The sequence below is a fragment of the Acanthaster planci genome, linkage group LG19 (assembly GCF_054643075.1).
Source record: "Acanthaster planci isolate LZ-2023a linkage group LG19, COTS_SCS, whole genome shotgun sequence".
Classification (NCBI taxonomy): domain Eukaryota; kingdom Metazoa; phylum Echinodermata; class Asteroidea; order Valvatida; family Acanthasteridae; genus Acanthaster; species Acanthaster planci.
The window spans coordinates 9,600,859-9,857,367 of record NC_141795.1 but is presented as its reverse complement, the minus strand read 5'-3'; the positions used below and the strand labels follow the sequence as shown (position 1 = coordinate 9,857,367).

Below are 256,509 nucleotides of genomic sequence, written 5' to 3'. Positions count from 1 at the left end.
CCAATAACATGCACGCCAACATCCCTCAAATTTCTGAAACACGAATGAAATTCTTGTTTGGTCACTTATCTTTCAATTTCTTTTCAATTTTTTGTGGGTTAACCAATTATATATTTAATTATTCCCACAAAACAAAATCACCCCCCATGATTTTTTCAAAGTCTGATTGCAGCCATTTTTCAAGTGGCAACCTTCAACTTTCTCGGGCACTTAGGACCATTTTTCAACCGTAGTTTTTAGCCATTCTGCTCTCATATGAAAGCTCAAAGACCCAGGGAGTTGATCCCGGCAACAGTTTACACAATCTCACTATTTTGGGGGCTAAACAATCTCTTTTTTCAAAAGGTACTGTGGGCGCACTTTTAATGCTAATGAGCTGGCCAGAAATTCTCACTTGAATTAGTGGTCTGCACCCTTGCGTGAAGTAGAAATTTATGCAGCTGTCATGCACCCATGCTGGCGACCATGCTGTAAAATACTGTCATGCACCAAAAGTGGACAACCCAATTTTTTCATTTTTTGCCAGTAGATTTTTGGGTTTTGGGGAATTTGCGTATAGCAATTTCGAAAGCTCACTTTTCTGCTCGCAAAAATTGGGAATTTACTTAAAGAAGTCTTCGTAGTGCATCAAAAGTGGACAATTAAAAACTTTAGATTTTCACTAGTAAATTTTATTTGATGCTCCTAAAGAGTAAAACCCTATTTTCTCATTTTCTGCAAGTACTGTAGATGTTTGGGTTTTTTGAAGTTGCACCACCCCTTTTCATAAAACCCAATTTTCTGCAAGCAGGAATTTGGATTTTACTTTGCCGATGGCGGGGTGGTCCAAACGTGGACAAGCTTAAAACTGAAACGACCGTTCTGCTCCCTACCCTCAGAACGGAACGGACTTGGGAAGATGGGCAGCCAGCATTAACGGTAGAGGGTCAATGATCTGCATCTGACGCGTCGATGGATGGCTTCACAGCTCGGGAAAAAATGTGGGTGATTCCTATTGAGAAACTTGCACATAGGAAAGGAGCCATCCAAAGTCTGACAGTCCTTTATGGTACCGCAAACTTCCAACTTCCCAGCGCACAGTATTTTTCGAATGACAACGGTGGTTTGTCATCAGGAATTTCCATTTTAAATAAATGAGCGCATGGTGATATGTCCCCTAAACGATGCTAGCTGTAATAAACCATTGTGTCCATTCCAGTAGAATAATTGAATTTGTTGTGGAACGAGGACAGGTTCTAAAAGTCATCTCAAGACAAGAAGCCAAGTGCTGTTTAATAAAGTGAATCAAGAGTTTCAAACACTTGAATTTGCTGAAATCATTTTGACATCCCACAAAATAATTCCAAAACACGTATTCAACCAGTAATTTCAATAACAAAAAAGGATCGCCACGAAGAAAATAAATTTTTCAGTCAGTACACGAGTCGTTCACTGAAGAAGAGACATCAACGATTTAATTTAATATTTATCATTCAAATCTTTGTTCAAGTCATCAATACAAGTGGGCAGTTATAGTGGAGGCCTGGGTCATTAATATGAAGACAAATGATTCAAAGTGACAATGTGAAGAGATATTAACGCAATGAAAACACGAACTTGCAATGGACGGCCCAGAGCAGTCATCAGGTACATGTACTGTGAAATGCATGAATGGTGGATTGAATAACAAATCTTAGGATATCTGCCACTCCGAGTAACTTCCACCATAATCAGTACATAATTTTTGTCAGTCTTGGACATATTATTTTCAATAATTCCCCATAGAATAATACTCCCCTCCGATAAATCCCATAAATTCACATCCTTGACATGAAATACAAGTTACATGAAAAAGGCCGATCACATGCAGCAAGGGAAATGACGCCTGATGCCCGTCAACACTGAGACGGCTCCGCACGTTTGCAGTACTACTACGTGTACAAAAGACCGTCACTCTCGCAGCCTCGAAACTTTCGTCCACCTTAATTTATTTCAGGGTTGGGTGATAGCAATCTTACCAAGAAAAGCAGAAAATCGAGTTCTTGAATATGCTTTACGTAAATTCCCCGAACCCGAGAATCTACCAGCAAAAATTGAGAAAATGGGTAGGTCTACTTTTAGAGCATGACAGTAAGTTTGCCTGTGGGAATTCGAAGTTTTTAGTTGTCCACTTTTGACGCTTTAAAATGCTTAAGGCAAAGTCCAAAATCCCGAAAATCTACTAACAGAAAATGGGAAAATTAGGTTGTCCATAATGAACATCGGGCGCATTTGGAGATAGCTTGATCATTGATGAGTTGGGCAATAGTCTTCCTTGTAACATGTACACGTACACACTGTCTTGCTTCTTTTGTAATGTGTTTGAATTCATTGAGAAAAAAAAGGCTAAAGATACATGGAGAAGTTGAGATGCATATATCAGCATATCAGACACATCAGGCTCGAGGCTTGGGTTATCTGTTGCTCTGTGCACATTCTTGTAATTGGAGTGCATAAAAATTACAAGTTGTGTAAAATATGTATCTAAAAAAATTCAGTTATCATATGTACATTTTCTTTGACTAAATAAGTGCCCAGGAACGCTAAGGATGTGGCAGTTACATGTGTATTATTTGAGCAAATTACAGCAACAGGTATATGTCTATAGATAGATTGATCTAGAAGAATAAAGAAGTGATATGTACATAGCACTATACACTGTACATGCTTATATTATACGAAATGTTCTTTTTTTTTATCTTACAGCATCTTGACATTGGCAGTTTATGGTACAGTACTGGCAGCTGGTAGCTGTTGGCATTTGCCAGCCTCAGCTTTGTAGTTGGTAGGTTCTTATGAAACGAAATAATACTGGGAGTATGTGTCCCACATCCTTCATGTTCATTAGTTGGGTTGTTTTCTAATCTATTCATATACCATGCATGAATCTGGTGAAACCATTAACAAAACTGCAAATTGAATGTTGTAATATGAGCGCGTACTTCAGTGTCCTTAATATTTTTAAAAGAACTGGTTTCATCCTGTAAACATGTTATATAGGTTGAAAGAAGAATTGTACATGTATTTATGAAACTTCTTGTATTGTCTTTTGCAGATCTCTTGCAGATCACCTAGTATTGACTGTCGTTTTTTTTTTATTTAATAGAAATACTTTGCCTGTAAAAATAATTCAATCTTACACATATAACATCCCATACTCGTTGGGACAGAAATACAACAATATACATATATCTGTGCCAGGATTCTTGTGCCGCCACATTCCTGTTCCTTTTTGTTATTAGTTTCCCCCTTGGTTACATAATAAAACTGATGACCTCACTGAGAAATCCCGAGACCCCTGAGGGCGCCTTTCCAGTATGTGCGTCAACACTTGCGCCAAACGCAACGCATTAAAGCCTGGTTTCCATATCGACGTAATAAACGCAGAGAGCAACGCAATTAAGACGCAACTGCCAAGTGGATAAATGGAAACATGCCAAACGGCGGTGTCACCGACGACGCAGAAACGTAAACCAGCTCGCGAACGATCAGCAAAGTTCAGCCAGGTTCAACTTCGTTGACTGCCTGCGTCGAGTAGCCGTGGCATCCCCATACAAACACTCATGCTGGCATTACCGGTGAGCAACGATATCCCTCTCGCTTAGTTCCACGAATTTTGTCCATATTCTCCTCAATGCTTAAATATTACACCCCAGTGATCAACTTACTGGCTGACTGTCAATGAAATGCATGAAATTGGAGTAGAGGTTTGGCATCAGAGGCGGCACAGTCAATCTAAACGGGTATTTTCTGCAAAAACATCGAGGAGTTTCGGACGCCATTTTGTTTCAATTTTGGGGTGGAATGACGTCATGCACCGTATCTTCCGTTTGTGTCTGCGTCTTAACGTGTGCGTCTTCACGTTTGCGTTACAAACGACCACATGGAAACCATGCAGCAGCATAGGCTTTATTGGAGTCGACCTTGTGTCTGTGAAAGAATTATACATGAACGCATCGTGACCGCACAATTAAAGGCTTGTCAGTTAAAAAGAAAAAAATCCGGTCATTACCCCGGGGTGAAAGACAGCAATGTAAAGAAGTACATGCGCATGTATTCAATCATTTATGGAAATTAGAGAGGGCTATCCGGTTCGTAAGTGATTCTGTCGCAAAGGCAGACGCGCCACAATTTGCAGGCTCCCACTGAACAATCGCTGAAGTTGCGCATTAACTTCCGGTTCCATGGTTCCATGCAAACAGCGATCAATACATATAACCGTCCATGGGTGCGTTCGATTAGCTAACACTTGTGCAAATCAAACTTACACGAGAGTTTTCGTTGAGCCATCACGTGATCTTCGTGCCTGCCCTAGTGTCAGCCACCACTACCCTGGCTGGTAAGCGGGTCTCTGGAAGCTGAAAAACTACAAGTACATTGTATTGCTAGGATATTACTGTCCCCGCTTGTCCGGCTAAAATGCAGGCAGTGATCAGGCATTTTTGGAATGTTTTCTATTATTTATCTGACTCGGCGGTGACCATCATTGAACACTTTGTAGTGCCAGAGTTGCAACTCGTTCTGTGTCCTTCCTCTATGGTTCTACCATCTTGGGAATCTCCTACACCGGAGGCGGGCCTTTGTATGCAAAAATAGTGTAATATGAATATTCACAATTGACCCCTTGGACGTTCCAATGCATCGACCACGGCCATTATCAACGGTGACAGCACTGGTACTTGTAGTACCAGTAGGTTCAACGTCGCGTAATAACGCTTGCACTTGTACATCATATCGCGTGATAGGTTGTGTGATGCAAGTCATTGATCCATATTTTATCACAAAAAGATTCAACTGAATTTTCAACTGATTGGCTCCTCCGGAAATCCGAATGGAAACTAAAGAAAAAGACAGTTGGTAGGAGATTCCCAAGACTGTAGATCGAGCCGTCAATAAGTGAAATGAAGCCACGAGAGGGCGCAATAGAAATCGACGCGCGCGGCATATTTTCCCTGCTCGATCGAGTCCGCTGTCGTGTTCTGCCGTCTTGCCCCGAGACTAGGGCGTTGCCAATAGACTTTTCCACAAACAATTTCATAATTATGCACACATGCGCACAAATAGCATTGCAGGAAGAAGTGAGCGGGCCATTGAAAAGGTACAGGGGCGCAACCTCGATGATAATTTTCTCTTAGGTTTTCTGGCTTTGTTCAAGTTCAATTTTTTTTTCTTCAGAAAATACCATTAAATCGTATTTCCCATTGGATTCTTATCTAAGCAGGATTATGTATGATATGGTAGTTGACGCCGGGTTTTGCTATACTAAGCTTGTGACTGGACGTCTGACACGTGGGTGCAGACATATGCATGCATTTCATATTAGAATTCGAGTTTGCACTAGCTAGGTGACGCGAACGGTGCGAAAGCGGGTCCAAGCTGATTTGCATAATAATTTTGCATAAATTGCGTCGCGTCGTCCCGACGCCAAGACGCGACGCTACGACAGCTCCGTCGCGTCGTTGAGTCGCGTCGTGGCGTCACCTCCTATCTCGTTACCTTTATGCTGTGTTTAATGCAATGTGTCGTACCGTCCGGGCGTCGCGTCTTGCCGTCGCGTCCTGCCGTGGTGCTGTCGCTTCCTGATGAATTGCCGTCGTGTCGTGTCGTCGTCCGTCGTATCGTGCCGTCGTGCCTTACTGTTTCTAAAATGGCTGCAGCCCAATAGAGCGCGTATGTCAAAAGTCCTTGACAAATAATGTGCGTGGCATGCGTAAGGAGGTTTTACTACACCAAACACGCGCCCATAGAAAACAGTGCAAAATCAGACCAAAATAGCGCCGCCTGTTGACTCTTGTCAAGAGGTTGTCCTCCGTTTTTTCAATAGAAATTCAAGATTATGGCCAGAAGATCACTTTTCGTTTCAATTTTATGGGAGTTAGCCACGTGAATTTCGTTATTCCCCTTTCCCTGAAGAAACCCCTCAAATTGTACTAAAATTATGCGCTCAGCTCTGAATGTAGCCGCCCTCCTCTACCCGAAATAGGCCTGCAATTTCGGGCTTTTGTGGAAGAAACACCCTGGAACTGAAAACTAACTGGTCCCAAATTCGGGATTTGTAAAAAATATTTCTATGATTCTTCCTGATTAGGCCCTATGGCATGTCTTATAGCAAAAGCTTCTTGGAATCACAAAATATTAATGAGCTCACGCGCAGAAATCCAGCGATTTGATGGAATGCACCCATAGGTTGCATTCCTACAAGATTTGATCATGAAAAATGGTATCCATTGGTATAAGGGCGAGCCCATTTCCACCAGTAATGAGGCGACTGCGAGGGCACGATGCGACGGCACGACGCGATGGCACGACGCAACAGGTCGACGCCACGACGCGACGCTACTACGGCACGATGTAATGCATTATACGCAGCCTAAAAGTAATGAGAAAGGAGGCGACGCCATGACGCTACGGCATGACGCGACAGAGCCGTCGCAGCGTCGTATCGTGGCGTCGTGTCGTAGCGTCGGGACAACGCGACACAATTTTGGCGGCTATAGAACACCCTACCAAAACATCTGTTTGCTTGTTATTCAGTGGACAATGAGGCCAAATCATATTATTTTCTCGAAACCGTGGCCAATTATTTCCGTAACAGTCAACACAACTGTGACAACAATTATGATGTACATGGCAACGAGAAAGCTGAATACTTCTTTTCAGCCATGACCCTATTTCGTATTGTCATATACCCACTCCCCCAAAATAGTCCTGCTTGTATCCCAGTGTTTTATTGTATGTGGGAAAGTCTAGCCTTCATGATGGCTTTGCCCCAAGTGGTTTAACCTGTGTCAGGTACGGTATGGCCCTTCAAATTCAACCCCCCCAAAAAAGTTTAAACAATGTGGGAGGGATTCACCTAGGCTTAAGTGGTAGGTTGGGTCCAGTCTGTAACGTAGCATTCCTTTCCTGATTTTGGCGAGAACAACGCCTCCTAGCCGACGGAAGGAATCGCCGCTTTATCATACTAACTGACCCGTAAAACCTCTGCCGGTCAAAGCCAAAACCATCTCCCATGCGTGTTGTCCTGTTTCATCGTTGACATAATCAGGGCAACTCCTGTGTCTAGTTTCTTCGCCATACCTGTTTGACTAAGACGTGGATCGAACTGCCCCTTAGCTCAACCGATCCGACTACCCACCGCTACTTATAAGTGAGACCTGTGCAGCTAAATGGCCATCCTCTAACTGTGGTGCTAATATATTATCGTATGACGCAATACAGTAGGCACACTTATAAGTGTCTTTTTATATATATAATCGGCTGAGAGTAGTTTGGGGTTTTCTGTGAACGGATAAACCCCACAACATTATTTAATTGGATTGATTCAATTTTCCACATTAAAGAGACATGTAGATACAGACAAAGTTGGAAACAGACAGAAAAAATGAAACAGTTATTGAGTTAAGCGGAAATAACAGAGAAAAGTTCAGAAAACTTTTTCCCATTGTGGTCCCATTAGCTCCATCTATAAATGGCAGACAAATGGCTAGGGCTAGGAGAGCGCTGTTTGGTTCAGAAAAAGCCTTTTGCGTTTGCTCGCAGATTTATAAACTCATAGACCCCCAGTTTTTCGTACATAACCGTAAAAAATTTGAAAAGTATGGGCAACACGATGGATGGCAGCGCGCTCAGTGCGCAATGCTTGTTACTCACATTGTCTAGAATAAGTAAATACAGGATTTTTTCACAATTGAAATATGGCTTCATGGAACTTTTGGCTGGAATTTTTCAGCGTAAATCCCCAATACCGAGGGATGAATTTGCCCACAGTTTTGATTTTAGTACGAATACGATCTGGTGGTCTGTGCGTTTACATGTCTGAGCATTCACTCCAAATACAGCCTGAAAGTTGGCCCCTGATGGCGCGCTTCCAGAACCCTTGGATAGGAAAAATATCATGCCAAAAACTGTAGAATTTGTAAGATTTTTTGTTCATCAGTTACTTCTTAAAAATTCAACTTGGAAAAAGGCCTGTGGAAAATATTTGCTAGCATATATCAATTTATAGAAACTGAAATATTACCAGACCTAAAAGAGAAATATCCTGCCAAAATTGACCCATCTCACTTCCAAAAATCTACTACTACTACTACCTCCCAATTTTAATACTCGATCAAATTGCACTCGCTGGACAAACTATGGATGACTCCTTCCGTTAAATCATTGATTAGGAAGCGACAAAATGCCTTTCATCATAAGTAACATAGAACGTGGAAACAAATGAGTAATAAAATCATTCAAGCCATGTGTCTTGCTAAAAAGGAACACTATGGTTTCAGAATACAGACACGTAAGGCCTTCAGTCCAGCTGGATGGTACAGAGGAATAAAAGCTATCATCCATGGCCGTCAAACAGAGACAATTATTGATGTGCCAGGTCAAGAGCTAGCAAGCCCAAAGCACATGTAACTAACCACATCAACAAGCTCCTTGTGGCTGTCACTGATGATCTTCAACCACTTGATGCTGCTCAACTACCAGCTTACCTGCCATCGCAAGCACCCCCACCTAACATCCAACCTTGGGAGGTATACACCAACTGAACGTGTTAAAGTTGGCAAATAAGGAGGACCGGACAATGTGCCCACTCGCATCATCAGAGAGTTTGCATAGGAACTCAGCACCCCGTTGATCCATATATTTAACACGTCCCTTAACAGTGGAGTGGTTCCTGACCTGTGGAAAAGGACCATCATCATTCCAGTTCCAAAATCATCTCCGGCAGTGGTGGATAAAATAAGGCCAATCGCTCTCACGGACCATTTTGCCAAAATCCTTGAAAGGTTTGTCGCCAGATGGACCTTAAAGGACTTAACACCTCACTCAAATCTATCTATCTAAGCTTCCAAGCGCCCTGTTCTGGCGACGGGCGAATATAGTGCCCAGCTCATCAGTAGTCTGAGTACAGTACCTACCGTCACCTTTATTTTTGGTAAATGATATTTATGTAACACTTTGCAATTAGTGGACGCCGTGTTTGTTGATATTTAATACCCACTACAGGTCACGTGACTTAGCGGGCACAATCGGTCTACTGCGTTTATCTAAGTCACTCTGTGAAAGAGAGGAACAATAATACCAACATGGAGCACGAACCCCTCGCAGTCGTGTTCAGCTATTGGAGGTTTTATTATGGAAACACTTCAGTGTGCAATCTCACCATGAGCAGAAAGAAATGATCCACAAAACCACTGACCGTTAATCATTTTGTGAAATTTAGGGAGATTTAGCGTGTCTGCAGCAACTACACTAGGGATTGGCGCCAATCAATCAACAATTAGTCAGTGCCAGACTCAAAGTAGGCAGTTTGCACCAACTAGAAAATAATCTGAAATTTGATCAAATAATTTCAAAATCCCAAATCTAAATTTTGATTGATTAATTTTAGATTAAACATTAAGATAAACTGACCTTACGAATGCATGTATTGCAACCAACTGAAATTAAAATGGAAGTCGATGAAACATGATTGATTTCTTCTTTTAAAATAGTGTAACTTCAATTTAAATAGACGACAAATTATCATTTCTACTTATTTCTAAATACTAACCTATCCCAATCTAAGCAGTACATCAACAAACGAAACACACTAAATATTGGCACAACCTAAACACGAATAACAGGTTTAAGTCTCTGAATATCAATAGATGTAATAACATTACTGGCCAATATATCTAATTCACTGCACGGCTTAAATATACATCACCTTAAGTTCGCGTACGTCATCAGATAATGTGGGAGGGGCAAAACAAAGTTTTCCTACCAATTCCTACCTTGCCGTCTGGCGTTAAAATTGGAGATGAATCGGAAACGAGAATGATTTAAAAAGCACAGCTCCCGAGGCAATGGGCAGCAGTAATGCGAGGAGACTGGGTACAAGACCATTTACACCGCTACCAGCAGTGGGAGTAGCCGCCGCAAGAGTGTTTGTGCAACCCTGCCATGCAGAGGCTACATCTCGCGGGTACCCGCTATCGGCCTGCAAATTCCCATCATTGTATCTGAAGTAGCCTCCATTAGAGTTGAAGAAATACGTACGTCTGTTGATCCACTGAACGGCAGCAGCAACGTCATTACCTGGGATGTTCCAAACACTGAGGGAGCGAGGGTAGCCTTGGTCAACACCGCCATTAAAACGGTAATATTGATTGCCTTTGAGGGTAAAAGTAATTGAAGAAAAGTCAGTTAAATCCAGAAGGAATGGTCATAAATTTGTCATCAGGAGTTGTGCAGCAGCCATAGCATTGAAACAGATCAACAAGGGCACATATTGAATTAGAAATTTCTCATTTTGTCAAAATTCCCCGAAGTATACTTTGAAATTGTCTAATTTGAATGTAATCCAAGGGGGAGGGAAAACTGCAACTACATGCATCTAGACTTATTGGTTGTGTCAACACAATTTTGTTGAAAGAAATTAATATCTAGTTTGTTTTCAACCAAAAAGTGGTTATAGTCTTTGCTCATTATTTTGGGGGTGAAAATGAACCAGCAATTAATATTTTGTGGGGTTAATATAACTCATTTTTTGGATGCTGTTGCAGTTTGCACTGTCCCACTCACCGGGTTAATTCATACATGTAGAAAGTCTATGGAAGAAAAATCTATGGGGATTTTGTGCACACTTGGTCTTCGCTGACAAGTTTCTGGAGAGCGATAAAGTCCGATAAGTTTGGGAGCGGGAGGGAGGAGGCTGCTCGTGGGTGAGCTACGGGGGAACTTGGTCAACGAGGGAAAGAAAAGGGTGAGCCTTTCTCGGTACATTGAGTTGTGTACAACACTTAGTCTCTGGATGGGTAGGAAATCTACACGTAATTCTTATGGGGTAAAACTGTGGGTGAGCGGAGGTAATTAACCTCGTTGTGCCGTGACCGAACACAGGCTTTTGGTGTGTGGTTTGGCGGGACACAAATGGTTTGAGTTGGGGGTCTGTGTGGGTGGGATGTACGGGTCAAATGTGTAACTGAAAGTGGGATCGACTTGGAGAAAGATTTGGGGGAAAATGACTAAGTTGGAAGTGTTCTTAGGAGTTGCGGTTCATCACATATTCTGACCCAGGGCACAAAATCAATGCTGCTGAAAAAATAAAATGCTTAATGAAACTTAGTTTTGTCATGAACAATTGTATTAATTGTGCTCAGTTTCCTAGAGATTTTAAACAAAGACGACTCCTCATTTTGCGATCAGAGCGAGCGGAACGAGACATAGCCTAGCTATGACATCTCCCTAACGCAAAAATACATCTTGAAAATAGCCTAGCCTGTTACTTTGACTAGTGTAAAGTGCAAAATACGTGAGAATTAATTGTGTCTAAACTTAGGCAAAAGCTAATTGTGAGTGTGTGAAAACACTATATAATAGAGCTTGAAATGACACAAATGTGTCAAAAGCTACTGTCTGCGCGTGACATAAAGCAGACAAACTCTTAAGAGAGGTAAAAGCGGATCATGCTGTGAATTTTTCTTTAGTGTGTTTTTTGTGCAACTTTTACTCTTCTGAAATGTATGAAAACTATTTGACGTCCGTTTCGGGTTAAGAGGTGTATTTAAAAGTTTGTTTCGGTGTCTAAAATTGTTTATGCTTTTCTGGGCAACCAAGGGCGCTGTTGCTGTAAATCCTTCAGGAAATTGACAGCACTGCCCAAATTGCCAAAATGTATTATGGCAAGTTTCCCGGGTTCTTGGAGGTGGAATTCGCCTCCAGCTGTGAGATGGGCCCATATAACCTGGCTCTTTGAGGGCTATACTCACCTTTGACAAAGTATAAATTATTGTTTCCACTCCATATGAACGCAGCATCAAGATCGTTTGGTAGGGTGCCCCAGTTACCACGGATGGGTCTTGGATAGTTCGCATCCATAACTTCATTATTAAATCGCCAGTACTGATTTCCCTGTGAACAGAAAAATTTTGAATCGCGCTAAAACAGTATTTGGATCTTGAGTTGGGCTTGTCATGCATGCCTGAAACTGTGGTTAATGTTATTGTTGCAAGAATAGCATTACTGAGGGCCGGCTGAGGGCAGTGTGTGCAGAATCAAGCTCATTCACGTCGGTTCCAAAATGTTTGAACTCATCAGAGTATATTATTTCCAATGTTCATCAAAGAAACAATAAAAGAAATAAACGTAAGTTAATAACCTGCTGTTTGGTCGTGCAGTATTTGTACATTTAGAAACAGAGAGAAAAAGGCTGAGATTTGGTGCTCTTGGGTCTAATCTACATATCCTCCAAATAGAAATTTATTTACAAAATGTACTTGTGATGAGTAAAATGTCGAGGTACAAAATATTTCATCCACTTTTTGATTCCAAACCTTGAAAAAGTACGTCCTTCCATTTGCCGGATAGTAAACCGCCGTGTCGATATCGTTTGGTAGGCCAGCAAAGGTTGAGGCGATAGTCTTAGGAAAGCCAGAGGAAATCCGGGATGCACCACTTTCGAATTTCCAAACGTTACTTCCTGTCGCAGATACGAGAATCAAAAGCACAGACATTTTTCCCTTTCAATGGCGTCTTCTTTAAAGACGTAATACTCAACAAAGACGTTCATGTCTCTGTTTTATGAATGGTCCTGACAATTTGCAGGGCCTAAAAACCGACTTTGATGACACCCATTATGGTTAAACATCGATTCCTTCGGCATAGATCTATTGATTCAGTGGAGAATATCACCCCAAAGCGCCGTCGAGTGTATTCATTTCCCCTACCTTCAAAAATGTACGTTGAGCGGTCTTGTGTTGTCGTGACAGCGTCTACTCTGCCTGTGCAAGGAATGTCCGGGGCAGGTGGGTTGGGAGCCATGGTCACTTCCGGTCTGCCAGAGCCAGCCCCTGCACAAAAGCCCAAGAAACGTTTTTTAGTAAATCGAATATCAAGACTTATTTCGGCGAGTTACTGTAGAGAAATTATCGAGTTTGATGCAGTTTGATGCAAAAGCAATGTCGTTTTCCTTCTCTATGGTTTCCTATTTGACTCTCCATGTAGCATCTACATGTGTACCTTCAGTTGTCATTTTTGCCTTTTGATGGGTGGCTTACAACAGAAAACAATAATATCAAACACAGCTTACCATAATGGGCTTGGATGCCAGCAATGTCATCCGGATGAAGCTGGAAGTTTGGAACGTAACCTGCATAAAATGCTTCCATTAAAGCTCCCTGGACATTAGAGTGGCCCAGTCCCAAGCTGTGACCAAATTCATGAGCTGCCACCTGGAATAAGTTGATTCCTGTAAACAAAACGACAGAAAACATTAAAAGGGCGTTTGGGGTTAACTTTTTCCGAAAGAAACGTTTACAAAATAATATTTGAGAGAAATTCTCAAATACAAAAGGCCAGTAACATTATTAGAGGGTGGATAGAGTTAATTATTTTTTTCTCAGATATGTGTTTCTAAAATTCTAACTCAACGATGAGCTGATGTCACACAGTGGTGTATTCAATCTAACTAGATCATATTATACCATACATCCCTACAGCTGTTTCCTGGTTGGCTGAACCCATTCATACTGGATCTCACTAAAAGAGTCCAGTGCGTAAAAATAATGTGTGTCTATGTTACACGACGGTAAAGTAAGTTTGATATTGGACATTAGACATTCACATAGGTTTGTACAGGCATTGTCTGATTTTTCTCGAAATTGGACATTCCCTCTACAAACCAATAGGAAAGTCCAATATCAAACTAAAAATTTACTGTCATCGTAATTACCCGAGTATATCACCGAGTATATATTTAGATTAAATGCAGCGCCTACGGACGCGTTCAGGCGACTCCTAATCAGAAATATGTTTGTGACGAGGGAATGACCAGGAAAATGTTAATAACGAAGAACCAGAAACGGTTTCGTCATCTGACGCGCAAGGAATTGATGGACATCATCTTCACTTAATATTCGGCATGTTTCCCATCAGTGCTACACTCTCGTTTCATTCACGTTCAACAAAAAAAGTACCTCTCTGGGTCTTGGTGTATCCGGTATTTGATGATTTGCCAACTCAATTATTAATTGCAACAGTTGACTTCTCGTTGTAAATTACGTTGCACATGTATACACACGTTGCATGCACACATGGAACACGGTAGCCCTGGCTCGGTAAAAGCATAAACCGCTGTGATTACGAGGATGGTTGCTACTGCTTCGTACTCGCGCATTAATTGTACAGTGGTTATTGATTATTATTGATAGTGTATTCAATAAAATAGAGTTTCAATAAAATAGACTTGACTCGACACAATCCAAGCTGCAAAGTGTCCGTACAACACGGAAGTTCGTCCTCAACCAGGGTTTGTACTCGCGTGTTAATTGCACGATGATTATTCATTTAGCGTCTTTTACTTGACCACCCTGTCGATATGAGGGCTCCAATAAAAAAGCTAATCTGGCACAATCCAACCTACAGAGTATTTGTAGAATTAAAGAGAGTTCGTTCTCCATTGTATGGAGGTACAAACCCGGAGCTCCTAGCTAGCGTGCAAGCGCTGTGGCTACGAGTTATTTTTATCGAATATTTTTCTGCATGAGACAGCAATTCGGTTAATTATATAATTGATCTCACCCTGAAATGATCCAATAGTCCAAGTTTCAGCTTCATCAAAATGAGCGTCTCCGATCTCCGGGAAGAAAGCGTGTGCAAGAACCCCATTCGGTCCGTCAAAGGCCCCCTGCGGACCGTCACCGTGGTCCACATTGCTTGGTGCAAAGAAGATGATGATGTCGGCGGGTGTATTGCCGAAAACTCGTGTGAAAGTTAGCGGTGTGACATCTGACCAGACCTGAATACAGAATAAAAATTTTACTGTGAAATTACGGATGTAGAATACAAACGTGTTCGGACTTTGTTTCAAGAAATTTCTGCCGTCACACTCTTGTGAAGAAAATGAAAATACGTCCAATAGGCCCAATTACAGTGAACCATGAATTCTTTGACCTGAATGTTGTGACACTGTTTTGGAATACGAGTACTTTTCATAAGCCCGTCTTTTCAGCATCCATTGTGATGGAGTTTTAAAAGCCTTACGGACTTTTGTTTCTTGGCGGATCCAGGCTTTTATTCGTGAAGCAACTTAATTTCTTTTTCAGAGAGTTTTCTTTGCGATGTGAAGTACTCTGAAGTCGTCCATTGATGTAACCGTTGGCATCAGATATTGCACAAGTGGTGAAGCCGTAACCTCAATCTGTAATTTGCTTGGTTCTGATTTTTTAATTACAGAAAGATCAGCTCGGAATACCTTGAATGCTCTCGCCATAGTTGCATCCACGTCTGTCCGACTAGGAATGTCAGGAGTCGTGTTGTCGATTCGATAGGTCAAGTCAGTCCTTGACCATTTGCTGCCGAGGGAGTACCTCTTCTTGCGCCTGGTGTCCAGGGCATGACCCACGTTATCTGGCATGCCACAGCGAGGCATGTTCATCTTGGCATAGGTCTCTGCATTCATTTCACCTGGAATAGAGGGATCAGAATGCGTTATATCAGACGTTCATATTCTACTGTTAGACGACTCTCAGAATGATATCTTCAAGTAGTCCATAGGTAGTAATGAACCTTCGCGTTCGTTTTACTATTCGCATTATATTGATTTTTAATTTTGTTTTTAAACCAAATCTATTGAAGTGTAACTTTCACATTCATAAAAGTGTGTGAATTTGTTCCAACATGAAGCATCAATGCGCCAATGTTTTCCTGATCTAACACTACAAATCGTCCCGACTTTAAGATACTTAACTTTCTCATTGTTTCCTCTGGTAGGTGTTTCAGTTGACGTCACAGTGGGCAATTGAGTGACGTTCTGAAGATATATTGAGCTAGCAACTTTTTGGGTCACAATTCAAACATAAAATTCCCCTGGCATGGGTTCCCAGCAACAGTACCCTCATTTCTCATCGTTAAAAGAATAAATAGTTTTAAATTTAGGAATTGTTCACTTTTAACATAGATTGAACAGGGATGTTAGCTTGTTTTGATGAATTTTATAGAATAAAAAATATTTATCAAAATGTGTTCTAAACTGAAATTTATATCCCAGACCCTTTACTCCTCGTCGCAGATTTTCCCGTCCTTGTCCATGCCAAATTACTATTTAACACAACAGTTATGAACATGGCATATGTATTACAACTGTACATGTATTCAGCAAAGAATAAATGTACTCTGCTTTGTTATGTCTGCATTTCTGTCATTCGTCAGCGTAACTATAGAATATGCACTGCAGTAAGGAGCAGTCCATAAGGCACTTACGCACGAAGGCGGGAGGGTGTTCGTGCCGTTGCGTACACCATGCATACGGAGGGGGAAGGAGGTTGGTGCCGTTGCGTACACCATGCGTACAGAGGAGGAAGGAGGTTGGTGCCGCTGCGTACACCATGCGTACAGAGGGGGAAGGAGGTTGGTGCCGTTGCGTACACCATGCGTACAGAGGGGGAAGGAGGTTGGTGCCGCTGCGTACACCATGCGTACAGAGGGGGAAGGAGGTTGGTGCCGTTGCGTACACCATGCGTACAGAGGGGGAGGGGGTTGGTGCCGTTGCGTACACCATGCGTACAGAGGGGGAAGGAGGTTGGTGCCGCTGCGTACACCATGCGTACAGAGGGGGAAGGAGGTTGGTGCCGTTGCGTACACCATGCGTACAGAGGGGGAAGGAGGTTGGTGCCGTTGCGTACACCATGCGTACAGAGGGAGAGGGGGTTGGTGCCGTTGCGTATACCATGCGTACAGAGGGGGAGGAGGTTGGTGCCGCTGCGTACACCATGCGTACAGAGGGGGAAGGAGGTTGGTGCCGTTGCCTACACCATGCGTACAGAGGAGGTGGGGAGGTTCAAGCCAGTGCATACCGTACGCAAACCGATATTTGCCTTTAATGAATCTTCATCATATCAACGTACAGGTGCTGTTACCCATGCGGAAGTATATAACAGTACACATCAGTAGCTATTCAATGTACATGTATTGTGAAATTTAATGATGCTAAAGCAAGGTACCCAGAGAAGTCAAAAGATCTGTGGAATGCGTATGCGTACGCCATGCGTACAGGGGGAGGGGATCTGAAAAGTCGATCAGCATTTCGTGCGTACGCACTTCACAGACGGCCTCTAACCTTTTCGGCTTTGTGCTAGTTATGCTGTGACAACTGGCCACACAAAAACGTACACGGTGTGATTGAACAGGCCAAATGTCACTCGCAGGGCAACCAGTGTACAGCGAAATATTGATCATTGAAAGGTTTTTCATTAAAAAGATCGGTATGTGAGTAATTTCGGACAGAGCACGACAGTCGTAAAACAAAACGAATTGTTAATTTGTCAGGGAAAACGACATGGCTTCAACCCATGAACAGATGTTGCGCATAGATAATGGCCAACACTGGCAAGGATGTAGTTCGTCTTGGGTCTGCTTCCTGGTCTATCAGGGTATTACGTAATTCACAGATCACCTCCTGGTCTTCCATCGATGAAAAGTTCATAACTTTTAACACACAAAAACGCAAAATTTGTAGCTTTTTTGTACCATTGTTGGAGCAAAATTGAATATCTGAGATATGAAATGTTGCTCGTCGTCAAGTCATGTAAATTAATTTTACATTATAAATAATGAAGAGGAAACCAACAGGAATAGCATCAAAAAGAAAAATGGAAGCATAGTCAGATAGTTTAGTTCGAGGGATTCCATTGTACGTACCAAAATAACAAGTAGGCCTATAGAGGTTTTTTCAAGGAGACTCGATAAGAGAAAGTTCAACCAACTTCTTCGGGGTTGTCCAAGGTATGATTGATGCATTGAACGTTTCGTAACCGTGTTTTGCTGAAGGCATCTAGGAACATGTTCATACGTACACAAAACTCAACATGTGGCACAAGTTTGCACGTTTAAGGGAAGGATGGTTTGCATCGACGGCTATTCAAAATTGTGCTATGTTGGATAAAGGTTTGGTTGTCATGAGCTAAAATTTGACAGGGAAATGGAAGATCAACATATCTTATTTAGTTCCCAAATGTTATGAATAAGGGAAATTGTAGACAAGGCCGTCCATATTACCAATCCGTGATTTTGCTATTAGGCTATGTTGATTTGTCGGCTACGGTGTGTTAAACAAGTATAATTGTTGGCAAAATAACGATATGTTGAAATTAACCACAACAGATGTGTTGAAGGTGTTTGAAAAGAAATCTTCACACATCATCTTCACGTACCAGTTTGCGTCAAGTTTGCCATGTATTGAAATTTAAGGATTGCCTGTTTCATCTCCTCCTCATCTGGAACACTGCCGTCACTTGGCTGTTGGTTCATGTAGCCATAGAAGTTTAAGTACGTCTGTCGAAATAATACGAAAATACCTTCCATTCAAAACGTGATTTTCACAGTTCCCAGAGGCATACATTTATTTGCATTACCCGGGGAACTGTACTACTGGCGAACTATTGTTACAAGCTTTATAACGAAGTATAGATGCTGAGTAAATCTACCGAAGGAATAATCAAGGATATTTTATAGTGCAAAGGCCTAAATAATTGTCAGCGACTAACATCTATAACACGGTATTTTAGCCTACAAAGACCACTTCTGGTTCAGGCACATAACGAGAGTTTTGTTTGGCTGTTGTAAAATTCGATTAATTTCCATTTCGTTCGAAAGTAACATCATAAACTTAGGCCATGGAACCTTATTACGAATGAACTCGATTTAGGTTATATTTATGACGCAGTTTAAAGCTTTTGTCGCCTTCTATTTGGTTACGCAGTGTAGGAAAATCCTTCCGTTTATGAATTTCACTCCTATATCATTAGATTTTCTACAGGTGTATATACCCGTAGGTCGAGATTACTTGACTTGCCGTTGCAATCAGTAATGTTGCCCCAGATATGGTCCACCAGGCTTCTAAATATGAACATTCAAACGTCACAGTTGAAATGTTATTACTTTTGACCTTAAAGAACTTGCTATTTAATACCTAATAATATCTCGACATCAAGGTTTATGTTAGGATGAAGCTTTAATTCTATATTAAACTGTTTGGAAGATTTTGACCGTTGTATTTAAGCATTTTAAATGAGCTAACCTAACCCCAGAAACCAAGGTCAAATGACTTCGACACCCAAACCACATTGTTGCCCAACTCAGGATCTTTCAACATATTCCAACACATGAACGTCTTCTCTGCATGTTCATAAGATACAACGGATAGAAATTGGAAATTTTTTTAACTTTGATACCGGACGAGTCATCGTGACGCCAAACTAGACAAACTTAGACTAGCCGGAACCTGTTCGAATCTCATCAGAGCACTGAAAATTTGTCTTTTTGACAAGTGAATTTTTGTCGTTTGATACCCTGGCAAAAAAAAATTAAAAATAAAAATGAACATTATAAACGTGGCAACAAAATTTGGCGCTTGGGGAATTAGGTTTTTGTTTTCGCTTGAGTCAAATGTATACATGTGTGTACAGGAAAGGAAAATCATACACTTATGGACGCACTAAATTATTCTGTGCTTTGCTCGCGCTCGTGTGATAACTGATTTCAATAGAGCTTGAAAGTAAAAGGTCACGCAGCGAGCTTCCGGAACCTTCGCGCGGTCCGCCCATAGGGATTTTACGTTGAGCCGTCATATCACGTTCGATAATTTTGGAAGAATAATTCCTAAATGAAACCTCCTCATGAGACACTCATGTTGGAATTTTATCTTTTTTTCTTCAAGTAATGTTTAGGAAGCATTACCTGGAAATGGGTAAAAAACAAATTTTCTGAACGACCTTTCACTTCCAGCGATATCGTACCTAGGTCTCCATGTTCATGCACGTTTGTTTTCACTGCCCGCACTTACGTGAAAACGAGATTGTACAACGTTGCAAAGATTTACCAACCTGTAGTCGATGGGTTCCAGATTCCGTTGAGTTGACATCACGCAGTTATTTTGAGCAAAGGTTAGATAAAAGATTAGAATATTTCGTAATTGAAGTAGAATATTGCTTCCAGTTTATTACTTTTAAATTTTAATGGTGTTTAAAATATGTTGATCTGTTTTTATTTCGGCTTTTACCCACAGACCACCTTAAAATTTCAAACCGTAAATGTTCGTCTACGTACGAGACAGCCTCATTGCACTCTTCATGTATTTTAGATTTTCGGAATTGATCTGTCAGTTTTTTGGCTGCATATATCTCTTTTAGGCCAGGTGATTTTTAAGTTTCTGTAAGTTTATATTCAAGCAAATATTTTCCAAAGCCCCTTTTTCGAGTCGGATTCTTTAAGAAGTATCTGAACGAAAAACATTACAAATTATAAAATCTTTGCACGTTATTTTTCCTATATCCAAGGGTTCCAGAAGCGATCAGGGGTTCACTTTCAGGCTCTATTGCATTTCCTCCACGTGCTTAAAATGACGTCTCCAACGTTGCGGATCAAGTCCTTTTTGACAATGTGACAATGTTTCAATTTTTTTTTGGTCATCAAATTATAACAGAGCATGGACGTAATCTTTTCCCAAGGTGTATATACTACTCAGATGAATTATGGTGACCTCTTTGCATAAATCTTGTTCTTTTATAGTGTTGAGGTGATTTCAATTACCATGCACAGTTACCCATTGGGCTAGCCGTTGATCAAGGCGCCCGTGGCGAAATGGATAGTAAGGACTACACGACCAACAACATGCAAGCCCGAAATTAACCACGCATGCGCATGCATTAGCCGAGCTGTGTGTGTCGTGGACTGTGCGCGCCGCCGCAATCGCCTTTGGAGCTTTGTTTCCAGTGGTTGATCTGAAATATTCAATTGCTAATTTATGAATTATTCACATTTCTCTGAACCAATCGTGTTTTGGGGGCTGAGCTGTCCGGGTAATTCTAGGCTACTTACGTTCTTAAAGTCGCTGCACAACGGTGCGGCCTGGTATTTGAAACTTTTGCCATATCCCGTTGGAAGATTGACAAATACGTCTTGACCCCCTAGAACCACGGACGTATATATAAAAAACCTGGACTTGCAACGCCTTTGTATAGAAAAGAAGCCAACCAGCGGCCATTTTACCGAGTCGAATACAAATGCGCAGGTTGGCTCGCTTCTATTGACGCCAGGGAGAACAAAGGCGGCATTGCCGGGCAAGCTTTGTATTCGGCTCGGTAAAATGGCCGCGAGTGGATTTAATGATCTCTATAAGCTGATTAAGGGCATTGCGATTCCAGATTTTTTATACACGTCCACGCTTAGAACAGCCTTCACGGCCAACATCTGCTGTGGTTTCAATTTGTCGATTGGAATCCCAAGCTTCGGTGCTGCATATTTGAGGCATTGTCGTCTAGAGCTTACACCACTGCGGGCAAAAAACCAGGCAAGATATGGGACGGAGGAGTATACCCCTTACCTGTCCAATCCCTATACACATTCTAGACTATTGTTACCTAACACATACCCCTAGAAGTCTGTAAAGAATTCCTGAGATTCCGATCAAACAATGACCAACATAAAGGTGGGGGGGTTCTCTCCGTCCCATGTCTTGCTTCAAATGGCGGGAAAGGACGCCGTGTTGAATGCGCACGCCATTGTAATGATGAATAATTTATTACGTGCGCGACAGAGGCGATAGTTTTGATTGGTGGAGACTTATGCATACGCATATATCGTATCTTCAACCGAAAAAGTAGCAAATGTAAAGAAAAACATAAGCTACGTGGGGCAGAACCAAAGATCGTATATCGCCGAAGGCGCAAGATGGATAACTCTGTAATCTGTAACTCTCTCTGTGTAATTGCCATGGGCGCCATTTGAGCAAGCGATACACCTGCGCAGTTTACGATTGTGCTTAGGCGCAGGCTCACCAGGTGCAGGTGTCTGCCGTGGCGCCTGCGCATTATTGTGCATTGCGCAGGCGTATCACTTGCTCAAATGGCGCCCATGCAATTACAACGTTTTACGTGTATTCACTGTGAAGTTCGCTGTCTTGCGCCGCTTCGCGGCGCTATACGATCTTTGGGCAGAACTCCAAAGGCGTGCGGGGCGTGCGTGCGGTTCGGCGTGTAGTCTTTCTTAGTGCGTTGGTTTGGTGCTTTAACTAGTCTCCGCCAGCTCCTCGCTCTTGAGAGACTATCCATTTCGCCGCAGGCGCCTTGATCAAAGTCTACCATTGGGCTTGATTGGCATTTAATGTGCAAACTTCAAAGGTCTATGCATGTATCTCTTTAATTACATGTCCCACTGGGTTGACATTTTGCAAATACATGTAGCTAGAAAGGGAAGTGTTGAGGACGAAAACTGACATCAAGTCATGATGACGTCATCAGTTGACAAATCACGTGACATGGAAGGTGCTTCCTTCAAAGCCCTATCTATTTTCTAAAAAACGTGTCAAGTTGGGTAAAGACTTTGCAGATATCGCAAAAGGGATATGTTATAGACGAAAACTGACCTCCTCTTCCGAAGTGCATATCCGACTGGCTTGAAACTTTGCGGGTAGAGGGAAACTGTTGTGCCATATACGAACACTGGCTCAATTTAATGAGGAGCTCATCACGTCAGAATGAATATAATAATATTCCCTAAGAAGTAAGCCTGAGTGTCCCTAGCAGGCCAGCATCCTAACTCTCAGTTACTGTGATTCCTAGGCACTAACCTCGAAAATAGATGAAAGTGAAAAATATCCTTGCCCATACCTGCCAAAATCTCGTTCTGGCTCAAGCTACTCCTTTTCCACCTAATTATATTCTGAATTGTTCTCATGTACGCATAGCTAATTGTTTTTGAGCTTTCTTTAGTATAAGAGGGATCTGCAGGGAAAACTTGAAGAAAACCTAAGTCCCCCAAAACCTATGAGACAAGCAAACCTACAGTTATTACATTATCGGCCTCCATGTTATTACATCATCTGCCGGTTTGGGGTTATTAAATTATAGGCCGATTTTTATTACATTTTGGGTCGCTTGGGTTATTACATTATCGGTCGATAGTTACATGTATTACGTTATTGACCGATCGTCACATTATTGGCCGTAACACCGGCCCTATCTATTTCCAGACTTTGTACACGCGTACAAATAACCTTTGTTTACATGTGCTGTTGGAATATGGAACTGACGGCGGGGCTGGGGGCAGTAGCGTGGCTATAGAAAGGGGTCGGGATAAAATGAAATAAAATAAATAATTTGAAAACGAGGTAAATTTGGTCAAATTTCAGCATGCGGGAAGGGAATGGGATTTTTTTTCTAAATAGAACTTCCAATTCAGTGTCCATCCGTAAAAGAGATCTGGATACGCCACTGGAGTGTCATAGGTTGCTCAGCAATGCTGGATGAGTGCTCTTCTATAGTTTTGGGTGCATTGAAGTACATTGTACGTGGGGATGGGGCGCTTTCACCAATACAATCCGCCCCGAGCTAGACAAAAAGAAGGCGCAGTATTCCAATAACGGAAGCCCCTTTGATGGGAACTGCACTTCGCTGGTTCACAAACGACTATGAAATGTACGCATTACGGGGAGGGGGAAGGAAAGAAAACTAACCACTGACACGGCTCTTTCAACAGATGAGGGGGTGCTTCTGCTCTAGGTGGATACTATGCACAATGTATGCGTATCAACGATGAAAGATATGCCAACACCACCACACGTTTTCCATTATTGAACGCGCTTCTGCATTGATGTGTTGGCGGCGTTTTTCTACGTCATTGAGCTTGCGGAGGCCAATTAGCCAAAATGTGAAAGTCAAGAGACATTTTGTTTGTATTATTGATAGCAAATATTCTTGGATATTATACATGTAGACGCTCGTTCGCAAATTATTAAGATTTAATATGCAAGATGGCCTTGAGGCAAAACTGCACCGATGATTTGCTAAACGCAGAAATTTAAAGGAGAAAATGAATAAAAACTGTCGGATGGGAGTATTCCAAGCTTAGGGTTTCCATTCGCGCCCCTAGTGAATTAATGTGCAGGGTCCACATTTAGCAGAAAACCATGCTCCCATCAATAATGAAAGCAAACTATGCTCGTCAATTGGTGGGAGACCGGGGGGCATGTGGATACTATATCATTTGTCCTTAGAAATGAAGGCCCACATTCGATTCATATTTCAGATAAAAATATTTGAAATATGAGATAAATCTTGCAAAGCATGTGCTGAAAAGATAAGTATAAGTGGTCAGAAACTGCCTCAGATCACACCTCAAAACATCTAGAAATTCCCCAAAGCCCATATGCGCTGGCCTTGGACTCCAACGTAGTTAGGTCTTTGCGCTTCATACACACTTTAGCTCTGATCAAAGCTATGCTCCTTACTTTTCAAAAGCAACTAACTTACATGGAGGAAATCATCTTTAAACATAAGGAATAAATCTTATTTCATAATTACCATTGCGTCTTGCGCATTCTCGATGGGTCTCGAGTAAACTATGGTAACAGCACCGACCAGCAGTGCTGTTAAAAGCAGTGTAACTCCCGTCATGGTTGGATGCTGTTTCACGATGAAGTTTGCTGAAAACCTTGAGTCCAAGTGAAGCAGTTCTAAAATTGGGATATCTCTGGCTGACCAGCAGCGCCGTCTGATATGTCCCACTAAATGCTCAGTCCTTTATTATGTATGAGCATGCTTCGTCAGGGTATCAACGTAAGACATTGCCAACAATCAACTTGTCGCTCCACTTCCTCTAGCGGTATCAGTTGATCCATGGTTGAATTTTGCAGGGTCACATAATCGTTAGCCAATGAGAGAGAGCTGGCCGAAGAGGTGTGCAGGTGACCGGACAACACTTTGTTCGTACTGTTTATATGTCACTTGTTTATTGGTTGGTGTGGAAACTTGTTGATGACGAGCAGATCCCTTGATACTACCAAATTTGGTTCCGTGGAATTATAACAGATTTGTAGGCCCTTTCGTGAATAAAGATAATGTATACTGGTCTCTCTGACACCTGATGCAGTCCACTTTCTGTTGTAACCTCGCATTTGGTTCTATTGCCATCAACCATGACAAGAAGAATACACTGCCAAAGCCCATACAGGATTGCACCTGCGTCTTGACATGCCTTGAATAGAAACTTCAGAAACTGATGTGAGAAAACCAGAATCAGGTTCATGTTAATTTTTTGTGGAGGGTGGCCGACTACACTGTCTTTTTCATTTGACTTGTTATATAACACACTCAGATAAATTGAATATCCAGTTTTCGTTCAGGTGCAAGTATAGTTGTTTCTTTTTGTTCTTTTTGTCCCTGGTATACACACGGCTATACCCAGCAACAAATTAGACCGAGGGGTACCCCCCAACATGTCCAATCCCTATACACATTCCAGACTATTGTTACTTAACACATCCCCCCAAGATGTCTGAAAGGAATTCCCCAGATTCCTGCGAGACAATGACCAACACAAAAGCAGGGGGGTTCTCTCCATCTCATACCTTGCCGCATATGCACACGGCAACGGTCCACTTGAAAGTCAGGAAATGTCAGCAACACGGGCAGTAGCCTGTAATCTTTCTTTCTATATGAAAGTAAAACTTCAGTGGGTGTTTCATAGAAAAGCAAACATAGCTCGATGTGTTCTGGAAACAGTTTTCTTACTACTGTGAGTTTTAGCTGTAAAAGATGAGATTGCCACGAGCGTTGGCGGTCCGATTTGGCGAAATCTTTATAATTACAGGTAATCATTTGCCATGCCAAACGCTGCCGAGTCTGCTCTAAATAATGTAACAGTTCTAAATAATCTAACAGTTGGCTCTCCGAGGAAAAGTATGATGTTTGAATCAAAGGGTAACAGAAATAAAAAACATTTAGTTCACGTGAAATATTTTAACAATAAATACGTAAACATATCAAAAACATCGTAAATTTAATGTTTACCCCCATTAATTTTGACTCCAAAATGTATAAAAAGATCCTGCGTTTCCCGCCCACAAAACAATCCCCTTTTTGCCGTTCGTGCTCCCAGGCTGATTGGACGACGTCATCGCCAGCACGCTGACAGAAACAATGTACATGTACATTGCGCACAAGCAAACAATGTCTCAGTTCAAGAAATACACGGTAGGACTGTATTGTTTAATTTCTACCTTGAACTGACAGAGTGCTTGCCTGTGGGCCTAGCTACATCAAACACAACGTGGTCTATTGAAGCATGCGATACTGCATGTACTGTAATTAATGGGGTAAAGATTAAATTTACGATGTTTTTGAAATGATTACGTATTTATTGCTATTTTATAATACTTCACGAGAACTAAATGTGTCCTAATTCTGTTACCCTTTAAGGATGGGGAGTGTACATGTTCTTTGGATTACCTACAAGGTATTGTTCTGCTCCGTCTTGTTATCCCAGGCTAAATCCCACATTACTCCCATGTCCAGGTCGATCCGTCAGTAAAACATAAGTCATTGGTTTCATTGGTAAAACTTGCTTGTTTTGCGGATTAGCATGCTTCTTGCTACTTGGAAAATGGTCATGTTTTCTTTCCCATTCCCGTGCTGCAAATCGTGGGGCAGTGGCCGTTCATTTCCATTACTGTTGGCCAACCTCAATCATAGACCAGAAAATAAAAGAGGGTTTGCGCAAGGTTAGACATTGTAAGTTTTAAAACGATGTTTTTGGCTTCTCCTAGTTATTATAAAACATCTTCACTTTACGAGGGCGAAATTTGCAGTCAACGTCCCCGGGTGACTTTACGACTCCAAGGACGACCATGACGAAACCGACATAGTAATAGGATACAAGTGACGTTGCTTGAAGCAATGAGAATCTGTAGAAGCCAGCGTTTTAAAACACAGTTTAAAGGCGTAAAGGATGCCACCAATGTGCTATCAATGCACCTTGTTGTATTCAAGGCATCTCTTCGTGTCCGCACTATACGTCCTTCCGCCACTGTGAATGGCACTGCACCGGTGCATGTAATTTTACGGAAAGACGGAAGTTTCGTGCTACGAGGAAGTGCTTGTCTTTTTCCATACTCCACTGGATGGACATGCGATTTTTAAATAACCCACACGAGAAAAATCCTGGGGTTAGCCTTGGAGATGTAGGTGGCCATTCTCTTTCCTGACCCAATATGACAACCATGGTTGTTGTTTTGTTTTCTCAGCTGAGGAATCTTTTAAATAAATTGTACCAGACTGCATACTGGCAGCAGAAAAATAGTCTTACTGCTGAAAATTCAAGAACTAAGAATATAACCTCAGTGAAAGGAACTGCATTAAATATCAGGCAACGGGCAAGACTGTGAATTCATTTGAATCGCGGGCAGGTCGGACGTCGAGCTGGTGGACAGCCTTGAAATAAATCCCCGAAAATCTAAGCCAAACGCACGAAATTTAAACAGTCTGGTAGTACCATTCAGACCGTATTTGATAGTGTTTTGAACTCAGCGAAGAATAGGAGCAATCCTTATTATGCAATGCCATCAATCAAGGAACAAAGAAAATAGTTTTTCCACATTTTGAAGTACAAAATCAACGACTGAAAAAGAGACTCCAGCCAAAGTGTGAAGTTAAGTGTTTCGACACAGTTAAGCCTATACACAAAAATGCTTGTTGAATGCTGCATCATAACGGGTAAACCTGTCTGGCCCAATATGCGCGCATCCAAGGCACGGACTCGTAGTATATCATAGGCCCTGTAGTGTTTGCTGGAATGTTGATTTTCTTTCTGTATACCTAAGAGAGGTCAAATTGAGAAAGCCGCCTTTTCAGAAAGTCTGTTTTCTGCACAAGCCTTCATTTCTATTTTTCCCGGGAATTCAAGAACGAACAAACGCACACAAATACATGTAGGCCTATCGAAAAATTGAAATACCTACTGTCTGAAACAGACTAGTAAGCCCACAACTAAGTATTTATGGGGCAATTAACTTAAATGTCACCAAATCCTCTTGTCCAGTTTGATTTTTATTTTTAAGGACTTTGATAAAGACTTACAGTAGGCCTACTGACATGACGAAATTCATGTACAATGTTAGGTGACAGTGTAGGCAGTGCAAATTTCGTCCTCACGTTTCGCAGACGGGGGCCAATTATCAAAACTCAAATCTCTGTGAAAGAACAGCTTTTGAGCCGGGAGACTCACACGACATGTTCAGCATTGTAATATCTGTCTACAACCAAAAACCACAGTTTGCCTAAAAACTTTAAAGATGAACGTAAAAGATGCAGACTTCGCTCAAACTGAGTATTGGCCTATTGTGAGGATCTGCAAACAATTATGTCCCCAAAGCAGGAAGCGGAGACATTATGGACTTGTCTTTGTCTACACAAGATTTCTCTCTCTTAATTAAAAAAGGTTGGGACATATTTGGGTTCCTGGCAACAGGAAAACAGCCACGGAAACCATCAACATATATCTAGCTTAAAATGGAGTTCAATTTTTACTGATTACTTTCACTGCACGAAAATAAAGGAATATCACCAATGGGCATGCAACGCTAATGTGTGGCGTAGGGCATAGTTTGAGACGCCTGCCCAGTTGCCCACTTCCGCATCGTATCTTGCAAGAGTCTGGCGAACAATAATTCCTGTCACAATGGCCTCACTGTACGACCTTATCATCCGGCTACATAACACTTCAGGGTGCATTTGGTTTAAATCACGTTGCTCAGCGTCGTCGCACATGATTTTGAACACCGTCTGCACATTTTGCTCAACCGTAAGACATGCCGTGATCGGCCAAGCCTAGCAAAGGTTCCAAAAATCGTGAGGGACGGAGTTTAATTCTTTTGAAGGAATATGCAAAACACTTTTGAAGTAATTTCAAGTTATGGATCGCACAAGTACAGTCACTTACTTTGGAGAGGAACAAATATACATTTGGCTTTAATTGCTAAACGTTAATACTGTTTTCGAGTTGAATTTATTTTTTATGTCTTGCTATTTGTGAATAAAATGCCTCCAGGATAAACCCCTTCCTCGTATCTTCAGTTTCAACTATCCAAAGCATGACACATTTCCTCTAAGACACCACGAACTGACACTAAGCGCGCACGCATTTTCGTTTTCACGAACTGTCGCCGATCTTAATTTCACCAGTTAAAACGACTATTCATTAGGTTTTTGTGCAATGCAACAGGTATATGGATGGATTGGATTTATGTTAAACTTGCCAACCATTTTTCCTCGCGCTGCATTCTTTTTACGAGCTTGGGCGTCAGTTCGTCACAACGGAAATCAGTCTATTTCGCGTCGGTTCCAATGTGCCCGCGCCCTACCGGGTGTCAGTTCGTGAAACCGTAATGGTTAATTATGCGGTTTTCACGAACTGACACCCACTTGCGGGTACATTCCGTCGTGTAGCGACACGATAAATCATCACCGACATGTCGGTGACGATTTATTCATTGTTCTGATTTGTACACAAGTACAATACTATGTTATAGTGACTTGCAACGAGGAAGTACTTAAACCAAGCGTAATATCTGTCGTATGATGCATTGTTGCAGTCACTAATTAGAAAGCCAGGACGACCACTTCCTTCTGAATTTCCAAAGGCTGTTTTAATCAGATTTGCTATCAGTGATCTTCTTGACAAATAGCATGGGAGGGAGTCTTAAGTAGTACTCGGCAAATGTTTACGTCATTAAAGCTGAAACCTACCTCTCTGTTGCCACTGTGGACTTCCTGTGGTCAGACTGCATGGGCCATAAGCAAATACCGTTCGGTTGGGTGGAAATTACCACGTAGGAAGAAAAACTATTCACCGTGACCAACATCCGTCAGGATATCCTCTTTTTGTCCAATGGAGATTCCGCGAGTTCTTTTATGCCAAATTTATTGTAATTCCTCGCCATGTAACACGAAAGTCGTTTTCTGGCCACATTTCTTAGGGGTTGATTATGGCCTATGAAGCATGTTTTACCATCCGGCGTTTTTCTTCTTCTTTTTATAGCCAAATCTGGGGGTTTTCTGTGATTCCCTCCCAACTCCGAAAAGCTGAGTACGTCGCTGCTTTCCGTAGTTAAAATACCAGGGTCAGAATTCAAAATTTGAACGAAAAATTCACAGTGATTCATGGAAAAATAAAGAAAGTAAATTAATTAAATTAAACTTAATTAAATCAACCTTGTCATGACAAATTACAGCCCATTTTCAGAAAACCACTGATACATGTGAATTGGGCTTATATTCATTACGCGTGGGCAAGATGACATCAATCGTAGATTCAAGTTGACCAATTGGATAAGGCGGCCGTGTGTTTAGGTGTTATGTTGCTCTTGGTTTGGAGTCGTACATTGAAGACCAAAGAACGAGTTTGATAGAAGGCGCACGTAATTCTCGACCTGTCTCTATACAGTTTAGCAGTTATCATGCTAACTATCTTATTTTGGAACGAGTGGGTTTCGTATACTGAATACTTGAAATCAGGCAATTTATAGTATAAAAACACATTAAAATCCCTCAAAGGGATATTCACTAAGTGAAATATGAATTTCCACCTTTCCAGGACAGAAATATCAGGATTCTATTTCCATGGAAAATATAGTAATGGTTAGACGACTGAGAACATTTTTCCTATTAATTCCTTCAGAATGTGTTCAGCAGTGACGGTAGTCTTGCCTCAAGACTGGTTTTACTGTTTTGCCAGTGCACCGTGCATGCAGGCGACAGGTGCTGGCGAGCACAGCCGAATAGCACTTTCAGTAGAGGGCGCTATATTCACAGGAGACGATGTGCCAGAAGGGTACAGTCCACTAATTCAAGCCCCATTGAAAACGGTGTAAAATCAGCACTGTTCAGGGCCCAAAAACATGCACGCCAACATCCCTGAGATTTCTGAAACACAAATGAAATTCTTCTCTGGTGAATTATCTTTCAATTTCTTTTCAATTTTTTGTGGGTTAACCAATCACATTTTTAATTATTCCCACAAAACAAAATCACCTCCCCCCCCAAAAAAGTGATTTTTCCGAAGTCTGATTGCAGCCATTTTTCAAGTGGCAACCCTCAACTTTCTGGGGCACTTACAACCATTTTTCAACCGTAGTTTTTAGCCATCCTGCTCTCATTTGAAAGCTCAAAGACCCAGGGAGTTGATCCTGGCAAGGATTTACACAATCTTACCATTTTGGGGGCCAAACAATCTCCTTTTTCAAAAGATACTGAGGGCACTTTTAATGCTAATGATATTCTCACTTGAATTAGTGGTCTGCACCCAGAAAACCAGTCTTGTAGAATCTAGCAGGTGTACCGAAAAATAGACCTCTTCACTAATAAATTCATAATTATGCACACATGTGCACAAATGGCCTTGGCGGCAAGAAGTGTGAGCGGGCCATTGAAAATGACGATTGATTCGATTGATTTGATGATCAGTTTCTCTCAGGTAGGCTGACTTTGTTCATTTTTTTCTTCAGAAAATCCCCCTTTTGCTATTAGTTTCTAATAAAAATGTACAAAGTCATAAAACCTGAGAAAAAATTAATTGTTAATTAAAAATTAATAATTGTTTATGCGCACTTCCAAAAACCGCAGTCGGCATGGCGCACGGTCTTCGGCTGTGCGTACGCGCAATGCTATTCATGAATTAAACTTGAGCGCGTGGGGTATGCTCGGAATGTTTCTGGTAGTAAAAACACCTTTCCATAATGCGCGTCAACACTTGCGTCAAGTGATACGTATCCGTCAAAATCGCTCCCGAGCTGATTTGGACGGCCGAACGCAACGCACGCTTGTATTGTGTAAATTGAGTCGATTTTTGAGTCCTTGAAAGTGGAACGCATCAGTACACAACTCACACACACAAAAAAACTTACGTATGGAAAGGCGCCTTGAGCCTGCCAGATTCAACAAGACTGGTTTTCTGGGTGCAGACCACTAAACTATAGAGGGCGTGCTTTCATTCAACTGATCTGCCCAGGTCACTGGAACACAAACTGTATAGCTTTGGATGTACACGAATAAGAAAGATTCTTCATGGAAGAACCATGAAAAATTAACAGCCTTTCAGATTTTCAGTTAAACTGGAAGAACAAAGGGTGTGTAATTATAACACTTCATTCTTAATGTCCGCATCACTGCCATGAATATCCTACGATTTGTCAATTGCCACTTTTGTCGTACCATGCACGGAAGGATTTCTTTAAAGTTTTTCAGGCTAGGGTGAAAACCAATAGATCCCTGGATTGCTGACATACGTTTGCTTAAATATGTGTATATTCTTAACTTGTGGTGGAGACCAGCGGCTGAGAGGGAAAAAAGATTTAAAGCTCCATACTCACAGCGGGCGATGCTAGAGAGCTTGAAAGTTGACCCCTGGTGGCGCACTACCGGAACCCTTGGATAGGAATATGACATGCAAATATCTTAAAATAAATTTGTTCTTTCAATTACTTCTTAAGTGGGACAATTCCTGTCATATTTTATTGAAAAAATGATAAAAGAGCAAAAGAAAATCCGAATATTAAGGAAATGCTCTCTCAAAATAAGTTGAAACTACCAGCTCAGAATTCGTCACTCCTTAATTTCCCAGCCAATGATTTCTTTTGTTTTCTCTCATTTCTGTCCATCGTGCTGGCAAAATACATGACCTGGGCATCAGGCGTTGATTTTTTTGGGGGGCGGTTGTTTCATCTATTCATCAAATTGAATTAATTTTTGTCATATCTTATCGAAAAAAATGAAAACGAGCAAAAAGAAAATCTGGGTATGTAGGTGCTCTCACATAATAAGTGTAAGCCCAGAATTCGTCACTTTTTTACCCGGCTGATCCTGGTTCGAATGTCTGTCCTATTTCTTTTTAAGACCGTTGATGAAGTTCCCATTTGTGGTAGATTTGTAACCTTATAAATATTTCTCTGTGATCCGTGCCAGCAGTTTCCAAGTAGTTCTCTCACTCCTCCAGACAACTTGTCTACAATTGTACGACCGCAAGTTTGACCACGGGTTTAGGTAATTACCATCCAGTCTGCACTATATTATTACCCTCAGAATATTCAGTCTTCAGTCTTCCTCCACTTTAGTCTGCCTCGTTAACTTCATCAGCACCACACTTTCAATGATATTAGTCCGCCGGCGTGTTTCTGATTAAAACACTGCAGATCCTGCTACCGTTGTGACGGTGTCTTTTCTTCCTCTCTGTTTGGCCTTTCATTAGATCTGCATGTTACATTTTTGCAAGCACGTAATAATGATTGTTGTATTGTATCTTACAATGGATTTACAATAATCATTAGAAAAATCAGAATAAGATCAGGAAAAGCTAAAACATTGTTGTGGCTGACCGTTAATGTTATATTTTCCTGAAGACAATGCTGATTAGTCGCGAAGCTCTTTCTGATTACATTTGATTTATAAAAAGGAAAAGAGTTTTCTTCGACAACTCATTCTTAATGAAAAAACAAAGTTAGAAAGATTCCACAAAAAAGAACAGCAGAATCAAGGCTTGGTACCTATGGCATGCACTGTGCAAGCACGGGCCGGGAGAAGGGAATGAAAGAAAACAGTAAAGGCGCCCTCTATAAACACCATGACGTAAAGGTCGACAGCACACGACGCGTCGGGCGACAGAAGGGGGGGCGTTTAAATTTAGGCAGAAAAATGCAACAAAGAAAGGACCTAAGACAGCACGACGCGACGGGCGACAGCACGACGCGACGCACGACGCGAAGTGTCGTATGTGTACAAACGAAATGGCAAGAAGGCGACGGTTCGACCCGACGGCACGACGCAATGGAGCACGCGTCTTGCCGTCGCGTCGTCTGGTTGCGTCGCCTGGAGGGAGGCAAGAGAGAGAGAGAGAGAGAAATGCTTGTCGTAAATAGTACACCATAGGTTTCAGTGAGAGATCATTCTTTCAAAAATTATCGCATGTGATAGGACAGCCCCATGTAAAGTCTCCATAGGCGGACGGCGCGAGGATTCCAGACGCTCACTGCGTGACCTTTTACTTTCACTACACTAAATAAGCGCCAATACAGAAAACAGCACAAAATCGGAGATAAACAACGCTGCGGCGCCGTTAAAGTGCGCCAAAAGTATTTGAGCGCATATGTTCCTAACAAAGTTCACCTAAGTTTCCGAATGTGTAGAATCCGAGAAAGATGGTTTCAAACGTTTTTGACGTCTTTTGGATGCTGGTTTTGTTTTATTGGATGACTTTCACTACTTTATTTTGTTAAGCATCGTACTAACTACTGCTTGTTGCACATGTACCGGGTTCTTTTTTCCATTTATGGAAATGGCTTTTAGATTAATTTCATGTTACTTTTCCTTTATTCTTGTGCTGTCTCCAAAAATAATGATCTTGGAGAAGGTGTCAGCAGCATTTTAAATGCAGAGCTTCATGTTTTGTGCGGTACAATTCCACACTTTCCCTATCAGTGTTTTGTGTCGCCAAATTTTCGGATGCACTTTTTTTAAAAACGGGAAACTTTTTCCGTCTCTTCAATAATATTTCTTTTCCATTTGTTTTAGGTTCATATTTTCATATTATCGGTATTTTTTAATGAATAATGTAGGTACCTTATTTGCTATTTGACAGAATTTAGTCCACTTACCACTTGATGTTAATCACTTTCTGAAGATTCGCCTTGGTGAGTGTTGTCTCACTGATGATATCTGAGTCTTGTCGTAACCATATTGACTTCGTACTGATGACAATATCTCCAGTGACCATTAGCCTTTGAAACCCGTCACTCATTGTGTCAACCCGTGATGTCTTCCTTATGGAATTCCATATCTGCCGTCGCCCGTCGTCCGTCGCATTTTGCTTTTTGTTGTGTCCCAATTCTGCCATTTACCAGTTCCAAACATGCCATTTTCCGTCGTGCATCGTGCGTCGCCCGTCGTGCGTCGCCCATCAAATGGGTTGCATACGACCTGCAAAAGCCGGGGTTTAACAAATGACAATGTGATGATTCCATTCACTTCTAAAGATCTTTTCCGAATAGGGTAAGTACAAATGCCACCTGCAAAGCATGTACTAGTCCCATAATTAATTCCAATAATGCTAGACTACCCCTGCCCATTGACAAGAAAATATCGCCTCTCTGAGAATTCAACCAAGTGTTTTTTGGGGAAAACATTTTCAGCAAAAATGTTCCAGCCAACTTATCCACAGTGTTATTCTAATTTGCATACTGTAAAAATGTGCCGACTTGTTTTCATCAAATTCCAGGAAGAAATCTGCCAGCCGATACAGATATTCTATCTTGTCCTCTTAATTTCACCTTGAAATCCAGAAATACTAGACGTGCTGTGGATAACAAACTGTTTTATTAAATGTATTATTAGGGGGCAATTACCACTTGGTTTAAGTTTCAGAAAATATGACGTGTTGGGTTTTGTGGGTGTGTATGCCATGGTAAATAGACCAATGAGAACAGGTTGTCCAGCACATCAGCATTATTTATGGGGCTAACAAGTAACGTTACTGTTTAAAAGACTTCTGTGAGCCAACCTGCAACTAAAGTCATGTCTAATTTGGAGTATACGGCAGATTTCATCATAGGTATACCCGCCCTCAAAAAATGTTAAATCAGTTCGTCTCTTATGAAAACTATTAAGGAATCGAACATTGTAAATAATCTATTATTTACATTCCGTTCTGTGGGATATCGTGCAGGGACAGACAGAAATATTACATAGGCTATAGTCAGGCTGTTAACGAGTAAAGTTACGTCTAGAGTAAAGTTAATGAGAAAAACAATCTACCCTAACAAAAGATAATCAAGATTATGACCACTTAGACAATTTTCTTTTTCACTTTACAAATGGTATATCATGTCAATTTTTATTTTCCCTTTTCGCAAATACCCGTAATTGCGAATTCAATGGGTCTAAATGCAACCGCCGACACAGACCCAAACAGTTGTGATTGGATCCGGAATACCTCAAATTTATAAGACAAATTATGGTGGCCCTGGAGGGACATCGCCAATCGTCAATATTGCCATCAATATTTGCGACCAAATTCACGGTCATGAATATTACCGTCAAAATTCACGACTCGTGCAAGCGGTGCAACTATCTCCAGTCGCAAATATTACGGCGAATCTTTTCAGCAAGCCAGGTACTAGAGATGTTGCTCGGCTATAGACAGTAATTGCTTTTTAACGCTGTGCTCCCTGCGTTGTGCCAAAATCTGCCCAGCCGAATAACGACTTGAGATCACGCCGAAAATAATTATGTAAGTCATTTCCGCCTCGCTTGCGGCGATATTTGCGATTCGAAATACCAGTTGTGATTCGTGAATTTGGTCGTGAATACAGGCGTCAGGCGCGACCGAAGAGTGGCTCGTGGGGGCCGCAAATGTTAATGTCATTGGAGATGTCCCCCAGGGCCACCACACTAAAGGTCACAAATGCTTGACTATAACAGTTTGTGGAGTGACCCAGTAACCCCTCTTTCTCCCCACATACCAACCTATAAATAACTCTCGTTAGAAACTTCAAGTCACAGTATGTTGTATAGCGTCCTCCTTCGTTATCTGAATAAAATTAAAGGCCGATCCAATGAAGAACAAAAATAAAATTCACCACAAAATGCACGAAAAGCAATACATCAAACAGACACATGTGCATGTACAATGTGTAATTGTGTATGGTAAAAAATACCTGTACACGCACATTTGCACATGTACGCATGCACGGTGAGAACTGTTGATCACAACTGTTCAATCAGTGTCATCAAAGCAATTGTTTGCAGCCCAAAGTGACTTTGGCCACTTTCAAGAAAACTGAAAAAAAAATCGCAAAATGTGAAAAAAAACCAAGCTTGATGTGCCACAGTTGGAGGGCCCAGCCCCTTTATTCTATTGCAGTACTCAGCATATACTCTACATTTTTTAATGATCATTGCACATTGGTTTACCCATGGAGGTCATATGTTACTTCCATCAGGAATGGTGCCCATTATATAGGTCTTAAAATGTGGACGTGCTACCTCATTTAGATCAAAATATGTGGTAGGAAACATTTCTGTCATTTCAATTTCCGACGATTGTCTCATTACGAAAGCATGTGCATCCCCTCCCCCGTCCGCTATACATTCTACCAGCCAGGAGCTGTCGACACTCAAAAGGGAAACACATGCACAAGGTTAACTGACCTACATTAGGTTTCCGTATTGCAGGAAGGTTGACACGCCTAGGACCATCGAAAGGTCATGTGAAAGATCAAAGCCGTCTGCATTAATTTACCAGTCCGTGATGAATGAGGCCCATGCTCTGGGGCTGCCGAATGCGACTGTCTGGGCTGGTGCGTGCTTGGATCCAAACTGTATGGTTTCAACACTCGTATTGAACATCCACTGCAGTTTTGGTAAACCTTGCTTTATCTTCGTCATCTGTACAGCCTGATGTGACATATCGCAACTGGTGAGTTTGTTTTACTGATGAATTGGTATCATTTCAAACAGTCCTGGTCTTTAATGTTGCTTTCGTGGTAGTGTACTCGAAATTCTTCCATAAAGCATGCGATCAGACGTACAGTACATATACATGTACATGAGCGTCCGAGACTTAAGGAAGGCAAGAGAACGATACTAGGAACACCCAACTTGAAAGAACTGAAGAGAAAGAATTAAAACGGGAAAGGCGGGGAAACAAGAAAGAGTGAAATTCACCAATTTCTGTAAAATGGTCCGAAATTGACCCCCCCCCACCGTGACACACGGTGTTGATGGTTTGACAATACAATAGTACATGAAATGGATGAGCTTCTCCCTTTGGAAAGAGGTTTCCCTTGTTCGTATATCAACATCGATGTGATGTATGTTTCCTTTCAAGTTATACGCGTTGACAACTCCAATTGGTATGCGGGTAGTGTGGAAAAGACTACGTGTTAAAAAGCAGGGCCTGGCCCTAAATGAAAGGGCTCAAAAGAAATAGATGCGTTTGGATTCCACGCATTCAAAAGGAGATTTTCATTTAGCCATTCATTTAGTACTGTAGGCTGAGGAAGTTTGGTGCTCAAGGGATAAGTTTGCCAGAAAAAAAGCCTCGGTTCCTAAAAGGGAATTTCCGTTGTTTCAAGGCTAAACATATTATGACTGTCATAAATTACAGGTTTTGTAAAGTGCATCAATTTCGATTCCAAAACGTTCCCAATTTGCACAAATATACCAGAAAATTAACATTTTTAACACATTTTGAGGTTCTAATAACTATAGATTACTCTCACATTGCCCACTGTTCGTAAGATTGAGTACCGTCCTAATTTGTTTGCAAATTTTACCTGAAACCTTATATTTTCCAAATTACCTTTATATTTATAGCATAAAATCTTAATTATTTTTTGGTTTTGACTGCTATGTGAGATTCCATCGACCCATAGTGCATTATTCCTTTGCTTTAAAGTTTATACTGACGGTGAGCCATTGTTTCAACAGCCTGTGCCCCTGTACGTATGTGCAGGCCAAAATATAAGTGTGACGCAAGAACCAACTTTTGTAGCTACTCAGGTGCCCAAAAATGTAAACCCACTGTCTTGATTTGTTTGTACTAATTTGCACGTGTAATGCAGGAACTAGAGCTGCACGGATTTCTCCTTGTCAGCGTGATCACCAGACTATGGCGTCAGTGTAGCTAGCTCTGGCTTAACGCGGGTTAGACTATCGGAATAATGGATTTGCGAATGCGGGCCTGTGGCTCTCGCACTTCAAAAATTTCATGGGATTTTTTTTTTAAAGCGTGCGAGTGACCTAAACCGAAACATTCTCAAACGTCGAAGAACATAGAGCTGCGGGACAAGAATGGATTGACAGAGGAATATTAAATATTTAGCCTTACTAAAGTGGTCTACAGCGGTTATGAACTGTCATAGATGACAAGGACAAATACCCTCACTTCAAAATTCAGGACAAAACGACTCTCCAAAATCAATGCGACATATCGAAGTAAATCTTATTTCACTGACCTTTTATTCTGTTTGTTTTCTTTGTTTCATCACCAAAAAGGTACATCCGTTCCAGTGCAATATGAGAGATTTCTCAGAATTGCATGCGATCTCACAATCCTTTTAGTAATGATAACAATAGACACTTAAGAAGCGCAGACATACACCTGATGCAAGGTGTTAATGGCGATACATGTATACATTGGCATGTATACATGTACATGTATTATCTTTTGGGACCGTCCATAAAGTACGTACGCCAACGCCCATTATTAGTAAACCATTACTCATGACACAAAGACCGCCAGCGTCTTCCGGAAACATACAGGTGCCCTCACCCTATCCGTGCGGAAGTATAATGTATTACACTGTAACTAAAAATGTACAACCCTTTCCACTCTTGGGCAAAAGTGGACAACCGATGATTTTTTGGTTAACTACTCTGATGCGTACGCGTGCAGGGGGTTGGAGGTAATGCGTACGCCATGGAGCAGGGGGTCTGAGAAGTCAGCATTTCGTACGTACGTACATGTACGTTATGGACGGCCCCATATCCCTGCACTTTTTGCTCACAACATCTGAGCATATCTGAAATCACCTTAGCTCCTCGGGGATTAGGCCTATATTACCCCGCTGCTAAACATAACCATATCTATCCCCATTTACTCCTAGGTGGAGAGAGGCACGTAAAAGTATAAAGTTACTTGCCCGAGATCACATAATGCTGCCACCAGTTGCATTCGAACCCCCGACCCCATGATCAAAAGCTACAAGCCTTAACCACCGGATCGCAATCCCTTTCATGTGACCCAGTGTCCACAATTCTGTTCTTCTTTTTCATAAGCCCACAAGACTCAAGGGTCAAGATATTCTGTGTGATGAGAGAAGACTGATTCGGCATGGTCTTGGGGGCCCCCATAGCCTCCAACTCACGCCAGTTTTTTTTTCATATTCAAATTACGCTGGCCTACGTTTAAAGATGAAGTTGCGAGACTCACGAGTTACATGTATGAGATTTGGATAATATTTCAATTCAATGGCTGGGGAAAATCTCCCAAATACACTGTGGCCACACAATCATTTCTTTCAAAACAGGTTTCGATGCGTTCCCTGTAATCATGCCTCTCAAAAATGAGCCAGCTGTCTCTAATAGTCCTTATGTCAATATTTTCGGTCTCATTATTTTCATAATGAACTTTTAAAAGTACATGTAAGTTGTACTTAATGACTTTCTCCCTTAAAGATTTACATTTTTTGGGCTTCAGATTTATTCAGTGACAGTTTATAAGCACTGCTTTCTTTGGAGCGATTGTCTATAATGCCTGTCTCAGAAAGCATTAATCGCGTGGAGAGTGTGATGCACAGTAGAAAAGGTTACGCGGCAAGTCAACGGATCCGCTCTTTTTTAACTTTACCGAAATTTGCTGCTGCTCGAACATGCGCACGTACACTCACAGAATGAATGGTAAAACATTATTGGTAAAAAAAAAACTTGGTGAAATATTACACGACTTAAGTAAAATTTGGCCAAAGTGAAATGCACAACTATTATTCTGTAATTTTAAACTAAAATGTTTTCAATGTAAATTTTCACGGTCAAACTCTGACACTTGCTATATAAAATTTACAAAACATTACGTGAAAGTTAAACGTTCTGTTGATATTTACCGACACAACGGGTACGTATCACCACGTTTTCCACGTGTGTGCGTCCACCAAGGGCTTCAAGACGGAAAATATGAAGAAAGTTGTATCGGAGTGCAGTTTAGACCGGAAAACACAGAGTTAGGAACTGTTAAAGTAATGGAATAGGAAGTTTTTGCTCTTTAAAAAGTGAGCCCCCATGTTCAAGGTCAAAAAGTCAAATTAAATATCATATAAAATTTGTTTAATCAAAATAATTTCTTGATGTAGCATGTCACCCAAGAAATGTGGTGTTTTATAAACCGCTAGGCCTATAGCTTTGTTTGTGATGATTTCTTCAGTATTTTAGACATGGAAATTTAAATTTGGTGGGTAAAACACAAAACACCACAGGTGCTAATTTTGAGTCTTAAGTGGTATCCCTTTTTAAATTAACTTTTAAACAGACTGAAACCACCATATCTTCACAGTTTCTAGAAGATTCTGCAGATTCTTTTAATATTTGCTTTAGGCTAGAAAGAAAAAAAGAAAAACAAAAATGCAAATAAGAGTTTCAAAATAACATTCTTCATCAAAACTACTAAGACCATGTTTCAAATTAACACTGACTTTCTGCTTTTTGTTGCCTAAAACTAACTGTGGCTTTTCTGCACATTGCTTAGGGGTAAGGATTGATTTACCAGAGAACAGTGAGAAATATTTATGTGATTGAACACTATGCGGACTGGGGTGCTCTTGCTGTCAGGCTTCAGCTGAGGACTTTAGGGTAGGCTATGTAGTGTACAGATCCTCTGTAGAAGGCCATCCCTTCCTGGGTCATCTCTCGTGCTGTACGCCTCGATTCATCATGGGTTTGTGGATTGTACACATCAGCTTTGGTGACACCTTGGCTGAGCCTCCGCTCAAGGGTCTTTAACGTTGCCTGGGCAACCTGCCTATTTTCTGGCAGATTGGCAGGATCCTTAATCCAGGGATACTCAGCATCCCAATGGGTGCCATGGAACTTCAGATTCTGCTCGGTCAAGGCAAGCTCCCTCTCCTCCTTCAAGGTAAAGTCCTTGGACCCAATAGGACACTTGCCACACCTGCTCAACGCGGGTTACATTCAACCCCCATGCTCTCGAGCAGAAGGAACTCATGAATTCTACTTGTCGTAACACGATGAGTCATCATTGCCGCAGTGATCACTCTCTTTGTCTTTTCTTTGATAGCTGGGTGGGTACCGCCAAGACATTTCCCCATTCTGTTCTCCAAGATCAGCAGATGGTCCACTGCTTTGAGTCTTGTCGGGTTAAAGCCTGCATACTCATAGCCGATGAGCAGGTTCACCTGTCCTCTAGGTCTTTCGATCTCGTCATGCCTGATGCCCTCGAAGAGACTCAGTACTCGTACGTCTGTGTTCTTGATGTCGGCTGTAATGCGGTCAGTTCCATAGGCGAAGGTCTGGACTGTGTATCTATGTTTATCGATGAGGAGTACAGCGTATCTAAAGCTGTCTATCTCCGCTGTCACTTCGCCCACCTTTGAGATGGATGCCTTATCGGGGGTTCCTCTCTAGCGTGCTGCTTTGGCAGCGGTGTTGGTGAGGAGTGAAGACGTGGCACAGTCATCCCATAACACGTTCAAGTGTGGGCCGGCCCAACTCGTATCTTCATCAACTGAAGGAGACGCGTAATTTCTCTTCGAGGAAGCAACAGTGTAATTATTGTTAACAGTTGCATTCGTAGCCACATCATTGGTTGAATCCTCGTGTAGAGATGGGGTGTGGAGTCCGATACAGCTCTGCACACCGTATTCCTTCCTCGAGTCAAGCAGCAGAAGCATGCGCCTTTTTCTTTCACTAGTTGAGTTTTGTCCTGTAATGACTTCACCAGGTAGGCCCAACACTCCGACGTGTTATGCTGCGCTGATAATAATAATACTAATGGACAATTTTTAGTGCGCCGTTTCCATAAAAATGATCAACGGTGCAGCACATGTTAACGTACAAAATAATTGATTAAAGAATCAATGAGAAATTTCTTGACATTCTGCTGTGGAGCGTCATTCTCCTTAATCACATCACAGGCGTAGTGTTGATCCTAGCTCGTGGTGTGCTGTGGGTGGCGCTTCTGACGTCAGACATCTCGTGCTCGACGTTCTTCTCCTTAATCACATGACAGGCGTAGTGTTGATCCTAGCTCGTGGTGTGCTGTGGGTGGCGCTTCTGACGTCAGACATCTCGTACTCGACGTTCTTCTCCTTAATCACATCACAGGCGTAGTGTTGATCCTAGCTCGTGGTGTGCTGTGGGTGGCGCTTCTGACGTCAGACATCTCGTACTCGACGTTCTTCTCCTTAATCACATCACAGGCGTAGTGTTGATCCTAGCTCGTGGGGTGGCTGTGGGTGGCGCTTCTGACGTCAGACATCTCGTACTCGACGTTCTTCTCCTTAATCACATCACAGGCGTAGTGTTGATCCTAGCTCGTGTTGTGCTGTGGGTGGCGCTTCTGACGTCAGACATCTCGTACTCGACGTTCTTCTCCTTAATCACATCACAGGCGTAGTGTTGATCCTAGCTCGTGGGGTGGCTGTGGGTGGCGCTTCTGACGTCAGACATCTCGTACTCGACGTTCTTCTCCTTAATTACATCACAGGCGTAGTGTTGATCCTAGCTCGTGGGGTGGCTGTGGGTGGCGCTTCTGACGTCAGACATCTCGTACTCGACGTTCTTCTCCTTAATCACATCACAGGCGTAGTGTTGATCCTAGCTCGTGGGGTGGCTGTGGGTGGCGCTTCTGACGTCAGACATCTCGTACTCGACGTTCTTCTCCTTAATCAAATCATAGGCGTAGTGTTGATCCTCACTCGTGGTGTGCTGTGGGTGGCGCTTCTGACGTCAGACATCTCGTACTCGACGTTCTTCTCCTTAATCACATCACAGGCGTAGTGTTGATCCTAGCTCGTGGGGTGCTGTGGGTGGCGCTTCTGACGTCAGACATCTCGTACTCGACGTTCTTCTCCTTAATCACATCACAGGCGTAGTGTTGATCCTAGCTCGTGGGGTGGCTGTGGGTGGCGCTTCTGACGTCAGACATCTCGTACTCGACGTTCTTCTCCTTAATTACATCACAGGCGTAGTGTTGATCCTAGCTCGTGGGGTGGCTGTGGGTGGCGCTTCTGACGTCAGACATCTCGTACTCGACGTTCTTCTCCTTAATCACATCACAGGCGTAGTGTTGATCCTAGCTCGTGGTGTGCTGTGGGTGGCGCTTCTGACGTCAGACATCTCGTACTCGACGTTCTTCTCCTTCGGGAGGAATTGAAGTAGAGCAGAATTTCCCATCATGCAGTACGTGAGCGGGGCCATTCCCTACGGACAGTGAAGGGGAATCTCTACTCTGTGTCGCTGACGACTCTGTTATTCGAGATTTCATGCTCCATTCCCATCTTCGCTAGGTCAAACTTTTCACACGGGTGAATGGCATATACAAACTCTACGAACCACCTGTGTTCTCCATCTGTGATTGGTTTCGTCTTCTCGAAATCTTGCATGATTGCGTTAGCCATATTGATGAGATCTCCATAGCGCTTGTCCAGTCGCTTCTAACTCTCGTCAATGTCGACCACCTACAGCAGTTTCTTACCCAAAGGCCAGCGTAGGACAAAAGCAGCTTGGTCATGTGTGGCCTTGGACTGAACGAACTTCTTGACGTCCGATCGGAATCTGGGTTACTGGCGTACGTCACCTTCAAAAACCAGTACATGTATGCTTATCTTCTCAAGGTGAATACCAGACTTGGCCTTCTTCTCAGTGGGGGCGATGAGGACGGGGTAGGAGGTTGTCCATGAAGTACGTATGCACGAAGGCGGAAGGGGGTTGGTGCCGTTGCGTACACCATGCGTACAGAGGCGGAAGGAGGTTGGTGCCGCTGCGTACACCATGCGTACAGAGGGGGAAGGAGGTTGGTGCCGTTGCGTACACCATGCGTACAGAGGGGGAAGGAGGTTGGTGCCGTTGCGTACACCATGCGTACAGAGGGGGAAGGAGGTTGGTGCCGTTGCGTACACCATGCGTACAGAGGCGGAAGGAGGTTGGTGCCGTTGCGTACACCATGCGTACAGAGGGGGAAGGAGGTTGGTGCCGTTGCCTACACCATGCGTACAGAGGGGGAAGGAGGTTGGTGCCGTTGCGTACACCATGCGTACAGAGGGGGAAGGAGGTTGGTGCCGTTGCGTACACCATGCGTACAGAGGGGGAGGGAGGTTGGTGCCACTGCGTACACCATGCGTACAGAGGGGAGGGAGGTTGGTGCCACTGCGTACACCATGCGTACAGAGGGGGAAGGAGGTTGGTGCCGTTGCGTACACCATGCGTGCAGAGGGGGAAGGGGGTTGGTGCCGTTGCGTACACCATGCGTACAGAGGGGGAAGGAGGTTGGTGCCGTTGCCTACACCATGCGTACACAGGGGGAAGGAGGTTGGTGCCGTTGCCTACACCATGCGTACAGAGGGGGAAGGAGGTTGGTGCCGTTGCCTACACCATGCGTACAGAGGGGGAAGGAGGTTGGTGCCGCTGCATACACCATGCGTGCAGAGGGGGAAGGAGGTTGGTGCCGTTGCGTACACCATGCGTGCAGAGGGGGAAGGAGGTTGGTGCCGTTGCGTACACCATGCGTACAGAGGGGGAAGGAGGTTGGTGCCGTTGCGTACACCATGCGTACAGAGGGGGAAGGAGGTTGGTGCCGTTGCCTACACCATGCGTACAGAGGGGGAGGGGGGTTCAAGCCAGTGCGTACCGTACGCAAACCGAAAATATGCTCCCGTGCTAACGTCCATTATTAGTAAACTGCAACACTACACATGACACGTAGACCGGCAGCGTCTTCTGGAATTGTGGAATGCGTATGCGTACAGGGGAGTGGGTTGGAGCCACTGCGTACGCCATGCATACAAGGGGAAAGTGGGATCTGAAAAGTCGGCATTAGTGTGGCCATCCGATGCCAAAACCTTGCCAATCACGTACCGTATAACTCACTAATGGGTTGCAATGGCATGCGTTCTCTTCCTCGGCTTGTTTTGGAGTCAACATGGCGATGTAATTAATATGCGCCGTCTTCACACGCCCAAGGTCAGCCTTGCCCATCTTAACTGCCTCCGCCGTATTTTGCATGATGGACTTGGAAATTCCGTCACACTGCTGCTTGAAGTCAGCCTCTTTTACACGCCACGCAAAGTATGAGCTTTATTCACCAACAGCTATTTAGCCTCGCCTCGCAAACACGCTTTTCGTGTTGCTCTCGTGATGAGGCATCATTCTCACTGTCTATTGTGAGCATTTTGTAATTAGGTATCACCTCTCTGACATCGTCATATCTCTGCTCAGTTTCCGCAATCCGTTCCTCCATGCCGTCATCTGTGTCTACGTGCAGGACCACTTGCTTACTGCACACGACATCGTATGCAGTCTTTAAATCTGACATAAGTAAGCCAATGAGTTCTAATGACTTGCTCTGGTAAACTGCCGTACCGATGGAATCCAGATCCTGGGGGATCTTTCCTTGGCAACGCTCCCCCTTTTATCTGCTTCAGTATAGGGCCATCTCGTTGAAGAAGGATCACAGGTGGGGGTGCATAATAAACGAGATAAAGACTGGACTCCCAAGTTAATGCGATCACTGTACCACACAATCCTAGGTCACGGTCTACGCTGACTGTGCTCCGATGACACAGTACTTCGAATGTAAAGATTTAGCCTGTGTCACACACTTTAAACCGACAGCTTTAGTTTATACGGATAATTCAGCGAATCACAAGGAAAAATAACTCTCTCTTCCTTCAGTTTTGAAATCACATAGAAAGTGTACATGTGGCAAGAAAGTCTAGTGACCTCTCTCTCTTTCTAGAAAAGTATGGGTGTGTGTGCGTGTGGGATCTAACCGTAATTACATGTACTTATGCACTGAATGACCACTGGGGCGCCGTTTTCAGTGATACAACAGACCTTTTCACTAATAAATTCATAATATTATGCACGCATGAGCGCAAATGGCCTTGGCGGCAAGAAGTGTGAGCGGGCCATTGAAAATGTACAGGGGTGCGACTTCGATGATAATTTTTCTCTTAGGTTTTATGACTTTGTTCATTTTTATTATAAACTAATAGCAAACCAATATCAAGAGAGGCTCCTTTGGTCAGAACTGCGCTTCGCTGGTTCACAAACGACAATGAAATGCACGCATTACTGTCGCGTCGCTACCAGCAAAACGAACACTCCCGACCAACATGGCTCTTTTCAACCGGTGAGGGGGTGCTTCTGCTCAAGGTTAGGAGCTATACCCCTGGTAATTCTTTGCCTGCCTGCAATGTGTGTGTGTTACCCGAAATGTGCAGCCCTTCATGCGATGTAAATTACGTTAAAGAAATTACGTATATATGGGCAGACTGCCTATCCGTACTTTGGTCAAATTGTCATCGGTTTATGATGAGTTGTTCCCTGGCCCGTCCAGTCAGCTTAGCGGCAACTAAATGACAAGAAAATACCTATGTGCTTCTCTAGCAGCCGCAACGTGATGAAATATACAGGTTGGTTATTTAATAATGATGAAAGCTATTGTTGGAAACGGTGGCGGGGAAAGTTCACTTTGTTGGAAGTTTAGGTCGGGGAATTTAGTAAGGAAATTTTAGAAGATGACATTACCTGAACCTACTTCCTTGTTGCTTATTTGGTTATTCACCGGAAGAAAACAGCCAGGATCGACAGAATAGGGACGGGGGGAACACAAGAAAGGAAAGCCGCTTCGGAACTTTGCACTGTATAGGTCTTTGCTCGTTGCAGATCCTTGGGTACGATGATAATAAACGCCTATCCATAAACACGTTTTTATCAATGCGCGTCGTTGTCCGTTCGGGGAAGTGGTGGAGAGTCCGCGGGCAACTGTCACGCGCATACGGAACGACGCCCATTTCAGACACGACCTGAATTTATAAAGTTCATTAAAACCAAAAGTGAGATAGAAGCCCACTGTGACCAGGGGAAAAAATGTTGAGGTGTGGTCCTGTGAAGCTTCCGTGCGTTGCAAAGAAAGGCACTCACTCCCTGTAGATAGTTCAATTCGTTTTCGGACTCATTGAAACGAATACAGCTAATAGAACCGATTGAGAGGTACTACGTAAGGGAGATTTAGCGGATTAAGTTAAGCGGATTTAGCGTATACTGAAACGTCGGTCTTAGCCAACAGTGGATTGAATATTTTCGGCGCCTGTGGAGACTTGCTCTTTCTCGAATCTCTGAGAATTTTGACAATCCTTTTTCTGTCCGTCAGCATCAAGAATCCGTCGTTTTAGCCATACAGTCCTCGTCAAAATGTTGAGCATGATTGGAGCAGTCATCTCGGGTACTGGTCTTCTAAGCAGTGTGCCGTCCCTGTTGCTGGTGGGGCTGGCTATCGGAGTTGCAATTGTCGGTATCCTCGGTATCAACCGGCCGGCAGGTTTTCCGCCTGGACCCACTCCGATTCCATTTGTAGGAAGTGAGTACAAGCTGTGTTATCCATACAGATAAACTATACCCCTTTATGTTATCATTTAGCTATGCGTATATATTGGGTTTTTACCCTTAGGGCCGTAAAGAAGGGTATTTTTGTATGGATGATGACTCTTATGATGTCCCGACATTACAGCATTTGTTGATTCCAATCGTACGAATTCCTCTTAACATGAGCATGCCAAAGTGCACGGTGAACTCTATACATTGTATAGTGAAAAGGGGACGGAAGAAAAACATTGCCCAAAAAAACATTATCATATACATTCAAACTGAATTTTAAGAAAACTGGAAATTTGGGAGGGGGGGCGGATGAATTCCTACGCAACTGTTAAATCATTCAGTGTTTTTGAATTAAAGATATTCCTAAATCTGGCCAGCCCCTTTGGATAACTGTGGGAGAACTAAGCAAGGAATACGGAGACGTCTTCTCCTTAAAGCTTGGAGATAAATGGTACGTGATTCTGAACAGCTACGAGACCATCAAGGATGGTATGGCAGCACGGCCCTTGGCGCTCGCCAACAGACCTCATTACTACACCAGTAAGTGAATGGCTTTTAGCACAAGGATTGGGATGAGAACACTGCCTAGTTCATAAAAGCTGCAAAGGGAAAGTGAGACCGAAATAAAATGTTTGGCAAAGATAAACAGACGAAAGATACACAATCTATCGATCATTAATATTTTCTTTTGTTCGTAACCGGTCATTAACCATGAACAGTACAATCTCCAAGATTTGAGTACCGCATCATGTTGTCTGTGTGTTCAGGAAGACAGCATCTGTAAGCGTAAAATTAACCGTGAAGCAAGCTGATATAATGCATTTTCATGGGCCTAAACCAAACTGTCTAATCTCTTTTTCTAGCCGATATCTTCTCTGACAACTACAGAGATATTGCCTACACAGACTACAGCCCATCATGGGTGCTGCACCGACAATTCGCGCTCAACGCTTTCAGGTAAAAATAAAAAGAATAGGGAATGATCTTCCGAGAAGCTTGTGGTTTAATCTGATGGACTAATCGACAATGCGATGCTGGTAACAGGAAAAGGCCAGGAAGAGTCAGTTAATACTGCGTGATACTTCAAGTTTTATAACTGTCTAAATATCATCACTCACTATTGAATCTCCCTAGATCCATCAGTTTCTGATCTTTTCTATAATCTCAAAATTTGCTGGCCACACGCAACTAATGGCAGCACTATAATACACGTGCAAGTAATTATTATTGCGCTAAACTCATCTCACGCTGAAATCTTGAAATCAAATGAATAACCTATAATGAATTACATCTTCCCAACTTTGCTGAAGTGGAGCCTTTGAAACAAAACTGGGATTGATTTTCCCTTTGTGTCATTTGTGAAGCGACGTGTATGGTGCGACACAGCTTGACCGTGTGGCCCACCAGCAGTTTACAAGATACGTGGAGCCACTGTTGGAATCTGTTAGAGGGACGAAGCAGTCGGTGGACGGGATTGCACTGGGCCAGTTGATGGCCATGGGATCTGTGGTTACTTGGTGTTTTGGCCCTTGGTGAGAAGTTGGTTCTAGTTGGTCAGTTAAGGATAGAAAAGCATTTTTAAGTGTTGATTCAGACTTTTCTTGAAAAAACTCTCACAAACAGCCGTATTCAAGCCACCTTAAATCAACGCAAAATGTGCAATGTTCTCAGGTATAATGAGAAGTGAATCAATACATTAACTTTTCTAATCAAAAATAATATTCATCAGTCAAATTTTATGATTATTGCTCTATATTTAAAGTTTAGGTGGTAAGCTTATGGTGCGGGAAGAATAAAATAACTGAAAAGAAATTTCTCTCACTTAATTGTGTGACTTTCGGGTTTCAATTAGCAATGAGCACCTCCATCGGGACTTGGTTAAAGTCGTCTCCGTGGACGTGAGTACATACCTAGTTGGCCAACGCATCCCCGTGGATATCTTTCCAATTCTCCGCTACTTTCCCCTATCAACAAATCGCATTGTCAAAGACGTTGGAGACAGATTCCTGACGATTCTGAGGGATGAGTTCAACAGTCGGCGTCAGTCATTTAAGGAAGGTATGGACGGTATGGAAGGTACCCGCACTACTTTCACATAAAAGTATACGCAATTAAGGGAGGGAACAGTGCATACGCAGACTCTATCGTTTGCATCTGTTATGTTAATTATACAGCCTAGGCCTATCATCTTCTGAACTTCTGAAATTCAGAGCTCGTTTCTTTGGATAAAAGAACTATGTGTGCTACTAAAAAACTATGCGTGCCCGAGGGTGTTCTAAACGTCATATCCCATATCACCGCAGTCAACAGTTGTTAATCATAAAAACAAACGAATCTACGGAGACGTCATTTATACAGTGGCACCGTTAACAAGCATTCTTGTGACGTGCGTGTGTAGTTCATTGGCAATTGTCACAGTACCTGATTTCTTCGAAGAGCCGCTCCCACCACCTGTCCACGAGCAACATTGTACCACCGTATAGCAATGGCTTCTAATCCGTGTTTCCAAGTTACACTAGTACGTTATGTGGTATCTCATAGACGAAGAGATAACTGATCTGTGTGGTGCTCTGCTCCGAGCCCAAAAGAAAGCTGAGCAGGAGAAAAAGTACGACTTTCTGACTGATGTGCATGTCGTCCAGGTTCTGGCTTCGTCTTTCAGGGGTAAGCCAACTTGATAACTACTTTTTTAAGGAATGGGAAACTTTAACGAGGGAGTATAAGGTTTTAAGGATGGAAAAATAGGCAGTTGCTATCGACCGATCAACAGTCATGGTTTAATTTCTCAACATATTATACTGGTTACGTGGTCAGTTTTGTTGACTGAGTCGTACAAATTGAAGTGGGGAAGCATGCCATACACATCCAAGACGATTCTTTCCGATCTGTATGCATGAACTTGTCGGTATGCTTATTTCCATCAGATCCACAAAAATCAGTAATTTCACATGTATACAGTTCACAAGAAATTTTTTACACTCATGTGTTCAAAATTTCAATGCAAATTTTCAACTTCCAATTGAGCCTATTAATATACCTCTGCAAATATGAAATTTGGGTGCTAACTTCTTGGATCCAAAGCAGTCTCACTTTACAATAGTTAGCAACCAAACTCACGTCCAATAGTTCAAATGATTTCAAATATCAATCATAAGTCTAGATTAATCACTCAGATTCCTGAAAGAAATTCAGTTCAATTTCTTCATATTTGCAGAAGTCAGTTAATTTTGGACCTGTCATATCCGCTTCAAGTTATGTCAAGTCTTCATTTTTTGGTTAAAATCGCTACAATTTATATTTAGTAATTCACATTTTCAACTCCCGCATAGATGGAATTCAATTTATTATTTTTAATACCAGTTTGAACTCAAAATGTCTTTCTTAATTCTACATGATTTCAATAAAAAGGTTGTGAATTAGAAGTGACTTTACTAACAGTAGTTAACCTCAACTTTTTCAATTTTTAATTCAATTCAATTCACATTTATTTCCATACTCTTACGGGAGCAAGATAAAGCACAGGAAAGTCATGAAATCCGTAATATCATTGTATAACACTGTACATGCTTGATTAATAAAAACATTAGTCACAGAAATCAGAGTAATGAAAAAACAACTTACAAAAGAGAAAACAATAGCAGAAGCATCACGGAATTAATGAGTATGGAGGCTGTTCAGGGAAGCCAGGGCTTATGGGGAACAGCCTTTGGACAGACATGACAGACTGAACAAAAACAAGACAGACATGGCAGACAGGACAAAACAAGATAGGCATGGCAGACAGGACAGAAACAAGACAGACATGGCAGACAGGACAGAAACAAGACAGATGACGAACAGACAAGACAAAACAATAATTAATGGACGAAAATCTGATTAGCTAATTTGAAATCCAAAGAAGGCAATGATAATCCACGAAGTAACATAATAAAATAAATACAAATAAGATAATTAAAGAGCAAGCTGTGCCGTGTAATGGGATAGGAGGGCTGTTTTATACGAAGTTTTGAAACAACCCACAGAAGATTGACCTTTAATTTGATTGTCGATGGTGTTCCAAAGTCGGGCTCCATAAAAGCGAAGTGTGTGCATTGAATAAGAGGTGCGAGTGAAAGGAATATAAAGATTACACCGGGATCTAGTAGAATTGCTGTGAACAGTTTCAATAGATCTAAAGTAAGAGGCAAAAGTGGAAGGGAGGAGGTTACGATAGAATTTGTACATGAAGATACTAGTTTGAAGTTGATGTATGTCAAAGACAGTAAGGGTGCGAAGTTGTGCAAACAAGGGTGCACTGTGAGCACGAGGGTGTGAGAGAGTGCATATTCTAATGGCACGTTTTTGAGAGACAAATATAAAGAATGCAATTTGCGACTACTTGAATTCGCCCAGACGATATTGCAGTAGGAGAGATACGGAAGAATAAATGTGTTATATAATAAGACCAAAGAGAAAGAGTTAAGAAAGTGACGAAGCAATTTTTGTAATAGAGGAGATATGCTCAGACCAAGAAAGATTATAATCAACAACAACCCCTAGAAATTTGGCAGATGAGACCCTTTGGATGGGAATATTGTCAATCATGACAGGAGACAAATTGAAATGGACGGAGGAAGGAGATTTGCTGAAGAAGATGAAGCTAGTCTTTGTGTGGTTTAAAGAGAGTTTGTTTGATCGAAACCATAGCGAGACTTGAAAGAGTTCAGAGTTAAGAGAGTTGACGAGATCATCGTAGTTGGGATGAGTATGCAGAATAGTCGTGTCGTCAGCAAATAGAGTAAAAGAGAGAAGAGAATAGGAACGGTGAAGATCATTGATGTAGAACAGAAAAAGGAGTGGACCAAGGATCGAACCTTGGGGAACACCATGCAGAATTGAAAGCCGGTCAGAGTCACACCTCAATACAGATGTATATTGTTGTCTATTATAAAGGTAGTTTTTGAACCACTGAAGTGCGACTCCTCTGATACCATAGTGTTCTAATTTGGCAAGGAGAATAGAGTGGTTAATGGTGTCGAATGCTTTCGAGAGATCAATGAACACACCTATGGCATAGAGTTTCTTACAGAGAGCATCAGTAACAGTGTCAATGAATTGAATGAGGGCCATGTCAGTGGAGTGTTTACTGCGAAAGCCGTATTGATTATCATAAAGAAGGTGAAAGTTAGAAGCAAAATCAAAGAGGCGATTGTAGACTAGTTTCTCGAGGATTTTGGAGAAACACGGGAGTACAGAAATAGGCCGGTAGTTTCCGATGGTACGGGCATCTCCATTTTTGTAAATAGGAATAACTTTAGCTATTTTGAGATTAGAAGGAACCGCACCTGAAGAAAAGGATAGATTACAGATGTAAGTGAGAGGTTCAGCTATAAAACAGATGGCCGATTTGATAACAGTAGAGCAGATGCTGTCAAACCCGAAACTAGCACTGGATTTGAGTTGCCTTCCACTACGGATGATTTCTAAGGAATCTGTTGGAGTAAAAAAGAAAGAGGAGGGATTCGAGTTGTGGAGATAATCGGGGAAGTGAACGTTTGTGGCTGGGATTTTGTTAGCAATGGAAGAACCTAAGTTAGTAAAAAAAGAGTTGAAAGAATTGGCAATGTCGAGAGAACTTTGAAGACTGACTTTTCTGGCAAAGGGCTTTAAATGTAAATACACCAGGAGTCACTTTCTGTTCCAACGCCGTAGTCCGTACAAAGTTATAAATCCTCAAAACCTTCGATAAATCTCAAAATGTCAACCTTTTTTAATATGTGCAGATGCCAATCCACTGTTCTCAATACACAAAGTAACTGGAATTCTAAAATTCAAAACTTTGTCCAAATTAATCCCGAAACTCGGACCCACATTTCTCCACCATTTCTAGCAACTTAATGCTGAATCTTTCAGCATCATGAATTTCTTGTTAGGCCTACGGCAGAATCGATGAGCAACCCATACATAAACATCAAAATGTCTCTCTTGTACCACGGAACTGAGCAAAAGAGACTCTTAATGCCCCACGTGCACACTAAACCATCATGCATACGGTCCTTGGATGGTTTCACTCGCTTGGAAAATACACCACATTGCAATCGAGGTATGGTGAGTACACGTATTCATTCGCCCCGTATAACAGTTCTCAAGCCTTGAATTTCAAGACGATTTTACGTACAGCCTAGTGGTTAGGGTGAGGTCTAAACTATCAGTAGGATAAAGTAATATCAAACAAGGACACTGGTTTTTACATCAATTTTATTCAATACATGTAAGGACTTATTAAACCTTATTTTCAATAAAATAAATGCAGATCAGATGTGATTGGTAGTTCACACTTTCAAATGTCGTCTTTGCGTGATTGGTCCCGGATTAGTCAGTAGGCCTATTTTATTGTCACCATAATTTCTGTTGATCATCTTGTTCAGGCTCTACTGGCCTCTTGGCGAACACCTACTGGGGACTGGCCCTCCTTGCTGAGTACCCAGACGTCCAACAAAGGATCGTCAACGAGATCCATGATGTCATTGGGAGGGATCGTCAGCCCTCCCTGAATGATCGAGATGCTATGCCATACACCATAGCTACCGCAATGGAAATGCTGCGGTTTGGATCCGTGGCTCCTCTGGGCGTGCCTAGGGCAGCTTATGAAGATGTAACAATCGGTAGGTTTGAAAGGCTGTTCAGACGGAAATTTTTGCAAAGTAGATACCATTTTAAACATTAGATACTAATATTTTCATGTAATGAACTGTTTCCAATTAACTGTACATATATTGATGGACCATTATTCAGTTGAACTTTTCTGAAGCCAAACCTCAGAACATTTAATAGAACGAGAAATATATTCAATTTAGACGTAGTATGGGACCAAGTCTTAAGTCACACTAATGGTTGCTCGTGTTTTTGGCTGCTTTGTGTTTCATTGTCGTGATGTAAACCCTCAGTTTTTTTGTATACCCTAGGTGGCTATGGAATCCCCAAGGGCACGGGAATATTGTACAACATCTACGGCACCCACTTCAGCGATGTAAACTTCGCAAATCCTGATGAGTTCAACCCAGGTTAGTTCTACCCATTCTTAGGATTAGAGACATGCTTCTCAACCTATTGACAAAAAGAAAAAAACCCTTAAAACTCATCTGATCTTTCACGGTAGAAAAAGTACAAAGGCTGTTCAGACAGAAATTTTTGCAAAGTAGATACCATTTTAAACATTAGATACTAATATTTTCATCTAATGAACTGTTTCCAATTAACTGTACTTATACAAGGACATAGAAGAAATAGCTATCAAAGCTACTAGACTGTCGTCCATTGAGTACCAGACTGTCGTCCATTGAGTAGGATCTTCACCAGAACTGCTGACAAAATGAGTTCATAAACTAAAGACAATTGATAATTAGCCAAACAATACCGATCAGTAACTAACAAAAACGACCTGTAGTGGCTATAGACCTGTGAGAACTCCATCGTTAAGTTCTGCTAATCCAAATTGTCAAACGACACGACTCAAGCAAGACCCGCTATTAGTTCCCTCACATTTGTTTTGTTACCTCCACAGAGCGATTTCTGAACTCCAGTGGATCAGTCAATGTCTCACCAGACAAATTAATCCCATTTGGGATGGGAACCCGCAAATGCCTCGGCTACTTCTTTGCACAGTCTATCCTCTTCCTTGCCTTCACCCATCTACTGCAGGGATACGAGCTGAGCAAACTCGATGGTCAACCCGGGGATGGAAGCTTACTTGGTCAGGATCCTCAATATCAGGGGTCGCGCTGGCCAAGTCCCTTCCGTCTCGGGGTGGCCAAACGTGAATAAAGTTGTATCTCAGTCGGATGCAGCAAACTGTGATAGATCAATGCTCGGATGCATGCCTTGTTGAAGTCAGTGGTTCCTTAGTCTCGTCTATTTTGATGTTGTATAAGCGGCATCGGATTGAAACAGGATAAGTTACTATATCGTTTAATGAACTCTCTACAGTGCTTTAGTTCTAGTTAGTTCTTATAATATTAAGTAAGAGTATTTTAATTGTCTTGACAACCTGCCCGAAAATTACTTTTAAAAATTTAAGTCTGTCTGGCATAGCACCAGTAACCGGTGATACAGTGACTTGATGCTTAGCTTTGGCCTCAAGGCTGCCCCAAGGCCCAAGATATGGGGGCTTGTTACGGCCAATAATGTAACAATCGCCCAATAATGTAATACCGGCCGATAATGTAATAACAATCAACCGATAATGTAATAACCCAAGAGACCCATAATGTAATAAAAATCGGCCGATAATGTAATTACCCCAAACCGGCCGATAATGAAATAACATGGAGGCCGATAATGTTAAACATGGAGGCCGATAATGTAGTAACATGGAAGCCGATAATGTAATAACCGTAGATTTGCTTGTTTCTCAGAAGACTTCTGGGGACTTAGGTTTTCTTCGAATTTTCCCTGCAGATCCTTTCTTATTTTACCTTATTGCTTTTGAAGTGACAATTTTTCAATTTTTTTGTAATCAAATTATAACTGAACATGGACGTAATCTTTTCCCAAGGTGTATATAACACTCAGATGAATTATGGTGACCTCATTACATAAACCTTGTTCTTTTATTTAGTGTTGAGGTGATTTCAATTAACAGCACAGTCACCCATTTGGCTTGATTGGCATTTAAGGTGCAAACTTCGAAGCTCTATGCATCTATCTCCTTAAGTACATGTCCCACTGGGTTGACATTTTGCAAATACATGTAGCTAGAAAGGGAATTGTTGACGACGAAAACTGACATCAAGTCATGATGACGTCATCAGTTGACAAATCACGTGACATGGAAGGTGCTTCCTTTAAAGCCCCATTTATTTTCTAAAAAACGTGTCAAGTTGGGTAAAGACTTTGCAGATATCGCAAAAGGGATATGTTATAGACGAAAACTGACCTCGTGTCACGATGACGTTATCAGTTAACATATCGGGTGACATTAAAGATGTATCCTTTAAAGCCCTGCATCTTCCGAAGTACATGTCCGACTGGCTTGAAACTTTGCAGGTAGTGGAAAACTGTTGTTTTATATATGAACACTAGCTCAATTTAATGAGGAGCTCATCACGTCAGAATGAATATAATACCCCCTAAGAAGCAAGCCTGAGTGTCCCTAGCAAGTCAGCATCCTAACTCTCAGTTACTGTGATTCCAAGGCTCTAACCTCGAAAATAGATGAAAGTGAAAAATATCCTTGCACATACCTGCCAAAATCTCGGTCTGGCTCAAGCTATACTAACTTGTTTTTGAGCTTTCTATAGTTTCTTTAGTATAAGAGGGATCTGCTGGGAAAACTTGAAGAAAACCTAAGTCCCCCAAAGCCTTGTATGAGACAAGCAAACTTACGGTTATTACATTATCGGCCTCCATGTTATTACATCATCGGCCGGTTTTAGTTTATTACGTTATCGGCCAATTTTCATTACATTTTGGGTCGCTTGGGTTATTACATTATCGGTCGATCGTTATTACAGTATCGGACGGTATTACATTATCGGCCGATTTTTATCACATTATCGGCCGGTATTACATTATTGACCGATTGTTACATTATTGACAGTAACAAAGCCACATGAAAAGAGATACGGTTACAAAATCCCAACTTGCAACTCCTTTGTATCCAAACAATTGGCAAAAACACACACGGCCACGGGTGACGCCTATATACAATAATATGCACCTTTCGTATGTGGACCAGTTGATGTGTGGACACGTGTTACAATCTTTACCAGGGCAGTTGAAAAAACGGGGAAGAGAATGAAAACATTGATGCCTAAACTCAAGAGTTTTTTGCGCCCGTTCACAGTTGCGGTAAAGACCTTTCTCACGTACGTCACTGGATTGCACTAATAAAAATACCACCACGTGTGGACCGCAGTGGCCATGGTGATTGTATATATTCCTACGGGCAGCTTCAACCACGTGCAAGCGCATTTATGAACGCTGCATGCTTGATACGTTTATCTTGAATAAGCAGATAACAACACAATTCACCATTACCATCACAACACATCACGGTCCAGCAAGATTGTGACATCGAAGGAAAAAGGTCTATTTACTAGCCAGTTAACGTCGGATTTTTTCCCCCAAAAAACGCTGCTGGCCGCGGGTTTGTTTGGTTTTTTTTTTTTCGTTTCTAGCAAACGCTCCCCCATCTACGATTCACGTTGGACGAATTATTCTCCATTTAGAAAACATATGACAGTGGAATACCCCCATTTAATAAAGCTAATCCAGATGGTGCATTTAACAAAGGACAGTTTGAAAACAAAACAGTTTACCTCATCACTGGCGCTCATTAGACACGTGCTAAATGTTATCCAGTAATTCAAGTAAACTGAATCCACCTTTTGTACCAATATCTTTCTGAACAGACTAATACAAGTACTCAAAATAAGTCACAGAATCACATTGTCACGATAGTCAGTTTTTATTTACAAACAATGAATTTCTTATCAAAAAGAACATGTCAGTTCCTTATTAAAAATTAGGGAAAACAGGCCTTTACGTATTTAAAATGGAATGCTGTATCCGCCTCGAGCAGAGGCACCTCCTTATAGGTTGAAAGGACTCGTATTGGTTGGGATCGAGTGTTGATTTCGTTGGTAGCGATATGCGACCGTAACGCGTGCATTTTATAGTCGTTTGTTCCGTTCAAAGGAGTCTCTGTTGCCAAGAAAATTGCACCCTCTCTTGGTCCAGCTCGAGGCAAATATTCAGCCCTCTCAACACCTGGTAGTAAATTGTGCGTAAAATATATCTCAGATGCCGTGAAAATCAGGGGTAAGTATAAATTACATGAGGGAATTAAATAAAGGGAACATTCTGTTTACTATTTATGAAAAGATATGTAAAGATTTCCAACAATAATGCGTTATGGTTGAAACTGCCTTTCTGAGTACTTTCAGTAGAGCAGCTTAAAAACATGTAAAATTTAAAGGTGGATCAGGATTATGTTGATTGTGATATTGCTTTCTTGCTCAAGTTACTAAATTTGAATACAACAGGTCTAAAATCTAAACTCAGCTCACTTAAAACCTGGAGTGGATTCATCTCATCCTTCACATAAAGTACATGTAGTTGTCATCAAAATAACTTAAATACTTTAAACACACACTATACCACATATACTTGCAACATGAGAGGTAGGTCCATAGTCTGAACTTTAGGTGCAGATTTTTTTTTTTTTTTGTATTTCTTTCTTGGAATAGAATCATCGTCCAAGCCAAGTCTATTTGGCTGGATATACGCATGGTATCATTCATCATTGTCTGATCGCTGTACCGACCGTCGGCTTTATTTTATTTATTTATTTTATTTTTTTGTAAATGATACTTATGACACACTTTGCTATGAGAGGACGCCATGCTTGTGTTTTTCACATTTTGGAAATGACAAAATGAGACAAATATATTCCCTGGTAGGATTAGGCCAATTCCTAGCGTATTTTGTGAAAATAAAATCGATAAAGAGTAGAGTGTGCAAAACTATTCGGATTATGAAGCTGTTTTTGAGAACAGAAGTTCGTTTATGTTTTGGCATATTTTTATTAAAGGCCTGAAACAAAGAATTCAAACTTTTCCTGAAATTTTCAAAAGTGGGGTACGTGTGGTGGAGAAAAGTGTGAAGGTTTCAAATTTGTTGACCGTGTCTCGCTAGATTTTATTTCTCTTCCAGACTGGAAGCGTTTGCATATCAGCAGCAATTAAACGTTAATTCCCACATTAGGGACCTAAGCGTATGGCCTTGCGGGTGAATTTGTGGGTTCTGAAAGAATTCCAAAACGGTATAGGATGTGTAAGTCAGCAGCTGTGCATGTAACATGACTTTGGTAGAGTATCCTGTCTTCCTCATCTCTTCAATCTCATCAAGCGCTTATTTTTACTTTACACCAAAGGAACATATTTCCTGCTGGATTGCTTAATCTTATGGGGTATTCATGTCGCTTATACTGAGGATCTTAGTTTTCCACGAATGCCCAGATTTGTCCACACCATTGGTATATGCAAGAGAAATGGTGCTAAAAACGAGTTCGTTGCTCAACATTTTCCTTAGAATGCTTCAAATTCTGAAGTGGACTCTGACCGGATGCCAGGAACGATTATTGATCAACTAGCAGCGGCGTCGGGGGCCCAATTTTACGGCGATCCTGAGGACACGACTTGAAGGATTGATTACTACAGGTGAATGTGAACGCGAAGTGAATTTGACGTCCCCACGACAGATTTGCAGCCGAATTTTGCTCAAGTTGAAAATGTGTTAGGCCTAAACTTTTGCGAATTCGCACTGCGAATATTTGATCAGACGCTAAAGTTTGTTTCCACTTTCACGTCAACAACGAACTGGCCTCGAATATAGTTCAGTATGTCAAAACACTTGCCTAATAAATACTCTTCAAATTTTATCCAGGCCTTTGCAAGACGGTCCGTTAAATAGACAAGTAAAATAAGATTTTCTCTTTTTGCAACTGCATGTAACTTCGCACCACAGAATCTCAGTTCGAGTCAAGATTTGATGTGTATCCGAGAGGCAAAGAGACTTTTATAACCGACAGAGCACATAACTACATGAAGTTGTAATCCGAGTTCACTTTTTGTCCAGTTTTTCTCAGTAACTCTCAAACTCAAACAGATATTCCCACATGGTGACCCCACAGCTTCTCCACTTTGTAAATGCAATTTGTGATTCATATTTACCTTGTAAGCATCACCTCGGATTCATGCAAGATTCAGAAGGCAAGGAACAACCATTTTTGGTTACAATTGTCGCCACTAATGATTTTATTGGACAATTGGAAGAACACAATGAGTAAACTAAACCATACACTCTTCATGTACAAATGGACGAAATTTCTGTCAGGTGGTAAGAAAGGCACCTTAGCTCGTTTTCTGTTCATATTATTTACAATTTAAAAGCAATTCAAAACGGATTCTACAAGGACGTTAGCACTGAATAATAAATATAACAACCTCATTTAAAGAAAAACTTTCAGGATTGGATTCATGGTTTCTTTTTACAAGCTAAATGTACAGGAATGTAGGTACAATGTGCCTCTTCAACAATGCAAATCACAGAGAATCTAGTGTACTCTTAGTATTTCAAATGTCGAAGTATATACACTTTTTTATCTTTTAATTTGCCAATGTTTCCCGATAGATTTTAGATGGGCTTTTCTGACAAGACCACTGAATCTGCTGTTAAAAATACAATCAGGAAAATAATCCAATAATCGTGCAATCAAGAATATAATCCAACACACAAGAGCATGGATTACCAGGTCTCTGAGCCCTTGAGTATAATCTTTGGGTGATGAGTGTACTGGGTCCCGTGGCAAATCCGGGGGGGGGGCCACAGCAGGGGATAAGCTACCCCAAAGGAGACTGTTGACATTTTTTTCATTAAAAGGAATTAATAGCACCATTATTTTAGAAACGGTACTACCACCTGTCATTGGATTCTTTTAAAAGTAAAAGAAATGGACAGTAAAGTTTTTTAAGGAAAGTTCCCACTTTGCGTCTGGACCCAGGACCTGGATACACCACTCGGTTGAAATCATAGCTAGTTGGAAGACGCAATTTGCAAAACCCAGGATTCATCTTCCCTGACACATGCCATCGGAAGCACTGTCTGTACTCTCAGCAACATATCTTAACCCAGGATTCAATAAATCCATGCATTACGTCCTACAAAGGCAGAAGACAGTGACAGAAGAAAGAATGGAGTGCATGGTTGTTTGATATCTAGAGCAAAAGAATTTCTCAGATGTATGTCTTCTGACAAGTTTTGGGATAACTGTTAGCACCAGAAAGGAATGTTGGAACATAACAATCAACCTTGTTCAGTTTGTTATTGTCGTCAGCAACCATTCACATTGAGCAGGCACTTCATTTCGCCTCACATAAACCCAGGAATCAATTAGCATCAAGAAATAAATTTAAGCCGTTATGATAATGCTAAACAGCACTCTCCTGGGCAGAGTTTGAGGGGCGGGGAACAATGGGAGGGATTGGCTCAGTGGCATGCAAGGGGCGCAGAATGGGCGACTGGGATGACAGGATGTGTTCAACAGTCAGCTTCTGGTAGCCATGGCTGTCTGGTCCCCCAATGGGCCGTAGGGAGCGCAACTTGGCCGACGTGACTGCCTCGCCATGACGGAGATGGAGCTTGGGGCCACGCTTGATGCGATTGCCCTCTTTGACCACAACACCAGGGGACAACTCCATGGACTCAATCTGCAGGATGAGATAAAGTCACTGAGAGTCTCCAACACCTGAATAGTTCAGCCTATCATGAGGCAGTACATAACAGATTAAGAAAAACAAAGTGGCAACAAATCAATGATGAGAAGTGATCCGGCAGGTAGAGATAAAAGTATAAATTTTAATGTTGGCATCAACAGGTTCTGTTCAGCAACATTTGTTGACTAATGCAAATGAAGAAGTTTTCAGGTAACTTACAAGAGGTGGAGGTAGCGGTGTTATACCTCCACTGACTGTGTTACTCTCAAATGCTGTCTTCATCTGTATTGTCATGGTATTACTGCTTCCAACAGTCATAGCACTGGCCATGACCTGACCACCTCTCTTAGAGCTTTGCCCTGCAAAATTGAAGAACAAAACAATTCTTGATTTCTGCAACTGTTGAAAGATGCCTTAAAATTGCCATCCATCGTCTGAATGAATACTGCTTTCTCAACACACCCAAATTTTCTTTTATGTAGGAAACAACTGGCACATACTTTTCACTTGGGAGGGGATGTAAAGTAAAAGTGACTGACCTCGCCGAGGAATTTGAAAGATCAAGAAAAGTTTGGAACTGAGTAATTATGACTAAATATAAAAATCCAAATCTTGCCAACCATTGCTGACAGATTCTGTTGGTTCATTGTTGTTCTTGGCTGTGTAACCACTGGTCTTTGTAACTTTATCAGTTCCCGAGATGTAGCGCCCTGTCCTCATTGCGATTAGTCTGGCGTGGGCTGCTTCAACCGCTGGATCCACAATAGCAAACTTGGTTCTTACTCTAGACGGGAGAATTAATAAATAGGAAGTAAGTGAAGGTTAGCGATCATCAAGCTGCAATTTTGTGGCCAAAATAGCTCAACTTTGCACCATTTTCCTCCCTTTTTCAGTCACACCATTTTCTCGAAACTGTAAGATCTGGAGATAGGATTACTGTACCTGTGTGAGGGTAATCTCTCTGGGTCTAATTTGATGACAGAGACTACGTTGCCTTTCTCATCATAAGTCACATCCTTGCTTCCTGGGGGCCGACCTGCTTGAACCTAATGTAAGCACGACACAAGTGCATATGAGTGAAACTAACTACAGTGAAGGTTGCTAATACTCCAGTTTATTTTGGAAAAAGTCTTTCTGATCTGAATAAATTTTTAATTGCTAAAGAAACAAGCAGACTGAAGTATCCATAACAAGAAGTTGTGCATGAACACCATGTTATGTTCAAAATTGGTAGTTTATATGTCTGTGTGGAACACCTGTAAAATGAAACAAGTCAAGCTTGCAAGAACAAGTAAATATCAATAATAGCTTTTCTCCAGCATTAAAGTGATAGCCACATCCACTTCATGGTGCACAGTATTTTCCATAACGTATCAGATATAATCTGCAAATCAGGGCTCTTGCCAGAAATCTGTACTAAAAAAATAAAACATTCTTTCCCCCAAATTAAGGTGACAGGTGGAAACTCGTCAATCAACTTACCTTCAGTATGGAATGGCATGAGGAAGGCATGTGTTCAAAGATGTCTTTTTTCTCTGGTGTTGAATCTCTTGCTCTTTGTTCCGCCAGATCAATTTCTTTATCTGTTTCATCAAGTGTCTTTGTGATACCCCGTAGACCAGCTGACTTCAAGGGACCTCTGTATGGCTTGTACTTAAACTTGTGTGGTTTCACATGGACAGGCTGGTGGGATATTGTGGACAGATTTTGTAAATCAGGAAACTGTCTTGTTCTTTGCAAGATTACATTTTACAAATGTGCAACATGAAACATCAATGGTTCAAGGATACACCTTAAAATGCTAATATCAACACGACTGAAAGAGATCTATGGTCTTCAAAGTTCTGCACATACATGCACCCAATTAACCCTTAAACTGTTACAGCAACAGAAAACAGAACAATGGCATTCAGTTTTGTTCAGGTTCTGTTTGGGGTGTAATGGGAAGAAAGTAGCCTAAATCCTAATTCCTTACCCTACAACCTGTGACTGCCTCAGGATTTTCAATTTTGCTACATGCATTTCTATCAGTATTTGGTGATCATCAACCTTTATTACCCAAAGGAAGTAAATCTGAAAGGTGAACTCTCACGTGCTGTGGAACCTGACATGTAATCATTTATTTCCCCCAAATCTCATGAAATAGTCAAGCCTTCGGTGATAATGGTCTGGGTAGAAAGTATGGAGGACGAAAAGTGGCCATCTGCTTTTCTGCCTTAAGCTTCCAAGGGCTGTGAACGGGGTCGTGAACCTCAGGTTGCACCATTTCCTTTCCTGGGGATTGAAGACGTACGGTATAAACCAATAATCACAGTCCACCCTATCTTTTATAATGAAAGATTCACATGTTTTCTTGGGCCAAAGCAAGCTTGTGTCTATTGAATGATGTAAAACTGTATTTCCTGTGAGATGCTGTTTTCTTAGTGTCACAGGGACACTGATACTGCCGTAAGGGATTGGCCCGCAGAAAGCATTGGATTCTATGTCTTCACTCCCCCAGAACGGAAATGGTCGTAACCTACAGGTTCATGACCCCATTCATGGCCCCATTGAGAATAGAAAAACAGATGGCCACTTTTCGGCTGTCATCAAAAAGAGGAAAAGTAAAACTACTTTTGTAGCAGCAGAAAAGGTGCATTACAACAAAATGGTCATTCTGCTTTTGAGGTAGCAGAAAAGTAGAAAAGTCAAAAACTGCACGTTACAAAGACGTAAAATCTGCTTTTCTAGTATTCTATATAACAGCAAAAAAGCAGATGGCCACTTTTCGTCCTCCATATAGAAAGGTATGTAACTCCCTGAGTGACCTATTAAACGGCAACTCTCATCAGTGATCGAGTGACATGAGGTAACACAGTTGCCCTGACAGTGACACCAACATTTTGCATGAACGGAGCACTGGAGGTCAACATGTATTTCTTCATTTTCAGAAGGAACATGTACACAGACTCACATTAAAGAAAGTAGCGGTAAACTGGAGGAGAAAACAAACACCAAGAATGACAATTCAAATTACAATACAAATTTTTAACTCTAATATATACATGTACATGTACATTGTAAGTGACATGATACCTAGTCCATTCAGTGCATTATTTATGAAAACTTGGCATCTTGAAATTCGCAGGCCATCCTGGTGGTATCCAAGACAAATCCAGAGAAGTACATGTAAAAGATCTTGGAATGTGCCGTAGCTCCTGAAACCTGTCACACTTTTCCTAACAAAATCTTGCAATTTTGAGTAGTCTACTTGTAGGTTAGCAATGTTAAAGTTTTGTTAACATTCAGCGACAAAACAGTCTAACTGCCATCTTCAGCCTCATTGTACCCTCTACAGTTCTGTGATCAGCAAAAAATGCTACTTCTGTGTCTCCCAGAAAAATTTGAATGTACATTTAACAACTTCTTACTTTAACACGCTTTTTATTAGTATTAACATATATCCCGGTACATGTATTCCTTTGTGTATCTAAACGTTCTTTTCTTTTACCGTAGCTCAAGCCAAGGCTGGGGTATTGGCCTTTTTTTTTTTGTAATCCCACTTTGAGTGAAACATTCAATAAACACATCTACAGTATCAGTGGGTGATGATATTGTCTCAATGCAATAACACCAATCCACTGTCTCAATTTATGGCCGTGCCATGATCCCAAAATACAAATGCATAACTATATGGCTGGGGCTAAGAATTTATTCATGTATATTACAGCACTGAATGTTTTATGTTTTACTCAGACATAAGGTGAATATGTATATTTTAAGTCAAAAAATGCCACTCAGTAAGGCCCCATTCATGGGAAGCCCCTCTACCCATTTCAAAAGGAAAAAAAGTTCTGCATCCGATTACATGCCTCTCAAAACTAGGATTGTAGGTTGGAAAACTTATTTTGTTACCAATTACCTGTGCTGAATGAATGAGGTATTCAATTACATGTACATACACTGTACATGTACATGTACAAAGGGGTCGACATTAGGCGGCCAGGACAGCGCTTTTGCATCGGACAAACCATAATTAGTGCCTAGTAACCCATAATAAAGCAAAAGGTTGGCCGCTGAATTTAGTGCCAGGCTGTTATTGATCCTCTGAGGTGATGACACATTTTATTCCAAAGATATCACCAAAATATTTACCATGGTGGGGTAGGTTTGACAACCTTTTGTCATATTAAAACACCTGCTTCCTACTTATATTTGCAATATTTGAAAAGAAACTTCTCTTATTTTGATGACTGCCCTTTGCGATTCACCGTCACAGTGGTGAAAACGTGTGCAAAATAAAGTTCAATCCATTAAACAAAGCTGCATTGGTTCCCGCCGCGCCACACCCATGTCAAAGAATGTGTGATGGAAATGTACCTGTTATGCCCCAACTATAGCGTCTGTCCCAACTATAGTTGGCATAGTCCCAACTGTAGTGCTGCAGTCAGGCTGGCCCAACTATTGTTGACCAATTTCTACAGAAATTTTCTCAACCTTATCCAAGTTTTTGCATCTTACACTTGACACAATTCATCTAAAATATGGCACTCCATCTACGACATGACACTGTAAACAATGAATATGACTTTGGCACACGCTGGACACATGCACACTGGACCTCTGTGCTCATTCTTAACTCCATGGGTTGCGTGCGCCTTCCTTCGCTAGCCCCTGGTCGTATGGAATTCAAAAATGACACTGACTGGCTATTCAGAATTAATATACAATAAATGTAAAGTGAATCGCACGCGTGTTTCAAAAGCTACACGCCACGTGCCACTGTATTCTCCTGCACACGTACGCGTCTTCCATGCATAAATCTGCATCGCACATAAACACACTGACCAAATACACATGTACATGTAGGCCTAAGGCATCATTCGTATCGGTTGACAATAGGAAACAGCCATCCGACGATGGATAAAAAATGGACTGATAACCATCCTACTACTTTTCCTTGTGGGGATCGGTTAGCTTATAGGATGGAATGAAGGGGGGGTGGATTTATGGACTACCGTAAAATTTCAAACCAAAAATGTTCATTTGCATACGAGACTGCCTCATTGCACTGTTCTTCATGTATGTTAGATTTTTAGAAGTGATGGGTCAATTTTTGGCAGGATATTTCTCTTTCAGGTCAGGTGAGTTTTCAGTTTCTATAAATTGATATACTTGCAAAGGGCCCACCGCACATGTCTTATGATCATGATCACAGCTAACACCGTGCCCTCGTTGTGAGATACTTGTATTCATCATGTACACTCTGTTTATACTGTGGCCTTAAAGAGTTCAACGATATATCTTGGGACTGTGGTGCCTCATAAGCAAGTATTCTTTAGCATTAAATTTATTATTTTTGTTGTTTGTTGACGTAAATATCTGTCCAGTGCGTCTTTGCTTGTGGGCCCGCATTTAAATTTTAAAAAATAATGTAGGGTGCCTTCTGATTCATTTTAGTTACGACACTGATGTAACCACAACCCCAGCCAACCGTAACATCGCAACCCCTACAGCCCCTTTTCTGAGTTGGATTTTTTTGAGAAGTGACCGAACGAACAAATATCACAAATTCTAAAATCTTTGCACATTATTTTTCGTATCCAAGGGTTCTAGAAGCACGCCACCAGGGGTCAACTTTTCAGGCTCTATTGAAATTTATCATGCACTTTGGTTCCACACAGGTACCACTTATGATTTCTGGGAATATTGAAAGCTTCCAAAAACAGAAATTTATATCCACAAATTGCAATTTATTTTTCTTTCGTGCACATCACCTGTTTTAATGTGTCTGGCTTGCACATGATCAGAGTGTACATGTATGTGAAGCTTTACATGTATATACGTGAACTTGCGCAATACTATAACATATTTCCAGTAGACTGTATATTTCATTCATGGAAATATGCTTAATCTTTCAATAATACAAGTTTATTTTCCCTATCTTGCTGTTTTTATCTCGTGCTGCCATGTCACTGAAAATAACCTAATATTGATACCAATCAATTGCACATACATGTATCTGCAACCCATATGAACATGCACTGGTATATGTATTAATAACCCCATAACCTAGCACATTAAGGGAAAAGGAAGATCTCATGTTCCAAAATATTTTCGGAAATTATTCAGTGGAAATTGTTGAACTACATGTATGCACAGCATAATTTGATTCTGATTTGTTTTCAATATCACATTACATTGACATGTAGTTCCCTCCTGCACTTGAATCTCTGACCTAAATCACTTGAATTGGAATAACAGGCTTGTGGCAACACAGCAAAACATATCATAGAAAAAGTCACTGAGGAATACTGGTGGAGAACAAAGGAAATAGGGTCCTTATAAACTAATGCAAGCCACACATGGGATATCCATCAATAGTGACTTGTATTGAGTGGGATAACGGTGTGGGTGTCGCTCCACTAAAAACCACACTGCCTTGGGAGAAGTGCATTGTATCAGTAGAGCAGGAAGGCATTTATCGGTTAGGATTGGCCACTTGAGAACACTTCACCTGATAGCCAACCCATAATAAATGTATCGGATCAGACCGTTCTGTCAGACACCTACGTTATGAGATATGAATTTTGAAATGGTGCCTAATTTAATTACCCCAATTAGTAGGATATTTAAATTATACAATACCAGGGTTACATTGCACAAGGCATGGTGGGAACCACCATGGTGCAGCAATATCGTACCCATGGGAACGAGGCTGTTCTGTGCTGTACTTGGGCCGGACCAACTATGGCACTCTAGTTGGGACTGGCCCAGCTATAGTTGGGATGGTCCCAACTATACAAGGTGTCCCAGAAAAAAGGAAACCCTGAGGAAAGGGGTTAATATACCCAAACCATGAGATATGATTATAATGCATAAGGATCTCTGAAAAGTAGAAGCAGGATTCTTTCTAATGATACCTTAATGGTATCTGTCATGCATGAATGAACACAATTGTCTTGAAAATGGGGCATCTGAACTCAGTTGTAACACTTTGGATAAACCAATGAATGAGGTTGTCCTCCGTCATACTTGTCCTGGATAAGATATCAGGGCCACACCAATTATTTACACATTACGTAATTCACAGTAAATTATGCACCGACACCTTCCGCGTGTCCAAGTCCACTCCTCCTGTAACTGGTTCCCCTAGGCTGTTCGACAAGTTGCTGTCGAACTGTAGCAACGTTTTCAGGAGTTTGCACTGTGCGCCTCCTTCCCGAATGACCCCTATTCAAATTAAGGCTCGTCCCATGTTCTCGGTATTTGCGCACATTTTCCCAGATGGTCGATTTTGCCGGTGGATCCCTATCAGGGAAGGCTTCCCTAAATGCAGCTTGGATGGCTTGAAAGCTCTTGTTTTCAAGGAATTTCGTCACGACAAACACTTTTACTCTTTGGTAAGTTGCACCATGTTGCAGACTTGCTGTCCTGCTTCAAACACTTTTCAACACCGCACTGGCCTATGGTACCTCAAGGCAAGTCAAAACCAGACTCCATAACTTGAAGGTGACAAAAGGCAATCTCCCCTCATTAACATGACCTTTTGTTGTCACTTTCAACCAGGACAAGCACGGCAAAGGGACAACCTCATTCACTGGTTTATCCAAAGTGTTACAACTGAGTTTGGGTGCCTCATTTTCAAGACAATGGTGTTCAGTCATGCATGACAGGAGGGATACCATCAAGGTATCATTAGAAAGAATACTGCTTCTACTTTTCAGAGATCCTTATGCATTATTATAATCATATCTCATGGTTTGGGCATATTAACCCCTTTCCTCAGGGTTTGATTTTTTCTGGGACACCCTGTACATGTAGTTGGGACTGATGTTACAGTTGAGGCGTAACATACCAACCAGTCTATGGTTGATTATGCAACATCGGCCATATATACACACAACCCTACATCTGCAAAAACATTGATGCTGCAGAGGATTTCTGCAAGTTAATTCACAGAACTTTGTCTTTTGTCTATGTATGTATTTTCTGTGTTCAGGAGTTTAATTTGAGGTGATTTTGCTCATACTTGAAGTGAGCGTGTTTCCATAAATATATCATGCCGCGGCACAAGGTTTATTGCCTGCCCGTTGGATGTATCATGGACGCTTACCGCGTGATACACAGACATGATTGGCCAGTTTGCTGTCGCGATTACCTGACTAGCATTGTGTGAATTGTCCATAATTGTTTTGAATTATCTACATATATCTATCTATATTTTTACAAGGATTAAGATGGGGTTTTATCACTTTTTTAATCAATTTTTTGAAGTTATCCTCCCCATTCATGCCATTCAATCAGCACAGGAAAATTGACCCCAAAATTTCCGACCTACTGACCGTATTTTAGAGAGGCATGTGATCCAATTTCGAAAGCAGAACTTTTATTTCTTCACACCAGTGTACATGTATGTACAAAGCAAGTCAGGTAATCATGATGAGAACTTGCAAACAATGTCCGTACGGAAAATACATCACGTGATAAGCATGTCTGATGCATCTAGAGGGGTGAATGATAAATCTTTGGCTACAGTAAGAAATTTTATAGAAACATGCTTCCTTCAAACACAAGCAATACTTGTACAACCTAAAATTAGATTCATGAACACAGAAAATACAAACATAGACAACCGATCAAGTTCTGTGAATTAACTTGCACATGTAGAAATCTTCTTGCTACAGCAATCTGTATTGATGTGCAGCTGTCGAGTTGCATGCATTTAAATGTACATGCATATACGGTGAAGTGTAACAATTTAGCCGGGATGTCCATGCATAGACAGGTTGCTGCATTTCCATCATGCCTTCTTCGGCAATGGCATGCCATGGCAGAAACAAGAGGAGCATGGCTTCATCAGTGTATTATTTCTGCACACATGTTTTCACCACAGCGTTAGTGAAATGCAAAGGGAAGTTGTCAAAATAACTGCAGTGTCCTTCAAAGTTGTAAATAGGCAATTGGACATGGAAACAGTTGTTGAGAGGTGTTTTGTGAAGACAAAAAATAGAAAGCATTTTCTTTTTAATTTTTGAAATTTTTCAAAATTTGTTTTCCAACTTGCTAATATAAGTTTTAAGGTCATGACAAAACATTAGGGTCAGTCACAGAACTGGAAGCAGGACTTTTGTTATGGTCTAAGGTCTGGATCTGAATTAAAATGAATCTGTGGCTATACAAAGGTCCAATCACCATCAAGTGTGTCATGATAATTACTACAAAATCAAGCCACTCCTGCATCACTGTCCTTTTTACCTTCTCAGACTCTGTCACTGTCTCTTCTTTCTCTCGAGTCTCCTCAACTTCCTCCTCCTTAATCTCTGCCCGCCTCACTACAGGTGCATATGTGTCATCAGCTTCAACGATAGTCCCCGTCTCATTAATGGTTGTGGGCAGATCCTCTAGAATCTCTGGCTCTGAGAGTCGACTGACAGATGTCACATCGGTGTCTGGTTCGGATGCCGGTGGAGAAAGTGGAGGTTGTGGCTGTCTGGGCACTGATCCTTGTGCCCAGGCATCTGGAACGGATGGCTGAGGCTCTGAAGCATTGCAAGAGAAAGCAAGGTTCAAACTTCACATTTGTAATGAAAAGTACATAGGTGATAAGGAGTGTCTTTATATAAATTCCAAGTTTAAAAATATTGAAGGTGGCACAGCTGAGTTCAGGATAACATTGGTTTTAGTTTGACTAAGATAAAGATTTAAAGTGAAGGAAGTACCACTGAAAGATGTCTATCAGACTTTTGAGGTGTGGACAAAAATTAGAAAACAAAAACAAAAACAAAAATCTTGCAACATGGCCTTCACGCAGCTTGCGGAAAAACCAGTTACTCAGATGAAAAACCGTAATACCAAGCATTGCTGAAAATGATATGGAACGAGTCAACTGTGCTGTTCAACAAATCTGTTAAGAGTGGTTGAAAACAGAGATTTCAAATTTGTGGTACAGGTTGTAATGAGAATGGGTACCCTTGAAATTATGTTTTTTCACACTTCTGTTCAAGAGTGTGGAAAACCACACTACCAACAGTGCTGTTCCTACATCCAGGTCTACTTTTCAACCTGATTTAGCGACTGTATGTAAAACATTTATCAACAGTGTGATATTTTATAAAGAAAACGATACCACACCTTCCTCTTCTTGCCAGGTGAAATTCTCTTCTGGTTTTTCTTCTCCTTCATCACGAGCGAGGAATTGCCACTGAGTAAAGACAAACCATGTCCTCCATTATCAACCAAGTATTACATGTACAGTACATGTATTTCAACCTGCAAGTGGGTTGTATGACACTTAAAAATCACAGGATAACTACAGTCATCCTTTCTTTTACCTCAATTATCTGGAGAATGGCATCTCTTGCTTGTGTCACTGTGTAGGGATAAAGCTGCCTCTGTATATAGTTTTCATGGATGACATGCAAAGCAGAATTTACAATGTCACCCACAATATCAACTATGAAGTCCTCTCCATCCTCTTTGTCCAACAATGAACCCCTTCACAGGAAAAAAGAGAAAATATCAATGGGCAGACAATAATCTGAATTGCAAACGACGAAATTAGATGCAACACACCAATAACTGACAATCTTGTAACCAAGTAGGAAGGCCTAACGTTTCAATCCTAGCAGAATTTTTCTCAAAGTCATTTTGCCTTTGAGAAAGATTCTGCCCTCCGACTTTTGTGATTTGTATGTTCAGAGATGTTAGGTCACTGTACCCAGCAAGCAGTTTGCAGCAGTTTTGTATCATATACATATATGTGTTCAAGTTTACAACAGACGGAATCTTCCTCATAATATTAACTAAGGTAAAAGTAATTCCCGAGATGCTTAATTAGCCTGTGGCTTATTAACCGTTGGTTAAAGGGAAGCTGCAATCAATTTGTTTTAAAATCAACCTTCAAAATGCACTTTTAGATCACAGTTAACCTTATTTTCAATTTTTGTTTCACTATTTTAAAGGGTGTTTTGTTGCCTTCTGGGCTTTTATATTAAGCACTTCCATATTGCAAAACTACATTTGTATGATATTATCTCAGGAAGACAGCATCAATGTTATATTAGTAGGCCTGTGCCAGATACCCGGGCACCCACCCGTCGATATCAAAACCCTGGTTCTATTTTTTTCAGGCCGGGTACCCGTAAAAAAAAAAACAAACATGTAAATAAATTAGGAACAAAAATACCTGTATAAAATGTCTGTGAAATTTAATACTGAAGGGCTGGCATGCATCAAACATCACTTGTCAAAGTACTTTATACAGTTACATGTACATCTTGACAACTAGAACCTCAGGGGAATGGAGTAATCCTAAAAGTTTCTTTATCAAAATAAACCACTTTATTGTGGTACCTTTGTGTGGCAAAACTTTTGTATCACTTGGTTTTGTTTATAACGTGAAGCACTCCACAAAGTCCTGTTTTTTGACTTGGGTTCCCTATGTGTGGTCACATGACTTTTCCTTTTACGGTCACCATGATCACATGGCCACTGCAGTGTCAGCGATTGGCCTGCCTGAAGGGGACTATAATTGGGCCTGTGGTGGCAATCAGGTTAGCTTGAGTAGCTTGAGAGCCAGGAATTGTTGCAGTTTCAGGTAAGGTTGGTTTATGCAGCGTGCATACAACTGGTCCCCGTGAGAAAAGAAATGCACTTGGCAGTGATGACTCTTAACCCTAGACTTACGACACTTTCAAGGCCGTATGAAGCATTTACACGTAGGTGGCATTTTTTTAAGCAGAAACTTTAAAACAAGTGGATACGGTGGTGTTGGCATTGTTGGAGTTATGGAGGTATTTTCATACATAAAAGCCTTTTAACCTGTGACGTACGTGTACATAGCACTGATCTGGTCCGCACGTGACACGACCAGAGCTCACCATTTGTGCACATGTCATTTCCTTTGCACGGTAGCTGGTGCGTACACGTACATGTACATGTAGGTGGTTTGCAGCTCTGTGATCTGTTCTGATGTTCCTCATCAAAAAGTTTGTTTTTCTGTTTCATAGACTTTAAATACAAAAATATTTTGCAAATTGAAGATAACAATCTTGTTTGATAAAAAGGTAGGAGAGATTTACCCTGACATGCAGAAAATGTGCTGCTTGCTTCTTGTGTATGAAAAAGAACCCTGTTTTACGCACATGGTCCACCGAGGTTGCCACAATGCTATTTGTTATTGAGTGTTCTTTTTTACGAGTACCCGGGTACCTGATGTTGACAAAAAATGGGTATCCAGTTCCAAAAATACCAGTAAATGCACACCCCTGTATATAGCCTGTACACAAAAAGTGCTGCAATTTTGCAGATTTAGCAGGACAACATTTTCTCCTCTTTGCTGATTCATTATTACTTATGCGCATAGCAATGCAAGCTGCAATCCCTTTCTCAGAATTGTTTTCAGTATTAAAGTAAACTCTGGGTTCACAATCTGAACAGAAGAGCCTACGCACGAAACAATGTCTTGCCCAGTTGTCTGAGAGAGCATGGATAATTCTAAAGTTTTAAAAACTGCACTTTTAAATGCAATAACCCAGGGCTTGAAATTAACGGGCACAGGTAGCTAATGCGCCCGTTTGTCTCAGAAATGTGCCCGTAAATCATAATGACGGGCAAAAATACTTACGCCCATTTGATTCCATGTACCTGAACATTTTTACTGTTTGTTTCTACTTTCCTCTTGAAAAATACCTGAGCTTTGCTGTTATGACTGCACTTTGGATTGGCCATGTCATGGAACCATAACACATATAGTACAATTTTGTTTACGATGTCATGTTATATCACCGAGCGCACGCCACAGTCTCGCATGCGATGCATGCACACACGTGAACTCACACACACACATACCCGCGGCCAACCAGTGGCACGATTGCGCTGAATGGTCTGCACATTGGCCGTGTCTGAATCGATTTCACTCACCAGTCTGTCTCAGAAAATCTTCCAGGGATGACATCTGTGTTGACTGGTGGTACTGGAACCGATGTACTGCCACCACGATCCTTATCTTTATCTTTGCTTTTATCTGCACGGGATTTAGACACTGTTGCCCGAGACATTGTCACTTGTCCCTTGGAAGTTTGAGATTGAAGTTTGTCGTTTCAAACAACTGACCTGTATGAAATGTCAAATTGAAGCACAAAAAATAAATACACGTACAGTAGATACACGTACCCTGTACAAAAAATGTTAATTTCTTTTTAATTCTGCCTACTTTTATTGTGTTCGTAAAACTACCTAGGGGAAAGAATGCTGCATACTGCCTCCACTTTTTTCATCATATAACATCTCAATAAACATGCATACAAGTACATACATGTAAAGGTCAGTCATTCAAGCAATGCAAAAAAGACATAACTTTGGAACTGAAAAAATACAGGTATCTGTGTCCACTGCATGCATTCTCTAAAAGCTACCGCTGAAAAACTGTATTATTCACAGCTTTTCAGTATTTCTCCGCAAAAGGCACTTCATAACTCAACACGAGTTACATGTACCAATCACTTGCCCTGCCATAGATCTTCTCAAAAATGTACATGTGTGAATGGGATACTGCAGTGAAAACTTTCCCTGTTGAGTGACATGTCTGGCCAGTGCATTTGCAAGTATGGGCTTGGAACTGACCAATGGATAACAGTGGCTTTTCCTAATGTGCATTTGCTATTTTCCTGAGCCAATGGAACATGAATTTATGGTTCAAAGATGTCCACTGGGTAATATTTGAATCCTAAGTTTTGTAATTGTGACCTGTCATCACAAAATACATGTAAGCTGAAAGTCAGACTTTTCTAAAATTGAGATATTGGCATATTTGAATTCAGCAGAAAGAAAGTTTTCCAGTGGTGTGCACACAGAAGACTAAGGGTAAAAGCAGATGGTGACAATGTAGCTTTCCATCTTCATTCCCAACACTGTTTCAACATTTCGGACCAAACATGAATAATGCTATCACTGCAGAATTGCTAAGACATTTTTACGATCCTGCAAAATATTTGGAATTACATTGTAAATAGGAGACAAGTTTCTCTTTCCAAATGTTACAAACCCCAAAACTGACCTCCACTTCAATATGACTTTGAACCCCCAAAATAGGAAAGAGCGGGATGAGACTTCACTCTCAGTTTGTTGTGATAGGTCACAATTAATATTTCATGGAAAGCCAACCTAAAAATAATCTTGGGACACATTTCTTTAACTAACATCACGATAACTGCTCTCTTTCATTCCAAGTTTTGACAAACGTTATGGAATTAAAAACTCTCCAGGGACAGGATGGAGGTTCAACATGAAGAAAAACTGTTTCCACCGTTTATTTCTTGACCAACTTGTACAGACACTATTGCTGGTGAATTCATGGATATGATGGAAAAACATGGTGAAAAATAATGGGAAAGGTGTACAATGAAATATGAAAATTAAATGTAGCCTCATGTCTTCAAAAATTTCAGCCAAGAATCCACGACTTCATTCTCATGGCCTCAAAAGGAAATTAAATAGGCCTGCGGGCTAGTCCGAGTATCTTGGACTCTACGAATCAGCTTTTTTAACATTTGGACATGGTTGCCATGTCTAAATGTGACAAAGGCGATTTGTAGAGTCCAAGTGTAGCATTTTTGCCACTTCGCCCATTTGCCTCTTTGCCCACATGCCAATATTTTGTGTGGCAATAATGCTAGCCCTAATTCCATTATCAAAGTAGGCCAATGATTAACTGATATCTCCGCATCTTTTTAACAGGCCCCAATTTCACGGGGCTGCTTACCGCAAGCGAAAAAATTGGCACTTACCGTAACAGAAAATTCTGTACTTACGGCCAAGGTACAGTAATTCACGGCTTAGTGAGGAATTTTGGCCTTAACACATGCATGCGTACATCCCGTAACTAAGGATTCTGTGCTTAAAAGGTTAGCACAGAATTTTTCTGCTAGCCCGGTCAGCACAGAATGGAGATCGTAAGTGTGGAATTCTGCGGTAAGCAGCACCATGAAATTAAGTCCAGGTTTATTGCATGCAATTTTTGGATACAATATTCTATAGAATTCAAGTTCATGAAAGAAAACAGCTTTTTCCCCCCAAATGTCGCCCACTGTTGTTAGCCAAATTGTATTTTAGGCATTATATTGCTATCGAAATGCGTTTCTGTTAACTTAGAACGTGATTTGGGTGTGTTGACGGTGTGTTGACGTTACTATCATGTGTTGACGTTGTGTTGACGTTAATTAGTACGACCGCGTGGTGACAATGGTATAGGCCTAGGCCCTAATTCCAGAAATTAAGGGTCCAAAAGTGTGACATTTTCGTTTCACTAGTGTTAAATCTGACCTTTCAGGCTTTATTTGACATGAAAATGTCACTGCAATTAATTTCAAACCATTAATATTGTTTGACATGTAATTTGCATTTTAAATTCATCACTCTTGGAAATTAGAAAATGTGTTTTGAACTTACAAATTCACAGGCCCTAGGCCTACATCATACATGTACGTCAGATGTCACAGGGACCCGAAAAAAATGGACCCCTAATTTCTGGAATTAATCACAACGTGATGAACGTGGTCTTCAGCTAGTCCGAGTAACTTGGACCCTAAAATCGCCTTTTTTTTAAATGTCCAAATGTTTAAAAAAGACGATTTAAGAGTCCAAGTTAGGACTCGGATTAGTCTTCAGCATGTTCAGGGGCGGGCATGCAGGGCATCGTAGATTTTAGCCTAGGGCCTATTTTAAAATCTTACTCCGATACTCGATCGAGGAAGCTGGACAAAATCATCTTGGATCTAAACTACAGTTTGAAAACTTACAATGCAGTTTACGTTTTGGATGGGCTACATCTTCAGAAGCTCAAGCAGTACAATTTTTTAGAGTGGACATGGCAGACATGCACCGCACATGACAAACCATAGATTTTTTTATTGTTTCACTTAACTTTCAGTCTCCATAGAGAGTTGTGTACATACCATGTACACGTATATGTACGTACGGTACCGTACCGTACGCATTAAACGAGGTAATGATTCAACATGGCGGTAGCGTTGCCTTAGAAACCGCGCATGGGCAGAAGGCAGTCGCGTATACAGTACGTTTTTATTGGTCACATATCTGCGAATGAACCCGACGTCATAAAATTGTTATGCTGACATTTCAAAACGTCAAAATGGAGACAGCGACATCGCGAGTTCGGCGTTTTCCATCTGTCCATTGTTTTTTGTAAGTCTTAAACTGAGGAATGTAGTGGTAGGCCTACTGTTATTGTGCAAGACTTTTTAATGATATGAATAGAATAACAAAGGAGTTCTATCAGACGTTACTTTTTACATCACAGTACATGTACATCATGTAAATATGCTACGCTATTAATAGGACCGAATTCGGCGAATGAACATGCCGTGTCCAGTGTCCGTTTACCGTGGGTAGTGCACAAGCTCAACACACACAAGCATGACAAGTAGCGTCAAGAAAGCGTCAGCAACTTGAAAATACCCGCTACAGATTTAAGTGGTTTTATCATATTTTAGAGACTGTAAGACCTGTCACTGTGTAAAAGAAACATCGAATTCGCTTCCAGATTCACGCAGAAACATTAGAAAAACTATTTTTTTGGGCGATTTTTCAGCATCTTTCTTGAGCTGTTTAGGAAATATTCGTCCCAAGGGGGGGTCCGGACAACTCAACTGTTTGCCAACTCAACTTCGCATGCTTCGGACATCTCGACCGTTAAGACAACTGGACTGTCCGTGCGTGAAAAGGAGAGACAAGTCAATCGTCGGTTGAGACTAGACAAGTCGTCTGTTGAGATCATACATGTGTAGATGACTTGTCCGCTCCGCTAAGTCGTTTGTTGAGATGGGTAAAAGTTATATTTGGAGGAAATAATGGAATTTCACATTTATATACATGTACTGTAGGCCCGGAAATTGGCAGATTAGTGGACCAAGCGGGCCAGACTGTGAGTACCAGAGAGGGGAGGCTGCCACGCAGCAGCACCGCCGTTCGTCAGCCCTGTGAAACCTGTGCCACTAGTCAGAATCCATCATATAGCGCAGCGGAATTGTCCGAAATGCAATGTCCATGGGACAGACACATGTACACATACACAGTGTCAAAAGCAAGGAATCTTGTTGGACCCGCCCTGACATACCCTCTTATTTGAATTTTATTAGGGGCCTATGTGGAACCATCTCAACAGTCGAGTTGTTTTGATGCCAGAGTCGTGTTGTCCTAACGGACGACTTGGCAAACAGTCGAGTTGTCTCAACGGTCGAATCGTCTCAACGGTCGAGATTGTCCGAAGTCGAGTTGGCAAATGGTCGAGTTGTCTAATATCAGTCCCTGGGTCAACATGGTCAAGTCGACCCCTCAAATTGAAACCCTGGTCAAGTTGTTCCCAGATTACCGTAAGTCATCCGGGGTGAAGTCGTCCCCAGGCAGTAGAGGCACAGATCACAACTCAGGGAGTCAGGGACTGTCCCTGGATTTGGAGAATTCCCTTTCTGGACAACACCAGTCCCCCAAAAGAGAGAATGTCCCCGTAAAAGGGGACATTTTTCCCACGTGGCCTTGGGTCGAAAGTATCCACGCACTATTATCATTTTTTTCTCCTACATTTTCCATTCATTTAAAATATTTAAAATGTTTTTTATGAATTTTGTGCCATGCCACTCGATTAAGTATATTTAAATTTAAAGATTGATATTTTAAAAATTGTTCTGACACAGTCTTTTTCCCACCCTTTATGCTAAATTGCATACTCTTGCTCATAATCCTAGAAGTAAACGGTAGAATTTTTTTAAACGGCAGCCTTGGGTATTGTTTTCTGCTGAATCTAATTATGGCAATAAAAGAATCCCCAGCTCAATGGTAAGATCTCCAAGCCCACTTGAAAAAAATTGTCCCCACTTAGGGGACATCGTCTGTTTTGCGGGGCTGATTTCGTCCCCAAATAGAGGGACTTCTCTACATTCAAGGACAGTCCCTGAGTTGTGATCTGCGCTTCTACTGCCGGGTCAAATCATCCCCTGGTAAAATTATTCCTGAAATTGAAACCTTGGTCAAATTGACCCCCACTTTTGTGTGTCAACTGTCAAGTGTTATCTGTGCGTGTAATTTTCTTTTTAGGTAGGCTTACATCAACCTCACATAGTGGAGAAAAGAAAACCAGACAGACAGAAGACGGGCACCATTTTGCTCGTCGCCCAGCACCCAAACAAGGGCGCTGGGAAGGGCTGATGCCCCAGGATGGCTTTGTTCTGTGATTGGCTAGTTTGTTCACGACCTCTGACTGCGAGGTTATCACTTCCTGTTTGAAATGTCAAAGGGAAATGTCATTTTCAGTTTTTGGTTAGCCAATAGCAATGCTTCACAATTTGGTAAAGTCGAAAGTGTCAGCTTACTTGTACATGTATATAATAAAAACATGGCCTTGAAACAATCACAGTAATTTATCTTCTCATTAGGTATCACATGTCTTTTGGCGATATACACATACATGTAATGTACATGTATTTCAAACATGTCAAATCATGGGTTATCTTGATCAATTTTGGATGAACTAAAAGTGTAACGAGAAAATTTTCAGCAATGAGGAAGAAAAAGATAAAATGTCAAATTGATAACTGCCATATTTAGCGAGCTCACATACATTGTACCTGGCAGAAATTTACCCCACTGCTCTGCACTAGGCACCGTCGATATCGTGTTTTGGCTGATACGGATACATCAGGTTTTTTAATATTAGTATTATCGATGTATCAAATTTTAGTCATTTAATTTTCAAGGTATTATATGTTTATAAAGGCGTGAATTGCTTGTAAATTGTTCTAAGGGTACACCTCTACACCGTAATGGTGTGATTCAATTCATTTTGGCGACATGTTCTAGTGTCCGTATTGCGTACATTGCCCATATAGGCAGGATGGGATACATGCTGCCGTGCATAGCGATATCATCAGCACGTGGTGCTAGTCTACATGTATGTATGTTTGGTTAGCAAATAATTCTCTGTTTTGGAGGATAAATTTTGTGATGTTTTTGAGGCAAAGTGTACGCAAATTATTGAGTGTGAGACTGAGATACATGTACATGTAAGTGACTGATTATTTTATTCTTCAAAAGTCGCTGTATAAGTGGCCTGGAGTATAAGCTACAGGGACATTTTTCACTCAACGTAAGAACCAACGTAAGCCGTGTTTTATAAAAAATTATGATGCTCTATCGTATTTTTTAATAATGTTCGTTCCTCAGTAGTGATATTTTTGATATATATTTCAATAACAATGTTTTCAAAGTCTGGATATTTTCGATATTTCTCTAAAATCTGATATTTTCAATATATCGATATTACCAAATAGCTAACATCGGCGATATCGATATCAAACCCATACATATCAATAATATCAATACATGTACTGTTGTGCTCAAAAGTATTCATCCCCATTGGAAAATAACATACTTTTTCTAAATTCTTCATTTTTAAAAGCTATTACGTTGGCACTTCCACTACATGTATATCTTTTGTCTGTTAGTTGCAATACACAAACCCACATTTGTATTGGCTAAACTTCATTTGCATAAGAATAAATATGGCCCGGGTTTCGTTTTTGCTCCTGTTCAAAAGTACATGTATTCATACCCCAGGTTTACATAGTCCATTGTATTTTCTTAATAGTCAATAGTATAGCCTTTGTTCTTGATAACTACCTCAAAAGGGTTCCTATACATGTATGTAAGTGTCCACAAGCTTTCTGCTTGTCTCCTGTGAGATGTTGGTCCACTCTTCCTTGGCGAAAGCCTGTCCCATATCTGTTAACATGGCCATGCAATAGCCCAAATGTAACTTGTTAGGTCAGTTCATATTGCAGGCGAATGTGAAAGCGAATATGCGATGAAATTTTGCTTGAGTTGGAATGTGTTCAACTTTTATGAATTCGCAATGCAAATGTTAGATCAGACATCACAAATTCATGTTCATGTTTGCTTTCGCAGTGGCATAAGGCCGATAAAAGTTGACTTCGTGATTCTTGTCACCGCCAGCATGGAAATTTCGGCCCGCATCAAAAAAGTTCATCGTTCATCTTTTTCTAAAAGACGCGTCTGATTTCATGGTTCTCCTCACGACGTCGGCACCCACGTGCAAATTTAGGCTCACATCAAAAATGTTCACCATTGGTTTTTTTTTACACAGTGTAAAGATCGTCATTCTAAATACCGAATGCTAGTGCTGTTGTATTGAACACGTTAAATTGATGTCTTCGCCAATACGTTAAATATGTTTGTTTTGGAAATGCATATACATGTACATACGCGTACATGTACTTGTATATATGTATGTTCATGGTTGCGTGTCTCCACATGTACATGTATAGAATGTAATATTAAATTGAGGGAGTAGAGGCATTTCTTGGAAAAGCCAGTCAGGTTATGTGGGTGGAGTTAAATTATTCATGATACATGTACGCTGTACATACATGTAGATGTACAGTATTACGGGTCATATGTTGGCACTTGGTACATAGCGGGAAACAGGCACGATGCACGTGCCCGAGGTCACAGTACATACGTGTACATGTAATGAGTTTTGATCGCAAGATTAAGAGTTTGATTAAGCATAATGTTCTTGGACATTATAACATCGGCGCGGTTGTACAGTGTAAGTGTGATGAATTTTTAGGAAAATCCGGCCTCAAATTTGTGGAGAAATTTGCTGATGAAAGAAGTGGCTGACAAGAACCTTGAGATCAACTTTCATCGGCCCTCATGTACGTACAGCTTGTGTACATGTGTAAATTCGTAGTTTCATTTTGGTGGTGATTGCTGAGTCGTATGCCCTTGTATAATCTTTTTGCTTGGTTTTGTTTTCTGCCAGAGCTTAAGTCTGTGTCCAAAATGATGCTGTCTAGTCCCTATGCAACTGACACAGCCTATGGCGGCACTAAAGATGCATGCTGGGTTGATGTTGACAGTACTCCTCAACCTCGAGTACGACCAGAAGCAGAGGAGATCTATCAGAAAAGCAAGGGATGTGTGGGGAGATTACTAGTTCAAGGAGAGCCTGTGTATCGACCACCCAGCAGGCAAAGTAAGCCCTCAAGCAACTTAATTTTTGCACATACACTTGTAGTGGTGCATGTTAGGTCATTTTTTAGTCTTTGTTAAACAAATCTACATGAACATGTAGTGACATTTCACAGGACATTCCTGATGGTCTCCTTTAATGGCAGGAGTTACTGTATCAGGTTTTTATGTGTGGGTGTCACAGAGCAGTGGCCACGCACTATGGCATACATGTACATGTAGGCATAGATATCGCAATGCTCACTGCCATTGGTAGGGGCCACTGCACTTAATGACCAGAAATGTTATTACCTAGGTCACTGGATTCATCTATAGGACTAAAGGTGGGTGTGTTTTTCATGGGAGTGTCAGCATGGCTAACACAGGACATCTGGGCCCCATTTTATGCCTCTGCTGACCACAGATTTTGGTGCTTACTTTTGAAATCAGCTTCAAACAGTGCAAGTGCTAACATACTGTACATGTAAATTCAGTGCTTAGTGATATAGCATGTTAGCACAGAATTGCTCACGGTCAATGTAGAATTGTCTGCCACACTGGCAGGTAGCAAAGATTTTTGTTTGTTAACCAAAGCCATAAAATCAGGATCTGACGTCGATGCTTACTGTGCCAACAGGCCCGTGATTGGTTACCGGGATACCCAATGGCTGATGTCGCATTGGTAAACTTCACTGAACATGAAATAACAAGCATCTTTGATTCCTTTGCAAACTTAAGGGTCGGAGAGCTAGGCTATGTCCAAAAACAGGCTTCCAGAGGTACGGTTAGGTCTATTGTCCGAGCGTCTCTGCATATTTCCAATAGAGAAAAGACCTTCATGTACATGTACACGTGTACACGTACATGTACATGTAGCTCTAGACACTGCAGATTCAGATGCAGGCCCTCCTTGGTTGGCATCACCTTCCATTTTTGGTGTTCATGGCTTAATGTACATGTGTATACATGTACTTGTATGTATCTAGTATTCAATAGACTTCTTTCTTACCAACTGTACTGCAGTTTCCTTAATCAAATACATGTACATGTACGTAGATGTACATGTATGTACATGTACATGTACACATACATGTACATGCATGACGCTCGTGTACATGTACAGGTGTTTGCTTATCACTCATGTTACTCTCCCAGACACATGTTGCATGCGTTCATTATCACCTTACGGGCATCTCCCATTAATGTCTTCCACTTCACTCTCCCCCCCTCCCACAAATACATGTAGAACCAGAGCCTAAAGATTTTGGGCGAGACAACATACGCAAGATGCGACAGATCCAGTCCATGAACAGACGTAAGAAGAGAGACGAAGAGAAGGAGGCTAGTCAACCAATCAAAGTCCTACCACAATCAGTCAAGTACAAGGAAGTATCATCCAAAGTAGCTGAACATGTCAAGGTATACGCCTGTACATATAGATGCAGAACATTGCAAAGGCAGTCTAGAAGTGAAACCTTTGTTCAACTTAACTGAGTCAATTTGAAGAATTCACTATTCAAATATTCGACCTTCAGTTTAATCGGATATGGGAATATTCGGTTGTACCAACCAGCAGATCATTGATTAATGCCTGCAGTTGGAACTTGCAAATCCTATTTCTACTATTGATATACAGTAAATACACCAAGTATAAGATTTTTGGCTCTTGAATACAGATGCTCGTTCATTCATCCTCATGCAAGACTTTTGTCACAATGTAAAGAGTGAAGTGTTGATTTTATCAAGCAGAGCTAAAATTGTTGCTTTTGGTCCTGTTTATAGCAACCTCCCCCTCCACCTAGGCCAGAATCAGTCAACTACTTGCGTTCCCACAGTCGGACAGGAGGTGCCCCAAAGGTCAGAGGAAGGTCACCAAGCCCAGCACCTAGACCAAAAACAGCACCAGAGGTAAAGTGTGCAAGATGATAGGAGAAGAATGCATTGTGTGCTTTAGCAACCTGCAGATGTTTACTTTACTTGATTACTGACGAGACTTATTAGTAATTACTATCTGCTGAGGAAAACACCTTGTAATACAATATTGAAGTCGTCACAGGAGCACCCTCATGGGACCAGTGGTCACATTGTGAAACTTTTAAGTCCTTTGGGTTCGTCTAACATCTTGTCAATGTTTATTTGTTGAGATGAATGCTCCTCTTGAAAAATGGAACAGGGAACCAGATCCTGGCCATACCATATCTAGTTGGAACACGCATCTCTTAGCATGAATATTACATGTACACGTACATGTATGCAATGTACCCTGGTACTTGTAATCAACACCGAGCCAAACATTCATCACTTACAGTAGACCGATCCATTGTGTTCTGACCAATCACAGCTATGATTTATATCCGACATGCATGCATGCCTGTATATTGCGCGCTGCTGGAACACATACATGTACATGTAGTGTGGCATTGGAGAAGAGCATTTGGTGAGTATCCATGCGCGTAGTGGGCAGGGCCTACTTGAACTGTCTTTTAGTCCTCAATTTTACCAAACAGATTCAGTATACAGTAGATGACTTTTTAAACTAATATTTCAAGCTTGAATTATATACATGCAGTCCATGTCACTGGCTCTCTGTGCCCCCCCAAGGAAATATGTACATGCAGTCCATGTCACTGGCTCTCTGTGCCCCCCCCCCAAGGAAATATGTACATGCAGTCCATGTCACTGGCTCTCTGTGCCCCCCCCCAAGGAAATATGTACATGCAGTCCATGTCACTGGCTCTCTGTGCCCCCCCCAAGGAAATATGTACATGCAGTCCATGTCACTGGCTCTCTGTGCCCCCCCAAGGAAATATGTACATGCAGTCCATGTCACTGGCTCTCTGTGCCCCCCCAAGGAAATATGTACATGCAGTCCATGTCACTGGCTCTCTGTGCCCCCCCAAGGAAATATGTACATGCAGTCCATGTCACTGGCTCTCTGTGCCCCCCCCCAAGGAAATATGTACATGCAGGCCATGTCACTGGCTGTCTGTGCCCCCCCAAGGAAACATGTACATGCAGTCCATGTCACTGGCTCTCTGTGCCCCCCCCAAGGAAATATGTACATGCAGTCCATGTCACTGGCTCTCTGTGCCCCCCCAAGGAAATATGTACATGCAGTCCATGTCACTGGCTCTCTGTGCCCCCCCAAGGAAATATGTACATGCAGTCATGTTACCGGCTGTGGCCCCTCCCACTCCCAAAAGGGAAACAAACCGTGGTCCATAGTGTCTTGCACACATCTTGCACACAGTGACTCAGAGTGACAAATGGCAGCGTTTTCAAGGATTACAGTGTAACGTTTTGACATTTGTTTTTATTTTTTGTGTATGGATGATCCCACATTTACAGCAGTTGGTCCTTGGTCGTGGCTTGGATGCTATCTTTGACATTCTGCGACAAAGCGTTGTACCCATAGTTGGTAACCCTGTCCAGACATGGCCTGTATCCATACCATGAGTAGAATAGCGTGTAGTTGCACTTGCCTAGGGGAAATGCCTTACTGTTATTATTTCACAACGCATACAACTTTTCTTTTCTTGGCAGGCAAAAGTAGAGACTGATGCCAACTTTATTGCTCACAATGCTCGCCTGGTTAAGCATCACAAACCTCCCCGACCACCATCCGCACTAGCCGAGGAATCACTTAAGATCAAACAAATCCAAGACATGCAAAAATACCAGAAGGGAGCTGTCCCCAAGTAGTGAGTTCCTAGTGGTGTATTTCTGGTACTTTTTTACTGTTACATTCTTGCCAACAGTTTTCTGTTTTTCAGTGATGTGCCTTTCCATTCTAATTTACATGTACATGTACCATTGTGGAAGATTGTTTTCCCAAGTGAAGTAAAGTTGTATAACGCAGCTAACTACATGTACATGTATTTGGTGGTTAAAAATAACAACAGCAACAGAAGTCGGGCCACGTGGCCTTTGAATGAACAAAACTTTGTTCACTGGCACTGATGTCATATTAATTGTTTTATACTGATCAACATTTATGACAATGGGTCAATTTCTGGATGTTGTAAACATGGTAAACTGGTTCACGCAGACATTACCCATGCCCTTGTAAGCCTCACAGATTATTATCACAAGTCTTTTACATGTGCTGTTTCAAAGCCTCATACTAGGGCCAGCTGGACTACTTCTGTATCCTTGACCCTACATCTATGAGTACAAAAACTGGACAGGCCTGTTGAGTGCACAATAAATGCAGGATCTTTTAGTCTGGGAGCCAGACGGCAATGACATATAAATGTACATGTAGATCTCAATGGTTGTTCTTTGAGTGACTTTGCATTGGGAAACTGGATGGTCATAAGAAACCATGTGTACATGCACTGCCAATGTACATGTACATGTATTTATAAAAATGAAACAGCTGTTGCTGGGATGTTGAGTTCTGTGCCTACTGTATGTGACAATGGTTTCACCTGATCCCAAGGAGTACATGTATGTATTTCATTCCTCAAGATTACCATGCTCTGGGGATCTACATTTTTTATCATCTGGTTCTAAACCAAAAGATCCAAAATGATATGTAAATCTTGCATTTAACAATCAGGAGTGAGCTGGTTAGTGTTGGCCGTGGGGAACATGTATGCTGTATATTTTATGATGTGTGAGGTGCTTAAGGCCTATATGTCCTCACAGTTTTAACAAGAGACAAAATTTTTGCCAGAGAGTAAAACCTAGGTTTTGAGAAAATCGCATTTGAGGTTGGTCTCTTTTTCAAATGTTTATTTTCCCAGTATTAAGCATTCCTTTGACTAACATGTTACCAGTGCTACTCCATGAAAGAGGGGGTCATAAATGACTCAGAACTACAAAATAATATTTATACATGTAGAAGTCAATAAGCCTTTTTCAAGTTAAATTTGAATAAAATCTGGTATACTGAATGCTTTCAATTCATGTCAACATAACAATTTGAATTCTCTGTACTGAAGACACTGTGTCTTTCATCTGGGGAATTCAAATTCTTATGTTTACATGCAATTGTATAACTTAGTGTACCAGATTTTTTTCAAATTTAAATCGCTAAAGGCTTATCAAAATTGTTTACTTTGTAAACAATCAAGTTTGTTGGTGAAAACTCAACAATTTTTGTGACTTTTTTTCTCTTAGTGGAAACAGCACACACAGTACAGGTTTACTTATGTTGTTGCTAGGCAACGGGGTGTTGATTTACGTTAAACTTTATTATGTCCCAGCACGTGTACTGGAAATAGTTCCTGGTCCCTTTTCGTAATAGTTCATATTTTTAACTGGAATACCTTCCAACATTCTTTTGTAGTCATTATGACAGTTTTTCAATAGCTTTTGTGCCAGTTGGGGTACTGTACAATCACATGTACTTATCGTTTATCCGGCGCATGGATATGCCAACTCCACCCACTTTCTTGCTGGGCCCGAAGTCGCAGTGACTCAATCTCTGTCTCCGCTGCGGGTGCCTTGTGTGGAGGCGGGCTGCTTCTGCTGGGAAGTTTTGGAGAATTTGCACCCTTTTCCCATTGCGTTTCCGGCTTGCGGACCACTTTTTGTGGGCCTATAAGTCCTCGGTGTACGGGGTTTTCTTTTGATTGAGGAATCTGTGGGACAACAATAAACTCGCTCATCACAGCAGATTTGTGTCCAATCCATCCCTTACCTGGCGTTTATTCTCCACACTTAAACATGAGAATAACAGAGAAATGAGCTGGTGTGTTTTTCACTTCCTTGTACCCAGCTTGAAGGGTCGGCAACAACAGTGGGCTAAGGAAGAGGAGGAAAGATTACGTAGTATTCCTGACCCTGACATGCCCCCAGGTCACAAGATGATGCCGCAAGAGGAACGTCTTAAGACGCTAGAGGTACTCAGACAAAGTAAGTTGTATACTCTGTCTACACTCAGCTGGAGCTACACATGTAAATTCAACCACACTATAAAGTGGGATTTAAGAAATGCAGATCTACTGAACCAGGTCAGTCAGTTGCACCACCTGTACGTACATGCACATGTAGCTATAAAAGGAATTTATAGTGCATTCTCCTACTGAATGCTGGAAGTCTGAATGCTTTCTTATCAGCTACTTTAATTTTGAGTGAAAGTTGCCAAGCAAAAAAAATTGCTTAATGAGTAAATTGGGCAGGTGTTCTCTTGGGTTACATGTGCACCACAAACTTAAGTGCTTGAGGTTTCTCAGGAATTTTGTGTTTGCCACGTCATTTAAGATGTTTCATTACCACAGCTACAAATGGAGTGTGACACAGATATTTTCAGGTTTTTAACAGCTGCTTTTATCTTTTTTTTGGTCACTTTAAAAACAAATTTCAAATTATTGTTGTATCCTTCTTAAGTAGTCATTATATCAGCTACAATGTGAAATTCCCACCCCTGTTTATCGCTTTCATTTCTTCCCTGTTTTTAGAGGAGAAAGAGCTCCAGCAGGAGCTGCACAAGCTACCACTGAAAGCAGAAACACTTCGAGCCAAGACAAGAGAGGCTGAGGTCAACTCTCAACTGGCTGAGGTAGAAGAAGCAATCAAGATTTTCTCAAGGTCAAAGGTCTTTATCAAGATTGACAGTTGATGATTGCCAACAAGAAGCAGTATCACACTAACCTCTCTAGATCCTTCAAAATCCACCACTTGAGAGGGTTGGGAGGATTTTGCCAAATTGAGACAGGTTGAGGCCAGCCTCAGTTACGTTGGATGGATGTGAGGCCCCTTAAAAGTGCAGAAATATTGCCATTGGTTTCCTAATCTGCACATTGGGGATGATAAGGATCCAGGAATGTCCATTTAAGTGCCTGCAGTGCCGGGGGGGGGGAGATGGAAGGGATAGGCCTAAATTTCAGTATATGCCCGTGGGGCATAATATTAATTCAACTTGGCCAGTTGATTATTTGCTTGGTTATTTTTACTACATCCTTCAAACTCTGGTATCTTACTTGTTTATTCATGTGCAGTCACTTTAGTGTACAGTGTAAATACTTTTTGTGGTGAAATTTAAGCTTTGCACAGGGTGTGGAGAACTATAAATGTACTGTACTTATCATTCAAGGGCAAAATCATCCTTTATGTTACTGATCCCGTAACCCTCGAGGGTTGAGGGGCACTGCCTGTCAACACGTCCTACCAAAGCCTTTCATCTCTCACGGTTGTGCACAAGCACCTGGGTTTGAACCAATGACAATCCCATCCATTCAGTAATGTTGTGGGTCCATCTCTGTCCCTGTCATCCCCGTTTCCTTTTCCCCACAACTGTTCCTTGGAGAATGGTCTTTGAGAGGCCACTTCCACTTGTTGTCAGCTTTCTCCCCTCGATGGTTGACAGTAGGTCTTCTTGATGGGGCAGATGTTGGCGGATTCTTCTACATGTACGTACCTCATTATTTGTAATGTGGTCTCTGTGCGAGATGCCTAAAGTCGTCTAACATTTCAGCAGTTTGGATTTTCCTTTGCAACACTGCTGTAAGGTCCATGATTCACATGCGTATAGAAGAATCGTGATCCATCTGTTACGATCACCACTTGACTCCACAAAGGTTGCATTTGAAATCAAATTCCACGAGCTGTCACAAAGCTCACATCTGTTACGAGATGCCTCTTCACACTACAGAAAGCCCTATTGTGGACATGTTGACATTGAAAATAAGTTCCAAATTTTCAGAATCTGAAAAATGACCAGTGGCCTTTAGAAACCCGTCTTACACCATTTTATTCTTTCATTGATCCAGAATCAAAGTCAGCGGCAGTCTTTTTTCCCCTCAGAAGTATTTCTATAGTTATTTGTTGCAAGCCAAGGATCATGTTCACTGTGAACGGTGAACATTGAATTTTGCTTGGCTAAGCAGTATACCAACAGTGGGTGTTTGTAATTGGCTCTACGTTGTTGGCTTGTATATTTACTTCTCAAGCAATTACTTTGAAATTGGGCCCAGTTGCCATCTGATGGCAACATTCTTTCTTGGGGAGGAGATGATTTTGTTTTGGCCAGTTCAAAAGACTTTTGAGGGTGTTGTTTTATTCTTTCATTCTGAGAGAGAGACATGTTCGGGTCAGGTGCTTTTTAGAGTTGGAATCACTGCTAACTTTGGGGAATGGGATAAAGTTGATGTAAATTTTCGTACAATTAATTTCAGTTCATGTAAATTATCTTGAATCTTCTGTAGTCCCGATTTTTAGCAACTCTTTAATTTATCAAGGATGCATGCGATGGCGGTTAAAACTGCTGGGAACTGAAGCAATAAATACACAGGTTGCATTATCAGCATTGAGAGTGGCTTTGAGTTTGGGATCAAGACATTACGTGCATGTTGATCAAAAGAAATCAGAAGTTAAGCCATGAAATTGGTAGATAACTGATTCATGTATTTTTTTTGCTTAGTGGTTCTGAATCTGGAAAATAATGTCCCTTCTTTACCAGTGTTATAGTCAAAACCTGGGAGACCGAGACCAGGACTGAGACCTTTAGGTTCGAGACCAAGACCGAAACCTGACCATCGGTGACTGAGACCTCAAGACCTTGTGTTTAAATTGCATAATTCAATCAAATAAATGCAGAACCGAAAAATGAATACCTGTATAACAGCTCACTGGTTACTATGTCCAGTTAAATTAGGGAGCATTTAAATGCTTGTCTTGCTCTTTGTACATGTACATGTTTGTGCTAACAAAGCGGCACAACAGAAGGATTAATCGTCAAAGAAATATGGGGACAGAAAGACAACTGTAACAATGAATGCTTTAGTCATTCCTTATTAAGGCGTACATGCACTTTGCGAGCTCCTGGATAACAGTGTTATTAGCACAAATGATTTAATTCTAGCAGGCTTCAACGCCTTCCCTAGATCATCCGAAAACAAAACAAAGTTGTTAAATATAGCCATTCAGTGGAAACTGACTGCTTACACCACTTTCGCATCGAGATACCTGTACTCTTCATGGTTTCTGAAACCGAAGTTGATCACAGCTGAATTGCTTGACATCTTGAAAGAGTGCAGAGTGCTAGGTTAGTGCAAAGTTCAACCTTCCAATTCACAATGCACATGGAGTTGAAAAACTGTTAGTCACGTGCGCGGCCAGCCCCAGCACACACCACGTGCATGCATCAGTTGACATGTACTATGCATCAGGTAGTATGTGCCACAATATTCACACTCGCCCCCAGTGCTTATTACAATGATAATAGTCATGATGCACAGGTGCGAGGTTGAAAACATGAAGTACATGTACATACAAATCTGTGAATTAGGTCGTGCATAATGTGGTGTCAATCTCTTTGAGTAATCTTGACTTGCCACCAGGGAAAATATCGAGACCTCCAATATCCGAGACCGAGATCAAGACTGAGACCACTGAATATTGAGATCGTGACCGCCAAAAACGGTCTCTAGACGGGTCTCGAGATCTACAACACTGTTCTCTACTGACTGCAGCCACAGATGTTACAAAAATGACTACAGTTCTCCTTCGTATAAATGCATTTTTAATTCTCAACCATTATTTTAAACATACAGATGTTAAACATAAACCTGACTGAAATCCAAACAAGAAAATTCATACATTGACACACAGACAAAGCTTTTGGTATTTTAATCTAAGTCTACATGTGTAACAGCACCAATTCTAGGAATCTGCATAAAGTTGATACTTTCCAGCAGAAAAATAGTCTGCAAAATTTACCTCGTTCCTGACCTTTCCAAACAGCTTATTTCCACATTTTACAAGCTTTAATGTAAAAAATTTTGCTTATACAGTAAGTCTAATCACCCTTTATTTAATGGGTATAAAACTATAAATGGCAAGAACTTGTGACAAACAGAACACTTTAATGCTCACCTTTTGAGTCCAACATAGTGTGAAATTGTGACCCTTCAGTCCAGGTCTTATGACTAACATACAAACTTCAATGTATGGTAACTATCTGAACATTGCTTTAAGGTTAGATGTATTGAAAAGTATACTTTTAAACATTCAACTTGTAAATATTTTCCTGGCCAACTGAGGGCAGTGTTGCTTCAATCATGTCAATGTCATTCAGGGAAAACATGCACGTTGTTCAATGCGTGGGCTTTCTATTCAAACTGTGAATCCTAAAACATTTATGAGATTGTTTGCTCACTGGCTTATTGTGTACCTTTCCAATGATGAATCATCAAAGAAAATGCACTTCACACCAGCAATATTTCTTTTTGAAAATCCAGCAGTTTTTCATGCACAATGAGGTTTTCTTCCCAGGACATCACAGTTCGGCTCATGAATATGAAATGATGGCATAACAACCAAAAAGACAGCAAAATACCATTTAATATACCCTATATGTACATGTAGGTAAACAAAAATAGAGGTTCATTTGATGGTAATTGCATTGCAATGCCCTATAAATTAGTTGATTTCAAACCAAACCGGGAATCTCTGCTCTTTTGCCATTTCAGCAAGTCTTGGCTAGCTGAACACTCCTAGTCTAATATCCTGCACAAATGGAGTTTGGGGGAAAATGTACCGGTATACCATTGAAATAATTGGAAGGATATTAATGAGCTGTAAAACTAACCACTAGATCACACAGCTGGTCAAAGATACTGTATATGAGCAAACATGGCTTGAAACGAATCTTGTAACTTGCAGCACATGCGAAATAGGATGAATGTACACAACGGGACTTTTCTTGACACATTTGCAGCTTTAGAGTTTTACAGCTTCGGCTAAACTAACGTTTAAGACCAGCCAAGCACCTGTTTACTCCCTTATTAAAATCCACCTACATGTACAGCATTTGGGTTCAATTATGCAACATTTAGAACTGTCAACATGCTCTTGTCGCAAGTGCTAATAAATGCATGTTTCTGTAGGCACAATTTGGAGAAGACTGTCTGATAAAATTTACATTCTCAAGCAGACAAGGGGTAGGAAAATATTCTATTTACAATCAACCACAAAATGGTATCTACATGTATACAGCACCAGGATTTTTCAAAAACTATTTCAAAAGCAAGATAAACACTCAACCATGGACAAGACTTGACATAGACCAGTGACCATTGAAACGTGAATCGTAAAAAAAGCTTGCTCAGTTCAAGTTTTACATGTCCTGACCCCATTGATATCCCAAACTCTAGCAGGGTGAGGATATTTTTTAAGAAGACTGGAAAGTACTCGGCCAAGTACTTTTGTCCTAAAAGCTTAAGTTTTATTAAACAGTGATACCGCGGTAATTTGAAGTCGTGTTACTTCGTAAATCTTATCTTTGTGCATGTACCATCAAATGCCCATGTACTTCAGTTTTGTTCCCTCCTCTCTAGTTAAATGAGACCTTGGTACAGGTACTCAAAAGTATGTACATGTAACTATAACACTGCCTTTGTATAATTGGAATTGTTCAGTGTAAAAGTGGATCATTCTGTGAACAGGTGTAGCATCCACATGAGTGGGTTTGGAACTTGGACTTCAACCAAAAAAAGAGGAAATTTCAATCTCTACAAGACCTTGTACGATGTACAAGGCTTTTCAGTGGTATTAGTGTGAAAGGTTTTCAGCCATGTCAACTGATCCAAGAAGTTGCATGCCCGTAATCTTGGTGAATTTGGGTACGTTCTGGTCCATTCTGGACTTGCTACCAAAGACATCTCCACATTCACATCAAGTCCTGTGACTTGACTCACATAGCACGAATACTGCAATTTCAACTTATGAAATAAACCAGAAAGGAGAGTTAAGAAAACTATCACTACATTTGGCCAAATGTGACATTTCAAGACCTTCATCCTTTGAAATTATTGCTATCTCTTGTCAAATCAGCTCTTAGTCCAAATATGTTTGGCTTAAGACAAGGTGCCTAAATACCCAAAGTAATTCCACAGAAAATAAACATTACCAAAATGTCTAACTCAATACAAACAACATGCTACTTATACCTTGTGAAAGTAAATGTACTAGGGCTGGAAGTTTTGTAACTGAAGCAAATGGTCAAACATTCAATGATTTACAACAAACAAACACAGCATGATTTGGGTGGCAGATTTTGGCTAAAGTTGTAAAATTATCAAGTATTATGTGTTACACAATTCTGTTTCAGATTACAAATAAAGTATAATTAATGATGCAAAGCAAAACCAAAAAGCCAAACAATGAATTTGCAGTTAATAACAGCTTAATACTTGACATCTGGTGTTATACCACACTTGCGACGAAACTCTTGTCCATGTTCATGGATCCATATGTTGGACACTGACAAAGACAAGGAAAAAATGCGTGGATCTGTAACAGTCATACTGTCAACAAAGATTTATTCAAAAGCTCTCACTGAATAACAATCATTAGCTCCAATTTGGTAAAAACTAAAACCACAGTGCATTCACATCAGGGAATAACGCCTTAGCATAACCAGAGATAGGGGAATGGGCCCCAAACAGGAATAAATTATTTCAGATTTTCGAAAAAAAAGATGAAAGCATATTTTTCTTTTTTACTTACCTTACTTTTCAAAGTAAACCCCCCAAATTTAACCTACATGTAATCTCTCAGAAAGGCCATAATTTGTTAATAAGTTACACATTGTCCAAATTGTTTGGCCCCCTCCAAAACAATGTTGCCCCCCCCCCCGAGGTTTGGTTCTGGTGCGAGAAAGCACTTTATATTGCCAACAGACTAGACAGAGGCATGCGCTGTAGTCTGAGTGTCATCTGTAGTCCATCAGAGCCTATCTGAAACTGATATACGTGTAGGTTTTGATGTCATTTAGAGCAGAAATCTACTAAAGGCTGTTGATTGGTCAAAAGGTGTTCGCTGAAAAGATCAACTGACCAAAGCATTTTCGACCTGGGAAATCAGTGGTGGTTTTTGTAGTTTTGGATGGCAATTACATGTACACACACAAATACAGGCATGAACCAACGAAAGCCCAACTCCATGTGCGTGGCGTACGGTTGGATGTGAGCACAAGGCAGGGATTGATACACGTATGCTGCTTTTCTTTTAACATCACACTGTGGCCAAAAGTCCACGATACGTGCCTGCTGACTGGTCAAACTCTAGAGTTTCTTTTTTGCCATGTTGTATAATTAATCAGAAATGTGTAGGGTAAGGGTCTGCAAGCGCATGTCTGTAAAGGATGTACGGAGTTTCTATCGGTTGGACAGACTACAAAAACTGGCTATGCAACACCAACTACAAGGCTGCTCTTGCCCTTTCAAAAGTTGCTTGAGAGGCACCAAACTTGTAAGCTGAGCAAGGACCAACTAAGAAGGAGCCACAAGGATGCACTACATTTACAGTCTGGCTCCTTCACTATTTTTGCTATCAAAAAGCAAAATCTTTTCCATGCTAAGCAGAATTCCTTAGTCTGCGGTGCCATGAAACTGGCACCAAGAGTGAGGCAGCATTCCAGTTGATCACTTACCCCACTTGGAGCCCACTAAGACTGGACAGGCTGCATGTCTTGTGTCAAAATCACCCTCACCAGATGGGAAGAGATTGTACCAGAAGGCACCTGTGCCCTGCAGAGTAAAATGAGGTTAGAAAACAGGGTTTGTATTCCAGTTTCATAGAGGAGGTAGCACAACCCTGCAATCACACAGCGGAAAAATAGGCTCTGGTTGAATGCTTAGTTCAAAATGCCATCTAAATAAGATTGCAATCCAGGCTAAATCTCCCGATCCCCTGCCACCATCTCAATGGTGTTTCTCACTGTGCAGTCTGTGCTCAAGCTCAAGATAACAATGTTGACCAGGTGAAGGGGCACATGGGATAGTCTGAATCATATGTACATCCTTCATAGATCCTTGAGAGAATGTGTACATGTGCAGGGAGGGTATACGCTTATTGCCAATGTCCCATTAATTTCAGCTGGGACATCCACTGTGTGATTGTCTCAGCAGGGACAATAGATTGAAAGAAAGCACATTCATATCTGGATGGTACACACAAGCATACAGGCATGCGGGTCTGTTTAGTCTGGCAGAGTGCTGGGAAATTGCTGAGACAAATACATGTAGCTGCTACATGTTAAGTATCCTGTAGATTGGTTCAACGCATTCGTTCAAGTGACAGACATACTGACGATTCCCTCTTTAGCACAGGCGGATGCAAAAGAATTTTGCCCAGCGGTCAGAAGCACACACACCACCTGACCACTCAGTCAGAAATTAACAGACATTACAACGAACAGAGAGAATACTTTACCAAACTAAAGGGCTAAATGCGGACTATCAAATGCACAACAAACTGACTGGGATTCAAATACAGGAAACTTTGTGAGGAAGGACTTATGACTGATTTAAATTTGTGAAAGAGTGGCATTTTGCCTTAGACTATGGATAAGTATTGAAATAACCACTGTATTTAATTTCTTCATCTGCATCATATAAGCACGCATGTGATATATTGAGTATAACCACACACAATAACCATGGCGCAGTACTACATGTACCATACTTCACATCATTAATAAAGAGAGTCATTCACGTCCATTATTTTGGGTTTTGGATGGATCATCATTGCATTTTTCTTCAAAATACCCACGTAATGAGGGAATAAAACACATACATTGAACAGGATTGTTTGTTTCACATATCTTAGTGTGCCCTTCATGTCAAACTAATTTTAACAGTCGGGCACTCTTGGTGGTCTATTCATATGTAAAACATGAAAGGATTGTGGGTTGGAATACCAAGCAAGATTGGGCAAGTATTCCTGTGGATTGTTTTCCCCACAGGACTCAACGAGCAGTAAGTACACTGCACTTATCATGCATGTATATTTTCGAAAGATGATGACAGGAAAGGGCCTCCACATGGTATGTCAAGCACATATGAAGAAATTCAGACAACCCATGGGCTAAATCTTGTTGGGTAACCAGGGGTGAGATTGACCAATGATAAAAAGGGCTGAAAACAGCTGAAAAAAGGCATAAAGAAGCTGAACTGTGAAAATCTCCTATACTTTTGTACACAGTCAGTGAGGAAAAAAAGCTGAAATCCAAAACAAAAAACCTGAGATGAGCTAGAAGGCTGAGAAATCTCACCCCTGGTAACCCAGCCCTGACCCCCCCCCAACACACACTGTTTCTCATTGTGCGATTTGTGCTTTAGCTGAAGATAACATTGACCAGGGCAGTACGGAGCTCAGAGGGCTGTGCTTTAAAATAACGTCCCAAAGATTTTACCAGGATTACAGGACTAGACTACATTCACTTTATACATGCTTAAATCTGATGTTTTGTTCTTCAGAACTCAGGTTACATGTATGTTCTCAGCAAAATCAACACAGAACCTATGCCAAGCAATGTCCAATGACATTTTCCATGAAAGTTTGAAAAGTAAACCATTTTTCTTTTTTGGCTTTTTTTTTTCACTTGTACGGTCAGATCTTGACGATTAAGACATTGCAAATTCCTCAGTCCCTTGCTCCAAGACCCACTTGTATGATTCCAGACAATAAAATACAGGAAAAGAGATCTCTAAAAGTTGGTATTGGATCAGCTTCATAATCGAGACCTGCCTCAAGACCTACATCACTGACCAAAACACACTTGACAAGATTGACAAGCCAAAAGAAAAGTTTCTTGGTACCTTTTTAGGAAGAAGTCTAGCTCCCACCATGGGGAACACTGTAGCACCTCCTGCTGGTACATCGCTCATCTACCACAAAGAAATCATTCAGATTACCATCATTACAAGATTTTGGAGTTCCTCCAACCACTAAGCAAAAATTCCAGATTTTTTATCCATTATAAATGTTCTTTTCAGCTTCTGTATGTAAACTACTTTAAGTCTGGTTCAGTGGATTTGGCTCACGTAACAGTAAAATCCTTCCATTTATAAAACCATAAAACAACTTTAACTTCAAAAATCTTAGACTACTTCTTGTACAAAGTCTTTTTGCCATCTATCCTTGTGTAAACCATTTTGAAGGATTAAATCATTTTGAGACATCTGAAATCTCTCACTATCATCGTACAGATGCACTCTTTGTGACCTTGTGACGGCAAGAAAGAGACCAAATCGTGCTTCCCATTTTTGTGCTAATCCAAGTCTTACAGAAATTATCTTGGGTCAGGTTATCATACGTGTTTCGTCCAATGTGTGATTCGATCAGAAAGATATTAATACACACAACAAATGGTTGAGCCACCTGTCGTCATCTACTCTGTTGTGTAAAACAAAAGTACAGTATAATTACATTAACTGCCTAAAGAGGCCTATAGATGTAACTTTTCACATTTTGCTTAGAAAAGTTGAGTCAGTAAGAAAAAGCATTTTAGCCCCAAAGTTGGCCAGTCAACATTTTTCCCTAATGTCGCAGTGCTTTTTTTTTCAAGTGGTGAGAACCTGTTGTGCTTATTATCACACCAATTTGTGAGAAAAGGCATTACTGTTGTCGTGAAGTGCCCATTTTTCTCATAACAGGTCACCCCCAAAATGTGTACGTTTTCCACTGGCTAGCATAATGTACACAGGCAGGCAATTCATGTTTTGTACTTAATGTGTTATGAGTATCAATATCACACATGCACAGTTTCCCAAAGTTTAGGCATGGATAGCAGAATTCTCTGGGAATCTTCCCCATGCATCCCCCAAACCTTAGGCTCTTTGGGTTAAATAGATAATACAGAACCACCAAAACATGGTACAAACCGGTGCCACTATAAAGGAAGTCTTCCATTATCAACCAAGATGTAAGGTAAACGTAACGATAAGTCACAAACTTCATAAATGAGATACTTACATAGAAGAGCATAGTGGCAATACGATTACCAGTACCCAGGTCTTTAAATGCATTGGTTTCTTCTTTCTGCATTATGCCATCCAGTCGCCAGTATTGTATGGAAGCAATGTAACAGAATAGGGAAGAGCAAAGGTGGACAACTTACGTTTATCATTGTGACATATCAACCCAGTCCTCAGCCCTAACAACAGCTGCACACGGCACCATCTGATTTACATCTGATTATTTGATAGGTTTTGAAACCCTGACCCCATTTATTTTCATTTTGTGTCTATGTTGTTCAGCAATGGAAGGGACTCTGCTATTTACACTCCCAGCAGTTGAAGAATACATGTACATTGTATAATTTCTAATTTTCCATAGATTGAAACAATCTTTAATGGAATGATGACACATTTGAATGAACAGATGCTTAGGTGCATGTACCATAAAGTGTGAATATGATGGAATACTTGATCCAGATTGAGCCATGATGCAGCCAGATTGAGGACTGGGTGTGAAAGAGATGGAACGACTGTAAGAGGTCCCAGGGCAAAGAAGACCATGTTGCATTGGGGGCAATGTGTGCTCCATGTACATGTATACAGAACAGAAAACAACAAAAGAATCATGTGTGAACTGGAGACAGGTACAAGAATGAAAAAGCATTAAACCGAATCGGATTAACATGAGAAATAGGGTGCTGAATGTTGGAAATGGACAGTTCCCAGTTTCAGTCCTGTGAAATGAAAATACATTCAAAGGAGTGCTGTGAAATGAAAGTACATTCAAATTATGAACATTTCATCATGATGGAAGTCAATGAAAAATGAAAATTTGATGAACGTGTTAATAAAATAGCAATGTGTTAATAGTGGTCTGCAAGTTAAGTACCATTCATACATGTAAACGTTTTATGTAAAGACAGACACGTTTAGCGGACACAGAGTGTAAGCATTCTCAAGTTTTTGTCATTGGCATCAAGCACACGGCACACCCCCAGACAAAATGGAACTTGGAACAACACTGGGACCTCTGACAATCATTTGCATTCACCTTTGCATTTGTTTGCTCTTCCCCAATCATCTGGCAACTCTTGTGCACTGGGGGGGGGAGTCAGGAACAACACTGTCAACAACCCATACCTTGCACATTGTTTACTTACATAGAACAGCATAGTGGCTATTCTATTGCCAACTTGATAGGCATTGGGTCTCTGGAGGGGAAAAATCACAAGACAATACAGAAGACAGTAGGAGCTGGATCAGTCATCAATCACTCTGATTGAACTATTGTTGAACTTTTGCTTTCCCAGGGAAATAATCTACAAGAATACATCCTGAAAAGGGCTTTCTCTACAACAGTGCCACCACAAAAGCCAACAGCAAAGATATATGTTCATGTTTCAAATTATATAGCTATGGTAGTTTGCCAACATTTGGAATTGAAAATTACATTAGGTTTGTGTTTTGTTGACTGTCTGGATGAATGGTATTCAAATTTCAGACCACGATGGGTGGTAAAAGGAGCTGCTTTTCCTCAAGGCTTTTCTGCTTCTTTAATGCAGAGTGAGAGAAGACTGCCCTGGCAAAGCAAAGCTAGATTTCAGCCACGGCAGATTTTTCCATTTTACAAGAAATCATGTCTTTTAAGTTTTACATGCAGGCAATGACAAACATAATGCATCTTCAAAATGCCTACCTCAAATTTGTTGCAAGTTCAAATTATTTTTGTTCTGGACTGAAAGACAACTCATGTTGCTCTTTTTTGTTTCTATCCATGCCAGGAATCTCCTGCACTCATGCACATTAACAACAGACTGTCAATCAATGGGTACCAGCAAAGCACATATAAGAAGTAACAATCACACTTCACTCTCTGTATTCCAGAGACTTCCAACAGCAAGTCAAAACAGGAAATCAAAATATTAGTGGTGGATTTTTCCCTGATCGTGTCCAAACTAAATCGTGGAGATCCAATTATGCCTTGGTAATACTTCAAAACGATTGACTTTTACGTATCTGCCCGATGTACACTTTGTTTTGGTGTTATTAGGGTGAGACATAATGCACGTCAAAATATTCCACATCATGCACTTTCACAACTACGAATCTTTCTGTTTTCTTAGAAAAGGAACTGTAGATCTGCTTCAGAACTAAGGGGGTACTGAAGAATGACAGTGAAAATTCGTCTTTCCTTAAAGTCTCTCCCTTTTCCTATTTAATCCATAACAATGAAAAAAAAAATTATCCCAAGGTATTGTTAATTTATCACTCTTGCCCTTGCCGACCAATCGACAAAGTAATCTTATCAGTATGTATGATGAGAGTAATACATGTGTTTTATAAAGGGAAAACATTCATTCCTTCCTTGCTCTAAAAAGGAACTTGTGGGAAAAAAGACGAAAGTGTGATGCTGTCTGTCCTTCCATGAGATGTTATTTTCATTCAAATTACAAAATATAAAAATCCTTCGCTCAAATTTGGATATTTTTGTAAAATGAAATGTTCTAGCACTTGCTGGTACCTACCAGTTCATAAAGGGGAAACAATATATACACTGTACCACATACAAAGTCATTTGCAAGGCATCAGTGAGGTGAAAGGTTGGCAAAACAAAGGTAGGAAGAGCCAGTCAGCAATCTCAGCAAAGTCGTGTGCAAGGCTGGAATCACAAGGGAATTGCGGGCAGAAGGGGGAAGAACAAACAATGCATGGAAGCAGAGAAACTACTGAAGCACCAAGGAGAAAAAGGGTCACAAAAAGTATTGTTAGAAGAGGAGAACAAATTGGCAAATCAATCCATTTCATTTATGAAAATTGAACAGCTTCTTATCAGCAGGACAATAAACAGTGTTTGCATAAAAGTTAAACCACTTATTTAATACACTGGAGGATATGCTCCAATTTCTTTCACTATACACTGGAATGCAAGTTCACGTCCTCATTGCAGGGTTATAATATACCAATTAGATATACATGTACATGTACCATACTTCATGCCAACCAAATGCAATGAATCTGAGTGAACACAAGGAACATGTCCCATGTACAGTCAAAATTTGGTAACATTTTATGGAATTCACAGTTCTAAATCATTTGAAACCAACAGACACAAAGTGAATGAAAAATGGGTGAATGACTTTTGGAGGAATAAAACTGTACACTAATGTCATCATGTCTTGATATGCTCAACCTGTTAGACTTAACAGGCGGAAAGAAGCGTAAAGATGAAACAACCTTTGTGACCGTTGTAAGGGTCTAAAACACGTACAGTCGACTCTCGTTATTACAAAATCCACGGGACCCAGTGAAAATATTTATTGTACAGTCTCCTAAATTAACTGTGTGCAGAGCACAGCGCACTGGCTCCTGCTCTCAGGTTCACTACATGCACAGATCCTTCTGTGTATGCAATACAAGTGTGGCAAAACCCAGGCTCCGTGCTGAAGACTGTGACAGTCTATAAGAACAAGTCCGGACAAGCTGCAGTCAGGATGGTCCTAGGGCAATAATTCCTTTGGAGACTGTCTGTCACCGCACGTAACACTGTTTCCAAAATGGACAACGCGCAGGACGAACGTGGACTGCCAACTACTACATACATAGCAGGCGAGGGCACACTACCTCTTCTTCTGAGTAAAACTTTTTAATTCCTTTTCAATCAGACTTGGTTGACCTTTATTCATGATTTATTAGGGGTGAAGAGAGAAAGAGAGTTCCTTAAGGAAAATGGGTTCCTCGAGGGAAGGAGGTTAATCCTTAAAGATGAGGAAATTCCTTAACCCTAACCCCCTAAGCTCCTGCACTAGAAAGCATACTGAACCTCACAAAATCCAACAGGTTCATGTACTTGTCTATGTACTTGTACATGCAGGTTAGTGTACCAAACCTGATAAACTCCAACAGAATGAGCCTGTTGGAGTTTGAGTGATATGGTATGGATGGGTCTATGCAGTATAGGATGACTTGCACTGAACAGTACCAAACCTGACAAAATCAAGCATAGTCCAACAATTGGTACAGCAAGCCAGACACTGCACACAATGAACCCTGTGTGTCCCAACTCACACAGAATCCAACACCATCTCTCTGGGCCTTTCATCCCAAGTCTCACAAAATTCAACAACAAGTTCCTCAGGTACGGTACCAAACCTGCCAAAACCTCACAAAACCTGCTGTTGGAGAATGGCAGGTTTTGGGCAGTTAGGGTTAAGGGAAGGGGATTCCCAAGACAATCCTCGTTAGTTATTCTGAAGGCAGATATCAATCCTCTTGAGAACTTGATCCTCCAGAGCAGTGAGACAGTTGTCAGGCCTTAGCATTTCAGGAGTAATGAATCGGACAGGGGTTCAAGGGAAGGGAATTCCTGAAGGGGATTGGATTCCTTAAGAGGGGGAATACCTTAAGGAAGGGAATTCCTGAAGGGGATTGGATTCCTTAAGAGGAGGGAACACCTTAAGGAAGGGAATTCCTGAAGGGGATTGGATTCCTTAAGAGGAGGGAACACCTTAAGGAAGGGAATTCCTGAAGGGAATTGGATTCCTCAAGAGGAGGGAACACCTTAAGGAAGGGAATTCCTGAAGGGGATTGGATTCCTTAAGAGGAGGGAACACCTTAAGGAAGGGAATTCCTGAAGGGGATTGGATTCCTTAGGAGAAGGGAACACCTTAAGGAAGGGAATTCCTGAAGGGGATTGGATTCCTTAAGAGGAGGGAACACCTTAAGGAAGGTAATTCCTAAAAGGGATTGGATTCCTTAAGAGGAAAGAACATCTTAAGGGAAGGGAATTCCTAAGAGAAGGGATTGTCAATAAACCCTACTCTTTAATCACATTTTCCCAAAATACAATTTGACTAAGACAGATTAATGCCAGGCTTCAGGACATTCTAGTTGGGTGATACTACAAATAACCTTGGAGTCTTTGGACAAGTTCTGAATAAACAACAGCCAACACTGTTCCGACACTAGGTCTTCAAGTCGCAATTTTTAAAAGACATTACAAATCTCATAACAGAGAGTAATAAAACAATCTAAACTGTTCCATAACTTTTGGGACTAGCAAAACTTAATAAAAGTAACTAGCACTTGCATGTATATGTAAGTAATAATCATGACAATTTAAAATGCAGCGACACACTCACATGTCCGTACCCTCAACTTGTCCCAACCAGCCGTCGATAGCTGTGAGTGGTCGACGCAACTCCAACTCTCCATCTGGTCTCGGGTCGGCGTCTCCCACATTACAGCAAGCTCTCTACTCAACTTGGCGCGCATGCTTTATGTAAAGGTTTCTAAAAATACCACCAAACGTATAGCATGCCAAGTCCAACAGAACTATGGCAAAGAATCATTTCATTACGCTGTGCACGCAGTGTACATTGTATGTACTGATACGTGACTGTGCGTGATGTCCGAAAAATTCTAAGAATGCTCTCTAGGGTCTGATCCATCAAATACAATGTGAATTTTGGTAATAAACATTAATTTTAACCCATTAGGGACAACACGTATACTCGTTGGATTCAGAATGGTTAGGGTTCATGTTATTTTATAAATATGAAATGTATGTAAGACAAATGAAATAAAACGCCAAGACCAGTCTTAAAACACAAAGACCAGTCTTAAAACACCAAGACCAGTCTTAAAACACCAAGACCAGTCTTAAAACACCAAGACCAGTCTTGAAACACCAAGACCAATCTTAAAACACAAAGACCAGTCTTAAAACACCAAGACCAGTCTTAAAACACCAAGGCCAGTCTTAAAACACCAAGACCAGTCTAACGTAATTTATGTCTGAGGAAAAGTCTACATACCAACGGCAGGAATGCCAAAACTAATGACCAACTGGTAAGTAATCTTTCCTGCACAAATTGTGTCACGGAGAGACTTTTTACAGTCCATTCATTTTGTAATGTTCAGTGTTTTCTTTTGGGCATGTGGTTGGAAATTCCAAATAATTATGAACAACCACGAGTGCATATCGTCAACGTGTCCGAACTTACATGTACATGAAGCTTGCAGGTATGTGATCCAGAATTTATAAACACTCGTTATAAATAGGTTGCCAACAATGCTTTTTTGGCAACAGAATCACAGAAACCTTTTGTGGTAAAAAGAATTTCGTACTGTGCAATTTCACTGTAACAGATTTTCTCCCCATAGGAATGTGCATTATTTCGCTGAGACTGACAATATATGTTATAACTGGAATTTCACCATTACTGAGTTTGTAATAACGAGAGTCAACTGTATATCTACGTGTAGACATTTATGATGACATTTTTCAGCGATCAAACTTAAAAACTCTTCATTCAACAGCACACGTGAGGGTTATTAGGGAGCTTTGCCATGCACAGGTATGCTGTTAATTGGGAAGTGGATGAAAACAGAAGTTCAGTGGGTACTCACCCTGGCAAAATCAAAGTGAGGTTCATAATGCCCACCAATGCCATAATTTACAACCTGAAAAATGGATAAAAATAACATCAACGTGCAGCTCAAACACCAGGCCAGTCGACACTGAAGCAATCAAAACAATAATATTGAGAAAAAACAAATCATGAGGATGTCGGCTGTATACCAAAGGTCAGATTGGTCAACTCTACGACATGATACATGTAGATATTGCCGTTACTAGAAAATGTCGGCTAAACCTCATACAACCCAACGTGTGATGGTTCTGTATTCAAGCTAAAGATGGTCTTGTTCCCCTACCAACCTGCAGTTCTTCTGCTGTTGCAAGCTCCAATCCTGAATAGTCAGATACCCTGCGTCTGATGGAAGTCACCATGGGGTCCAGATCTTCTCTCAACCAAGCACTTTTACTGATGCGATAGTCTGCATATTCCAACTTGCCGGTCACAGGGTTCTGAATCGTGGCTCGGTTTAGCTTTGGATTAAATTTTCAAAGCAGGATTACATCTATTATCACACATGCATTTCTGCATATTTTTAATATGTTTTAATTTTTAATGAATTGAATTTTAATATTTGCATGTCTTTATTTTGATGAGAATTTTTTGAATGCCCTGAATTTTTTTAAGAATTCCCTGTTAGAAGGCAGTTATTTAACAAACATGGAATACCCTGTCTGAAGCTGCAACAAATACACATACATACATATAAATACTGCTTTTCCACACAAGTTTACTGAGTCACTATTCTCTCACAATTTCAATATAAAAAAATGAAGAGAAGATACTAGCACGTCCCAATTCATCCTCTGCTTCTGAGACAGATTTCAAGTGGATAGCGGCCCAACACTGATCTGGCAATGCAAGCATGACTGTGATTGTTTATAAGTTCACGTTCCCTAGTTTAACAATAAAGCAACACAGTAAATGGAGAACAGACTGTGTAATGTTGTGAGATAAACGAATGAATCATTTCATATAGACCAGCCCAATTACATGCCATAACTGCGGAGGCACCACACCCACACGCACATTCTTCCGCTTGACACATGTGCATTTGACAAATCACGACACCTGATTGGTGGAAAAGGTACATGTAAGCACCGCAGTAATGGCTTCTAATTCTGGTTATCAAATTACACTATTGAGGATTTTCAGTCACCATGATTTTTGAGGGTCAGTGTTCAATTTACACATCCATGCACAGAAACGCACACGCCTTGGAAGTCTCTCAACCTTCTGGCATACATGAAATTGCCAATAGAAATACACAGCTTCAAAAATAGACGCGCTTCTACGGACATGGCACACTTCCTGAATGCCTTCGCCCGTCATGTTACGTCACATGAAATCCTCTGTTGAGACTTTGAAGGAGCAGATGACATGGACAGAAACAAGTTGGTTCCGGACCGGTACATACCCTTGGAGCAGCTAGCTCTTTCACCTTAGCAATCTCCCTGTCATCCAAAATGTCATGGTATATGATCAGTCTGGGATGATCGAAGACCACTTCCTCCTTAGCTGGTTGTAGGTACAGGCGAGGGTTGTTGTAGTGCTGGTAACGACACTTCAGAACACGTCGGTTCTTAGGAATCTGTAACATAAATTTAAAACTCACATTTATACCTATATTCACGAGGACTGTGGAAGTTTATGCAAGCTTTGGCATTTCATTCAACACCAAAGACACTATCAGAAGCCTGAATTATTTTCTCATTTTCCAAAAATATTGTAACATTAGTTTGGACTGGAATAATAGAATACTTTGATTGAGGTGGATTTGCAGATATTGTATGCTTGGCATCTTACGGTACCTTGACTGAGCCTGGATCTCCACGGCACAGGGCTTCATAAGCTTGTCTCTCTGGGGATGTATTTGGACCCAGATCTTCCGGTTTCTTCTCAGTCTCATCAACTTCTACCCATCCTTCATCGTCATCTTCGTCCTCCTCAAATTCACCTCTGGGCTCTCTCTTGGATATGTGGTACTCAAAGTAGCGTTTGTTGCTGTTTCCACGTTCATGCTCTGGGTCTAACATAAAAACAGAAAAAACAAAGTACACAATAATAAATCTGTTCCCTCTGTGTTACAGTCTTTAAAGGGATAATGCATACTTGTGTTTCAAATAGTATTACACTTAAATGTAAGGCACTAGTCCTTAGCCACTAAAACAATAACAATAATGGATATTCATAACGCGCCGGTTTCCGCCGTGAGGGATGCTCATGGCATAGTACAATCAGGAAAACAAAACCATAAATTGATAAGAAATTAATTTGCAGTAAACAAAGAAGTGAGCTTACAGTGTAATCAAATTCTACCCAATACATGTCTGTCTGCTTAAAAATCACTGCCCACTTCAATGCAGAAACTGGTATTAACTTAGCTTTGCAATTCTGCATAAGTGTCATATACATATGCATGTACATAGGCATCAAAACTCCAACCATTCTCTTTCCAACATACAGTGTACATGTATTTCATGAATGATTCTTTCTTTGTTGACTTCAGTAAGTCTTTATTCCACAATATTTCTGAAAAAGGGAGGCTGCGAAGATACCGGTACATGTATCAGTCTGTTACCATGGCAACATACTGCTTCAGCTGATCCTTACCATATACATATACATTTACATGTATACGGCACATGTAAATTTAAAGAAGAAAAGAAAGATCCCTTTGATAGCGGGACACTTCTAACAAAGAAAAAAGCACTGGTGTTCAGGTCCAATTTACCAGTACATATACCCGGTACATGTAAAATGATGTTGTGTCTAGGCTTGATATGTTGTGTCTGGGCTTGATAGGTTGTGTCTAGGCTTGATATGTTGTGTCTAGGCTTGATAGGTTAAGTCTAAGCTTGATATGTTGTGTCTGGGCTTGATAGGTTGTGTCTAGGCTTGATATGTTGTGTCTAGGCTTGATATGTTGTGTCTAGGCTTGATATGTTGTGTCTAGGCTTGATAGGTTGTGTTTAGGCTTGTTATTTTGTGTCTAGGCTTGATATGTTGTGTCTGGGCTTGATAGGTTGTGTCTAGGCTTGATATGTTGTGTCTAGGCTTGATATGTTGTGTCTGGGCTTGATAGGTTGTGTCTAAGCTTGATATGTTGTGTCTAGGCTTGATATGTTGTGTCTAGGCTTGATATGTTGTGTCTAGGCTTGATATATGTATGTTGTGTCTAGGCTTGATATGTTGTGTCTAGGCTTGATATGTTGTGTCTAGGCTTGATATGTTGTGTCTAGGCTTGATAGGTTGTGTCTAGGCTTGGTAGGTTGTGTCTAGGCTTGATAGGTTGTGTCTAGGCTTGATATGTTGTGTCTAGGTTTGATATGTTGTGTCTAGGCTTGATATGTTGTGTCTAGGCTTGATATGTTGTGTCTAGGCTTGATATGTTGTGTCTAGGCTTGATATGTTGTGTCTAGGTTTGATATGTTGTGTCTAGGCTTGATATGTTGTGTCTAGGCTTGATATGTTGTGTCTAGGTTTGATCATGCTAATGCCCTTTTATATGGCATAAGGGGTGATCTTATGAATCAGCTTGAACGAGTTCAAAATACAGCTGCTAGAATAATTACTGAGACAAGTAGACGTGATCATATTACACCCATTTTAGCTCAACTTCATTGGTTACCTGTTTGCCATAGGGCGGAATATAAAATTTTATTGATTGTTTATTAAGCACTTCATGGACTAACACCAAGTTATATTAGTTCTTTGATCCAGCAGTACTGACCATCTAGGGCCTTGCATTCTGCAGATCAGTTCCTCCTGTCCGTTCCAAGAACTTAGACAAAAGGTTTTGGAAATAGGTCTTTTCAACCGGTGGCTCTTGTTCTGTGGAACGCAATCCCCCTTGGCGTTAGGTTGTCCGAATCAGTTGGTTCATTCAAAAAATCTCTTAGCCACTTCCTGCCGGGGACTCTAGATCGTATGCTTTATATGCGTGGCCGGGGTCTCCGAACTCGGACAAAGGGAAAAGGGCCTTGTAACAAAAGACCGTACTCGGAACAAAAGACCAGGCTGCTGGGCATTACCAACATTTTTTCACTCTCAAAAGTGGAGATAATCCTGCCTTGTTTTGAAACAGTATACCACAGTTTGGGGCATTTAGAGCGAGCGGATTACCACCAGGGACAAAAGCACTCCACCACCGAAGCGATGAGCCACACAGCACCGCTGCATGCTAATCTGGCTCCTATTGGAAAGAGGTCAGCAGCACACTGAGCCAGGTTCGCGAACAAAATAATATTATGTAACACCACAAAAACTGGGCTAAATTTACAAGACTGCAGGCCTGGCTGAAATACTCAGGCATCAATAGTTTTTTGTCTGCCTGGCTAGAGTGGACACCAGACGTGCCTTCGCGTGTTTGTAAATGTCCAGTAAATGAAGATAGGAATTTTCAAAGAATTTTGAAAACAGAAAAAAATGATAAAAATCCCGCCCTAGCATCATCAACATTAATAAATGCCCCGGCAGGAAGTGGTTAACATCTCTGAATGAAGAGATGATGATGTGATTATGTTTATCTCTTCTATCTCAGAATGAAGTTAAAAGTGATAAAAATTAAATCAACAGACCTTTATTTTTGAAAACTACATTTCAGACACAATTCAAGGCCCAACTTCTCTGAATTTAACTTATGAAGGACCTTTCTCTGTACTTTTCTAGGGAATAACGGCTTATACATTTACGACACTTAAAGTTATCACTGCCAAGTTTTGAACAGAGGTGCGTTATTCGATGGTTAAACCTTTGCTTTTCCTCTTCCAAATGTTTACAAGGCTGCAGGCCTGGCTGAAATACTCGGGTGTCAATGAACGTCACCTATCAACTTAGAGTAGTGCCTGAAGATTACTTCGTGCAGCTATAAACGACCGTTAAATGAAATGATGAATTTTTGAAGGATTTTGAAAACGGAAAAAATGATAGTCATGCCGGCCCAGCATCATCAACATTGAAAAATGCCCCGGCACAAAGTGGTTAACAACATTTTCACTTAAAACAAGAAAGCTTCAATTAGTAAATATGGTCAAATACAATGTACATGTACAACTGACCAACCACAACGGTGACCACTGCACTCACCAATAGCCAGCAACTGGTCTGTGTATGCCAAAGCTTGGCCAACATCACCATTCTGCAGACAAAGTGAAACAAATAATTAGATAGACTACATGTATGTTAGTAACACTGAGAAAAAGGTTGATGTGACTTGATGAAACACCTACATCTAATGGCAATAAAAAGCTTCTTATACTCAACACCAAAGATTAATTCCTTTCAAATGGGCTAAAAGGGACCAGGTAATCAAAAAAATTCACAAAAATCTTTGACATTGCACCTTTGTGTCACAATCAAACATGTATTTCTAATTTTAGTTTTGATATTTCCGGATATATCTGTATTTTGGGGCCTTTTGGGGTTTGACAGTAACATGATTATATCCAAACATAATACCACGCTCAGAAAACCTGAGCTACCGTACATGTAGTTCTTTACTGTCAGAATTCTAATCCAATCCAGTCAGTTGCATGTATTTGTACAAGTCTTCCAAATAGTTTTCTAAAACTTGTACATGTATACATGTAACAGTATACATCTGATAAATGGTATATGGACAGTTTCACGAGTAGTGTGGTTTGACAATACTTTCACGAATAATAGGATTATACTTCAGTACCATGTAAAATATGAATGAGAGGTAATCTAAGATATCAGCCTTGTCCACGGTTGTGTCGGGACTGTCCTTCCTTCCTAATCTATCCAATGCCTCCAGCATCCATAGTCTTGAGTGGTAGAAATCATTGGCATTGTAGGCAATGCGGCCAACCTCAAAACATTCATGTGCTGTCAAAACAAAGACAAAACAAATATCCGAATGTTTGATTGTCAGTTCACTAACAACTGCAAAAACTAACCAGGGATTGGGTAAAATTATACTGAAAGTGAAGAATTCAAGGCTGATTACGGGGATAATAAAAAGCACACGGGTGACATACATGTGTAACACACCGTTACCGGTCTATGGCAGTATGGGGCCATTTTGCATTTCACAGTATTGACATTTTCAAATTGAGTTTTGGCACTTCTTATAGGTACGGTATGTATCAATGCCTCACCTTCCTAGGATGTACAGTACATGTACATGTATGTACAGTCTCATGTACAGTGTATCGTACATTACTTGAAAGCTGTTTACAATGTACACTACACATGTACATGTACACCCGTACAGTACAGTTCCAAACACCCATTTCCCACTGTCTAGCAATAGTATACACATCCATGCATCTACATGTACATGTATAGGGATGTAGTTTGCAGTACATGCAATGACCCTCAGGCTCAGTCATAGAAAGGGGGACTTATTAATAATGAGGATCAGTTGCCGCAAACCATCGGACATAATACACCAGATCATGACAATCAGTACATTGTACATGTATATTTTACTGATCCTGTACGGTACATGTACTTGAACACATTTACAGGCTTTTGAGCTCGACCAATGACCATGAAGCTTGGGAAGAGATGTTTGGGATGTTTACAAGTGTCGTGGCACTGGACTCACATAAGAACAAGTACCGTACTGTACCCATGTCATGTACAGTATATGTACCTGTGTATTTAATGCCCACAGGGGATACCGGACATTTGTGACAGCCTCAAAATAAGTTTTGAGTTGACATACAGTGGGCCCTTTAATCCAGAGAATATCACAGTCTACACATACATGTACATGTAATTGATGGAAACATCACCCAGTAATGCAGGGCTATTGATGGAAACATCACCCAGTAATGCAGGGCTATTGATGGAAACATCACCAAGTAATACAGGGATTAGACTTCAGTACACATTTACCGCTAAGACATGCAGTATCCTACTTTCCATCTGAGACCATAAAGTCAATGGGTCAAATCAAGGTTTCGTGTACATGTAATACAAATGTAAATATATAGATGATACATGTATGTAAAGTTCCATGCTACAAGTGCATACATGCCTATATATGTATGTACATGTATGTCGTACATGTACATGTATGTGACTACTTGTGCATGCACAAATACACATGAACGCATATTTAAGCATAAATTAATCACTTCATTAGTTCAACCTAAAATGTGAAATGTCAATTTAATGCCACAGGCCTTTTCTTTGACAGCAAAAAGCCACATGTACATGTACCTTTTGAGTATATAATGCACCATTTGAAGCAAGATATGGGACGGAGAGAACCCCCCCTGCCTTCGTGTTGGTCATTGTTTGATCGGAATCTCAGGAATTCTTTACAGACTTCTAGGGGGGATGTGTTAGGTAACAATAGTCTAGAGTGTATATAGGATTGGACAGGTGTAAGGGGGGTACCCCTCCATCCCATATCTTGCCTGGTGTATAATGCACACCAGTACATGTATGTACATGTATACCAATATACCGGTACACTTTAGTCTCAGCCTTCAACAAGACAGTACGTCATGTACATGTACTTCACTCTGAGTTGTAAATTAAAATAAGGTTCAATATTTCTCCTTTTTTTTACTTCAAGTTCCTAATTTGCAACTGTTTAGTGTGAAGAGTACATGTACTACCGCACTCCTTCTGGAGTCCAATTTCAGCAAAAATAGTGGCATTTCTGTCATTTCTGGTTGGGAGTCACTCAGTTGCAACTGGTCGGTGTGAAGTGTAATGCTACTGCACACTTTTTGGACTTTCCCTTCTGGAAAAACGGCCTTGTGCTGTTGGCCTTGGAAATTCCTCCTGGAATCCAATTCTGGCAAGAACACTTGCATTTCTCTCATCTTAACTTGGAGTTACTCAGTAGCGACTGTGTACTGCGGCAGACACTTTGGACTTTCCATTCTGAACTCTTAAGCCTGCCCATCTGTGAGGACAAGATGCCGCAGCCCAAGCGGTAGGCTTCGCCTCCAGCAAAATTCTGTGATAGTCCCCCTGACATGCCTACTACACTCCAAGGAAATGGAAACAAAGCCGGAAACCCTCCACAGGGCAGCCAGTAGCCCCGGAACCGATGGAGCCTGCAACAGCTCCAGCCGGAGGACAGTTTATCCTACGGAAGGAGGACTCTCACAGTGGAACATGTAGCAGTAAATGTACTTCAGTACCTATTACTAATGGTCCTGGTTTCACCAGTGCCAAAAAGCCTAGTAGTACTAGCCCAACTTTGAGCGTGTCAGACACTGTGACAAATGTGGGAGCCCCAACCCCACCTTTGCTACTTGGTTCTTCCACCCCTCTAGGGTATCACGTACCACTTTCAACTAAGGAAAAGATATGGAACAGTTCTTATATAGATTTTGCTCTTCTGTATAATGATGTACATGTAGGTGCAGCTGTCCTCAGTAAAACCGATGACAATGGATTCAAACTGGTGGTCGAGGGCAACCAAATGGTTGTCTGTAAGGCCTCTTTCATACATAACATGAAACTTGATTCTGTAGATAAGTGGGCATCTGGCATCTTCAATACTTTCATGGCGATCTATGTGGTGTGTCATTCTAATCGTACAACTGAGCTACTTAAGTATGCAGAAACGGTGCGTCAGGCAGCCCATCAGTTTCCAGGTTTTCTGTTGGCAAAATTATGATGAACAATTCTGTCTTTGCCAAGAACACGATCCATCTCGGTCATGGGGGGCAACTGATACTGAGTTATGGCTGACTGTTGCTGCAGCTAACAGTCTCCTCCGTGGTGGAACACACACATTGCAGCGCCTACCTAATGATAAGGTTTCTAACATGTCATCAAAGGGGGTGTGTTTTGCATTCAACGGGATGTATGACTGCCATTTCCGCACCTGCAAATACTCACACAAATGTAGTCGATGTTCCCGCCCTGGCCATGGCGCTTACACATGTAGAGTAGGTGCTGCGTTGCATTCAGGAACTCCACACTGGTGGCGCAAAGATGGCTAACCAAGAAAATCTGCATCAGGTGACACAGATCAAAACACGCGCAAACAGGGCCAAGCCAAGGTACATCAGGTGAAGGGTCCAAAGTACCCTTTACGGGTTCAACTTCTTTTCGTTCCCCCAACACCAATTAACACTTGTGTTCTGCAGAAGTGGCTGAAGGGTTATCCAAATAGGGAAGATGCTGCTATTTTAGAGACGGGGTTTTTATCTGGTTTTGCTTTGCAATACAATGGCCCTAGATGTAGCCGTCAAGCTGACTGCCTTTTATCTGCAGCAGCCAGACCAGACGTGGTGAAGGAGGAACGTGCAAAAGAAATTAGCTTGAATAGAATTGCTGGTGCATTTGAAGTTCCTCCTTTCTCCACCTTGCAATGCTCCCCTATTGGGCTAGTACCTAAGCATGAGCCAAATTCATGGCGCCTCATTCATCATCTCTCTTTTCCCTTTGGGGAGTCTATAAATGACTTCATTGACAAAGTCGCAAGCACAGTTAATTATGCACCATTTGATGAGGCAGTCGATTTGGCCATGCAAGTCGGACCTGGGGCATAGCTAGCAAAATCTGACATCAAATCCACCTTTCGGTTGCTTCCTGTTTCCCGTAAGGATTATGATTTGTTGGGTTTTACTCTTGATGGCAAATACTATTATGACAAGGGCCGATGGGCTGTTCCATTTCCTGCTCCCTTTTTGAAAATTCAGCACATTTTTAGAATTTAAAGTGAGGGAGATAGCCCACTAGTCACCCACTATCTGGATGATTTCCTTTTCATAGGGCCAAGTTCAGTTTCATGTGCCACACTTGTAGGCGTCTTTGATTCGCTTTGTGCAGCGTTGGGTGTGCCAATTGCACAAAAAAAACAGAAGGCCCCCTTCAGCAGATAACATACTTGGGTCTTGAAATTGACACAAAGCGCAGACAAGTCCGTGTCCCCCTTGCCAAGGTGCATGCTCTACAGGACAAGCTGCACATGACGCTATGCAAAAGCAAAGTTACGCTAGTTGAGATGCAGTCCTTAATTGGATCCCTTAATTTCATCTGCAAAGCAACTGCACCACGTCGTGCTTTCATGGGTTGTCTCATTGCATTGACCCGAGGAATCCATGCGGCTGCATCACAAAATTTGGCTAACCAAAGGGGCCAAAACAGACCTTATGATGTGGATTACATTTCTAAGCCATTATAACGGGGTGTCAGCCTTTGAGGCACAGGAATGGCTCTCAAATGAGTCACTGACCTTGTACACGGATGCAGCAGCGTGCATTGGTTTCCAGGCATGTTTGGGTGATAACTGGTTTCAAGTCAGGTGGCCGCCTGAGATTGTCAAAGACCCCCTCCCCCCATGGCATTCTTGGAATTTTACCCGATCATGGTGGCAATCAAATGCTGGGGACAATCACTAGCAAACCAACAGGTGTTATTTTATTGTGACATCATGGCGGTACTTCTCATAATTAATGGTCACACCTCTCAATGTGAGAAGATTATGCATCTAGTTAAACTCTTTCTCCTGGATTGTTTAATATTTGATATCCAGTTTAAGGCAGTTCACATGCTTGGGGCAACCAATGACATTGCAGACACTTTGTCCCATTTCCAGAACGCTGGAATGCTTTTCTGGAGTTTAAGTTCGGCTAAAAAGGGGTTTGCCGGATTCTGCTTTTGAAATAAGGGAATTTGTGGCATGGTTATCTTTGAAGAATTTTGCACTGGCAACAATCACTTCTGAAATAAGGGAATTTGTGGCATGGTTATCTTTGAAGAATTTCGCACTGGCAACAATCACTTCTTACATTTCTGGGGTGGGATACTACCATAAAATTAAAGGATGGACAGATCCTACTAAAGACTATCTGGTATCAAAACTAATGGAAGGTTGCCGCAGGGAGCGGAGATCTGCTGACATACGCTTGCCAGTCTCATTGCCTGTCCTTGCCCAGATTATTCAAGCGTTCTCCCATGTACATGTATGTGGAATAAACCAGCCCATTAGTAATGCCTCATTAACTTTAATTTGGCCAGAGTAAATTAACTAAGAGTTTGAAGAAGGCATTTCTCATTTTGTTACAGGCGACAACTTTTCCCCTGAGTAGTGCAACAGGGGAGAAGAACCGTTCTTTCCTTCTGTATGTTCAAACGTTGGATAAGAACAGTGCCTGCAAATAGTGTCACATGTTCATCTGATGTACACAGGTTTTCTATGATGTATTCTGGCACACTCTCTATTTAATAGTGATTTTGTTTTATTTGAAAGGATAATTGGTTCGGTAAAATACCGCCAGCCCAAAATGTAACAAGTTTACATTTATGATAATTGTGCATTAACGAGTTGACGGTATTCACACTTAGCCCTGTAGGCTGCCCCCATTTGCATTGAGCTGTGGTGCTCAGTGAGCTTTTGGTGCTCAGAGCTGATGGTGCTCGTGGGCTTTTGGTGCCCACACTATGCAGGGGCTTGGTTGTAAAAATAAAGTTAACTGTGATACACAGTTGTACAATCCTCAACCATGAGGACTAGGAACAAATATGAGAAATCTGCATTTAATAAATTTGGCTGAGGCGTGTAGTCACACAGAACTGCATGGTGTATGGTGGGGTTTTTTTATTTCTCGTCTGCTTATAACCTATCCATATACCTGTACAGTGGTATAACAGGCAAGCTTTACTTTTCCTTTTGTTCCACTACTTTAAGAGTGGATGTTGTTTTAACGGATTTTCCCAGGGAAAAAAAACTCAAGGCAAACAAACATCACCAGACAGGGACAATGACCCTTTGAAGGCAAATCTCAAATTGATAATGAAAGGAATTGCTGAACTGTAATTAATGTCCAACAGAAAGAATTGTTTACTCAACCATTTGGTACATGTACAGTGTACATGTATGTATGTAAGGCGCCAAAACAAATCTGTTGATTTTAGACTTTGGGGTTGTCACTCAACTTCTCTACCATCGACATGTACTGTATGTGCAGTACAGTACAGGTAGATGCAAAGGAATAAAATTCAATAAATCATTGTCATGGTACACATAAATGTACTGTATAATATTACAAAATGTCATATTTGTGACCCATTCTGTGAAAATGAGACATGCATAAGTGTGCATGTGAGGCCATTTTCCAATCTTTTGTTTCAGTTTGCATTAGGAAGAGTCAGTAAAGCTCTGTTTTGATGTATCACTCATTTTGGGTATCCCGATGATCAGTTTCTCCAAGGCCTTAAATTTAGCACGGCAGTTGACATATGAATGCAAGTGCAGAATGCAAAGCCTACACAGCGTAGTGTGCTGGCCCCAGGAAATTCTCCAATGTAAAAAAAATAGAAGGGTGGTGAAATTTTCAGAAGGGTGGAAAACTTTAGCGGGATAAAAATTTTGGCAGTGCAGCCTCCCTTACTAAAACCCCTCAATGAGAACACTGTTGATGAAACAGACACTGAGTGGCTGAAAATCTTGAGGGTTTCTCATGATTTCCCTAGTACAGTATTCTTTACATGGCCTGAAACTCCTCCAATTGAGGAAAAGGCCAATTTTCTGCAAATACAAGCAATTTGGGGGACAGTTAGCAGCGTAAGTAGTGAACACAACAGTACAATTTCAGCTCATAAGATCCAGCCAATGTCTGGTAATATCCCCAGCCATCCCGGAAAAACTTGATCAAAGGAAAATACTATAAATCGAGACAGGGCCCAGTACATGTACATGAAGGAGTACATGTAGGGCCCTGTTTAAGGGTCTACCTTTTTTTTTACTTTCTCTGCACAACTGAATCCTCATAGTGATTCATTACTGCAGTAGCCTAACACAATCTGTCTTTTTTAATCTCCTTAACAGTACACTTCACATTTTTCATGGTGAATAAGTCCTTGTGTTGAAATCAAAACATATGTGTGTAATTTCACATTGGACAATAAGGCCAATTTTGTACATGTACCATGGGAAACTGGATGCACTTTTACAAGTACTATTATTGTCATTATTCGTTGTCCAGTTGGTGCAAGTGAAAGGCACCTCTACTTCAATCACAGTAAAAGTCACAGTGACTAATCCTATTAGAACACCACCTTTTATCAGCCATATCACTGGGTGGTTACTTTGTGTTCACAACCCAAGAATTGCCAAAGGCATTTTTGGGGGACTGTCAGTCATATACTTACAAAGCTTTTCAAGTCAGGTACACGTATGGTACACTAACCAGGGGTGTAAGCGGAACTTAAAAAAATAACTTGAGAATAGCTGAAATGGTGAGCACGAAGCAAGTGGGGTCCGGGGCACAGGAAAATTTTGAAATAAAGATGCTCTGTGGTGCACTTTACAGCCTCCTGGTGCAACTACTGGCAAATTTTGTCTTGCAATTTAGGCTAAGCATATGTGTATTTTTAGATGTTCGTCATCATGATCATATCTGGCTGAAATTCCTGAAGGTTAAAATGAACTACATGTAGTAATACATGAATATGTACATGTACATGTAGGTATAACAAAATTGTAAATACACATAGCAAGGTTTGTAGAGTGAGTTGGCCCTTTTCCCACCTGATCTAACCATGTTTTTGGTATTTTGATTCTTTTAAAGAATGCACATCGCATGTTCAAGCTTGTGGATTTTTTGATCCTGGCACTGAATGTGTCACCTGCCTGTGTAATGTTGTGCACTTTAAATCTAACAATATCACAAAACGACATGTGTCAGTGTTACTGAGTGGCGGGGACAGTTGCTGAGCAATGCTATTTTTGCAGGGCACAAAAGGGTTACCACCCAATTAGAGGTACGTGTCATGCAGTATGCACATGTATACGTGTATTTTATGACTGGTTCCCTGCTCCTTTTTTTTCTGAACAACTAAACCTGGTAAGCGGTATATTCAACCCATGCACATGTACTAGCAGTTTCATGAAATTGGGACAGAACCGCCCCCCCTTGATGCTTGGGGCATTTTTCGGGAAGTGGACCTGTACATGTATGTCATATTATTTGGAATTCCAACGTTGTTCTCGACAAGTACATACCAGTGAGTGAAGGAGACTTCCAAGTTCCCTCTATATTTCCATCAGCAATAGCCTTAGTGTCCAGTTTATAAGTGTCCTGAAGGCGTAGTAAAGCTGCTCCTGCACCCTTCAAGTCTTCGTTGGCAGGAAAGTAGTCACGATATTGGGAAATGTTCACAAGGTAATCTATGAAAAAAAAAAAAAAACTATCACACCAGACTTCTTAGACCTTTTGCTCTCAGTCTTCCTGTGACCTTTTCAAAACTGAAACAAAGTCGCACAATGCTCACATGAAAGCTCAACCTAACAACCTGCATTCAAGTTTTACTACTTCTACCAGTACATATGCTAATGAATGGACAGTTGCTTCCAATACTTTGAACATGGAATAGCCCCATGGTGGATCCTGAAATTTTGTCAGGGCTGGGGGGTCAGGCCAGAGATTTATTTCAATGTCTAATTTTAGTGGACAAGCAGAAATGATGATGAAACATTATACACGCCATACTTTTTATGTGATAGTATTGGTGGTGCATTTACTTTAGGTTCCCCATTCCCCTCCCCCCTTTTTTGTCTCAGAATGAGAGAGGGGGGGTTCAACCCCCTAAACACCCAACCCCTTGGATCTGCACCTGAGTCCAACTTCTATTTTATTCACATTGAAAAAAAAGCATACTTGTTTTGGGCACATCTAACCGGATGATGTTTTCCAAATCGGACCATTCCCAGAGAAATCTCTTGACCAATAGCAATGCGTTGACTGGATGGGACAGGTAGAGTTCTGGGTCCTGCACAGACTCGGTACTGGCCCTCTGTAAACCATCCATCAACCTGAGCAATTGAAAAAAGCAGGCTCATGTAAACATACATGTACATTTGCACGGTTTTCTTATTTAAACCCAAAACTGCATTTAACATTACATATTGTAATACGTAAATATACATGTACATGTATGTCACTATGTACAGTGTACCTGTATTTCAGAGAACACTTGTTCGAATTTACAACCAGTCTGCCAAATTTTGTAACTATTGGTAATGTATTAGTTGCTTTTTCAAAAGTATAGGGCCTACATTTACATGTACATATACAGTACAGTACATGTACCTGTACAGTATGTCAATGTTTTTGTGATCACTTTTCTCTTTTATAAACTCCCTTCTCATACATGTATTTGTGAATAAAAGGCAAGCGTATAAAAATTACAAGAAGCATGGAGCACTTGCATGTACATGTACATGTAATTTCACATTAACACCATATGTAATTTAATTTACAATGTACCATTTTAGAAAAACACATTTTATTATAATACACAACCACCAGTACATGTAGTTGAACTTTTTACTAGACAGATGACAACCCATGACCAACTATGGCACAATGTGCATGTAAAAAGTACACGTACATGTACATTTACTTTTAAATACATGCTTACATACAGGTACATGTACTCTGTACACATGAACATGTACAGTAGAGTGCAATTGAAAGTTAACCAGACTATGATAAAGGGAAACAAATTCACATTCACAGGTAAATTTTGCATTTTAACGGCTATTTCCCCCCTCTACAAATTCACAGGGAATCTGGTTTGAAAATGTGAAAAAATGGTGCAAAAATGTGTGAAAACAGCACAGTGCGAAAAATCTGTGTGCAAAAATAATGCGAAAAAGATGTGAAAAGGTGTGAAAACGTCAGTGTAAAGACCTGCTTGTCTATGCTGGATAGATTTTGGATGACGTCAATGTCAGAGGCACTGGATGTGAGCTGTGGTTGTGTACTTGGCCTACATGTACGTGCATAGGGACGGAAATGGGCCACTGCGCACACGTTGTCACATGGATCGTTTTGTGGACAAACACGTGGTCGCCCGACTCCTCGTAGACATGATGCAGTTAATTGATTTTTTACCCCAGGGACCACACTATTTTCATCAATTTTTGCATAAATAGATAAGGTTTGAGTTGCCTGAACTCCTCATTAAAAATTTCACAATAAAAGGTGAACTTTTCTGGACGTTTGATCCACTAAAATGGGGATTTTTTTCAAGTGGAATTTTAGAGACTTTCTGGTACATTTACAAGAAACTAGGTACTACTGTTGAAAAGAATGGGTCAGAAACACCTTAGAAAGATTGAGGTTTAGATCATGAATGTGGGCACATTTGACCGCCGAATGATGAAGCCCACCATGAGTTTCCAAATGGCAGTGGAGGGGCATGAGTGCACTTTAGCCAGTCAACATGGCGTCCGCACGTGGTAGCCTCACATGTGCGGCCGTACATGAGCGGATACGGACTGCCTGATATTTTGTCTATGGTAATCACTGTTTTTATTACTGCTTTTCCAACATACAAATAACAAGTATTATGATATTTGATGGCTCTTCTGATTTTGTTCTCAATTCTTACTAAAAATCATACATGTACATGTACATTCAAACACAAATAAAGTGAGGTTGGGGTTTTTTGGCAACTATTCAACTACGTGTACATGTACATGTACTTGTGAAACTTCATACTTTAAAATCGATTTTGGGGCTGAGGTTACCGTAATTTCCTTCTCAATTGATCAATTTTTCCAATCCATGAAAAAAAGTGTAAAAATTTTTCCCACTTGTGGAAAGAAGGTGTGAAAATTTTGACACTGAGGGGAAAATTTTTCACAGTTTGTGAAATGAATATTTTCTCAGATGGGAAAAAATGTGAAACATTTTAACACTTTTGAAGTTACTTTCAATTGCTCTGCAGTGAACATGTATGTGGACTCTTGACAATTCACACACAGTATCTGAATAGAACATGTTGCCGCTACCAAAAGTATGGCACATGTACAATTATGTACAATTGTGCATGTGCATGTACAATTATGCATGTGCATGTTACTTTTCACTCAGTCATCAATCCAAGTTTTCCTTCTGAAGGATATTGAGAACTTCAGGGGTTATAAAATGAAAATTTTCATTTTCTTTTTAGTTATACAGATGGCATATATACATGTACCAGTATGTAGACGTACATGTACACGTAGACCAGACAAAACTACATGGACATGCACCAGTATAAGCACATAAATATAGTATCAAAAGTTCTTGAATCTGCAGGCAAGGATGTTTATGTACGTAAATGTGTACACAGTACTTGTAGTCAACACAGGAAGTTTTCAAGTGCACAGCTATAAATTTCTGTGGCCTGTACTTGTACATGTACTTGTTTGTCCAATACCCTCCAAACTGAAATATTCACTGTAAAATCTATCAGTACTGTGTAATGTCCAATATCCAAATATTCACAGCATAAACTATGTCCAATGTCTCCAAAACAAGGTACGTGTGTTTGCTGTACATGTACGTTTATATACCGTCCCTTCCAGTAATGATGTCCGATATATCCGAGAAAGTGGCATTATTCACTGTACACACACTGTATGTGAATATACACCTGTATGTCTATTATCCAATGCATCTCAGAAAACAAATTTTTTCATGAGGCATTAGCTGTACAGTACAAACCTATCAACAGTACATGTACATGTGTGTGAATGGCCAACATCAAATTGACGTTAATTACAAACTGTTTTTTTCAAGAACAAATGAGCAACAATTTACATTTGTATGATTCAAAATACCAGTACTTACTGCTTGACTTTCTGTATTTTGAGTTCTTCCTGGTTGACATATTCTCTCAATGCATCCAGCATATTGCTCTCAGTGTAGATGACATGTTCTAGATCAACCAATGATGTAAACACCTCCCCTTGACAATGGACCATCAGGCCAAGTAGACTCAGTAACACCAACAATGGCCTCATGATTGTCTTAATCTAAAAAATAAGAAAGATGCACAAAACACATCAGTTTCAAGAAGAGTGCAGTCCATGAGTGATTATGCAAGATAAAAGTGAAATTAAAAACTCCGTTTCTTGAGCTTCAAAGGCGGGGACTTCTTGGACATATCTGTACATGTAGACTGTACATATACATGAATATACATGTATAGCAGCATGTCAAGAAGGTAAGAAGTTTTCCAAATGAGTTTTTATGGATAAAACACAGGTAAACCATCGTTTTTCAATTCAGAAAGACAATGAATGGATGGATGCAATGAACCAACAAACCTTATCAATTTAACTTGGCATAGCGTATGGTCCATGTACACAGACTTCCAATACGCAACATTACACATACCAGTACACATACATGTACATAAACATATGTGTACATCTCCATGGATGATCAATTGCAATCAATTATTAAAACAAAAAACATAGAAAGAACTGTCAGCAGCATGTACATGTACATGTATGAGCATAACTGTATGTTCACAAAATGGCATGAAATGATACATCCCTAGTGTAAACAAGCATGTACATGTATACATGTACATGCACCATACATGAAATGTACATGCACCACACATGTACATGCACCATACATGTACATGTACATGCACCATACATGTGCATGTACATGCACCATACATGTGCATGTACATGCACCATACATGTACATGCACCATAAATGTGCATGTACATGTACCATACATGTGCATGTACATGCACCATACATGTGCATGTACATGCACCATACATGTGCATGTACATGCACCATACGTGTGCATGTAAATGCACCATACATGCGCATGTACATGTACCATACATGTGCATGTACCATACATGTACATGTACCATACATGTGCATGTACATGTATCATACATGTGCATGTACATGTACCATACATGTGCATGTACATGTACCATACATGTGCATGTACATGTACCATACATGTGCATGTACCATATACACGTACATGTTTAGATGTGTAGGAGAGAGCAAGCTCATGCACCAGTTTTCATTGAGCGGGATTTCCACCATAACATGTAGATAAATGTACATGTACGGTGTACCACTAGAAGATGCACAGTATATATATACAGTGTACCCGAGTTTGCGTCAATTCAATTAAACTTTAAACCAACAAATTAGGACTGGCCAATGTAGATGTAGGCACAGGAAAGCAGCCAAAATGCCAGCCCATTTTCCTCAATGTTATTCCTTATTAAAAGATGAAGAGAAACTTCAAAATCCTTGAAAATGTTGCTTTACAGGCCATCAGCTGAGACTAAGAAACAGGCTGTAAAAATGAGTTCAGCAACGCTGGGAATACTTTTGAATGCATCAATGTGAGGTTATGTACGGTACATGTACATCCCAAACGTAATGTCAAAACATCTCCAAAAAATCCTGCAGTTTTTTAAGTAATTGCATCTCAAAGTTTGCCATAGTCTTGTATGCTAAAATGCACAATATCCACTTTTAAAGCTTTGTTTGGACACTTTCAACTTCAAAACTAGAGAACTGTGATTACGTCAAACCTTCAATATTATAATTATGAAAATACATGTACGTGTACATGTATATGACAAAATAAGAAAAGACAGCACGTGATTTTTGTCAGGTGACACCACAGAAAGACTTTATTATCTTTTTCCAGGGAAGAGATCGATCAATGATAAAAATAGCTGAAAACAAGTGAAAAAAGGTATAAAAAGCTGGACTGTGAAAATCTCCTATACTTTTGTACACAGCCAGTGAGAAAAAAAAAGCTGAAATCCAAAACAAAAAAACCTGAATCAGCTAAAAAGCTGAGAAATCTCACCCGTTTTTCCTGAAAGATTTTTGATCTGGTAGACACCATCATTAGTGGTCTCAAAATATTTCATGATCTGGCTTATTAGAATAAATGAATAAAATGCAAAAGGAGAGTTAATTAATTTTGTTCAGTACAGATACTAGGGGGCTATGATATCCACAATGAATATCTAAAAATGGCTTCCAATTCCAAATCCAATGGCTGTAATTCAGACTTACATGTAAATGTGATTGTCTGAACCCGGGCCATTCGATTATGAAACAAGGCATTTAGAAGAATGTTCAAAAAAGGTTAATCTCACTGGATAGTGAAACTGATTATCAAAAGAGCACATTTAATTTTAAAGTAATGATTTTTTAATAAATAAAATGGCATAATGCAAAGGTAAAGGAAACAGCTCTAATGAACAGGACAGCTACGAAATCCAGGTGCTTTGTGCTTCCTTGAAAAGACAACACTGAAGAGGACTGCGAATTGGAACCCTGGAGCATCTTCTCATTACTATTCATCAAAAATCATTAAGTAGAGAGTCATTCTGTCCTTAAACAGTGTATGAAGCGGTGGGAGCATCTGTACTAGTTTCCCAATCAAACGTGTTGGTCGATAAATCATCCTCCGAAGTATCCAGAGATTCGGCCACACTTCTTGATGACAATGTGGAGGAAGTGACAATCTCACACTTGTTTTTCCAGAAAGGTTTGTGAGGGCAGAGCTCAGGATAATCTTTGTTGAGTCAGTACTTCAACTTGTCACTTCTGTAGTAGAAGAAATAATTAAAATTAGATGAGTGAATATTTGAAGAAAACAAACGTTACTGTGGAAAGACTGGACTAGATAGAATGAATTTATGAGATAGATCATGCACATGATCCTCCGACAGTTCAATTTACCTTCTACTGATGTACATGTATAAACATTATTAAATGAAGAGTAGGCATCACAGACTACCTATGCAACACCTTCTCTCCACAGACTGCCCATGCAACACCTTCTCTCCACAGACTGCCCATGCAACACCTTCTCTCCACAGACTGCCCATGCAACACCTTCTCTCCACAGACTGCCCATGCAACACCTTCTCTTCACAAACTGCCTATGCAACACCTTCTCTTCACAGACTGCCTATGCAACACCTTCTCTTCACAGACTGCCCATGCAACACCTTCTCTTCACAGACTGCCTATGCAACACCTTCTCTCCACAGACTGCCCATGCAACACCTTCTCTCCACAGACTGCCCATGCAACACCTTCTCTCCACAGACTGCCCATGCAACACCTTCTCTCCACAGACTGCCCATGCAACACCTTCTCTCCACAGACTGCCCATGCAACACCTTCTCTTCACAGACTGCCCATGCAACACCTTCTCTCCACAGACTGCCCATGCAACACCTTCTCTTCACAGACTGCCCATGCAACACCTTCTCTCCACAGACTGCCCATGCAACACCTTCTCTCCACAGACTGCCCATGCAACACCTTCTCTCCACAGACTGCCCATGCAACACCTTCTCTTCACAGACTGCCCATGCAACACCTTCTCTTCACAGACTGCCCATGCAACACCTTCTCTCCACAGACTGCCCATGCAACACCTTCTCTCCACAGACTGCCTATGCAACACCTTCTCTTCACAGACTGCCTATGCAACACCTTCTCTTCACAGACTGCCTATGCAACACCTTCTCTTCACAGAATGCCTATGCAACACCTTCTCTTCACAGACTGCCCATGCAACACCTTCTCTTCACAGACTGCCTATGCAACACCTTCTCTTCACAGAATGCCTATGCAACACCTTCTCTTCACAGACTGCCCATGCAACACCTTCTCTTTAGACTGCCTATGCAACACCTTCTCTTTCCAACTCCAATGTCAATCCATGTAGTTGTTGTTTTGAAAATTTTATATATAAAGAGTCAGTTTTGTAAGCACGGCGCAATTTCGATAACTTTCAACCTATCATACCGGTGCGAATGAAGGTTAGTTCCATTTTTTTTTATTATCATCTTTTTTTTATCATTGCCACGAACATTTGAGGAATCTTTGACATACTCATGATTTCCTGGCCATTAATCACTATCTCTGCTGAACATTTTGTAGGCCTCTAGCTTGGTGCTCCATCTGAAGTTCATTCCTTTAATACAATCAGACAGTAAACAATGCTTTTATACCGGTCACTTCATCCAAACAGATTTTCCCATCACACCCTCTTGAAGCCATTTTGAGAAAATTGAAGAAACAATAGGAAGGAGTGGCTTGGCCTTACTTTGGCAATTATGCTTGTACAATTCAATGAGTCAGAACGGTGATTAGATATGCAGGCACGTACTTGCAACTGTGCACAATGCCCTTCACAAAAGGTAACTACAAGTACAACACATTTTGCAGGTATGTACATGTACTTCAACTTGCCAATATTACAAGGTCTAGACAGAATTGATATGAGCCAGCAGTTATAAAAGTGTCTGACTGTGTTGACATGCAAATGAAGACCCCAGCGTACAGTGGGAGCTGGAACAAGTGCTGGTTTCCAATCATCACAAATGGTGGTTTTAATCAGAGTTTTGAATGAAATCTACTAAAAATCATTTCCTGCATTATTGTCAGCATTATTCACCATGATTTTGAATACGACCTTAATTTTAAAAGAAGCCTAAAATAATGATAATGGACATTGAAAGACATGAGGCCAATATTGTTTAATTTTCCCCAAAATAAAGGAGATATTTTTAAACTAAGTTAAAAAAATAGGAAAACACATCAATCAAATATTGTCTACGGCTTACCCTTCAGGACCCTTGCTTTTCCTTGTAAGGAACCGAGTGTATAATTTGTAATAAGAGGTGCGATATCAAACCTCCAGAGCGACACAATCTTTGTTCCAAATGTGTATCAAAACATTCTCATCTCTTTTGCTCTCTGCTGCTTAACAAAGCATTCCTGGAAAAGAAATTTAAAAGAAAACACAATTTAAACCATCTTGCTTGTGCTCTTATTCTTATAGCCAGTTTGTTAAACGTTATTTTTTGCCAAATATTGACATTTTTGGAAAGATTGTCTGCGCTGTCTCTGTTATCAGTCCAAATAAAGGCTGCTGCTTAATGTGGACCCCTAATCAGGCATCTTTATGTACTCTGTCAATGCTTGGGTCCTGGACGGATACACATGTACAAAACAGCTTTCAAATTTTCAAATCACCCACTGACATCCACCACATTTTGTGAGCTGAAATTCCACCAGCACGTACTACCTACATGTATGCGACTAGCCATTCCTAGGTTGTCATTTCAAGGGAATTTGTGGGTGTCAGTGGGTGAAACATTAAAAAATGTGAAAGGTTTTTCTATAAATACATGTACACGTATTTATATCCAGGACCCAAGGGAAGGGCCTTATTTACAGGTCTACTGCTTAATACTGCCAGCCCATCTGGTCAGATTGAATCATACTTACCGGTACATGTACATGTATGAATATTTTTTACATGTAATTTTCAATCAGTATACATGTGTACATGCATTTCCTTCATGCCTGTAATCTGCTAATCCCACTAGGTGGCCGGCTAATACCTCTCTTTTACGATCTTTGGATTGGCCTGGCCAAGACCCAATGTCCATTAGACCTTTCCTGTGAAAGATGCAAATTAGACAGGTGCAAGCGCGACCGTCAACACTATCCGCAGTGTACGAGAGCTGCTGTAACTATGATCTGGCATGTTGAAGGTCAATCAAAACCTTATTACAGCCTCTGTCCGATACTTAAGCACACTTTTCTTGAAACCAAGCATGCCAAGTGAAGTTTTAAGTGTCCTTAAGTTGGAAAGTAACAATTCCTCGTCTTTTAAGTTTGGCCTTCCTGTCAAACTATACTAGTACACAAACAGCGTGTATGTACCGGTACACGTTGCGCACATGGGGATTTGTATTGTTATGTCATAGTAGATTTAAGCAACTTTGCCATCCAGTTGCAATATTGTACATGCTCCTGCCTAGTTATTTGCACAATTCATGGTAAAAGTTCATTTGTTGAATCCAAGTTACTAGAAATACATGTACATGTAGCTTCAATGGTGGGCATGACGGGCTGAAATTGAAATACCAACATACATGTACATAGAGCTACCGGTAAATTACTATGGAATTTTAAAAGCTACTTCAATCAACATGCCCTTGCCTGACTGGAATTGATTGTAATGTGCAGCTTACCTTCATCAAAAATTTCTGCCTGCAACATCTTATCCTTGACGCATTTCCCACGTTGAGTGAAGAACAGCTCAACTTTACTCCATGATACATGTACATTCAAGTTAACAGGCAACACACCAGATATGCCAGAGTCTTGAAGATCTTCCAAAAGATCTAGCCGAGAGTTTCTTAGGGGAAGATGAAGCTTCAGAGAGAGAATCTTAGTTGTTTTGTGTAACTTTTGTTTTCAAGCAGCATTCAGGCATTTCAAAACTCCGGTAGCATGTCTCGTGACAACCGATGCACGTGTACATGTAATTTATATGCTTCTCCATAGGCACAGTCTGTGCAGATTGCGAGTAATCCCTCGCGCTCAGTTTGTTTGATGATTTCGCGACGTCTGCCGCATAAATCAAGCCTTTCTTTGGCACACAAAGTGAACTTTCTCCATCAAACATTTGTAAGGGCTTTTACTCTTTCAAGTTTGAATGATTCTACATGCATTAAACACCTGAAATTGATAATGCAGCCCAAAGAGCTGTGGTGATTACAGGTACAGGTACATGCACTTTAAAACCGTAACAAAACTTTACAAAGTAAAGTTGGAAATGTGAAATACATGCACTTTACATGTACATGTAAGGGGTTGGGGTTGGGTTGGTGTTGGTTCTGATGTTGGGGTTGGTGTTGCTTCTGGTGTTTGTTTTGGGATTGGTGTTTGTTTTGGTGTGGACAGCTACCGGTACATGTAGGTACATGTACATGTAATTATGTACCAGTATATATGCAAAACAAACATCAAGGTTACTTTTTTACCTTTTCAATTCATATCCCATGAATTTTCTGTTAAAAATTAATGTGTTGGCAAGCTTACATGTACACATCGACATTATGAGTCTATGCACCAGTACATAAACTACTCAAAAAAGTTAAGGAAAATTTTAATTTTGTGCATACTTTTTATATTCCACTGCTGAAAATATCCCAACATAATTGTCCTGAATGACCTCAAACAAACTGTAATCAATTCCACCCGTGGTTTGTTTCAGTTGTTACATACATTTATAATGTCTCTTGCATCATTTCACACCCTGAAATGTGGGCCTTTAGGGTATCAGCTGACCACGTGAAGTGGTACAAAAGTGGGTGCAAGGGCATTTTTCTGTCATTGGTCTCCACAATCAGACAACTTGCAGCAGCAATGCCAAGACGCCACCTGAGTGAACCAGAGGTTGCCAGAGCCCTTGGGATGCTGGAAGCTGGCTCCAGTCAGCAAAGAGTAGCCCAAATGATGGGTGTGTCTCACAATGTCATCGGCAGAGCAAACCAACGACACTGGGAGACAGGGATGTACTCAGAGAGACCCCACAGTAGAACTTGTCTGGGACATGATGGGAAGGAGTATCAAGCAGCTGGAGGCACAGCCACATGGACTGCAGCAGGTGGGTGTGGCTCTGGCATGTCTGGAGGCTGCATGGGATGCGCTGGATGTCAGTGACATCAATCGCCTCATTAACTCCATGAGACAGCGGTGTGAAGCCGCTAGTATTGCTGCAAGAGGAGGCCACACTCACTACTGAGCTGATTGAAAGACATGCAGACTGAACATTTTGAAAAAATTTTCAGGTCTTTTCCTTGACACTGTCCATCTTGAGATTGCCCAATTTCTCATCATGAAAATGTGCATTTAATGTTTTGAAACTTTTTAAATTTTTTATTCCAATAAGAACACCATCTAGACAAACAAAAAAAGAAAGAACTTGACCCCACTCATTGCTTGGAAAAATTACAAGTTAAGAAAAAAGTGGTCTTTAACTTTTTTTGAGTAGAGTATGTATTTTTTTCAATCATGATGGTGGTAACCACAGAATGTTTTGTTATCAACAACAGTTCAACAAAATGCCATTTTTGTGATTAGAAACAAGTTAACCCTGACTCCCAAGGGTACACGTACATTTACATAAAATCATATTGACTTTGAGAGGATTAAGCCATGTCAGGAAATGGCGGGTTTGGTGGCTGTAATGTGTACAGTGCACTTGTGGCAGATATGCTGGGTGCAACAATATTTTTAGCACTCAATAATGAGGGGCCTTCCATTAGTACTGCACCAGAGAAATTTGTCACATGTGTTCTGAGGCTTTGCAGGTAAAGCTGCGGGTACATAATAGATTTTTCAACCAGTCCATAAATCTCTTCTAACCAACCCACTACTGCCACAAAATTCAACTACAGTGTATGTACACTACATTTATGCACATGTTGCTGGGTCATTCAACAGTCTTGACAGTAATGCAGGATGGTACGACAGGTAACTCTGTCAGTTTTTTTCCTGGTACATTTATTCTACACTGCCGTCAATGCAAGCTTCAGCCCCAAAACAGGTCCTGAATCTCAGACTTCATCATGGAGAGAGTGGCACCTATGGCAATGGTTGACGATGAGGCAATGGACCACAAGTGAGAAAGAAGCTGCAAACTACAGGATTGGTGTTGGTAATGCTGACATCACAGGCCCAGCAGCTGAAGTTCCTATGGTAAAGTCTTCACAAATTTTAAAATGCACACAAACTAATGTACATAAATTCAATTCCCTTGAAAGTAATCCATTCAGGCTGTTTATAGAGTGTGGTTACTTTTTCAAACCCTTCACAATTCTGGTGTGTACGAAAATACATGTACACTGTAACTTGTGAACAAGTTCAGTTGTCAGCAGCATAGCGAGCGGGTGGTGTGGGGGAGTTGAACCCCCCCAATAATTCTTTTCAGTCGGCAAATAAAGGGTCAGTTGGCAAATGAAACTGAAATCGACGTCATGAATTATTGACGTACGTTGACCAGTCGGCCACCAGCATTTCCCTGAAGCTGCCTGAAGGTGTGTAATGCTTACAAAATAGCTGCTAGCCTATTGAGGATTAACATCAGTTTTTGTCGGAATCTGCCCGTCCTACGGTCCAAAGTCAGGTTGCCAAGTCCTGTGTGTATTTTATATGTGCCTGTCCGAGTCGTGGCCAATCGCAATTGCCACGCATGATCCCGCTCAGTTTCCTTACATACACGAGGCTCATGCACACATGTACAGTACTATAGTACGTGTGTATACGTGAATGCTGCGTTCGAGCGAGCTACTCGTGTTAACTGAGTAGTCTCCTGACATGCCTGAGCACACGAACGGCAGGCGGGCGGGGTGAGGGTCAGCTAGAGTATACTCCCTGTCGACACACAGGATAGGAGTATCCTCCTGACCCGAGAGTAATGCGCGCGCATCCACACTCGGATACCGAGTAATCGCGCGAACGCAGCCTACTGTGTAATATGCATTTCTCCATGGTACATGTACGTGCACTTGTGCGCACGCGGAAAGTATGTACATACATGTAATTAAGTCAAACTAAATTTTGTAAAAAATGTAAATTTTTTTCCTGAAGTGCTGTTGTTTTTTAAAAAAACGAATTTTTGCAGAATTTTGCCAATTTTTCAAAATCGTTCGTCCAGACGATCTTTGGAAAATGCAATTCGCACATGCACATTACCTCTCCACAGTCAGTTGACTCTGTTTTAAAAAATTGTGAATCATGCTTGCTCGTTGCAAGAGCCTACCAATATGTTTTCATTCCTCCGTGCGATATATGAGCAAGTAACATTAAAAACATCCGTGAACTCGCTTTTTGGCGGCACAACTCAAACACATTGTAAACTGTCAAAATTCATCTAGAGTTGAAATTGGTGACCTCAAGAAGAATTTCAATTCATTTTAAGAGATTATTTCAGACTGGAAAAGTGCTAGCACTGGCAAAACAGTACACTGTCTTATAATAACCCCTTCAAAGATAATGTTATAACCCAAACCAGTAAACACGGCCGCTTGTTTTCGAGGTCCGCTCCGACAGCCGTGTTTAACTTGCAATTTCCAGATATTTATTTTCCTGTTTATGCAAATGATCTCTATGTCAATAATACATGAGTATTTGCCTCATTTTTTGATTGGATTGTGGTTTTTTACGTGCAACAACGTCTGGCCAGTGACTATGCAACGAGGCAGAGTGCCTTTTTATGTGCAGTAAAGAAACTGCACAATGACTGTACAAGGTGCAAGCTTATCGAGGTGCCGTGACTCGCAATTCGGTCACTGTGCAGCTGTATGATCAAGCGTTGTTCATATTTCGAATCCACGCCACATCATTATATTTTCAAAAGAAGAGAGTTTAACTTCAAAATAAATTTGTCGAGTTCGATCCTCGAACTGAATGAATGGGGTTCAAATTTCTGTCAGAGAACTGCCAATCCTGATCTCCACTGCCTTACAAGTGAATCTGTTACAACGTCCTGTGGTCCGATGGTTCATGGATTTTTGCTAGAAAATTTACAGGAGCAGCTCCTTGAACTCCAAAAACAATCATCATTTTTTAGATTTTTTTTTGAAAAAGTTAAATCAAAATGTGAAATAAATCAATGGATTGGTACTAACAGTAAATAACAATCACCCAAAAACCAAAATTCGCTAATTTCTAAATATTACTGCAAATGCAAATCTGACACACCCCCTTAAAACACCCCCTCTGCATTTTACGAATTTCGAGCGTTACGTGGACTAAATTGCCGAACAAGTTACAAGTCGGAAAATTGACCCTGGCACACACCCCCAAAGAAAATGCCTTTGCTATGCCGCTGTCAGTTGTGTTCTGTTGTGCACAAGGATACTTTGTCGTGTTTCACTGAGCATAAAATGCTTACATGTATACATGTGCTGGTACACCTTACATGTACATGTATACAACATGTGCATGTACACAGGCTGTATAATGTCAAATTCTAATCATCGGGCAAGAGTTCTTTTATACCCTTGCTGCCCAGGTAAGTGGTATCCCTCCCTAATTACACAAACTCCAACACCTTGAAATCAAACTCCTACCTTACAGTCAATCACACAGACTCTAACAGGTCTTTACCAGTGTGATTTTCCGTGTGCTTCCTACATATACCATCTGTTTCACAACCACGAAACCCCTTTGTACCCTATGATCGCCGCCGCAATTTGTCACTGGTAATATACAACCTTAGAACTTTGTGCACTGAGGTACATGAGAATGAATATTCATGCATTTGTTGGTGTTTGATATGATCTCATGACAACTCAAATTTAACTAAATTAATGCTTGCACAATTACATGTGTACTTACATTATGCCGTGTGCCCTAAATCTATATGTGCAGTCATTTTCCATAATGAGTGCTTTCTTCTGGAGTTATTTTGGGACTAAATAGCCCGGTTGTTTACAAGATTTTATGTTTTGTTTAATTCATTTTTATTATGGCATTTGCACAAAGGAGTGTTTTATGAGATTTCACAACCACTCCCTGTGATGAAATAACACAATTTGTTACTTATGAATTTAGCTTTCAGTAAAAGTCAACATTTTGTTGGTCAGTCTTAGCTAAATTTGTACCAAGTCTTTGAACACTGATGTATTGGAGGGAGGAGAATAAAATTACAAAATTTACATGGGTAATAGAACAATTTATCAAAATTTTAAAAGTTTATGTACAATGGCAAAAGTAGGTCTAACATCAGGGAGGTTCCTCTCTCTATTTCCTGGTCACAGCAATAATTTGTATTTAATTGCAAGCAAAAAACTACAAGTATCGCTAGGACAACAGACAATGTATTTTGCAAGAAATTTTGCGGAGCTCAATGCTTTCCGTCGTGATTAAGGAATTACCTACATTCGTTTAGGTGATTTCAAATTCGTAGAAGTTCATGAAATTTGGGTTTCGATTTGGGCCATTTGTTTACTACAACGATTAAATCCTGATCGCTGACCGATGTTAAACACAGTCGGGAGCTATTTGTTCTGGGAACCAGACAGCATTAGAGACGATGATCCGAATTGCTGTTTTATCAGCGACTATGTATCTCTCGTAATGAAGCGTTGTGTGTATGCATAAATGCCATGAATGTGTCGAAAACAAGGGAAGAATTCCATATACGAAGTTCACTGTAATATCGCATAATTACTACAAAAGTATCCTTACTTTGATCGCTGAATGAAGACGATTCCAATAGGCATTGAAGAGCTGAACATCATAGGACAGAAATGTGGAGTTTTGGGCACACTTTTGGAGCTACACATGGACCAGGTTTACATCGACAGGCGGCCATCTTTGCTTCTGAAGAACATGGCGAATGCGCACGACGTGTGCGCATGAACCGGATCACATCCGGAAAGAACCATTATGTAACAGGGGTTGGGCTGCCACAAGCATTGAGGTAATTTTATGCATGAATCCGCAACACGAAGAGTGCAGAGAGAGGGCCGTCATCTGTCTGGATGGATCTACACAGTTCACGAAATGCTGCGCAATGTGCCCTACTGTACTTGTACAATTTTTACTTGGGCGAAAATAGTGCGTGTTTTGTGACAATTTTTAAGTTGGACAATTTGTTTAGAAGGAAAAAAGGGGCAAATTTCTTTTAGAGAGTGCTTGTCAGTTGGAGGAGTTTTTTTCTATATTTATACAGAGGGAAGGGGAAAAGGGAGCTGAAACCTGTCTTTAGATTATTGTGTGGCTATCTGCCAAGGCTGACAGCCAGAGCGAGATGTTGTGCGCTCTAAAATGTGAGGGGAGGCTTGTACAGGAGAAGAACATCCTTAAGGATTTGATTGAAGTGGTCTACTCCTGCATGTCGGCAGCGCCACATGTATTCGGCCAGGTAGAACCCAAACTGGTCGCTTCCACTGGTGTGGGTACTGGGCAGACTTCGCTTTAGTTGCCACCACTGGCTCTCAATATTGTTTGTGTGAGCGCCAGTGGATGGATCAACAAAGTTAAGAGAGTGATTTACCGTGAGGTGTTGGAAATCATCTTCATCGAGGCAGTCATACGCTCTCCAACAATCAGTAATGACTGTGGAGCCTGCAGCCACATATTCCTTAATTAGAGGAATAAGTGTTGCCGAATCGCGTTTGGCTACCTCGATGAAGAAAACTTCCTTTGTCTCACGGCAAATCCCGCCCAGTATCCACTTACCCTCAACTAGGCGACCACGATTGTACTTCCGTTTACCGAATTTGGACTCATCTATCTCCACCGTCAGGCCCGGTCCCCCGATCGACGTTTTGCCATGTTGCTGAACAACGTGCAGACAAACTTCACGACAATAGGTATACCAATCTACAACAGTTTCACAACTTGTTCCACCGTCGTAGCTGGCTTCCCTGATTGCCGTGGTATTTGACAGCTTCATTGCCCAGCAGTACATGAGAACAAGGCATTTATCGAGAGGTAGTCGACTGCCGGAAAAGAAACTGCCATGCCGCATACTACGGTTGTGACAATATTGGCGACATGTTCTCTTCGTACACTGCCACATGTAACCATCGGTGATGTCTGCCCTCGGAGTCCACCTCAATAGTCGCCGGCAGGTACGGCACAGAGGCGCCGCTGCTATTAGCCCCCGCTCCTTCAAAAACCCCAGGGTCTTTTCCGGGGTGATAGTCACCTCTCTCACCAAGCGCGTAAGACTCCAATTCTCGCTCATAGTGCATGTATTGCTAATGGATGAAGCTGGACTCCACCTGAGTTCTTATATAGCCTTGGACTGAAATTCCTTCTTTCGTACGGCCGACTGCATTTTTACCTGTTCTTTCTCTCTTGGTTTACATAATACGACGGAGATAACTCACGTCATACAGTCAATTGTGCTCAGACATGTACCTTACCTAGTTGATTTCCTTTGGCACAACCTACTTATATTAACAACGGATAGCCACATTTATTAATATTTAAATATTCTAATTTATACAAATATTCGTGAATAATTACATATTCAGTTTCATAAATATTTAATTTTTTTAAATATTCATCTTGACCTCATCTTGACCTCTTCTTAATTCAACCGTAACTTTATATGGAACATATCGACTTTCTCCGGCAACAAGCGCTTGTGTGGCGTGGTCAGTTAGACTGCTGTATTTCTATACCTAACAGTTCTCTTCATTGCAGGTTCGCTTCCCTTTACGACACAATTTGGATTAACTGTATTAAACGTGTATACTAACTGTAATCCTTGTACTAATGACAGGAAAACTGTGGAGAAATAAAAGGACGGGATAGTCAAGGAAAAAGAAAAAGGTAGAGGATATAGTAGGGGAAAAAAAGAACGGCAAAAGGACTCACTTTTTTGCCGTTTTATTGCGTGGGGCCCCTTCTTTTTAAACCTGTCCCCCTAAGTTACTGAACCCCCTTTCACATCTCTATCCCCAAAAATAAATGTCGCCCCTTTTTAAATCTGTCCTGGAGCAAAAATTTCTCCTAAAAAGTGAACTTCGTATATGGAATTCTTTCCGAAAACAACAGTCATTGGGTATTTTCATGGGTGCCTGTCATCATGTGTGATGGGGATTAGACAAGCGAATGGCGTGTGTTCCACACATGCCACGCTGTCTGGCAACAAGTTCACACTCAATCCCAAGCATCTTATGCCTTTCGGTTCATCATTCATCATCAACATTCATAGGCAATGTTACGCTCTAGGATCTACGTAATACTTATAACGCTGTTGGGTTCCCAGATCAAACAGATACCGACTGTGTTTGGCATCGGTCAGCGATCGGGAGTTAGGCCTAATCGCTGTGGGTACACGTACTGATGTAGGCCTAGTATTACTAATAAACGAATGGACAAAATCGAAACCAAAATTTCAAGGACTTCTACAAATTGGAAATCGCCCAAATTATTACATCCAAGTATTGATGGGGTGAGTGATCCATACACGCAAAGGGGGTTTCATACTTTCAAGAAGGCATTTTCGCTGATGAGCAACGTAAGTGCGACTTGATTCAAGTCTAACATGTCTAAACTCCAAGTTACTCAGATCAGACTAACCATGCTAACGTTAGGCCCTAGGCTTATTAAGCTCGCGCTAGCTTGCAAGGCTAGTGACAAAATTTGCCTTTTATTTTTCTTATCAATGGATTATAAAATCATGTGCAACTTACTGTGCTCTGATAATCTGACAATTAGCATGCGAAGTCTGTCATCCACTATTTTGTCTGGATTACCGCTGCCCACGAAGTTGGCCAAGCTTGCAAAAGTTGCAGCCAAATTAAAAGTTGCGTACGTGTACATGTACGTGTCTTGTTTTTTCGAGGGTCATAGGGGTCGGCACCCCTGGCCGAGACGACATATACTGAATTCCTTAAGAAGTCAGGGAACCAGAGAGATCAGATTTCAGCGGCTAGCATTTGCTCAATTTCGTCTCCGTCTCAGGCTGTGTCTCCAAAATCAGTCTCCGATTGTGGCCCTGAAGCATACAAGTTAAATTGAAATATTGAACCCTTTTTCTCTTTGCATCTTATTTTATGTTTCTGTGGCACTACTGGGTTTGCTTTCTGGATATCAGTCTCAAAGTTTGGTGGTGTAAAGAAAAATTATGCCTGAGACCACGAGTTAGAGTACTGGAAACATGGACATTTAAAAGCGCTCGCGCGGCTAGCCGGCATGCACTGCATGCATGCAGCGCGCTAGCGCGAGCGCGCGACTCGACTTGACAAGTTAAGTGCAGATAGGGAGTAGCGCCGCCAACGCTGGAATGTACTAGATTGGGTCACTGACTCATAATCATGTAGTGACTTACATGTGCATGGGCGCATCTGTCTTTGTGCACCAGCTATGGAAAAGTCCCAGATTTTTACGGCTTTTGTACGATTATTTGCATACCTGCGTCTATATTCCAAAACAGTGCGTCAACAAAGCCGATGCCCAAAAAAATGAACACACAATAAGATAAATTAAGAGCACTGACTGTGTATATTTTGTCAATATCATTACATTCTTCTATGCACAAACAACGCAAACGCCAGCGCGTATGCGCTGTAGATAAATTTTTACGCAATTTTTTTAATCAGATTTTATCGGCACCCAATGCACGTTGCATTTAAAGTACATGGTATTCATTCTATCTGATTTCGAATGTTCTACAAGTACGGACACGAATTCAAATTGTCGGCGTCGAATTTTCTTCGCGTGGAAAACTCTAGTATAGCTCTATGAATATATCTCATTTCCTCCGTGGACCTCTATCATGGGGCAGCCATCTTACTTTTTTACCAGTTCAAAGTAATAACTAAACTGAGGCAGGAGGGAAAAAGTCTGTTCCCTTTATCAATAAGTTACTCGCCAATAGGTCTAAAGGGGACAAGACAAACAGGGCACTGCAGAATTCATCAAGGCCGGCGCTTATTAATCACCGTCGTCGGCCGAGCAAACGCAACAACAATGTGAACTGGCGTAACATTCACGTATGCAGTGCCATTAATATTAATTGTGCGGTGTTGACAATCATGTGCAATGTATTAAAGGTTTTCTGGACCAATTCAGAAAAAAAGTCGTTCAGTTCCTTCACACGAGCAATCGATAATCAAAAGCAGGCATTCGAATTCGTTATTGAGCAATTCTTTCTAGAAATACCCTCAGTCAAATTCCAAAAGTTGTTTGGTTCATTCACATTCGTCAATCGGACTTAGAAAGAAGTCAATAAGGCATTCAAGTTAGTCTATACGCAATCACATTTCACTTGTGGGAATTCAAATTCGTTCCAATGATGAGCGCTTTCTGGATCCTATTGAAATCTGATTTTCTGAGGGAAGAAAAGGTTTAACGGTGGATCTTGAGAAAACCTTTTTTTCATCATACTTTTATCCAAAATTGTTGCGGTCGGGTTCTTATAGAAAAGTTAGAATCGTAGGTTGGAGCGATAACGCTTTTAAAAAAGTTTTTCACATGTTTTACATGTATGGAGGCTAACCCTGAATTTGTTTTCGTTAACTTCAACAAGTACATATATTTTGAAATGGTCCAAATAATCAAAATAACACAAAACACTAAATGAACAGCATCAGTATACTCACAACAAAGAGCAATACAAAAACGCTCTGATTCGACTCAAGAAATAGGCGTAGATACAAAGAAGGGATAAAGGAATCATTCACCATCACCAAAACGATTGTGGAACAAGAATATTATATAGATCGACCTATAGGCCTAATAAAAGGCCAACGGCATTCACTCCAATACTCCTAAATCGAACACTCAGTACGCGAAATAGATTTACCATAAACGAAAAATAAATCACGCCCAATCTATAAAAGATCATGCAAGTTGATTACTTTGAATCTGACTGCACATATTGCTATAAAAACAAAGATTATATTGAAGAATGGTGGTAGTACGGTTTTTAAAGTCGAAATGGGATGACAGAAACGAAACTAAACGGCAAAACTAAAAAGATTGTGTGCATGAAAACGAATCCCAAGAAACCCAAGAACAAACCGAACCATATATCATCTCTGCGAATGTGACTTGACGAAAATGAGCCAGTTTTGCAGAAATTGGCCCAGGAAAGCCTACGCCTAAATAATAATAATACCAATAATAGGCCTGCTGTTCATTCACATGCTTTGCTCTGGATGGAACAAGAAGCTCCGAAGCACTCATCCACCATAAGGCTGCATATCTGGGCCTTGTACACTGTGGCTTTCCCTTTGGCATTTATAGTTTGTTGGCAACCCTCTTGAGAGCTCCCAGCTTCTGTCCAGCTCTGGCTGCAATGTTGGAGATGTGATTAGTCCGGGTGAGTTTTTTGTCAACAGTAACTCCTAGGATTTCCAGCTCATCCTATTCTGTCAGTTTGACGTTTCCAAAAATAGGTCTGTCCTTGTTGGATTCCTCTTTCTAGAGGTGGCCAGGGCTTTACACTCGGATAGCTCGAAAGTCACTTTCTGTTTATCTGCTCAGTTCTTCATTCTCTCCAGGTCTCCATTCAAGCTTGCAGTTGCAGCTCTGCTGTTATTGCCTGTTTTGATCTCGCAGAAGTTAGAGACATCTGCGTTTATATACTTGTATAGGGTGTTCTCACCCTCATCTCCTACATCATCAATGAAGACGGTGAACAGCAGTGTTCCCAATATACATGTAGAGCCCTGGGGAACAGAAGCATTGATGGACATGGTAGTTGAAGCCTGCCCAGATAGAACCACTTTGATGGAACTGTTGGAAAGGTAGCTTACATTCCAGTAGCGTAGCTTGCCGGAGACTCCCTTGCTTTTGAGTTTGGAATAGGGTCCATTATGACATACATTGTAGAAAGCACCCTGAGTTGACGTCCAGGGCAATAAGACGCACTTCGTAGCCTTTGTCCAGAACATTGGACCATTGCTGAGAGAGGATGGTGGGGATGTCAGCTGTGCTATGATAAGGTATGAATCCAAACTGACTGTCTGAGATGAGGTGGTGCTGCAACAGGTACTTCTGAAGCTGAGTCTATACCACTGCCTCCATGACTTTGCTAATGTTACTAAGGAGGGAGATGGGTCGGTACATGGATGGGGATGGACTTTGAGCCCCTCTTGTGTACTGGAATGACTGGCACATCCATGTACGAAGCACAGATCAAAATTGAAGGCCGAGAGGGTATGCCAGCTCGGCACAACACTCCTTCATCGCTGGTGGGAATCCCATCAGGACCAGTAGGCTTGTCTGGTTTTAATTTACACAGGATCTTCCCAATGTCCTTGGCTTTGAAAGCTGTCTTCCATGGTGCATGAAGTTGTATTTTGCACTTCTGGAGCAGTTTCTTCCGTATTCTCAACTTGGCATTTATGGCAAAAGTCTGGCCGATAGTCTTTCAGGCTTTCCTTCACAGTAGTGTAGATATGGCTTTCGCCTGTCAACACAGCTACATCAGCCCTGGCTGTTCTACCGGAGAGGGCGTTCATTGTGTGCCACTATTTCTTGCTACTGATACTTCCGTCTGAGAGTTAATTCTCCAGCTTTTGATTGTACTTTCCTCTAGCTTGTCTCTCGATCCGACTGTATGCCTTTCTGGCATTTCAAACCTTGTTCTCTAGTATCTTTCTTTAGTTTCCTGAATAGCCGTCGTTTCCTGGCCACATTTTTCTTGCAATGGTCATCAAACCAGATTTTGTTGGCAGTTTTATCTTGCTTGGGATGAAGATGTCCATCGCGTCGCAAATAATGGTGATAACACTGTTGCAAGCTTCTTCAAGATCGTTCCTCAGGATTGATAGGATAAGATCTGTGGGACGTTTACATGAGGAACTGTAGAGAAACCTATAGGGGAATAAGTCATTGGTTGAGCAAGGTTTTTCAGTTCGAGCTGGACCAAGAAAGGGCCCTGTTTTCTTAACAACGGAGGCTCCTTTGGTCGGAACTGAACTTACTGGTTCACGAACACCTAGGAAATCCACACGTAACTGTCGCATCACTATCAACAAACTGAACACACTCGATCAACGTAGCTCTTTTTAATCGATTGGGGGTATACCGTACTTCTGCTCTAGGCGTATATATAGAGCCTGAAAGTTGACCCCTGATGGTGCGCTTCCGGAATCCTTAGATAGGAAAACTCACGTGCAAAAATGTTACAATTTTCAATTTTTTGGTTCATTTACTGCTTTAAACAGTCACCTCAGAAAAAAGCCTTTGTCAAGTATTTTGTAATTTTACAGACACTGAAATATTACTTTGCCAGAAAGAGAATATCCTGCTAAATTGTGACTTCTCACATCCGAAGACCTAAAATACACAAAGACCAGTGCAATTCTGCGTTCTCGTATACAGATGAACGGTTACGAAATTATATTTTATGGTATAATTCTTTCCGTAAAAGCCAAAATAAAAACGGAACAAAATATGTCAAATATTTTTCAGTATATAAGTAAATAAATTCAAAGGAATAACCTGCGTTTTATGAAAGATTCTAAAGTTTAATCCAACCTTTACTGACAAGACTCAGGTCAACTCGACTGACTGCAGGTAGGTAAATCTTTGTAACGTTGTATAATCTCGTTTTCACAAAGCACATGAAGTGAAGACAAACGTGCTTGAACAAGTTGAACGGGGAGACCTAGAGGAGGTGGAAGGTCGTTAATGAAAGTACCCATCTCCGGGTGACTTTTCAAAACATTGCTTGGGGAATACAAAGGTAATTCTGACATGAGTGTTTCTTGGGTGGTTTCAGTTTATCGGACGTGACAAAACGGCCCCATGTTAAGTCCCCATAGGCGGACCGTGCGACGGAGGGTTCCGGAAACTCGCTGCGTGCCTTTTGCTTTCAGGCTGGTGATTCCGTTGTGTGCGCATTCCAGAGAATCGAGTTGGCCTACTTTTACTTTTCACAAACTCATCAGGGCACCCGGTACGTAGTGCGGCACTTCCAGCGCGCACACCCTGCATTTTCGTTTTCACGAATTGGGACCTAAATTCTACCAGTTAAACGACTTCTTTTGTAAGGAATCAGGTATAGGGATGGATTGAATTCATGCCAAACCTTTCAAAGCATATTTCTGCGTACTGTATGTTACATTAAGGAGAAATGACGAGGTCGAAACGACGAAAGTGGAGATTCTTTGATTCGAATGGGCGAGGACGCGTACTTCGCGTCCGAATCATTTGAATCAAGGTTTTTGAGTCGTTTCTCCGACTAAAACCATGTCTCTCCCCGCTATTATTGTCCATATTGTACAAAAGAACAAAAAGCCTTTACTGATACCTCGACAGCAGCGAGATGAATTCCATCATTTGTCCAGCGTTGGCTACCTATGTACATGTACACTTGCATGTACATGTACATGTACATAAAAAGCTTTATTCCTGTCTCAAACCGTTGTAACTCCTCGGCTGGGTGCACAACTGTTTTTCATTCACAGGCACAGTACATGCTTTACACGAAGTTACACACAGACATGCAGTAGACACCATCAGTGTATCGCATGATACACACTGTCTTACGGTCGAAATGGATTTATACCTACATGTACATATGTTAGTTGCAGAATTATACTAAATTTAAATTAGCAAAGACTATCGATATGACTGTACAGAGCTGGGTACCTTTTACACCACCACCAAGCAAGTTTCTCGAGTGACTGATTTGAAAACTACAGTTCACTGCTCTTCAAATAGAATATCTAAATTAAAATGAAAAAAAAAGATGAAATAAAACTAAAATGGAAGGGATATGTAAAAATGAAGGAGACAAATTAAAAACATTATACAGTGCAATGTAAGGAGCGGTTCGCTTTAATTGAAAATCGCTTATCTCAACAGAAAATGTTACCGCAGCAAATCTAAAGATTTGCGTGTTATTAACGGTATTGAAAGTCTAAAGCAATCTACTTTATTTTTGAGAGCGCCTCTCGAGTCACCGTGTTTGACGTTTGCAACCTAATGTCACAAGTGCTTTCTGTGTCTATCAAGTCAAGTTTGGGCTATCAGTTTTTGAAGGATGTCCAAACTGGTATTCGTAAGAATAATCGACACTTTACTGACTAGGGCCATTTGGCATGCGTGCATAATTATGAATTTTCTTGTTTATACCCAGCCAGAAATGAGACCGAAGAGGACAGAACCTGTGTGTGTAGCAGTGCTACACGGAAAAATGAAAAAGGAAGGGGCCGCGGCGTGTTGCAAAAAAGTGCTACACCATTGACTTGTGCACAAACCCGCTACCACACAGACACAGTCAGTTCTGTTCTGCTAGCTCTACGCGTACGCGGATATGTGAACTTCTGCTGGTTAATGCGCATGCTCAGTTCTGCAGCAGTGTAGCGTTGCTACAAGGAAGACCGTGTGGATTCGGCCGTCTCATTTCTGGCTGCAGGTGTGTTGTGTTAGGTCTATGATTATAACGTGATATGTCACATGATCTGTCCATTGACTCGTGATTTACCCGATGGATTGTAAGGGCGCAACTCTCTCTCCTTCTTCCGTCTGAATTTTTGTCCGAAGTGCAGCTACAGAGGCAATGGCGGGCCATATTGTGCTTTTGACTTTTTTAGTGTTACTTGTCACCGCACGCGGCATTCCGGGTCCAAGAGAAGATCTGTCCAACGATGGAATCGCGAAAGTGGAGGCTGTTAATACGCCGAACTACAAAATTGGTGTTGGAATAGCAGACATCACGGGACCAGCAGCTGAAGTCAACATGGTATCTGCCTTCTTGGCTGAAAAATTCGACAAATACATGTATATCACTCTGTGATCACCCTTAGACATGTTAAATGTTTGACCTTGTTATAGTCTGACTTGGGAAAGAGTTCCATACACCGGCAAAACTTGATGCCCCTGTGCCCCGTGTACAAACTCGAGACTTGTCTGAAAAACTATAGCTATAGTAAATACATGTACTTAAGAATTTTCCCGGCTAAATTTCATTTTTTAAGGACATATTATCACTTGCTGGTGGCTGTTGAAATATTTTAAGGGAAAATCAATGTTGTCTGTATATGTTCTGCTCCCGCTTACATATCTTAGTGACGTACATGTCCTTAGATCTCGGCAAGCATTTCTTATTTTCCCTGGATGTTGGACATGTTGCCAATTGTTGGACTAGGGAGGCCAGCGAATGGCAAGTTTCTGTGTTTGTATCTACCGTTTTTGTATGTTTTGTTTGTATTTGGCCATTTTCATCAATCCTTTTTCCACAAATACCATCATCAGTGCAGTAAAATAAAGCCACTCTGAATGGAAGGAACCTTCTTGTACAAGTAGGGCCTAAATAATAATGTTTTAATCTTATTTGAGATTTGATGAGGGAAAAAGGACTTTTAGTTTACCTGTCAATTGTCAACTTGACTAGTTGACCTGTCTTAATGGATGACTTGTCTTTCCGTTTGATGCACAGACATTTACATGTAAGTTGTACTGGTTATTTTGTTGTAACAGTGGAGTTGTCCCAAGTCGAGTTGGCAAACAATTGAGTTGTCTGAGCCCAATTTCTATCATCAATGATAACAAAGTGTGTACAAGTTCATGCATATGTTTCAGTCTTCTTGGTCGGATTTCACAGCGCTGCTAGGCATACATTTTTTATGATTGCAGAGGCTCCAAATTATTTCATTGAGACTGTAAGCAGGAAGCACAGCAGAGGGCACACTTACCTTGGATTAAAAATTTGTTTAACTTAGTGAAGCAATGCCATGAAAAAGTGCTCAAATTAAACAAAATCTGCAGTATGGTAATACATTTAAACACAGCCTTTTGGCTATAAGCTCCATGAAATTAAGTCCTCGTCACATGTTACTCCTTGATGAACAGCCTGCAGGAAATTGATACTACTCAATTGTGCAGTTCACTCAGTTTCATGGTACAGTGGTTCTTGAATTGGCCTTGAAAACCGCACAATCGCAATCTCAAATCCCTGCCAGGCCACACTAACAAACTGCAGTTGTTGTTGTTTTGTTTTGTTTCATCCCAAAAAGTTCTGATATCTTCATTTAATGTTTTAAATCTAATTCGAAGTTAAATTGCAGAATATGTTATTTTGTTTTTTGTGATCTTTGGTTCTGGAGCAGTTGTAAGGAAAAAAGACTGAGATTTGTCACTGTAAACTGTCAAATTCCCCCTCCCCCAAACACTCACGGTGGCAACTTACAGTTGCCACCGTATGCCAGCAAAACTAGCAAAAGCTGGAAATAAAGACCCAATTTGCATTGATACCTCTAAATGTACATGTAGGTTTGATTTCCATCTTTGAATGTACGTTTAAGCAAAGAACCAGATGCAGCTTTTTCTCGACAGAATTCCCCCCAAAGAAAAACCACTGTTATAAAGGCTAACGATCTTTGGACTTGTTAATTGTAGGATTTTATCACTGTCTGCCGGTGTTTTCATTCTGACATGATGTATTTTTATACATGTACTTCATAATCTGAAAGTGTATTTTCCCTCCTATACCGGCAGTTATCTTTGCAGACTATTTCTCATAGCAGATCCTCCAGATTCTGCAGATTTACTGATACTTGTCTTCCTCTGTTCAACAAGTTTAATATTAGATTTAATTTTATTTTATTGTTAAATTTTTTTTTTATTTTGTGTAACATTTTAATGATGAGATTTTCATATATGCAGATAATGTAGATAATGGAAGTGATGTACTGAACAACCAGAAGATGGTATGCACTGATACTTTTTGGGCAGCTGCAAGTATTTTGAAAATAATGAGGACACCACAAATACCAAATGTCTTAAAATGTCAAAATGACGTTTTTCCCCCAGATGGGATACGCCAATCCTTCGCAAATAACTGGTGGTATCCACCTTCGTCAGTTCAGCCGAGCTTTTATCATCGCTGATATCAATAAACCAGATCACAGGGCTGTCTTTGTCAGCATTGATGCAGGAATGCAAGATCAGCTGGTAACGCTTGAGGTATGACAGATTTAACATGGGTGTGGGTGTCATTTGTGCTTGATTTGTAGGATGATTGATACATGCAGGAGCAGAGTAGGAGATGGACGGGATAATGGGATAGAGGCTGAGGAGATGGGCGATATGATGGGATAGAGGCTGAGGAGATGGAAGGGATGATGGGATGGAGGCTGAGGAGATGGATGGGATGATGGGATGGAGGCTGAGGAGATGGATGGGATGATGGGATGGAGGCTGAGGAGATGGAAGGGATGATGGGATGGAGGCTGAGGAGATGGATTGGATGATAGGATGGAGGCTGAGGAGATGGAAGGGATGATGGGATGGAGGCTGAGGAGATGGATGGGAGGATGGGATGGAGGCTGAGGAGGTGGATGGGATGATGGGATGGAGGCTGAGGAGATGGATTGGATGATAGGATGGAGGCTGAGGAGATGGAAGGGATGATGGGATGGAGGCTGAGGAGATGATGGGATGATGGGATGGAGGCTGAGGAGATGATGGGATGATGGGATGGAGGCTGAGGAGATGGATTGGATGATAGGATAGAGGCTGAGGAGATGGAAGGGATGATGGGATGGAGGCTGAGGAGATGATGGGATGATGGGATGGAGGCTGAGGAGATGATGGGATGATGGGATGGAGGCTGAGGAGATGGAAGGGATGATAGGATGGAGGCTGAGGAGATGGAAGGGATGATGGGATGGAGGCTGAGGAGATGGATGGGATGATGGGATGGAGGCTGAGGAGATGGATGGGATGATGGGATGGAGGCTTAGGAGATGAACGGGATGATGGGATGGAGGCTGAGGAGATGGAAGGGATGATGGGATGGAGGCTGAGGAGATGATGGGATGATGGGATGGAGGCTGAGGAGATGATGGGATGATGGGATGGAGGCTGAGGAGATGAACGGGATGATGGGATGGAGGCTGAGGAGATGGAAGGGATGATGGGATAGAGGCTGAGGAGATGGAAGGGATGATGGGATGGAGGCTGAGGAGATGGAAGGGATGATGGGATGGAGGCTGAGGAGATGATGGGATGATGGGATGGAGGCTGAGGAGATGAACGGGATGATGGGATTGAGGCTGAGGAGATGGAAGGGATGATGGGATGGAGGCTGAGGAGATGGAAGGGATGATGGGATGGAGGCTGAGGAGATGAACGGGATGATGGGATGGAGGCTGAGGAGATGGAAGGGATGATGGGATGGAGGCTGAGGAGATGGAAGGGATGATGGGATGGAGGCTGAGGAGATGATGGGATGGGGGCTGAGGGGATGATGGGATGGAGGCTGAAGAGATGGATGGGATGATGAGATGAGGCAGAAAATAAATGATAGGATGGGGTGGGTGGAGTTGGGAAATGGATGGAATGATGGCTGTGGGATGAAGTACCAGACTGATGGGATGATGGGATGGGCAGAGTAGGATATGGATGGAATGATGGGATGAGGGCAAAGTAGGAGATTGGTGGGATGATGGTACACGTACATGGACCTGTATGTGGGCAGAGTATGAGATGGATGGAATGATGGGATTGGGGCAGAGTAGGAGATGGATTGGGATGATTGGATGGGGATGGAGTACCATATTGATGGGATGGGAGTGAAGAACACATACGTGTAACAGATAGGTGGGGTTTTGGGTTTAGGGTAAAGTAGGAGATAGATGGAATGATGCGATGAGGGCAGAGGAGGAGATGGATAGGATGATGAGGGGTGGTACCGGATTGATGGGATAGGGTGAAGTACCTGTACTTGTAGGAGATGGGTGGGATGATGGTGTGGGGGTAGCATAGTTTAATTTAGCAGCGCCATTTGTAAGTTACATTGATGTCTCTCAACAGCTCTTTTTCAATTAATGGAGATTCATTGAAGCAGTGAGCCATGGTGGCTTCACCATTCTAGTTGTCTAAATGGATTGTTGTAGTGTGTTTACAAATCTTTCATTGAAATATTAGTTGTATGATAGACATTGAGGTTTTACCAGTTCAAATTTCAAAGTTCATATCATTTATTAAATTTGTTTACAGTTTTTTCAAATGCTTTCAAATTCCACCCACAAGTTCACCTTGTTTAAATTGGATGTGATACTGTTAGAGTATGATCTGTCACAATTCAAAGACTGATTGTTTACAATTTGTTCTGGGTATTTTACTCTTAGTTTGTGGAGCTGTGTCTGGTAATACTGTGTATGGACTTACATGTACTGAAGCCTGCTTTTCACAGATTAAAATTTACAAGTCAGTACATGTAAGTTCCTCATTTCCCTTTTTTCAGTGAAAATTTTGACGGAAGAAAGTTACCTGTATTACCCTTTCTAACAGGTTATCAAACTGCTTCAAGCCAAGTACAAGGGGCTGTACTCTATCAAGAATGTGGCTATCAGTGGAACCCACTCTCACTCTGGAGTTGCTGGCTTCTTAGAACACCTTCTCTTCCAAGTGACATCCTTAGGGTTTGTCCCACAAGCCTTCCATGCCCAGGTCAACGGCATTGCTCAGGTTAGTGGGAAAGTATGTATACATGGACTGTAGTTGTAATTTGTTTTCAATTTCTACGTATCTACAAGTGCAGTGAGACTTGCAATCAGTCTGGATTAACGAGTAATCATCCAACTGTTACTGGGTTAATCCAATATGACCACAAATTAAAAATATTAATAATACTGATGATATTGTATTTATTTGTGAACTACAAATTTCATACAGTCCTGTTCAAATGCGCTGTACAAAAAAACATGAAGCTACAATGCTGTTTACAATGTAGCTGAAGGCATTCCAAGGCCTTAGACAGCTGCCAAATGACCCATATCTATCCAAGGAGGAAGGAAAACACAGGAACTCTGAGAAAGGCTGAGATAAACTCTCAACAACCTTGGAACAACTCTACTTACATGTACATCCCAGACAGATGATTGATCCCATGACGGTGGTGACAGACCAGACCTTTGCGCACAAGCCATCCTTACCACCCAATCACTGTAGGCCTAGATATTCTTGATGTGATGCAGAATAGCATCTCCTCCAATATCTGTATTAAACTTGAAAGAAATGGAAATGAAAAGTAAAAAAAAGGGCTGAAGGTGAATATTTCTTATCCCTAGAAATATCCAAAGAAAGAAGTACTATACAGTGTGTTTTTTACTTTATAGTACCGGTACATGTATGTGTACTTTGGTGGCAAAGTACATGTACATGTAGGTGCTCCTTACTGAATGTTTTGAGAATAGATTCTGTATTTTCTATTCTCTTCAGAGTATAGAGAATGCTCACAATAACATGGTGGATGGCAACATATACTATAACTCTGGTACCCTTCTGGATTCAAACATCAACCGCAGCCCAAGTGCTTATGAAAACAATCCCAAAGAAGAAAGAGATAAGTAAGTCAGGAGCACTTGTATCAATGTGGATTTGTACAGTGTGTCTGGTGTTTAGCAGAAGACTTCAGATTCTTTATGCCCAACTGAACCTGTGTGTTGTGCTGTTTCAAGTGAAAAAAGATATTGAGTGGGATGTTAACTATTCTTTGTTGAGATCTGGAAACCTTATGAAGTTGATGTCACATACTTTCAAATTTCAAATACATGCACTTGTCAACCTCACCTCCATGAAATCTGCTTTCTTCAAATTCTTGTGTGAGTAACTAGGGAAACAAAAGGGTCATGTTTTTCCTCAAGGTATTGCTTGAACTGACTAATTCCATGAAAAGTCATGTGACTCCACGTACCAGGCATGCAACCTTTCCTTGGATCTGCTGATTACTTCATTTTTCATTCCACACTCATACAATGTACCGTTGAAAATTGAAAACACTGTATAAAGTCTTGTAAAGATTGGAATTTCCTTGTTTTTGTTGCATGCCTGCATACTAAGAAAGCCCAAGTGAAAAGAGGCCCCGACTATGCACTGCTTGTCACGCTGTTTTGACAATAGACCAAATGACATGAAAGTTTACCCCTTGAAGGTACATGTACAACATTTAAGTAATGTACATGTATTACTTTTATATGAAAAAAAAAAACTTTAGGTAACAAGTTCACAACATAAAACCTAAGAAAAAGATGAGTCTATGAGCAAACTATACACCATTAGTATTTATAGAAGGAGGAAATAACTGCAAAAATATATCACAACAGAGTGAGTTGATTGCGATTACATATGTTGTCATTTGAAGGCCTGGTATGACTCCATGACCCAAGGGTTTTCATTAGACTTGACTGACATGGTTTTTGATATTATTTTAATTATTATGGGTACCTGCCAGTTACCCGGTTCCCATACTATCCATAAATGCACACTACTAGAAACAAGTTTCCCTTGTTCCTGTTCTGCAGATATACAACCAATGTGGATAAACTGATGACTGTCCTCAAATTAGTGGACAAGAATGGCGCAGACCTTGGCATGATAAAGTGAGTACATGTATGACTTCAGGAACATTTGAAATGGGCTTGTACTCAGGTCATTGCTTACCCTTTGTAAAATCTGCAGGCTAGTATGCATTAGGCCAAGTGGCTTCCAATGGTCCTTGTCGTCATCATTGAGGAACTACATACATACTCGCATGTATGTGGGCCCATATTATTTATGTATGACAAGTACATGTGCATTGAGAAGATGGCAACTACATGTAGAGTATGTCTTTGAAATTGACTGGTTAGAATGAATTGGTTACTTTGTTGCAGTTGGTTTGCGGTCCATGGTACAAGCATGAACAATACAAACCACCTCATTAGCGGAGATAACAAAGGATACGCTTCCCAGTTGATGGAGAGTTACTTCAATGAAGATGCTAGACCTGGCAAGGTGGGTGATTAAAATAATAAGATATCATTTTTGAAGAGTTTTGATAAAAAGGAAATCCTTGCTTGTGAGAGACAAGAAATCTCTTTTGCAAGATATAAACCATTTGTTCATGAAAACACCTGTACATACATGTAAGTCCCCTTAAAGATGCTAAATGATTTATCATACATGCAGAAGTTGCTGATGATTTTTGCCAGTGTATGTCACAATCTTTCTGCATATATCCGTTGTGAAACACTGGCGACATTTGCATAAATAGAACATTCTCTAGAATTGTGCTTGAGCTGAAACAATGGCACTTATCATTTAGTGTTTATGTAAAGTTCCTCTCTGTAATTGCTTTCATGATGCAATTCTTTATTCAGGGGAAATTTGTTGCTGCTTTTGCTTCATCAAATCTTGGAGACGTCTCTCCAAACACCAAAGGCGCCAAATGCATTGACAGTGGAAAGCCATGTGACTATAATACAAGCACATGTGATGGCAAGGTATTGGAACAGTTTAAAGATTTCTTTCTCATTAAATAAGAAATTTTGCCCAACACTTTAGGTTTATAGTTGTCTTTGTCAGAAACCTACATGTAGCATTTCTGCTTTTCATATCAGCAATTTAAAAGTCGAATACAATATTGTCAGCTGTTCAGAAATATCACTCCCAGTAACCCTGTATTCCGAAGCCAAGGGAGCTGGTACAGGTTGATATTATGCATCAAAAAAGTTTGTAAGGTCAGAATTTTTGCATGATTGAATATCACCTTTCAGGCCTGAGTCAATTCGAATAATCCACTATTTGAATATTCGACCCTCAAGTTGATAGAATATCTGAATATTCAGTCATACCAACCAGCAGTTTGTTGATGATTAAACCATATACGGAATCAGTTGCAATAATGCACAAAATTGTACAATATAATCGCTAGAATAGCTTCTCACATCTGGGAGTATTTCCAGCCAAGATTTAGCAAGATTTAAGAGATAAACAATACTTCTTGCTGTGTGAAATATTTCTATTCCTTTTAATTTCTTTTACCATTAATCCCCCAGGGTGTATGTAAAAATAATATTGAGAGCAGAGAATTTTGGACTGTTAGGGCCACTGAATAATTTAATATCTGAGTCATGGTCAGATTTCTGCCACTTTTCATTTGAATCTTTGTGAAACAAGCCTCCATAGTACAATTTTTCTTACTTAAAATGAAAATTCTCCCTTCCTTTTCATGAATTTTACATTTGAATATTCAAATTCGGATAATAACATTCAAATATTTGATAATCGATCAACTATTTGGATATTCGGCACAGCCCTATCACCCTTTCATATCTCATGTCATTTTGTCTCTGTAAAACAAGTGGTCTTTATTGAAAGATTTATGCAGTTGGCATTAGTGAAGCTTTGAAACAACAGAAAAGCATACAATAAACAGGACGACCAGCACACTTCCAGCTCTTTTACATGTACTTATATGCAGCTCACAATTTCAGAATTTTCTGTCTTTCTGTCTTTGTTTTCTTGTCCCATCAGAATGAGAAATGCATTGCATTTGGGCCAGGAGTTGACATGTTTGACAGCACCAGGATTATTGGAGAATACCAGTACAAGAAAGCGTTGGTACGTTTTTGTGAAAGATCTACTGCAGTTGCTTCCTTTATCCTACATTTGAAGCAAGATATGGGACGGAGAGAAACTGTGCCCCCTTTTTGTGTTGGTCAATGTATGACTGGAATCTCATTAATTCTTTTCAGACATCTAGTAGGATGTGTTAGGTAATAGCAGTCTAGAGTGTCCATTGGGTTTGGACATCGAGGGGGGATATCCCTTGATCCTATATCTTGCCATCCTCTGTCTAGAAGTCGGATTCTTTACAGCATAGTGAAACAATTTTCTGCAAGTCAGAAGACCACTGGTCCAAAGTCATGTTTATAATTAAACAATGAATATTTAGCCATCACCAGCAAATTTAGCTAAACAGTTTTTGCCGGCTACAAGTAGACAGTGCCCTCTTACGTATATATTCATTAACTTGTCCTATTTTTGACCCAAAAAATAAGAATGTTCTTCTTTGTTATTTTGAATCGACTCCAACATTCAATTACAGAGTACTACATTTTCATTTTTTGATTCGTGAAGCAAGGGGATTTTTTTAAGGGAAAAACGTCCGAAATTATAAAACGGGCTCATGAATATGAAGTCACAAGTACACACTGTATGTTGGCACAGCTAGAACCAGTCAAAGATTTGTCACTGTAAGAATTTCTAAGTCCATAAAAACAGTTACTGGGCCTGTGCCTAACAAACTATCATTTCGTTAAATTTGCCAGCAATGGCTAAATATCCAGTGCCTTCTAATTACACACACAAGTAGTGCTGCATATCTATTGGTGAGTTCATCCACTTTAAATAGAATCATCACAGCCTTCAACTACTACTATTCCATTCAATGAGATCATTTTTATTGTTTGTTTGCCTTCTTTGACATATTCAAACTTGTAATGTTTGTCGTCTCAATACCATTATGAATGACTTCTCAACCCTTTTCACAGGACCTGTACAAGAGTGCCACCAAAAAGCTCAGTGGACCTGTTAGCACTGTTCACCAGTATCTCGACATGACCAACCAGACTGTGATATACAACAGTACATTCTGGGTCTGTAAACTAATGAAAAATCATGTCTAGTTTAGCAATTCTAAGTTATAAATTGGCTAATGAATAATGCCAGCTGTCCCTGGGGGACCTTGAGCGCAAAAATCTCAATCTTTGATAATTTTTTGATTTTACTCTAATTTTCAGAATATAATCTGCGGCTTGTACATTGATTCTCACACTGAAAAACGTCTCTGCCGCTTATACGCTGGGCGGCTTATACCGCAAACTTTGAAGGATAAAATCAGTCACAAAAGCCGTGCCTGGGCTACGCATACCACGTGCAGGTAGCACAGTCATGTTTTCATTGGTTGCCGTTTACATCTGAAAACTCAAACCTCAGTGAATAAATAAAAATTTGAGTTGTCTGGATTTTGAGTTATTAACGTAATTCCCCGATTCATGGAGTCCCGAAATACATACATGAAATATGCTATGGCAGACTTCATTTTCTTTGGCAATTTATTGCTGTGTAAGTATATGGCATTAATCCAGCAAAAATCCTTTTTGCAAAATTTTCCCAGATAGTAAATTTTGGATTCACAATTTGAGCATGAAAATATGCAACCTGAACCATGTCTTCCTGGAGTTACATCAAAGCAAAAGCACCCTCACTTTTCCAGAAATGCTTGGTCAATTTTTAATGTTCTGAAAAGTGCACCGTTCAGTTCACGTAACTCAAAAAAGATGTCAAACAGTCTTCATACATAGAAGAACAGTACAGAAATACCCAAAAAGTGATTCTAAGAAAAATTCATTTCCTGGTTCCTTTAAAAATTAACCGCTTCAACATGTTTAACGGTATACCTTTGTGTGGCAGATCTTTCATCTTTTCGCCAATCATGTTCAGCATGACATGCCACAGAATTTTTGGATTTTTTCACTTGGGTTTTCTGATGACAACACTTTGTGTGGTAATCAACTCAATGCAAGTTTGGGGAAGATATTATTTATTCAAATGGAGAAGAAAAGCTTTGAAACTTCATTGATTGACGTTCTATGGTTGTTTTTTATAACAACATGTCATTTGGTGTATTTAAGTACAGAGAGTCCTTGTCATGTAATTTTAGTTACACGATTGGATATACATGTAAATGTCAAGCTTGGTGTTTGCCTTTTGCTGATGGAACGGTTTAACCCTAATTGAGGGGGGGTTGAGGCAAAATCCCCCCCACATAGTTTGGGATATCACTGCGTGCATTTTTTTTCAGCAGTTATTAGACTAATGCTTGGCTGTCATTTTGACACCAATTTTGTGGAAATTGAACATTCTATTCTTGCGCAGCGTGCATTTTTCCGAGACAGATCAGCCAAACATGTGTTTACTTTTTCCACTAAGGTGCTCAGCGCACACAAGCCGGTACACATGGAGCCTCCAACTTCAGATGACTGTAACAACAAAACCATATGTTTGATTGAGTTTATACTTCATATTTGTACATATTTTCAATGATAAGGAGTGTCTTTACATGCTTGCCAAGTAAAATAATTCGAGCGTGGCACAGCCCAGTTCTTGGGGGGGGGGGAAAATCCAACCCCCCCCCAGCTGTGAGATGAGCAAAAATATTAACCCGACTCTTTAAGGGTTAAACTTTGCATATTTTTGATTGGAAGGGGTTTAGGATTAGGAGAATGGCACAGTTGCAACTTGAACCTATCAGTGCAATTTCCCGACGAAGTTTCTCTGTCAGTACTCTCAGATTGTGAAATCATGCATGATCAGACAATGGTTTGTTGATATTGTGAATGAAATGATTGATCACACAGGGAAAGACTTGCAAAGCAGCTATGGGATTCAGCTTTGCTGCGGGGACCACCGATGGACCAGGAGCATTCAACTTCAAACAAGGTATATGTCTGTACAAACAGTATGATGGAAAGTTGTATGTGTGCTTACCCTTGTTCCTGATAAATATCAAGTGTTTTATCTTCTGTTATTTTATAACTAAGCATGCCCTGCATTTCGGCTCAGTAAAACAAGGCAAAGTACTAAGCAACTTTGACTGGTTCATCGGTCAGAAGCAGCTTTTCCATCTGCTGTGATCTGAAATGAGCATCTGGTTTTTCTCAGTGGGACTGAAGTAGCATGCAGACTAGATCGTTTTATTGTAAGAGGACTAGTTTTATGGTAATTCTTCCTTGCAACAAGGTAATCAAGGATAAAACCAAATAACTTTATTCTGTTTGTAGGAGACACTGAAGGGGATGCCTTCTGGAGATTAATTGTGTCTTTCATCAAAAAGCCATCTGCCCAGTTGGTAGAATGTCAGAAACCCAAACCAATTTTACTCCCAATCGGAGAGGTAAGACTGTTTCACTTCATTTCACTTCAATTTTAATCAAGGAGTCTGTGAAAGACTGTCTGTGATGAACATCTCACAGTAATTGAACTTTCCCACACCTTTTGAAGGTGGTTGGAGGTCAATCATCGGTTTTTTGGCACGAACAAATGAGACAGCAGTCATCCCACATAGTAGAAAGCCATTACTGCTTTACATATGGTATGAGTAAAAAAATCACAGTGTTTCAGAGTGATTTTTAATGATGTTTGCCTAATTTAAATGACATTTGGATACTGTGCTGACACCATTAGTTTGAAAAAATAATCACAAAAGAAGGCTACTGGCACCACTGAAATGAGATTTAGGCAGTAAATGGATGAATTGTTACCATTGTGAAGTTCTAAACTCAGTTTTCCAGTAATTTTGCATATGCAGTAAAATTGCTTTGATATACCCATGAATGTGACAAAGACATTAGCGGTCTAGCAATTTTTTCCAGAGCAAATTTACATTGATGAAACAACCAATTTACCGCCAAAAAATTTAATTTGCATTTATGCAAATTTTGCAGTAATGGCTATTACTCTGATTAAAGTTGGACAATTAAACACAGTGCGCATGATTTGTTGAATCTTAAAAGTGGAACTGTCCACTTTGAATTATCCTTAAATATCTTTAATACTGCAAAGTAAGTAAACAATACTGTGGCGGAAAATGAAGGGGGGGATTCTGAGATTTCCTTGCAAAACTTTGCGACGATAGCGCTGCCACCAGGCCGAATAGTTAAGGCCTAAACCTCCGGAGTTCTGCCTCTCTGTTTTAGCAAATCGTTTTGGCCGGGTCAAACTATATGACAAAGTTACTTCAGGAGGAGAATCAGGTGCAGGGAAAAATGGAATGCAGGGACACCAGTAATTCAGAACAGAGGTGGAACAATTCTTAAATTGCATAAGCAGCAGCTTCAATTCAGTCAGCAGCTCCATTTACACTCAGTATTTACAGTCCTCAGTTTCCCAATTTGCAGACTAGAATTAATTTGCAAGACCAAATTAATCAAAGCTTGACGAGTTCTCGATACACCAAGGGAGAATAGGAAGGGGGGGTAATAAATGTAAGTTCCCACACAAGGTACCTAGCGACCAGGTATCGCATACCCTAGTACAGTATCGTTTAAATGTGTTCAATAATTAATTGACTTAAGACAAGGCTTCATCTAAGCCTCCAAAGTCTTACAGAAATGATTACTCAACTTCCTTCAGAGCTCTAAGTAGATTCTCTTCTCGATAAAATACACCAAGGCTCAATTAATATTTCTGACCCAGGCCAGCTCACTAAACACTTTGACCCCAAGGCCAATCTCAAAATTAATAACTCAGGCCCCAGGCCTCTTCTAAACAATATATCACTAGTCCCAGGCCAGTGTGAATAGGTATAATGTACTATTGTACATTATGATCAATAAAGTAGCTTCTCACATCTAGGAGTATCTCCAGCCACGATTTACCAAAATTGAAAGATGAACAAGACTTCTTGCCCTGTTGAAGATTTCTAATCCTTTTAAATTGTTTAATGAATAATTTACTTCTTAAATCATATTAAGATTTATTTTCATAATCTGCCTGAAACAAGCCTGGAGCCATAGTCTAATTTTTCTCATTTAAAACAAAAGAAAATTTTCCCTTCCTTTTCATGAATTTTGCTTTCGAATATTCAACTTTGAAAAATAACATGTGAATATTCGACAAATGATCGAATATTCGGTTACTCGGATATTTGGCAGAGCCCTAGACTGTACTCACTTCACTTCATGAAAAAGTTTTCTTTATTTGACAAATTTTCAGCGGTGTTTTGTTGAAGGAAGAGACAACAACTTGAAGATATGGTACATGTAAATTTGCTGACCACGAGCACAATTTGAAGCAGTTGAAAAAATGCCCAGTTGGAGGGCCATAATACACACATCCACAGATCGACCTCACTTATGAATCATCCAGATTCTCGGGAACACCTTGTGGCCCATAGATTTTTTGCAAGACAAATTAAATGAGCTGCACTTTGAGTGTTAAAAATGAATCACAGTTTTTATTATCTTTCTCAAGGAAGTGAACTCAAACATCTGAAACAAGCCCAAGTCCTTTGTGTATCGTTTCATGGACAGTGTTGAATCTAAATAACTTGCTTCAAGCAAAGGGGGTCTATGAAGATATTAGATACAAATTAGGAGATCTGATTCAGGAGTGTTGTCAAATGAGCATGGCACTATTTCCATACCTAGTAGTTTTGTGATGGGGAAAATTGCCACATATTCCCTGTGTGGATGTTGTTATTGGATTGAAACCATTCTGCATTTACATGTATATCTGTCTTTATTTGTGTATTTATCAAACATTTGGGAGCAGAGATATCTTGCAAAGTTTGATGGCCTAGTTTGAACCTAGTTTGAACCATTCACAAGCCTTTGAATGCACTAGCCAGCTTCAAGGATGTGGCATGCACACTTTTGAATACGTTCAATTTGGTATGTCTGACTTTTGTTGATATTACCACGTCAAACTGGGACAGTTAACGTAAAGGAATTGATATAGTAGCAGTATATACTTTTTCTTGAGATTTGCAGTGTTCTTTCTTTGCATTGTAGATGCTGGAACCGTACCCGTGGGGACCTTCCATTGTGGACACTCAGATGATACGCATTGGTCAGTTTGCCGTTGTGGCAGTTCCTGGTGAATTCACGTGAGTATACTGTCCTATTTTTCCTTTCCCAGGTACTTCACAAAAAGGTGAGCTCCAGTTTCTAAGTAGAATCTTCTGATGTAAAAAAAAATCTCAACCCATGTGTCTTCAAGGACCAGCCTCTTTTCCTAAGAACAATCCTGTGGTTTGACTCTTTTTGCAGGCGGCTAACGTGTGATGTTTGTCATTCTTGATCTCAAGCTGCCATAATACCTTCCTATTTTTCGCTCTCCACATTTTTACTGAAAGTTGGGCTCCAGATTCTTGATTCATTGAGTTTGCCTTTTTTCTACATCATCAAGGATATCTTTGGATGTGGGATCTGAATTGTGTAATAATAATAATGATAACAAGCACTTGTAAAGCGCCCTCTATCTAGCAAACTATTCCGAGGCCCTTTATTGTCATTGTCCCTGCACATTGGGCTCACACATCATCTGAACATTCCTGAAACCATCTCAGCTCCCTGGGGAGTATACTAGCCCGGTGCTGCCATTTCGGCACAAACAGCTAAACATAAGCTAGTCTGCCCTCACAGGTACCCATTTACTCCTGGGTGGAGAGAGGCACATAGGGGTAAAATGACTTGCCCAAGATCGTAACATGCTGCCACCAGCTGGATTCGAACCTCTGACCCTATGATCAAAAGTTACAAACCCTAACCACTAGTCCACATGCCTCCTAAATAATAATCAGAATATCCTAGGTACGGGGAGAAATACATGTAGGTTCAATTGTGTGAGCAAGAACATCAACGTTGCTTGAAAATGTAACTGTTTTCATCATGTGTAAAAGTTGATGTTACAGTATCTCAAAAACATTTCTTAGCACTACCGTTGTTGTTGTGGAGTCCATCACCAGTCCACTCACAAGTCCCTTCCCTTAACAAAACCAGTAAAATAACAGGTGAATAATGACTGAAAAAGCTTTTTTTCACAAGTAAATTAAGTAGCCTGTGTATTGACTTAAGATCAGATAACTTTTGATGGATTTACAGGACTTGTGAAAGACTCAATTGCCTCACTGATTCCATCTAAGAAAAATTTTTTGGAACGTTTGAATGTTGGCAACGAAGTGAAAAAACGTCTTGATAATTATTGAAGCCACATGTGATGGTTGACCAAAAATAATTCTCAGTAATTAATTAATTGAAACGTCTCTACAAATGTGTCTGAATGATCTTCATACGCCACTCTGTTTATTTAATGTGGTGCTGTTTTTATCCCTCCAAAGAACGATGTCTGGTCGCAGAACCCGTGATGCAGCTCAAAAGGTAAGTCAGTGCATTTTGAATGGCTCTATTTTGTAAATATGTTTTCATACATTTTACAACAGTCTCGGGTTTTATTTGATGTTTTTGTTGTATGCATGAAATTAGTTTTATCTGCACATTTCAAATTAAGTAATTAATGTTAAGTATTAAGAGACAAAAAGAATCAGAGACAAGAAGCTTGAAGTCGTCATTTTAGGCAGATGTTCATTTCTCACTCATTATTTTTCAGAGCTTGATTCAAAACGGAATGCCCAATGACACAATTGTGGTACTTGCTGGCTTGACAAACACCTACGCAGACTACATCGCAACCTATGAGGAATACCAGGTACGTTTGACAGTGATCATGTATATACAGAAGCTCTGAGTACCACAGCACCCTGAATATCCCATCCTTCACACTATTTTTGAATTTTTAAGGCTTCAAGAAGGTGATTTCAGACTTCATGCAATGTGAGAGACCTTATAATTAACATTCTGTTTGACAAATTTTGCAGGTATGCTACTTGCTCTTTGTACCACATTACCACATCTGAGTAGAAGCAAGGCTGCAAAATGATCTTTTTTGTCATTACTATATCAGTTGCCAAACCATTCTATTGCAACCCATTTGAGTTGCTTTGGCCTGCCAGTGCAGCTTCCATTTCATCCAAGAGGTCCTTTGTTTGACACATCCCTCCATCGATATTCTCTTCTCTAGATCCAGCGTTATGAGGGAGCTTCTACTGTCTTTGGTCCTCACACTCTTCAGGCATACATCAACCAGTTCACCAAACTCTCTGAGTATCTTGCAAAGGTAGCTCCCGGCTCCTCACAGAGTTCCAGAAGGAATAGATTTGTCTGATGTTTGTAGTATGAAATTCGTGATTTTGATTTTGTGGAGAGCCACACTTAAACTGGTAAAATGGTTAGGCTGTGGCTTGTTATCCAAATTAACTAGATACAGTCAGACACAACTCACACACCAATGTGAAAGGATTTACCTCCTAGCTGGCCTTGCTAGGCAGCATGGATATTATGCCCTACTTGTATTATGGGTATTACATTCCCGTATGCAGTAACTTTTCTCTTCAGCTTTGAAACAGAAACAACAATGCAAAAACACAAATTTTGGTTTAAATCATTGAAAAACAAAACTTGTGTCCTTTTTTCTTTGTTTTAAATAAGCGGATTAAATATGCATTGTGAGTCAATTTTAAAATGAAAGTCTTTTATTTGCTGTGTCATCACATGCTCCTATTGGAAATTCTCTAATGGAGCAGTAAAAGTCTACACTGAAAGTCTTTTGTACAACTGAGTTTCATTTATTCCCCCTTTCTTTTTCCCCATCAGGGAACTGATCCTGCCCCTGGGCCGACTCCAAAGAATCTTTTGGACAAGATGATCTCCCTTCTTCCAGGGGTACTGTTCGATGAAGTTCCTCCTTTCAAACAGTTTGGTGAGGTGTCCAAGGATGCTGATGCATCTTACAAGAGAGTGAGTTGACAATGAATATCTCAGTTAATCAAATGGTGGCTTTGGCCAATTTATTTTACATGAGAGGCAGGTGATATGTTTAAGGCAAACTAAGTTAATAATGGCAGGGTTAATTAAAAACAAATGTAAAAGTTAATGTGAATAAATGGCAACTACTACAAGGAAAAGTTCTGGTAATGCAGACTTAATCCTTGTTCCACAGTATTGAGAAGAACATGTTTCATGTTTCACTGCTCTGTTTGCAGAACACAACTGCAACTGCCACATTCCATGCTGGAAATCCCAGAAATGATTTGAGGGTAAGTACATGCTCCTTTTCACCAGCTCTGCTGTGAAAGGTAGTGGCAGCTGTGGAAAAGTGATAGCTGTGGTAATTCCTACCAAATATTAGTATGAAAGGATTTCAGAAAGCATTCAGCCAGCAAGTGATATGCGTCAATTTATCAAGTTCAAAAAGAAAAATGTGGTGTTATTAGTATTAAATAATAATAATAATTTATTCATTTATAAAGCGCAAATTTCATATGCATATGTTCAAATGCGCTGTACAATGAAGACATTAAGCGTGGAACAATGAATACATTTAAACATGGTCAAGGCCATGTTATACAAGGGCGCCTCGGGCAGCCGGCAAATGACCCACATTTACCAACATTACAGCTATGTTCAGTATGGCACAGTTAAGTTTTGATCAACCACAAATGATAGCTAAACCTTCAACTTTTGTTTATCAGATTTCACCCATTTCTTGTAATGTTGAAGTTTAGCTCTGCTGCAATATCAGTTCAGTCAAGTTTCCTATTGATCCATGTGAACAGTTTTGTTGTTGCTCGTTTCCAGACAGGGGGAACCTTCATGTCAGTTGAGTTCAAACATCCAACAACAGGAAAGTTCTCTGAGATGTTCAGTGACTCAGACTGGTGTACTAGGTTTGTAGCTGGTTTTCTCTTCAGATGGAGCTGTAATTATGATTGAAATCACTGTGTTGGAATTCACTGAGCATGAGAAGTATAAGAAAACATTGCAAAAGAACTTTTAACCGGGTGCTTTGAAAAATGCAGTGCACACGGGCAATTTTCAAGATATTCAGTCTTCAATATTCTTCAAAAATTTATTATTTCATTTAATGGACATTTACACCCACACGAATGACTCTTTGGTGGCCACTCTAAGTTGACAGGTAACCTTCATTGACTCCTGAATATTTCAGCCAGGTCTGCTGCCCTGTAAAGAGAGCCCAGAATTGTGAGGTGTTGCATAATTTCCTTTGTCCTTAGGGAATGTGAGTGACGTCCTTTCAAACACAGCCGGATTAGCGTGCAGTGGTGCTGTGTCACTCATCAATGGGGCCCTGGAACACTTATGTCCACTGTGCTAATCTGTTGGCGTGCTATGCCCAAAACAGTGGTATACTGTTTAAAAATAGTGACGGATTACCTTCGAAAAATGCAAGCCGAAAAATGATGGCAATTCCCAGCAGCAGGTCTTTTGTTCCAAGTACGATCTTTTGATTCATTGCTCAGAAGGATGACTTCAGATGGGAACATCTGTTTAGAAACCAGTTATGGACGGTGTTACTTCAACCAGTCCAATCTTGTTTTTCATTCAGATTCTACTGGAAGCGTACTGATGAGATACTTGGTTTCAGTGAGGTAACGACTTGGTGGCATATTCCTCCCACAATGCCTACTGGTACCTACCGCTTCCATGTTTACGGCAATGCAAAACACATCATTGAAGGGATCAAACCATATGGTGGTGTGTCTCGTGAGTTTACTGTCACCAGTTAACCAGATAAGACTAGCCGAGCAGGCCCAATCAATCCAGAGCATTGTAAACCTGATTGTTGTTTACTTCTCACATTCTAAGGCTCACCCTGTACCGTTATTTTCTTTGGGGGTGGGGGAGAGGTCTATTGATGATTTATGGCAGTGTAATCTGAATTGTTTACCCATGTTTTGAAAGTATTATAGCTCCTTTATTTGAAAAAAGACAATTATGACAAAACGGTCACATATTTTTGCTATTTGATGACAACATGCACACTGCATTCTTTCCATCAGTTTAGTCACGCCCATGGAATCAGATATCAGTTTTCCCAGTTAATTTAGCACTTCTTTCGTTTAAAATTGCATACAAGAAAGTTTGATTGGGTCAAAGAGGGGTCGTCCCAAATGTTGATTTCGATTTCCAAATAACACCACTAGATTTCACTTTCAGAGCATTGTAAGTTACAAAAAAGTATTCTTACTCTTCCTTTTTATTGTCATTTTCGTCTCAATCCAGGAATGGCGTTGAATTTGAAAAGCAAATTTGTTTTTGTCATTCATTTACCGATTCGAAATGGATGATTTACAGGATGAATAAGAATTTTTTAATCCATTACAGTGCTCTAAAACTGAAATCTAGTGGTGTTATTTTGAAATTGGAGTCAACATTTGGGGCGAGTGACCCCTCTTTAATGAAATTGACTTTCCTTTAAGCCATTTTAAATAACAGAAGTGCAAAATTAACTGGGAAAGGCAAGGAGTAAGCCGAAATGTGACACTTTTAAGTGTATTGTCCGTAAATTCTGTTTTACCAAATAACTTGATATCTTTCATCGATTAAATGAAATTCTTACTTTTACTTTCACCAAAAATTTTTGTTGCAGAAACGAAATTAATGTATAATTTGAACAGAGATGAGAGACTCATGTGATGAAATGTAACACCCAACTTGTAAACTAGACTATCATGCATATTAACTATGTTTTGTTTTGTCTTCTTGCTTTGTAATAGTAAACAAATGTAAAAAAATCTCCTTTTTTTCCAGCAGGAATCTTTGCATGGTTTCTTGCAAATGAAATGTTCTAATTAAAGGGCTAGTTTCATTTATACTTTTTTTGTGGAAAAGATGTGAGTGCAATTTGAAGCATCCAATATGACTACCCACCGCTATTGACAAGTGAGTCTTTCATAGAGAATTGTTCCTAGCCTGAACTGGGCCAAAATATACTGTGGTATTTCCTGAGTTACATAACAGCTTCAGCGTCGTCATGCAAGGTGGTGGGCTCCGAAGAAGGGGAAAAAATTGGTCCAGACGAGCTGGCTTGTGTAGTGCATTTAGTGATTATTTTTGTGGGTGTTTGGTTTGAACCCCAGAGGGTATTTTCCTTTTCAGTTTCAAGTTCTTTCCTATTGGAAAAGATCAATTTTGAATGGTTTTTTAAAAATAATTTCATTATTGAACAAAGTCTCAATTCAACAAGGTCTCGATAAGGTCATACCATATTTCAGCCCCGTTCTGAACAGGGCCATTATTTTCTCTGTGAGAGTCTGGCGTTGACAGCGGGGGATAGTCAGCTCCTCTGTTGAATTATTAATGCAGAAGATCGTAGGGCAATGTCACTTGCATTGAATGTAGCTTGTACCGGTGAGATAGTGCTTTCAGATAAGACATATTTGACAAAGGTCTCTAGGGATATGATTGTTGATATTTGGAGTGGCTGGAGGGCTGAACAGCACATTGCCCTGACACCTGTGCCTGGCGGGATTTCGGTAACATCCAGATGAATCCTCAGTCAATGTCTCGAAAATAGTTGAACCAAGAAGCGATACTCTTACCAGAATCAATTATGCAATTGAAAACTTTGTGTCATTGCCAGATTTTAATGACGGTATTTGACGTTTCTTAAAGAAGGGAGATGAGTTAAGCAATTAAAGTTTGTAATGAAGCTAGGGGTGAGGTCGTCTGGACCCGTCTCCAATGAGGTTGATACCTGGTCGTCTGCGAATTCTGTCGTTTTTATAGTTAACCTCAGACTGACGAAGGTGACCTGTACCTCCGAGTTTCGAAGTACGTGATGCAGCGGTCAAACAACTTGGCCGGAATAAAACGCCGTCTGGATGGCATCATTTCTTTAACCTTTCGGGTTTCTGTTGAAAGATGACATTTATTCCGTTCTCTCCTGTGCCCGTATCCCTGGAAATTTGCATTCGGGTAATTCTAGAAATTTGGGATTTTTTTTTTTTTGGTGTCCCTGTCACATCTGACATATGAATTTGTCAGTCAGTTTAGAACACATTTTCTAATTTCAAAGAGTGGTGAATTATTGCAAATTACCTGCCAAAGAAATAGAAATAGTTTGAAATCAATTCCGAGGATATTTCCATGTCAAATAACAAAGGTCAGATGTAACCGGGACACAAAAATGTCACACTTTTGACCCACAATTTCTGGAATTACCCATTCCATCCGTGTCATCACTCTCGTTCTCCCAAAGGGGCGACCTTTCCGATTTCGCCAACTGCAGCCGTCCTGTCTCACCTTTGAACACCGACTTTAAATAAAATCCTTGCTCGAGAACCATTAAGAAATTTGTACGTGCAGTTACGTAGTCAACCTGGACCAAATTAAGTTAATGTGTTCTTGGGCAGACTATTCTCCACAACCTTTTTGCGTCATTACAAAATTACTGTAATTTCAATGATTTGCCTCGTGGCCAACCTTGGCCGGAACAAAGCCTTTAAGATCTTTGACCCACTGGTTGACTGGCATACGCGATGAGACCCACAGATTTGGGGCAGACTTTCATATCTTACATAAATTTCCTGTGGAAGGGCATCCGTCAAGTGAGCCTGCTCTCTGGCTTTCTCTATTCTATCGCTACAGAGCCTTTCCTTCGCAAATCCTCTAACATTTGAATCTCTCCCATTGGAAAGAAAGTCTGTTTCCTACTCTATCCTTTAAAGGAAACAACATTCTTGTTGCCAACAATTCCAACCATGTTCCAACCAATGGCGGTTCTTTCTCCCCAATCAATCTAACCGAAACGACTCGCCAGCGACGCTGAATTGAAGTGTAGACCTTCCATGGCCTTGACAGTGCGCGGACACACGCAAAGGAATTCACAAAACAAGAGAGTGGCTTCGGTTGATATCCGATTCCAGTGTATCCGTAACTTTTTTACCAATACAATAAAGGCACAGAATTCAGCCCCTGAAGCTAACTTTGTGCATGGTCCAAGGCTGCCAACTTGGGCGCTCGTGCATTTAATGACGTCGCCCTCCTTTTTCGAAGAATCATAAATCACTTGAGACTTACACCTTTGATGAGAGCAAGTGCTTATCTTTTAGCAATCTGAGTTGATAGGCAGTTTTGTTTTTGATTGGAAGCGATAATCAGGTGATTGTACATACGTGCCGAAAATGAGGACGTACGTCCCACAGACACATCATAAACGCTCAGCCGCCAGATCACATTGAAAACTACATAAACATTTCGTGATCAATGCGGTGCACGACTAAAATCAAAACCGTGGGCAAATCATAGAGTCATATATATAAAAGATAGAGTACTGACTCATGTACAATGTGATGCCTGCTGGGCGCATCCATGTTTGTGCACAAACCTATGGAAAACTCGGGGAATACATTATTTGATATTCATTCACATGGAACCATAGAACCAGAACGTGCAACCTCAGCGATTGTCCAATGGGAGCCTGCAAATCGTGGCGCGTCCGCTTTTGTGACGAAGTCACTTACGAACCGGATAGGGTCCTGGCACGCGTTTGGCGTGCACACAAAGACTCCAGAATAAATTCGCTGCGCTTACTCAGCGCACTCTGCGTCGAACGCAAGTAAACGTGCGCCCTATGAATTCCAGCCATAAAGTTCTATGGAGCCATTTTTCGATTGTGAAAAAAATCTTCTATTTACTTAATCTGGCCTATGCACATTTGAAACAATGCGGTTGCAATACTTGAAAAGGAGACATAGCAGTACCAAAGAGTAAAAAGTGAACGTATTTTGAGAGCACATAAATACATGTATTCCCAGTGCGTCACGCGCAATTCGAACTTAACACACTGCCATCCATTGTTTTGCCCACTGCTTGCCGACGCTTTTCAAAATCACGGTTGTACTCCCAACACGTGTTGCGCATCCGTGAACATCGATCTCGGAGCGATTTGACGGCCGAACGTAACGCACACGTGTGCTATGTGAATGGCTTCGATTTTTGTGTCCGTGTAAGTGAAACTTATGAACGCATCGTATACGCAACGAACCGAAAAAAAGTACACGTGGAAAGCCGCCTTAACACGGTGCGAGTGTGAAGTTTTTGAAATGTGCGTGCGAATCACTTTTCCTTTATCCCGAGTTGTAGGCCTACACCATTGCAAAGAAGACATTCTGCCCTTTTAGAGATATATTTCTCTTTCCCATATTAAAGTAGTTTTGCCATTACAGTAATTTTTATCTCAGTATACTTTTTATGTAGACACTCTGTATAAACACATAGACCACCAGCAGTCTTGCGCATATACACGTGATTTTAAAAGGCGGATGGAAAAAAGATGGATTGCTGCGCGTTCAGTGCGAACTGCGCGTGACGCACTTAGACTGCATGTATTTGTTTACATTATGCTCTTTGGTACTGTTATCTCTTGTCTTCAAATGTTGCAACCACATTGTTTTGAATCTGCATGGGCCAGATTAAGTAAACAAAGGATTGTTTTTCACAATAGGAAAATAGCTTCATAGAATTTTACGGCTGGAATTCTTCAACTGTGTGTAAATTCCCTACACCGAGGGGTGAATTTACCAATACTTTTGGATTTAGTCGCGTGCCATCTCGGCTACGGTACCCCTTCGTTGTTTTGAATAGGAGCTACCTGTCTATGTTTTCATAATGTCTGTGGAATAGACCGAGGACAGCGGGCACCGGAGCGCAATTTCACGGACGACGCCATTCTCAAACCATGGGCAAAGTTCACTGTCACAGACATAAACATTATTGCACTGAACAAAATGGTCCGGTCAATTTATCAAAGAAAAACCGCCAAAGTTGAAGGTTGAAAGTTGAAGTCCTTTCACAAGTCCAGTCACCAGGAACAGGGTGAACAATAACAAACGAATGCTTTTGTCACAGCTCATTTGAATAGCTTTTGAATTGGCTTAAGACTGAATGATTTGTGATAGACTTGTGATGGACTTACGACGGACTCGAATACAACACTGATATCAACATATCTGAGGTTTCTGGAACACAAATTAAATTATTGTCTGGTTCCTAATCTTTCCATTTCTTATCAATTTTTGAGGGTTAACCAATTACATTTTTAATTTTTTCCCACAAAAAAACATCCCCCATTCATCAAAAGGTGATTTGTCCAAAGTCTGCTTGCAGCCATTTTTTAAGTGGCAACCTCAAACTTTCTGGGTACTTACGACCGTGTATCAACTGGCTACTTTTAGCTCTTCTGCTCTCAGAAGAAAGCCCAAACACCCAGGGAGTTGATCCAGCTAAGATTTACACAATACCACCATTTTTTTGGGGGGGGCCAAACAATTTCCTTTTTCAAATGATACGGGGGGCACTTTTAATGCTAATGAGCTTGCCGGAAATTCTCACTTGAAATAGTTCGCTCGTCGCCCAGCGAAAAAAAGAAAAAGAAAACATGTATCTAAAGAAACAAGCTAAACAATTTCAGAAGATGATGGGCCTACTGTAAAACTATGCAGTTAACATATGAAAACGATATCGTTTACAAATGCACTGTCCCCTCCCTTTCGTTAATGTGTAAACGATGATGTGCGGGTGACTAGTGAGTACATTTATATAGGATGCGTTCTATTAGCTTACACGTGTAAGTCAAACTCACACGAGACCGTGTGTTTAGCCCTCACGTGATGTTCGTGCCTGCTCTGGTGTCAGCCACCACTACCCCAACTAGCGAGCGGGTCTCTGGGGGCTGCCCGAGTGTAATGACGTCACGGATGGACTGTTCGTGCATGGACGTACATGATGGAACGTGGGGCCGGCGGGGACTTGACCTTTTTCCCAGAATGCCTTAGCAAGTATTCTGCAGCGCACGTTCGATTACCCTCGTTTCGAGGCTTCCCTTCCGTGTAACACTGGTGTATTCCGGGAAGATAATCGAACGCACCCATAGTCTGGTTAGCAGTCCCCGCATTAATTTATACACTGCGGGGACGCGTACGAGTCTGTTATACGATCACAATCATCGATCGAATTCACTGGTAGCCTATGCACAAAACGTATAATGGGTACCACGCAAAACTGACTAAAGGATCACAAATGTTTGTTCTCAAACTTACCGAGGCTCTTTTTTTTCGCGCGCGTACGTAAGCGTGTGCGTGCACGCACCGTCGGTAGAATGAGATGTCTCACGGTGAGTGTGACATGCAGAAATGTAACCCTGTCGTGTGATCGTTCGGGGCCAATAAACAGACAGTATCCAAGACAGAGGTACAACAAATCGAATTGATAATTGCCAAATTGAGCGAGCTAGCGCTCCTGGTAAAAATTTCCCCTCAGTGCTGTCACGGTTCGCATTTTTAGCTGTAAACCCGCGTGACGTATACTTCCTTTACTAAACATGAGCAAGACCATCAGCCCTTCCCAGCGCTTTGTGTTGTGCACTGGGCGACGAGCGAATTGAATTAGTAGACTGCACCACAGCCTTGTTCCCATGGGTACGATCTTGCCACGCGTGGTTCCCACCACGCCTTGCGCGATCTAACCCCTGGTATCATGATCTCCATTATCCGGTTCGTAAGTGTGACGTCACTTCAGTTTAAACCAAAGATCATATAGCGTCGAAGACGCTAGATGGATAACTCTGCCCAAAAGGTGTAATTACCATGGACGCCATTTGAGCCAGCGATACGCCTGCGCAGTTTACGATAATGCTTCGACGCAGGCTCACCAGGTGCACGTGCCTGCCGCGGCGCCTGCGCCTGTGCATTAATGTGCATTGCGCTGGCGTATCGCTTCCTCAAATGGCGCCTACGTAATTACAACGGTTTACGTGTATTCACGGTAAAGTTCGCCGTCTTGCGCCGCTTCGCGGCGCCATACGATCTTTGGTTTAAACCACGCCCATTATACATGCACTGCATGCATGTTATATGCATTGTCGTCGTTTACATGGAACCATGGAACTGGAATTTAACGTGCAACTGCAGTGTTCATCCAAAGCATGGGAGCCTGCAACCAGTGGCGCGTCTGCGTGTATTATGAAGTCACTTATGAACCACATAAAGACTGGTACTGTATAATACAAGCAATTCACAATTGTGCGCCTCCAAGAGTTTGCCGACCCTTTCTAAAGGCGCATTGGGTCGACAAATTTTGCGTATTGTGATTGGCCAAGGTGTTGCAAACTCTTGGAGGCGCACTATTGTGAAACGCCCATATTTAACCACTATTTGGGATATTTAAATTAGGACTTCAGTCGGTGGTTTTTACGGGCGAGGCAGATTTACCCGTGCGTGACGTGCAGGAAAAAATAGGCTACGTTGGCGCGAGCGTGCAGCTCTTGAACGCGCAGTTGACTTAACGTTTACGTATATTCATCCTGAATAGCCAGTCAGCGTCATTTTCGTACTATACGCGACCAGCTAGGGGCTAGTGAAGGAACGCGGCGCGCGCAGCCATGGAGTCGAGGTTGTGCGCCCATAGGGTACATCCACTCTACGGGCCTGTTTCAATGTCGATCCGGTTTAATTTGCGACCACTGATCTGCCGGGTTCATTGACACCGAAGCCCATATTATGGATAGTGCGAGCCAGCTCTGGGATCACCGATCGCTATTCGCGATCCAGACCCTAGTCTTGGTTTCAAGACGTTAGTGCTTGATAGCGGACACCGTGCATAGTGCGCCCCCAAGGACTCATAATTAGACTGTGCACTACCTCGCAACTACTTTTGCGAGGGCGCTCTTCAACAGAAATAAAACAACTATCGATCACTGACGTCTCGGGCCAAGACTATCCAGACCCGCCCGTGTGAAACAAAGGGTGCGTTCGATTAGCAGTGTTACACTCAAGGAAAACCTCAAAATGAGGCTTATCGAACGCTGAAGTGTATTTTCCAATGCATTCTGGGGGAAAAGGTCAAGTCCCCGCCAGTTCCATCATGTACGTCCATGCACGAACAGTCTATCCATGACGTCATTACACTCGGGCAGCCTCCAGAGACCCGCTGGCTAGTTGGGGTAGTGGTGGCTGACACCAGAGCAGGCACGAACATCACGTGAGGGCTAAACACACGGTCTCGTGTGAGTTTGACTTACACGTGTAAGCTAATCGAACGCACCCCATCAGGCCTTACGTAGTAGTGATTGCGCCCTCCAGAGTGTGCAACGTCTGACCTGTACTCTTTCGTTTTACTAGTGCATTGTGCGTTTTGCCTTTGTGCACGAAACTTCTCCATTTCACCGACAAGACGATAGTGGCGGTTATTTTATGTCAGTGGAACCGTGTCCCTTCATTGGTGCTATCATTTTTGCTGTAAAATGACAATTAAGACACAGTACTTCACAATTAATTTTATATGGAATTGTACAGATAAACACATCAAAGTTTAAGTGCTTATAACTTTACACATGATGATTCATCCTGACATTATTCTTTGGGGTACAGGTTCTTCGTTATAAGGTCTTTATCTGCATGAAAACGTATTGGCATATGTGTTTCAGCCAAACTTACAGGCGAATAAGAGTACGGGTGTCAAGGGAGGAGCAGTAGGAAAAGGAGGAGGTGAAGGAGGAGAACATGAGAAGATGGTAAAGTGTCTTTGCTATCTGATATCGCTATCAAATAGAACGCCTATATCTATTTCATGGAACGGCTATATCTGCCGTTACTGCGGCGCATCGCCTGTTTCTGTTAGGGTCACGGCACTGCTCTCTCGACGTACTTGTCGACTCAAGTTGGCACAGTATTAGTGAAGGGCACTCGTGAAAATAGTGTGCTATACTAATAATGGGCATTTGTGCATCAAAATGGCTTTTATGGGTGACAAAGCTAAGCTTGTAAAAACGTCTTCTTAAAAATCCGGCCATTTTTCATTGAGCAGTGAGAGATGTTGATGAAATTTTATCCCATCAAGGGTCACAGCACTGTACTTATAGTATGGGATTTTTAACTGTCCTGGCAAATCCTCAAGACTCAGGGAGGATAAGAAATAAAACAGCTTTTAGCAGTTGTACTGTTTAAGTAGTTGGGTTGTTCTTCAAATCACAGTAAGTTTTCATCGGGTTCTTTTTGCAAGGGACAGAGCCCCTTGTTTTTAACTGATTGTTTTTCTTTGTTTTTGTTGCAACCCTCTAAAACACCTTACCCATGTGTTTCTGCAGCCTGGTATCGTTATGAATTATGTGAATTTTTACTATCATGACACGAGTATACAAATCTCTTTATGGCAATCCAAGCTGTCCAAGCTTTCTGCTTGGCCGGAATATGCAGCATCCTTTGACAACGACACTTCCACTTTCTCCCCCTCCTTTTAAGGACTGTGTCATGAAGCAGTTCCTGCCGCACTTGGATGAAATGCAGACTTTTTAGAGAAGATTCACAGTAGGTGATATGTATAGCACTCACCCATTCTTTGATCTTGAAATTATTATCCTGCTGAGGGACAAAATTGCTGAATTACAATGGATGAGAATACGTTCTCTGTTCAAACAGCCAGAATCTGGGGAGCGCAAGGTGGTCTCTGAAAAGTGAGAGACGGAAACTTCGAAAACAATCCGCCTTTTTCGTTTCCTACACAAGTCTCTCTAATGGCAGTGCAAAGAATCTACAAAGATTACACATCTCACACTGGAAAGGACTGCCGTAATAATTTGGGATTATTAGATTTCTGTGGGGTTTAGCACAGATTTTTCCCTCTCTGGAGTCTTACCTTTGTCGAGGAGTTTGAGAAACAACATGGTAACTAAACATTTAAGTGGAATCTGAAGACATCGGGAACGATCATTAGCACTCTGCCAAAACGGCAGCTTCGTAAACGATTAGCTTCACAAGGCCATGCTTCTCATCCCAAAAAAGAGGAAGGTATAGCATCCAATCTTGAAGGCGGGAGAAATGATTTGGTACGGATGATTGAGTCCAGTAACTTACATGAACAATAGTCTTGCCTTTAGTATGCAGAAAAGATTTGAAATCAAGGTTGCCATGCACTGCAACGTTTTTCACAAGAGCAGCGCAATAATCTAGGTAAAATATTTGTAGATTGCTTTTAAGTTGTGATGAGCAGATGAATGAAACATCATTACGCTTTTTGCTTAGACTTACACTATTTTAGAAAGTGAAGCAGGTATTTTGTATGTAACACCCCACGAACGTGTATAGCAAGGGTTGAAATCTTAATCGTTTCTCGTTCTCTTCAGTCGTAATATGTGTATAAACTTCAGAGTACAACTGAACTGTTGATGTACTTAATGGATGATTCAGCCTTTACTTGTTTTTTTAAACAGTATACTGTCTTTAATTTCCCATAAAAGCATTTATGTGTCGGCTATCTAATTATTTTTGTTTTTTTCAGCCATGTTAGCTGGCTGCCCCATTTTACTTGTCCGAAGTAACACACACCTATAGAATTTACCAGATGTTGTGCGTGGCTTGCATCATGTATTTCCCATGGACGAATGTGTTATTTCCAGCGACAGCGAAGTAATTTTGCTGACGTGGTCAGAATTATGTCCTTCAGCACTCAAGCAAAGTACACGTACTAGACCCAAGCAGTAAAAGTGCATAACATAACATAAACACGAGGAACTAGCCCAAGGCCAATTAAGTGATGTATTGAAGACTTAAGTTATAAACCAATGTATATAACCATATGGAGATACTGCACGTTTCATAACAGTACTTAACCAGTTCTCAAAATATTGACGGGCACACATGACATTTCTCGCTTTCCTGTCTAATGGGCTTAATTTGATTGATTACAAATGTTAAAAATCAAGCACTACGGCTTGTTTTGTATTGGCATGCAGCTGTCGTTCAAGGAGACGACCCTCTCGCTTATGGCCAAGTGAACTAATTGATAGATTTTTGCCCTTTCATTTGAGCAAGCATTGACACGCTCTCCCGCGCTCCGAGCGGAACGAAAGAGGGCTTGTTTGTAAATAAAATTGACGGTCTTTTGGGTACCAACTCGTCGCGTAAACACGCAAATATATGCGCGTTTGACGAGGAGCACGCCGTGCAACGAAATTATTAGTCTGGTTCCTTGCTCAATGATTCCGTGACGACTGTTGATAAAACATCTTAGGTCAGGCATCACCCACTGATATAAATAGACATGACTCAAGGGTCAGGGGTCAGAAGTTGAGAGCCCGGCTGTTTTCGAATCCATCAGTGGTAACATCTCGAAAATTAGGTTTTTCCCATATCCAGTGGGCAATACTGCAAGTGTATAACCACTGAGAGCATGTTTCAGGCACAAAGCCTGCATTGGTCGAAGAAAGTTATATTCTGCAATTTGGCCAAGGCGACCGTCGATTTCAGCGTATAAAGTCAAATACTGTTGGATCAACAGTTACCATTATGATACCGAAGTTTACGTTCAGCAGCTAGCCTGCCTACTCGGCCGGGAATAGCCGGACATCGAGGGTACCATCCGAACATGCCGAACATAGACGGCACGACTTCGAAATATTTCGGCTATTTCCAAACTGGGGGGAATTCCTCCAGTCTTGGTCATGTGGAGATTGGGTGATACCGGACCCTTGATTCGTACAGTGGTCAAAATCATCGGGTCTGGTATCCAGACTAGCGCAATACGGGTGATCCGCAATAGTGCGCCTCCAAGAGTTTGCAACGCGTTGGCCGATCACAAGGCGCGAAATTTATCGACCCTTTCCAAACGCGCATTGGGTCAACAAATTTCGCTCATTGTGATTGGCCAACCCATTGCAAACTCTTGGAGGCGCAATTTTGTGAAACGACGTTATTATTATGTGACCCGAGGTCGTCACAGTATTTTTGTCTCACTCAAAAAAAAGTACACATTTTAACATTACATTTTTTGAGCGTTTCGCAGCAGTAGAAAGCGCTGTTGCTGTGACGTCATTACAGGAAGACATTGTTTATGAGCGTGTGTTTAATTGAAACTGTGAGCCCAAAATTTGATTATAGAAAATGTAAACAAAAGTTAGCACAGAGTCGATTCTAAAATCTCACTAAAAGTTTGATATTAATATGGCTGTAACACTGATGCTTCTTTTTCAGATTACAGCACACTGCAAATTTGCATCAGCGTAAAATCAAACGAATATGAGTTTGCTTTTAAATGGCACAACAAAATTGGCAACCAGGTTATATAGGACAAGAGTCTGTCTGTGGCTGTCAGTTTTTTTACTATAGCATGTGAGGTTTTTGTATCTTATTTTACTTTGGATGCCAATAACAATGTTGCTCTCCAAACAAGGAACCTCCCTACTGAAGCGTATTTAGGACATGACCAAAACGACATTTGACCACCATTTCACCCGGGGGGGGGGGCTGTATTTTGCTTGGGTGGATGTGTATTTCGCCTGAGCGAAATAATAATCCGCCCTGGAGAAATGATGCCTGGACAAAAGCCTGATCTGCTCATGCGAAATAGTAATCCGATTGGGCAAAATATTGAATTTTTTTCTTTTTCCGTAGTCATTCCACAAATAGTTGCTGGCATGGTGGCGGTAAGCGGAAGCGGCGAGTACAATTCACTTAACTTCGAAAATAGTATATCTCGCAAGGAGGAAAATATGTATTAAAACAGGCGAAAAGCGAAGCAAAGTTGACGGAACGAAGCGAAATTTTGCTCGAGTTAAAATGTGTTCAACTTTTAAAAATTCACAATGCGGATATTTGCGTTTCGCGTAAAGGCCGGTTCAAACTTCACGCGAAACTAAGTCCAACGCAAATTTGTAAGGACAGATCAAATATTCGCATAGCCAATTCGTGAAAGTTGAACACTTGTGGTCCCCATTTCTGGGGGATCTGCATGTTCTTCTTAATGCAAGTGTATCAATACTACGAATTAGCGGTGTGATCGTCATTTTTAAGTCAAGTCGTTTTAGCCATGTCAGCTTTGCTCAAAATTTTTAACAAGGATTTGTTGTTTTATATTGTATTCAATGAAATTTGTAGTTGCAATTCTGAGTTATCTCATGATTATGTTGGTAATCTTGCCACTATTTTGTAACGTATATTCTAACAACTTTAAATACTTGATGGGCAGTAAACATAAACAGGGGTATAGTTTTATTTTACATTAGGGGCCTATAGAAGTTATTGCCACTATAAAATTCCAGGATCCTAAAAGTGGACAGATTCCGAAACCGTGTCATTGTGTCTGATATTTGTGCCTGCTCAACACTTATAAATTACTTATTGCCATGACTATGTTCGGCACCATGAGTAAAAGCGACACTAATTGCAAGAACGTCTGCTGTGTTGTGCGCTTCTCACTATATAGAAACTTTTTGTCGGTAATCAAGTCTCTGCACTAAGAGTTCCCGGTTTGAATGAGCAAGCCCCACGTCTAGACTGTCCACTTCCATAAATCATAGAACGAAACTTTAAAGCTTTGGTTAAAACGATGTGCACTTTCATATCATATTATAGGTAAGTGGTGTCAAACAAACGAACCTATCTAAACAAAAGCACATTTTCAAGATTTCCAAGGGACACGGATTTTTTTCTGGTAAAGCATGTTGCACTTTTCTTTCATTTTCTTCCTTTTCTTCCAAGATCCGAGTCCAAGTTTGCTTGAAACTGTAGGAATTAATTGAGTATGCCCTGATTTCACTATACTCCAGAGGGAAAAAGACAATAAACAACGACACGAGTTATGGCTTTGGACTCTAGAGAAATTGCACCCACCCAGGCACAACCCATGCTGTTTTCACTGGCAGTCGATGCCTGTTCACCCCGTACGATCAGAGGCTATGAATGTAATAATATTTCAGAAATGTTTTCTCCTTACGTTCGTATAATTTCTTCATAAGTCATATTTGAAATAGTGTTTGAATTTAGCTGTTTATAAGCAGCGTCGAAGGAAATCACAGTGGCGCCATGTCTGTTAACCTTTGTGGCCTTAACATATTAACTCAAGGCTCCCTCCTGTCAGAAATCGAGGAGAAATGCATGTGACGTGAAAGAAACAAAGTTTACACTTTGGAAAGTTTGGTCGCCCTTTTCCATAGTTGGCACTTATTTGCACTCCCAAAATAAGCTGGTAATCAATTGCTCTATTACAGCTTTGAATGTAGTTTTGCGTCCCATAAACCGGACGATGTACTTTTCCCCCTCTGTAAGTCAAATTTTAGGGTTTATCTGATTCCTGTTGTTATATATTGGTGTGAACAACTTCAAGTGACGTGCACACACAATGTTTTCAAAATAAGTAAAGGTAAAGTTCAGTCAATTTACCAAATTACATGTATAATACAGAATTGCAAACCAAAACTCTTCTTCACTTGCTATAACAAAGTATATTTCAATAGAGTTTGGCATTCTTGCATACGGCAACAGTGAAGTACTTCAGAGTCATTTCACGCTAATACCAGAGATGGTTAAAATCAATTTTTTCATTATTTGTAGGATGAGAGAACTTGGGGTGCAAGTAAACAAAGTATACTTTTCAATCCATACTAGCCCGTTGCCATGGAAACAGCTCATTATGTGTTTTTGGCATTTTGGGCCGACTTAGGGCTCTGAAAAACAGGTTTTTATCTTATATTTAAAACTCCACTTAATCAAAATGCAAAAATATTTCACAAATCCACTTATATAATTTTAAAGTATCATCATTGCCGCTGCTTGCGACAAAAAATATGGTTTAAAGTATCACACTTTTGGCAATTTCCACACATGAGGCAAAGCTTCATTGAAGTTGCATTGGTGGAAATGTGAAAGCAATATTTATAAAAGCAATATATATATTTAGCATGAATAGACAATTCAGCCCAAAATGCTTGCTGATGGTTTCCGGTGATCCTTCTCTGTAAACCAAATGTGTACCTGTTTTAACGGTAGGCCTATACATAGGGCTTTTCTTCATTTTCCTCTTTTGGGGAGACACCGGATGTTGCAGACTAATAGTAACTGAATCAAGAACAAAAACCAATAGTTTGTGATTTCTGTCTCCATGCTCAACTGTCACTGCGACTGGTTTGACGTTAAATGCAACTTGGCTAAAATAGCTTGAAATCTGTTGTGCCGTCTGATTCCTTGTGTCTTTATTGATGCGTACTGTTTTGCAACAACAACAGGGTCACATTTTGACCACTTAAGCAAGATTGAACATTTCATTTAGGAAAAGCCTTTTGTTTTTCGTTGACATTTTTTGACTGTCGACGTTTCTGTAAATCCCAACCTGCAGACAGGGCTTGTTTTTGTCTGGGATTACATTTGCTTCCATACATCGGATGACTCCTGTCCCACCCTGCAGCTTGTCATGAAGTGTGTGCTTATCTAATAATCTTGTGCCATTACAATGTAACAAATAGTGATTCAAGTCACTCACAGTCTTTTAAAATTGATGCAGCCCTCTTTGTGACATTTAGGCTTTCAAAAATGTCTGGATTGTACGTGAAATGAGTATTCCACAGAACACGGTCACATCATCCACCATCCAGTCATCCAGAATGGATATATTTTTTATGTACGTTCTATTAAACATCGTGTAGTCGTTTAACATGACAACGCTACTTAAGCTTTTGATAAACTATATGCCTTTAAAGGCGAGCAAAATTAGCTGGGTTTGCCAGACTTAAAAAACAAACAAACAATCAACATTTTTTATTACAGTGATAGAAGTCATTGTATTCAATCCATCAATCATGATGAGCAAATGTTTATATTCTTCTGTGGGTTATCAACTGAATCCGTAAAAAGCCAAAACAGGTGGAACACTGTAATTCTGAGGCAATTGCTTTTTTGTTTTGATGTCTTGTCGTTCTTTTTAACAGTTGCACCGTGACATGACTCGGAGTACCCCAACGTTTATTGGATTAAATTTTTACCGCAAACACCCAAGCACTGATTGGTAGATTGCAGTTTTAGCAGAAACCCTTTGCTCTATTGGAAACATCATTCAAATCCGTGTGTTACGAAGTGGATTTAGTGTCAAAAAGATTGAAACCTATCTGTAGAGGAACAAAACATTTCCTTTAAAATAGTAGCGGGGGCCAATGTACTCCCGTGGAAATTTCATGTTGGTTAATGGCAACCATTGTACATGTAAATGCATTCTTATGAGTCCCCAGAACAACAAAATTGATGTTACCATTTTTTCTACTGACATCTAGTGATTTTGACCTGAGGTCAAAGGTCACGGGTTATTTTCACCTAAACTTCTCCTTCCTGGGCGGGTTTTTGAAGATTTTTAAGGCAAGTGAGCTGATTTATATTCAATTATGAGCTTCTCCGTAATAATAGATATAAAATATTGTTGTATTGATGGATTTTGTAGAAGAGAAGGGGCAAAGTGTCAATTTTCGGTGATTTTGAGAAACTATATTTATTTAAATGCAAAAGAAGTATCAACGATTGAATTTTCCTTTGAAGTATCAACAAACTTTGGCTATTTTTTTTCACATGACATGTTTTGCTGGAACATCATAGTGTTATTTTCCCACTGGAAGTTGAGTATTTTCAGGTTGGTTACTTAAAACAACTGCTACAAAGTTAATAACGAACCTTTAGATGTTATATCGAACATATGTTCATCTCTACATAATGTTTTTGATTGTGTCCATGAGCTACCAAGACAACATTAAAACCACTTTTCCTTCAGAGGCAGAACTAAACCGAGGGATCTTCCTCCTTCTCGTCCTTATCGAGCCCCAAAATATGCCCAAGGCTGATATTGTTGCAAACCTCCTCGTCTGCCCCACACATGCACAGTTCGGAGCAGTTGAGATTCTGTGACTTACATGAGCAGTAGGACTGGCATTTGTTCTTCTTACATCTACATTTGGTCAAATGTGTCACAGCAGTTGGAGCGGGAGGTTCAATTGTTGGGATTGGCACTAGTCCATCTCCTTCCATCTTCCATCTGTACTCATTTGCTGGTGGTAGATGTGGCTCAGAGACATCGTCCTGGTACCACACCATGGCCTGGTAACGGGCTCGTGCGATCGCTTCCTTCAAAGCTCATCGTGTGGGTGGTAACTTCTGTGAGACTAACTGCGTCTTTGAGAAAAGGCTCCATCTTGGATCTGCAACATTTGTTATGGCAGTACCAGACTCATAAAGTTGGCATACAAATGCCTCAACGCCTTCTTCAGTTGCAGCTGTCAGCTTGTTTGATGCTTCCTGTGCGGCAAAATGCTGATACTACCTCAGCAAAACATTTATTTAGTGCTTGCCAACACTTAAGTTTGCCTTTCCCTGCAAATCTGCCCGTCTGATCAGCTCCAGTGAAAGCATGGAAGCCTGGTAAGGCTGCAGCTTTGTCAGCACTGAGTGCATTGACTATAGGCACCAATGGTATTTCTTGTTTCTTAGTCCCTGTGCCAGTGACAAAGAAGGTTTCCTTGCAGAGTTGTCGGTATCGCCGAATTGTAAGGACAGGCATGTCGGTGTCTGGTGATTGGATGTACAGCTCTTCGAACAGCATTTATGCTGTGGAGGACAATTCTAGTATCGGCCTCTTCTTGTGAACTTTGAAGGTACTGCACATCTAAATGGTTGGAAAAGACATCCTTTCTTGAGTTGACGACGAAGGTCTCAGACCTCTTCTCAAATTGGTGAAGGGCTTTCCGAGTGAGGTAAGCAGTCAGCTCGTCCTTGGTGCTGGTACTAGACAAAAACTGTTTCACAGATACCTTCCCTATTGGTGTGTTATCCTCTACATACAACGCAGTGGGTGGTTTGCTACCTTGGCGTCTCTCTCGTGTGGCCTCCTTTAGCGAAGTAGAGACAGCGTAGCGGTCAAACACAAGATGCCCCTCATCGAAATCTTTTGTCTTGCCGTCCAGTGTGTCAGCCCAAGTCATAATCCATGCTGGTTTTCCCACTGCCTGTACAACAGCCATGCCGTCGACACCATATTGGATGGCAGTGGACAACCATCAGTTGTGATGCTGTCTCAGGCTACAGACCATATGCAGTCTCAGTTTGCTTGGGCAATGCTTCAAGTATAGACATCAACTTGATTTGATTAGATGGTAGAAGCCCAGTCATAGCAAAAAGGGCCCTTGGTAATTAGGTGAACTCATATCGGCCAATGGCTTCCTTCACATTGATTTCAGGCAGGAAACGGGCAAAAATCAGCATGCTTGCAAGCAGTGCGCTGTCATTCTCCAATTTCACTACTTGGTGCCAGCTTATGTTTTACTGTCTTCCTTGCACTTTTCCACATCTTTAGTTGGGCCTTCTTCATTCTGGTCCAGATGCTGACTGTATCATTTGTGATGTGCTTTTCAACATGCTTGGCGTACATTTGCCGGCCAGTCTCATCTTGGTTGCACACATCTTTCTGTACCTGAGGTAACATGACAACTTTGGCGATGATGTTCATTGAGTCTCCTCCTGCATATGTCATAGGGCTAGTGGACAAAGCCGAAGAACATTTCCCTCCTGCCTGGACCTAACAGGAATTGCCAAGTCATGATGTGCTGTTGGTGACCCAGCCATCTGATGTGCTTCTTCTGCAAGTCTCCCTAGTTCTGGCCCTGTCAGGAAAAATCGTTCTCAGGCATTGACATTCTGGGTAATGCCTGCATTGAAGGTGGACACCTCATGGATATCTTGACCAGGAGTGTCCTCTTGGCAGAAAAAGCACTTCTCCTTCTTGAATGGAGCTGCCATTGAACGAGTGAAACAAGTGTCCCTTTAAAAAGGCTGGGATGGTATTTGGAAACTTTGGGTACTGTTAATGGAGGAAGGTCGACATCGTCGTTTCTGAATTTGTTGGCTCTCTCTCTGCTGACATGCCTTCACATAGCGCACCCTGGCACGGTCCAGATGACTACTGTGGCAAGTGTCACTGTAGCAAGTACGGTGCCATGAAGCACGATTGGCTCTTAGCTCAGTATCTGTCACTTTACCCAGTCTTAAGCTGATTTCTGGAAAGTTTCCATCCCCATACTGCCCTAGCTTGTGAACAAAGGTCAGGAATTTCGAATAAAATTCCAAATGATGGCTCTGTTACAAGTCCTCTGCTGTCTGACTGTTGACATTTTATGCAGAGCTTGAAATCTGTATCTTGACTTACTACGGTTAGAGTAGAGGTATGTGGTTCTCCCTCCATATTCCTTTAGGGTAATGTCTCAAATCTGTGCATGCACCAGAAAGGAGACAAATAAAGTTGTTTGAAATGTTTAAAAAAAAAGTTTTATGGACATGAATCAAGAGTCATTTGTATATCAGCACTTATCAAGGAATATTCAAATACAGATATTTCTGCTCTAAAATACACGTACCTATTGACATGTTTGCTCCCAATGCCAAAATACAGATATGTGCCCCCCACCATACTAACCTATTAGTTGCACACTGCTCAGCTGTATCAACTAAAATATTGAAGCGCCGGCGGGTCCGGCCGGTTGGGGCGCCAGCTCGGACCCGCATGGAGTTGGCTGGCAGCCCCCGCTGGTATGCGAACGGCCCGCGGTTTTCCCGCCTCGCGCCTGCGCAGTCCCTGCCGAAGGGCGCCATGTTTAGAGCTTGTCTGAAAAACACATTGTTGTTGACGCTACAGCAATAAAACAGAGATTTCTTGACCAGAACAGCGAGTTGCGGCTGTGTGTGTATCCATACTAGCGTCGGACCCTAACCCGTAGGACACGCTACAATATTGTTACATTTCTCATTTAAAAATGCAATAAAAAGTAAAGAATGCTGTAATATTCACCTCATTTCATAGTAAACATTGTTCAAAATTATTCAAATTCAGTCTACTTGCATGTGAAAAGCAGACAATTCTACATGCACGTTGTTTTATGGAAGCTGCCATTGTTATCTTTGACAAATGTCGCCACCAAGAGTTGTCATATAGCTGGCTATCCACATTAAATTCAAATAATTCCACAGAAATAACAAAATATCGACAAAACTAGTGCTTCTAAAAGATAAAAAATGTTATGTTAAATGCCAGTCACTTAAGGGTTGGGCCTATCTGCATTTGTCCTTAAAAAGGTCCTCAAAATCAACGTAAAGTGACATTTTGTCATTTTGCCACTTTTTGTCACTTGTTCGTCTTCTTCACTTTTGTCATTTTGTCACTTTTTCTTCAGCAAAACCCCTTAAGACATTAATATTTTACATTAAAGATCATAGAAAACTGACATTTAACTGAAAATATGCTCAATCGCTTTGAAATTCTTCGAAAACTGGTCCCGAAAACAAATTTTAGGTGAAAATGACCCATGACCTTTCACCTCAGGTCAAGGTCACTAAAGGTCAATAGAAAAATGGCAACATCTTTTTTCATTGTTTTGAGGACTCTTAAGAATGCATTTACGGTGGTTACCATAAATTAACATGAAATTCTAATGGGAGCCCAAATTTGTACATTGGCCCCCAACTATAGTGACCATGTTTTAAATCTTATTTTATTGAAACCAGTGTGTGTTTTGTTTTGTTTTTTATTTTCCATTTTCCAAAACCAATTGCAATCTTACGGATCAAACATCTTTTTCATCTTGAATAAAACCAACATGTTTCAAGATTTAAACGAAATGCTCATACCTAATTGTTTCACGACTCGAATGACATTTTCACACCTAATTATGTTTAACATTGGAATGAAACGTCAGATGCCTTACGTGTTACCCTTGAGGCAGCCACGCCAAAAAACGAAGACTGTTGTCACCACGTGGAGATTCTCATCACCGGTCAGTTCCCAGTCATGCCTGAGCCTGTACGACTGTTTTATGGTAGCTAATACAACCTTCAGGTCCCCTATAACTACATTTCATTGTGCTGCTGTGGAAGTACAAGTAACACCAGTTCACAGCCCGAACAGCCGTGACCAGTCAGTACATGCTTGTAAACAAAGGAGCAGTCACACCCCTAAACTCACACCATTACTCCATGAGGTGATTGTTGTTTCCAGGTCAGTTCCCGGTCATGCCTGAACCTGTACAACCTGTACGACTGTTTTATGGTAGCTAATACATCCCTGAGGTCCCCTCTAACTATATTCCATTATTCTGCTGTGGAAATTATGGAATTCCATATCTTCCGTCGCCCTTCGCCCGTCATCCGTCGCCTTTTGCTTTTTGTTGTGTCCCAATTCTGCCATTTACCAGTTCCAAACATGCCATTTTCTGTCGCCCGTCGTGCGTCGCGCGTCGCCTGTCGTGCGTCGTGCATCTTGCGTCGCCCGTCGTGCGTCGTTCGTCGTCCATCAAATGGGTTGCATAGGACCTGCAAAAAGCCGGGGTTTAACAAATGACAATGTGATAATTCCATTCACTTCTAAGGGTTTTTTCCTAATAGGCAAGTACAAATCCCACCTGCAAAGCATAAATTAGTCCCATAATTCATGCCAATAATGGTAGACTACCCCTGCCCCTTGACAAGTAAATATCGCCTTTCTGAGAATTCAACCAAGTGTTTTGGGGGAAAAACATTTTATCCACAGTCTTATTGTAATTTGCATATTATTTACATTCAGTTCTGTGTGATATCGTGCAGGGACAGACAGAAATATTACATAGGCTATAGACCTAACGTCAGGCCGTAAACGAGTAAAGTTACGGCTAGAGTAACTAAGTTATCGAGAAAAACAATCTACCTTAACAAAAGTCTATTATGTTAATTTATTTATGTAACAAAAAATGGTATTATTTCATATACAAGTCACTTTATCGATGTCAGTCTTTACAAATGAAAGGATAATATTTTTCTTTCAAGTGGAGTTCGGCGCAACTGCAAAAACGAATACATCTTCTAGTTCTACTGCTTAAATGAGAGTCAGGCATGGTGGATCGATCGAACAAGGACATGTACATGTGAAACGATCACGGGTCAAAGTTAAAAATACCACTGCGCTATCGTGACCCAAAAAACCCACGGACGACAGGCGACGCACAACGGGCGACGGGCGACGCACGACGGGCGACGGCAGATATGGAATTCCACAGAACATGGAGGTATTCTACCTCCATGCACAGAAGTACAAGTAATATCAGGTCACAACCCAAACAGCCGCGACCAGTCAACAAAGAGATCCAGTTCCTGATAGCGACCATTATGGCCTCCTTGGGGTGACTGATCTTTCAAGAATTTTAACTCGGCAGTGGTTGGGGTCTGACCAATGAGTGTTTACACATGCTTGCGGGGCATGCATGGGTGAGGATTACAAAAGAATATCAGCCAAGTTGGCCTATTGAGAAAAAGTTATGGCCATATTTGGTGATATTTATCGATCTCCATCACCGCGCCGTTGAGCCCAGGGTTTTAAAGGCAATTGTATCAACCGGAAGGAAGCATTATAAAAGTAATGATCGGGAGGGAAACTTTCTGCTTAAAATACCTGCCAAAAGCTCTCAGAAGCTGTAATATCCAAGAATATAACTACTCACAGAACACTTTAATTTCTAGATTTTCAAGCTTTGAGCATTGATCCCTGGCCCAGAGGGTAGAAGGAACCTTTCTAGAATTTGACCGCGCGTGTACTCGCCGAACACAGCCGAATTGTACAAAAAGGTTCGGAACGTCCAGTTGGGCCGAACACCCGTAAAAAATCGGACTTTCTAAATTAGATTTCGCATGCATTAAAATGGTGTGGCGAAATTCAAAACCTGCGGCAATTTGTGACAGAAAATGCACTCCGGTCTTTAAAACGTGTTTTTAAAAAATGGCCTTTAAAATTCCGTTTGCATCTTAAAAACATGTAAGGTTTGGAAAACTTCATTCAAATATTGAAAAGATGTTATACGTTTGTAAACTTTCACTCCAATGTCGAAAACATCTTGAAACCAGGCTCCAATCCAAAAATAAAACTGCTTTCAGCTGAAAGAACTAAGCGTGAAGTTGTTCTTGGCAAACTACGAAGAACGCTCAAATACTCGGGACTTTGAGAGAGTTGTCAGTGACACTTATTTTGGGAAGTTTCCGTGAATACAGCCCCAGTGTCAGTCCAAGAACGAATGCAACTGTTAAGTTTGCCAGCAAATGATTTATACAAGTAAAACTGAGATCCAGTGGCCCCAACGCCACGTCGGAGCTGATCTGGGTGGAGGTCAAGTTAGCTGCAAACAACAAACTTCTGACAGGCGTGTTTTATAGACCCCCTGGTGGAGATACTCAGCCATTGCTCAATCTTGCTGACAGCCTTGTGGCCGCCTCCACAGAATATGACAGAATCTGTTTGATGGGGGATTTCAACCTACCGACTATGCAGTGGAGTATGGACAACAGTGCTACCCTGCCCAACTCTGCAATCGATTACACTTTTATAGATGCTGTGATAAGCCCCCACAACCTTTGCCATGTGAACTTGTCATTTACCGGCTTCACTGCCGAAGCATATTGTTTTCGTGATTATTTTTTTTTCTTTGTTTTCTTTTTCAGACACGTTTTTTTGTGACAGGGGACTTTTATCTGATTGATTTCAAACTTGGTAGACCTTTAGATATTCATGTCAGGTAGATCCTAGAAGAAATTAGGCATGATGACGTCATTATGTGATTTTTTTAATTTTTAATATTTAATTTTTTTTCCTATATGTTTTGTACACGTTTTTCAACTGCCAGAATGGCATTAGTTTCGTTTATCTGATTGATTTCAAACTTGGTAGACCTTTACATATTCATGTCAGGTAGGTCCTAGAAGAAATTTGGCTTGATGACGTCACAACGTGATTTATTTTTGAATTTTGAATATTTGATTTTTTCCAATATGTTTTGTACACGTTTTTATACTGAATTACTGTCTTACTTGAATTCGGTACATGTACTTTTTACGAAAATGTGATTAACTTCGTACTTAGCAAACATTCTGACGACTATTTACGGATGGTCTGCAGCCATAATTGTCATGATGACGTCATCACGTGATTTATTTTCAAATTTTGAATATTTAATTTGACCTAAATATACAGGTTTTTTACATGTATTCCGACAGGAAGACTGCTTTTACACTAATATCGATCTGAGTTCGTGTCACTTGCAAATACTAAAGCCACAAACTACAAAAGGTTTTTGTCCAAGTTCGTCATTATGACGTCATCAGGTGACAAGTCACGTGACATTAAAGGGGCACTATTTAAAGTGCTATATCTCGTGATGTACATGTCCGAATCGGTTGAAATTTTATGTGTCGCTCGGAGGGGAACGGTTTTAGAACTAAATTGACCTGATGTGATGATGTCGTCATCGCATGATAAGTCATGTGACCTTAAAGGCACACTCTTTAAAGCTCTATATCTCACGAATTATATGTCCGATTGGCTTGCAATTTTGTATATAACTTGAGAAGGAAAGGTTTTACCTTGACCTGATGTAATGATGACGTCATCGTGCGATGAATCACGTAACCTTAAACGGGCAGTCTTTAAAGCACTATTACTCGCGAATTACATGTCCGATTCGGTTGAAACTTTGTGTGTCGCTCGAAGAGGAAAGGTTTCAGACCTAAACTGACATGTGATAATGACGTGATCATGTGATAAATCCGTGACCTTACAGGGGCACTGTTTTAAGCACTATATCTTGCGAATTACGTGTGCAATTTGTTTGAAATGTTGTGTATAGTTTGAGAGGGAAGGGTTTCAGGCCCAGATTGACCTGATGTGACCAAAGTGTCATCAGACAAGTCACGTGACATTAAAGGGGCACTCTTTAAAGTACTGTATCTCGCAACGGACATGTCCCATTCGGTTGAAACTTTGCCGATGGCTAGAAAGGGAAGAATTCAAGGTGGAAATTTCATTTCATCTGATGGCTGTACCATTATATCACAGTCCAGTTACATTTACACGAGGAAATGATATGGGTTTTAAATATTCTACCGACCAACGTTTGTACTGTATCGTTTATGTGAACTTCTCATTACACTCTTGTGCGTACTTCGACAACTTACATCACTGGTTTTCAGGTTTTAGATCAAAACCACCAGGGCCGCAGCAGCTGTGTTTGTCCACAAACACATTTCTAGTTTTAATACTTTGTGTTTTTTCAGCCCTATGATTCCTTTCTAGAGTGATACCATTACTCCAACTTTTTTCCCATCCCTTCAATCCTTTTTTTGGCCCTCACATCTCCACTAATCAACTTTTTATTCTGTTTCCTTTGATCTTTGCCCTCTCTGGTCTCCCCAATGTTTATCCCTTGTGTTTTATCCCCCTTGCCTCCATTCTTTGTTCACACACCCATGTTCCATGTACATGTGCTGTTCATCCTTTTTCCCTTTCCCTCCCTCCTTCTCTATGCCCCCCCTTCCTTTTGTGTCTCTCTATGGAGCCCTGTTTGTCTGTCCATGCATATCCCACTTTTCTTCAGCCCCGTACTGGTGTTCTAAGACTTTGCTAAGTTTAGGATGTGTTTTAATTTTCATTTTTTTATGGTTATATGTATAATTTATTTGCACATTATTTAATTCAGAGATCTTATCTATTTCCCATGGATTAAAGTGGCGGGTAACCGCTGTTGGTCATCAGAAATAAATAATAATTAAAAAAAACCGACAACTTATTAGTAATCGAATCTTGTATGTACATGTCTTCGGAGGCTGACTTCGAGCCCCCTTGTCTCGTGATACACTTTTCCTTAACAGAAGAATCTGAAGCAGCTTCCAAGGCTCCCCTTGCCCTTGAGCTGTGTACCGATGTCAGAGGAGGAGTCGACATATGGTACGAGACCCTTGAGGACGAGATCACAGACAGTGCTGTAGGAAAGCGGCTTGGTTGTAGGTTGTAAGTCCGCGTTTGCTTCGGCAAAACCTACAAGCTAATGGTTGAGAATATACATGAGACACACCCAGCATTGCTATGTAGCGTTCAGAAATAGCTACCGAGCAAGTAGGATTAGCGGTCCTGACGATGTAAACACTGAGTACGGCCTTCTCTGAGCTAATCGTTTTTCCTTTTGTCCAAATACACTGTCATGTGGTCAGGGAAAAATGACAAATGGCGTACCCTCAAAGAAATGACTTCATTACACCTAAGCAAGCCGGCATATGAGACTGTGCATATGAAAAAAAAAACTGAATGTCCGTCAAGTATGCATTGCGACCACTTTTGTCAGCGATTAATTTAGCGATTGTCTCTGACGAGATTGGCTCCTTTGATGACTCTGGTCTGGCCAGCGATCTACAAGGTCCTTCTACAGTTAATTTGATGAAAACGCCTTTGAGAGAGACACGATACCCGCGAAGATAAGTTATGGGCCCATCTGAGGCTGTAGATTGCTGTGTCAATAGGGGCAGTAGAAGTGGCTGAGACTGCAAATGTTGGACGTATATCGCCACATCCGATCGCTTGAACTTCCAACGCCTCCGTCCGCCCACGTATTTCGTCATTGGATCAGCCTTTGAATGTAGCAGCACCCCCTGTAGGGATGCGGCCAGGCTGTTTAGATAATTGTTGTCTGTTACGTGGATATTAGATACTAGTCTCTCCAAATTCCCTCATTCACCACATCTGGAAAAATAAGTGCAGTGTGTGTTACTTTCAAAATAAAACGGATTATTGACTATGCTTTGTGAGCACGTCAGGTGCTTGAGGATTTATTTGTTGGTCACTGATAGACGAATTATACCGATGTATAAACTTTTGTGATAAATACGCCCCTAGCCTCTCGCAGGCCGCAGATATTGTTACCTCTCGTTGGCCGTTAACCTTGAAAGCCTCTCGTGGGCCAAAAAAAATGACTGAAAACCTCTGGAATATCGAAAGAACAGTTTAATCGCTCATGACAAATCACAATACAGTATATACAGATTATTGAATAGAGAAATTCACGGCACTCTAAAATCGTATCTCATTGCTATCATCTTAAAATTTAGAGAACCGTGGACAACTTGTTTGCCTGGTTTATATGTTATACTCTGCATCTGGCCTCTACCCAGAAAACATAAGTCTGGAATGTTGGGTAGAAACATAAATTCAATTATGTAACTGTGAAGTGACCCGCACTTGGAAGAACGTACTGGCCAAAATGCCGCAGACAGCCACAGGGGCGCGATCGCAGTGCCTACTGCTGTGTTATCCAACACATATTGAACTGCCTTCAAAACCATAACGGGGACGGAGACCCGATTGTTGTCACGCGACCAATCTTGTGTGAAACAATCTGCGGCCTCACAACCGGGGTTCCAGTACCTGGAGTTGAATCTGGTTAACTGTGTATTACAGTGGGAAGCAAATCTTTAGATTGTTTGAGGTTCGAATTTCTCATGTCCGAGCGAAAATATGCTGCTATTTATGGACCATTCATCTGGATCAATAATTCTGCTCAGGACATCTGCACGAGTATTCTGCTAGCTAGGTAGCCACTCCGGTTCTATACCGATATTATGCTCACAATGAGTATTGTACAGATCATTCTAAAAACCATGTAGCTTGAAATTTGTGCTGCCGACCAAAATGATACAACATGCATTCTGACTTTCTGTAAACCCCTTAAGCTTTCGCCTAGATAGCCGAACCAATGGAGCGCAAAATGTGTAGTCCAAAGTTCCCTATGCGTTGAACTCTCCGATTTTTCGCTACCCAACCACAGGTCTATGCATACTGAATTATTTAAGAGGGTTGAAAAACCACCGTGGACGGAGTCGCTTGCGTCCGAGTACACTAGCTACTGACAGTGTAAAATAACGGCTTTAGCCCTTTTTTTAGGCCTATAGGTTGGCCGATGATAGTGGACAGCTTTTCCCACCAAAATTCTAGTTCCGACACACCGCCACGGTGGAGAGTAAAATCTGGCTTGACCAGTCTGCATGGGATTCCGTGGCTCTGTACAAGTGCCTCGTAAATAACCTGGTCAGTCGACCTAGAGCAGAAATGATAAGGCCCGCCGTGCGTGCGAATTCCAATACGGAAAAGGAACAACGCTTTTCTCTAGACACTTACGAACTGCACGTTGGAACTTAGGCAACTTTTTGTCTGGGGGTTCGAAATTACTCTTAGACATTACTCCAACCGGAAGAGGGAAGATATTTCTGCACAATCTGACTCGCTGCTAAAGCTGAATCAGCGTGGCCCGAAATACCATCATCGACATTAATGATTGAGGCGTTGCCCTTGGAACGCCAATAGAGCGCAACGTGTTGTGTAAGGTGTTGCCATAATCGCGGGACTCAGCCAGCGAGCGCACAGCCGCTGCATATTGGGCTAAGAACTCACCCTCTTCTCGGCTGTTGAACTTGAATCGCTGAACGATTTCCGATGGTACCAGATTATGATGCTGGGTCATGCACTGTACCAGGTCATCATACGATTTATCGCCGGGTTTCGTAGGAGCCACGAGATTCCGAAGTAGTTTGTAGGCCTGAGGCCCGATCACAGTCAGTAGAACTGCTTGTTTCTTTGCTATGTTAGTTACATTGTTGGCTACAAATTGATGTTCCAATCTTTCAACGTACTGCAGTCAGGCTCCTTCCCTTCTCAAAATTGCTCGATTGTACCGATCAAGGCAGCCACTAGTCACTAATTATCCTCGTCGCCAGTTTGTAACGATATGGTCAAAAGATACACACAATGTTTGAGTTCTAGGAACACTGATTTTATTCTCTTCATGCAAAGCTCTGGAAGCGAAGTGCAAGAAGAACAGAACATGCACACGCAGCATTTGTGATACACCGAAAGAAAGTAATACAAAATATTTACGACCATAGTGTCCGCAGTCCTAAAAGTAGCCGGGCTAGAAGGTGAAGCTTAGCTCTAAAATCTGTCAATGATAAAAAATACCATTGTCATCCAACAGATCGCATATGAAATGCATTCCAGCCGATGAAAAGTGCTTGGATGCACTTACTATCGTCCTTAATCTGGTTAATGTAGAAAGAGTAGCTTTTATAGAACTTCACTATGAATTGAACAAATATGGATCGGAGTGAATTTCTGCCTAGAGTTCATGACGTCACCTAAAATGATTACTGTGAAACGGGAAATTATTGACAAAGAGTTAGTCGATTGAACAGCCTTCAATGAACGGTAAACGCTCAATAGGCCTACCTATAATTCTGTGACATGAATATGCCCACCCTGAGCCTTTTGAAACCAAAAGTCGACGAAGCCGCAAGTGATTTTATGAGCGTCCGTCCATAAAGGACCGAACGTCTACCATTCATTTTAATCAGGATTGCACCAACTGGTTATCAGTATTCATCATTACATTTGATGAAATATAATGCTTGCTTACATGCAAATTTTTGTGCAAGTCAAATCTCAAGTTTCCTCGGGCTCCAAAATGCCCACCTTCTTATTCGATACACAGCTGATGAGATTTGGAAATCATTATTGAAACTGCACGGTGAGTCATTTGCCTGTATTGTCTCAAAATACTAACTTACTGTATCCTTTCCAGGAGGTGGAGTCATGTACCACTTCTCAGATAACCAAGTAAGTCCATGAGGGTTAGATCAGGCGATCCACGGGGCCACCCTACCAACTGATTTAAGAGTAAGTCTCAGTCCACTCCCCCCCCAATAACTTTGTCAGATGATAGGTTACAAAGTGTCCTCTGTTTCGGTAAGTTGTTGTTGTTGTAGTCCCAATATGTGCCAACCAAACATGCCTGAACTGTCCCTTCTGTTGCCACTAAAATCATGAGAAAAAGCTTGACCTGTCCATTGGTCCTTGAAAAGCAATTCTTTCCAATGACAGTCTGTCGAAAAGTCCGATGAGGGTCCCATCTCCAATTAAAACGAAATTCTTTGTTTTATTTCTTTACCCATTCTAACCAACTGCCGCATTTGTTTAACGCACAATGCCTTTATTGTCGTGGGAGCACTTTACAATGAAAATGAATCTACTGACATTGGTTCCAAAAGAAAAATGGAAGAGTTATTCTAATAATTCATTGTGACAAGATCATATATGTGGGATGAATTTAAAAAATAGGCACTTGTAAAAGTGTAAAGGTTTTGGACCCATCGTGTAGTTCACGCAATTCACGTACAACTACAACCAGTACGCCGTCTTAATTTCCATTCTTTGCAATTTGAAATCCCAAACTTCTTATTCAAGCTTTCCTTTCTTTTTCTGCCTCTTTTCTTTTTTATTTTGATTACCACGAAATATGGGGGGCATTTTCAAAAAAAAAAAATCTTTCTGAATTTCTCTTTCGATCTTTTTCTTTACTATTAAACTGGATTGCTATGATCATGACCAAATATTAAATAGAAAGCCAATGTGGTTTCATTTTGGCTGGATTTCTAAACAAACTCATCTTTGTTTTGCTCTTGTAGTTAGATTACTTGAAACTAAAACTTATAAAGTTTAATCTGCAAGGGCTCGTCGGTTATAGTTAGGGGATGTTGACCTTCCAGTCAACTCATATCAACGCCAAAACTTCTCCAATCAGATGAACACCTTAACGCTTTATCGATTAGGCCCGCTCTGTCCCTAGAAGTCTTGCTCTCAAGACCACCCTTAAAGAAACCTTCCCCAGGGTTATGTCGGTCTCCACTTTTCACCTGCGTCTTCTTCCCCTCCGTAAAATAATCTCACCGCTGCCACCATGTAATGTAGTTTCATTTTCTTTACGAAGAAACCGTTGTACTTCTGACAAACTCACACGATCACGCTTCTCTGCTAATCTACATGTATACTTATTTATTTCTACTGTAGCGCTAGCAGATGTGATACATTGCAAGTTAAAATCTCGAAGACCCTCTTCCCCTCTCTCTCCTCCTCTTTATATCCCATCTTATTCCCATTTAATTTCTAAGAAAACATCTGTGCACTTCCAGAAGGTCAGTGTGGTCAGTCCAGGATATAGTGTGGTCAACCCCAACCACTTCCAGTCCCATAGATTTCATTTTTACGACTTTCTCATGAGCCAAGTTTCCGCCTTAATTGACCACGACCTTCCCCTACATACTTGTGGTTCCTTACTCAGAATTGCTTCATGACACTCACACTTAAGTCCGCCTTGCATGTGCCACTCCAGACACCTGCGTGTGGCCAACAGCCGTCCCCGCAACCCACGGGACCTGTTCGGGCAGAGCCCCCCCCCTTACCCTTCCCCCTCCTTGCATGGCACTTTCAAGTGTGAATCTAACAGACAAGTGATAGTGCCTTTGGTATGTGGGTGTTAGGAGGACTGACTAGAGAATGTAACTGATTCCAGGACATGGTTCTGACACCGGTGCAGTGCTCTTGCTCGAGTCGGAAAAGACTTTCAAATTGTTGTGGCCAAATACGACACTGCAGAAACTCCGCACTTATACCGGTGAACAGGTTTTGGTTTCGGAAACTTCAGTGTTGAAGTTGAGTATAACACAAAGACGTGCGAAATCGCACTGCTCGTCGTCAAAGGTGACGGACCAAGCCTATTTGAAAGGAACTTGCTTCGGGAAATTAAACTGGACTGGACTGGCAGCAAATCAACGTCCTCCATGGAACCATCAGTATCGATGAAGTACTCAAAGCTCATTCAGCGTTGTTCAACGACGATCTTGGTACTTTGACAGGTACTACAGCCCAAATCTATGTCGACATTCTGTACGGTTCCATACGCAATGCGGGAATTGGTGGAAACAGAACTTGACCGCCCTCAGGCTGCAGGAATCATCGAATCGGTTGAGTTCTCGGAATGAGCAGCGCCCATCGTCCCAGTTCTCAAGCCAGACGGGTCTTCCGTGAGAATCTGCGGGGACTATAAACTAACAGTGAACCAGGTTCCAAAGTTGGATAGGTATCCAATACCGAAACTCGAAGACTTGTTTGCGTCGCTTGCGGGTGAAACTAAATTTACCAAGCTTGACCTCTCGCAAGCATATCAACAGCTGATCCTGGATGAGGAGTCGCGTGCCTACGTGGTCATCAACACCCATCGCGGTTTGTTCCGCTACAACTGCTTACCTTTTGGTGTTGCCTCCAACGCACAATGGAGAGCATTTTGCAAGGCATACCGCACGTGACTGCATGCAGACCTCGCAAGTGACTGCATGTAGACCTCGATGATATCTTGATCACAGGCAGCGATGACCAGTCTCATCTGCTATACTGGAACAAGCTGGCCTTCGTCTCAAGATGAGTAAATGCAAATTCATGGCCCCTTCCATCGTGTACATGGGACATACTATCGACGCACAAGGTCTGCACCGGACTACTGATAAAGTCAATGCTATCCGCAACGCACTAGCACCAACAAAACGCGACTTAACTGAAAGCATATTACGTAGGGCTGCTTACCTATTATGGTAAGTTCTTGCCTCAGCTGTCGACAACCCTTGCTGTTTTGTATCGACTTCTGTGCAAGGACACAAGATAGAGATGGGGTGCTGAGGAAAGGAAAGCCTTCAGTGCTTCCAAAGATCTCCTGCCACCATCGAACCTGTTGGTGCACATCGGCCCCAAGAATGGTGTCATCGTATCGTGTGATGCATCGTAATATGGAATCGGTGCAGTACTTGGTCACAGAATGCCGGATGGACAGAAAAACCAGTCGGTCGCACATTGGCTCCGGCAGAGGGGCCTCGCCTGCATGTTTGGAGTAACTTAGTTTCATAGTTACATCTATGGTCGTCATTTCACGTTAGTGACTGACCATAAGCCTCCCCTGAGCCTTTTCAATGAAGGAAGAGCTGTACCGCCTCAGGCCTCTGCTCGCATTCAGCGCTGGGCTCTTACCTTAGCCATGTACGAGTACACGTTGGTCTTCAATCGACAACAGCTCACAGAAATGCAGACGCGCTGAGTCGGTTACCCTTGTCTACTGCTCCTGCAAAAGTCACGGTTCCCGCTGAGACTGTTCTGCTAATGGAGAACATTGACACATCTCCTCTCTCCGCATCGCATATTCGCTCTTGGACTAGACGCGATCCTCTACTGTCCAAGATACTCCGCATGTTGAGGGAAGGATGGCTCTCACATGATAGGTTGGAAGAGGGTAAGAGACCGTACAAAGTTTGTAGTACAGAACTTTCTGTTCAAGATGGTGCCTCATGTGGGGCAATCGGGTGATCGTCCGTCCATAAGGGCGAAAGCACATTCTCCATAACCTTTACGAAGGTCACCCCGGCATATCCCGGACAAAAAGCCTCGCCAGAGGGTTCGCTTGGTGGCCTAAGATGGATGCAGATATAGAAATGGAGTTCAAAGGATGCCACAGCTGCCAGCAAGATCAACCGATGCCTCCAAAGAGCGAACTGCATCCCTGGAAATGGTCCAACCGCCCCTGGTCCAGATTTCATATTGACTATGCAGGCCCCTTCATGGGCAAGATGTTCCTTGTGGTTGTGGATTCGCATTCCAAGTGGATGGAGGTTTTTTCGATGAACCACGTCACCACTCATGCAACAATCGAAAAACTGAGACAGGCGTTTGCGACCCATGGATTGCCGGTAAAGTGGTATCCGACAACGGAACACCATTCACTAGCGCGGAATCTCGACAAAGAATGGTATCATGCACATTCGCACATCTCCCTATCACTCGGCCTCTACCGGACTGGCCAATCGTGCTGTGCGCACCTTCAAGCATGCCGTGAAGCAAATGGAGACAGGAACAGTTGAAACCAAGGTGTCCAGATTCTTGTTTCAGTACAGGATCACTCCACACAGTGCTACGGGAGTGTCTCCCGCGGAAAAGTTAATGGGTCGTCGTCTACGTTCTCATCTCGACTATTTTCGATCTGATGTCACAAAGCGGGTCATTTACCATCATGAAAACCAACAACGGCATCATGACAAGAGAGCAAGAACACGCGTCTTCCAGATTGGTGACACTGTGCTCGATAGTAACTTTACGAAGACTGGCTACTAATGGTTACTGGGCACCATCATAGGTACCTCGGGTCCCGTGTCCTACAAGATCTGACTTGACCATAATGGATGTGAAATCCGTCGTCACCTTGACCACGTCTGCAATCAACAACGTCCAGTTGAACCAGCTCGCGCCTCTCCGAATTTGGACAGTGACACTGACTTTAGAACGGGTACTACTGTGTGCCAATCCCCGGACGACAATCTGAAACCGAAGTCAATCCTCAAACGCTCGATACCCCTTCAACTCCCAATAATCCTCCAGCACAACAAGCCTCAACTGAGCCTGAGTCAAAATCAGATCAAACACCCGAGAGAAAATACCCTTTGCTTATCAGAAACCCGCCCGATTGTTATGGCTTCACGAACAGCGATCTTTGTTTGGAGAGATTGTCCACAAATGTCATAATTGTGTTGCAACTTTTTAGTGCAATCATATTCTAATCTAATTGGTAAGACATAAACAAGCTTTTTGTCAAAGGTTTTGGCAATAATTCATACATACAGTTTGTTATTTGCCACTTCATAAGCGTGAAATCCGTCTCTCTCCATCAACGGGAAAGTCACATTTTTTTACTACTTTAAGGAAACATTCAAACACGGACGTTTTCTGCTCAATGAAACCATGTTTTTCTCAAGCAAATTTTACCTTCGGAAGTTCCTCTAACATTTTTAGGTCAGAAATGGTAAAATACAATATCTGTGTCAGGGGACTATTTCCAAATAGGATCAGGGAACGTTTCAGACTGAGCAGATGATTAATTGTGTCTATCGGTATTGTCGAAAATAAACGTTTCTGTAATCAAGTGAGAACGCAAGGGAACAATTGGTTGAAGCTTGCTATCAACATTGTTTGTATTATTTATCCAGGATTGCCGATCCAACGGTCAAATATTCCCCACAAAAAAAAAGAAATTCCCGGTCAAAACTATAAACGGACACGAACATTCGTTGTTAAAAAAATATTAGAATGTCTCGTGTCTAAAAAGCGACACATTTGCTGTGTCATTTTTTTTAACAAGGAGTGGTTGAGATTTGTTATCAGCATTCACAGGGCCACTGCACACCCTTTTCTCACTGTTTGATTTTTATACAGCGTCATGGACGAGCAGTCATTTACTGATGTATTTGACTACTTTTTTGCGACCAGCGCAGCATGGAGAGATTATTAGGTTAATGTAGCTTTGATGCACTGGTAGATATACCAGTACCAATGTTTGTGCAGATCAGAACTTCCTAGGAGTTTGCGTGAGATTTGCTTAATTTTCAGGGTACAATCCTTAACTAGGAAGTCATCATTGGTCTCATGCACGGTCACGAAAGTGGGTCGGTAACGCTTGTCAACACATAACTCGCCCGCGGGCCTATTAAGCTGGTGTCTCCCAGAGAGCGGGAGTTTCAAAACTCCATGTCCGGAGCTTGGCGACGCAAGGGCTCGTTTGTGTATATTATGGGTTTTGTTTCTGATTCACTACATAATTTAATGTATACCGGTGTATACAGAAGTATAAAAGAACCAAAATAGGTGCATGGTTAAGTGCGGGAAAAAGGCACAGAAAATATGCTTTGCTTCCCCCAGCACAGAGGAAAAAAACGGGACACAATGGGGCGGACATATACAGAAAAAGTTTGCGGACACAATGGGCCATGCGGATATAATCGTCCGGAACACACGCGCGACCCGGTTGCACTATGCTGAGACATACCCCTGAACCGCTACTCGTAGCACATTTCCAACTTACTCATTTTATTGGAGTCGATCCTACCATCAGTCACACACATGACCCGTACATTCGACCCACACAGGCCCCTACTTCATGGCGTACGTGTCCTGCCAAACCACACACCGAAAGCCCGTGTCCACTCACGGCAAAGTAAGGTCAACTACCTCCGCTCACCCACAGTTTTAGCCCATAAGAATTGCGTGTAGATTTCCTCGCCATCCAGAGACCTGAGTGCTGTACACAACTCAATATACCGAGAAATTCTCACCCTTTCCTTTCCCTCGTTGACCAAGTCCCCCGTAGCACACCCACGAGTAACCTTTCGCCATCCCGCTCCCAAACTTCTCAGCGAAGTCACCGAAGACCAAATGTACCCAAAATTCCCATAGAGTTTTCTTTCATGGACTTTCTACATGTATGAATAATTTCATTACCACCCCAATCCAGTGCTCTCATTGGCTTAGATGCGGCCCCGAAAGTCTATATAAAAACAGACCAGCTCCGGCGGTCAGTGTCGATCATTCCCAAGCGGGCAGCTTTGGAGTTACAACTGCTTGACCGTTCGTGAATGTATAGCTCTGCTATGAATAACCTATCTATCACTCCCGAATAAACAGCTTAGATTTGGACGAGCTGTACTCTGATTATTGTTCCTGTGATGAACACCCCAAAGAGTAATATCCAGCCTCACCAGCAAAAGTTGTTCATTGTAAATATGGAGACGATTTAAATATATACATGTAATTCTTCGGAATAAAACAGTAGTGTGTGTGTAAGTCAATCCATTGACTATCTATCATTCTTTTTGATAACGGCTCCCAACCCTGAGAGACGTTACAGTCCTATGGCCTCTACCTTGTCTGAATCTGTGTGCAACCGATCACCAGCGGAGACGTGACCAAGGTAGTTGATGGAAGATGCTCCAAACACACATTTCTGCCTGTTTACTGTCAGACCAGTTTGTCGGAGATCAGTCAGGTGTTGGCTTGGTGAAGAAGAGTGGATGACAAAATCGTCAAGGTACACTTACCATATCCTGCCAATCAGACCACGTAGTCCATAAATTGCTGGAAGCTCAAGCTCAAAAGCAAAGGCGGTCGTCTTCTTGTTGTCGGCATCATTGAGGGTCATTTGATTACAACCACTTCAAGTTCAAAGATCTGAAAAATGTGGCAGGGTGAAGTGATTCTAGAATGCTGTCTACTGTTGGCATTTGGTAGGTGTCCTGTTTGGTGACGTTATTCAATTTTCTGAAGTCCACCCACATAACACTACTCACCCTTTTTCTTCTTTGGCACCATCCCCACAGGGGATTACCGTGACAAACATGACGGTTCAATCCGCTCATCCGCCAGACATCACGTCCAGTTGCCTCTGCAGTGACTGCCAGCCTCAGGGGAAAGATGATGGACTGGATTACAAAAAGGCAGGGAATCACCAGTGTTGATGTGGTAAAAGGCAACATCTGTTCGACCAGACTATGTAGTAAGGACATCAGGAAATTCGCCGAGTAGTGAATCCAGGCGAAAGTGGTCATCTGTACCGAAGATAGAGGGAACGGAGCTGTGAGCTTCAGCCTCTTTTTTGAGTACCCAAATGCCAGGTGTATGATTGATTGTTTTGAGTTTAAAAATTAGAAACCGCCAACTGTGATGAGGAGACAGGTGCTGATGTATTCTCATGTTAAAGGGACACACATTTGTAATGAATTGGGTTGGTATTTCTCCACACGGACGATTTCGTTCTTGTCCTGGACATTTTCTGAAAGAACAATAGAGAGTCAAGTCACACTAGATTCTGGTATCTAGGATTAACTCGAGCCAGGGGATATAATCAAAGCAGATAAATGATTTACAGAAATCAAGACTCATGTTAGTGGAAAAGACGCAACTGTATTTCCTGCATTTGCTGTTCCCCATTAACAGTTCAAGGGTTAGGACCTTCAAGTTGAGTCTGCCTATAAAACGTGTGGAAAGAGTCATTCAGAGGATTAGAGTCTTTAATATTCTAAATGTAGCGTTTCCTCATGAACTGCTATAATGCGTCAATGATATCGTACACATTTGTACTGTGATGGCAAACCTGCAGTGTCCTGTAATACAGAAATGACCTTTTTAAAATAAACTTGTTAATTTGCAGGGTTCATGCTGTGAGTTTTTGTTGGATCAGCATTGTCAAACTATTATTTTTATTAATGATTGTTTGTTTAGAAGTCACAGTTTTTACATCAACGATGCACCAAATTAATGTAACAGAAAAAAACAAAATTGAAAACAGAGTTAATTAGGACTCAGAGTTACATTTACCAGGATTGCTTTTTAAAAAATGAAAAATGTCCGTCACATGATGATTTTTTTCAATACACATAAATATAACATTAAAAAGAGGTTTGGCTTGTGTAAATTTTGATTTTATTTAATATCATTCGAATTCATTTTTGAATGTAAGTTAGAGAGACTAATTCATATGAATGTGAAAATAATATACATGAACATAACGGTCAGCCATAGTACCTTTTTATACGTGCATAGACTTGCCGGCGCGTGCATGCATGAGATTAAATGTGAATGTGGATTCATGTGGATATATATTTAGTGTCTACTACCATTCAACCGTGGCTGGAGGTGGAAAAAAGAAAAGGCAGCAACACAATAACAGCTGTGTTTTAATTTGTCAGTAGTTTTGGTCGAATTATAAATAATTTTAATAATTTCGTGAAATATTTTTACGCTGCCTTTTCTGGAAATGAAATGAATCAAATTCTATTTACAAGTATGTACGTCTGCTTGTTTTTATTTCAGTAATAGTTAGCTATAAATCCTTTAATAATTTATTCAAATTAAGAGACGACACCTCATGTGGAGAATTTGAAATCCTGAGTTGTGGTATCACTAAGCCCTTTATTATGCTTTTCTCTACTTGGACAGATTATAGGACTCTGAAAACGTGTTTTGATTTGGATAGCAAGTTTCCCTTCCGCAGTCCCTCCACTCTGTTATATTCGTTTTTATTTCACAAAATTTGCAATGTATTTTTCCATCCATGTTTATTCACACTCTGTCTCATTCAGTCGTGTTAGTTGTCAAAAGTTTTCAGCTCCTTCCGTCTTGATATTCAACAGCCTGGATTCCGCTTGTAAGTACCCAAGTGCAGGCACGCAAAAGCGATGGGAAACAGTCTGTTGGGTTCACATGGTATAACACGTAACAAATAAATCAAGAAGCACGTTTGTTCCGGACCATTACGTCCGCAGGGCCCATTATGTCCGCAAACTTTTTCAGGCCCATTTTGTCCGCCCCATTGTGTCCACATGCCCATTATGTCCGCCCCATTGTGTCCGCAGGCCCATTATGTCCGCCCCATTGTGTCCGCAGGATGCGATTGTTAATCAATAAAGTCTCAGGTATTTTTTTTCCAAAGGTTTCCTTTTTTAAAATTCCTTGCAGGTATTTAAATGTATGCTGTTATTCTCCCACAACGGATCAGTGTTGGGTCATGTTCCTAATGAAAAATGAAACAAAACAAAAGTTTACTTATTCCGAGTCAAAATGATTCTGTGCGGATTACTTTGTGCATAATTCCTTGTAATGGGTTTCATGGAAATGTACATACATGTAGATAGTCGATGCAATTCATGAGAAAAAGGTTGACTTTTATGAGTAAGTGTGAGTTTGTTTTTGCATTCAATTGGGGACCCTGAACAATAGAGGACAATAAGGTCCCCGATTCACATAGGGTCCCCGAATAAAAAATGTGCACAAAATATGGGTGGTCTTTAAAGGAGTTGAAGTAAAACAAAAGAGGGACAATAGGGGTCCCAAGTTGCTGGAAAATTGTGTGTGTGAGAGTGTATAAGGAAGGGGCGTAACAAGTCGCCCTACACGTATGCTTCTCCCCCATTCAACGTGTGGAAATTAACAACTTTGACCGTGGGAGACGGTTACGTGACCCACGGCCGGACACTCGTGAACCGTATGGAAATGTCCTTAGCAACTTGCCAATCTTCTGTTGAGCCTTCTCGTTTAGAAGACTTCTTCGCACAAAGTTAATAAACGGATGGAAACTCTTTGTATGTGCCCTAAAAGGCTTAAATCGAATAAAACACTACAGAATTGGGAAAAGAAACACGACATAAGTTTGAAATTTAGCCTCAAAGTTGTTGCTAAGATGATAAATTATTTCCATTTTCAATCGATCACTTCATCTTTTTCCACAAAATTTCTCAATTTTAGATGTTCTCCCAAAACAATGAGACACTGCATACGACTGGCCAGAATTTCAACCACACGGTACAATCAGTTCTATGTACATGCAGCTATATATTTTGGTTCGAATTCCATGAGTTTTATTTGATACTTCTGCGCAGGGCGATCTGTTCGTGTTTTATATGTCCAAAACCGATCCAGTATACTTCGGGTTGTTACCGCGGCGTACACGTGCATGTGCAGGTGCAAGGAAATTCTCGACCCTTGGAGGAAGTGTACATGTACATGTTCGTGTGGTTCATACTTGCACAGCACATGTAAAACTCGGGATGTATTTAGTTGTTAACAGTAGTGAAAGTAAAGAAACTGAAACCTGTCAAGCCAGTTCATATTCTGTTTAATGTGTTCTTCAAAATTAATTCCCGTTGCAGGTTGAAGAATATCAAGGTTCAGTATTAATTTCACGTCAAGTTTGCAATCGTATTCGGTGGTTGCAAACTGTACTTTCATTTTGAGTACATTTTATACTTTATGAATTTTTAACTTCAGAGCTATTTTTTGGGATCAAAATGTCATTTGCACCACCATTTTCCCTTATTATTGGCTGTAAATCATTGCTGGTTTTAGTCTCATTCGAACCTGTCTGGTTAGCGAATGTTCTTAATGTTGAAAGTGTTGACTTATGAAGTAGTACTGATATTTAAATTAAAAATTCATAATTATTAATCCAAAACGAAGGCGGGGAAAGGAAGTATTCTTGGGTTTTAGCGTCTGCTTGTCCTGAGCTAGAGAGGTTTGAAAAGTAAAAATAACTAACATTCCTGATTTCAATGTTTTCGTGTGGTTATAAAGAAAAATGGTTAAATTTGCAAAACTGAAACCTATTACATCTGTTATTTATAGTCAACACAGATTCTGGAGTTTGTTTGTTTGTTTGTTTGTTTGTTTGTTTGTTGGGGTGTTGGGTTGTTTGTTTGTTTGTTTGTTGGGGTGTTGGGGTTGTTTGTTTGTTTGTTTGTTTGTTTTCTTGAAGGCGGTGTGATTTTTGGGCTCTCGTTTAACGTAAGTTTTATCACTGTACTAATGACCTTTTTGGTCCTTATTGGTTGTAGTTGTGTACGTATATTGTTGTAGACTTGATAGGTCTTATTGAAGGACTGTTACGGTATATCATCTTGTAATATTTTCACCTCTTTTTTTGGCATAGTCCCGAACATTCGATACACGTTAGCTAGCGGGGCTGGCCGCCATGGCTAGTCGTGCTGCCGACCGTCCTGTTGTTCGGGATCACTCAGGTGATCAGGCGACTGGCTTCTCAAAGACCAATGTTGCATCTGAACCTTTCACTAACATAACTCGCGAGAATGGAATCGTTTTCAAAGCTGAAGACAATGTCTCTGTCCAGTGTTATGTTAATGCACTATCTGTCTCGGGTATGAACCCTGCTGAAATAGTTTCTGCCTCCCGTATATCAAATGGGCGTGTAGCAGTCTACCTCAAATCAAGGGAAGCGGTTGAGGAAGCTGTTGTGTATGGTTTGGAGTACAACGATTCGTTTATATCCATCACCCCCTTAGTAAAACCAACTGAGAGACTTGTACTGTCCAATGTATATCCAGAATTACCAAATGCAGTCATTGCACGAAATCTATCAAGCTTCTGCAAACCAGTTTCAGCCATCAAACCGATCCCCTTGGGAATTAAAGACAAAGAGTTATCTCATGTTATGTCTTTTAGACGTCAAGTGCATGCTATCATAGAAACCAATGTCACTATTCCCGATCACATGAACATATTTCACGCAGGGGTGAACTACAGAGTTTTCATCTCCAATGATTCTGTTAAATGTTTCAGCTGTGGAGAAAATGGCCACATAAGTAAACATTGCAAAAAAACAACACAAGCTGAACCGTCTACATCTGACACAAACATGGCAGATTTTAACCCATTGAATCCCCCTCCCAAGTTTATACACGGTAAAAAATCTGACCCAAAACATCCATCAAAACAGAGTCGACGAGACAGTTTGACTGACCAGAACAAGCCGTCTACTTCAGATAAGCCAGCTGATACTGATGCGCAGCAACATTCAGCCACTGAACCTGATGCGCGATTTTTAACAGGTACACCTCTAAAACAACAGGAGACAGAAAAACAAAGTGCTTCCACTGCAGACAAACATAACACCACTTTAAGTCCAGCTCCTTCAAAGCAAAATACACAACATCTAAAAACATCTAACAATACTACAGTGCCTTCCATCTGGGGTTCGCCTCCAGCTCCTTCTCGTGAAACCTCTCCTCTCTTTGCAGAGGTTGTTGCCAAAGGACACCGCAAAAAATCAAAGCCTAAAGAAGTTGTGTCCAATCCATTGGTGCAGCTGAAGTCTCCGTCTCCACAGCGAAAACTGCGTAAGCTAAGTGATACACCCCAGATGGAAAGAGATGAAAGTGTCTCCCAAACTTCAACGGAGGAAAATATCTCCCAAATCCTGGACGAATCTCAGATGTCCACAGAATCACCACCGATACACCCATCTCAACTGGATTCAGAGAGCGACCATGAATCCGTCTCCTCTGTCGTAAGCGTCTTCGATCAAGAGGGAGATGGGCCAGGGGACCTAAACCTGACAAAAGGACCACTTCAAAACGAGGAAGTCGTCACCTTCCTTAAGTGCGTCAAGTCACGCCGAAAGCCGCTTGACGTTGCCAGGAAATTTACTCATGACATCCCCGGTCTAGTAAAACAGCTGAAGCCACTCCGCAACAGCCCTCTGTTCACGAAAAATATGCAACAGAGGATTCGAAAGCTTGTCAGAAACCTCGATCCCAGCGATCCCATCCATCTTTTTCCATGATTTTTCTACTTTCCCTTTTTTTGTATATGACTTTCACCCTAGTAACCCTCAATACAGGGGGATGTTCCACGCCCATCAAAAACAACTCTGTTCGTGCGTATCTAGACATAACCCTTGAAAATCCCGATGTTGTTCTGCTACAGGAAACGTATGATCTTAGGAACGAAGATTTGTGTTGGAAAACATGGCCGTATGATGTCTGTTGCGCTCCTGGAACCACCCGGGGATCTGGTGTAGCTACTCTCGTCAAGAAAAATAATAATTTTAACATAATAAAATCTTGTACAATCTGTGCTGGATATGTTCTTTTTCTCGAGCTTAGAATTTATTCAACCACCTATCATATTTACAATATCCTGATTCCTCAGGATGACGTTGCTGCAATGAACTGTCTTATCTCCTTGGAAGAGCATTGTTCTTCACACGACAATCCAGTTATCATTTTTGGCGGGGATTTTAATTGTACACATGACCCGCTTCTGGATCGCTTCTCGCAAAGCATTGAAAGGAGACACAAAATTGCTTCCGCTGTAGAAAATATCATCAATACTTTTTCTATGTGTGATGTTTGGCGTAGAAATAATCCCAATTCATCTAAATTTACTTGGTTCAGATACAGCACTGGCAATTTGAGAAGCACCTCCAAAGCTAGACTTGATAGAATTTACTTCCCTGTTCACCTTTTGCCCTCTGTTGACTCCTGTAACATTCAACCTTGTTCCTTGTCGGATCATAGTGCTGTTGTTCTTAAAATAACACTTCCCGATGTAAGTAAGAAGGGTAGCGCCTACTGGCACTTCAATAATTCTTTGCTTCAAGATGAGACCTACAAAGGAATTTTTAAACAATTTTGGAAAAAATGGCAAGCTACAAGATGCCAATTTTCCTCCATCAGTGTATGGTGGGACATGGGAAAGAATCATATTAAATCTATCACTCAAATGTATGGAGCTAAAATTGCCCGTGAAAAACGGGACAAGATTCATTCTCTTCACAAATCCATTGATGATTTACAGTGTTGTCCTGATCTTACCCCAGAGACTCAAAAAACTCTTCAGGAACAGCGGGATGCCCTGAATGAACACTTCAAGCATGACGCTAAAGGGGCTATCATTAGATCTCGCTTTAAGCTCACAACAGAAATTGACACTTGTTCTACATTCTTTTTTAATCTAGAAAAATCCAACTCTACCGCTAAAACTATTTCTAAAATTCGTCTCTCATCTGGAAGGACTACTGATGATCCAAATGAAATAAAATGTCACATTCGGAATTTCTACAAAGAATTGTACAGTGAGGCCGAAACTGAACCCAGTACTATGGATCACTTGTTTAAAAATTTACCTACGCTCAGTGAAAGTGACTCTGAAGATTGTGACAAGCCGATAACAACAGATGAAATGGATATGGCGGTTAACCAGTTAAATTTAAATAAGTCCCCTGGCTTGGATGGCCTTACTTCTGAATTTTATCAAACTTTTTGGAATATCATTAAGGACGATCTCATGGCAGTACTCAATGAATCTGTTGCCAGCGGCCACCTTCCGGTTTCTTGTCGAAGGGGAGTTATAACCCTTCTTCCCAAAACTGGCGACTTGCTTGAGATTTCAAACTGGCGTCCTGTCTCTTTACTCAATACAGACTACAAAATTTTTGCAAAAATTATTTCAAACCGACTCAAAAATGTTATCGATAGCGTTGTTCACCCTGATCAAAGTTATACTGTTCCGGGTCGTTCAATTTATGATAATATCATCTTAATCAAGGATATTCTTATGTATGCTAATTCTCACTGTATTCCTCTTGCTGTTTTAAATCTTGATCAAAAAAAGGCATTTGATAATGTGGATCATTACTATTTATGTGCTGTTATGAAGACCATGGGTTTTGGAGAAAGATTTATCTCCTATGTCAAACTGCTATATAATGATGCTCAGAGTTTTATCAAGGTTTGTGGCTCCTTAACCGCACCTTTCCCTTTTAAAAAGGGAATTAGACAAGGATGTCCACTTTCAGGTTTGCTATATGCAATAGCTATAGAACCTCTCCTCCATGCTCTTCGATGTAATTTAAAACCTTTTGGCTTTATGATTCCTAATTCTGATTACACTGTTGTTACCTCGGCCTATGCCGATGATGTTTCTATATTTGTTACCAGTGATAAAGCTTTTAATATTATTCAAGATATTTATCATTGTTATAGCCGTTGTTCTGCTGCTTGTTTGAATTTTACTAAATCTCAAGGCCTCTGGGTCGGTTCGTGGATAAATAGAACGGACAACCCCTTAAATTTTAAGTGGAATAATACTGGTTTAAAATTCCTTGGAGTTCACATGGGAAACTCCTTCCATTTTTTTCAACAAAACTGGCAAACCTGTCGAGAAAAATTGCAAAACGTTCTTGCTCGTTGGAAAGGATTGTGTAAACTGCTGTCCTTCAGAGGCAGAGCCCTGGTAGCCAATCAGTTAGCGGCTTCCAAACTTCTTCACGTCCTTGCAGTTTTATCCCCCCCTCCAGAAATTCTCAGTGAACTCCAAAGGAAACTGGTAGATTTTATTTGGTCTGATGGGCGACATTGGATAAAGGAAAATATTTTGTATCGTTCACCTGAAACAGGCGGGCTGGGCCTTACCTGCCTCCAGTCACGAGTTTTTACGTATCGCTTCTCCTTTGTACAAAGATTTCTAAAAAAATCACCTCATCCTGTTTTCGCTTTCATGAGCTACTTTTTGCGTCAATATTGCAAGTTCGATTTTGATGCTCAAATCTTCTTAATAAATCTTGACGCTAAATTTTTTGTTCACCTCCCAACATTCTACTGTAATGTGTTACAAGCTTGGAAGTTATCGAGAGCCCAAATTGTCATACCGCTCGATTCTCTTCATTTCATTTTGAATTTACCGTTAATTTCTACTCATGTAATTAAGTTTGCCGGTATAGATGACCATCTCCTTTGCCCTCGTCTCCGGATGTGTGGTGTTCGTACAGTTGGAGACCTACTGGACGTCTCTTCCGGAAAATGGAAAACAACGGAGGATATCCAAGCTGCAAACCCAGTGCGAAGGTCCTCAAACAGGCTTCTTCGCGCTGAACTCTCTGAAATGACGAATCTCCTCTTGCGTGTCTTCCCGCAGTTTTTCAACCGTTTTGGATACCGTCTCTCCACACGTAATCTTCAGAGCATCCCAGCCCTGAGAGAACTTCCCCTGGTTGTTCACTTCCCTCCAGACATCGATGCCACAGGCGCGTCTTCAAAGACTATTTATAAAACCCTCAACGCAGAACTCAACCAACTGAAGATTCCTCTTCAGACTTACTGGCATGAACAGAATGCAATCCCAGAGAACCGGAAAATCGAATGGAAAGCAATATATCGTCTACCTTCCTCAAAGAAAGAGGGCGATGTCCAATTTCGCCTATTGCATAACTTTCTGCCCAGTCTACCGGTCCTGCAGCACATTAACCCAGACATATCTCCACTGTGCCCTTGGTGTGGACAAAGAGGAACAATCGTTCACTTGTTCATCATGTGTCGCGCCATCCAGCCAGCATTAAATCTTCTGAACTGTCTCTTGAGTCGTCTTTTCCCGAGTGTTGTTCAAGATTTCGACCTGTACTGGTGCCTCCTTCCGTACAAGAATGGACGTTCAAAGGAGATGGTTAATCTGGCAAATTACTTCATTATCAGTCTGAAAGCAACCATATACTTTCTCTACTCGCGTTCATCTACTGCTGACCCTCTTATTGTATGGAAACTTCGAATGAAGAGTAAAATTCTGATTGATTACCACGTTTTCTCTGCAAAACACAACGTTGGCTTATTTTTGAGCAAATGGGACCACAACAACACTTTGTTCACATTTGTGGACAATAAGCTTTTCTGGCTGATATGAAGACTGATCCTTTTTTCATGGTTGTCATTGTCTATCCCTAATGAGAAGTCTCAGGGTTTTGGATGGCTATAAGTGTGGTTCCAATCTTCATGTTATAATTAGCAAATTAATTCTTTTTATTTTTTTACTGAGAATCCTTTCTTTTTTCTGTTAAGTTTATTGTATGTCAGTATTTACTTATTCCACTTGAACCTTGTTTTATTTTAAGAATCGTTGTTTTGTAGATATTTTCTGTCATGAATTAAAGGTTCATTTGGAAAAGTGAAAAAGTGTTTGTTTGTTTGTTGGGGTGTTGGGGTGTTTGTTTGTTTGTTTGTTTGTTTGTTTGTTTGTTTGTTTGTTTGTTTGTTTGTTGGGGTGTTTGTTTGTTTGTTTGTTTGTTTGTTTGTTTGAAAAGCTGATAACCGATGTAATGAAAATTCTGTCTGATTCGATTACAGTTTGTGTTCATATTCTGGGGTTTATTGTATTTCATTTTCTGGTATGCTATGTACTCTTTACGTATTTGTTCACTTTCAAAAATGTTTTTGTACACTCACAAACATTATTTGCACCTAACTTTTCTGTTGCTATTAGCCTTGATTTATTACTGTTCTTAGTCTCAATAAAACGTGTCGGTTAACTTATTACTCTTAAAATGTTTGAACATAAATTGGTTCACCTCAGCGTTATTAGTCAGCTAAGGCTTTCCGTTTTAATTAAAGGACCCATGAAATGAGGTTTACTCGGAAGCACATTTTGTGTATCTCTGCACTCTTCTTTGATGTATGAAGATTGTTTGACATCCTTTTTGAGTTGCAAGAGTTACACGATAAAAACATTTAAAATTGACCGAGCATTTGCAACATTGAGATTGCCTTCAGTGCAATCACAGGTTTCCTTGTGAATGTGCACATTGCATTAAAACTTAAAAAATCAAAAATATAGGTTAAAATTGCCAAAACATTTCCACCAGTTCGATTGAAACCCTAAGGTGCAATTTCAAGGGTTTTATTGAAATATTTCTATAATGATCCCTCTAAGCGTAAACAATGCAAATACTGTCTGCTTCTTTTTTGAACACCAAACAAATGTATACAAAAGACTGACGAAGTTTGCAAAAACGATTATAAGTTTCACTTGTGTGACTGGCCCGTCACTGTCATCCCTTGAAACCCTGAATATTCAGACAGAAAATGAATCATTCATAGAGTGGAACCGGTATGTTCCACTGTCATTATAATGATACTGAATTGCAGAAAGAATGGGCCTGCGGACACAATGAGGCGGACATAATGGGCCTGCGGACACAATGGGGCTGACATTATGGGCCTGCGGACACAATGGGGCAGACATAATGGGCCTGCAGACACAATGGGGCGGACATAATGGGCCTGAAAAAGTTTGCGGACATAATGGGCCCTGCGGACATAATGGTCCGGAACACACGTTCGTACCAAGTGAGTTGCGGTTACTACGAAAAGTGCTCCCGTGACTTTACTCGAGGCTCATTATTAATATTATGTGCTCAACACAGATGGCACTGTTTAGATCTTGTCGATGAAGTTACTTCGTCATTATGCATTTCAAATCATGCGATTGTTTTTTTTTTCAGACTTGTCAAAAGCATTTGACACTATCGACTATTGTATATATCATTAAACAATGATAAATCATGAAATACGAGGTATGGTACAAGGACGGTTTGGGTAGATAGAAAACACTTTGTTGTGTTGTAAAATAATAATTGTTTACTCCAACCAATATCTTGTGGTGTTTCTCAAGGATTTATGTCGGGGGCAATCTTTTTTTTCTTTTGTTTTCCTTCTAGTTCATTAATGATTTACTCAATTCTTCACATGTTTCAAAGTTGATTTTATTCGCAGACAGCCAGATCTATTCTATAGCAGGTATGATCTGAGAGAAGCGAAACTTGTAACTAGGGAGCTGGAAACTCTCTCTCTTGTTGGAGTACGGCTAGAACAGTTTATTGTCTGCCAACCTTTCGTTTCAACATTTCTTGTCCAGTCGTGGTGATCTGCGAAAACGTAGTCCACTTAATTTCTAATGATAGCAACAATCTGTTTTCGATCTTAGCGATTGGCAAAACACTTCCTTTCCAGTCGCTGCGATCCGCAAAAGGATATGGTTTTTCTCAACACAAAGCATGATTTCCGCGGTCGCCGGAATCCGTGAAATGAATAATGTTTATCAACAATTCTGACTTGGTTCCTGTCTTTGCGATCCTCGAAACATAGCACTGTTATCATTGAACGTCTTCTGGTCGCTGCGATCCCCGAAGGCTTAAAGTTCCAAGTCACACACCATTATTTTGTATCCGGTCATAGCCACCCGCAAAACACCATTTCAAAACCCATCGACACCAGCTTTTCGGTATCACTCGTGTCACAGAACGTCCAACTTAAATAAATTGTCCAACTGTTAATATAAGCCTAACACTGCATGCAATATCCTGCTAAATTTATCGAAATACTTGGCATAAGTGACGAGTCCCCAAACCATAAATTTCAATAGTGAAGTTATTTTACGAGCTAGGTCATTAGTAGCAATATCATGTGACAGTAGCCGGAAAAAATATGGCAGATCTTCGTCTTTAAAAAAATCTGTATATGTAGGCCTAAATAAAACAAAACCATTCAAGAGTTAGAAAAAATAGGCTGAGTTGAAGGCCAACAATTAATTGGCAATGTGTGGGGAAATGTTAATATAACGATGATAATCTTCTCTTTTGCCATCTACCAATCCTTTGTATTTCCTGCTAAGAAATGCCAGTCATAGGCGCTGAGGTACCTGCGCCGACACGAAAGGAATGGGAAGTGTAGTAAATGCCGACTAAGTCGGCACCCTCTGGACCCCAAAATTTGTGATGACTTTAATACGCGAAGGCCGACTTCGACTTTAAGTCGTCATTTTGCCGACTTACTTGAAATGATGCATACGTAAATGTACATGTAGGCCTACATAGATACATGTATGTGATTGAGTTACAACGCTCAAAATATCTACATGTAGACCGAGCATGGAAGGAAAAGACAATGAAAAGATGACATGGTCTGCATGCTCCGGCGATTGAACTTTGAAGCGCAGTGATCCATTAGCGCGGAGTGCCTGCATGTACATGTACATGTACATGTACATGGACCAGTAAACGCTGAATTCGCGCGGTGATAGCCCAACAAAACCTCACACTCCACTGGACCGCCGCAAATACGTGCACTAAATCCTTTCAAAAACCTGTACATAAAAATGGACCACACAGGGCTGTGGGGAGGGAGTGTTTCTTCCCGAATCTAAAACTGGCAACCGTCTGAAGGGCAATACATGCTTTGAGGCAGCGTTGGGCATCAAAGGAATTAAATTTCATAACTGTTTCTGTTTATACTCATTTTTTGTTTTCATTCTGTTCTACTTTCCTAAATTACACTCACTTTTTCCATTGTACTTATCAATATTGAAAATGTATGCGGGCTCATGCAGCCAAGTACAAGCAGCAGCTTTCTGCCAGCCTCCACTGTTCGTCACCCGTATTGTACTAAAAAGTCTCACACAAAAGTATCTAAATATTTGTTTATGAATATTTATTGCTGCTTTACCAGGGAGAATACAGTCAGGAGTTGAAACATTATTTTCGAACTCGGCAGCTACACTGGAACACAGCTGCATCTGCAAGTTACCACGACTCTGTTAGTGACCCTGAAAACAACTCATTTTAGTGGCTTCATGCTATTTGCGTTATATCGAGGATACTGACGATTTAATTGTGGAGGATGTTTGTAAAAACAATCAGACAAAGAAGAAGACCAATCAATTCACAGTTTTCAAATGTTATCAAAGTCTGTTAAAATGATTCGTGATTGAAAGTAATTGTTTCATGTGCTATACGTGTATGTGATTTTTAATGACTTTTTGGTTAAATAAAACTTGTCAGGGCTAAAATGTGAATAATTATTTTAGTCTCTGGGCATTTGCGTTTGTAGAGTGATAGGTTTAGACGGCTACGGCATACAACCTATACGTCTTCCTTCTATATAACAAGAAGCAGCAACAAGCAACCGCATCTTCTAGCTTGTTAGTATTGTAAACATTTTCCTTCAGGGGCCAAATGACGCAGTGTGCATGATGTCTCACCAAATGGGATTGTGATATTAAAAAAAATAAACTCAACTTTGTAGCGATGTTCGCACTATTCAGACACTATTCACTGATTCCACACATCCATCCATTCCTAATTAGCTACACATAATGTTGGTTCAGTAGGAGTATACTCAATACGCTGAATAGTATTTTCGAATCTTATTTCTTGAATTTCAGTTCATTTAAGTTCAGTTCAGTTTTATTATTCGAATATACAAATATAGATGGAAATTTGCTTTGTTCGCATTTCAATAATGACAAAACTGCACAAACATCTGTCAAATTACATTAATTAATGTATTAAAACAGTAATTAAACCGGACGAAGAATTAATAGGTTACTTTTACAACATTTTGCATAAATAAGATAAGATATAACAGCCAGGAGGGTCTGTTGTGAGACAGTCTTTACAAATAGTGCATTTGCTTCACCGATATTTTCTTCAGTTACCGCACATTTTTTAAAAGTCGTTATACTGATGTACCTTGCGATTTTAATATTACATTGGATTGAATATTGCGTTGTTATTACTGAATTAAGGTACGTCTTATGATGTTACATATTATTTTGTCTTCAAATCTTGTTTTTATTTTGTTATTTTTTGTTTAGTTGTTTTTTTTTTTCGTTTTTTTTTTTTTTGGTGGGTTTGCCCCATATTAGATCAATCCATTCTTCTGTCTGGGTGAGTGTAAAAACTAGAATTAGCTCATACACCCAGTACTAGAGTCTACAGAACGGGCCTACATTTGTACTTACATAAAAAAGTCTCTCACACACTTCAACACCCTTATTAGAATGGTATTGGCCGAGTAAAGTCCGGTTCCTCATTTTAAACCAATTACGATCAACCAAGCAAAAGCTGTGCATATAACTGGTCGAGCAGCTGGGAAAAGAGGCGTGTCTACCCTGAACAGACTTAATGCACTACCCGTGATGCATTTGTTGCCACTACATAATTCTTGTTCTGCATAATATACCAGTCGTTTTACCTGAGCTTACTACGGAGCTCCGGAAGTGTCATCTGACTTGTTGTGTGTCTGACATGTTTTGCTCGGGATGACGACATGGTAAAGGCAAGATGCCGATATCCTGAGATGATTTATCACGGGATGACGATACCATAACAAGTGGCTGATGACATCCTCAGGTAATTTATCATAGGGTAACGACATAACATCCTCAGATAATGACGATATTATTAGCTCAGGATGTCATTTTCCAGAGATATCCACCAAATGTAATGTCTTTCCTTCACAACTTGCAACAGGCAGTGAGACATCATGACGTTTTATCAATCTAATTGATATTTGTGGCAACAGGACGACAATGCTTTGAAAAACACTACCATCTCAGGCCACCTGTTTCCGAGGTGGTTTGTCAAGGTACCCATTGACAAATAATGTCATCATATCACTTTTAAGATGCCGTCATCCCTTTAACTTCAGGGTGTCGTCATCCTAGTTTTATAATATCGCCATCCCATAATACATTATATCGGGATGTTGTCATCTCCATTCCAGGATGTCTTCATCCTGCGATAAAACATCTCATGATGTCGCCATGTTGCCCGTAATATTAAAAAAAGGTAAAAACATGTCTGGATCTTGACAAGGTGGATGGCACTTCCAGAGCTCCGTAGTACACCTCCAGTTTTATAAGTATACTTTCCAATCTGAAGGATATCGATTACACATGGAATTTCTGGTTTGGAGAAATGACCTTGAAGAGCAATCATTGGTTGTTTTGGGAGTTGACTTCATGTGAAGCACAGATCACTTGCAGAATAACAGATAAAAAGGTGCCTGTATCGCGTTAGGCGGCAGGTGAGATCTGTCCGTCAAACAGTATACTACAAAAATTTTTCCAACAAAACCATTTCGATTTGGTTTAGATGCTTTAAATTCACAGAATCATTGCGCGTCGTGAAAAACCTCTGAAAGTGTAACAAAATGGAAAAGAATGTTGGCCGACTGATTATCATTTACGCCGCCACAATAATATTTGTGACAGGTCAGTTTTAGGGAAAAAATGAATATGCCAACCGAAACATTTTTTCATGTAGGCCTAAAGATATGCGCCTATTTGTTTTACAAATGCTGATTTGAAGAAGTAAACGGAGGAACTTTTTGTTGCTCACCTTGCCAGGTGTTCTCCTGATGGGGGTGGAAGGACAGGAAAAAGTTCGCCATGAGACAATTCTGTTGGATAGCATCGAGATCAAGATTCCCGTACTAGGTAAGAATATTGCTTCTTATTTATTGTCAGTATTGGAAATTGGAGGGATAGTACAAGTTAATGATGATTACTCACGCATGCATGTAAAAGCATTCCTTATCATTATAAATGGGACGTTGGACCTCAACGTATAGTTTTGTTGATACAGTCATTTGAAGTTTCACTTGTGCCAGACCGCATGCATTGAGCACCGCAGTGGAAAAAGTATTCATTGTTGGCTGACCCGTCTCGGAAAAATGCGCTCCGCGTAAGAACGGTATCTCTGACTTTCACAAAATCTGTGTCAAAATGACTGCAAAAAACATCTGAAGGCTAAACCGCTGAAAAGGTTCACTGCAGCGAGTTTGGAGAAAAATGTTGAGGGGTCGGATTCCGCCCACAGCTCTTTTAGATTACAAATGCAACCGATGAGAGTGACTCATTTTCTTTAAGCAAAAGTCGCTTGTAATTTGAAACCCCTCGATGCAATTAAGACGTTACACTTGTTTGGACATCAACGGGTTAGGCTTTATCTTCGTGCCATGCTTAAAGTTGATACATTAACTGTGAGGGTGAAAAGTTGAGTGGGAAAAAGAAATCAAAATGTGAAAGATGGACCACTTTTACACCAATAGATGGCAGATGGTGTCTCATCACACAAATGGCTCTTGACTCTTGCAGTTTTGATTCCTTATGGTTTAATTTTGGCTTTAGAACAATTTGTTGTTACAAGTTGACTTGCTGGACAAGGGAGCTGGGGAGGGGCGCTTTGAACACCATCCCTCAGGCATGACGGATTTGATCAAGCATTGTTAAATTAAGCCCAGCGATAAACTGATGCGATTTCTGATTGGGTTCGTTTCTGTAAAGAATATATCGTCCCAACATGTGAAAGTGTTCACAATTGTTCACAATCCATGGATCACAAAAGATGATAAATGAGAACAAGAGAGTTTTTCAACCAGGTTTCAAAGATGAGCGTAACATGGTACAGAAAAACCGCACTGTAAAATAAAAAAGAATGAGGAAAGGGTGACAACATTTTCGGCACAAATGACTTTAAGAAAGCTATGGGCAATGATTGTAAGTTAAGTTTTAAACAAAAAAGTAAATGTCTACATATTTAAATGTACACGAATTCTCCTAATACTTTCTTTAGTTAATTTGAAGACATCAATTTCCTGCTGACGAGATCACGATTCAAGTTAGTGAGGTTCGAAAGCCTTTTACCGTTGGAGTTTTATTCACGTAATGCCATTGGTTGGACGGGTGTGAGCAGTAATACCCTGAAATCATACACCTTCCAGTTAGCAATCTTTTTTAGTAACAATTCCAAATCTCGATCAGCAGAGGGAAAGTTCTAGCTCTGTCGAAATCATCAACTATACTGCCATTGCCTGAACGTAGAAATTCTGAGGAGATGAAAGATTTGGAAAGCCTGAAAGAGTAATTAGGACCAGGCTTATGCCGCTCGTGACGAAGTCTGTGGGCCAAAATATGCATTCCGGCCTAAGGAATTGTTGAAAATGCCGAGATTTGAATGGTGATTATGACTGTCCACAAAACGCTGGTGCTTATCAGTGTTAGGAATACCTTTGTAGAATTTTCATGCACATTTAATACAATCCTGCCGTACCTCATATGGAGGTTAATTCAACCATTTTGTTCTTTAAAACTCTTTTTTAAGTTAAACGACTGTCAAAGTATAATTGAATGAGCTCACGATGTGCTACCCACTGTGCATAAAACGTACCACCGTTCTTCTTTCACGCATGTTGCACGTGTACGTGGCGGTGTCGGATTGTCTGTATGAATGGATAGCAATAGTTGAAACATAAGCAGCACGGCTGCGTGAATTGCGTACCCTCGTGAACTAATGCGACTTTTAAGTCATCAGACCAGTGGGGCCAATTTCACAGAGCTGCTTAAGCACAGAATTTACTTTAGCGCGAAAAAACCTTGCTTAATAAAAAAAGGTTACCAGCTCAAAACGTGATTGTTATGCTAACCAAAAGACAGGTGAATACAATTCCAAACCAATATACATCATATGGAGTTTTGGCTGGTAACCTGATGTGTCAAGCAAGGTTCTTTCACGCTTAAGCAAATTTTGTGCTTAAGCTGCTCTATGAAACTGGCCCATGTGCGCTGGTCTTAAGCTATCATGCAAGATTAAAATTATTTGTCTATCTTAATAGATTGCGATTATTTTTGTTTTGAATAGCAAATACTGAACCAGGACCACCATATGTGGTTGACGACAGCGTCTACGAGACGTCAAAACACACCACACCTCACAGATTCACTTGCTTTTATTGTAAAGTGTTTGTCTCCTTCATCTTGAAAGCAGAGAGCAATGATGAATTCTTGGTAAGTGGAATCAGATTTCAGCAATTTTGGAAACAAACAGTGGAACACTGGCCAGTCATTTGTGCGGTCAATATGTGAATACCCAATAATCTTTCAGGGAAATGGCGTAAAGTTACATTTCACATGGCAGTTTTTCCCATAAATACGTGCTTGAATACCACGGGCTGAATTATTCCCATGGCCATAGGAACAATTCAGTCGGTGGTATTGACCTTGTGCAGATAGAAATACTTTGGATTTAAACCACCATTTAAATGCCGCTCAAAAGCCGTACAAACCTTAAATAAGGAAACATTTGTGCGTACTTGTTCTTTGCAACGTTTCATATCATTAACACTTGAAAACGAACCGAAAATTACCAGAATACAAAAGAAAATCTTTTTTAAAGAAAGGGATAAAAGAAATCTGTCGACCCTTTCCAAACGCGCATTAGGTCGACAGATTTCGCGCATCGTGATTGGTCAACACGTTGCAGACTCTTGGAGGCGCACTATTGTGAATTGCCCGTATTGATAAATATGATCTGGATGAACGCTTTGCCCACCTATGAAGTTCATGTTGATTGGACGTATTAAGTGGTGAGTAGGCCTAAGTGAACTGATAGTGTTCTTCTAGATAACGTCATTAAATCGTCACAAAAATTTCCAAATATCCCGCACAAATTTTTCACCTATATAAGATCTTGCAAAAAAATTAGAAGCACACTTTTTCGTTTGAAAGATATATTAAAAAGAATGCTAAAATCAAAACATTCTAACAAAATTGTAAGAAAACTCAAGAAACAACTATCATCACGTCACCTCGATTTCCATTTATACAACATTATGGTTTACCCACACACAAAGTGTAATTACATTGAGAAATACAATTCATGAGTGGCTCAAAATTCAAACATAAATAATGACGTCACATGACACATCATGACGTCTTCATTTTTGACAATGACTCTTTTTGGTAAAATGATTTCAGATCCGATAAAGGACAAGTTTTATGCGATTTCTGTATATTTCTCCCGCTTTCAACAGAGAATAGGCCTACAATCATAAGCTATTTGATATATGCAATGCATATTTCCCGTAATTTTGTACATGTTTTATTGCAATACAGTCTACCACTATTGATGAAAAGCAAATAACTTATTAAGGTGCCCCGTTGCTTCTGCATCTAAACCTTAGAAACGTATTCCTGTCAACAGAATACAAATAATGTTTATGAGTGCGGAGGTAAGCATAATTGCATGAGGTGACAGATGAAACGGTCTAATTCACGAGAAGAATCCGATACCTGTTTATCTCTTTTATTTCGACACACTGAAACTTGTAGACTTGGCAAACAAGCACGCACTTGGGTTACTATTTTTGTCTAGAAGTTTCACATGTACACAAACATGATAGCCAGCGATTCAGCTTGAGATTCAGGTCTGAGTACTCCAACGCTGACTGCGTTATCTCCTTGGCGTAATGAATAGTCTGTTGCCACTGCGCGTGAACATGAGTGCACTCCACGCAAGTTTCGTTCTACTCAACCTTGTACTCCTTCATTTCGGAAAAAATTTCACAATTATTTTGACCAGCTAATAGTAAGACTTTAAGTTTATGCATCTTAGAGATTAATTTATGATATTGTTCATTTTCTACATTATTACATTTAGGCCGCAACGATGTATATTTATGCAGGTTTCATGCATGTCTGTTGTGCCTTTCTCCACGTTACGTCATCAACCCAACACAACCACAGAATTTGACCTTGTGTGTTTACGAAATCGGCCCAGTTGGTTGTGGGCAGAAATTGCCCCTTATTTCTCTCGTCTTGATTTTCGGAAGATAAATTCGTTATAAATTATTCAAAATTTAATAATAATTGCACAGTGATGTAATCGTGACGTCGTTCAACTTAGGTATTTTACTTATATGTTATGTATTTTCACTTTGATTAGGATTCAATGTCCAAAGTGTTCAATTAATTCTTTCTGTTTAGGATGAGCTGGTCAATGACCTCTCGCAGCTGTGTGATTCCATGCCTTCTAAGCTGCGTGATGAGTGCACTCCGTTCATCCAAGACATTCCGGCAATGGTGAATCGATTGGTCGACGTGTACCAGGTAATTTAAAGCTTAGGATCCATATAGTCATCACTTAGAAGCGTTTAAACTACATCATGTTGTCAGGAGACTGGAAAGCCTAATCACAAAAGGATTGGCATTTTACAAGAAAATTTGGATGGCTGATGGAGGCAAATAGGCAATAGCAGAATAGGATCTAAATGCTAAATCGAAACTGTGTGAATAGATCACGGTTGCGAAATCAGCATGGTGCTGGTTAAAAATTACACCGAATGAAAGTCTGCTGTAAAACTATCCCAAAATCTACCTACTTATTATGTTTCATAGCTTTATATTGTTTAAAAACTTCAATACAATAAATGTTATATCCTGCACATGTTACCTCCATTTTTGTCATGAGATGTGTTTTCATCTCAGGATGATGTTTAAATGAGTAAGTTTGAATATTTTAAGTGTCATTAATCAAATTCTGTATTTACTCTGTATATAACTTCTAATTTTCAAGACGTTTTCGAAGTAGCACAAACTCACCTTGTGTCCTCCGTTTCTACAATACTGCCATAGTAGGGGTCTTTAATGAAATGGTTTGAATATATGATATGATTGATCATCCCCCTCTCTGTAGGACCTTCTACAAGATTGTGCACTTTTCTGTTGAACGCGGAGTTCTCCGAGCAAGATATAACCTCAATGAGCAGCTTGCAGTTGATTGAGAAGCTGACGAATGTCCATTGTAATCAAATATATGAACGCTAATTTGTAATTAAGTTCAAATATCAGGACTTCTGATTTTACTTTGATTGCTACTTTTGTCTCTGCTGTTATACATATAAGTGGTTCGTTGTATGGTTTCAGGCCCGTAGGCTTGCAGTTGATTGAGAAGCTGACGAATGTCAATTGTAATCAAATATATGAACGCTAAATTGTAATTAAGTTCAAATATCAGGACTTCTGATTTTACATTAATTGCTACTTTTGTCTCTGCTGTTATACATATAAGTGGTTCGTTGTATGGTTTCAGGCCCGTAGGCTTGCAGTTGATTGAGAAGCTGACGAATGTCAATTGTAATCAAATATATGAACGCTAATTGGTAATTAAGTTCAAATATCAGGACTTCTGATTTTACATTGGTTGCTACTTTTGTCTCTGCTGTTATACATATAAGTGGTTCGTTGTATGGTTTCAGGCCCGTAGGCTTGCAGTTGATTGAGAAGCTGACGAATGTCAATTGTAATCAAATATATGAACGCTAATTGGTAATTAAGTTCAAATATCAGGACTTCTGATTTTACATTAATTGCTACTTTTGTCTCTGCTGTTATACATATAAGTGGTTCGTTGTATGGTTTCAGGCCCGTAGGCTTGCAGTTGATTGAGAAGCTGACGAATGTCAATTGTAATCAAATATATGAACGCTAATTGGTAATTAAGTTCAAATATCAGGACTTCTGATTTTACATTGGTTGCTACTTTTGTCTCTGCTGTTATACATATAAGTGGTTCGTTGTATGGTTTCAGGCCCGTAGGCCGGGGGGGGATTTCAAGGGGTTCGACGAACCCCCCCCCCACTCGCTTATGAGTCCTGTTTGTTGGTTATTTGTTTTGTGTACTGAATATTTTAAATAGAGCGTAGTATTCGCCATACAAGCCACGGCTTATACGTTAATTCTCAAGCTCAGGGCGACCACGATTGTGCACATTAATGAGTCAATCTCAAGTCATATGTACCGTCAGGAAGTTCTGGAATATCCACATCTCAGGTGTTTCAAAGGGTTTGAAATCAATGTATTTTTGTAAGTTTATTCAATATTGAAAACTACAATGTACAAGACTTACATGCAACCTTGGTTCGCGACAGACATGCAACTTTTCAACGTCGTTTTCCAAACCACATTGTGATAGGCCTTTGTACAAAAATATTTGTTCACAGTGCCAATAGTTCCACTCTTTGGTCTGGCATGGGGCCTGGGTTTGTTAAACACGTTTTTCCTCGAAATAAAGTAAGTGAAAAATAGGTCAAAATGGGACCAGGAGCAGACAACCACAAGAGTTATCTTCCCCCTCCTTCTCTCTCTCTTCCCTTCCGCTCGTACTTTCTCTCAATCTCAGTAAACTCTTTCTTTTCTCAATATGCAAATACTGTTCCCTGATTGAAACCATCATGCCCCATCACTTGTTGCACAAACATAGTTATGAAATATTCAGATATCAGAGATAAAGCAATAAATAGGACAGAACATTGTCGTTCAGTCAAAATGAGTTGCAATGAAATAAACAACAGAATTCAGAAATTTTCAAAGCTCAACGGTCTATCAATTTGTACGCAATGTACCCATTTTACATTATTTACTTGGGATACTTTATTTCAAGTATTTCGCATAACTGGATTAAATAAATCAGCAGAATGTTATTCATGCCACAACGAGACTCGTTTTTTGTTTTGTCTGAAGCTATCCATGTATTGACCTTGTGAGCATTTCTTGAAACCACCGTCACCTGAAAGGAACCCATGAATCACTTGCAAATTGCAAGGTGCAAATGGAAAATTTAAATTGTCATTTATACGCCCAAAAGATCAAAGGCTTAGTCTGATTTTAAAACATGTACAAATTTCACTCAGGATAACAGTAATCAAATCCGAATGAAAAAAGCTACGTGATTACTCATTACAACAACGGCCACCTGAGAATATCACATTCATCAATGACGAACCTGAATTTCCAGCGCTTAATTGGAAATAGTCAGCTATTATTCCGTAATGAAGCTTCAGTTATTTCATTTCATTTTTGTGTTTTGGCATTGTCTGGACTCCTATTGAGCAATTTTTGTAATGATCGAATGCCGTTTAATGAGCCAATCTTCAACGTGATAATTTTCATAACGTCGGTCACGGGATCAGGACTGATTTTTGGTGCCAAATTTAAATACATGATTTCACAGTCTTGAAAAAATCTCTTAACGACAATGTGCGGAACCATTATTCAGACTACGATGAAAGAACTCCCACTGCTGAGCATTGTTTCAAAGACAATGGACGAGGACTGTCGATTTGTGGAAAGAATGGACGAGGCGAAGCAGTCAACACCGTCAGTGCTGGATATATACTTCCTATGTCTTCCTCTTGCCGCGGCGTACCACTGGTTCTTTTCAGAACCGCAAATACTCACGAAAGAGATACGTCCATGGTGCTACCTCAAACCTACTTTCTATTATACCACTTCACCACGCAAACCTTCAAGACTTATCTTCACTCAAAAAGAGGCATCTGTTCTTGACATTAGCACAATCACAATGGAAAAATCATATGTGAAAAAAAATGTTCAGCTCCAGTTTCCGGTTTTAAATGAAATTCTCATGAGGTAGCAGTATATCACATTCTTTGCACATAGTTTTCTGCTTTAGCTTAGAGGAAACAAGCTGCATTTAACATATTGGGGAAGAAATTCAGCTCAGAAAAAACTCCTCTCACACTAATTACCTTTGTTCTTTGTAAGTGACGATCAACGATGCATGAGTTGTTACATGTATGGTTGTCATAACGCGATGCATGTCCATAACCACTGCATGCCTATGCACCGCCACTGTACTGCCTCGTCGAAACTGACATAGAATGGCCCAGTTTGTTGCTCGAAAGCTTTTTCAGTTTGTATACTTACGCAGGACGCAAGACCACTTCGTTTGTCCGAGTCCGAATCAATTGGCTGCCGCCGGAAATTACTCTGAATATTTGGCAGCATCCGCGGCTAGTTCCCATAGAATCATGCATGAAATCAAGCCGCAGCCAACTGATTTGGACACAGCCTTCGTGTAAAGATACACGAATGACGTCATCTGATCAGGGTGCCAGACTGAAAAAGTGTGGAGGCCGGGGGGTCCTTTACCGTACATATTACTCAATCCCACCAATCAAAAACATGTTAAAATTACACGGTAACAGAATTCCTGTTCAAATAAGTTTGGCGGCTTTTGGAAATCGTTTTATGCAAAATAAAAAAATTCTTTATTTCGCCGACGCACAGGTCTACGGCGACGCACGTGGTGACCAGAAACCGGAGACTTTTTTTGGCCTAACATGATATACGACATTTTCTGTGAAGAAAGACAAACATACAAAATAAGGCCGGAGTTTGCCGTTCCTGGCAGCCCTTAAATTTGCCTACTGGGTCTGTTCCGAGGCCCAGTAGAATATGTGTCACTGCGCCAAACAAACAACAATGAGCCTGAGTGGTTTTTCGCACAATATTTATTGCGGCATGGAAATTGCTACCTTCCATAATTTTCCTCTCATGCCAACCACAATATCGTACCTACGACGCTGGTGCAACCGTGACAACCATCCACTATAAACAGAGTTTGGCTCAACGTGTGTCTACCGAGGTGAGAAATGTTTATTCATTCATCATGAATCTGTCGTTGACCTCGGTTGTTTTAAAAACACAAATTAAAGTTTGATTCGAAGTGTACAGTGCCTTGAAGATACTGCCTCTCAAACTGTAACTTTCTAAAGACAGGAAATGCTTGAAATGAATCTAAAACTGATAAATGATGACTACTTCCATTAGATATACTTGTGAATTTTGTGTTTCCGCTGGTATCATAAATCTTATATTCATTTGAATCAAAAAGACCTGATATTCCGAATGCATTTCAATGTTACAGATCAGTCTAGCTCACGCAGATTCCTCTGGGTTTTAGGCCATATTTGGCATTCTTCCCAGGACAATAGCAAAATTAGTTTTTCTCTCTAAAGGCCAGTTCATACTGCAGGCAAACACGAAAGTGGAGCGGATGTGTTCAGAACTTGTCAGAATTCACTGTGAGAATATATTTGATCTGTAGGCACCGTATTCGCGTTTGTATTCCGATTTTGCGCCAGGTATGAACCAGCCCTTGAGACAGGAAATTATTCTCTCAGCGTTGAAGTTGGATTTACATTTGCTGACTAAACACCTTAAAGGACAAATCACCGTATTTAACATCTTTCACTTCAATAGGCCCAATCTTTTTGAGGACTAAGCTCCGAATTTCCTGTAAAATGCTGTCCTCGCAAGATAAGATAAATAAAAACTCCGGCCAGGGAGTGAAATACGACTAGCGTCCTAATTTTTGCCCGGTTGTGGTTTCCAATGTCCCTCCACCAGAAATGTTTGCAAACATCCCCTGTGCACTGTTATGGTACCCATCTGTGAATACAACCTCGATTGACCACGCCATGTCTAAGCACCAAGGGAATTTAAGGGAATACCAAGTCCCACACCCCTTGTGGCCCTCCACGTTCACCAATCCCCAACTGAGCGAAGCTAGAACGCCCAGATGAACTCAGTGAGTACATCCAACCCCTGTTCGCCCAGTGAACTGTACTAAATCCACATTATCCTCAATAACCATTCAGGTCCACTACATCGTGGAACCATACAAAACCCCGAACAGAACGATCGACTATTTTTCATCACTTTCAAGTTCATTCATATTTCTGTTTTGAGTTTGTCCTTTTTCAACTTGGATGGTTTCTCGTCATTGCTGTTTGGATGTTGAGAACTCTTATTCAAGCCCACCCCTATTCTTTCATTTCCAGGAAGTTTAACTGGTTTTCGATATAGTATATTTCTTTGTGCATGTTATCATAAGGTGTTATGGAATCAAATTCCATTGATCATTAAAGTAATTGAGGTAAAACTCTTGCTCTTACAACAGGCGAAAAATAAAACTAAGCTACGTTACGGGCAGCGCCACGTTAGGATACATGATATAAGAGTTGCTGACTTTAATCATGTGATTTGGACTCGAATCAGACTTGAGTCGCTATTTTTGTGACTTGGGACTTGATTTGTAAATACCAGCTTTGACTTGTGACCTGACTTGGACTTGCAAAAAATGACTTGTTACCAACCCAAGGCAGACGCTCCGTATAAGTTGACGCCTGTCCTTTTGCTTATTACGACAGGACAAAATAATGTACAGATTGACTTGTACGTGGACAAAGAGACTCGTGAATTGACATGTGTTTAGACCAAATGACATGTGATTTGAATGTACTTGCCCTGTGACCAAATGACATGTGATTTGACATGTGACTGAACCTAATGACTTGTGACTTGACTTGGACTTGCAAAAAATGACTTGCTGCCACCTCTGCATAATATACATCAAGACAATTGACATCTTAAATACTGACCAATCAGAACAAGGCCACCGACTGAATAAAAATATCCACTGCCTTCGCACAAAGGGCATAATACCATACTTTTCAAAAATCTAGTAGTGACAAGCTTGTACATCTCTTCCACTGACAGTTCGCTGCAAGTTCCAAAGTTAGGTGTTCCCGTTACTTTCCATTCTCCAACCAGTCATTTGGGTAATTTTGAGGCCCACTTCTTTATTCCTGAACATAAGGGATTTAAAAGTATTCCGATAATTAACCTATGGTTTCTAATTTCATATTTAACTTTGTAATAACTGGCTGAGATCATAACTGTACATTTCATCATGAGTCTCAACACTACTTTCCAAAGTGGAGCCTCACATGACAGGTGTGTTTAAAGATGATATTAAAATTTTGAGGTGGTGGAAGTTCGAGCGTGCCACTCCACAACCTATTCCCCCCCCCCCCGCCAAAAAAAATCTTAATTGTAAGTGCTAAGTCTTCTTGTGTTCACATATTATGAGATTTACTCTCGGACAAACCAACTCTGTGTATAGTTGGAGACGCTGATGTTCAGTGGTGTACCTGGTGAGGGTTGCGAATACAATTTATGATTATTGTTTGAGGCCTGATATGCAGCCCTATTGCTGCCTGACTTTAAAATGCTGTAAGTTGACTCTAACAATCTTGTCCCGATGCACAAACAACTCTTAATGTAATGGCACGATATAACCCGCGAGGCACTACCTCAAATCGTAATTTTGGTTTTGTTCGGAAATTGTGTCACGGATTATATACCCATATGCGCTAAAGGAAAGTGCCGTTAAGCCAACAAGGCATTCCCTTAGTAAGAATATTTATTCCTTATTGATTCTCACAGGATCATCTAACACCCTCAGATTCAGTGATCGTCACACTGCAAGCTCAGGGAGGTTCGAGGTAACTTGACCAATGAATGAATCTCCCTAGCCATACAGTCTTAGGGATATTGGGCAAAGGTCATTTGCTGAGTGACCCTAGTCTGCAACGATTTTTCCCCCTGGAATTTCGTTCTTCATGTAAAATAAATGGTCTCAACACATCGGTCAAAACAAAACTTATTTATGGTGCTTCAGGGAATTCGCTGGCAAAACACTTGACCCCCTGTTTTATCGGTTGAGGCATAATATTTTATGATTAAATTCTATCTTAAGAGAGGGCAGCTGATATCAGTTTTCCTTAGAATTTATAGATTATTTTAACTAGATGACAACGAACAGGGGCCACGATTAATACTCCAAAAATATACTTTTAACTGACATAACATTGCTTATAGGACCCTTGGCTCTGGTGATATTGTCATTGTCATTGCATTGTGAGCTATGGCAGAAGTTATGTCAATTGCTTTATTCAGGCTTATTTCAGTTCCCCATCCGAGTGAGCCTTGGGTGGGAACAATCTTTGGTATTGTTTCTGTGCTTATATTACAGTTCTACGCTGGAACTGCAATCCAAGACAAATACATGTACATGTAGATGTATGCTTTGTGCTCAAGTCATTTACAGTTCAGTGTCACCAGCTTCGGGTGGCCATGCTCAGTAGAGGGCTGTTAATAAGGTCACAAGAGCTAGGACAAAAAGCTATCCCAATTGGTCCACCAGCCTCTGGATCTCGTTCTTGAGACTGTTCATGTGGGAATAGTCAGAGGCAAAAAATTTACAGCTTCAAATAATTTATTACCATTCGGCAATGGGCAGCAAGAGATATTTTTTTCAGAAATCTGGCGATTCAACAACCAAGGTCACTCTCCTTGTGGTCTGCACTGAGTGCATTAAGAGCTTCCACTGACAAACTGTTTCGATCTTATATTTACTGATTCGAGCACTACTCAGTTTTACTTGAGTAGCAGAGTGGATAAATCGCACACAGAAAATTCCGAACTTGCAAACGCGTGAATAAATACTTTGCTGTTCTGTGTTGAATTAGTTTTTATTAGGTGGACCTCTGTTTGGCTCAAATCGCCGATCCTAGAGAGTTATGACAGGGAGGCTGAATTTGACTATCTTCGGTGGCCATACTAGCTAAGACATGCAGGAATTTCTGCCTTCACAGCAAACTTGATTACAACATTATCAGAAAGTTTTTAAAATGACATCCACAAAACAGACGTTGATATTGTTACATATAATAAAAAAAGTTGGTGACTGAGTTTAAAACCCATCTTGAAAAGTAGTTAAAACGTATAACTATAAATATTTTTTAAATGCTATTGAAATGTAGTTTTAGAACTGTTTCGTTAATGTTACTAAAAAGCCATTTCATTTTGCGGGAAATATTTTGATAACATCGAAGAGATGGTATGTAACTTTTAATGAATACCTTAAGATTATTTTTGTGATGTGGTAATTTTCGACCCGGTTGTTTTATCTTTACACTTTTATTAAAACATTATAAATTTTCATGCATAATTTCTGCATTAAAAGGCTGTAATTAAAACATTTTATATCGAAAGGAAAGTGTTTTTAAAACACCATATTACTATTGCGCTGCAAATGTTTAATAATTAATCCTTGCGAAATGTTTTACAGACGTAATATCTTAAATGTGATTTAATGTGTCATAAAGGATTTATAGATTTCAAAATAATGTTAATACTTTTAATGAAATCTTAGGGCAACATTGCAAACTGATGTGATGGTTTTATTTTGTCCCATATGTCACAGTGTTTCACTGTTATTAAACGAAGATTAAATGGCACGTTTAATCTAGTTTATGGACGCGGTCCCCTAAGATTTATCTGATTATCCCTTACACAGCTGTAACATGTTGGAACAAATTAAACAAGGCACAAGACCGTCACTTATCATGCACGTGGCACGCTGTGTTTGGAACACGTTCATTGGCTGTCAGAAACATGCCTCGAGCGTCAGTGTACCTAATTGGCCCAAAGTTTGATCATTACAACATAAGTGTAATTTCATCAAGCGACGCTTTGCCTGTCGCATGTCAGAATGCTAGCCACCGTGTTCACAACTGCAGTCTTTTGAAAACATGCAATAGACATCGAATTTTTCAACAACAACCGCTGGTTCAAGCTTTTGTGTGACGTAGTGCTCGTCGTTGATTCTACATTTAGCCAGACTTGCCAAGTGAGCTGTAGACTAAAAGCCTAGGCCTAGGTTTTGGTAAAGTCAAGGCCTATAGACAATGCTCGTTTGTCAGCGTCAGCGTACAAACTCTTGTTTGTAAACTTGTACAGAACTGGTGAAATTCATGTTTCCGCAAGGAGTTAGCTTTAATATTACAGGTCTATAAAGTTGCCATATTATACTGTCCGAAGCAAAAGTTCAACGTTTCCCAATTTCTTAGGGGCCCACTCTGCTACGCAGTTCCGTTTTTCTGTTATTTTCGTTGGCGGAACGACGCGGAACATTTTTCACTATTACTGCACCCTTTCTTGTTTTGTCACCGGATGTTTTGCGGGTGATCGCGATTGAACAAGGGTCCACTTTTGTAATGAGTTAAGCTGTCGGGAATGGGGAGCCCTTTCTGGAAACTGGCTCCAGCTTGATCGCTAACGTCCGCATACATTCTATACGCCTCCGTGGCTTATACTCCAGTGGAGTTTTACGCAAACATTTGACTGATTTGGGACAGTGGGTTTTTCTCTCTCTCTCTCTCTGTTTGGGGATTTTCAGGCGGTCCTGGATGATTGTGTGGCAATTATCCTATCAATTGTTTTTGTTTTGTACTTGATGTCCTTTAAGCCCTTCGTTATCTATATTTTACTCGTGTATTTGAGCTTCTGCTGTTCGTTTTTTTTTTTGTCTTTACTTGATTTTGTTTTGTGCCCGTTTGATCCGATGATTAGGATACAGAAGTCATGGTCTCTTCAGACTGTGGCCCAGGGGTCCTTTGGCAATTTTCTTGGCATGAAAAATTAAAATAGAGAGCAGATACGGGATGTAGAGCTACATGCATCTACACAATTTTTTTTAAAAAGTACGGCATTCATATTCATGCAGGCAGTAACAGGGGAAAATATCATGGGAAATCGACGTTATTTGGAGAAAGTTACTGCTTTAGAGTTCTGTTATTTTCTAGCATACCTCGAGCTGGAATGGGCAAAAAACGTAGGCCTTCCAACGGACAACCACCAGTTCTGCCATGGAAAAAGAAGGGCAGCCAATCGAAACTGACTGCGAAGGTGGTCAAGGACTTGCAAGCCCCCTACCGTGGCTCAACTGGACTAAAACTCCCTGGAGGAAACTATACGGCCCTATAGTCGCTTCTGTTACAGCGTGCATTCATAATGATGTGAAAGAAAGCTTTAAAACTAGTAGGGAGAAAGGTTTCAACTGGTACTGCTGTCGTAAAATGGACAGGAATGAACTGGGTACGACCCCTTCTGCAGCTTGGTCCGGGACAGGGCAGGATGTGGAGAATTGTGCACCTTCAGCAATCTGTACACCGGCAACGTCGACTTTTGCAGGGCTCGGGCAGGGGCTGGGTCCTACAGGGTCGATTGGTGTCAGGGAGTAATGGGGATAATTCTAACAGCAGGTGAGTTCGTCAATAGGGATGATGACTCTGCCCCTAATCAGCACTATTGTTCCTGGATCTTGCAGTCAGCCAAGAACTAACACATGAAACGCCGAGCAATGAGTTTTACTGAATTTGGCTATCTTGTGCGCCATGAGCACGCCTCTCAAACCCACCTGGTACTACAAAACATAAGAAGCGAGATATGAGACGGAGAGGGCCCCCCTGCTTTGTGTCGGTCATTGTTTCACTGGAATTTGAGGAATTATTTTCAGACATCTAGGAGATGATTTAGGTAACAATAGTCTATAGTATGTATAGCGATTGGGTTTGTTGGGGGTACCCCTAGCTCTGTTTTCTTGCTGGACATTATAGGCCAGGGTGGGGAAAATGTGATCTGTCTCACGCAAGGGGAGGAAATCTCCCAAATCTTGAAAAGAATAGAGCGCTGACTTTGCATTTTTTCACTGCTGTCTATATATGTAAGGAAAATTTTGGAAGTGGCAAACTTTGTAAAATATGGTCAAGTCATTAGGCAAAATTGCTTGTGAATTGGACAATTTTGATTTTTATAATATTACTTTCCCCAAGTTGTGAGTAATAAGGAGCAGTTGGCAAAACGCTGGCTGCTGAGTTTGACCTGCAGCAATTCAAATCCCAGTGCAGGGGGGTATGGCTTCCCCACGGACAAGCCTCCAACACCAATATATAAAGAAGCAATGATTCAACTGTTGCCTGGCTAAGACTCTACAAAATCATGCAAATATCTGGCAGGTTTCTCCTTGGGTTTTAAACTGGGATGTGCAGTTATCAGCCAAGAACTCAAATGTAAAAACCAGTTTGCGCTAGAAGACCCTGAAGTAGTACGTGATAAACTTGAAGCTGAGCTTGATCACAGTAAGCTTGCAGAGTCATTTGCCGTTGCCCTACTAGAGAATTTATGTTTAAGCCCATAATTTGATCTCGTGCCCAAGAAACAACACGCTCAACTTTGCTATACAATTTGTCTCACACTGACAGAAATTCTGTAAACGATTTGATACCGGATTGCTATGCAGCTATGGAATACGCAACAACCGACGATGCAATCACGCTTTTGGAATCAGGTCTAGGCCCTGGATATTTACTTTCGGAGGTAGGCCTGCATCAAAGCTGCATTTCAAATCGTTCCAGTTCATCCAGGGGTTATTGGTTATGAGGGTTCAAATGGGATGGTTCATTTTATAATGACGTTCCCTGGGGTTGCCAGTCAGTTCAGCCCCGACGTAGAACGAGAAAGATCAACAAACTTACGATTCAATTCTGGGCATACATTCCTGGTAGACTTAAATAAATAGTTTCCTACTCTTTCGCCATAGATGCAAAGATCTTGCAGATTTCCACAAGATGTGCAAAAGCGTCGGAATTACACCCACACCTGACAAAACATGGGGGCCAGTCCTTAGTAAGGATTAAGCGTTCGCTGGAATTGAGCAGGACGTAGCTTTGGTAGTAGCACGATTACCAGGTGATAGAATACAAAAAACCGTTATTGCCATATAAATATACCCCCAAGAAAAGTGAAGCCACTCTTATAGAGTAGCAATAGCCTTATTCCGTAGCAATCGTGCCTTCTTGCGACGTCGAATCAACTTAACCACAAGCGTCAAAATGTTCCGTCTCCATATCCACCTGGATTCCGGAGCAAAGGCTGATTTGCGACCTTGGCTGTTTGTACACCATGTTAACAGTTTGGCGTTCTTTCTTCCCAAGCAATGGCTGCCGAACAAAGTGTGTTGCCATTATAACCCGATGCAGCCAGCTTGCTTGATCGGTGACAGGACAGTGTTGGGTACTAAATGGTAAATGGCAGGATAATTTGCGCCCCGGGAAATTTAATATTGAATTCTTTCCAATCGTCACAGCAGTTTAAAGTTGGTCAGCTTAATGATTAGCTGAAGGATCATAATCATATACAGATAGCAAAGCCTTGGAACATGACATGACATGGCATGACAAGACATGACATGCTCGAACAAAAAGAAGTCGGACTGATGAAACCTCTGTAGTCCTTAAGCGCATGCTGAAAAAGGTCTGAATCAAGGCTGAACATTTTCGTCTGTAGGCTGACACTTTCAAACCACTTGCTTCGTGGGTGATGGACCGACCAATAACGCTCTCAACCGTTCTGCTTAAGAAATTCCCCCCGAACTAAGAGCAACTCTGCGGGGATCATTGAAACCATCGCCCAGGAGGACATAGGTTACATTTTACTGCTTTTTATCAAGATTTATCATGCAATGATTTGGTCTGCCAATTAATTCGTGGTCATTACTTTCTTTGTTGCTCACCTATATACACAAGAATTCTTATACAACTGGCACCATTTCACTGTATCTCTCAGGTTTCTGCATAAGCTATGTAACATGTAGTATCCTGTACATACATGTACGTTTCTTGTTCAAAAGCTGTCAAGGGTGTAGAGAGAGTGAGCTCGATATTTAACTTGAGACTATAATCCTATTAGTGTTACACAGGATGACGGATGAACTCGAGTACTGTCTCTCAAAAGAAACATGTATATTTGTTGGCTTTTGCAGCATTCCTGCGTGTTGGGGAAATGAACGTCTATAATAACACTGGCAGTGTTCTACGATTTAAGAGGGTTCATCCTAACCATGACACTAGCGGGTAAGCTATCTTTTGGTGGTACAAGCGCTCGCAAGGCAGAAATGTATGCATAAACATTCCACCAGGTTGCGGATGATCACACTACAAGATAGGCATGTCCATTGTAAACGGGAGACTGAATGGATGTTTCAACTTGTTAACTGATATTCAAGGTAAAACTAAAATGAACATCAACTATAATTAACAATAAATAATGAATCAAAGGCCTCCTGAACCCCAAATAATAACGATGTCAAACCATCCGGGCAGCTTTCTTTTCCTCCTGTGTTTCGGGTACCGCTGTTCCATTAAAAAAAATTACATTCATTCAAAGTTTTTAATGTGCAATTCTTTTGATTTCAAGTAGATTTCTATTAAATTTTTAAAAAGGAGGGAAAATACATTTTAAAAACAAATCAAATGAAAAGGAAAATGTTTGTAAAACATGATTTCATTGTTGCGGTCCAAACGTTTAACTGTGCGGTTTGGCACGGTGCTGCAATGGAAGGCTCTATTTGGTTTTTTATATCAATTTGATCAAAAATTGTACAGCCAATACGGGGAGACTAAAAATCCTCTTTCAATCCACCTGTGTTGAGCCTCATTTTTAAACTGGGGTTTTTAGAGTAACTTGTTGATTGATTGCAAAAATCAAACATACGTGCGAAGCGCGCATTTTTCCGAAACAGGTCAGCCAAAAATGTTTGCTTTTTCCACTGCGGTGTATAATGCACGCGTACTGGGGCGCCTGTAGCCATGAACTTCAAATGACCGTAACAACAAAACCATATGTCTCGTTGAGTTCAAACTCCACATTTGTAATGATAAGTGTAGTGTCTGTACACAAATGCCAAGTTTCGGGCGTGGCATAGCCGATCGGGGGTCGGAATCTGCCCCCAGGTTGTGAGATGGGCCACATAACCTGGCTCTTTTTAGGGTTAAATGATAAAATTCTGCATGACATTGCTATGATATTAAACAAATGTTCTACGAGGTTATAATGTTGTGACAACATCATAGTGTTACTCTAACCCTCAAACCGTGAAATGCAGGAGACCTGTGGCCTTTTTGTAACAAAGGAACACACAATGGCACACCGTCTGCAAGTTCCAACACCGCTAGACACTAACTTGTATTAATTCAAGTTATACATGTAAATCTATACTTCATTAGAGGCCAGAAATGATAGAAAATAAATTAAAGCAAGTAATGAGAAAACTTTAGAAAGGCGGAATATAGTGGCATTTGAATAAACAGGCACCATAATTATATGGCGGTAACCCCATTGAAGAAGGGCACAATAGACCGAAGAGTCATATATAACCTCCGAAAGTGCAGGACACAACCAATCGATTGATACCCAGACAGTTATTACCCTAAGGATTGTTTTATATTCTCAGCAGGGTGACATTTGGGAATAAACCTTTAGGAGCAAGTTGTCTTCTTTTTTCCCGCCAATTTTGAGACAGTCAAAGGCACCACTGAACCCCAATCTGAAAATAAAGTCCGACATACAAAGTCCTCGAATCTCAGTCTGATTCAAATTTGTGTGACCATTTTGTAACACGCTTACTCATTTAAGATTTCATTTGAGTTCAATTTACATGTTGCCCCAAAAGTGGGGGTGACAAATGTTTATAAAGCAATTTAGTCGTATGCTATAATCACAGATATCCAGTGTTTTGAGAATTAGTATAAAGTTTTTAGGGTGTTGCAATGGAGGGTATTGTAATGTTCACCCATTCTAAGCTCCAAATAAAAAAAAGCCAAAAGGAGTAAACTAAACAAGTGTAGTAATTTCTTTACTGGCGTACCATGCCTTAGGGAGATAAGTCTTGGACTTGGATTGCACATATGCGATTCATCAACATTCTTGTAACGGGAAGTCGTCAAGTCTGGGAAGTTGAGGAAACTCTGCATGCATAAAGTAATCTTCTTTAATGACCTAATAAATGATTTAAATTTCAGGAGCAATGTTTGCGGATGCAGTTGACAAAAATGGTTTCATTTGTCATAGGAATGATGGTAAAGAGAGAGATTTCCTCTCTGAGCACGCTTGGAAACTCAACCCGCAAACAGTTCGGACTTTAAAACCTTATACAACTGTTTTTGCATTTTATGCCTATTGAGGTTCAGTGAAAAAGAAATTGAAAAATTAAAAACAAGCAAGTGTTGCAATTGGTCGCAAAGATGTTTTATCAAATATTATTGGAATGTTAAATTGGTGTTTTCCGAGAAGGTGATTAAGATGTTTTTGCAAAAAGAGCAAACCCTTTACATTTTCACGTAAAAATAACAAATATTTTATGTATTACCGCTGATGGGTCATTTGGGAGACATTCCCGTAAGAACCTGCACAAAATTTTCCAACTTTACTGTCCCATAATTCAATATTCCCTAATCTGATCTGAGCAAAACTTTGTATGTTTTCATTTTAGACCCTAAACTATCGTCTCTCAAAAGACGGTAAAACTCGGTCTCCTTCTGGTAGTTTGAAAATAGGGAGACACTGAAATGTCTCCCTAAAAGCCAATGTCTCCCTAATGCTGAAAAAGATACCCCAAACTGTCTCCCAAATGACCTATTTGTGAATACAAAACATTTTATAACATGTTAATTCCATACGATGACATTACATGGACATCTTATTCCATTAAAACAATTCAAAACGTTGCTAAAATCATCACAAAATATATCATTACAATATCATTATGACGTTAAATTAATATTTTTCAAAACAAGTTTTCGAGATGTTTTGGCGATCAGAGTAAGCCCCGACATTTGAAGATCAAAATAACATTTTTGAAAATTTCATCCCAACCTTACACAAAACATACAAAATACAAAATATTGGCGGCTGGACGTTTCGAAAAATATTTGTTATTGTGTTTGCTGTTTTTCCCCCCAGGTGGTTTTAAAGAGTGTTCGCCTTCCTTAGATTCACACGTCAAAGACGGCAAGGGGATTAAATTCAGAGAAAAAAATCTTAGCTATAACCCCAGCTGGTGTTGTAATCAATTTTACGGATTATTGTACTCAAACTAGCTACCCTTTTAAAAATTATTGATCATTTTCGAGCAATTTTGCAAGCCACAATCCTGGACAAAATTGTTGGGACACGTGTCAATAGCAATACCGGTCAATGTTGTCTGCTCGAGCTGGAGCGCAGATCGGGCACTAAGACCCATATTGAGAGGGAACCAAAGGGTGGCGGCCCAACGAGATTCGGTCAGGATTGCAGCTGGCTGGCCATAATACATATATTCAATAAAATCTGTTTTGGAGGTTGGAGGTTTTGTCATGATTTTGTAATGAATAATTTTTCTTATGATATTGCACACGATAAATGACTAATAAAGAAAATGATAAATATTTTTTTTAAAAATAGCATGATGACGTTCTATCAATATAGTACTCTCTGGACTTCTAGGCTATATACTCTTTGACACAAACTACAATGTACAGATCTTTCTGCTTCAACATAGTTGGTGATCTGGTGCTTACGTTCAAGCAACGGTACATAACCAGTTCATAGCGGTATGCAAAACTGGTCAAATTGTTTATCCATTAAGACTTCAACATAAACAGACCTCTTCGCTCGGGCCAAAATTCATGTCATCAGCTAGTATACGGCTTCCGAGGTGTCTTGGAAACAGAATACACTCACAAAGAATCACATTTTGTTCTTTTTTCCCAGTTAAGTTATACATTATCTTGCCCGTAATTCTAGGTTACATGTTCAAGCTCAGTGGTCTTCAATCCCCTAAACACCTGCCTGCCTTGAGTCACAGTGTACGCCAAGTATGCTACATTCGATTCTGTCGCACCTTACCAATATGAGCATACTTATGTAATTCGATCATTATCAACTAATTTGGCCAGTTGATCAAGCATTTAAGAACACCTTGGCCTTTACAAATTATTTTTTAGTATTTTGAGAACCATTTTTACAATTTCATTTGTTTAAAATTCCATTTGTGGTACCATTATGAATTATTTCTTTATATTTCTTTATTCAAATATCGTTGCTCTCTGCTTTCAAGCAAGAATGCACCGTTGGGTGTGAAAAGGATATTCAGTCAACAATCGCTTACCTAAAGCCTTGTATAACAGATGCAAATAAATAGCCGACAGCAGTACTATAGTTCCAAATAATTATCCCCGGTGTGGCCAAAATTATTTGATGTTTGACATCCACAAATCGGGCAAAAACTGAGGCAGCCTCATTGCAGCCAACAAGCACATGAAAGATACATTTACACTGCACAATAATAGCCATGTGAATAAGACACTCCTGTAGCCTTGGCGCCGAAGAGTGGTTTGGCTGTGCACCTGTCTTTCATGTCTTGCACAAAGAACTTCAGTACTTCAGTTTTGATGAATGACAGGGGCACCATTGCCAGTTTCATGAAGCAGATTTCATGATGGAATGTTTTTATACTATTGAACAAGCAGCCACAATTTTGAAGAAATCTTTACTCACCAATCTTGCGTGCGAGGTAGAGTCCGTCGACCACTACCTTTAGGATGGACACTTCAAAATTCGTCCCTCATTTATCATCCATTTTATAAATCCCAAACTTTACAGCAATACAGGAACAACAAAGCGGTTCTCTTATAGGAGATGTTGCTGATCAATTTTGTCGTAATAATGGACGGACCCATCGGCCACTTTCCTCTTCAGGAGATCTTGGACGATCTCCGCTCTAACGTTCCCTTCCAAGGTTTGTAGTGGGTTCCAAACTTGACCATCATTCTGACACACTTGAGGAACAATTTGACCCAACGTCAAGCATTCGGGATAGTTGTCTGTCACTGCGGGCGTAGTCTTTAGGTCCTCAATGTACAGCAGACGACTGGCATTTCTTTTTCAGGCCACCGCACCTTAATTAATTTATCAGAAACGCTTCTATAGCAACTTTCAAATAGGAAAGGTGATAAAAAAGTAAGTAGAGGATTCCTTAGGTGATTGTTGTCCCACGTAGGCCTATTGTAACCAATAGGCCTTGCTCTTGTAAAAACTCCTGATTTGGCACGTTGATTGTGCAATGGCGGGTTAAGCTACAATCTGGCTGTTAACTTGATATAGCGGCTGGAAGCATTGCCAACAACAGTTCTTGTGCCCCGGGCCATTTGCAGCATTTCTGCTCTCCGGCCATGATTCCGTTTTGTACAAATCATTGATCACTTTCTGGATTTGCATGTTTGTCAATCAGTAGTTCGAAGATCTTGGGCAGGCGCGTGGTAATGACTCCAAAGATTCCTCAAAAATGCCCCATGCACTGAAGCTTGCAAGCCTAAAGAATAATCCGCAGAGACGAGTCAATGAGAAGCAGCCACAGTTCAGACTGAGGTTAGAGGAATAAAACCCAGGGAATAATGTAGGAATATTATAAAAAAAACAAGGGTTGATATTTTAACGCTTTCTTGGTAACACTTTAAAAACATGAAAATTCAAGAAAAAGCAAGCATTTACGTAATCACCGGTTGTGCGCTGAAAGCTGGCTCCGATGGAGAGTAAAATCCGGAAGGTTAGCATGCATCGTGACTACGGCCACCCGCACCACCGCAGCGCGGCCCGGCCCGGCCCGGGCCCGCCACGGCCTGGTGGTTCAACCATGCGTGGAGTTCAACGTGCAATGCAAGTACATGTACATGTACTTGTACATGTGGTGTACTTACACGAGCCCAGCCGATCGGCGCGATCACGTCTCTCAGCTCAGTACAAGCACCGCGACACACAAGCGGTACGGGCCGTTTTCAAATACATGTACTCGACTCCGGAACCGTATGAGGCTTCAACTTTTTTTTCTTACATGACTGGGAATTATAAGCGCATTAATAAGTTTGATAGTGCCACAAAACAGCAAATAAGATTCAAAAGACCGGACATTACATTTCTGTGATTTTATTTCAACACTTCAGGTCCACAATCGGGGCTTGACCTCAGAGACGAGGCCTCAAACGGAGACGAAGTAGAGTATTCGAAAACTGCCTACTACAGATCCTTTGACATCCCACGCAAAAAATTTCACTCTGCAATTAAGGATTAAACATTATTAAGAAAAACATTGAATATTTTCATTCTTTTCATATTTGACCTTTTAATCTTTAATACATAAAGGTTTGCAAAACTGCATATAATTATATGCATGTATATTATTATGGGTTGTGGTACTTTCCCACAATGTTGCGCCTGCAGGACATTGTCAATATTTCAAGATCTCGAAAACTGTTGATAAGTACTATTTGGGGGAGGGGGGTCTTGAAAAATAGTAGTCTGTGTACTACTGTAAAAATGTTGACAACTTTGGAGGGCCCCTTATTAACACGACATAAAAACGTTTACCGGGTTGTTCCATTTTAAACGAATACATGTTTACAGTTAATATTTACATGTTTACAATTAACGCAAAGGCGTTTTTATATTGGGCGTTGGTTTCTAAAATGAAACTGAAAATTCAATCGACTTGTGGAAAATACCAGGAACCAAGTCGCATCGTAAAAATTGAAGGCGGGCGCGAAGAACGAACCGCCGCACCAACGTGACTCTCCGTCTGCTCACACTCGGCATAAGTGGCCCATAGAAACCTTTTTGCGACTTTTTACAATCATTTGTGTCGCTGGTATTGGAGATTTCATTTTTATACCTTTGTCACTCTCGGTGCAAGGGTTTGGACATACCTCTTCTTTTCTTCAAAAACAGCATCAATATTTTCAGGAGTTATTAGTCTTTTTTGTTTATTTTTTTTCGATTCCTTTGGTTTGGTTTGGTTTGGTTTGGTTTGGTTTGGTTTGGTCCGGGTTGGTTCCCTTTCCTTTCCAACCTCGTTTCGTTACGCCCCACTTATGACAGCGTGGCATAGTAGTAAAAGTTTGATCACATTTTCTTTCAGTAATTTTTGGTTTTGCTCTGGTCTTATATTTGTAAAAAGCAAATCTTAAGAGGGAACCATTCTCCATCTGACATTGATTTGTGCCCTATTGGTCACATAATGGTGCATGTCGTTACCAGACTGTTCTACATGTACCTCATGCCCTTGTACGCGCTCAAGTTCCACCGTTGCACGATTCTTGCAAACACGAACGATTTTGACTTGTTTTGCAAGTATCGCTCAAGAAATCTCTGTCTAAATTTTCCTTTGCTGTGCATGATCGTTTACCTCAATTTGGAAAGATTTCCTTAAAAAAACGATAACCTAAACAATTACATGTATACGACATCCTCGCCTTCCTATTCAAATGTTGTGTAATATAGGCAATATATTTTTAGTGGAGTATCTTTGTTGCCAGCTACAAAATAATAAAATCCTGCTCTTTCCTTTACTGCAAATTGACAGAGTCGAATGCTGCACAGTTAGGAAAACTGGATCATACAAATCAAGGAGGGGATGGGAGGCATATAGCAGCAGCCAGCCACTGATTTCAGTGTAAATTTTAATCACCAGATTCTCTGACAGTTTATGCCGTTTTTGCAGTCATGCACCTGGTAATTCCCTAAATGTGTTATTTTTCAAAGTTAGATGAGAAGACCTTTAACCCTAAAAGAGCAGGGTTATAATTTCACGCCGGGGGGCAGATCCCATATCCCCACCCCCTCCTCGGCTGTCCAATGCCCGATTTGAGGTTTGATTTGGTAAGTGGAAATATCAAGTTTCAACCTAATCTGACATATGGTTTTGCTGCAACGGTCATTTGTGGTTGAAGACCCCATTTGCGTGCATTGAGCACGGCAGCACAAATGTTAACATTTTTGGTTGATCTGTCACGGAAAAATGGGCGCTTCAAGAGAACGGTAAGTTCAAATTTCACAAAAGGTGATGTCAAAATGACTGGCAAGAATTCCCCCCCCCCAAAAAAATACCTAAAGGCTCAGCCCGCATGAAAAACAGTGCTGTTGCGGTATTGGGGGAAAAACGGAAAGGGGGGGGGATCGGATGCCACCCCCGGTTCTCTCTGGATTACATATACACTGCAAAAACTGGGGTGTTAAATTTAACACCTCTAACGTTATCAGAGGACTAAACCAACACTTTTCACTGGTGTTAAAATTTTTACTTTTAACACCCTCCAGTGCTTTGTAACACTTATAGGTGTGCAAAGTAACACCCTGTGGTGTGGTCATCTAATAGGCCTACCACCAAGAAGTGTGGATTTTAACACCACAGTTTTTGCAGTGTAGTCTGCCCAACTGGCCATTTATTATTGAAGACAGAATATTTAGACGATGTTTTGAATATTTGTATCTGGTCAGATAAAAATGTCCATATCCTAGACTGTTAACTGCCGTCGTGTCGTACAATGAGTAGGTGATACACTAAACTAAAATATTTTGTTTTATCTTTCCTGGTATTTGGAGTACTACCGGTTTTGCCATTTTGATCTTTTCAAGGTTCTGAAACTTATTGGACGGGGGATGATCAAAATCCAGAAAACAACCCGGACCACGGTAATTCTTCGCACCACTTTACTACAATGCTCCGCCAACAGTTCATGCGTCCCTTCCAGATCTGGAGGCCGTCGCGGTTTGATGATTGCACGGTTCTCTGTATCACTTCGTTCGGGCTATCGTACCGTGTTAGATCCAACTCTTTGTAGCGGAATTCCACTTCATGACGGAGGGTTAAGTGATCCATCTCCAGGACTATACACTCGCTGGGCTACTTCGCAGTCTACTCAACTCATTCGTCTTGTTCTTGACCGTGCCACGTACCCAGCGCTGCGTTATACTTGTCTCCAAAACTGGATTTTTTTCTTATCTGGAACGTCGAAAGCTGCTTTTAGCCAGGTAAACAGTTCACGAATTGTGACTGAAAAATACAGCATTGCCAATAAAAAGAACAAACAGATGGTAACAATAACTGCAACCCTCTAGGCCTAAATGCACATGCATAGCTCAACTGTCAGCAGGGTCCGGAAATTTCTCAACTTGAGCCTCAGATATCTCATTGTATTTGAATTTGTTTGGTTTGTTTGGTTTTGGTTTGTTTTGGTTAGGTTTGTTTTGTTTTTCTTTTGTTTTGTTTTGTTTTTGTTTCTTTTCTTTCTTTCTTTCTTTTTTTTGTGGGGGTGTTTTCTTTCCCGGTAAGCTTGCTTTGACTCACTGGATTTTGATATGTAGTACGAGTTAAATTTTTCATTATTAAAGTCTACTTTTCCATGTTTTGAAGTTGTTGATGACTACAAATTGTGTATGTGACTGACATGTCAGAGGTTCGTCTTTTGGGTCTAATTACTGATTGAGTATTGGTAAATACCTATTAATTTAATCGATTATTTACATACATGATTAAGTATGTAAAAATATGAATACAAATCAATTTGTCCGGTGTAAAAGGCGCTGAAAGTTCAAACACATTTCTAAACACACTTTTGCACTAACCTGTTAAACACGGCTAAACGAATTTTACAGGGCTAAATGTGTATAATAGAAATGCGTATAGCATTTAATCATTTCAAAACGTATTTTATAAACGTGTCGTGGGCTAAATGTATTCAGTTGACAGCAAGAAGCGTTTCAACTCTAAACGCCGTTTTTATGGTGTCGTCTTTCAACATTTCTCTAATAATAAATTCGCCACTCTGGCACTCATAACATGCCGGATGTGAAATAGCAAACTGTTCTATTAAAAGATGTGGGAGCATTCAATGGCATCAATGTATTAAATGTATCGCAACGACCAACGCCCTTCATGGGAATTTTAGCTCACTCAGATCTAAATGTACTCCCACAAAATTGGAGAATTTGGACAAATAAATGGCTGTCGTTTGTCAAATCAACATGTATACACTTAGTGGCACATTTGGTGTAACACAAACAAAACAAACTAAAAAGACGTCACAAATCTCCTGGAAGATTATTGCTGATTTCTTTTTTTTTGGCCACCTTAGTTCGCGTGTTTTAGGGAAAGCGATATCAGATCCGATGGGCCAACTTCCTCCAACCCTATAGACAGTACCGATGAACATGCGCCACGCGGACTATCATGGGTGCAAGAGGTATTCGCGCGAGAACCTGCTGGGAACCAATGCTCAGCCTACTCCATTCGTTTGCACCGTCGTTCTGGGTTAAAACGGCATAACACTTCGGTACTGTATACCCAGCATGACTGCAGAAGTAACTAAGACCCAAGTCTCACATTATATAAGAGAACTGAAATTGATTAACCGTTCAGACTAAGCTTTTCCTAATTTTTTTTATTATAACTTTAACGCTAACTCTCAGCCTACCCGGATGAAAGAAAATCTTAACACTGTTCTTACGTTCGAGTCTGTTTTAGTGTATTTCAAAGGTTGGAGTGAAAGAAAACCAACCAAATACCTTACTGATCCGAAAATATGATTGGAAAAATGTTTGCTTACATCTCATAAAGCAACCGTTTTAAAAATTTTAAACTCATATTTCTACATCCAGCAGTAATTACAAGCCGTCACACTATGAAAATGATGCTATCGGTAATGACCTGTTGTACGGTATACCAGTTGTGGTTATATGGGGATTATCCATCTGGATTGTTGAGGCAGCACTGGGTTCTTTTCAACTGACAATCGTTGCGGCCTTTTTCTTTTCCGCATTTTTTTGCCATGGACTTTGAGTACTAGAACTTGTAACTTCCACGTTGTACATCTGTTTCTAACCGTGGGAAATGATCTACCATACTGCGACTAACGTGTCAGCTGCCCGTGCCCACTGCTGATAGGGCTGGTGTTGTAAGCTAGTGAACCGGCCTCAGACCTAGGACTATTAATACAGTTTGAACGAAACTAGCCCAACAACCATCATTTAGGATGCAAATAAAAGTCGTTTCTGACATAACTGACCGGTATTTATAAATCCTCTACACAAAACACCCACTTACAGGACAAATAGAATAAGGTTTTCCTCCGTACCCAGCGCAGTCCACCTGTTGAATGATGTTCTGGGCTCTTAACTATAAAGGGAGCACTCGGATTTCAAATACTTTTCCTACGCTATTTTTATCACTTTTAAGAACATTTGCCCCTTTGCTATATTTAAATTTTGTGGTTTGTGCAATAGTGTAAATTCTGACTTTTTTAGATTATAAATTTGTATAGAATGTATGTGTTTGTGTGTGTATTTAATCGCAATCAAACGTATGCGTTAAATTTTCACTACAGGAATGAACAGACATTTTGAACTGAATTGAATTTAATCAAACGAAACATTTGGTATTCCAAACAAGACCCCCAAAATGAATATTATTAGAGAAAGACGGCCCCAATTGCCACTTGAATAGAGAAAATCACTAGCTGAAAGAAAACAACGACACCAGCAGTTAGTGCATAGTCCAAGTCATTCGTAAGAGAGACGTTGCTGATAATTCGATGGCTCATGATAGTATTTACTGATATAGTGTGTAAATGCAAGGTTTAATCAATGTGCTGCGAAAAATATAAACTCAGTTTTCCACTCACTTCTCCGTAAGTTATGAAAGATATTCTTTTTCCCAAACCTTTTAAATATACAAACAACTTAGAAAACCCTTAATTTTCAGCACTGCGATTCGGAACTTTTAGTTGCTGCGAAGCAGCTCTGTTGCCCTATCTGATGCCCTATCACTACTCATGACAAAAAAAATCAGCCGGTCTAGAAATGCCCCGTGTGCCAAAGACCAAGTATGGTTTCAGTTTCCGCTTTCAAGCGGCATGGATCAAAATAAAAAGACCAAACGCCGACTTAAATGAAGCTAAGGCTAAAATATAATCTTTACAACATTAACGAAAGACATTTTCAGTAAACATAATATATACATTTCGGCTCATGCATGGACCGCGGATAACTTAGAATTTTGAATGTTACAGCGGACATCACCTTCATTGTCTATTGCGTTACTATGGAAAGACACATCGCTGGAAGCCACCTTCAAAACTTTCTTCGCTTTTTACTTTATAAAGAATTTAGGTTTCATTGGAAGTTTGTTCTCTTGTGAACTAACAGTCACATTTAGAGTATCATCATTTTTAATCTCGATTTTATACCGTTGTGTCGTTTTTCCTTTTTGTTTCTCTATGTGTGTTCATTATATACCAGACTTTCAAAACTGTTTGCAGTAGTTTGGGGTGCCTTTTATTCACTGATTAATTTTTGACAAATTAATCGAAAAATATAGATGTATTGGCTTTCATTGTTGAGAAGAGGTAACGCGAAAGCTCAAAAAACTGCACAATGAATAAGGGTTTGGAAATGCAACAAATTCAATGTAGACCTGGATTTATTTTGGATTTTGTTTATTTTTTGTTTAAAATACCCCAATAAATACCTAAAAAACACTTAACAAATACCAAAACAATATACAAAAACGAAGAAATTAAAAATATTCAAATTCGAGACGGTATTACTGTTTCCGACTTTGTCGATAGTTTCTTGCATTATGTGTGATTGTCTCTGTGTATCAGCTATTGGTGTTTGAAAAGGCAGAATGCCGTTCTAGTCGCCCTCTCGTTTCTGCTGCACGGGCGTCGGGGCCAGAAGGGTCTCCAGGTTAGGAGGCCGTAGCTCGGAAAAAGTACCGCCTGCTTTGCTCGTCTGTTTGTTTGCACTATTTATGTCTTGATAAATGGGGCCCATAAGGGTACGTGATTTTTTTTTACTTCGTTCCCTCGTAATAACATTCCGTGCAATCGAAATATTTCATTTCATATTTCATATCTATTTCCACTTAATCAATATTAACAAGAAAATGTAATAACAATAGAAAATATAGCCGTGTGGGGGATTAACCGATGGAAGCCTCCAAAAAGCAACTTTGTCAAGTGAGGCGTCCAAATTATGAAAGCACAGTTCCATTACGTACTACATAGGTGGAAAATGAACAGAAAATAATGGTAGACAAACACAGACAAAGACAGCATATTAAGTGCAAAACCTACATATAGTTACCATGTACACATCAGTTAACATGAAAATTAAAAGTAGTTTTCCAAGTAAAATATTTTTCCTTAAATAACAGGACATTATTAAGACTTTTTAGTAAAAGACTGAATTCCAGCATTTTGGGCCTTGGCAAATTATGGTCTTTTTTGCTGGAGCAGTCTGAACAAGAGGGATATGATAATTCTTGGACTGTCTAGTCTGGTGTTAGTGAATGACATAGTTAGTTTAAACATACGTTAAAAAGAATCAGGTAAAGCATGAGAAACAAGCCGGTACTTGAAGATTCCAAGCTGTAAAGAATAAATGTCAGTAACTTTGAGGGTGTTACGGTTGAAATATAATGGGGAAGAGCAGATAAAGGATTAGTACTTTTATTGCCCTAAGCAAGAATACCATGAGATACATGTATGTGCAACATAAAAAGTGCATTGTAATTGTAAATGTTGAAAAGAGTCTCCGAAGGAAAGAATAGTTCAGTTTGTTGATAATACCAATGTTTCTTGAAATGAATTTGCATAAGTGATTCACATGATCTTTCCATGATAATTTGAATCAATGAATAAACTTAAGAATCTAACACAGTGAGTTTGATTTATCGGTATGTTATCGAAAACGATATCAGACGGATGTGAGGCTGTAGTATTACTACATAACATATAACAAGTTTTATCAATAATTTATTCGCTTTAACCAACTTAGATACTGTTATAAGCTTTAAATTGACAGTGTTCACCAGAGTGTTCAAAATTTGATGAGTACAAAAAAATTTGAACCATTAGCTAATACTATATGACATAATCTTGGACGCTCGGATGAAATCATTTGTATGGACAGAACAAAGGATTATCTAAATAATCCCTACATAATGGACTCTATGTAGTGGCTGAGCTGTGATTACATTGTGTACGTGTACGTTGGAAGTGAGCGTTGGTCTGACTTAACCTTTAGACACTACGGAAGAGAGGGCGCCCACATGCTAGTGGTCTTGGGTTTGGCTTACTATGGCTACCGAGATTTGATCGATACGGGAAGAAGACTCTGTTGTCCCTGAATGTCCCTGATTTGAAAGACAATGCCGCCTACCAAGATTGGCTGGCTGAAGCTAGAGAAACACATAGGGAGATGAGGGATGAAAAATATGACAAGTGCGTCAACGAAGGCATGGATGAAGATCAAGCCAAGCAGAAGGCAAACAGAAAGACCCTCTGTGCAGTCAAACAAGACTTTTTCGACAACTATAAGGAGTTCCTGTCAAGTTACCTATATTTGAGGGAAAATGAAACTCACAAGGACATTGTGGATGATCTCGACGGAAAACTTGATAAAGGCATGAACGTCAACAAAGTCTTGAATAGAGTTTTGCCTAAACATGCTGAGAAATTTGCCGGACTGTTTCATGACGAAGAGGAGCACGCCTAAAAGATAACAGTCTGTAGAGACAAATGGTTCCAACAATAATGAGTACATGTAATAACTCTGATTTCAAAGTTAACACCCTTGTAGTAATTCTTAAAATTGCCAAGATAATTATTGTAAAAAATCAATGATGAACAACGGGAAATAAAACGGTACCAGAACAAACCTACCAGAAACCAATATGTGAAGTCCACCGAATTTGTTTTGTGTTATACTTATCGATATGACTATCGAATAGTAATTCTCAGATCAGATATTGGCCGGAACTTCTACACAATATTCCACAGCACGACGAATAAATTTACCCCTTGGCTACGTATCCCCAACTGACGTCATGCCACCCACAGAATTCTTAATTTTATATAATGCTGTATTTTACATTTAGGTTCCGCAATAAAGAGTCTTCTTCCCGTATCGATCAAATCTCGGTAGCCATAGTAAGCCAAACCCAAGACCGCTAGCATGTGGGCGCCCTCTCTTCCTTAGTGTCCAAAGGTTAAGTCAGACCAACGCTCACTTCCAACGTACACAATGTAATCATTAACACAATAGTCTGCCGACACAGCTCAGCCACTACATACAGTCCATTATCTAGGGATTATCCCTCTCATTAACAATCGGCACGAGCTGTCTATTGTGTAGGGATTATCGCTTCCTACTCCTTGATTACCTTAGGATTGCCTGGTGGGCCAGTCAGTATACCATCACACACTATTTGACTCATCCTCTTTCATCATGTTGTGCCATAATTTCATAAGCAAGGTCAAATTGTGCCAAAAATGTTTACCCCGTGCTAGGCCTTATTCCTATTTTATCCCATACACCAGGGTCAACCTGTACCAGACTTTCTGACCTTATCCTATGCCTATCCCTTACCAAAGGTCATTTTGTGCTATAATTTTTCACCCTACACCTCATTCCTATTCATATCAATATCATATTATCAATATACTTATGAATATTAATGTGACCTTTTGCCATTTTTGTCGCAAAGGTCAAACTGTGCCAAACAGTCCCCCCACACTACTTGTGTGACTGTTCATGTGCTGAGGTAATTTTATATACTAGCTGAAAAACAGCATGTGTGGCCGAGTGTTTCTCTTTAAAACCAAACTAAGAATCGGGCAAAATTGCATGTTTTTGTAAAAACCTACATGTACGAACATAGATGATGCGTTAAGGTTTTTTGAAAATGAACTTAAAACGATATTGGTTTATAATGATTTATGATAAGCAGGAATAGCTTTGGCAATATTCATGGAATCTGGAACTACAGTTGAAGTTAGAGACAAATTTAAATGTAAGTACATGTAGTTGTGACGAGGCACCTTGTCCAATATAACTGCCCATGCAGCACCTTGTGCCCAAATTGTCTCAGATTTATTTGTGGATAAAACAATCCCTTGTTCAATGTCTTTTTCAGTTTTCTTCAGCATAAATCAGACGGAAACCTTCCTAGGAAGACTTCTCAGTATGTTTTGTGGGGAAGGCACCTACATCAATTATTGACATTAATACAGAACCTTGTGCCCAAATTGTCTCAGATTCGTTAAAAGACCCGTATTCAATGTTTTCTCTGTTTCTTTCAAAATAAATCAGACGGAAGCCTTCCTAGAAAGACTTCTCAGTGTGTTTTGTGGGGAAGTTTCCTTTTTGGGGGCGTGGTCTGCAGTGGGGGACGCTTAATTCAACAATACGGAAATACATCGGCGATACCAAAAATACACGGGAAATTCCCGCTATACATGCTTGAATCACTGTGACTCACTCATCCAGGGCCTTTATAGCACAACAGCTGGGCCTAGACAGTGTGAATAATGCCACGTGGCCAGCCTCTCCAGACCCAGGCTCGGCCCTGTCAATCACAAGGGCTTATCCAGGACTCCAGGTCACAACAGTATCTGCGTCATGAAGCTCCTTGAAAGCCCGGATGAGGCCATTCCAACTGCGGTACTGTTCTGGGTTTGGCAACTGGGGCTCTTTCACGGTGATCGCTCCACAGAATGTTGCTCCCTTCAGTTCTACAGTGTCTTCCGGTTCGTCGACCAAGGGGCTTGTCAGCCAGCGATGAGGAGGTAAGGACAGAAAGGATGGGTCATTTCTCCATCTTTGTTCATTAGAGAGTTCAGACACGGTCTTACCCCGAGTGATATCATCAGCAGGGTTGTTGGCTGTGTTAACATAACGCCAATTCTCTGGATTGCTCAGGGACTGTATCTCTGCTACTCGTGTCCCGATAAACACCTTGTATCTGCAGGAGTCGGACTTCAGCTAGCGTAGTACCGTAGTGGAATCACTCCACAGGGTAATCTTCTGGATGGAAAGGTCAACTCCTTTCTGAGCAAATCTGCCAACTGTGCACCCACCAGTGCAGCAGAAAGTTCCAACCTTGGGATGGAAAGTTGCCGCTTGGGAGCTACCCTGGAACGTGAGAGGATGAAACTTGTATGGATGCTTCTTTTGTGACCTTCAGTGCGCAGGTAGGCGACCGAGCCATAGACTCTTTCTGAGGCATCACTGAAGATGTGGACTTCTCGGTTGGTCGTCTTGGTGTCAACTTCAGGTGGTGTGTAACACCTTGGCAGTCGAAGCTTTGGTAGGTCAGCCAGTTCCTGTTCCCATGTGTGCCATCTGGTAAGGATATATCAAGGCTCTATTGGGTCATCCCAGGTTCTCTTTGGCCTCCACAGATCCTGGACGATTACCTTAGCTCTTGCAGTGAATGGTGCAAGGAAACCAATTGGATCATACTGGCTGGCCATGATTTTGTAGACAGTTCTGAGGTTGAGCATTTGATAAGCAATGGATCGGTGCTTGTATCCAAGGTCATCTGCATCGCACTGCCACAGCAGTCCAAGAGTGGCCTCGGATGTGTCACTCTGACAAAAGACATGCCAAAGGTCAAATCCATCGGATCTGGCAGCAGCTGGCAGATCTTCCACCACTGAGGGGATATTGCTTGCCCATTGGCGAATGTTGAATCCACCTGTTGCAAGCAGTGTGCGTATCTTCATGACCAGTTTTTAGCTGCTTTGGCTGAAGGCAGACTGTCCAGGCAGTTGTCTACGTAAAAGGATCGCTGGACAGCACGTGCGACCTCTTCGTTGCCCTTCTGGTGGTCGAGTACATGCCTTTGCAGAGCAAATGAGGCGCAGCAGGGGCTACAGGTTGTGCCAAACGGAAGAACCTACCACTCATAGACATCAGGCTAAGATGCTCTGTCTATGTTCTGCCAGATGAATCTCAAGAGGGGCTTGTCAGCTAGTAGGAGACTTTGCTTGGATATCCCCGAATATTGCCACTGGGTGCTGCCTAAATCTGAGGAGGACTCCAAGGAGGGATGCTCCATACTTGGGTCCGGGTAAGATATGGATGTTCAGCACCTGTCATCACGTTCGAATGAGCAGTTGAACACCGCACGTGGCTTACCGCTGGTTTCAACAATGCAATGTGGAAAGTACCACGACTCTTCAGTCTGCTGGGCTTCTGCATCACTAAGGACTCTCACGTAGCCTGCATCAAGTAGCTTCTGGATTTGCTCTTTGTGGATCCTAGCAAGGTCAGGCTGTTTCTGGAGTTGTCTCTGTGTACGCTTCAGGTTTGGGGAAACTGCTTCTTTGCCAGCATGGAAGTGGGTTCCATCATTCCTGCACAAGAGGGGTTTGGAATAGCGCAGAACTCCTCCTTCTTCAATGCGAACTGTTTTTGCTTCAAGCAGTTCCACAGCATACTGGTCCTGCTTGGAACGGGTTACAATCTTCTCACTAGTGTAAGGGATCACATCGGCCTTCCACAATCTCTAAACTTTGCGTAAGGTCATGGTTCTCTTGACAAATGGTAATCTTGAAGTACTTCTGCTCACTGAACTGTTCCTTCAGGACTCCAGCCGGTCCCTGAAATGTCCAACCCAATTTGATGCATACAGCCACTGGTGCTCCACTGAGGCCGAATTTCACAGGTTGCTGTGGGGTGATAAGGTCGGAGTAGTCATAGCCAATCAGGATCGAGGGAGTTGCGTTGTTGATCAGAGGCAGTGCAACTCCACGTAAGTGGGGCCAACGCTTCTGAAGAGCTGTAACTGGATAGGTATTTTCTGACAGGCGTAAACTGTCAGCGGTGAAAGCTCCTTTTATGTTGTACTTGGTGTCAGGATGTTCCCTCGTGGACACTTGGAGCTTGACCGATTGCCCTTCACATTGGAAAGGCAGTTGTTGAACTGTTGATAGGAGAATATAGTCTTTCTTCGCCGTGAGGTTCAGTTGCTGGACTGCATGTTTGAGCACCATTGTTCTCATGGAGCCATCGTCAAGTACAGCATGTATTTCAAGTTTGCCAGCAGGACCGTGGAGAGTGATTGGAACGACCTTTAACATGACATTATGGGGTCTAGGTAAGTCATCTGAGTCGTCACTCCAACAGTATAGATTCTGCTTGCTCCTTGCTGAATGGCGTCATGCAGTACAATCAAGTGGATCTCCTTGCAGGTGTTGCATGGTTTTCTCAATGCACTCTGGTTTATGGGTGCGCCCACATTTCCAGCATCTGGACTTTTCCTTCAGCCATTTGATTATTTGCTGGTTTTTGAGCGCCTTGAATTCCGTACAACCATTCACGTAGTGGTCATGGTTGTTGCAGTGTGGACAGAAGGCTTTACGTTTGTCTTTTGATGGTGACTGTTGTGAAGGTAACTTTCCCGTTGTCTGTTTTCTGTCATCAGCCTTGAAAACAGCGGTAGGCTTATACCCTTTCTTGCGGGGAAACTTGTCTTTCCTTTCTTGTCTGGGGTTTTCTTCTTTGTAGACTGTTGCTGCTTGACCAGCGATCCGCTTTGCTCGTGACTGTACTTGCAACCAGTCAGCAAGATGGTTTAGGGTATAGGTTTGGTCGGAGTCTGCTTTCAGAATACCCTGATGGATGCAGTGTTCCACGAATCTATCACGATATCCTGTTGGTAGTTTGCAGATCAGTCGGTCCACATGGGAACCGCACTTGAGTTCATAGCCATTTTTTCCTTCTAGGGAGCGGAACATTCCAGCCAGTGACTGGACTGAAAGCGCAAAGTCGTCGAAGGCTACGTGGTCTCCAAACTTGACAAGAGGCATGTTCATGATCATGCCTATCTCACTCTGGACCAGCTGACGTGGTTGACTGTACTTGTCTTTGAGGGCTCGGAGTGCTGCTGAATATGGTTTTGGGTCATGCATATATGCCTCAGCCAACCTCAGGATATTGCCCCCCAGACGCCCAAGCAGAATTTGATATTTATACTGCTCGGTGAGGTGTGGATGAACAATAATAAGATTGTCCAGGGCCATATTTAGGGGTGAAAAGTCACGTTCCTTGCCGGTGGTGAAGTGTGGTAAGGTTGGACGGGGCACGCCATAAGATGAAGCGATCAATAATGAACTATTAAATGTTCCCGCGCTTACCACTATGAGCTACGGGAACTTGTTGAACCTTGGGAGCCATTTCAATTGCTGGTCATCACGTAGTGTAACTGGTGTCATATTTTAATACATTAAATGAGAGGTAAATTCCAACTGTCTGCAATACACTTACTGGCCCTTTATGATAGTGCCCGAGAAATTTTAGCCTTTGTCCGTCGAATTCCCCCCCCCCGAAAATGCCCTTCATTGTTTGCAAGAAAATCTCTAAGCTCAATGTGAACCTTGAGGTGTTTAATGGATTGTTTACATAAATTTCTCCCGTTTAAACCTACGGGAGAAATAGTGGCACCAGGTGGACCCCCTGGATGATGTATACCCATTTGCTGTCCGTGTTCGTACCATAATCATTAACTGCACGTTCCAAATGTTTAACTGTACTGCGCGTGTCATGTGCGAATAAAATGGCAGCCCCCATGTGACAAGATCCTCCTGCAAACGGTGAGTCCGTGCTATTATTTACTGGTTTGAATGGACCCATAAACACAACATAGTGGCAGCAGTGGTTCCAGTAAATATTAACGGAAATAGTAAATGACATTTCAGGGGAACATTCCGCCTTCTCGTTTAGAAATTTTAGGGCACAAACTGTCGTAGTTTTCGTCTGATTCGCCACGTTCATGCACATGTGCGATTTCGATAGTGTCGCGAACACAGGGGGTGAACGCTCGTTCAGTTTTGATCGGATGACTAGATCCCTACGATGGATTCT

At 40.9% G+C, this 256,509-nt stretch overlaps 7 protein-coding genes and 1 long non-coding RNA gene across 14 annotated transcripts; 4 read left to right on the top strand and 4 right to left on the bottom strand.

Moving 5' to 3' along the window:
• Window positions 1-9,123: 9,123 nt before the first annotated feature.
• Window positions 9,124-24,831, bottom strand: LOC110986843 (matrix metalloproteinase-19-like). The gene is made up of 9 exons (XM_022249085.2): window positions 24,354-24,831; window positions 18,207-18,327; window positions 15,251-15,462; window positions 14,578-14,794; window positions 13,088-13,246; window positions 12,726-12,848; window positions 12,333-12,478; window positions 11,769-11,910; window positions 9,124-10,170 (listed from the first exon to the last, which is right to left on the bottom strand). The coding sequence occupies exons 1-9, from the start codon at window positions 24,444-24,446 to the stop codon at window positions 9,806-9,808; spliced, it is 1,578 nt and encodes a 525-aa protein (XP_022104777.1). The 5' UTR covers window positions 24,447-24,831; the 3' UTR covers window positions 9,124-9,805.
• A 12,140-nt stretch (window positions 24,832-36,971) lies between these two features.
• LOC110986856 (steroid 17-alpha-hydroxylase/17,20 lyase-like) lies at window positions 36,972-59,481 on the top strand. Its single transcript, XM_022249116.2, has 10 exons — window positions 36,972-37,290; window positions 47,761-47,967; window positions 48,342-48,524; window positions 48,848-48,941; window positions 49,349-49,516; window positions 49,837-50,042; window positions 50,526-50,648; window positions 54,392-54,628; window positions 54,929-55,027; window positions 55,528-59,481. The coding sequence occupies exons 2-10, from the start codon at window positions 47,802-47,804 to the stop codon at window positions 55,785-55,787; spliced, it is 1,536 nt and encodes a 511-aa protein (XP_022104808.2). The 5' UTR covers window positions 36,972-37,290; window positions 47,761-47,801; the 3' UTR covers window positions 55,788-59,481.
• Window positions 59,482-60,750: 1,269 nt separating this feature from the next.
• Window positions 60,751-78,198, bottom strand: LOC110986833 (uncharacterized). The gene is made up of 10 exons (XM_022249063.2): window positions 78,019-78,198; window positions 75,143-75,334; window positions 72,553-72,715; window positions 72,353-72,422; window positions 71,477-71,760; window positions 63,722-63,922; window positions 63,182-63,285; window positions 62,860-63,023; window positions 62,459-62,598; window positions 60,751-62,233 (listed from the first exon to the last, which is right to left on the bottom strand). The coding sequence occupies exons 2-10, from the start codon at window positions 75,277-75,279 to the stop codon at window positions 61,955-61,957; spliced, it is 1,542 nt and encodes a 513-aa protein (XP_022104755.2). The 5' UTR covers window positions 75,280-75,334; window positions 78,019-78,198; the 3' UTR covers window positions 60,751-61,954.
• A 100-nt stretch (window positions 78,199-78,298) lies between these two features.
• On the top strand, window positions 78,299-91,824 carry enkd1 (enkurin domain containing 1). The gene is made up of 7 exons (XM_022249066.2): window positions 78,299-78,424; window positions 83,079-83,291; window positions 84,513-84,685; window positions 85,049-85,174; window positions 86,810-86,967; window positions 88,992-89,128; window positions 89,674-91,824. Exons 2-7 carry the CDS (start codon window positions 83,099-83,101, stop codon window positions 89,832-89,834), a joined length of 948 nt encoding a protein of 315 aa, XP_022104758.2. The 5' UTR covers window positions 78,299-78,424; window positions 83,079-83,098; the 3' UTR covers window positions 89,835-91,824.
• An 888-nt stretch (window positions 91,825-92,712) lies between these two features.
• On the bottom strand, window positions 92,713-144,832 carry LOC147796010 (prolyl 4-hydroxylase subunit alpha-1-like). Of its 6 annotated transcripts, none has more exons than XM_087129943.1 (15): window positions 144,717-144,832; window positions 123,944-124,128; window positions 120,980-121,134; window positions 120,325-120,489; window positions 112,057-112,223; window positions 111,462-111,513; window positions 108,185-108,402; window positions 107,791-107,964; window positions 106,676-106,846; window positions 106,366-106,419; window positions 101,118-101,168; window positions 99,974-100,039; window positions 98,818-98,886; window positions 96,648-96,744; window positions 92,713-95,476 (listed from the first exon to the last, which is right to left on the bottom strand). In XM_087129943.1, exons 1-15 carry the CDS (start codon window positions 144,801-144,803, stop codon window positions 95,400-95,402), a joined length of 1,788 nt encoding a protein of 595 aa, XP_086986069.1. In that variant the 5' UTR covers window positions 144,804-144,832; the 3' UTR covers window positions 92,713-95,399. The 6 variants fall into 6 exon arrangements, with proteins under 6 accessions (XP_086986069.1, XP_086986073.1, XP_086986074.1 ...); XM_087129947.1 differs by lacking the exon at window positions 144,717-144,832 and adding an exon at window positions 139,144-139,510; XM_087129948.1 differs by lacking the exon at window positions 144,717-144,832 and adding an exon at window positions 135,058-135,178.
• LOC110986836 (uncharacterized) lies at window positions 125,117-131,839 on the bottom strand. Its single transcript, XR_015423374.1, has 4 exons — window positions 130,168-131,839; window positions 128,749-128,902; window positions 128,015-128,096; window positions 125,117-126,712 (listed from the first exon to the last, which is right to left on the bottom strand). It is a non-coding gene; the product is annotated as an uncharacterized LOC110986836 (long non-coding RNA).
• asah2 (N-acylsphingosine amidohydrolase 2) lies at window positions 132,399-167,501 on the top strand. 2 transcript variants are annotated; one of them, XM_087129941.1, is made up of 19 exons: window positions 132,399-132,682; window positions 148,223-148,375; window positions 150,707-150,883; window positions 151,637-151,764; window positions 152,719-152,796; window positions 153,070-153,190; window positions 153,556-153,678; window positions 154,712-154,798; window positions 155,731-155,835; window positions 157,600-157,681; window positions 158,023-158,135; window positions 160,753-160,847; window positions 162,081-162,120; window positions 162,350-162,448; window positions 162,821-162,916; window positions 163,453-163,596; window positions 163,842-163,895; window positions 164,437-164,525; window positions 165,206-167,501. In XM_087129941.1, exons 1-19 carry the CDS (start codon window positions 132,446-132,448, stop codon window positions 165,384-165,386), a joined length of 2,202 nt encoding a protein of 733 aa, XP_086986067.1. In that variant the 5' UTR covers window positions 132,399-132,445; the 3' UTR covers window positions 165,387-167,501. The 2 variants fall into 2 exon arrangements, with proteins under 2 accessions (XP_086986067.1, XP_086986068.1); XM_087129942.1 differs by lacking the exon at window positions 132,399-132,682 and adding an exon at window positions 145,781-146,153.
• Window positions 167,502-217,881: 50,380 nt separating this feature from the next.
• Window positions 217,882-225,140, top strand: LOC147796009 (uncharacterized). The gene is made up of 5 exons (XM_087149102.1): window positions 217,882-218,094; window positions 218,230-218,319; window positions 220,523-220,668; window positions 222,646-222,768; window positions 223,355-225,140. Exons 1-5 carry the CDS (start codon window positions 218,034-218,036, stop codon window positions 223,385-223,387), a joined length of 453 nt encoding a protein of 150 aa, XP_087005228.1. The 5' UTR covers window positions 217,882-218,033; the 3' UTR covers window positions 223,388-225,140.
• Window positions 225,141-256,509: the final 31,369 nt, after the last annotated feature.

Bases quoted from the DNA above. Each gene is read 5' to 3' on its own strand.
- LOC110986843 (XM_022249085.2), bottom strand. From the start codon at position 24,446: ATGACGGGAGTTACACTGCTTTTAACAGCACTGCTGGTCGGTGCTGTT. The intron at 18,328-24,353 runs GTAATTATGAAA...TTATTTCGACAG, and splicing joins AGAATGCGCAAGACGCAATG to ACGTACTTAAACTTCTATGG. The intron at 13,247-14,577 runs GTGAGATCAATT...TTTTGTTTACAG, and splicing joins GACTATTGGATCATTTCAGG to GAATCAACTTATTCCAGGTG.
- LOC110986856 (XM_022249116.2), top strand. From the start codon at position 47,802: ATGTTGAGCATGATTGGAGCAGTCATCTCGGGTACTGGTCTTCTAAGC. The intron at 49,517-49,836 runs GTGAGAAGTTGG...GGTTTCAATTAG, and splicing joins ACTTGGTGTTTTGGCCCTTG to CAATGAGCACCTCCATCGGG. The intron at 54,629-54,928 runs GTAGGTTTGAAA...TGTATACCCTAG, and splicing joins TTATGAAGATGTAACAATCG to GTGGCTATGGAATCCCCAAG.
- LOC147796010 (XM_087129943.1), bottom strand. From the start codon at position 144,803: ATGTACATGTACATGTACATGCAAGTGTACATGTACATAGGTAGCCAA. The intron at 120,490-120,979 runs GTATGCTTTTTT...TTTTTTTCATAG, and splicing joins GTTAGATGTGCCCAAAACAA to ATTACCTTGTGAACATTTCC. The intron at 108,403-111,461 runs GTGAGTGCAGTG...TTTTTATGTTAG, and splicing joins AGACCAGTTGCTGGCTATTG to ACCCAGAGCATGAACGTGGA.
- LOC147796009 (XM_087149102.1), top strand. From the start codon at position 218,034: ATGGAAAAGAATGTTGGCCGACTGATTATCATTTACGCCGCCACAATA. The intron at 218,095-218,229 runs GTCAGTTTTAGG...TCACCTTGCCAG, and splicing joins CACAATAATATTTGTGACAG to GTGTTCTCCTGATGGGGGTG. The intron at 220,669-222,645 runs GTAAGTGGAATC...CTTTCTGTTTAG, and splicing joins AGAGCAATGATGAATTCTTG to GATGAGCTGGTCAATGACCT.
- LOC110986833 (XM_022249063.2), bottom strand. From the start codon at position 75,279: ATGTCTCGGGCAACAGTGTCTAAATCCCGTGCAGATAAAAGCAAAGAT. The intron at 72,423-72,552 runs GTAAAAGAAAGG...GTCTTTACTCAG, and splicing joins CCATTCTCCAGATAATTGAG to TGGCAATTCCTCGCTCGTGA. The intron at 63,024-63,181 runs GTACAGTAATCC...TCTCCCGTCTAG, and splicing joins GAGAGATTACCCTCACACAG to AGTAAGAACCAAGTTTGCTA.
- enkd1 (XM_022249066.2), top strand. From the start codon at position 83,099: ATGATGCTGTCTAGTCCCTATGCAACTGACACAGCCTATGGCGGCACT. The intron at 83,292-84,512 runs GTAAGCCCTCAA...AAATACATGTAG, and splicing joins TCGACCACCCAGCAGGCAAA to AACCAGAGCCTAAAGATTTT. The intron at 89,129-89,673 runs GTAAGTTGTATA...CCCTGTTTTTAG, and splicing joins GCTAGAGGTACTCAGACAAA to AGGAGAAAGAGCTCCAGCAG.
- asah2 (XM_087129941.1), top strand. From the start codon at position 132,446: ATGGTACGACAGGTAACTCTGTCAGTTTTTTTCCTGGTACATTTATTC. The intron at 154,799-155,730 runs GTACGTTTTTGT...CCCTTTTCACAG, and splicing joins ACCAGTACAAGAAAGCGTTG to GACCTGTACAAGAGTGCCAC. The intron at 163,597-163,841 runs GTGAGTTGACAA...CTCTGTTTGCAG, and splicing joins CTGATGCATCTTACAAGAGA to AACACAACTGCAACTGCCAC.